Genomic DNA, 288,358 nt, shown 5'->3' on the forward strand with positions numbered 1-288,358 from the left:
ATACAAATAGCACATGGCACTTCTTTCCTTTTGTAAATATTATATTCACATGCGCTATATAATGATTGTGACTATTCTTTAGTCCAGTACATTTTTTATTTTTAGTTTTTGGTGAAGCAAGAGTTGAACTCAAATTTTTGCACTTGCAAGCATGCACTTTGCTCCATGGGTCATGCCTACAGTAGATGCTGTTAGAACTGAACCCAGGCACCCATACATGCTGTGAAGTGCTCTGCCACTGTGCAATGTCCTCAGTCCAACAGCCTCACTCTAAACGTCCACGGCAGAATTCAAAAGACTCTGAATCTTTCCTTTGTTTTAGCTCAACCTCACTAGAAGTGCTGTTTCTTCAAATCATGCCCCTGGATGCCTATGTTTTGGGAGTGGTCATTGCTCACAAGCACATTACCATCTTTAATCATCTCAAGTATATTGACTGCACTTTTTAAGCACAACTTTACTAAGGAATAAGTCTCAAGAAGTGGTCAGCAGATTTGTTGAAAATGCTGCCTATTTTCTTATCTGCCTTCATTCAGACACCTGGCCTTTGCTACCTCTGCTTGAAGAGTCCAATTCAAAGCATAAGGAAAAACTGTTTCTCTGTAATATATAACACTATCTATATAAATATATCTATATATTTATGTATATCTTCAAAACTCAATTTAGTCTGCTTTTCCCAATCTCCCTAAACTTAGTTCCCATTATTACAGTATCTATTGTATGGATTGATCATGCATATATATATGTATATATATATGCATACACACACACACACACACACACACACACACACACACACACACATACACACACACACAAGCGTGCGCGCGCGCTTCTACTGTATACAAGAAACATCTTGAGCCATGCATGGTAGGCAATGCCTAAAGTCCCAGTCACTCAATACTTGAAGATCAGCTAGCTGCTGGCTTGAGACATAAACAAAAGGTCAGCAAAATAATAAAATAAGCTGGGAATATTAGAGGAGAAATAACTAAAACAAAAATGTATTTGGACATGATTTGAGTGGTAGAGTGTTTGCCTCACATGCCTGAAGCCCTAGATTCAATCATCAAAACTGCCACACAGGAAAGTCTGATATCCAATTTAATATCAAATTTGATTTTTGAAGTTGTAAATAAGGCTCAAATTCAGACATTATCTTTTTATCACAGAAATGACTTGAATACACTTTTTTCTAAGTCTAATGTGACCTTCACTCTTTAAACATTAATGCTTTTGTTTCTGTGTTTTTCAAAATCCTTTAAAGATGTTTTCATTCAGTTAAACTATCTGAGAATATTCTGTTTTGTTCTTTCAGCAAAAAGTTCTTCCCTACAATCATTCATGATACTGATCTAAGAATGTATTGTGTTACAGTATTACAAGCTTAATTAACATTTATTTTCTTGCAATATTCATTAAATTATCTTTTTTCCTTATTTTTCATCTTTAATAGTCTATTTTAGGATCTACAATTTAGAACATATTAGTATGTTTTAATCATATTAGAAATGGAAATATAGCATTTTCCTCTTCCAACGCATGTTAATGGGGTTAATATATTTGATATTCATCGGAAAGCTGTCCACTTACAGGCATTCTGCTGACAACTCTGTATTTTACATTTTCTTACAATTGCTGTAGTCTTTATTCTTACACACATTCCTTCTCAGACCTTAGCATAATTAAGAATATGTGCAGAATCTAGACTGGAAAGATGATGATAAAAATAACAACAAATCATGATAATAAAAGGAAAACTACCTTGAGGAAGAAGAGTTGTTGGGGAATGGAGGAGAGAACATTTGAAGGTAGAAGTTTGAAGATCTTATTTTTTTGTCATGAAGATAGCACAGTGAAATTCTCCAAATACTGCTTGACAACAGGGAGGAAAGAGGGAAGCTAAGGGAATATAATCAAGACAGTGAACTTACTCAGAATACAAAGAATGTTGGCTAAGGTATGATCAGATTAACATCCCCTCCTTATATAGTGATGTATGCTAATTAAAAATATCCTGAAAATAATGAAGAAGTTCAACAACAACAAAAAAGAAACAAACAGAAAAGAATGCATGGAATAGTTCTTTTGTGTCAGAAGTTCATGCTCATGGATTTTAATTGAGTCATGGTAATTAGTGGAATGATTATTTTTGCCTGAAGTTAAGTTTTTTTTTTTCTTTCTTTCTATTTTGGCTCTTAGGTCAAAGATATAAAGCTAAGTAGAAATTTGTATAATTATCCAGTGCATTTCAAAGGTTCTAAAATATCTATTGAATTTCAAATATGAAAAAGTTTTGCAGTGAACTACAAAGCCCCAGGGTCATAATTAATCCAACCAAGATACTATATTTTAAATTATTTTTTTACCCTCCTTCTTACACTATCAATATTCTTCATTCCTATATTAAAAATAAAGATTTTATTTTAATCACAGTTTCTGAAATTTGAAAATTAACACAATTTACACAACTTCTTCTCAGATTATTTATGCATTCCCCAGTTACTCTGTGCCCAATACTCATCTTGTCAATGAATAGGAAGGTAAATGGGATTTGTTTTGCTTTGTTTTGTTTTTGTCTGTTGTGGGGCTTGAACTCTGGGCTTGGGTGCTGTCTCTCAACTCTTCAGCTCAAGGCAAGGGCTCTACCACTTGATCCGGTTTCCTGAGTGGTTTATTGGAGATAACTCCCAGACTTTCTTGCCCGGGCTGGCTTTGAACCGCTATCCTTAGATCTCAGCTTCCTGAGTACCTAGGATTCCAGGTGTGAGCCACCAGCGCCCGGCAAATTTGATTTTTTATAGTTTTGATTTCAATATTAATCTTGAAGAAAGAGAAAAAAATAGTCAAAGTAGAATGCAATGAAAGCTGTGATGGATAGGTGCACGTCTCATTTCAGTAATGCGGAGGAGGATGACACTGCTCCCTCAAGTAGACTGATTGGGGAATTTTCCAAGGCAAGTGTGCTTCCTAACAATCCTAGAGTGTTCAAAGAGTTTGCTGCATGTTCCAGGTAGGAGCAAATTAGGAGGGATGAAGGAAAACACAAACTAAAACTCTCACATTGGCACACACACACACACACACACACACACACACACACACACACACACACGCACTGAAAAAGACACAGATATCCAAGGCTCTGGACAAAGATAACACTGGTCTGCTTGAATAGTCCAAAGCCTTAGATATCTGTGTGCATGTCAGTGTGAGTTTGTGTGAGTGCGCATGTGTGTATGATGGTCCTGGGGCTGTAACTCAGGGTCTGAGTGTTGTCCCTGAGCTTCTGTGGCTCAAGGTACTCTACCATTTGAGCCACAGTGTTACTTCTGGCCTTTCCTGAGTGATTTATTGGAAATAAATTTCCATGGATGCAGGGAGCCGGTGGTTCAAGGCTGTAATCCTAGCTACTCAGCGGGCTGAGATCTGAGGATCATGGGTCAAAGCCAGCCCAAGCAGGAAAGTCCGTGAGACTCTTATCTCGAATAAACCACTAGAAAAACGCAAGTGGCGCTGTGGCTCAAATGGTAGAGCACTAGCCTTGTGCAGAAGACCTGAGGGGCAGTGCCTGGGGAGGCTGGGGGTGGGGGGAAAATCTCCATGCACTTTTCTGTTCCAATGGGCTTCAAACTCCAATCCTCATATCTCAGTCTTCTGTGTAGCCAGGATCATAGATGTGAGCCACCAGTGCCTGGCTACTAGTACACTAAAAGGAAAACAAACACATACACACACACACACACACACACCACCACCACCACCACCACCACCAACAACAACAACATAAAAACAGAAAAAGCAAAAAACCAACCAACCAAACAACAACAACACCCAAAAGAACAATAAACCAGAGGGCATACCTAGTGAAAATTGCAAGTGTTGAATTTGAAAATGATATTAAAATATGGGTGAAGTAAGGTAAAGCTTACTTGAAGTCTACTTTGTTTCCATAACAACTATCTGAGCCTAGACAGTTTCATGACAGGACAGTCATAAAGTTTTGATTCTGTATTTGAAATATTGAGATAAATATACATGGATATAAAACATAGGTGTGGATATTTCTTGTATAAGTTTTTAAGTTTCAGTAAAACAATGAAATTTATATATTGTGTGGACTACTAAATTACTTAATTCTACCCACATTTTAGCAGTTTTTGCTGTTATGGTTGAGATTACTTTTGTATATTTCATTATATATGTGTTGTTGTTGTTATAATTATTGTTATTGCAGCTCTATACAGGACCAATTAAGAAAAGAAGACCCTCAGTCCAGAGAACTCCTTGAGTCTAACATCTTTCCAGTCAGTCTATAAAACAAAAAGTAATAATATTAATAATAAAAACATAATCTCCATTAGATATATTTTAATGTCTTATGATGTGAATTCTTTTAATATATTATGCAAAACAGCCCCCTATTAAGATTCTGGACATGTGTGTCTGTCTCTGTTCCTCTCTGCCTCTCTGTTTCTCCACAATCAGACTCTGTCTGCCATCACCCCTTTCCCTTCCCTTCCTCCTTCCCTCCCCTCTTTCTGTTCAAACCTAGCAGGAGAATTATAACCACACAGTACATTCGTTATGTGAGGTGTAACCAACCCACTAGGCATGCTATGACCAGCAAAGTTAACAAATAAAATTACCCATTACAGAGGAACCATTGAAAGGGAAATTTCATACGGCTGAAGAGTAATGTGTGAAGTGTCTGGAATGCAGTACAATGGAGAGCTAGATCTCAGTCCATACTCAGATGTGTCACCCAAGGCACTGTACTCGCCTCCACCAGAGATCCAAACAGAGAAGAGAGAATGTTAAAGAAAATTAATCTCTATGTGTGTTATTGTTTATTTTAAAATGAGTAGGCAGCTGATGGAGAGATTCTGAAAAGTAGTGGAGGCAGAAGATGAAGAAATAGTCTACTTTGAAGCAGTTCAGTTTTAGCCTTACAGAACATTAAGCAAAGACTGACATGCTGCCTTCTTATATAAAATTATTTGATGAAATAAAAACCATCGCTGTCCCGTACTCCTTCCTTTTCGAGTGCCATCCATTCTGCCTGAACTGTTTTTCTATATTGAACACAGCACCCAACTACTCCGCCAACACACACTGTGATCATATGGTCACACTCTGTTCATATGGTCACATTGCACTTTGTGGAGTCACATCTTCACCAGGTTTGGGTACTCAACAAGGAACAAAGTTCCTGGTCCCCAATACTAAGGAACACATTGTTAGTACAAATAAAAATTAGTGTCCTTGTTCATAATCTTAGCCAACCATAGTATGCATGTTTAGTTAGGAGTATACATATTATAGTACATTAATGTGTGCCTTTAAATATTGATTAACTTTTTCAGGGTCTGTATGTTTTAAGTAGAATTGTTTCATAATTTGTTACCAGACTGAATATAAATTGTTTGTGGACGTGGTTATCCCTCTTCATATTTAGCTGTTTCAGTATTGACTTCAAATGCACATCATTCTTCTAACTCTGTACTAGTGTGATTAGATTTTAATAGCTATCAATGTATGCCAATACTGATTATGAGGAATCTGAACCAATTCCAAAATAAACAACTAAAAGAGGAACAAACAATCAGTTTGTATTATATTATTGCATAGCAATCATTTTCCCAAAAAGCTCTATTTTCTCTCTTACAGGCAAAAGAAAAAAAAAAAAGACTAGCCATTTTCTTTTTTCTTTCTTTCTTGGCATCAAATTCATGTTTTATTTTCTTTTTTCCATTTCCTTAATTCAGTCATCTTCTAAAATAGTTTTGATCATTTTTGACATTCCAATCAATTTTTTAATACAATAAATAAACAGGTAAAAATTCTAATCACTAAAATGTAATAATGGCAATTTTAGAAGCCCACATTCTCAAAACCTGTAATGTCCATGGATTTATGTATTTCTGAAGGGAAATCAATTCCCCATAAGCTGATTTATATATTCAATTTCAGGTCCTAAAATTCCATCTGCCTTGTGACACTGGGTCATATAACAAGTAGGTGAGATTATTTCAGGGGCACATCGGTGTCTGGTAAAATTGTGCTTGCCAACATGCATTCCTGATTTTTCACCCCAATGGCTGAACATAAGGTCTCCTTCACCATGAGAACCCTCCTTCTCAGGACTGCTTGCATCTGCAAATGGATTTAAACTATAAAGAAATGGATGGGAAGGGAATTTGAGTAATGAAGATTCACTGGGGATATTTATAGCACTGTCTTTCTGTGCATGATTAATTTGAAAAGCTAGCTTAAAAAACTCAAGAAAGACAAAGAGGAATATCAACAACTTTCATTTAAAAATGATTCCATAGTGAAAAATGAAACTACACAAACTAGCTTACAGTACACATTTAAAATAATTATAAGCAGCAAATCCCAATGTTCAAACCTTCTTTTACCTATTTACACATTCCAAACAAAATATTTATTTTTATCTCTTATAATTCCTTAAACATTGTGACAACATTTGATTCCAAGTTTCTAGTAACTATGGACTATTCTTGTTTCTAGTTTCTAATAAATAATGAAGTGTTAACAGTATTTATGAAGAAAATTTCTTATTCTCAGATCAAAACCTCTTGCTTTATAGTCTATCAGCATTTCATAGAAATTGTAATTTGGTCATTTACGCATTGAATTACATGAATGGGTATATTTTATTAAGTTGTCTTATTTTTAAGATATGAACATGTAATAAACATGTAATACTCTGTAACATTCCATCTCATTTTGAGTCTTGTTTATAATTTGCTGCCAGGGGGATGTTTGCAGAATGTTCCCCAGGAAAGCACTTAGGTGTTTAACCTCCTACCTGACCAAGCTGTAAGACTCTGTAGGTCTCTGCACACTTCCCTGGGGCTGGGCCCATTTTCCTTTGGCTTTCCTAACATAGTTCAACAAGTATTTGTTGAGCGCCCACTAGGTGTCAGACTGTCTCTTAATAATTTCAGAACAATTGTCCCTGGCATAGATGGAACAAGACAGACAAAAATACAGTGTGAAAAGGAGTATTCCCTACTTAAAAATGAAGAAGCAGCAAATTTTCTGACTTTCTGTGAATTTTTGCACTAGTTTTTAAACATGGTTTCGACTAAAAGATTAGGCTAGTAAATTAATTTATGTATATTTTATTTTCATATTGTTGAGACACATAGTTCACAACTTTCTGGAATTTGTAGGCACTTTTACCGAGTTAATTCCCAACACCAAGCAAATTGTTATCGGAAAGACTTACTTCTAGAAGATGTTGCATTATTCACATAAACATATTAATCAAAACTTTAAGTAATCATTCTTTAATTTAGTCATAAAGCATTCTGTGAATGTCTATTGGATGATAGGTCCCATGCGCCATTGTTGTGAAAAACACATAAAAAAACAGGGTACCATTCCTCAGGAATATTTATCTTTGTTTCGAGAAGAACAATGAATTACAGAATGGCACGTTGGCATGTTCAAACTACCCAATGAGCAATGACCAAATGTTAGTTAAATATAAAAACTTAAATTTATTTCTTATACATTTGGGCAATTATTTAGTTTTCTGTGTTGAAACAAAACTATATAGTCCTAAAATGAAGTGTAAATTCAAGTTCATGAAACCAGTTTTAAAATTTCTTCATATTTCATAGCAAAAAAGTGTTTTTAATTTCTCTAATACAAATAACATTCCTTTAAAAAAGTACCTATACTTGTCACTGAAAAATATGTAATTAGGAGAAACTGATGAAGGCTGCAGTTTTTATGCTTGCCAAACTGACATTCAGAAGTCCCTGGTTTTAATTGACAGCATAAAAGGGAAATATTTTTTGATCACAACACAAACAATATATATAATTATTTTGTCATCTGGAAACCTTTTTTGTTTTTGTTTTTGTTTTTGTTTCCTGCTGAGTGCAGGGCTTGAACTTACTGCCTTGCAATTGCACTCTAACATAGCTTTTCTACTCATAGCTGGTACTCTACAAGTTGAGCCACACATCAAGCTTCTCATTTTGCTGGTTAACTGGATATTAAATCTAAAGAGCTTTCCTATCTGAGCTGGCACTGAACATTAATTTTCATAATTCAGCCTCCTGAATAACAAAGATTATAGATAGGTATGAGCCACTGATCCCACTGACAAGAGTTTTATAGTTATACCATAAGCTACATATAAGAAAATTTCTAGTGACTGTTTCCATAAAAATGTTTGTTATTCTAGCCAATAGTTATCTACAGAAAAAAATACAGCATTTAATTGATCTTTATGTATGCCCCCTACAAAACCTCTCATCCAAATTGTCTGCCCTAAGATTATTTGTAAAACCTGAAACTCAGTGATTAAAGAGCCTACAATTAAAAAAAGAAAAGAAAAAATCTACAATTTTTAAAATAAAATACAATCTCTAAGTTCACTGTGACACTTGTTACAATTTGAAACCTAAGTTTTTTTAGTAACTTTTTTTATTGTGAAAATACTGTACAGAGGGGTTACAATTACATGAGCAAGCTAATGAATACATTTCTTATCAAGAATTGTTGTCTCCTACTTTGTTTCTCCCCTACCATCCCTTCCCTCCCATCTCCACAACTGTGCTCACTCTCCCCAACATAAATTGTAAAGTATGATTTTTGACAAAGCATCTTGTACTTCTAATTGTTGCAATGGGTCCACCGGTATCCTCTATTTAAACAATTTGTTTTTTTTCCCTTCCCCTCCCCAAATTATACCAACATCAAATACAGTGAAAACAGGGGTTATACCATGGGGGAGGGACATACAAAGCAACAAAAACATCACGTGGTACCTTATAAATACTTTAGAAACAATAACAAGGAAGAAAAAAAAGAAAACACTTGAGTCCTTATCTTGGAGGTCATTTGGCTTAACATCAACTTATCTAACCATTTCTGCTTGTCTCAGACATATATAGTTATTGCAAATAAGGGAAACCATGGGACCTATGTTTCTTTGGGCCTGGCTTACTTCACTTAATATAATTTTTTCCATTTCCTAACAAATGGGGCAATGCCATTCTTTCTGATGGAGGCAGAGAATTCCATTGTGTCTATTTACCACATTTTCTTGATTCATTCATCTACTGAGGGGCATCTGGGTTGGTTCCATATCTTAGCTATGGTAAATAATGCTACAATAAACATAGTTGTGCTGTAGCTTTAATATGGTCTTGGTTGTGATCCTTCCTATAAATGCCCAAAAGTAGGATAGCTGGGTCATAGGGGAGCTCTATGTGGAGTCTTCTGAGGAACCTCCATACTGCTTTCCAAAGTGGTTGAACAAGTTTACACTCCACCAACAATGCAGTAGGGTTCCCTTCTGTCCACATCCCCTCCAGCATCTGTTGTTATTAGAGTTGTTGATTATCCCATTCTAACTGGGGTGAGGTGGTATCTCAATGTTGTTTTGATTTGCATTTCTTTTATGGCTAGAGAGGTTGAGTATTTCTTCATGTGTCAATTGGCCATTCTTATTTCCTCTTCAGAGAAGTTTCTCTTTTTTTTTTTTTTAAATTTAATTTTATTTTATTTGTGAACATACTGTACAGAGGAGTTACAATTACATGGGCAGGATAATGCGTACATTTCTTACCAAGCATTGCAGCCTCCTCCTTTGTTTACCCTTCACATCCCTTCCCAGCCTCCCCCCTCCCCCCCAATCCCAATCCCAATCCTTCTCCTTCCCCCCCATCCCCCCCCCCACCGACGTTGTAAAGCTCGTTTTGGACATGACAACTTGTACTTCTTATTGTTGCAACAGGTCCACCTGTATCCTTAAACAACTGGTTTTTCCCCATCTCCTCCACAAGTTATACTGACATCTGCTTTCACTATATTTGATGTCAGAAGTTTCTCTTTAAGTCTTTAGCCCACTTTTTTATTGGGGAGTTGTTTCTTTGAGGATTTATTGTTGGGGGATTTAATTTTCTGAGTTCCAGGTATTTTTTAGATATGAGACCCTTGTCCGTTGTATGGCTAATGAAGATCTTCTCCCAATCCATGGGTCAAAACGTAACTTTCTAAACATTCTCTAACTTTATTCTTTCTAAACATTCTCTAACTTTGTTCTTTCACTTTCATTGTGAAAAATTTCTCCCAGTTGATTATTATTATTTTTTTTATCACTGCTGTTATTGTAAATCTGTAAAATATTATTCACAGTTCCAATATTTTCTTTTTTTAATTTTTATTTTTTTATTGTGTAAATACTGTACAGAGGGGTTACAATTACATGGGCAAGATAGTGAGTACATTTCTTATCAAGCATTGTAGCCTCCTCCTTTGTTTACCCTTCCCATCCCTTCCCATCCTCCGTCCCCCCCCCCACCCAACCCTCCCCCCCCAAGTTGTAAAGTTTGTTTTCGACATGACAACTTGTACTTCTCATTGTTGCAACAGGTACACCTGTATCCTTATTTAAACGACTTGTTTTTCCCCTTCCCCTCCACAAATTATACTGTCATCAAATACAGTGAAAGCAGGGGTTATACTGTGGGGGAGGGACATACAAAGCAACAAAGAAATAATCTTATAATTGCATTAGAAACAAATGCATAAAAGAAAAAAAACATTTAAAATACATATCTTAGGGTTGATTATCCTAACATCACCTTATCTGACCTTTTCTGCTTGACTCATACATATACTAGATATTGCAAATAAGGGAAATCATGGGACCTATGTTTCTTTGGGCTTGGCTTACTTCACTTAATATAATTTTTTCCGTTGAGATCTCTTCCTAGATACTGTATAAAATGGACAACAGTTGCTGCAGAGATTTATGTTCCAGAGTCATGTCTTCTGGGTGTGAGATTTCTCTTCTTCTTAAGAGCAATTAGCTTCCGAAATCATACTTCTCCTGGGAAAACCAAGTCACTATTGGTGGGTTTGGAAAAGAAATGGGAGACTCTTCAGTGCCATCATTGTTCTGTGCCTAGTTTTGTAGCAGTGATTGCTGTGTATTCTCCTGGCTTGTCATCTGAACTTTCTGCTTCCTGAAGTTTAGGGTTGCCTTACTTTTGATTATTTCGGATCAGGGATATTAGTCTTAACTCCTTGGTGAGAAATCTATGTATTATTTTAGTTTGTTCCTTCTGAGGCTGAATCTCATTATGTTGCTCATCTCATTTGGAACTTTCACCAGGTGGTCCAGGCTACTCTTCAACTCATAATCTTCCTGCCGCAGCTTCCTAAATATGGTATTCCAGCCACCACTCCACCACTTTGAATTATTTTTCAAATACTCTATGTGCGTGGTTTGTGTGTACATGCATGCACGCCAGTAATTCGGCTTGGATTTAGAGCATAAGCTCTATTCCTTAACATTTTTTTTCTCAAGGCTTGCATTCTACCACTTGAGACATAGCTCCATTTCTTGCTTTTTTGTTTGTTTGATTGCTTGTTTTCCCCCTGGGTAATTTGGAATAAAAACCTCATGGACTTATTCTGCCTGGCCTGGCTTTGAACTGTGTTCATAACATCTTAGCCTCCAAGAACATTTTTTTCTGAATATTTTGGGTTCCATTCAGGAAAGAAAAATGTATTTCTCATTTGAAGGATCACTAACTTCTAATTGTCTATATTGTAAAACCACATGGATCTTTGAGTACTCTGCATACAGTATTCATTTTTACTGATTAATTTAATAAATGTAGTATATTAATTTGGAAACATATTTTGTCCTCAAAGAATTACAATAAAATCCTTCCAATATCATTACTCAAAATTATACATTTTCTTTCTCTTTTCTCTTTAACTTACCATATGTAAGCTATTTACTGAGATTATTTTGGTCATAATTTAGAGAATATTTTATTAGTTTCTATCATCAAACCAACATAGAAATAACTTTATATATTTAATACAGTATATTACTGAATATGAGGATAAATTTAGCATTTTTTCCTATTGGAAAACTTTAACATGTTTTTCTACTTTTTCAAATTAGATTTTATTTTTTCAATATCTTTACTTAATAGAACGGAACATTTCTTAGTTATATATGTGTGTGTGTGTGTATTCTTGCAATTGTTTTATTTTGACATTCATTATTAAATCTTTTGTTTCTATTTCTTCCTTCCTTTCTGTCTTGTTTTCTTTCTATCTTTTTCTTTCAAAGTTTGAACTCAGGCCCTGATGTTTGCTAGACTGTACCATTGATCCATGTGTGCTTTTTACTTCTTATATTTTGAAAGTAAGATCTAGTGAATTTTTATGCTTAAACTAGCCTTGAATGTTAACCTTCCTGTAATGACAATTCTGAGTAGCTAGGAATACAAATGATCTTGATAGCTGTTATTTCTTGACTAATCAAAGAAATTTACCACACCTGTAATTGACTTCTTTCCCAAAACTTTTTATACACCAAAAAACATGACTTCTGAAATGTAAATGGTGTCTCACTTTCTATGAACTCTTAAGGCCTCTGGAGAATAACCTGTCTCCAAAGAGAATATGTATGATGCTTTTATGTTCATCTCATCTGAGTCCCAGAATCCACCATATTAATGTCTGGTCTTCCATTCATTTTCTACACTTGATTGCACACAAGTTTGAGATGGTAATCTGGTCACTCTAGTATAGACATATGTCACTTGAAAAATAATCCTTAAGATATTTTTTGATGTGCGTTTGTGTACGTGTGTGTGTGTGTGTGTGTGTGTGTGTGTGTGTGTGTGTGTGTGTGTGTGTGTGTGTGTGCTTCGTGTTTTCTCTTTAGGCTGTTAACCACTTTCGCTATGTTTGCACTTCAGGCATTTTGTTAGTTAATTAGAGAAAGGATCTCTAGGATCTGTCTGCCTGGACTGACTTTCAACTGTTTTCCTCAGATCTCAGCATATTGAGCTTCAGCCAAAATTATATGCATGGGCCATTAGTATTTGGCTCATACATACTACCTCAGTGCATATTTATAACAGAAAACATATGATAAAAAGGAAGGCTTCTAGTACAATTGTTTCATCTCTTTTCCTTCTTTTTTATGTTCCAGTAACCTCACTTGTGTTCAGTCCTCAGTAACTTCTCAAAAAGCATTGTCTTACTTGATTCATCAACCTTTCAATCATTTTATTGACCGCCTAACTAGAAAAACTGTATTGGTCCCTTACTTTTCTGAACAAAAATTCAACTTTCGTCTTTCACCAATTCAATTATATTAGATATTAGATATCTGTTACTATAACAAATATCACAGATATTTGTTAAATTTCTTTTTTTATTCTGTCTTTTAAAAAATTTTTTATTGTGAGAATAACGTACAGAGGAGATACAAGTACATGGGCAAGATAACGAGTACATTTCTTATCAAGCATTGTTGCCTCCTCTGTGTTCCCCCTTCCCATACCTTCCATTACTCCCCCTTCCCCCTATCCGATCCTCCCCCTCCCCCACCGAAGAAGTAAAGTTTGTTTTTTGACATAACAATCTTATATCTCATTCTTGCAATGGGTTCACCTGTATTTCTTGTGTTGGCAATTTTATGTGCTTTACTCTAATATGTACAGTATTAAATTCTAAAAAATATCTGACAAAATCATGTTTTACATTATTTAACTTCTAGTATTTACATGGCAATTATCATAGTTTTATTTTCCAAACACATAACAAGATGACACATCCCTTAAGGTATATTTGGATCAGATATTTTCTCTAGACAAAATGGTTTCATCTATTTTTTATGATAGAATCTACTTAGAGGAAAGTAGTAACTTTATAGCAAAACTGCATGGAATATACAGATAACTTTCACATATTCTCTTCCTTACTCAAAATTCCTCTCCTCATGTATCAATGCCAATACCATTGTTGTATCTATTACAATTGGTGAAAGTGACGGCACATCATTACCAACCAATGTTTAATATTGAATTTAGGATTCACACATGTTTTATGTTTTTGATTTTTCTTTACCAAAATATAATAACATACATTCATCATCACAATAGCATACAGGGCAGTTTCACTGGTCTAGAAAATCCTCTCTGTTCTACTCATTCAAACATCCCTGCCCATTCACATATTAGAAGATGTGATCTTTATATTGCCTCTATGATATTTAGTTGAAGTAATATTTTTAAGTAGCATTGTTGAATAATACATTATATAAAATTTCATATTTAATTCTTTTCTCAGTAAACCACATTTAAGAATTTTAGCTGTATAGAACTAAGGAAGTGGAAAAATCTCCTCCGCTCCTGGATAGGGAGTATTAACGTCATGAAAATGGTAATACTGCCAAAGATTATCTACAAATTCAATGTAATACCTATCAATATCCCAACCTCATTCTTCAAGGAAATGGAAGAAGCAACCCAAAAATTCATATGGAACAATAAAAGACCCCAAATAGCAAAAACAATCCTTAGCAGAAAGAACAGTGCTAGAGGAATAACAATACCAAACTTCAAACTCCTCTACAAGACCATAGTAATCAATACAGCTTCATACTGGCACAAGAACAGACTTGAGGAACAATGGAATAGAACTGAAGACCCAGAAATGAACCCCCATACCTATAGCCACCTAATCTTCAATAAGACAACTAAAACAAAATAAAATGGAAGAAAGACAGCCTCTTCAATAAATGGTGCTGGCAAAATTGGTTAAACACCTTTAGAAAACTAAAATTAGATCCTTATATATCACCCTGCACCATAATCATCTTCAAATGGATCGAAGACCTCAGTATCAAAAACACCCTGAAAACATTACAGGAAGGAATAGGAAAACTCTAGGGCTCCTTGGCACAGGCCAAAATTTTCAAATAAAGACCCAGAAACACAAATCAAAGAAAGATTGTAGAAATGGAATTTCATGAAACTGCAGAGCTTTTGCATGGCAAAGGACATAGCTAGCAAAATCAATAGAAAGTCCACAGATTGGGAGAAAATCTTCACTAGCTATGCAACAGACAAAGTCCTCATATCTAAAATACACTTAGAACTGAAAAAATTAAATCCTCCAAAAACAGATTCTCAAAGAAATAGTAAGTCTGCTAAAGACTTAAAAATAGACTTCGCTGCAGAGGAAATAAGAATAGTCAGTAGACACATAAAGAAATGCTCAACTTCTCTGGCGATAAAAAATGCAAATCCAAATCAACAACATTGAGATTCTACCACCCCAGTTATAATGGCTATAATCAAGAACTCTAATAACAACAGATGCTGGAGGGGATGTGGCCAAAAGGGAACTCTATTGTATTGTTGCTGGGAGTGTAAACTTTTTCAACCACTCTCCTCAAGAGACTCCACCCAGCAATTCCACTTTGGGGCATTTACCCAAACAAGCAAGGCCCTACTAAAGTTACCAGCACAACTATGTTCCTTGTAGCATATTCACCATAGCTAAGAAATGGAACCAACCCAGATGCCCCTCAGTAGATGAGTGTTGAAAATAGTGTTTATACAATGGAATTCTCTGCTTCCATTAAAAAGAACAACACCGCCCCACTTGTTAGGAAATGGAAAGACTTGGAAAAATCATATTAAGTGAAATAAGCCAGTCCCCTCAAAATTTATGTCCCATGGCTTCCCTTATTTACAATAATTAGTCTACATATAGGACAATTTTATCAGATGAGCTGAAAATCTCAAAAGCTATGCACATATGTCCATATATGATGATGCTACATGACATAGACCCCAAGATATGGACACAAGAGGTCTGTCTTTGTTGTTATTGTTTTAAATGTACTATGTGATTTTCTTTTGTTTCTTTTGTATGTTCGTTCCCCTATGGTATATCCCCTTTTATCACTGTACTTGATTTTGGTAACCTGCATCTTGTATACACTTTTGTCTAATCTGGGGACAGGAAGGAGAATAACAAATCGCTGAAACAAGGACACAGGATGACCCATTGCAACAATGATACCCACAGGACAGTATACTGGATACAAATTTTTCAACTTTAGGGGTGTGTGGTGTGTGGGGAGTATGGTGTGGAGGAGTGTGAGGGGAGGGGAGGGATAGTAGGACAACAACAAGGGAAGGGGTAACAATGATCAACAAGTAATGAACTCATTGCCTTTGCATGTAAGTGTGTAGCATCTTTAAAATCAAATTTAAAAAATTAGTTGCATTTTCATGATTTTATACCCTTTTGAAAGTTCATCTTATTGTTTATAGTATTGGATAATATTCCATTGTTTCTCTTTACAGTAAATCTGCTTGATTACTTCAAAGTATTGTCCAACATAACAATACTATAAACAAATTGTGAATACAAATTATTAACAAAATAAGCTATAAATAAAAGTGTCAAAAATATTCAAGTTCAGGTTTTATGTGAATCTCAATGTTTTTATTCTTTTGGCTCCATGTCACAGAGAAACACTGTTTAATCATATGGGGAAAGTTTGCTTTAGTTTTGTGGAAAAACTGCCAAACTGCTTTGTATTCGAATCACAAAAGAAATTTTTAAATCTTCATCATCCTCCAGTGAGAGACATTGTAAGGACTTTGTCTAAGGAAAAAGTAGTAGATGGAGTACACTGAAGTAAGTAGAGTAACATTATGGTGAATCTTCATTACAAGCACATGTTCATGTTTTTGTTTTCCTTATAAAAGACCAAATCTGTCATGTGTTAGTAAGCACAAGCAGATCGGCTGTTTGATTGACAGATGTCACACTCATCCACCATGACCAGCCACAGAAGCCTCAGCCTCTGTCAGACAGAATCTCATGGCAAATGGGATTTTATTACTATGCAGCCACAAGTCTAGCTGAGCTTTACAACATTCCTGCCATAGGAGCTGTGGTGGCAACGGTCACTTCCGTACATCAGTTTTCAGTTAGTAAGGGAGCTGTCAATCAAGTAACTACTTCTCCCATGATCCAGGGGTACCACTAGCACAGCCCACATCGCTTGAAATGTCCCAGGGCATCATAGAGACTTTATTCCAGCTACACAAAATTGTATTGCTCCACTGCAATACAAACACTAGAGTTTGTTCTAGAGGCAACAAACATGATAGCAAGGACTCTGGGAGACTCTTTCTACTATGACAAACCTCTCAAATCATGGTACCAGGAGACACTACTGCAGCCATAACAGTTTCAGCTGATCCTTTTCATACCCCTTTCCAGATGACTCTATCTCCTTTGCATATTCAAGTTGCGTAGTAGCCCCTCCCTATTCAACCTTGAAAGATTATGCCAAAAATGAGTGGTTAACAGAGAAGAAGCTGCACTTGACTGACTGGCTATATTATCAGCTAGCTCACATGCTCATTAGGTGAGTCTATTTATTAATTTTAGGTAGAGTTTATGTTTATCCATTAATTTTATGTAAAGTTCACAAAGCAGGTTGTATGGAGAGCAGATAACACAAGAGTCTGTCTGTCTCAAACACTTCTACCAGCAAAAAAGCAGATGAAGAGTTTCTGACAGAAGCTCAGAAAAAAGAACAGTGAAAGGCAAAAGCCTATAACAACTCACTCTTCGGAATACAAAGAACTGTGGATACCTAAGAACTGAAGGAAGCAAAGGGCTCTGGGGAGCTGAGAACCACAGGAGGTGAAGGGCAGTGGAGATCAGAAGGAGTAAGGAAGAACTTCAGAGAGCATCTGTCCATGGCATTTGGTGGAGGTCTAGCTTGCTTCTGAGATAAGTTACATTTGGCTGCTGCCAAGCCAAGAATAGATGAGACCTGATTTGCTGAGACTCAGGGTATAAAATACCAATACTGATTGAGCAATGCAGCTCACACGTGTAGACTAAGCTACTCCAAGTAGATGTAGATCACAATAACCCAATTACACATGGCATGTATATGATTCAGCATGTATGTATGCATGATTCATCAGAGGACATAGGTAAGAAGATGGTGGTATGAGGCTAACCCTGGTCTAAAACACAATATACTATCTAAAAAATAAGTAAAATGAAAAAAATAGATGGGAGAGAACACAAGTGGTAGAGCTCCTGTTGAGCAAGTTCAAGGCATGAGTTTAAATACTGGTGCCACCAAAAAATCGAGAGCTGAGACCAGGTGCTCAAAACCTAAAACTGTAACATTAACCATGGAGGCCTCTGATACTTAGGCTCAGATCTGCTGCTACTAATTTAGCTGTAGACATTAAAGGAGCTGTGATATATCTATTTGTATTTTCTACCTGAATCAGTCTAAATATACTTCATCCTATTGGTGACAATCTGGCGCTATGATGTCTGATTGATGTGAGGAATTGTAAGTTGCTCATATAGAGATTAGTTCCTGCTTTCTCTATGCAACTCTGGTCAATATCTCCAAATAAGGGAAACATTTTGTTCTCCATTTGACAAAGGGTCATATAAAACTTTTAAACATCTGTGAAATAGACTGCAAATGAAGCCAAACCAAGGAAAGTAAGTCAAGTTTGCTTCAAATATTGATTCACTTTACAAAAGGTTATTATAGCAAATGCAGAGCAGTATTCATAAGGAAATGTGTCACAGAAAGGAAAAGTTAGAGATTTCTGTTATCTCTCCGTACTTTGCCATCCTACTTTATAGCTGCATACTGATAAAAGAGAATGACAGATCTTGGAGCTGCTGTTGTGAGAGGTCTCCTCTACCTTGCCATGAGGCTCCAATCTGAGCATTATGCTGAGAAGGCCATATCTTAATAGCTAAATATTATTATTTAGATTTAAACCTGTTGTGTGTTCCCAGTACATACTGCTTTGTCTTGTGTATAGGCAAAAGCTGTACTTTTCTGGAAATTTTAAGTGAGTAGCACGCACCTATAATCCCTGAAATTGCAGGTTGAGGCAGCAAGATCATATATTCCAAATTAGTACAGACTACAAAGAAAGACCTTTTCTCAAAGAGAAACACACACACACACACACACACACACACACACACACACACACACACACACATCTTTTGAGTGAAAGTCTCATGACAGAGCCAACCCGGGATCGAAAATTACCATGGTATCCATGGTGCCCTCAAATCTGAAGACCTTCCTCTTAGGCTTCATGGTTATACCTATGCACTATCACATTCAACTTCCTCCTCGTGACTTCTTTTTAATTTTATTGTAAACGTGATGTATATAGGAGTAACAGTTACATAAGTAAAGTAGTTAGAACATTTGTTGTCAAGCATTGTCACCCCCTCCCACATTTTCTCCTTCTTTAGTCCCCCACTCCAACCCAGTCCCCAAGTTGTAAAGTTCATTTCCAACAAAGTCTCTTGTGATAATTGCTACAGCTTCAGGCCTAGACGTTAAGAAGATATTTAATTTAGATTTTGAGCCTTTCTTAAAACTGTGGTCTCTAAAGGAAATTTACAAAGAAATTTGGACAACCATTTAGAAATGTCCAGAAATCAGCTGACTTGCACATGTTATAGACTGGGAAGAATTCCTGGAAAATGGAAATCAGTAAAGGAATAAATATCTTGAAAAAATAGAGTGCATGTGTGGCTAAAAAAAATGTGTGTATAACAGAATTTACTAGTCATAAGGATTCATGTGTGGTTTGATATACCAACATAGTATTTAACTTGGAGATAAAAATTGTTTTACTCTGAAACAGCATGGCAGGAAAGAAACAAAGTTATTTTTTTTCAGAGAAATCAATACCACTGTTTATATTTTAGGAAGTTAAGTAATTACATTTACTATATTTAATATTGGTGGCTAATAGTAGTTTTACTTAGTATGTCAGTTCAATTGTGGATATTCACATCATGTACATGTATTTTTAAACAGTCTGGTATTTCCCATGTTATTATTATCAAAGAAAAATTGTATTTATAAACTGACAAGTGACCTGAAGAAATGGAGAATTTAATAAAAATCCTCAAGAGGACTCAACTGTTACAATTTCTAAGTTTCAGCATTGAAAAAAATTCATTAGGTCTAAAATGTATGTGAACATAATTAAGTGCTTGACAAGTTGACACTGATATTTTGAACATTGTGTTTTTCTCATCATTAAACAAAATGAAATTAACATGAGCAAGGATCTCTGCCAAGAAGAGGTAACAGCATTTAGACACCTTCATCTTTCAAACATGAAAAGTTAGGGGAAAAGTTAGTTTGGTCTTTATTAATTTATATAAAACTTAGAGCACCAAAATCCTTACATAGCATGATTTGTAATATAGATTTTATTTCACGTGTTTCTCATTATTTATGTGGTGTGTGTGTATTTCTTAATGGTTACTTTTAAGAGATATCTCTGTTTCATAAAGAAGAACATAAATTCAAATGTCAAGTCTTATTTTGAAAAATTATTATCTATATGACCTTGGGTAAATTAACTGTACAACTGTACAACTGTACAACTCTAAGTGTCATGTGAACTGAATAAGCTCATATCTCTAAACTACTTAGATTAGTCCATTCAGGTTTCAAAAATCATTAACAACAGATTATGGATGTATTAGTTTAACAGATTACAGAATAAAATACATACAGCTATCTTAATATGGAAATAGGAGTTTAAAAATTCAAAAAAATCATGAACTATATATAGAACCTAATATCAATATTATAAAAGATATTCAGAAATTTTTACTACCATTACACTTAATGGGCCACAAATTCCCAAATGTAGAAACAGGCAAGGATATATAATCGTTAGATCTAGAAAATATTGTTCTGAACTTCTAGATGAAGAAAAGAAAACACTCAGTTAGGTCTGATAAAAGAAGATTATTATCCTTTCTGGAGAAAAGCTGCTCAGTTATTTATATAATACAAGTACATCATAAAACAAATTAAAGATGGGTGAGTGGGCAGGCGAGAGCTGAGTGAATGCCCTACGGCTCTTAATAATGTGAGCTTATTGGGGTTTTGCAGACATGCATGGTTATTTCTGGAAACCGGGTTATGCACCATTAACTTCTCCCACATATCTGATGAAGCAGAGTTGTGTCCTTACTTGGTCACATTAGTAATTTCAGGACACCTGAGCGGGTGGTGATTTTGTTTAGCTTCAATGCTAATGATATGATAAATAATCTTTAGGTCACTAATTGATCATCAGAGCTGCTGGAACTTTTCACTTCCACCAGCTACATGGGCTGCAGGGATTATGATTGTAGGATGCAGCTTCATATCATAAACTGTTCTATTAATGTCAATACTCAGTTCCTCTTAGTCACCAGGGTTTTTTCCTTCCTTCCTTCCTTCCTTTCTTCCTTCCTTCCTCTGTTTCTCTCCTTTTCTCTCTCCTTTTCTCTTTCTTCCTTCCTTTCTTTCTTTCTTTCTTCTCTCTTTCTCTTTCTCTTTCTTTCTTTCTTTCTTTCTTTCTTTCTTTCTTTCTTTCTTTCTTTCTTTCTTTCTTTCTTTCTTTCTTTCTTTCTTTCTTTCTTTCTTTCACTTTTATATCAGTTCCCTCAAAGATTATGGACAAATCTTATTTTCTTACAAGGGGAAAGGATAGTAGATCTGTTCTTTTAAAATTACTTCTTAACAGGGATATTGGTTCAACATAGGGGCCCACTTTTTGTCTTTTCTGCCTGTAAGAAGAGATGGACAAAACTGACATGGTAGAAGAGTAAAATGTGACCACTGTATGTAGAGATACTAGTGATTGATGTACAGGACTGGGTGGATAACCTATCATCTTATTTGACAGTTGTAAAATTTCAAGAGATAAACTTGTTACAAAATGCTCTGAAAATACAGAATTATTAATAATATTGTCACTGGAGATAAATATTTACAGTTAACTGTAAGAAGCAAGTCAACTAATAAAATCACTTGTAAACTTAACATGGACTCCGTAATGTTTGTTAGCTAAAGAACATATTATGGTGTCTTAAGATTATTCATTTCAAGTGGTGTTGGTGTGGAAAGAGAAGTATTGATCAGAGCACAAACTTGGCCAGGCAAAAAAGAGGATGTGGTGCAACGGACCAAAAACCATTTGGGCAAGTAACATGTTGAAAATAAAACAGGTTTGATCAGTTTCTATTGTTATGTTGGCCATGGTGTGTATGTTTCAAAACTGTTCTGGAAAACACAGTTTAATTCTAGCAAAGTAAACACAACTTGCAAGATTTCTTATTTATTTATTTATTTATTTATTTATTTATTTATTTATTTTGGTCGGTCATGGGGCTTGAACTCTGGGCGCTGTCCCTGTGCTCTTTAGATCAAGACTAGCACTCAACCACTTGAGCTACAATGGCACTTTCCGGTTTTCTAGTGGTTTATTGGAGATAAAGAATCTCACAGACTTTCCTGCCTGGGCTGGCTGTGAACAGTGATCCTCAGATCTGAGCCTACTTCAGTAGCTAGGATTACAGGCATGAGCCACCGGCGCCCCGCAAGATGTCTTAGTTTTATACCAGCACCCAGGTTTGAGATGGAAGTTGGGGGAAGGGGGAACATTACATAACATCGTGAATCACTTTCAGATAACTTGGTACTGGTTTTCATAAGGTCTGACAACACCATGTTACATGGGAGAAATATGAAGTTCAGAGTCTAGCTGGCCAAATCTTACTGGCATACTGGCTTTTAGGGCTTCTTCAAGATTTGTAATGTATTGGGCTAAGGTTTCAATCTCTGGATTTGTTAGAAGGCCTTATCAAGAATAATAATGACCCATGGAATATATATATTTTTTAATCACTGAGGAAAATATCATCTGTTGGGGCCATCCAGCCTCTCAAAAGGGCAATGAACAACCTCTAGATCAGTAATTTGACATATCCTGACATAATTTATCCAGTAAGTTATTTAAAATCTGGTTTTCCTCTGCATTTTTCCAGAGGACAGAGGTCTCAATATTTTACCAACTGACTTAGCCAGACCATCATCACTGTAACAATAGGCCCAACTATGGAACAACAGTTTTTCAATGAACAGGTCACAATTCCTAGATCCTTTGCTGCATGAGTTTGAAAGGCTCACTCCTTTTAATGAAAGTTCCAATGAATCCTAGCAAATCCATGTGATACTCATATGTAGGTAGCTAAGTGAAATCAATATTCCCTAAGAGGGTTTCTCTGACATTTCCGTGGATGGGTTGTAATTATAAGAAATTTTATGGATTTACCTAATACATCATATTGGCTCACAGTCACCATTTTTATATAAAATAGAAATAATCCCCGAGCCTGAAGAGGGTCCAATTAGTAATTGGGAAAGGGCATCTCTTCCCAGATGACAAGATTTATGATGCCTTTAGATTAATTGAGGGATTCAGAGAATTTTTTTCTCTGTTTAAAACTTCTTCAGAGTTGACAGTGAATCCCTGCTGAATGGGCAACTTTGCTTTGAGGAATATTTGAGCGTTTGAGTAGCAGAATAAATTTGGAAGGGTTGACTATCGGCCACTGGCACAAGGAGTGAATGAGAAGGCACTTCCAGTGTGTGAAAATGCATCTCTGATAAGAGTCAATCATGACTCAGACCTCCCATAGTCTGTAAAAGACAAGAAACAAGGAGTTAAGTGGGGTAAAGTCAACTTAATTCTGGAGTAATCCTGAAAGAGAAACACTACATAATTATTATTATTTGTTGTTCAAGAGAAAGAGGACTTCCTGAAAAGATCATTAACTTAACCCAGCAGGGTCAGTACCAGGGATCACATTTCCCAGAGAACAAACACATCCTGGCCCAGTGCCAGCCAACTCAAAGTTATATAACTTCCAAAGTTAACTAACTTCCTGAGCCATCCAAAAATTCCAGAGCCATTAATCACTGGATATCTGAAAGTGAAGAGCTCTAGATTTTGTTGAACTCACTTTTCCAAATATCCTATTCCCTTTTTTGGAGGATCATTTCCAAGAGAAAACATGCTGGTGTCAATAGATAAGGGATCCTAACATCAAGAACTCTTGTTCAGTTTTCTTTTTTTTTTCAGACCTCCTAAAATTTATAGTCAGTCCAAGTTAGCCTAACTAGGGGATGCCATATTATCATATATGATAGCAAGCCATTGGATTTAATTATTATTTTTTTTATTTTAGCCACTGGCCCTTTTGTTATTTGTCTATTTAAAAAGTTTGTCTTAACTCATTTAATAAATATACTGTTTATCTGTTTCTGAATGGGGCTTGAACTTTTTGAATATGGAAATTGATTTGAACATCATATTCTGAAATTTATTTATCTCAGATTTTTGAAGTCTAATTAATGACAGCTTCTAATATACTGGGAATGTTAAGGTTGTGAATCCATGTTCCATTATGCATGGTCTTGCCTCCCTAATGAAAATGGTGCATTGCTCCTACCAACCTACCAACAGCCTCACCCCTTCTCATCCTGTAGATCAGTTGTATAGCACTGAAGAGTGGTTTTAGGATAGACCATGTTTTCCACAATAGTTATAAGAATTTGTTTTCTGTTAAATAATTCAATCCTGTCAATGATCATTTCCTGACCTCAGTGATAAAATGAATAATTATAACATTTCTCATAGGATTTAAATAAATTATTAACATAAATTAACAACTTAATGAATTTAACAAATTTAACAATTTTGATGAAATGCTGAATTAATATTAAATAATTGTGAATATATTTTGGTAGTATAAATTACTATTGAGCACATGGCACATTTATGGGGTATTTTTTCATTTTATCATATCAGGGTTTATATATTTTATAGTAGGATTGAATTTTAAATAGTATTCCTTTTGTAAAACTTGATGAGTAAGAAAGGGGAGTTTGTTTATGCTTTTGCTGTTCATATACCGCCTTCCTCATGCCTGTATAAAACTAAGGTCTTACTGTAGCTGTCTTATTCCTGTGACCTATGCATACCACCATAAAACACACCTAAATCCCATATCAACCTTAATCTTTTTAAGTTATTCTTACACACATAGATAAGTCTCCCCCAAAAATATCTAAACAAAAGGTATCAAAAAAGATGGTGTAAAAGACAATCTTTAGAATAAGTGCTTTTCTAGTATAAAGAATGCGATAAGGGACTTTGGTGGTTGTATGAAGAATGTGATAAGGGAAGTTTGTGGTTGTATTTTTTTTTTTATGTGGTGCTGAAGAATCGAACCCAGAGCCTCAGGCATGTAAGGCACGCGCTCTATCACTGAGCCAACTTCCCAGCCCCTGTAGTTGTATTTCTATACTGCTTTCATTATAGTTCAAAAAAAGAAATTATCTTTACTTTATTCATATAATTTCTTTTTTTCTTTTCTCTTCTTTCTTTCTTTCTTTTTTTTTTTCTTTTTTCTTTTGTGGGGCTTGAACTCTGGGCCTAGCTGCTGTTTCTGAGCTCTGTAGCTCAAGGCAAGTACTCTACCACAGAGCCATTTACAGTTTTCTGGTGATTAATTAGAGATAAGAATCTCCTGGAGTTTCCCACCCAGGCTGGCTTTGTACCAAGATCCTCAGATCTCTGATCCTGAGTAGCTAGGATTATAGGCATGAGTTTCCTGTGCCTGGCTCTTTTTTGTTTTTTTTTGAGTAGTGATATACACTGAGAAGTCAGATATTTATTTCATTTTTTCTTTTCTTTGTCTAAATTTTATTGCAAAGGAGATGTACAGAGGGGTTACAGTTACCTAAGATGATGAACGTGTTTCTTTTTGAACAATGTTACCTCTTCCCTCATCTTCTCCCACTTCTGCACCAACTGCCCAATATGCTTAGAGCTCAGAAACTCAATCCCTCAAATCAAGAATATTTATAAAAGTATAGTTATAAAATGGAATTCTCTGCCTCCATCAGAAAAATGACATCACCCCATTTGTTCGGAAATGGGAAGACTTGAAAAAAAATTATATTAAGTGAAGTAAGCCAGGCCCAAAGAAACATAGGTCCCATGGTTTCCCTTATGTGCAATAACCACTATCAGTCTAGGAGAAGCAGAAAAAGTCAAAAGCTATGTATGTATGACCACATAAGATGACGTTACATGAAATGAGTCCCAAGATAAGGATAAGATAAGGCACTCTTGCTATTGTTTTTAACATATTTAAAATGTACTGTGTGATTTTTTTGTTTCTCTTGTATGTTCTTCCTCCACGGTATAACCTCTGTTGTCACTGCATTTGATTCTGATGCCCTGTATCTTGTATATACATTTTTTCTAATTTGAGGAAGGAAGGGAAATAACAAAATGCTAAAATAAGGATACAGGTTGACCCATTGTAACAGTGAGATATACAAGACACTGTGAAAATGAACTTTATAATTTCAAGACAGAGGGAGGAGGAGTTGGAGATGTGGGGAGGGCAAGGATGGTAGGAAAAAACAAAGGAGGAGTTAACAATATTTGTTAGGAAATGTACTCATTACCTTACTCATGTAACTGTAACCCTTCTGTACACTACTTTTAAAATAAAAAACATATAAAAATAAAAAAAGTTAAAAAAAACTCAATGCCTCAAAAGAACAACAACAACAACAAATTATCAAAGAAACAAAACCCCATTGGTAAGTGGGCTAAAGACTGAAAGAGAGACCCTTCTAAAGAGAAATGTTCACCATCTCTAGCTATAAAAAAAAATGTAATTCAAAACAACATTGAAATTCCCCCTTATTCCTGTTAAAATGGCCATTGGCAAGAAAACAAATATTAACAGATTCTCATGGGGATGTGGCCAAGATGGAATGCTACTATACTGTTGGTGGGCATGTAAACTTGTTCAACCACTCTGGAAAACAGTGTTGAGTTTCCTCAAAAAACTACACATAGAGCTCTCCTATGACCTAGCAATCCCACTCCTGAGCATTTACCCAAATGACCACAAACAAGACCACACTAAACCTCTCAGCACAGTCATATTCTTTTTTTTTTAATTTAATTTAATTTTATTTGTGAACATACTGTACAGAGGAGTTACAATTACATGGGCAGGATAATGCGTACATTTCTTACCAAGCATTGCAGCCTCCTCCTTTGTTTACCCTTCACATCCCTTCCCAGCCTCCCCCCTCCCCCAGCTTTATTTATCATAGCTTAGATATGGAACCAACCCAGATGCCCTTCAGTAGATGAATGCATCAAGAAAATATGGATTATATACACAATGGAATTTTATGCTTCTGTCAGAAAGAATGACATTGCCCATTTATAAAGAAATGGAAAGACTTGGAAAAAATTATATTAAGTAAAGTAAGCCAGACCCAAAGAAACATAGCCTTTGTGGCTTCCCTCTTTTGTAATAAGTATAATATACCAAGGAATAGATCTAGAATATATCTAGCAGAAGATCACAATACCTCAATAATAATGTGTTTTTGATCATATAAAATGATGCTCATAGAAATCAACTCTAAGAGACAGAAAGAGGTAGGTTTTGTTGTTGTTGTTTGGGGGGTTTTGTGCACTTTTTACAGTTATTTCTTTTATTTTTTTAATTTTCCCTTTGGTTTATTACTTGTTGTCACTATTTTTAAATTTTTGTACCCTTTGTCTTCAATATGTTTATTTGATTTGGAGAAGGGAAGCAGAATCAGAGGAATGGTGAGACAAAGGGTGAAGCAATGCAGCAGTGATATACTCACTAACCACTATGTTGCATGATTTATAAAGCAAGCAAAAGGCAGGACATCATAGCTCCCTGCATCCTCCAACAAGATGGAGCTAAAATGGTCGAAACTGAACATTTAAATATTCAATCAAAACAGACATTGCCCTCAGCAAAATGTCTAACTACAGTAAAGCAAAAAATAATCACATAATCACTTCCCACACCACCATGGAAACAGGATAGCAAAATAAGTCTAAATAAAAATAAGCATAAGAAATGGTTGGTGCCAGACAAGAGGGAAGAAATCCATATAAAATAGTTAAATAAATTGGGAAACAGGCAAGATGTGAAGTAGAAAAGAAAGGGGGAACACACACACACACACACACACACACACACACACACACACACACATACACACACACACACAAAGTAGTTGGCTTGCAGGATTTCCACTGTCTCTATGTCATTGCATACACATTGACTTATGATTGGTGAGACAGTGTAATATTACTCTTTCCCATTCTGTGACATGTCATATGGTGTTTGTGCAACAAGTCTTCTACTGATATTTAACTTCTATACTATGAATCTAACTTGTGACAGCTTGGTTTTAATCTCTGAAAAGTAAAACAAATAAACAATAATCAAAATAGGAATGGAGTCTAGACCACCAGAATGAAAGAAGTATAAAGTCTCCTGTTCCGATAGAACTCTCCATAATCTACAGGCTGTTTGATCAAGAGATGTCACTGGTCTGAATGAGAGGGAAAAGTTTATTTTGCAAGAGAAAGAATTCAGCAATGAATAAAGATGAGCTATAGTATCACCATATTTTTTGTTTTTTTTTTTTTACAACAAAATAATGTTCACTCTTGAGACAAGAGGGTGGGTGGTCTTAAGAAGGAGCAGCTGTCTGAACGTCTCAAGATGTTGAGATTTTATTGGAATCTGCAGATACAAAGTTAGTCATTAATGTTAACTTGGGTTTGTACCATTGACTTCTCTCCCCATTTCTGCCAGGGAAAAGGAGTTTTTGACTTTAGATAATCAGACTGGGATTGTTTTGTTATCTCAGTGGGTGGAGATTTTGTCTAACAACCATGATAATGATATGTTAACCAGCTTTAAGGTCATCTGCCATTCAAGATGGCTGTCAGCACTTTCTACTTTGCCTGGGCTGTATGGACTTCATGATAACATGATATGACAACACATCATGAATTCTCATTAAAGTCAACATACCAATGTTCTCGGTTATCAGGTGTCCTAACTGCTAAACCCTATGTCAACAAGATTATAAATTCAAGTCAATATTATAAACCAATTACATTTTATCATGAAAGATGGGTTGACAGATACTGTCAGACTTGAACCTCTAATATTGTTAATTTGTCAAATCTTCTTCAAAAAGTACACACGTTCTACATTTCCCTTCTTATAAAACACACAAGCAAATTCAGCAACCCTAAGAGCAGACCTATGGTCATGATTCAGATAACATTTTTACTATAAATATATAGCAATTGAAGAGTGTCAGGTTATACAAGTAGATAAATAACAGAAAGAGTAATAGATAGACATAAGTATCAATTAATTTTTAATATAAATACTAAGGTAATTCATCAGGAATCTCCTATGAAATGCTGCTATAATAATTTGGTGCTATTTTGATTGTATCATAATGAGTGCATTTTTCCTTATAAGATAATCATAAAATTTTGATAATTTTAATATTGCAGATTAATTGTAAATGTAATTAAAATCTGGTTAAGTAGATATATTTTTGATACTTATCATCTTATATTTTTACAGTATTAAATACATTTTCCTCCAATCAATTTTTGTAACTTTTACCAAAGTTTATTTAAATGTTTATGTAAAAATAGACTGTGTTAATCAGTTGCTGTTTCAAAACTCATATCATGACTACTCAAAAGTTCTGCCTATACAGCTTTGATTTTCTGTAGCAATTACAGGCAGACCCACAGAGGGACAGATGACTATTACAAGTTTGTCAAATTTAACTTTGGTTGTTAATAAGTTCCAGTAAGCCCTTCTTAAAAGTTATTTCTATTGATCTCCTTGGTGCTTAAGTTGGAAATAAAAGCGTTTAGTGGCTCAGATTCTTACCTGACCTGTCAGTTCCAAAACTGCCCCCTCCCCTACATGGGATTCAAGCAATTGGAACACCTGCTTTCAGAATGAGCAATAACACCAACTAGAACATTATCTCAGCAAAGAGAAGAGAACCACCGGGACAGAGCTGGTCCTGGCAATGAAGGGCCACCTAGAGGCAGGTGGAAAGACTGGTTCAGATAAGAGGGGTTGGTAGCCCATCCTAAGTGGTTTCACTTGTGCTTGTCCTTTCAGACATAACTAAAGCTGGATGTCAAAAGAAAATAGTTCTTCGGCATGCCTGTCTAATGTCATTACCTCTCTTCTTTCTAATTTATAGTGGAAAAGATAAAACTGTATAATGAAGGACAGTTTAAAAATAACAGAGCTCTCAGCCCCCAGTATCTCCTCAAGGCTTTAATTTATTTTCTCAAACAACTAAGATGTCATGAGTTTAGGTGTAATGATAGAACATTGAGGCTTTGGATCAACGCTCAAATTTGTGACCAAATGACAATCACATGTCAGTCCTTAGAAACATGTTAGTCTCCATGTCCCTTTCTTTCTCTCTGTCACTTTCCCACTCTATGTGAGTGTGTATGTATATACATATTTTTAAGATTACAATTGACCAATGGAAGACAAAAATAAGGAATATAGGATTAAATGCCCTCCAGAATTTAAGTTGAAACAAGATTAATAAACTCATCACCTGCAGCAAATGTAACTAAAATTTATTTATGGGTTGAATAGTGTGAATTTTTTTCAGCTGACAGAAATGGATGCATTTGAACTTGAAACCCTGTGAAGGAAGAAAATTGATCTTCAGACATGTTAAAATCATAGTTCTTAAAAACTGTCTATGTCTCCTTACATTGCAAAGCATAGTTAAATCAGAAGAGGTGGAAATTACACATCAGTTGACCTTAACAAAGAGATTATGCACTATTTCATGCAATGTCAGTGTGATCAGAGGTCTCTAGGGATGAAGGAAGAATATTAGAGTCGTGATGGAAGAATGGCTGAAGTCAACAGGAGTGGGTTTAAAGTCTAGAAAGGGGGAGTGGGGGTGAGGCATGACTAAATTATTTAAGTGGCCTCCAGAAGGTGAAAAAGGAAAAGGGACAAATCTCCCTGACAGCTGCCATAGAGGATTCAGCTGCTGGACAGGGAGATCTGTCAGAGCCACTAGATGGTAAGACAAGAAACTTTGTTTTTTTGAGGCTACTAAATGTGTGGTAACTTTTAATGGAAGCCAGAGAAAACACATGCTTTTCCCCTTGAAATGTATAAGGTTATGACATACACCAAACTCAGTAGAAACCTATGACTAAAAGAGAAGCAATAGTCAAGGCAATACAATGATCATTGTACAACTCAAACTCATACACAAAGCAGAACATTCTGTTACTTCTAACAAGGAAAAAAACAGCCTTTATTTCCTTTTTAATTTTATAAAATACTGTTTGAACTCAGAGCCGAATCCTTGATCACCTTCCTTGTGTTGCTGTGTTCAACAACTCTGACCATGACTATAACTTGACATTTTTGTGGTTGTTTTAGAGATGACATCTAATGGATTTTTTTTCTTTTTTAATCTGGGCAGGCTTTTCAGGTTCCTGAGTAGGAAAGATTATATATGTTAGCCACTGGTGCCAAGCTCAAAAACACACTTAAACATTTTTAAATTTTAAAAGGTTAAAAAAAATAAATCACCTAGCCTCATCTATCCAAAAAGTAAAATGAACAGACAAAAGTACAGAAAAATACAAAAATGATGCTATTGGATTCAAAGTAAAAAATAAACATACATCACATTAAAAAAATTGCACAGGTGACATAAAAATAAATTAGAACAAAAAGGAAAAGACAATACATTGCAGAAAATACAAGCACAAAGAAAAATTAAATACATAGGAAATACTAGAGTTAAATGTGGTTGATAAGAAAGGTACACTAAAACAATTTTTACATCCATTGTGTGAAGAACATCCAACTTGAAGAAGAAAATAAAGAACCTGCTAAGCTCTTGAGCTTGACCCACTTGTACATGTATGAACGAGAGATAGAGTGGTGGAGATTTATTACATGAATTGACTCCGGCAACTAGGTAGCCAGAAAATTTTCAAAATTCGTTATCTGTGAGCAGCAGATCCATAAAGTCTGGTGGTAAAATTTACCTGAATCTAAAGCTCCCAGAAACATGAGAACCACTGAGCAAGGGCAGGAGCAGATGGGCCTTTCACAGAGGAGCCAGCCTGCCCTTCCTCTGCTTTTTGGCCTCAGCCCCTCACTGAGCTAGGTGGTGACCTGCCAGAGGTTAGCACCATTCTCTTACTCCATCTCTCAACTCAAATGCGTGTTTTATGCAAAAACACCCTCACAGACATATTCAATATACGATGTTTACCAGCACGAATTCCAGGCAAATTCTACCTAAAATTAGCCTCACAGTGTTTAACCATTCTATGTTTTGACAAAAAAGAAGAGATATCAGTAAAATATGGGAGAAGTCGGAAAGAAAGAGGACGTCAATCATTTTGGTTATTAAGAAGCCAAAAATACTGGTGGCTCATGCCTGTAATCCTAGCTACTTGGGAGGCTGAGATGTGAGGACCATGGTTCAATTCCAGCCTGGGCAAGAATGTCTGTGAGGCTCTTACCTCCAGTAAACCACTAGAAAACTGGAAGTGGACCTGTGGCTCAAGTGGCAGAGCACTACTAGCCTTGAGCTGAAGAGCTTAGGGACCTCGCTCAGGTCTAGAGTTCAAGACCAACGACCCACCAAAAAGAAATGAAAAATATACCTTCAGAGAGCATGAATGGTATAGGAGGTGTTTAGAGTTGCTTAGACAGTAAGAGAGAGAGAGAGACAACATGAGAGAATATTATAGAGACAAGGAAACAAAGGAGAGACACATACAGACATGCATGGAAGAGAAAGAAGAGAGAGCAAGAAGAGGAGAAAACAGAGAAGAGAGTGCCTTAGGCTGGAATATGCAGCTTAACTGAGGACCAGACTCTCACCAACGTGTCCAGAGGTGGCAGAAAGGACCAAGAACACTTGTTTCCCCATGGCCCTTTGATCCACACTGCTTTTGGCTCTGAGTATAACAGGTTAAACTACATAATGGTAACATCATTAGCTCACTCACTGGTGTTTTCCTTGTAAGGCTAGCATCCAAGGAATACATGATTTCACATATGTAGGGGAGGCAGGCTCCATTTACAGATTATAGGAGCTGAGCTTTCAGTGGACTTGGAAGAAATAGCATTCTCTGTGCTGGGAATATGGCTTACTGGTAAAGTGATCAACTAGCATGCATGAAGCCTTGGGTTCAATTCCTTAGTTCCACATAAACAGATAAAGCCAGAAGTGGCACTGTGGTTCAAGTGGTAGTGCATTAGCCTCAAGCAAAAGAAGCACAGGGACAGTGCCCAGTGAGTTCAAGCCAGAGGACTGGCAACAACAACAACAAAACAACAACAACAACAAAACCAAAATAAAAAATAGCTTTATGTGGATAATCTGGTTTTGGCCTATGCTCATTGTTTCTTATTTAATAATAGATTTGGAAATGGAAAGGGTTTGTTAAGAAAATGTGAACAGAGACAAAAATAATTCAGACCAATACATAGATAGGGTTAAATTGTCTATCCAGAATAAACTGATTGTCTCATAACACAAAATCCAATTCTTTCTTTTATTATTTGCATGTTAGTAATTTTGAAAGAATCACAAGTCTTAAAGGGTTTATCATGCAATTGTTTTCATTGCAGCCAAAGGGACTAGTGCAGTAAGACCACAAATCTCATGTATAATCTCATATTTTGTTCTCCTATCTTTCAAGTGCACTAGGTATTCATATCTCAGACACATGTATGTATGTATGTATCTGTATGTATGTATCGTAGCATTAAGAAGACCAGCTTCTTCTGATGGAGGACTTTTATGATGAGCTCATCAGGTAGGTTTCAATTTCACTAAGTAGAAAATATTCCATTGCAATATCTTTGAGGCAAACAGCCTCTATTGAACCAGGTACAAACTACAGATTTAATGATTTTTCTGGAAACATATCTCTGTCTACAGCCAACTTCTCATTATTACAAGAACATTGTCTTCTTCAGGCTGTGTGTGGTGGCAAATATATGTAATCTTGTCTACTCATAGGCAGAGGTAGGAGGATCACCCTTTAAGCCCAACTGGAAAGACAGGGTGAGATCCTATCTGACCAAACAGAAATGAAAGCAAAAAGACTGGGACAATTTTCAAAGGTTTAGTTCATGTCTATAGTGAGCAAGAAAACCAGAGTTCAGAGCAAGAAGCCCAGAGTTCAAACTCGAGTACCATACATTGAAAAAACAAAAAAAGCAGTCAGATATTTTAAAATGTCTATAAAGATAGTCTCAGCTTTCAAGAATTGGCCACAGGCCATTAACTTTGGGGATAACATATCACACATTTAGACAAGCTGATATCATCCCACACCAAGTAATTCTATATATAAAAGATGTACTAAATCAAGATAATTAAGGGTGAAAACAAAAGGATAGGTAAAAAAGTAATGCAAATGAAAATGGTAACAGCATGTTACTAAATTGGTATCAGGTTGGCAAATCTGACTGAAAAAGTAAGGTAGATACGGTAGTTATTATTGTCACTGTACTGAGCAAAAAGTAATTATTAAATAATGCAGCAAGCACAGGAGAGACATAGAGAGAATTAGATACTCATCACTAATTGGAGATTGTAATTATATATAATTACATGACATGTCCTAAAAACAAGAGTACAGATAACCTATCTGCATTCAGATTTCTGAATGACAAGTAAATGTTAGCTCCAAAGTTATTGGATTTAAAAGTCTAAGTTAGAAAAAATCCAGAAACTCTATTCAGATTTCTCCTAAAACATCTATAAACACTTAGAATTAAGCAACTTAAAAAAAAACAGGCCCAAATAAGGGTCCAATAGACACAAAGTGTTTTTTTTTTAATGGAAAAAACGTTCATACTTCCTGACTTGATTCTGATTGGCCTTTTTTTTATCCACTCAAGTTTGCATGTTCATTTACATACTCTAGTAATTAGAGGCTTAATTGAGAGGATAACTACTTAAATGAAATACACATCCTCACAGGAACACAATTCATTCAAATCCATTGACCAATTAAAAAATAAAATCTAAATTCATCTATTATTCTTATGAATCTTACAGTAATCAGAGTTCAACAGTCAGTGAACTGACCATAGTCCATTTTGTTTCCAGATCCACTTCAAAGTATGAGTGTTCTTTGGGAATTACTTTTTCATATTTTTCTGGAATTTTCTTAATATATAAAAGAGACAATATCACTTACCTCACAATGTCATTGTGACAAGTAAACATTATATATATATATATATATATAGTTTATATAAGATAAGGAGTATTATTAACATGTTGAAGGCAAATAAATATTATTCTCATCATCTGCCTTGTCTCTATTTCCTTAATCATTTCTCTTATCATAGTTAAAATACACTCTGCAAGGTCAGATGACTCACACCTGTAATCCCAACTACAGGAACATGCAGATAAGAAGGATAAACTGCTAGGAAGATAGTATTTCAGTCCATAAGTGGGATATGATGTCATACACTCGTAATTCGGGCTACACTGAAGATTCTAGATAGGAGGAGTAGTGGTTTAAGGCCAGCTCAAGGCACAAACATGAGCCTTTAGTGGAAAAATAGCAAAATAAAGTATGGGAGTGTGTGGCTCAACTGGCAGAATGCCTGCCTATTGAATATTAGACCCTCAGTTCAAACTTAATTGCAATATAATTTACAATTTAGGGCGAGGGGGGAAGGGAAGGAATGGTAAGGGAAAAACAAAGGAGAAGGCAACAATGCTTGATAAGAAATGTACTTATTACCTTGCTCATGTAATTGTAACCTCTCTGTACAACATTTTCACGATTTAAAAAAAACACCTAGTAATTATTGTATGTAAGGACTCTTTCTCTCTCTCTCTTTCTTTTCTCTTGCTCTTTCATGCATTCACATTAAAGATAGAATGAGGATATAGTAAAGACACTTTAACACCCATATTTATTGCTGAACCATTCCACATAGCTAAGCAATGTGAACAGCTCAAATGCCCTTCAGTTAACAAATAGATCAAGAAAATGTGTTATGTAATATATATATATGCACATATATCTATATATAAATATATATAAATATGATAGATAGATGGATAGATGTAGGAATTTTACTTATTGATCAGGAAGAATATTACATCTTTTGAAAGGAAATGTATGGATTAACCTGGAAAAAATATGTTAACTAAGTCAGGCTCAGTGAGAAAAAGGGCATATATTTTCTCTCATATGTGGAATCATGTGGAACTTATAAATATGTATGTAAACATATACAAGGTCATATGCATTTGTACAAACACAAATTGATGAAAGTATGTTATATGCAGGAGAAAATTCCAATCATGTTTCTTCTCTGAGCAACTAAGTTGCAGTTTAACAAATTAATACCAGAAAGTTTGAACGTGTGTTGCCCAGCAGGGGTGGGGAGACAATAGAGAGAGGAAGACTGCGTGAAGGCAATTATAGTGTATATATATATATATATATATATATATATATATATATATATATAAAACATACATGCCAATGTACAGTTGATATACATAGTGAAACTGATGAGTAAGTTTGGAAAGTTTTGGGAAGAATGATAGAAGTGACCAAGATGCATAGCACTGGTAAAATGACATGTTGAATTGAAATCCATTTCTATATTTACTTAAAACATAATAAAAAAAACAGTGGTATATATGAAAAAAGGTAGTGCTTATGTTTGGCATTGGTGTATTTAACTCCATCACTATGAAGATACAAAATAACATTTCAATTACTTGGATAATGAACTTTACTTTCTCTTTAGCTTTCTTTCCTTTTTCAGTAAAATTGAAAAAAATACACTAATGAACATGTCTTGAAACAGTATTGTGTTTCCTATCCAATATTATAAATTCAGAGAAATTTCAGTTTCATAGCTTGAAAGAGTTATGATACAAGGAGATTATCTTTATAAAGTTAAATCAGCCAGCTCACTAGCAAAAACAAGTGGAAGATTAAAGTTCACCTTTTTCTATTTCTGCCTCAAAAAAAATAAAGTTTATAGAGGAGTACATTGGATTTTTGCCTCCTCCCATCGGATCATCTACATGCTGTCTGCTCTGGCTATCACTTTGGAGAAGATGTTGTAGAAAAGTTTCAATATATAGCTGGCATAATTGCCCATAGTTGCTGTCAAGAATTCCTAGGCAGAGACTGTCATCTTAAAAGGTTACTGTGACATTTCTAGAATATGCTTTTTTCAAATATGAATGAAACATGTTGCCTTTTTGGTTGAGGGAGGGAAGGTATGGAACCTGACATTTTCTACACTGCCAAAATTAGAAAACAAAGTATTGCATTGCCAAGCTTAATCAATCACTCAATGAGCATAAGCGATACCTACTTACATGGCCAGTGCCCTGCTGGAATGAGCATTTTATCAAGTTTAGGTGTTTAAGCAAATGTAACCTAAAAACCAAAGAGTTGTTTCACCTAAATTAAGTAGATCTGTCAGCACAGGGTAACATTCCTACATTGGAACTAGTCATAAATCTGCTTCCATTTGACTGCTCAGAGTAATTACAATTGCTGCAAAATTCTGACTACAATAAAATTTAACTCTTTGAGGCAAGTTATACCTGGAATTTGATTATGGGTTTAATTGATAAGGTTTTCAAAGGGATATTTTCATAAGGCTAATGTCTTATTTTTCACACAAATGTGAAAGGATGTACAAGAAGCAGAAATAATCATTGGATTTTCTGACTGTTTTTTAAACAAAGATGAAGTGATTTTCATAAAATCACTTAGGGAGATTTATTTAATGTTTGTTAGTAGAGACAATAATGGCAATAGCATAAGCGGAAGCAGAACGACACACAGTATCCACATGGAGAAAGATAACCATTTTGAATCAATTTGAAGGGAAAGAAGTAAAGACTAGGCAATTCTGGGGCATGCTTCTAAATATTTCACATCGTGTGGGAGGTTGTTCAGATAAATGTGGGAATGAAGTTTCTGTGCTGTCCTTCCTGTGGAGTTGTAAATGTCATGTTCCAAATTCAGGATAATTCCACAGCTGGAAAAAAAAAAGTTTTTGCAAATGTTCTACCAGTTTTCTGTTACACTTTTACAAACTTTTAATACTTTCCTGTATCAATTCTTTACTTTGATAGAGAATACTCATGGTGTTCCTTTATGCATTATTCTAAAATAACCACATTTATAATAAGAGTAGGTAACCACATTTATAATAAGAGTAGGAACGAAAACAGTGCAAATGGTTTTCATTTGCTCTTTTTTTGGGGGGGGGATCCGGTCATGGGGCCTGAACCTCAGTTCTTCAGCTCAAGGCTAGCGCTCTACCACTTGAGCCACAGTGCCACTTTTGGCTTTTTTTTTTTTTTAGAATTTATTTTTTTTAATTTAATTTTATTTTATTTGTGAACATACTGTACAGAGGAGTTACACTTACATGGGAAGGATAATGCGTACATTTCTTACCAAGCATTGCAGCCTCCTCCTTTGTTTACCCTTCACATCCCTTCCCAGCCTCCCCCCTCCCCCCATCCCAATCCTATTCCTTCCCCCCCCCCCCCGACGTTGTAAAGCTCATTTTGGACATGACAACTTGTACTTCTCATTGTTGGCTTTTTTCTTTTTGCTTATGTGGTGCTGAGGAATTGAACCTAGGGCCTCAAGCATGCAAGGCAAGCGCTCTACCAATGAGCCACCTTCCCAGCCCGTTCATTTGCTCTTTTGACTACGGTTCTTACTGATTAGATTTAACACCAACTATTTCAGCTTCAAATGCATTGGAATCAGAAGGATCATGTTTCAAATCTAGCTAATGTAAAAAGCTGCTAAGATTCCTTATCAACCAACAAGCTGGATGTGGTGATTCTGATCTGTAATCTCAGTTACAAAGGAAGCAAAGGTGGAAGAATGTGGTCTTAGGCTAGCCCTAAATGACCGCCTCCTCCGCCTTTCTTCTTTATTATTGTTGTTACCTTTAGGATGTTATACAGAGAGTATTCACTTCAACAGGGTTGTAATGAGAACAATGCATCTTGAGCAGTGAGGCCCCTTTCTTCATTCTCTCCTATCTTGCCAAACCCCACCCTGATATCTGTTTTCTCTCACTTTTCCCTCCTTGGAGCCAGGTTCCTGTGAAAAGGCCTTATGATTAAACTCCAATGCCCTTACTCTATAGGGAAAAAACAAACAAACAAACAAAACACACAGAAACTAAATGTACATTACAATGGTTGATGATTATTTGAGTAGGAAGAAAAAAATAGAACTCCTTTAGTATTTGGTGGCCCAAGATATGCTACCTTATGGAAGCAAAATGTTTGTCAAAAAAAAAAATGAGGAAATAAGACATAAAAAATATCTCCCATAACTTTGAGAACTTGACTGTCGAAAGAAAGAAATGTTGTAAAAATGCATTAAGTGTTAAAAGATTTGGTCATTTCCCCAACAAGTGTTTATTGTGCACCTAGACAGAAGGAAACAATTCTTTGCATGGAGAATCCTTATGAAGGAAATGTTTGCTAACAAAAATGTATGCTTTGGCAGTGTTTTACACTGCTTAGGAAGACAGAAAATAATCATAGCAAATATATATTTTTAAAATTTCAAAGATGCAAATTGTAGTATGTCTGAAGAAACACTACAATCTTATTTTAGAATTTAAACAAGGTAGAGAAACAACATGGGACAAAAAGGAAATAGTTTCAACATGGGACAATAAGGAACAATGAAAGAATGAGATGTTGAGTTTTAGAACATTATTGTAATTATTTCTTGTACTCTAAAATTAAGAACAATCAAAAAGTTTACAAAAAGGGTACAACCACATAGAAGTTCATTGTGAAAGATTCTCCTAACATGAATTCTGTTATTAACTAGACCAAGACAAGAAAAAGATCTGAAAAAGGAACACAAATACTTCTAATTAGCCAAAGATGTCTTGTCAGGGGCCACTGAATAGAAATGGGAGATGTACTCAACTTATCTGTCTATTAAAAATAAATCAAATCAAACTGCTGGAATGTGAGAACTGTATCATCAAGAATAAAGTAGGAGTCAGGATATCTCCAAGAGTTTGGTTTAAGCAACTCATTGGAGAAACAGCATTGTGAAAGGAAGTGTGTGTAGATGCCAAGTAGAACTGATGTGAGGTGTGTTCGGTGAGGAAATAGACATAACTCCTCTGGATGTGTTAAGAATATCATACTTATGTTAGGTCTTAGAAATCTTCGGAATTTCTGGAAGAATTTAGATATAAATTAGTTGACTACTAATCTTAAGATGATAATTATAGTTCTCATGGCCAGACTCCTACAAGAAGTTGTTTTAGCACTAGCTATTCTATTAATGATTTATTATGTGTAATATGATAGTATTTAAACCCAGAGTAACTTAATGTAACCAATAAAGATAAGATTTTCTGAAAGGACAGATAAATATCTAAAAGATTGTGATAGATAAAAAGAATGTTCATTTTTGAAAATTTTATAATGAAAGTAAATTAATATGGATAAGGAAGATGATAGAATTAAATAAATTAAATAAATGGGGCCCAATAGTAGCTTGAATAATAATAACTAATGATAAGGGAATTGTTATTAACTACAAATAATATTTGTTATTCTGAATGTTCACCATCCCTGGGTGTAAAGGAAATACAAATAAAGACAAACCTGAGATACCACCTTACCCCAGTCAGAATGTCCCACATCCTAAGGTCAGCCGACAACAAATTCTGGAGGGGAGAAAGAGGAACCCTATTACACTGCTGTTGGGAATGTACACTTATACAACCACTTTGGAAAGCAGTCTGGAGGGTCCTCAGAAAGCTAAATATTGACCTCCCCTATGATCCAGCCATACCACTCCTAGGCATCTATCCTGAACAACAGGTACCAGGATACAAGGACATATGCACCTCCATGTTTATTGCAGCACTGTTCACAATATCCAGGATATGGAAACAACCCAGATGTCCCACTACAGATGAATGGATCCAAAAATTGTGGTATCTATGCACAATAGATTATGCAGCCATTAGAAAGGACAAAATAATGGCATTTGCAAGGAAATGGATGGAACTAGAAGAAATCATGTTGAGTAAGTTAAGCCAAGAGCAAAGAGACAAATGATACATGGTATCCCAAACTAAGGTGATAGGACAAAGTAAAAAAGACTGGAGAAACAAAGGCCCTCCACTCACCTGGTGCAATCATTACTAAATGACCCCATGCTGCTGACCACATACATAGTATGTTTGTGCACATCGGAGGGAAACTAGGAGGAGGACACAAAACCAGAGGAAAACATACAACAGCGGGACCCTTCAGATGCACTGGACATTGATCAAAACGAATAAAGCAACTCAATGGCAGCAATGGGAGGGAGGGAATGAGTGGGAAAGAGGGAACAGCTGACACTAAGCAAAAGGAAAGGAATGTACATACCACCCAATGTGGAAGAAATAACTGTATTGTCAAAGCTCATAGAACTCACAAACTTTTTAGATTACAGTAAAGACAATTTGCCTCATGAAGATTAGAATGTGTTTGTGACTTTAAGTATCACTATCCCACAATGCTGTGAAATTTGTGAAATTTGTCAAATCACTAATCACAATAAAAAATTGCAAAAAAGCAAAAAAAAAGATCTGTAATTCTGTAAGTGAATGTCACTATCAGGCATCATGGACTTCCTTTAGAACTAGAGGAAAAGACAGAGCTCATTTTTGAATTAAAGTACTTTTATTTCTCACTTTCCATACTGTCTTATTACCTTTGAGCCTACATATAAAATTTTGTGTTCATAAATGGTTAGGGGAAAAGCCTCAGCCATTCTGGCTCTGAAATAAATTGAAAATATATGAGCTTTATTTAATTTTAATCCTCCAAACAATCTTATATGGTAGCTATTAATCGTGAATAATACACTTTGGATAAATGCAGGACTACTTCCACCTTTTACTCTTTGATGTGAGTATTTAAAAACAAGGTCTTGTAGTACCTAGTGAAAGGTGGGACGCATACACATACACATGAAGATGGAATCGTTTAATGAGTGTCTGTACATGGTTTTTTTTTTTTTTTTTTGGTCGGTCGTGGTCTGGAACTCTGGGCTTAGGCGCTATGTCTCAGCTCTTCAGCTCAAGGCGAGCGCTCTACCGCTTGAACCACAGAGCCACTTCCAGTTTTCTAGTGCTTTATTGGAGATAAGAGTCTCACAGACTTTTCCTGCCTGGGCTGGCTTTGCACGGTGACCCTTAGATCTCAGCCTCCTTAGTAGCTAAGATTATAGGCATGAGCCACTGGTGCCTGGCACATATTTGTAACTGAGCTTGCCAGCCATTTTTCTTGACTATTTTGTGGAATGAGTCTATCACAGTTTTAATTTATATATGAATACACGCGTTTAAAATAGAGATATAATCTCTATAAGCCTGGGTTAATATATTGACAAATGTACTAAACTATGAAGATATCCTTAGTCTTAAATATTAGGTTATTTTAGAATACCTAAGCAATAGTTTATGTGTAGAAATCTACCAGTAAATGTCTACAATTATAGTTATCTAACATTATCTATTATAAATATATATATATTTATGTTTAGAAAGAAATGTCAGCCTCAAATGATGCATTATTGAGTGTATTGATGAACAATGGAAGCTGTTTATTATTTCCAATGAACAATAGATTTATGCCTGATTTTTATTTATCAGATTATGTAAATTACTAAAAGGGAAGGCAGAACAATTTTTATAATTTTGCATTTAGAACTTGAGTGTTAGAAAAGGCTAGTTTTTTAATGAATTCAAACATTTTTCAATAATATTTTATATTTTCATTTTATTTCTAGAATTACATATTTATATATTTATATATGATTTATTACAAGTCTAAGCGTAAAACATTCCTTTATTTTATAATAGTTTCTCAATAAATATTTCATGAAGGTCATAAATTGGTGGATAACTGGAAACCCCACATTGGCTTAATAGAATCAATAATATGATATTGAGAGATGTTGCCCAACTTATGCTGAAAACAAACTTTAGACTTAACATGATGCATACATTGGGCATATCTTTGGAAGAGCATAATTGCAAGGGGAACATTTATAAAATTAGGCAAGATATGCATACAATTTGATTTCAAGACTATCAACAAGTCAAAGCTAACATACCACTTCCACTGCTAACTAGCAATTAGGATATCTACTACTGAACAGGTCTGTATAATGTTGGCCATGTCTTGTCAAAAACAAACATGAATTAAACCTTAGAAAAATAATTTTCAGAAATTTATCTTAGATGAAACCAGATATAACTGTCAAAATCCTTGATATTTTAAATATTTAGATGACAAAATAAAAGACAATGTCACTTTGAAAATAACTGAATAAGACAATAGTAATAAAAAATGGCTGATCTGTAATAGCAATGTCAAACAACAGTGCCTAATATTTAAAATTGTTTTGTAATTAAAGTTATGCTTTGATTCATAGTGTATAATGCACATTTTTTTCTTTTCCTTTTTCATATGTAGCCAATTTTGCCTTTAATGAATAATCATTCTAAGATAGCAAAGGTATTTCCCTACTTGCAGTGCAATATAAATAAGAAGGTTTTGGGTTTTCGAGAGTAAGCCTTCAGTATGAATTCATACGTTCTTCGACTAGAAGTCTTCAGATGAATCGTTAATATGTGTGATTTGATGCATCCTGAATTTTAAGTATGAGTCTACTTTTGAATAGAGTACATTGGTTGTTTTTCTTTCCACAATAATTCTACCGTACAGATCAAAGCATGTATAGATGAAGGATGTGAGCTGGAAATGAGAAAAAAAGAAATGACCATTCCATAAAAACAAAAACTTCAAAGTCTCATCCCTTGCCACATGCCAGCAAAGATTAAAATAATTAATTCTGCATTAACTATATGTCAATATGTCACCCTCACTTACTTCAAAACTGTAGCATTTTTTCTAATTAGTGCACACATCTCTCATTTCCAATGTAGTCTGGTACTTGTGTATCTCAATCTCATAAACTTTCCATTCATATAAAAGTTATGTTTGCTTGAGGAATAAGGAATCAATGACAATTAACTCCCATTCTCATTAACTTTGGATGATTCACTGCCCATATTTGTATTTTCTTTTGCTGTATATTGAGTCATTTACTGACAGAAAAGCAGACTTCATTGTATATATATATATATATGCAATGGATTGCATACATATATGCAATATATATATTTTTTTTGAAAATTTATCTTCATATAATTTTCAGCATTAAGGCTATCCATACTAGATATTTTTAACTCATCACAAGAAGCAAATATATTTTCCCACTAAACTATTATTTCAATCTAAGTTCTATCTGAGCTACTATTGCTTATAAAATTCAGTAACAGAATGCCATATAAAGTAAGAAAAAAAGTTTTACTCCTCTGGGAACTAATTTAGCAAATATGAACATAATTTAAATTATATCTTACTACAAGTACAGCAGTATTTTAAATTTATTCAAATGATAGATATTTAAGAGGCTTGCAAATGATTACTATTAGCATAAAAACTTGTTGGAAGCAATAATTCTTACCTTCTATATTAATTTGGCTAGAGCTTTCAATATTAATTATCATGACTTTGACTTTCTTCTTACCTGTAGTTAATGTAATTTTATAGCAAGGTATTTATTTCCTGGAGAAGTTTTCTTCCTAGGAGGAAAATAAAAGAAGCTGGAAACAAAATAGTTGTAAAAACCGGTTTATTTTTTTAAAAAATAAATACAAAAATATAAATATAAAACATTAGCAGATAGAATTTGATGAAATGAAATTGCACAACGTTTGTATACCAGGTTGCATACCACACCTACTAACACCACATGTACATTTTTTTCTTAAATTTAATGTACAGAACAGGATAGGCCATACATTTCCTTTTTATTATTTATTTTTTTTCTTCACCTTTGAAAAGCTTTATTTGCAAGGACAGGGCAGGAATCTAACAGAAGCGCTTCTTTGTGAGGTTACGGAAGGGACAACTATCCTGTTTGTGTTTCTGAAATTCTTTTTATTTACTAAGATGGACAACACGAAATTTCCATAGCTTTGGCTTTTGGAAGTGATTAAATAAAATGTCATATATATTCCAGGAGACATCCTATAGGAAAGAGTTAATGTAAGTAATGAGCAAATTAAGGAAGAAATGGGGGAGTTTGTGCTGAGTTGCAGGAGCGTTCTCCTGAATCTCAAATATGGGGAAGTGGAGACACCGTCCAAGGACAGGGCAGAGGGCAGGGCAGGGCAGAGGGCAGGGCAGAGGGCAGAGGGCAGAGGGCAGAGGGCAGGGCAGGGCAGGGCAAAGGGCAGAGGGCAGGGCAGGGCAGCGCAGAGGGCAGGGCAGGGCAGGGCAGAGGGCAGGGCAGGGCAGAAGGCAGGGCAGAAGGCAGGGCAGAGGGCAGGGCAGGGCAGGGCAGAGGGCAGGGCAGAGGGCAGGGCAGGGCAGGGAAGGGCAGAGGGCAGGGAAGGGCAGAGGGTAGGGCAGGGCAGAGGGCAGGACAGGGCAGGGCAGAGGGCAGGGCAGAGGGCAGGGCAGGGCAGAGGGCAGGGCAGGGCAGAGGGCAGGGCAGGGCAGAGGGCAGGGCAGAGGACAGGGCAGAGGGCAGAGGGCAGAGGGCAGGGCAGAGGGCAGGGCAGAGGGCAGGGCAGGGCCTCCTCCTTCCCGCTCTCCCGGATGAGGATCGCCTTGGCAAGGCAGGGCTGGTCAGGTCTCCTTGTCGCTCTCCCCGCCGCCGTACATCTCCGCTAGCTTGTTAAACCGAGGGCCCCATTCTCGCAGGTAGTCGTAGCTCTGGTCTCCTTCGGTAGTACCTGATTCCAAGGAGCTCAGCGACTCGGCGATGGACTCGTTACCCTCGTAGGCGTAGGTGGCCAGAGAGTCGTAGGGCGGCGCCGTGGGGTCCTGGTCGTGCTCTTTGAGCCTCTCGTTGATGAAATCCCGGACATCGGTGTTGTCCGGGGCGGTAGGCGTCCTCCGGGGGATAAAGAGTGTTTCTGGAATGATGTCCCTCCTGAGCTTCTTCTCCTCCATGGCCGCGGGGTTGCGCAGGGTGCCGATGTCGAAGGCCTGCGTGTCCTCCTCGCCGCCGCCCTCGTCGTTGTAGCTCACGATGTTGTCTCGGATGTCCTCCTTGGACAGGATCAGAGGCTCCTTCTTGCGCTGCCTCTTCAGAGCTGCGAACAGGACTACTATAACTTGGGAGAAAGACAAGAGGGTCCGTTAGCAGTCCTCTCTGCACACGTCGGGAATAAGCCATCAATAAGCTATAAAGCAAAGAAAGCTGTGTGGACGGCCAAGTTACACCCTAAGACTCACCGTGTGCCTATGTTCATATATATGTACACATGCATACACATATATACATATATATGCACATATAGTGTGTGTATATATTTATACGTGTGTATATATATATATATATTTATTTATTTATGTTTGAGTGGGGAAGCATTTAGCTAATCAGATTTCCAAGAGTAGTTCCTCTGATTCGATTCTAAAGCAATGTGGAAGATTCTTCAGGTAGAGTGACTTAGAGTTTACCTATTTTTCTAAGAACTGCTAGAAGTTAGTTCCTCTTTTTACAGGAAGTATTGATCTTTTGACCTAAGTAGTGACATAACATGCTACATTAAAATGAGAAAAATTGAATTCACTTCCTAATAAGAGAATTTTTCATATCCGGCTAAACTATATATAACAACATTCTTCACAAGGTATGTATTGACTTCTACTAGAAAGCTTGGCTCAAGGGTTTCCTTGGCTTTTTCCCCCCCTCACTGTATTAAAAGAACTCATTAAAAATAAAACTGGTCAAGTTATTTGGACATCATGCAGATTTAAAGATGTGTAGAAATTTTTAGAGATATATGCTTTATTTTAAATTAAAAGCCTTCAACTATAACTATCCCAACATTGTTAGATTAAATTACAAACTGAATATGTAAGTTACAATTTTGAATTAACTACAAGAAACATGTATAAACCTTGAGTAAATGCATTGTAAAAAGTTAGAGCTACAGAAAAACATACTTTTTAGAAAGAAGACCTCTTCTGTAAAAAAAATTCTAATAAATGCTACTGGTATTAACAACTAAAATAATGTTCATAATATGAACTCAACAGGAAATGTGAATTTCAGCACTCCTGATTACAATAGAATTTCCTCCTTGTATCTCACCCAAATATCTTGGTCTTGATTATTTAAAATGATTTAGAGAAACAGGCATAAATTAATTAAGAAAATAAGAGAGTGATCCTTATTTCTTGAACGAGGTGTATTAAAATGTATAAAAATAGGGCTGGGAAGGTGGCTCAGTGGTAGATTGCTTGCCTTGCATGCATGAGGCTATGGGTTCGATTCCTCAGCACCACATAAGCAGAAAAAAAAAACGGGAAGTGGCACTGTGGCTCAAGTGGTAGAGCACTAGCCTTGAGCTGAAGAGCTGAGAGACAGCGCCCAGACCCAGAGTTCAGGCCCCACGACCAACCAAAAAAAAAAAAACCTAAAATGTATAGAAATAAAAAAATGAAAATTATTGTATTGTTATATAAATGTATATCCAGTGATTTTTCTTATTTTATTAATATTGCTCAGACTACTTGTCTTCAAATTTGTGTTGTCAACCTTGAACTTTATTAATCCTATAAAATCAAGAGTCTTAATGAATTTCTATGTGTTTTTGAGGCTAAAATGATTATAATAAACAAGCTGACAAAATAGGAGAATATATATTTTAATTTTAAAAATCTCACTGTATTTTGTCTCAATTGTATATTCATGGACACACAGAAATGAGTGATTCAAAGATGGTACACTATATTATTTATTATCAACCAATGTTGCTCAATAAACAATGTTCCTGTGAGAGGGAGGATAGTGAACATGTACTTCAATTGGTTCCAAGTATGAATTTATTTCTCTGATGTTTGGAGTGTCAGAAAATGGTTTTCAATCAGGATTAGAAGAATTCCCCACAGCAATACTTTTAAGCTATGCAACTAGAAAGTATATATACACTGTAGTGTGTGTGTGTGGTGGGGAGAGGAGGTGCTTATCAACAGCCATTTAAAAAAATGTGGCTGGGGCTGGGAAGGTGGCTGAGTGGTAGAGTGCTTGGCTTGCATGCATGAAGCCCTGGGTTTGATTCCTCAGCACCACATAAGCAGAAAAAGCCAGAAGTGTCACTCTGGCTCGAGTGGTAGAGTGCTAGCCTTGAGCTGAAGAGCTGAGGGACAGTTCCCAGGCCCAGAGTTCAGGCCCCATGACTGGCAAACACACACACACACACACACACACACACACACACACACACACACACACACACACAAAATGTGGGTAAGGAATGTGGCTTAGTGGTATAATGCTTGATTAGTATACATGAGGCCCTGGTTTCGATTCCTTGGTGCCACATAAACATTATATATATATATATATATATATATATATATATATATATATATAATATATATAAATATATATATAAATTATTTATATTTGTAGGGTATAAAACCAAGTATTATTATTTTGGAGACAAGTAAACCAGGTTAAAGGCTATTCTACAATTGTTTCAGTGAGTGTGGAAGAGTGAGGGAGACCTGAACCGTACACAAGGATAAAAAAACAAGAAGTAATCTGCAGATGTCATTGGAAACTAAGGAAGCAGGGACTAATAGCAAGGTGCTGTGGCTCAGTCACTCAATAATTAGGGAGCGTTAGTGAATATGTCAACCATGTCCAGTCTTTACTGTGACTATGCATGAAGTATAGATAACTATCCATAATGTAACACTTAGTTTATTCAAGATGGAAAAAAAAATCTTATAGAGTGCTAATGAGTGTTCAATAGCTAGTAGACATTAAATAAAATTTTGCTATGTTTAATATTCCTGTGTTTTCTTTTATAATAAATATTTCAGCAGCATGACTTCACCTATACAATTTAAAATATGTACTCCAACAGGTAATATATAATTCATGTTTTAACTTGATTCAAATATTGGAAACTATGTATATGGGCTTTTCTTAATGTGTATACTTTATTGATAGTAAGCCAAATTGTTCTTTGTTTACTTCTTTAAATTTCATTTTGTGGAGTTATTTTGTGTGTGTATTTGTGTCATTATGTTGCCAAAGCAATTTCAATCTTGAAATCTCTATTCTCAGCCTCCCAAGTAACTGGGATGACAGAAATGTATCCTCATGCCTTGTAGAAAGTTAAATGGTAAATAAAAATCTTATCAATTCATACATATTCTGACAAATGAAATTAAGATTAATCAGTCTTATCTTACTGAGATCTGCTCATATCCAGCTTTCAAATGTGCTGGGGGTAGTGCAGAGAAGATACTGTATTCTGCCGACTGCTTCAGCTCCCACTCTCTCTGAAAATAACAGTTTGGAGGATGATCCAGGAATCTGCAGTAGGGTCTGTTACCACACCCCACATGGGTGCAAAGACTGGCTGGCTATCAAATAATTGGGGGTTCTGATTATTATCATTATTTCTTCATTGACCTCTGAACATGGGCCTTCAGAGAACATCTGGTTCCATCACAACATCCAGCAAAGCTACCAAGAGTTGTGTGGCTGGCCTTTCACCTTCACATGCTCTTACTGAGACCACCCTATGCCATGCGTTGTACTAAAAGACATGAAGTTTTCCTTTCTTTCCAGTTTTATTTGCTTTTGAATAAGTTCTTGTCACCCTAAACAATATTGGAGCAATGGGTTGTTCCAATCACACACACATACAAAAATATCTACACAAATGCACATTTTGAACAGGTATTTTCATATAAATAATATTGAATCGTTAAGTTAAATCGACCTTCAAAGCTTTGGCATTATTAAAGGGGAGGAAGATGGTTTAATAGCAACACTTCCTATTCATCAACCTAATGAGTAGGATCCTGGGAGGTGGTCCAGCTGCCCTGGTGGTGTCTTACCCAGCAGGATAACGATGCAGAGGAGAATGGCAATCAAGGCTCCAGTGCTGAGGCCCGCAGGAAGGAGCAGGGCTTCGGCGCTGCAGGACTGCATGTTGCCCTGGCTGTCGCAGGCACACACTCGGATGGTCAGCGTGCCTGTGCTGCTCTGAATTGGGTAGTCATTGTCGGATATCACCACAGGCAAGAGATAGGTGCTGATTTCATGTCTGTTGAAGCCATTTTTTCGGGTTAAAATTCTGGCAGTGTTATCTAAGACAAAATGTAAAATATCACAAATAGTTTAGGACAGTAGAATCGATTTCAAACGACAACAAAAAAGATGCATGTAAAATACAAAATGGACATATTTGCTCTTCGGTATGTGCTATGCAATTCATATTGGATAAGAAACTTAGGTAATTAAAAAAATCTAATTCTATGGACTGATAAGCTTTTGAAAAATTATAATAGTATTCTGAAATGTTGAGTCTGCGTCAAGAACAAATTTACAAAGATTACAAAGATGACGCGATTTCTTATTTTGAAAACATACATTGTATACAGGGAAAATGCACTATAAGTGCTTGTTTATTCACATATCTGATTCCTATTCATAATGATTTGTAGCATTTTTTATTGTCGGTTGTGGGGCTTGAACTCTGGACCTGGGGCTTGTCTCTGAGCTCTTCAGCTCAAAGGCAAGCTCTCTACCACTTGAGCCACAGTGCCACTTCCGGTGTTCTGGAGATAAGAGTTGCATGGATTTTCCTGCCTGGGATAGGTTTAAACTGAGATCCTCAGATCTCGACTTCTGAATAGCTAGGATTACAGGTGTGAGCCATCAGCTTTGATTTGCAGCATTCCAGTCACTATTCATGTTTTAAATCTTAGCAGTAAAATCACCAGTAATCTAAATACATATAATAATAATAATAACAATAATAATAATAGTAAGTCAATTATTTGACATGGTTTAATGACAGTTTCTGACCAATAAAATCAACATATAGCTTTAAGTTATGGATATAAGAAAGTATTGGTAGGAGATTTGGAATATCTTTTGTAGAATACCTAATAAAGTTCTAAAGAAAAGAAAGTATTCAAACTTCCAAATATCCACAGAATATTGTATTGCCATTGTTTTTTCTTTTTTTGGGGGGGGTCCGGTTGTGGGGCCTGAACTCTGGGCCTGGACACTGTCCCTCAGCTCTTCAGCTCAAGGCTAGCACTCTACCACTTGAGCCACAGCACCACTTCCGGCTTTTTTCTTTTTGCTTATGTGGTGCTGAGGAATCAAACCCAGGGCCTCATGCATGCAAGGCAAGCGCTCTACCACTGAGCCACCTTCCAAGCCCCTGCCACTCTTTTTCTTTAACCTGTTAATAGTAAGTTATTGTATTTATTAATTAATTAACAAGCAAATAATCATTAAATAAATAAAATAAATTTCTTAATACTGAAAATAATCATTTACAGAAATGCTAAATAAATATTATGTTTATTTATTATTGACAAAAAATTAATTTTGTCTTGTTTACCCTAGTCACCACAGGGATATGTACATGTCAGAACAGAAAATCTCCTGCTGGTGACAATCTCTTGCTGGTTTTGTGATTGAACACGAATCATCTTCTAAGTGATGAATGACAAGTTGACACCATCAGTCAACTACAAAAGCTAAAGAATAAGTTTAGAAGACAAAACTGAAATACATGAATACTTTTTAAATATATACTTTCAAGAAATATTATGACATATTTATCTCACTTTGAATCACCCTAAGATAAATATTAGTACACATATGGTAGAATTTAGAATATTCTTGCCTAGCTTTTTAAACTTCTTACAACCTCTCATTCCTTATTTTGTAGTATTTTTGTGTGTTGGAGAAACTAATGAAGTTCTGTTCTAAACACTATAATTCAAATTATGTAATTAAATATTTCAGATTAAGAAATTTTTGATACAAGCATTAACCTATCACAGTAGGAATATATTGATAATGAAAAGGAATGATGCCACAGAATTCAAGAAATTTAAGTTAAGCACATAAATAAGCATAGATATTCTCTCAGGGAAATTAAACATATTGAAGTTTTTGTCATTTTGATACATCCAATAACAGAAAATCATGTATTTAGGCAGAGATAAAATGTTTTGCCACACTTTAATGATGCATTATTTAATGTGACATTCAAGTAAGTAACATACAGAATTGTGAATTATTTGTAATGTAAAAAAATGTAACTGTGAAATGGTAGGTTAAGACAGCACTATTTCAGTTCTACATCACATTTTATTATTCAGTACTGGGTTTCACAGGAACCAAAAGCAAATAAAAATACACCTAGAAACAGGATCTATTAAATCAGTCTTGTCTACTCAATCTTGCAAATGCCTTATTGAAGGGCAGCTCCCACTTAAATTCTGTTTTTGTTGTTGTTGTTGTTGGTTGTTTTTCCAGGTTCAGAATACTGAAATCTTTGATACTGTTTATTTCAAATTCACATTTAACTTGGTATTTTGTATTTTGAATGCTACACATAAATGTTTCTAATCCCAGTAACTTTAGATGTCTAGGGTCATAGGCAATATGTTCAATTTTAATTTAAATACAGTAAGAGATGCCATCAGTGGGTATTCTCCCTTTGAATTATGCAGTTGGTACAAGATGAGTATAAAAACAAGAGTTGTCTCAAAGTAAGATAATCTACTATATTAAACTATATTCTTGTGCTTAGAAATCACTTAAAGGGGTTAGAGCAGCTTGCCCTGACAATATGTCTTTTCATGCATCAAGACCTAAGTGAACATAGGCTTACTTACAAATGCATTTTCTGCAATCTTTCCAAATCCAACATACCTTTTAATAAGTATGAGCTAAGGTGATCTATGTAACATAAAAAGTACTAAGCATACTATTTTGTTGTTGTTGTTGTCAGTTGTGGGGCTTGAACTCTGGGTCTGGGCACTATCTTTGGGCTCTTCAGCTCAAAGTTAGCTCTCTATCACTTGAGCCACAGCGCCACTTTCGATTTCCTGGTCCTTATTTGAAGATAAGAGTCTCAAAGACTTTCCTGCCTGGGCTGGATTTGAACCACAATCCTCAGATCTCAGCCTCCTGAGTAGCTAGGACTACAGGCATCTGCCACTGGTGCTGGGCTAGCCTAAGATATTTCTAATAACATACTTGTCAGTGATAAATATGCATCAAGAAATAAAACTTTAAATTGTTAAAAAGAATCATAATCATTTTCAAACTGGACAGTGTGACCCATGATTTTAATCCTAGGTACTCTGGAGAATGAGTGTTCTAGAATGGCAGCTCAAAACTAGTCTAGGTAGAGAGGTTTACCAGCAACAATCTCTAAAAGCATCCAGACAAATGCAGAACCAGAGGCAAAGAGTTAGACTCAAGGGTTAGACCTGTGTTCAAACTCCAGTTTCATCAAAGTAAATAAATAGATACTTAACCATTCCACAGAATTTTTATTGAAAATGTTTTTCTGTATTCAAATATAAGAAACAATGTCAAGGATATAAAATTTTAGTATTACAAGGGATGTCAGTCTATCTTTTCTTGGGCTGAATCTTCTTAAAAATGAATTTGAAATAGATATATCTGTTGAACTAGATTGTATCTGCAGACTTTTGACTGTGCAACTACAGACTTTGGTTGATGCTTGCCTTAAAATAGTGTGCTAGCACAAAACTGGTGTTACTTTCATCCCAAATGGGCAGAGCAACCTGGAAAAACACAAGAAAAATGGCAAGTCTGGGTATCTCAACTCCCACTCGTGATAATCAGGGGACAGAAAAGATAATGAATAATCCAGAGGAGAGCTCCCAAAAAGCACTACAAACACTACTGGTAAACATGGTAAATGCAACAATTGAAAACCTGCAAAGGACTCTGTATGAGCATGATAGGGAGAGTGGAGGCAAAACAAAGATTAATACAGGAATATCATGAGTGTGAGGAAGCTACTCAAAGATTGATACAGGAATTGCATGAGCAGCTTGAGAACACTCAAAGAGAAATAAAGGAATGGCATGAGCAGGCTGAGATCAGACAGTCAGGAATGGCGTGAGCAGGCTGAGAACACTCAAAGAGAACTGCAGGAACTGCATGAACATGAAGAAGCTAATCAAAGAGTAATACAGGAATTGAGAGAGCAGGATGAGAATACAGAAAGATCACTAAAGGCATTCATGGAATCCATAAACAGAGAGCTGAAAGAAGTGAGGGAGACCACAAACGGAGTGCTGAATGGAACCCAACAGAAGGAATGGGAGTCCAAGGAAACCATAACCAATCAACTAAGCGATTTGAGAATAAACACTGAACATCAAATTAAGGAAGAAAAGAAGTTCATACAAGATCTAAAACAAAGCTCCAACAAAGACTTTGAAGCCATCAAAGCCAACCAACTAGAAGGAAAAGAAATAAAAAAAAAGTAGAAAGTCTTGATAGTAGGTTAGACCATGCAGAAGATCGAATTTCAGGAATTGAAAATAGCCTAGATATTATAGAGAAAGAAGAGACAAGCATCCAAGACAAATCCAAGAAATATGATAGATCGATTCAACACTTGGAAGACACCATCAGAAGGCCTAATCTGAGGATAATGGGTGTAGAAGAGTGCCACGCCGACTCCAGTGGAGTCTGCTTAGCATGGGAAATCATCTATCAGACCAAGATAGGGGCTTCAGAGACCTATCTCTGAGTTTTGGGACTTCACCGAAGTCTACCTCAGAGAATGGGGCTTTACAGAAACCTATCTCCAAGTTTTGGGACTTCACTGAAGTCTACCTAGGATAATAGGGCTTTTAAGAGGCCTACTCCTGGAAAAAGGCTGGCAAACCCCTGGGAAAGATGTGTTTCTTTCTTTCTTCTCCTCATAAGAGTGCCTATTAATCTTTTACTGTTTCTGCTGTTCATCGTACTTACTCATTGTCAACGTTCTCTTATTCAAAGCTCTTAAGAGTGTTGACGACTCCAATATCTGATGAGTGTCTTAAAAATATGACTAACTCACCAGAGTTAAGTACTACCCTGAAACCCCTCTTATGAAGGCTAGTAGACAAGTCATAAGCAAATATAAAAGTTTTGGGGGTTTCACGAAGTCACTCCAGGAGAAGGAATTGTAAGAGATTTACAAAAAGCTATAGGTGCGGCTAGAACAGAAAGAATGTATGGCAACTGCAGAGATAACTACTTAGGAGAAAGAACTTCCTGTTACTCTCTTTCATTTACTAAGAGACTTGCTAGATCTAGGCCTCCGTGACCTTACTATTAAAGAAGGAACAGAAAAGATCTTATGGGACAGTTAAGGCCTCTATATAAATAAGGTAATGGTTAGATGGTGACAAACGTCGAAACCCATTATATTTCTTAGAGATAAGCCAGAAACAAGTGCCTTTCAGGCGACCAGCTGGTGACCACCCAAGAATGAAGCCGTGCAGCAAGATTGTGTAAACTTTTGCCCTTTCAGGCGACCAGCTGGTGACCACCCAAGAATGAAGCCCTGTAGCAAGATTGTGTAACCTTTTGCCCTTTCTTATGGAGACTTTTTGCTATAAAAGTTTGTTATCCTTTGCATTAAATCACACTCAGCACTCAGCATCCACTCCTAATGTGTGTGAGTTGTCTGTTTGCCATCTCCCCATCCTATTCCAGGTTCCTCCCCTAGGTATCCTCCGTTGTCCTGACAGAACCCAGTCCGCGGCAGAAGAGCACCTAGAGACAGCAGTTAATGGTCTAGGAAATTTGTTTAACAGGATCCTAGCAGAGAACTTCCCAAACATGCAAAAAGATAGGCCTATTCAGATACAAGAAGCTTTTAGAACTCCAAATAGACCAGACCAGAATAGCACATCCCACCATCACATTATAATCCATACAGGATCAATTCAGACCAAGGAAAAAAATCCTTAAAGCTGTCGAGGAGAAAAGATCAATCACCTGTAAAGTGAAACCAATTAGAATCACCTCAGATTTCTCAGCGGAGATAATCAAAGCAAGAAGAGCCTGGAATGATGTATGCCATGCCCTAAAGACAGACAACTATCAACCAAGAATACTGTACCCAGCTAAACTCTCCTTCACAACCGAAGGTCAAATAAAAACCTTCCATAGCAAAGAAAAATTGAAGCAATATATCTCCACCAAACCAGCCCTACAAAAAAAAAAAGATGTCCTACACATAGAAAACCAACAAGACTACAATAAAGGCCAAGAAACTGCACCAAAACTGAGAGTCCAAGAACCATAGGAAGAATCCAGTTGCTGAAGCCCCCAAGAAGGTGGGTAAAATGGCAGGAACTCCCAAATACCTCAGTCCTATCTCTCAACATTAAAAGACTTAACTCCCCAATTAAGTGACATAGACTGTCTAGTTGGATTAAAAAGCAAGATCCTTCTATCTGCTGCCTTCAGGAGTCACATCTTGTCCATAAAAACAAACACATTTTCAATGTGAAAGGCTGGAACAAAATCTACCAAGCAAATTGCACCCATAAACAGGTGGGAATTGCAATCCTAATATCATATAAAATAGACTTCAAATTAAAATTAGTGAGAAGAGATAAAGAAGGTGGCTACATAGTAAAAAAGGGATCTCTCCTTCAGGAGGATATTACAGTTCTAAATATCTATTTGCCAAACAATGGAGCACCCACATTTATCCAAGAAACACTACTTTCCCTCAAATCCCACCTAGATCCAATTGTTGGGGACTTTAACATACCACTTTCCCCACTAGATAGATCAACTCGGCAAAAACTCAACAGAGAAACTGCAGATCTAAACAACTGCATAGATCAACGAGATTTAACAGACATCTACCGAATATTTCACCCAGCAGCATCAGAATACACGTTTTCTCAGCAGTACATGGAACATTTTCCAAAACAGACCACATTTTAGGCCACAAAGCAAACGTCCAAATTCAGAAACATTGAAGTTATACCTTACATTCTCTCAGACCACAAGGGAATAAAATTAGAACTCAACACCAAAAGCCACCAAAGAGTCCTGTCACACATGGAGGCTTAACAACACACTGCTGAATCACCAGTGGGTCATGGAAGAGATTAGAAAGGAAATTCAAATGTTCATGATATTTAACAAAAATGAGCACACGGCAAAGGCAGTACTCAGAGGCAAGTTCATAGCTCTGAGTTCCTACATCAACAAATTGGAGAAATCTGAAACAAACAATTTAATGAGACATCTGAGCCTCTTTTAAAAAGAGCAGCAAGATAAACCCCAATCCAGTAGATTGAAAGAAATAATTAAAATTAAATCAGAATTAAATGAATTAGAATCCAAAAAAAAAAAACATAGAAAGAACAACAAAACAAAGAGTTGGTTCTTCGAAAAAATTAACAAAATTGACAGACCATTAGCAAATCTTACCAGAAAAAGAAGAGAACACACCCACATAAATGAACTCAGAGATGAGAATGGAAACATCCCCACAGAAACAACGAAGATTTGGAACAGTATAAGGGAATAGTTCTCAAACCTTTATGCTAATAAGTTTGAGAACTTGGCAGAAATGGGCTTTTTCCCTGCAAATATGGACATGCCGAAGCTAAAGTAAGATGAGTTAAACCATCTTAACAGGCCCATATCAAGCATTGAAATAGAAACAGCAATAAGAGACCTCCCATCTAAGGAAAGCCCAGGACCAGATGGCTTTACAGTGGAATTCTACAAGGCCTTCAAAGCAGAGCTCACACCAATACTTCTCCAACTCTTCAATGAAATTGAAAGAGAAAGTTCACTACCGAACACATTCTATGAAGCCATCATAACCCTCATCCCAAAACCAGGCAGGGACTCATCAAAGAGAGAAAACTAGAGACGCATTTCTTTGATGAACATTGATGCAAAATTTCTCAACAAAATTCTGGCCAATTGACTTCAACAATTCATCCAAAAAATCATACACCACGATCAAACAGGATTCATTTCAGGAATGCAAACCTGGTCCAATATACGCAAATCAACTAACATAATTCATCACATCAAAAGGAGCAAGGATAAGAACCACATGGTTATCTCAATAGATGCAGAAAAAGCATTTGACAAGATCCAACACTCATTTATGATGAAGGTTCTGGAAAAATTAGGAATCCATGGAACATTCCTCAATACAATAAAGGGTGTATATGACAAACCTACAGCCAGCATTATACTTAATGGTGAAAAACTAAAGCCATTAACTCTTAACTCATGGAACAAGGATGTCCACTCTCTCCACTTCTCTTCAATCTAGTATTAGAATGCCTAGCTACAGCAATAAGACAAGATGCAAACATAAAGGGGATCCAAATAGGGAAAGAAGAAGTAAAACTCTTCCTCCTTGCAGATGACATGATCTTGTATTTAAAGAATCCCATAGACTCCACTCCCAAATTACTCAAAACTTAGGCAAAGTAGCAGGGTATAAAATTAATCCTCAAAAATCAATGGCATTTCTGTATGCCAACAATGAGTAAAGTGTGGCTGAAATTAGGAAAGCAACTCCATTCCTAATAGTCACACAAAAAATAAAATACCTAGGAATTAACTTAACCAAAGAAGTGAAGGACCTCTATGATGAAAACTTTAAAAACTTGAAAAAGGAAATCAAAACAGAACTTAGTAAGTGGCAAAAGCTCCATGCTCCTGGATTGGAAAGATTAACATCGTGAAAATGGCAATACTTCCCAAAGCTATCTACAGATTCAATGCAATACCTATCAAAATTCCAACCTCATTCTTCAAGGAAATAGAAGAGTCAATCCAAAAATTCATATGGAACAATAAAATACCCCGAATAGCAAAAACGATCCTCCACAGAAAGAACAGTGCTGGAGGAATATCAATACCAAATTTCAAACTCTACTACAAAGCCATAGTAATCAAAACAGCTTGGTACTGGCACAAGAGCAGACCTCCGGACCAATGGAATAGAATTGAAAACCCAAAAATGAACTTACAGACCTATAGCCATCTAATCTTTGATAAGGGAGCTAAATAGAATGGAAGAAAGACTGCCTCTTCTGTAAATGGTGCTTGCAATATTGGTTAACTAATTGTAGAAAACTAAATCTAGATCCTTATATATCACCCTGCACCAGAATCAACTCCAAATGGATCAAAGACCTCAGAGTCAAAGCAGACACTCTGAAAACATTACAGCATGAAATAGGAGAAACCCTAGGTCTCCTTGGCACAGGCAGAAATTTTCTTAATAGAGACCCAGAAACACAACAAATCAAAGAAAGATTGGACAAATGGGATTGCATAAATTGCAGAGCTTCTGCATGGCAAAGGACATAGCTAGCAAGATCAATAAAAAGCCCACTGACTGGGAGAAGATCTTCACTAGCCATACAACAGACAAGGGTCTCATATCTAAAATATACCTGAATGGGCTGGGAAGGTGGCTCAGTGGTCGAGCGCTTGCCTTCCACGTATGAGGCCCTGGGTTTGATTCCTCAGCACCACGTAAGCAAAAAGAAAAAAGCTGGAAGTGGTGCTGTGGCTGAAGTGGTAGAGTGCTAGCCTTGAGCTGAAGAACTGAGGGATTGCACCCAGGCCCAGAGTTCAGGCCCCATGACCAGACACAAAAATAAAAATAAAAAAATAAAATAAAATATACCTGGAACTCAAAAAATTAAATCCCCCTACAACAATCTTCCAAGAAACAACTGCCCAATAGATAAGTGGGCTAAAGACTTACAGAGAAATTTCTCTGAAGAGGAAAAAAGGATGGCCAATAGACACATGAAGAAATGCTCAGAGCTATAAATTTGCCTCTGAGTACTGCCTTTGCTGTGTCCCAGAGGAGCTGGTAATTTGTGTGTTCATTTTTGTTGAATAGCATGAACATTTGAATTTCCTTTCTAATCTCTTCCATGACCCACTCTTGGTTCAGCAGTGTGGTGTTCAGCCTCCATGTGATACCGGACTTTCTTTGGTGGCTTTTGGTGTTGAGTTCTAATTTTATTCCCTTGTGGTCAGAGAGAATGCAAGGTATAACTTCAATGTTTCTGAGTTTAGACAAGTTTGCTTTGTGGCCTAAAATGTGGTCTATTTTAGAAAACATTTAATGTTTTTTTTTTCTTTCATGCATGTGTTTCTAATGCATTTATAAGATTATCTCTTTGTTGCTTTGTATGTCCCTCCCCCACAGTATAACCCCTGCTTTCACTTTATTTGATGTCAGTATAACTTGAGGAGGAGATGGGGAAAAACCAGTTGTTTAAGGATACAGGTGGACCTGTTGCAACAATGAGAAGTACAAGTTGTCATGTCCAAAACGAGCTTTACAACGTCGGTGCGGGGGGGGGGGGGGATGGGGGGGAAGGAGAAGGATTGAGATTGGGGGGGAGGGGGGAGACTGGGAAGGGACGTGAAGGGTAAACAAAAGGAGGAGGCTGCAATGCTTGGTAAGAAATGTACGCATTATCCTGCCCATGTAATTGTAACCCCTCTGTACAGTATGTTCACAAATAAAAAAAAAAAAAAGAAATATTCAACCTCTCTAGCTATAAAAGAAATGCAAATCAAAACAACATTGAGATACCTGCTCACTCCAGTTAGAATGGCTATAATCAAGAGCTCTAATAAGAATAGATGCTGGGGAGGATGTGGACAGAAGGAACCTTACTGCATTGTAGGTGGGAGTGTAAACTTGTTCAACCACTTTGGAAAGCAGTATGGAGTTTCTTCAAAAGACTCCACATAGAGCTCCCCTATGACCCCGAAATCCCACTTTGGGGCATTTACCCAAATGTTCATAAACCAGACTACACTAAAGCTACCAGCATGACTATGTTTATTGCAGCATTATTTATTATAGCTAAGATATGGAACCAACCCAGGTGCCCCTCAGTAGATGAATGGATCAAGAAAATGTGGTATATATACACAATGGAATTCTATGCCTCCATCAGAAAGAATGACATTGCCCCATTTGTTAGGAAATGGAAAGACTTGGAAAAATTATATTAAGTGAAGTAAGCCAGGCCCAAAGAAACATATTTCCCATAGTTTCCCTTATTTGCAATAACTAGTATATGTCTGAGTCAAGCAGAAAAGGTCAGTTAAGTTGATGTTAGGGAAATGAATCCTAAGGTATGTATTCAAATGTTTTTTTTCTTTCATGTGATTGTTTCTAACAAGATTATTTCTTTGTTGCTTTGTATGTCCTTCTCCCACAGTATAACCCCTGCTTTCACTGTATTTGATGTTGTTATAATTTTTGGAGGGGAAGGGAAAAAACAAATCATTTAAATAGGGATACAGGTGGACCCATTGCAACAATGAGACGTACAAGTCGTTATGTCGAAAACAAACTTTACAACTTTGGTGTGGGAGGGAGGATGGTTAGGTGGGGGTGGTGGTCGGAGGATGGGATGGGAAGGGGAAACAAAGGAAGAGGCTACAATTCTTGATAAGAAATGTACTCATTATCTTGCCCATGTAATTGTAACCCCTCTGTGCAATATTTTCACAATAAAAAAATCTAAACATGTGATAATGTTTCATAGAACTAAGCACCAAAGGAAATAAACAGAATGCACATAAAAACTAGTGAGATATGAATAAAGACTATAGTTTAATTTTAAAAAATGAATTTGACTACTTTGGATTGTCTTTGAATTATTTTATGCATACATGGCTTTAGTGAATCTGCTGCCTTTAAAACCTATTTAGCCATTTATATATCAACATACCTTAGCTTTTCTTGTTAATAAACTTATTACTTCTATTCATTTCATAGTAGAAACTTTTCCTAAAGACTTGTCAAAAGACACCTTATTATTGTGAAATTAGCACTAAACACATAACCAAAACTGGTCAAAACAAGTTTTTTCACTTACATCAGCAACTTGATATGTACATTGTACTGGTCACTTTGCGGGAATTTACAGTTAAGGTCCTGTTAATTCAAATGAGTAAATTTTAAAGCTTACCTTCATTATCCTGTACTGTGAAGTTTGGATTGACAGCAGCTAAACTGAAGAAAAATTTCTGTCCGCCAAGGGGATCATCTTTGTCTACTGCACTTATTGTCTGGATGAGCTGCAGAAGAGAGAAAATTATATAATCCCAAAAGTTCCATGCGTATCGCAGAATTTATAATCTATACTTTTTTTTTTTTTCCTGGTCATGGGGCCTGAATTCTGGGCCTGGGGGCTGTCCCTGAGCTCTTCAGCTCAAGGTTAGTGCTTTACTTCCAGCTTTTTCTGCTTATGTGGTGCTGAGGAATAGAATCCATGGCCTCATGCATGCAAGGCAAGCTCTCTACCACTGAGCTATCTTCCCAGCCCGGTAATTCATTTTTAAATGACTACCTTTCAATATCTTTCTCATTCTTCATCCCTAAATATTTCCTTTTTTTCTAATCATGTATTAAAAATCATAACAGCCATGTTTTGGTAAATGTGCAATAAAAAGTTGCAATGGAATTGAGGTGAAGACCACAAGAAACAGACAATGGCATTTCCCATGGCTCTCTGTGTGCACACTCACTGTTGTATTTCTATTGGAAGCAATTCCTTTTAACACAGTTCAAGTAAAATAATTAAGAAACAAAGGAAAGTATCAAATATTCCATCTGAGCATTTGAAAAAGGAATAAAAATTTTCTATATTTTATGTCCTTAGGTAAACTATCATTATAATTAGCTTGTTTTCTCAAGAAGTATTTTACTGATAATAATATTAAACAATATGAAATAATGAGTGCATTTTTATTTTCACATTTAAAATTAGAAAAGGAGTAAACACCATGGTTAATAACTTTTAATCTTTCCTGTGGGAAGATTAGTTTCTGTTTCTAATTGGAAGGTCCATTTTCAAAACAAAAACAAAAACAAACAAACAATAACAAAGGCTGCTTAAATTTTGCCAAAAGGAAACTACTATACTATTGGCGGGAATGTAAGCTTGTTCAACAACTCCAAAAACCATCATGGAGATTCTCCAAAAAATAAAAATAAAATTAAAATAGCACTACTTTAGGATACAGAAATTCTATTTTGGATTATTTATCCATTAGAACACAAACATGATTGAAGTAAAACCACTATCACCATAGCCAAGATATAGACTTAAGACCTATGCCTTTCAATGGATGAATGGGTCAAGAAAATATTATATATATATATATATATATGTATATATATAAAATGGAATTTTACTAATCCATTAGAAATAATAATATTGTACCATTCATTGGGAAATGGAAACATTAGAAAAATATATTAAGTAAAGTAAGCTAAACTCAAGAGAAACAGAGGTTGCATATTTTCCCTCATTTGTGGTAGATAATATGTGCCTATAAATCTATATTAAAAAACAAACACTTTCCCTTCCCCTCCACAATAGAGATACAGTTGGACCCATTGCAACTATGAGATATACCAGTTGTTATGTTGAAAAATGAACTTTACAACTTTGGTGGGGGGGGGTGAGGATTGCGTGAGGTGGGGTAGGAGGGGTATGAGAAGGGATGGGAAGGGGAAGCAAAGGAGGAGGCAAAAATGCTTGATAAGAAATGTACTCATTATCTTGCCCATGTAATTGTAACCCTTCTGTACGGTATTTTCACAATTAAAAAAAATACAAAAAAAAATGGGGGAAAAGCTAACAAGTTAGACAAGAATGTAATTACTACCTATCACCTTGACAACATTAAAAAAAAACACTTTAGGTGGTATGCAAGTTGTTACAAATTAACTGAAATATAATAGGCTCTATGGAAAGCTAAAGTAATACTATTTCTTTTTTAGAACAAAACAAGCTCCTGGAAATGGGTACTTGTAGAAGGGGGATAAGCTCAAGGAAAGGAGGATAGGAAGACAGAGGGGAAAAGTAGGGCAGAATGAAGTTAAGAATTATTTATATATATATCACAAAATTAGGGAAGTAAATGAAAGTGTGGGTCAAAGACAGGTGAGCATGTTTAAGAGAGTGACATCGATCAAGGTGCATTGTATTCATACACTGCTTGACTAAATGGCAACTCTGTAGAACTTAAAGATATTTAAGAACATTAAAAGAAATATGTCCCTTCTTGTAAAAACCAACCCCTTTTCTGATTGTGCCAAAAATAACTGAACAATGTCCTATGGAATATATGCAAGGGTATTTTTTGATCCATAAGGGTTTGGAAATGTTTCCCTATAGGCTACTAGTTCATATCTCCTTTGAGAAGTGTTCTTTGAGATTCAAATTCTATTATATTACCCTAGTCATGAAAAATACGTTAAAATATTTTCTTATCAGCCAAAAGTATGAGCCTAAGATAAGCAAATGGGGTCTCCTGTCTCTCTAAGATGAAAAAGATGAGAAGTGAAGTGGTCTGTGCTCTGCACAAAAAAGGAATTTAATATTACACTGTTGGAACTCGACATCTTTTCTAAGAGAATAAAAAACTTCTATCCTTAAAATGAGTGAGAGGAAGACCAAGGAATATGGAGGAGACAGTAGTAATTTGTTTTCTTTCTTTTCCATTTCTCTACGCACTAAAAGAGTAGAATTGTTCCACACTTTTTGTTATTGTTCTAAGTAATATTTAAGGAGCACATAATTTGCAAGAGTACTGCTTGGATGAGGAGCTCTATTAAGAATTAAAATATTTAGAAGAGGAGACAAAACTGTCAGGCAAACTTCAGGAAGGACTCCTTGAATAAGCTTATCAGATAAATACCTTGATATTTGGCTGCTTAAATGTCATAACCTAAAATTTTATCGTTTCTGCCTAATAGTCTTGTGTAAGACTTTTTCTTTTTAGGCAGTGAGACCAAAATCTAACAAACTGGTCTAATTAAAAATGACTAACATGGGAAACAGATGACCATGCAACCAATATTTCCCTGTCAATTTGTTCAAGAGAAGCTATTTTTAAATTAATTTCACCCTTATTTTGAATGTTTGCCTTGTCCAGAGAGTCTAAAGATATTGCTGAGCTAGTTACAAGGAAGAAAGGCATAAAATGATCTATTTTGTATTTTTTAAATATTGGTTTAATACATTTTAATATATTTTATATTGATGACTGGAATGTTCTAAAAAGAAAATCAAAACTGAATAATCATAGAGGGAAGAATGCATGCAGAAGTAGCAAAGTGGTAAATTTATCTCTTAGAGGAAAGATTTTTAACTGATATCACACTGAGATACTAGTGAATGGACTATTTGGAATCTTTTTTGTAGAGTAGACTTGGTTTCATTAAGAAGAAAGGTAGAAGCAGCTAAGTCATTTTAATATCCCAAATTAAGTATTTCCATTACACTTTGAAGTGGAAAAGAAGGAATTCAATTGCAGCAATTTTACCATTTCAAACAATAGGCTATTGAAATCTTATTAGAATGCTCAAAAGGAAGAATTTGAGCTATTGCATAATATAATTTGCATAAAATATAACACTGACATTGATGTTTACAAAAGCATCAAATGATGTCAAAGCACAATTCAGTTTCTCAATTGCTTTCCTTCTTTAATAAAACCCAGTCAATTCCCAATTATTATTTATAACATGCAGCTTCCTTCTGTGAAGATAGCACTCAAACCAATTAAGAACATTTCCTTCAGCCATACATGCTGGAGATTTTCAAACAACAAAATGAGCCCACTGAGGGAAAGATTTAAATAATTACAAACAAAGCTAGTGTAGAAAGAATATTTTAAAGAACTAGAACTGAGTCATTAGGCACTTTATGTGTGGCTATAATGATGAAAGGCATGTATAAGTCGATAAAGAGCACATTCTGCTGTCCCATTTCAAAAGATATTTGCATATATTCATATATTATTTGAATATGTCAATGGTATCCTGCATGTGTCCTTGGGTTCCTATGAGCCCTTACTTTCCATTATATTAGCAGTTATCTATCTATCTATCTATCTATCTATATATATATATATTTTTTTTTTTTTTTTTTTTGTCGGCCGTGGGGCTTGAACTCTGGGCCTGGGCGCTGTCTCTCAGCTCTTCAGCTCAAGGCGAGCGCTCTACCACTTGAGCTACAGCGCCACTTCCGGTTTTCTGGTGGTTTATTGGAGATAGGAGTCTCACGGTCTCTCCTGCCCGGGCTGGCTTTGAACCGCGATCCTCAGATCTCAGCCTCCTGAGTAGCTAGGATTACAGGCGTGAGCCACCAGCGCCTGGCTATATATATATTAAATGGTGCATCAGGAACTGGTTTTTGTTCTTATTTTTGAAAGTTTTATAATTTAGAATTGTTTCTCCACCTCTTTTGTAGCAGGAATAAAATTTTATCTTTGCATTCAAACTTTACAAAGGCAACCTGAAACTGAAATGATAGTATTGAAATGTTTTCAATTTTGAAAACACTTTTTAAAACACCATTAGACATATACGTGAGGCTTTCCTTATTCATTCACATTCATTCTTCTCAAGATTCAAAAGTACTTGATACAAAGCAAAAATAGCCCCATGTTTTCAATGTACTGGATGCTTACCTGTCCAGGTCTGGCATTTTCACATACAAAAGTGTCATAGAACACAGCAAATTGTGGGGCGTTGTCATTAACATCTAAAATCCTAACAAAAACAGCCACACGAGTAGTCTCTTTGGGATTATCTAGAAAAAGAGGAAGGAAAAACATTAGGAAAATATTTTTTTGTTCACTACATTTAATTTATAGAGGCATCTTGAGATAGGAAATGCTCACGAATAAGTATGTCTTTCTTCTAAACAATGGGCAAATGTAATAGAGAAATATATTGTATCATCTGATTAAAGAGTCCTGAAGACAGTTATTATTGGGCATATGATGACGACTGCTATTTCTCAACATCTTTTAAAAAGTATAAAACAGCATAATTGAATTTGTATGTCTGTACTTTCCTTCTATACCATTCTTTCATTTAAATTTTACAATGTTAGCCAGGCGCTGGTGGCTCGTGCCTGTAATCTTAGCTACTCAGGAGGCTGAGATCTGAGGATCGCCTTTCAAAGCCAGTCTAGGCACATAAGTCCATGAGACTCTTATCGCCAATAAACCACTCAGAAAAAAAAGTGGCCCTGTAGCTCAAGCGGTAGAGCATGCACCTTGAACTGAATAGCTGAGGAACAGCACCCAGGCCCAGAGTTCAAGCCCCATGACCAACTAAAAAAAATTACAATGTTTTAAATTGTTTAAAATAAATTAAGGATTAAGGAACTAGGGCAACTATCTCCTACGCAATTTTAAATACAAATGTAAAAGCTTTCATTCTCAATAAGATGTACGTTATTGCTCAAACAGAATTTGTCCCCCTGTTCAACTGAATTTTTAGTAAATTAATGAAGCCAATACTTTTAAAAATAATATGTAAGAACTGATTTCTTGGCAGACATTTTACAAGACTGCAACAGTCCAAATATGGCAAATAGAATTCTAAATCCATGCAGAATACATTGTCTTTCCCTTCCTGTCTTGAAGAGGAGACTAATAAATACATCCTTTCTTCAACATCCTTTTATGTCTACTTATGTCTTGTTAACTAACACGAAGCTAATTGACAAACTCTAATTTCATGTGTTTCACTCTAGAGCTGCAAGTTCTCTACCTGTAAGTTTACCAGGTGGTTCAGAGTTCAGGCCCTGGAGGGAAACTGAGCTGCTTTGATCCACAAGCCTGTCACTCACTCATATGTCTTTGGTGAGTACATTACCCTGTAATAAAATCCAGTGACTCAGTATAGTCAATATGCATCAAAGTAAAACTGCTAACCCCTCAGTTATATGGTAAACTAGCAGAGTTCAGGCATGAAAAGTTCTTACAAAGTGTACATTGATGATGAGTAATTCAGGGTGTTGTTCTCCATTAACATCATCTTTAATAGCACTACCATTTCCCCTGGTATTACTCAAGAACTAAGGCTATTTTTATCCATATAAACTATTTACACATTAAAAAGTGTCAATTCATTTTCCCACAATTCACATGGATCTGAATGTGGGTACACTGTGAGGACAGAGAGTGAGGAAGGAGAAAGAAAAATGTCATTCTCTTCCCACCTTGAGTATTTACAGATCATCTGTTAAGATCCATAGGGCTACCTGGAGTCATCACTACCTTGTTACTATTTTCTATGGGAAAAAAAAGTAGGAAAAGAATGAGAAGTGATGTAGTCAATGGACATATTCACAATATTTATTTCTGGTACGAAGTCTTAACATAAGGAACACATCTAGTTGGAAGCCATTCACTTTCTAACTATGCTACGGAAATCCAAAGGAGCAGAATAGTTGCCTGTGTTAAAAACTGTATTGTCAGGACTTTCTTTGACCCAATACTGAAGATACTCTTTCCAAATAACTGCAGGCACTTCAAATCCAAAGCTATATCCACAGGGATAGGGGCACTTTGTAAAAACAGCAGACTTGGAGTCACCTGTTTAAACACAGTGCTTACACTAATCTTTACTTATTTATGCTTCTTGACATATGTGGCAGCTTATGCATCAATAAAAATATAAAGCATTCGGTGGAAGAATCATACTGAATAGCAGCTGGCTTATATTTACCACCCCAGTCTCCCTCAGATCCTTCACAGAAATCATACTGTAGCAATAATATGACTGTAATAAAGGCTCTTACAATATATGTCCTAAGGTTATGTCCTGGCTATGAATCCACAGGGTTTCCTCTACCCCCAAACAGAGAAAAGCTTCAACCATTTTCTTGAAAGCCCAGAATATCAAACGATGGACATTTGTGCATATTTAGGGCATATTTAGTTCTTTGTTCATGAAGGTGTTCCTGCATGCACTACAATGGATGTGCACGCTAAGATTGAGTTAAAGGAACTCTGTTTGTGTTGTTGTTGTTTTAGAATAATAGTTTCTAAAATCCCCAATTTCTTATTAAGTCTCTAGTTGTGACCTTAATTTTAGATTTTATTTTAAACACCTCCACATGGCCGTTAAATATATTTTAAAGAAGGAAAAGAAGATTATGGCATGGTATAATGTGCTAAATAATTATCTGCAGGAGACATTACTTGCCACATGAGGTGATGTATTAGTGAAGCAAGCAGAATTAAACTGTTAGAGGCAGGGCTTGGAAACACATTGGTAAGGAGTACATTTACAAGTCATTCTGTCCTGTTCAAGCCTTCCTGTGTGTGACACATTAGCCATAAAGCCAGTGTTTAAAAGTCTGGTTAAAGCAACTCTGTATAGGCCGTTTCCCTCTCCCCACATTGCACTTAATCCCCAGAACAGCATAATGGGACCCTGACTGCTCGTGCTTTGGCAGGTAGGCATTTCCAGCAGTTGTTCCAAAGGCTGATTTTATTTAAGGGCAAAAAATAGGTTTAGTTCTTAAGAAGAAGTAATTGGCTTAGCTTTTTACAGAATCATAATTACTTCAACTAGCTTTAGCAGTTAAAATTTTTCAAAGTATCTGAAATGGAAAATGCAATTCCCAGCTCAGTGGGCTTGAATAAGAATCTTGAATTGAGCAGAATGTACAATCTGGAATGTCCAGATTGAATATTCTTGGACCAAGACACAAATAAATAACAGCTTTCCTTTTTAGGGAAAAAGAAAAGTTAAATTAGCAGTTAGACTTAAAAGACACTGCTATTTATATCCCCATATGAGAAGACCGGATAGGTTCAGATTAACCTATATAAAAGAGCATAAATGAAGTGAGAAAGATAAATGAATTGTTTTATCTTGACATGTTGAATAGATTGCCAATGAGCAGCCTAGATTTGTTAATGTCTCTGAGACACATAGGATTATTACTTGGTCTAAATCTTGTGTAGTTACTTAGATACCATGATCTTCAGCAGTAGGTGAGTTAGCTTAGTACTTCCAATATGGAATTTATGAGTTTAAGTTGTCAACAGAACTCCATCCTTAATGGATGCTTCTTTATAAACAAAACAAAACAAAACAAAAAACAGGCTGAGTTGCTCCGTTCCATAGATGCTTCATTATGGAATCAAACACTCAAGAATTTTGCATGTGCAAGAGTTTGTTATTCCACCTGATGCTCAGATACTAATACTTAAAGGAAAACTAGCTTGATTTAAGGCTTGGCTGTTGCCATCACAGAATTTTAAATTGTTGCACGTGCCTTGGAGAGAGATGGTTTTTAGTTTTATCAACATTTTTTTTGACTAGGTCTCTTTGTGGAGTCCAAAATGGGTTCCATTTTACAATCCTTAAAAAAGTAACATTATTTCACATGTTAATTTGATAGTATATGCAACAAATGAAGCATACCATCCTGTGCAGACAAAATATTTTGCAACTAAAGTAGATTTAGAGATCAGGATGATAGTATAATAAACAACTATAACAAAAAGAGGGCCTGAATTCAACCCCCAGAAACTGTCAATAACAACAGCAGTAACAACAACAACAAAAACAACACAAATAATAATATCAAAACAGAATTTCTATCCTGGGCTGCCATTACCAGTTGGGTTTTTTTTTGTTTTTTGTTTTTTGTTTTCTGGGTCCGGTTGTGGGACCTGAACTCTGGGCCTGGGTGCTGTCCCTCAGCTCTTCAGCTCAAGACTAGAGCTCTACCACTTGAGCCACAGCGCCACTTCCAGCTTTTTTCTTTTTGCTTATGGGGTGCTGAGGAATCGAACCCAGGGTCTCATGCATGCAAGGCAAGTGCTCTACCACTAAGCCACCTTCCCAGCCCCCTACAGTTGTTTAAAATATGTAAATCATGTGTAGATTTGGAAGTTGAATTATGAGCTTAAAGTCCTAGTGTACTACTTCAGCCATTTTAACTTTGGGGAAGTTACTCATTTCTAAAGTCTTTGTCTTTTCTTATTTAAATGATGTTAATAAAATGAAAAAGATGAAAACTAAGTTTGTAACACTGAAAAGGATATCTGGCATTCAACAATAAATGTTAGTTAGTATTACCTACCTATACTGTGATTTCCTCATCTTTAAAAGACAATGTAGGAGCTATACTTACATGATTGCCAAGATTTAGTAATTTTTATACCCAGTATTTCTTGCCGATTCTACTTGATACACAAAATCATCTTCAGAACCCAAGTTGAGCTGTTTTTGTTAGTTGATAGCAAGTCTGGATTTATATAGAATGATGGGTGGCAGAAAAAGCCATCTTTAACTATGTTGTATGGGTAGAAGGATTATTTTGAGCTAAAATAATGTTTAAGGATATGTTGACATTCTTCTTAAAATGAGGAGGTAAAACCTTTATTTGGTAGATACCTCCTATACTATGAAGAGAATAAAATTGTCAATATTCAGAAGATAATTTAATTCTCAGTCCGAATAAAAACCCCCAAAACAGCAGAGCTAACAATACATGAATCTATCACTGGGGGTATAAAGGAAATATTTTAAAAATGCATAGATGTTTGAGAAGAATTTAAAATTTTTAAATAGAAAGTATAATTTGTAGCCTGGTGCTGGTGGCTCACACTTGTAATCCTAGCTACTCAGGAGGCTGAGATCTGAGGATCACAGTTCAAAGCCAGCCCGGGCAAGGAAAGTCCCTGAGACTCTTATCTCCAATAAACTACTAGAGAACCGAAGTCGCGCTGTGGCTCAAGCTGTAGAGCGCTCACCTTGAGCTAAAGAGTGCAGGGACAACGCCCAAGCCCAGAGTTCAAGCCCCACGACCAACTCCCCCCCCACCAAAAAAATAATAAAGAAGAAAGTATAATTTCTATGGGAAACGACTGTAAATTACTCTTATGTAAGACTTAAAGTCTGTTAAAAATACATAAAAAATAAGCACAAATATAATCATATAACTCTATAATAGATATATGCATAGATAGATATAATCCATCTTACTGATTTCTGCGGCAATAACAGTCAGGTTGTGCCACTGAGATAGCTCACGGTCAAGTGGTTTTGATGTATAAAGTGATCCATTTCCAGAATGTATGTTAAAAATCCTATCCAGGTCAGTGTGGCGATCTAAGGAAAATCTGAACAGAGAAGGCAAAGAAAACAGTAAAATGGAAAGACAGATACATTATTAATAACTAGAGGAAACAGCCAAGCACTAATCTAGAAGGCAGATTATTTCATCAGAATATAAGACACACAACTCAGCCTTTTCAATGTATATGAGCAGTTTCCAGTTCATCTTGCAAATAATTGTCTTTGTTATTTAAATCATTGCTTATTCTGTCAAGATGTATCTGGTCACAAAATAGTATGCATCTTCCTATAGTAAAATTAATAAATGAGTTTCTTTTTTGCTTTGTTATTTAGGGTTCTGATGAAGAATCACTACAAGTACCTATGCAAAAGTTTAAAATCAATAGCTGGGATTTAATGAGAAATTTCTGAACAAAGTTGTAGGTTATCAATGTATAGTGATGCATAGCCTCACTTATGATATTCCAAATATCATTAATTTCTTAACCACATACATCATTATAAAATGTATAATTTTTCACTAAAGATCTTTTTTGTAAATAGTGAGTTTTAAGATAAGAAAATTTTATATACCTGTATCAAGTAAAATCTATATTTTCTTTAAAAATTGAAAAAAATCATTGATCACAGGCATTGTATTATATATCATTTTGATACCTAATATAGGGTTTATCAAAGACAGGATAACATTGAGTAATTCTTGTTTTTATGTGTCTATGAGAGTATTTTTTATATCATCATAGAAATATAATAAAATGCTGGAGTAATTTTTATCTTCCTGGAATATTCTGATAATTTTTGCAATAGCTAAAAATAAATCAACAACCAAACAATACAAAGACTAAAACAAAAATCAACTTTCTGTGATGGTTAGAACATAAATGGAAGATCTAAAATCATAAAGAAAGTTGGTTATTGCATTGGAATTGTGTCCTGTTTCAGTGGTATAAATTTCTCTGAACTTCAAATATTTAATAACACAGGCACAGATACAGAGATTTGATTGTACTTTAAAGGCACAGCTAACCGAGTGTCCTTGCACTCTACTAGTGAGAGTAGCAAACACTTCAGAGAGGCAAGTAGATGACACAAACTAGGTTTCAGCCCAAAGGACGCAAGAACAAGTATTGTATGTGTCTTGTACATTCCTGCATCAAAAGATTCAGAAAAATTTTACCTTAAGCGTTAGCGTCACCAAATTTATATAAAACTTATGGAGAAACTCATATCCTTTGCTGGATTAAAAAATCAAACAAAATGTCCTAATTTATGTACTATTTAAGATGTACATTTATGTACATGTGAATATCTTACCTAATGGGGCTGGAAGTAGAGTCTGGGTCCCGTGCCATTACAGTACCAATGATTGTGCCCACGTCGATATCTTCATGAACCTCAAACAAATAGGATGATCTACTGAAAACAGGAGGTTCATCCACGTCTTCTATTGAGATTTTCACAATTGTAGTGTCCTTGAATGGTCCAAGGTAATAAAAACGTGGATCCACATGGGTGTTTTCTGCTTCAATCTTCAGAGTGTAAAGTCGACGACTTTCGTAGTCCAGCGGCTGTATAAAGACATAAGTCATCTAATTAGACTGAGAGGAATTGGATAATGAACTCCATTCCTATTACAACTAATGTTTAATAAATAAATGTTTAATATTTGCATGTTAATCTGAATTGTATATTGTAATTTTTTGTATTCACTATGAAGATCTTAGAAATAAAGGGCTATGGGATTTTCTTGGAAAAATTTGGGATGCTAGTATAACTTGTAAGGTGGACTACTTACAAAAATAGGCTGGTAGGTGATGTATTTGTGTTTGTGTACATTTACCTTAAGGTATTACATATGAGTAAATTTTCCTAAGCCAAAGTCTAATCATTTCTTTCAGTCTTCAATATTAATAATATGTTATGATAGTGCCATTCAATGTACTGATCTGAATACGCACATTTTAGAAATTTTGAAGACTAATATAAAATTTTCAACAGTTATAAAAAACATTTAAAATAAGAAAGTCTCATGCAATGAGAAAAATGATTTGGGAATTTGGGAAAGGAGACATCGTTGATAAAATTTAATTGTCACTATTTTGTGATCAAGTCCCTCTCCCTCCATTCAGTACAAAAGTTATGTTTATTAACATTGTTATTTCAGATTCCTCAATCATCTCTTTTTTATTCTGAGAACACAATATACTATTTGTAGTGCAACTACATTTTATTTATTTATTTTTTGGGGGTCCGGTCGTGGGGCCTGAACTCTGGGCCTGAGTGCTGTCCCTCAGCTCTTCAGCACAAGGCTAGTGCTCTACCACTTGAGCCACAGCGCCACTTCCGGCTTTTTTCTTTTTGCTTATGTGGTGCTGAGGAATCAAACCCAGGGCCTCAGGCATGCAAGGCAAGCGCGCTACCACTGAGCCAACTTCCCAGCCCCTTCATTTTAATGAAATTGCTGCTTTGCACTTTGTTGGTGACTTGCTCTTAAAGAACACTATACCTTATACCTTACACTGTGACACCACACTCCAGACAGTGATCCTGTTCTGTTTGATGAGTGTGTGTGTGTGTGTGTGTGTGTGTGTGTGTGTGTGAGAGAGAGAGAGAGAGAGAGAGAGAGAGAGAGAGAGAGAGAGAGAGAGAGAGAGAAAGCAGAGACAGAGAGAAACAGAGACAGAGATAGACAGAGACTGAGACAAAGAGAAAGACAGAAAGAGACAGAGAGACAGACAGAGACAGGAGTATTGGGGCTTGAAATCAGGAGACTCTCATGATTTCACTTGTTTCTTTTGTTCAAGATTAGATCTCTACCACTTATTCATTTCTGGATTCTTGCTGGTTAACTGGCAACAAAAGTCCCAGAGATTTTTCTGCCTGGGTAGGCTTTGTACAGCCATGCTTAGATGTCAGCTTCCTGAGTAGTTAGGATTACAGGCCTGAGACACCAGCATCTGGTGAGTGGGACTGTTAAACCAGTGCCTCAGTGAGTACGTTCTGCTAGGCATTGCATTAGGATCTAATTTTAATGTGTCTTTTTTTTCTCCTACCGATGGCACTGACTCTACAATATAAATTGGTTACCTTTAAATTTTATCACTGAACATATGCTAGCAGAAAATTTTAATTTATAGAAGCAGAAGGGAAAATGTGAACAATTAAATTAGTTTCCAGTTCATCCTGTCTCCTATCATTAGCAACTCTAATTATTGCCTCATACACCTGGCTGGTGTGCTATTTTTTATTCCTCCAACTGTGAAGATCTAGTGCCATTATTAGATATCAACAATTGTTTTCAAGAAACCAATGCTATCTTAGTGGGTTTCTATGAATATGCCACAAAATATAATTAAACACATATTAACTTCCTTCTTATTTTTTTAATCTCAGGTTTCATGTTTCAATCAACACAATCATAGAATCAAATGCTTGCATTTGGTTTCCTATCCTTTTTACATGTGCACAATATAAATGACATTTGAACATGGTTGTGATGTTCCTTTCAATGAATAATGTGTGAGTGAACCATTCATAATGAAATCTCTACTCTGGAAACACACAGATGCTTATTTATTCAGCAGCTATGCACCTTTTTTACAGTTATAATGCCTTCCTGCGTTTCCTTCTCAGTTACAATGTCAAACATATCCGTCCCATCACCATCAATAATCCGGTATTCTACTTCAGCATTTTTTCCAATGTCAGCATCCGTGGCTTTCACACTTCCAACAGCTGTGCCAACAGGGGAGGACTCAAGCACTCGGAGATGGATTGTGTCTGTGAAGTATGAAGGAAATAATCAAGATGAATCAAGTTATCAAGAGAATATTCAAATTACAATACATCTAAGAGAATACTGTGAATCTTCAACTTTATATTACATGTTGATTATATATTGAATCAGCCTTTTATGAATAATTTGAAAGTCTGAGGGAGAAATATGCAAAATTGAGGACTCTGCATAGTAGAAAATGTAAGGATATCAGGAATTCTGGTTTGCATTATGAGCACTATCTTTTATCATTAGTATAGATAGGCTTTGCAGGTAGAGAATATGCCATTGTGTGGTTATACAATTACAACAAACCAAAGGTACATAGTGGATATTTCTATTGAGTATTTCTCTATATATTATACTTAGTTTTTTAGCACTCTTGCTTTATAGTTGCAGGAAATAACATTACTATATCTCAAAAGAAGAGCCTTAATGTGTAGGAACCCTTTTTCTGTTTGTGAAAACAAAACCAGTAGATAGTCTGTAGGAGAAATATAATGATGACCCTCACAATGTCAGAGTGAAAACACTAAACCTGACAAACTCGACTTCATTCTTTAGCAAGACAAGAATTTATCTAAGCCCTTGGTGTGCCTAGAAGTGCATTTGGTATGAAGAGTTTCTACCATTAATGAGATTTATATTTTAGCAGGTGGTCATAAAACTATAAATTTCTGACAGATTAATTGACTGGAAGCACACTTCTGGAAGTACCTTCTTGCACATAAACCTTAAGCAATTCTGCTTAACACATATAACAAAAGTCCAGACCTCTTATCCAGCAAGGATATTGCATATGTATATCTACTTGCATGAAAGATTTGTATCAAATCAGGCCCTGTAATGTTTCTGTCATGAGAATTTTCTACATTGTTCTATGAAATTCCCTATATCATTCTCCAGAATTTCCTATTTCCTTTCATGTTTTTTCCCCTCATGCCATTTTACTCACATAATGTTTTCCTTGATTATCTTCTTATACTTTCAATACAGTATACCAAATAAGAAAAAAAAATGGCATTGCTGTGTGCTGAGTATTTCAGGGACTATGCTTTATAAAAGAGAAACACATCAGAAGAAATTGGCCCCTGGACCCTGGAATGTGTAGGACAACACATTTCTATTGTTTAAGTCCCTCTATCGATGACACTTTAGGCGGAATCCCTAAGAAACTTATCTAGGCAGGTAGATTAGCTTAATTTTGAAAGTAATTTTTAAACACATAGTTGTTTTATGGGCTAAGCTAGTAGGAATAACTTATCAGCTTTATACAAATGCAAATGCATCACCTCTGGTATTTTATTTTTTGTTGGCATTTTCAAATTGGGATTGGCCAAATTCAGTGCTGTTGAAACAGCTTGAAGGCTGCAGTCTTGATTTGCAGGTGTGGGAAGATAAACCACAGTGATGGTACAATCTTTTGCCTGGAATTACAGCAGTATCCCCACTACAGAACTCTGTTTACCAGGTGTCCAGTTCAACATGGAGAGTCATGGTTGAGGAGTTGAAATAAGGGCCTATTGTTGCATATGAAACTTTGTCAAGTTGGGCAGAGTGGTCTGAACTTTGCTGAAGCTCCAAACATCTTTCAAAAGTACAGATTTATATTTTTCATACAAGCTGGATATGTGGCTCTTTTATATAATGTTATAATTGTGAAATATATGACATCGCTTGCTAGATTACTGTAGCTTTGACAGTTTTCTAATGTCTATAGAACTTTCATTCCTCTCACAAGCAGCGTATTTTTAAGTAAACTCCTCTACTTTACCAGAATAGTGTAGCTGCCCGCTGTTCTAAGTGGCACATCGGTTTTATAGGCAGCGAAACAACAAATCTGTATATACTGGCAAATGGGTATATATTGTTATATTTTTATGTATTTGTTGGATGAGGTAATGAACTTAGGATCTTGAGCATACTAGATAAGCATTCAAAAACTAAACTACATCCCCAACCTGAAGATGTAATTAGAATATGCAGTTAATATTTTACTGTTGAGAAATTCTACTATTATCGTCTAATTCTAGAAACTTGCTTAACATCATGACTCTTTATAATATATATGTTGTAATGAAATATCAATTTGTACCCAATTAAATATTTTCATCAATTTCAGTGTATTATTGGCTTATCATTTATCTACCAATGCTAAGCCTTGCCAAATATACCTACTGCTAGTTTGCTTTTGATTTACATGAGTATGATAATACACTAATAATTTTAGCACAATGGTTTAATACCTCAGATGATGATAAAAGCTTTATTAATTTTGTTGGTTTGATGAAAGTTTTAAAGTATAATAAATCTAATTTAAAAATAAAACAATAGATAAATTTAAACTTTATCACTGTGAAATTTTGCCAATCACCCACTATTATTTTCTTTTTAATTTTTGAAGCTTTCCAGACCATCTGATCTTGTATAGCATTGTGTTTTATAATAGTTTAAGCAAGCTGATACAATGAATTTTCTATCAATTATAAGGGTTGGTGTCAGTAGCCTTCAAAAAACAACCCAAAAAGTCAGTAGATCACTTCCTATCACATTTGATTTGATCTCTGCCTGTATTTTTGTATGCTTTTCTTTACCAAACTCCAACATCCCACTGCCGAAGGCAATTTTCAGCTCTTGTGTTAACTACTGTTTTCTGACGCTCTCTGTCTTTGCTTTGTATTCTTTCCCCATGGACTACCTCTATCTTGGGGTCCTGATGACTCTTTCATTTAGCTGCTTGCTCAGCTGTGACCTTTTAGAAGCTCTCACCAGTAACCTAAAGAAAATGAAGTGATCACAGCACTCTCAGACATTTCTTGTCACTTGCCACTGCTAGGCACTTTATTATCTATTTATTAATTTGTGTGTATCAAGAGAATCTAAAACTGAAAAACAGAATTTTTGTATTTTGTCAGCACTATATGCCCACTGAGTTCCTCAGTGCTTTGGAAACTTGTATATGATTATTTGTAGAATGAATGCATTTTCTTTTTTTAATAAGTTTTTTTATTGTGAACATACTGTACAGAGTGGTTACACTTACATGAGCAAGGTAATGAGTATATTTCTTATCATTATCTTGCCGCTGGGTAGACGATTGCTAACTAGTCTGCCAATCATTTACTTTGACAAATACACAATTCCTTAGTTTCAATCTACATTCAAGACACATGACTAACTGAAAACATTACTTCTATCAGCAGTTGCTTATCACTTTAAAACTTTTCAAATGTACCCATTCTACAGAAGGTACAGAAGCTAGCTCTTTATAATTTACTTTCTGTCTGTCATTCTCTTTAATTTTTGGTCTGTCTTAGGGCTTGAACTCTGGGCTTTGTCTTAGGGCTTGAACTCTGGGCTTGGGCACTCTCCCTGTGCTCTTCAGCTCAAAAATAGTGTTCTACAACTTGAGCCACAGTCCTGCTTCCTGTTTTCTGGTGCTTAATTGGAGATAAGAGTCCCACAGACTTTCTTCAGGCTGGTTTTCACCCACAATCCTCGGATCTCAGCCTGCTGAGTAGCTAGGATTGGAGGTGTGAGCCATCAGTGTCTGGCCTATCTCTTTAATACAATCCAGTGACAATTGTCCCCTTTATGTTTTTCCATAACTTTCTTACTTAAGTACATGTTTTCTTCTTGTAAAAGATTTTCTGCACTACTTTCCAGGCCAGTATTTCTTCTTCCATTCAACCTATACATATATTGTTATTCCTCTGCTACTATTCTAGTAGGTTTACCAAATGAATTTATTTTTAAAATTAAATTATAAAATCAATACATCAATAAATTGATTGATGATACTGTGGCAAATATGATCTTTCTAAAACATAAAAAAATATATCACTTGAATGATCTTAATGATAATGATATTTGTTTAGCTAAGTTTGATTTGTAAACTCTTACCAATCTTATATCTGCTAAAATTTCCAGTTTCATAATAATGTCCTTTCTAGATATTCTAGTCACGGTAATTTTTTCAATGCATGATCAGTTAACTAGATCAAAAAACTGCAAGTCATACAATCCTTTAAAAAGGCAAATAACAAGGATGATTTAATTGAGATGGATATAAATTTTATAGATGCTATTTGCATAATTCAGATTCTTGCTAGGTAGGCATGAAGCATCCATTCAATCTAATCAAGAAATAATAAAATTGGCCTTTGAATAAATAGTAATAAACCAGTAGATAATTGAACTCTTTGACCAGGTTAAAATTAACTTAAAGGTTAATTCAGAAGCAATAACTACAAATATTTATATTGTCCAATATTTTTCAAAATCAAAATTAAATTTCTTTGGAGTTCAAAAAACAGATAGCAAATTTAAGGACCAAATATACACAAACAGTAGAACATAAACTGAAGAACAAATTAATGAATATGTAGCCAAAGAAATAATACTATCAAGGAAATACCATTTATAATTATCTATACTTATACAAAGAAATACAAGTTGAGTCACTAAGCTACACATTAAACTTAGGAAACAGACATAATATCAAATATCCAAAGAAATGTGTATATCTACAAATAAACATACATATACACATATATTCATACATACATATACATATGAATATATACATGCATGTATTCATACATATATTGCTCATAGAAAGGGCAAAGAAGTTGAAAGATCTCATTGTAAAACAAAAGAGAGGGAATGTGACTTCAATAATATCAATAGTGTGAATATTAAAAAAATGATGTAAAGACTTAAATGTCAAAATAATCCAATTTTTAGCTGAAGTAGTTGCTATCTAAAAATCAGTAAAAATAAATCATACTCAACTAAGAAAGAAGTAAAACATTATTTTCAATGATCTACCATCTCAATGCAAATGTTCTTTTTTTTCTTTTTCTTTTTTTGTTTTACTTTTTTTTATTGTGAAAATGCCATACAGAGGGGTTACAATTACATGGGCAAGATAACAAGTACATTTCTTATCAAGCAAAGGAGGAGGCAACAATGTTCTTAAATCTCAATGCTCATTTATAGCACAGAATTTTCAGGGTGTGTGTGTGTGTGTGTGTGTGTGTGTGTGTGTGTGTGTGTGTGTGTGTGTGTGTGTGTGTGTGTGTGTGTGCGTGCATGTGTGTGCACATGTGTTTCTCTAACAGAAAATGAAGACTGTTTCCCAAATCATTACATAAAATCAATGTAAATTTGAGAAGAGAATGTCCCATACTGATCAGGATAGGTCAAAATTATCTTTCGTAATTATACTCATGAAAAACCTCCCCCTTTCCTTCTTTCTTGTTTTATAATGACTCCAACACTTGGTATTATAAAACCAGCACTAGAGGATCATAGCATTCTGGTGATCTTCATTGTATCCATGTAAGGAAGAATACACAGTAAGCTCCAAGTCTGAATGAATGTGCAGGTCACCTCTTGGACCATGGTCAGGTCAGCAGCATTGCTAAGAGTGTTGTTTCTCTTGAACTTACATAGGCATGGGACTTAACACTGAACACTTTCCCAAATGGATTCTGACTATAGAACACAAAACCACAGTGTGGGTCTAGCTCAACCATGAGGAAGCATTCACTTCTCTCATAGCTTTTATCTAGCCCATTCAGTTCATGGGGTTGGAAGCCAGAATTTGAATAGAGTAAGCAGGGGCCTGCCCTAGTCAATTGAAGGAGACATTCATTCTGATGTGTCTTTTCGGAGTCTTCTGTGAGAGTGGGGGCCTCCTTACCTGTTTTGTCCATAAAGTACTTCATTTGCTACAGCTCCTTCTAGATCCAGAGGAATGACAATCATGTTGGCCTTTTTTTATATTGCCTGTGTAATACATTTAAACTGTCATTTTACCACTTGAGTCTATAGAATTATGACCAGGTAACAAAGCCTGTGCCATGTTTTTTCATGTGTTTGGTGTTCTATGCTAGTGTTACATATTCCATTTATGCTATCATATGTACAGAACAAAATCAAAATGGATTCATTACTAAGGAAGATTTTAGCAAATACTGTTTCATTTCCTTCTTGAAGTTAGGAAATGTCTAAATGAAGTTTTAGCTAGATCTTGAGGCAGCAGTATAGCAGCAGGCTCTAAACAGTGGAAACTCTGCTTTTGAGATGAAAACCTGGTCAGTTAATATGGGATAGTGAATCAGAAGTCTTGCTGAAGGTAAGTTCCAAGAAAGCGACTACCAGTGACAGAGATCTAAGGGACAGTACACATTATTATCAGTATGAATCAAAAAAAGTTATTTTATTCATTGTCTCATAGTCTGATAATTTACTTTAAATATATATGCAAACAATTTATGTATTATTTAGTATATATTATTTATAAAATAAGGGCTTATAGATATTATTTAAGGGGTACTATTTAATCTATCAATGGAACATATATGAGATTATATATGCTGAGGTTGAATATTAACGTTAGTGGTAAACAGCAATGTGAGTAAGGACATACTATAGCAATGACATATGACAGCAAATCTAAGTATCAAAAACATGTGAATGGCCAGGTATTGGTCGCTCACTCCGGTAATCCTCGCTATTCAGGAGGATGAGAACTGATGATTGTAATTCAAAGCCATAAGGTTCTAATTAAACATCAAACATCAAAAAGCCTTGTGTATAAAAGCTCAAAGACAGAGCCCAGGCCCCAAGTTCAAGTCCCAGTATTAGTAACAAACAAACAAATAAACATGTAAACAAATATATCGGTATTTAAAAATAACACACAGCAGTAAAATGTGAGCATACGGAAATATTAGTGAAGCTCAGGTACATAATATTAAGTGGAAAAGCAAGTTCAATTATTTTTTAAAGCTTAGATATTTTATATATAGCATGATACTACATAAACTTTAAACAGTAAGAAATTTTCAGTGGCATTTTGTATAGGGATATATAATTTTATATATAGATACATATACAGACACATTCTTGTATCATTCTGCAACTGATTATCTTGCATACATGTAAGTATGTATGAGTACAAATGTGTGTGTGTGTGTGTGTGTGTGTGTGTGTGTGTGTGTGTAAGTATGTTTAAGGGGTGAAATTGATAAAAACTCCTGAATAGAGTATAACTTTAAAAAGTAACTATATATATATATATATATGTGCATGTTTGATATAGACCTGAATATAATAACAATATTAAAAACAAATTCCTTGACGTTAAAAGGTAATGCAAGATTCAGAAGCTTGTGGCTCACACTATTCAAAAGGTTGAGATCTGAAGATCTCAGTTTAAAGCCAACCCAAACAAGAAAGTTCTTTAGACTCTTATGTCCAATGTACCATCACAAAGCCAGAAACTAAGCTGTAACTAGAGTTGTAGTCTTGAGCAAAGAATCTAAAAGATAATGCCTAGGCCTTGAGTTCAAGCCCTAGTACTGTCACAAGTAAACAAACCAACAAACAAAGCAATGGGAAGATTAAACAGAAGGGATTATCATGGGATCCAGGATAATCTTAACTATCCAAAAATATAAGAATGTTTGAAGAAAATTGACAGGAAAAATGCCTGGGATGGCAGTGTTCCTGAGTTAAATAATTGACAGTATGTTAGAAAAGTAATAGCAGGGCTATAGAACTGAAATTTTGTATCTGCCAAACCTAAGTTGCTTCACAACTGCCCACTAATAAATGCTGAGAAGTTGTGCATACAACATATTAAGATATCTCATAAATACTAGAAATATGTTTGGTAGAAAACTTAGTCCCAGAGGAGGTTAAAAGACTTAAGAGTTTAAAGTTGTATCGAACTGGAGCTATTCATGAGAAAAAAAAATAAAAGAGGCCGGGTTCATTTGTTCCTTTAATATTTAGCGAAAATTATAAATGCTTTAAAAAGAACAAGAAAGATAAAATCTCTTGTGTCTCTATCTTGGGGTTCATTTTGCTCAGCATCATGTTATCTGGTCATATGTACATAGCATTTGATCTCTTGTGCTTGTCCTAGACATATCCTAGTTATTGCAGATAAGGGAAACCATGGGACCTATGTTTCTTTGAGTCTGGCTTACTTCACTTAATATAATTCTTCCTCATGGTACAACCCCTTTTCTCACAGTATTTGATTCTGGTGTCCTTCATCTTCTATACACATTTTTATAATTTGGGGAACACAAGGGAAATAAAAAATGCTGAAATATGGATACAGGATAACCCATTGTAATATTGAGATGTACATCAATATGTTGAAAACGAACTTTACAACTTGGCAGGGTTGGGAGGGAGAAGGTAGGGAGGTGGGGAGGAAAGGGATGGTAGGGGAAAAACAAAGGAGGGTGTAACAATGCTCGGCAAGAAATAGACTCATTATCTTGCTCATGTAACTTAACCCCTCTGTAGAGTATCTTTACAATAAAAATATATATTTAAAATAAAAATAAAAAGAATTGTGATATATACATATATTTAATATCTACATATGTATATATAAAACATACATTCCACATTAAAATATTTAGGGAAATTTATTTTCAAATGTTCATTTTTACTTAACTAGAACAAAACAAGCCAAGGAAATACAAATATTGAATATTTTGCCCATATGCAGAATCTATATATAAAAAGTAAATAAAATCTTTATATCAAAACTATACAATGGAAGTATTTTGGGAGGTACTTCCCAGAGAAGAGAAGTGAAAAGAAGTTGATAGGAAGTTCATTAATCGGTATGCTACAAATGGGAATGAAATTAGTATCATGAAACACATTTAAGAACAGTTTTAAAAGGAGGAAAAAGAGGGAATTTAGCGTAATGAAGGGAGTAAACTTCATCAATGTGTATTATGTGCATGTATCTAAAAGTGAAATATCTTATACATTTCATTACATTTAATTTATTTTAATAAAACATTTTCTTATTGTATTAAAATGACTGTATATTATATATATACATATAAATAACATAGCAAAAATGAGAGAGAGAGACAGGGATTACTGAAGAAAAATACTTTTTGGTCCATTTGACCATCTCATTGATTTAGCTTTGAATACTATCTCTCAGAATGTGTTCTATGTTTTTATTTCTAGCTTGAACTTCTTTGAAGTTGACTGAACTACATGCTTAGAATATTTATTGTGAGAATCTGTCCAGTTTTACCTTGTCACTAGAGCTGCGGTTGAATATCGGAAGCTCATTTCATTTAGCATCTTGATTAGTGCAGATATCATATTCATTGTAAACGATATATTTCATGTTAATTAGAGTTAGTTGCATTCATGTTGATTTTCAGTAGCTTCTAAGAGCTAAACAAAAATTAATATGCTTCACTAGTTTCTATTATGAACCTAAAATTGTGCAAAGCTTTGATAAAAATCATATTATTACCTATTTGTTCATCTGCCAAGTAGCTATTGGATGGTAATTTGTACATTATTGTGTTTACATAAATAAATATTTACATTTATATACATATATGTATGTCTTTTTCTTAAACATTAAAAATATGTGTAAGATAGTTTGCAATGTTCTATAAATCATGAAGATTTTATTTCATAAAATAATCCTAGCTTTTTGGGGTGAGGGGCCGGTCGTGGGGCTTGAACTCTGAGCTTGGGAGCTGTCCCTCAGCTCTTCAGCTCAAGGCAAGCACCCTACTGCTTGAGCCACAGCACCACTTCCGATTTTTTAGTGGTTTATTGGAGATAAGAGTCTCATAGACTTTCCTGCCCAGGCTGGCTTTGAACCGTGATGCTCAGATCTCAGCCTCCTGAGCTACTAGGATTACAGGCGTGAGCCACTGGTGCCCGCCTAATCATAGTATTTTTATAAGTATACATGCTATGCATATACATCACAATTGTTTATATACTATAACGAATTTAGTATTAATTCACTGGAAACATTTTTATTCGTTATACTCTGTACATGCCTATCCATAAATAAATGTTAATTCTTTCTTTAGAATTAAATTTATGCTCAGAGTTATTTTAGGACAAGATATATTAAACCTTTTCTCCAATATTAAAAGTATATTTCTATATTTTGTGTATTGAAGTAATCCACTCATATTTTGCTATGTTTTTTCTAGTCTTGTATGTTGAATATGAATATAGAAGTTTGTCAAGTAAATCAAAATTGCTTTCAGGATCAGCCTTTCTCCCTCTATGAATGTCTACTTGTTTCTAGGAAGCAGAAGAGAACTGTACAAAAGGTAAAGATCTCTCTGCACATGTTCCCAATGACAAAGAAGAGCCTACCATTCATCTCTGATTTCATTTGTTTTTAAAGACATATATTTGCGTGCTCCATATGTATGTATATATTCTCAAATATACATATATATACATACATAATATATGTATATATATTAATCCCAGAGATGATGGACCCATAATTATGTGCTATGCCTTCCTATCAATTCAAATTTATTGTTGCTTAAAATTCAGTGTCAGCCTGAATCATCTGCTTCTCTTTTAATATTTAGAATGGATAAATATTTATTCCTAGTGAGCATGTTCTTCCTTTGGTTAGCCACTTAAACATCCAAGATCATTGTAATGAGAAAGGCAATTATAATTTCTATATCGTATATGGGAAAGCTCTATTAACTAAAAGTCTCAAAGAAACATCACAGGGTTTTTGGAAAGTAAGCAACATATCTAGGTTACTTACTTAAGTACACTTTGAACTGATAATAAGAAACTCACAAATGCCCTGAGTTGTGATTATTAAAGAGTTCAAATAAGTTTAACATACTGTGAGTTTTCAGTATGTAGGACTAAGATTCCAGGCCACTTGCTCTACTATGATTTGATCAATAGGCTCTTTTGCATTAGAATATTAAAAACACTGCAAAATTATACTGCAAAAAATAATTGACAGCTCAAAGTATGTAAGAGTCACTGCAGGACTATGATGGGGTGAGGTGTGTTTGTTTGTTTGTTTGTTTTTATAGATCAACAGAAAAACGATGCCAGCATTCAACTGGGAGTAGAACAAGGGTACAATTGCTTTTCTCCAGGTTTTGAGCTGAGAAACAAATAGCTACTGTTTTGTTTTGTAGATAAAAACCTGGAGGTTCAAAGAGCTGATTTTTCTTTATCTTCTATTCCCTGCCCTCGCTGCTATCCACATTTACATAAAAACTCTCTACTTTTCCAGAGTTAAAATTAAAAAGCTCCACATATATGAATCAACAAAATAATTTAACATTAGTTTATTTTTTTATTGGCTTTGTGTGTAATCTTACGGTAACATCTCTGCACTGCACAACAATCTCAATACTTGCTTTAAGAAAAATGACACAATTATGCACGTTTATAAACTGTTCCATTGTATAATGCTCAAAAGATGTTTTTTAATGAGCTTAACAGGAAGAAATTAAAAACAAGATAAAGCTCCTCGGAGGCAAGAGCAGAGTAGTTAAGGAAATTATGCAATGCTAAATGAGCATTTAGGAGAAAACAGAGGAGAGCTCAAAGTCACACTAGAGACTGACAAACTTAAGAAGGCTTCAGAATTGAAGATGCTTCCCAGAAAAAAGGCAGAAACCTAACTTTGGGAGCAGGGGAGGCATGATCAGGAACTTTGTTGTTGTACATTTAAGTGATTTAACTTTTTGGTTTATTTAAGTAATTTCACATTTCCTTTTGCTCAATTTAGGAGCAAAATGAAATACTGAGGGATATCTTAATTTCCTGTTAATGCTATTGAAGAAGCACCACAGCAACAGAGTTTACATCAGCTGATCCCCAGAGTCTGGGTTATCTACCTTAATAACATTTTTTTTTTTTTGGAAATCGGAGGCAAGTTAATTGGTATCAATAAATAACAGAATTGCAATGTGTATACACTCTAAATTAGTAATTTATAGAAAGTATTATATTTCACTATGAAGTCTCTTTACAATGTGTCTTACCTGAACAGTTAAATGTAATAATATCTCTTCAACAACAGTCTAATTTGTTCTAAACATAGTTGCATTGCAAAGATTCTGTATTTTTATATCTATACCCACCTAAGAGTACTGTCCACATTGCATTTGTTCTGGAACTTTCCACAATAGAGAGTGATTTGAATACCATTATGCAAAAAAAAAATGTCAAGTAGTTTAGCCTAAGGCAAGTTTCCACTGAAATAACTTGAACATTTCATGTAGATTTTTCCATGTGTAATTTCCATATACGTATAATATCTCTTAAAGAAGTATGTTATTTCATCAAACACAGAAAATGGTCCTTCACCAGGTTCTGTGATTCTTAACATTTTGTTACGATTGCATGTGTTAGTTTGAGTACTCCCTCAGTGATCTACATGAATTTCTACCCTTACTTTATCTTTTTTTATCTTTCATGACAGGATGTTGGGTAGACTAGAAGTTTCTCTTCAGGCATTCTCCCTAACCCCTTTTAGATCTTTAACCGCATTATAATCCCATGATCATTCCGAACCACATGAGCTACAGAGCCATGTCAGTCAGCAACACAACAATGAGTGCAGAAACCATAAAACGAACGAAAAGGGGCAACACTGGAGTCCCCAGAGAATCCTTGCTCACTCACTCCAGAAAGACATAAATACCCCCCTGCCCTTGTTGCAAAGTCTCCCCATCATTTCTTCAATTACCTCCTGCCTCAAAAATCTGAGAAATTGATTTTTCAACATCTCCTCCTACTCTTGTCTGTATCTCTTGTTCTTGACCAAGAACAATTCTCCATCACACTCAGTTGGTGTTCTGTGCTGTTTTCAGTTACATAATTGTAAAAGAGGAAAATAACCAGTTTAGGGGCAAAAACTGGGACCAAGATCTTAAATGTCTGTGTTCATTTAAATGTCACTGATACACCTCAGAGCTTCACATTTCACTAGTATTTAAGAGGAAGACACCTCACCACACTGCCTGCAGTTATCTCAATCCAAAATGTTCAAGCTGAATTAAAGTCTCTGGTTTTCCTCTTTGGACAACTTGTTCCAGAAGCAAGCATGAAAGTGGTGCCTTTTATTGATTCCTTTACCTTTTATCCTCTAAATCTTCTATTGACCTGGTTACTAAATCCCATGGATTACTCTTTTAAATATACAATAATCTCAAAGCTTTCCCTGCAGATTAATTCAGAGGCTCATCAACTCTCATCCTAACTATCCAAGAGTTTGCTTCCTCCCTACCAGCTACCAGAGTAATTAGTTCCCATAAAGAACCGTGTCTAATGATCTGAAATAATTATCTTAGATGATACATGCAATATTTCTGCTCTATTCAATCCTCTTCCTGATGCTAACAATGCCTACATTCCAATTCTTAGCTTTCATAATCCTTATATTGAACATTTAGGTCTAGCCATGCCAAATTTTATACTTTCCCTGAAAATCAACTGTCTTCATTGTATTCTCCCCACTAAAATGCTTTCCTCTCAGAGTACCTCGCTCTCCTGGCTGAAAAATACTGGTCTATTTCAGAAGGGGGTTTTAATAATTTTCCTTCCCTAAATCTCTTTATATCTGGAAATTTATTAGTTTATAGCTTTAGTTTAAAATGGAACTGGTTTTACTGAATAAATCTGCACTGCATATATATATATATATATGCAGTGCATATATATATATATATATATATATATATATTCAAGAGAGGAATAGGAGAATAGGGAGAGAAAGAGAGAAAAAGGAAGGAAAAGTAGAAATGAAAAGAGAGAGAAAAGAGAAAATATGGGTTTACACTATATCATAATAAAAACTATTTGTGAGTATATCTATTTTTTATTTCTTAAGAGTATTGAAATTCATTATTTTCTAACATAGATTCATAGCCCATGACATACAGTACGGCTTTCATCAAAAATGTTAAGGTTTTTGTCTTTTTTTTCAGTTCTTGAAATTCATCAATGGTTAGTAAATCAACAATTACTTAGTGAAATTCTCTGTAATTCATTGATACAATGTGAGAAAAACCTACACACACTTGAGGATATTATTATTATTATTGTGCATAGCAACAATCAATGCAAATGCAATCAATATAAATTGCAGTATAGTGCCTTTAAACAAGGGCTTTTATTTTGCTTTTGGATAATAGAAAGAGGGAACAAAAGAGAGATTTTTAATTTTATTTCCTCACTGCCAAACTGAAGCTTCTTCCTTGGGACACGCCTGACAGTTGAAAAGTGCTTGATAACTTTAAAATATGCACATGTGCCTGGGGCCTACATTACCTTGGAATCCCCCGAAGAGGAGAGGTTGACTCTATTTACAAAGTGAAAATCAGCTCTTATTAAATCAAATCTCTCTTGTACCAGGCAGGGATTATGGCACTCTCACAGCTCGCTGAGTGTACGTGCCTTCAATCCCTAAGTACATTACATAAAATTTCCTTGAAAGACCTTGTCTCATGAAAACATGTTCGTTCATCCGCTGAAGAGGTACAGGGATCCCAGGAAAGAGGTCAGTTATGTTTGGTCAAGGACTACAAAAGCGCCAACCAACACAAGGATGGTTTTCTACTTTTGTGTAAAAATGGGTAGGGATGTAACAAAAATCCAATGGACCTGGTCTGAAGTTGGTCATATAATGGATGCGTAAGTAGTATGCCACAGAATTAACTAAAGATGGAATGCTCCAAGTAAATGAAAGGATTCGGAAATCTGCTCTCTCTCTCTCTCTCTAGCTATAGTTTAGAAGCACAGAAGTTAGAATGACATTACCTAGGTCCTCACACTAGTTTTGAGATTCCAACTGCAGAATTATGAACACGTGACTTGAGTTTAAAAATGTCAGATTTTTAACTAATTCAAGAGATGAAAATTGCAATAGGAAACTCATGTCGATATTGTAAATATAAGTGAGCCTATATTTTGAAATGTTTAGTATATGTTTTAACAATGCTCATTTTTTTATAATGCTACTCTATTTTATCAAGATCAGAACCATTTCAATATAAACTGATGGGCTAAAGTAAGTAGTCAGCCGAAAATATTAAAAAAACACAAAAATAGATGCATGAGTAGGGGAAAATCACATATAAACATTGAGTGGTTCTAGAATTGTTTGCTATCACTTCTAATTTGGCTGCTTTTGTAGGTAGCCCTTAAAAATAACTTGTGGAGAATATACACTGATGGACTGACATGCTCAGAATAGGAGAGTCTTGTTAAGTTTATGTTCACTCCACAAGATCATCAATCACTTATTGAAATTAAAACTTCCCTGTAAGTGAGAAACCTTGAATCAACCAAACGGGGGGGTAGAAAACTTATTTGTGTTACTATTCTCAAGACTAAATGTAAAAAGTACAGAAAAGAGCACTGGTAAGTGTGGCTGAGAGAAAGTTTAAGCTTATATATATATGGCATGTATTTTTGTCTTACATCATATTTCTATTAAATAGAAATGTTTTGATCACATTAGGAGTCTGCCTGAGCCACCTTTTCTTATGCTTTTATATTTGGCAGAAATATTAATATGGTTGTTGATGACGATGATGAGACTATGAGGCTGATGATAATGATGATGATGTCTTTATACAGATTAATTTTCAGGCTTCAATAATTTACTGAATTAGGAAAGTACTCATGAATAGTAGAACACTCTAAACCTTGTATACCTAATAAAATGATATTAGAAATTAAAAACTTAGTTTCACAGATGCTAGATGATTATACTATCAAATAACATTCCAATTACCATGACTGAATGTTCCCGTGGTCAGATATGATTACATAGATTCATAATATAAGAGGCAATGTAGGAATTAAAAATCCATGAATTACATGCCCATCTATTATTTTAAAAATAATGAGATGAAATACAGCATGGTCTAAAAATCCTAGAAATCTATTATGTTATACAGCTGGATGTAGACATCAATTTCAACACATTTCTGCCATTTCTAGTGATTTGGTCTTAATTTGACAATATGGCCTTTAAACTTCATTTTTCATGTGTAAAATAGAGGTCACAACATTGATCTGAGAAAGTTATTGTGATGACATTGAGTGAGGCAGTAAGTAAACTGGTATAGTGGCCTATTAAAATGCTATTCATGAATTGAAATATTGTCTGTTTCCCTTTGTTATTGTTGTCAGCATGATTATGATTATAGCCATGATCAATGCATTGAATTTTGTGTAATATGAACCAGAGATGCTGATTATAAATTTTTAACTTAGTAAAAGGAGTTTACTGAATACATGAATAAATCAGCCATAATATTAAAAAATGAAAACATAGTAAAATAATTTTTTTCCTTTTTTATTGTAAAAATACCATACAGAGGAGTTACAATTACATGGGCAAGTAAAATAAATTTTCATTGAACATTATTATCTTTCAAATGTCTATTTTCCAATGAATTACTCCAGTGAATATCCATAATGAATATAGCAACACATTTTCAATGTGTGTAAATGTGCACAAGCACACACACGTGTGTGTGTGTGTGTTTGTGCACATATGTATGGTCCTGGGGTTTGAATTCAGGGCCAGCGTGCTGTCTTTGAACTTTTGTGGTCAAGGATAGTACTCTACCAGTTGAGCTATAGCTTGTGTGTGTGTGTGTCTGTGTGTGTGTGTGTGTGTGTGTGTGTGTGTGTGTGTGGTTAATTGAAGATAAGAGTCTCACAGACTTTCTTGGCTGGGCTGGCTTTCAACTGTGATCTTCAGTTCTCAAAGACCTGAGTAGCTAGGATTATAGAAGTAAGACTGTCTCTGTCTCTGTCTCATTCTCTCTTTCTCTCTCTCTTCCTCCCTCTCCCTCCCTCCCTCTGTCTCTGTCTCTGTCTCTCTCTCTCCCCCTTTCTCTCTGTTTCTTCATTTCTCTTGCACAGTTCTTCTTCCTTTTTCCCCGTCCCACCTTTTCACCTTGTCCTGCAGAACTCTGGCCCTGCAGAACTGCAGCGGGACGATCCCAGGTCACTTACTCTGGGGAAATCGCGGCGGGTTGTCGTTGACATCAGTCAGCGTGATGTTCACAGTGGTGGTTCCTGAGAGGCCCCCCATCTGGCCGCCCATGTCTTTGGCCTGGATGACCACTTGGTACTGCTCTCTGTTTTCTCGGTTCATGTTTGGTAATGCAGTCCTGATGATTCCTTTGAAGAGAATACAAGTGATTGTCTTATGCTCATTGAAGTATCAATTAGTTTCTGATTGAAGACAACATGTAATTTTTCGTTACCTTGTTTTTTTATTGTGAAAATACCGTACAGAGGAGTTACAATTACGTGGGCAAGGTAATGAGTGCATTTCTTATCAAGCATTGTTGTCTCCTCCTTTGTTTCCCCATCCCTTCCCATCTCTGCCCCTCCCCCCCCACTCCCGCCAAAGTTGTAAAGTTCATTAGTTCATTTTTGACATAACATCTTGTACATCTCATTGTTGCAATGGGTCTACCTGTATCCCTATTTAAACAATTTGTTTTTTCTCTTCCCCTCCACAAATTATATCAACATCAAATATAGTGAAAACAGCGTTATATCGTGGGGTAGTATAGTGAAAACAGGGTTATATCATCGGGTAGGGACATACAAAACAACAAAGAAATATCTTGTAAATATGCTAGACACAATAGCAAGAAAGAAAAGAAAACATTTGAGTCCTTAACCTGGAGTTCATTTCGATTAACATCAACTTATCTCAGACATATACTAGTTATTGCAAATAAGGGAAACCATGGGACCTATGTTTCATTACATTTTTGTCTAACAAAACTAAAAGAGATTTCAGATACAAGACTTTGAAGTACATGTTTATTTTTAATTTCTTAATAAAATATCTATAGTGTGACAAAAGCTTGCCTTTCCACTAAACTCACTTATTCATTTAACTTTGAATTTATAAATCTTTAAGTATGTTATTATCACTCTTGTGAATGTTTACTTACTGATTGTTCTGGAAACTGAGCCCAGAGCCTCATGCATAATAGGCAAGAACTCAGGCACCACAGTCATGCCCCCAAACTTTATGTACTGTATTTTTGATTTGGAGATGGAGACTCAGTAACTGCACAAACTGGCCTCAGTCCCATGATTCTCCTGTCTCCATCTAGCATGTAGTAAGAGTTACAGGTATGCACTACCATGCCTAGCTCTTCTATAAGTTTTAATGTGAAGTATTGTTATGTTCTTCGATCTTCTTTCTCCTTATAAACATCATAATGATAATTAAGTTGGCAAATATATATTAATTCTTCCTGACCTGTTTCAGGCTCCACAGAGAAATAGGGCTGCCCTTGAAGAATGCTGTAAATCACTCTGGCGCTGTTCCCGTAGGATGGGTCATCGGCATCTGTAGCTGTGACTTGCACCACAGAAGTACCTGAAGTATCCAAACTCAGCTTAGTTCTGCACAGCACCAGAAGGAGGAGCAAAAGCACTGGTTTTCATGGAAGACTTGAATAATGTTTGGCTTTACAAATGACCTCTTAAAAAAAGCTGCTTCATATATGTATATATGTATGTTTGTATGTGTACATATACAAGTATGCATATATACATATATATTTGGAAAAAATAATATAAATATGTCTGCATGTTAAGATAGGCAACCTTTGAGTTTTACTCCATAATGTTCAGTTAACCTCTATGAAATAGGCAATTCTACATATTCAGAATATAGTATATATGATCACTTTAGAAAAAGTGTTGTTGTTGGATATGTAAGTTCCCTTTCACATGATAGATTTGTTTTGGGTAAAGAGTAGCCTAATCACAGGGGAATAAGTACATTTTTTTCTTTCTCTCCCTGTGCACTAATTAATTGTAAAAATAATTAACATCTGCTCTCAGATACAATTTTATGAATAGATTAATTTCCAAATTTAGAAACAATCTAAGATGGTCCCAAGTTCCATGAACTAGTAAAATCTACCAAACAAAGTTCATAATATTTGTAAGAGCTTTATAGTCAGTATTCATCAGGAAATCCTTGGGATTTAAATAAATTAAAATTAAATAACAATCCCAGACCAGATAATTTTAAGAAATACATAGTTTGAAAATTTGTAACAGTGTTACAAGTACCAGACTTCATTAGTTTATTCAAATTCATTAATTTAAACAAATTTATATGCATTTGAGAAGTGTGTTTTCTATTACATTTAAATACCTATCTCTCAAAATTTATTTCTATTTCCTGACATTTTAGATTTTTATTATTTTCTGTTTAACTAAAATGTTTTAACATTCTTTTTCAGTAAATGTATTATATTGAAGAGAAAATTTTCATATTGTGAATATTATAGTCCTACTCTTTTTGTGTCTTCTATTTTTTATTTTTCTTTATGTTTCCTGTCTGGGTATTTGAATTCAAGTTATCCTTGTTTTTAAGTTAGCTTGCTCAACTGGTGGTATATCGCTCAAGCCATTCCCCTAGTCCAGTATTTTGTTGATTAGTTTGGAAATGCAATCACTTGAACTTTTCTGTACAGGATGCTGTCCAATAGCAATCCTTTCTATTACAGGGAAGTGAGAGTTAACGGAATGAGCCACTGACATTCAGGATTCTTTCTATTTTATATATTCTAGAATATAAATTTGTAAACATATTCTGGAACGTGATTGTCATGGGGTTTCAACTGGTTTACTTGAATTGGAAATTTATAAAAACAAATCTATGCAAATTATATTATATAATATTTATTTTATAACATCTTACAACTAGTATATTATATATTAAAATGAATATATACATATAAACTTATAAAGAAATATTTGTTAATAATAACAATGAATTAAATGAGCTAATCAGGTTTATCATCTGAAATGGACAATCTTACAAACTCCTTTTTATTAAATAGTGAATACTGCATGTGAACAAAACTTGTTATTACATGAATTCTATTCTTAGTTTAGCATTGCCAATTCACAGCTACAGTTTTGGCATCTTGGCATCAGCTATGCAGAGACTGAAAATACATTGTAAAACAAATATGTCTACTAATCGTGCAAAAATATCTTTACATTTTCCTAAACAATACATGGCAACAACTATTTCATAACATTTTCATTGTGTTAAGATTGAATGTTATCTAAAAATAATTATAAATATGTGTAAGGATATGCATGAGTTATAGGCAACTGATTATATAAGTACTTAGGAGGTTATTGGCACCAATGCCTTTCAGTCAGCAAAGAATGTCTATATTAATATCACATTTAGGATCAGGATTTTATGAATTCCCATCTAATTATGAGATAAATATATTTGCAGGCATCCTTTTGTTATTTTGGAGTTCTCTCTATATAGTGTAAAGATTTATAAAATCATAGGAAGGTCAAAATGCACTAATCCTTCTTGGCCTTCATTGTTTCCTTAACTAAAACACCAAATGCTTACTCACAGTAGGTAATAAAATATGTAATGTGGGCCAGGAAGCTGGCTCAGTGGTAGAGTGCTTGCCTCGCATGCATGAGGCCCTGGGTTCGATTCCTCAGCACCACATAAGCATAAAAAGCTGGAAGTGGCACTGTGGCTCAAGTAGTAGAGCACTACTAGTGTTTTGCTAAATAGCTGAGGGACAGTGCCCAGGCCCAGATTTCAAGCCCCACAACTGACAAAAAAAAAAAAAAAAACAAAAAAAAAAACAAAAAAAAAAACACACACACAAATAAAAACATAATGTCAGCTAATCTATCCTGAGAATTTCTTGAAATTATTTTCCAGCTGTTTTAGAAATACTATAAAAATGGCATAAATGAACTTACCTACAACAGACATTTCAGGCACACTAGCTGTGTAAATTTCTTCTGGGAATGTTGGCTCATTGTCATTAATATCATGGATTTTGATCACAAATTCAGACTCTGGCTCTACTGGCCTCAGAGTTCTTCTGTTAATAGCTTGTGCACGTAGAGTATAAAAAGCTTTCTCCTCCCTATCAATCCTTCTTGTGGCATGAATATCACCTGTTTTTTCATCAATAATAAAAAGAGTTCCAGCTCCGTCTCCAGATAAAATATATTTGAGCGATCCATCTCCTTTATCTTGGTCTGAATGCAGCTGGAGAGAATAAAATGAGCATATCCATGATAAGGTCTACAGGTATATAATGCTGAAAGAATTCCTTCCATTGAGTAAGTTCAATCATACTCATTCATGCACTGTATGCAGTAGAAATAGCTACCCTCATGTGAAAAAAATTCTTTTAGCATGGTGAATAACCTTTTTCAAAGAGAAATAAACACTAATAACTGAAAAAAAAAACACCAGGCTGTCATGGTACAAACACTTGTATTCAATATTTTCTGCAAATGAAAAATTCTTTTATTCTCATATTTTGTAGAAACTTGGACTCCCTTAAACTTATTATTAATTATCAATTAATGACAGCTTAAAATCTGTAAAAACTGGCAATCATGTATTACACCTAGCCTTCTTTTGCAATACCATGCATATAAAAGGCACTCATTAATGACATCACAGATGTATGCAGGTCTCAAAGCAAGGAGTTACTCACTTGCCTGAGTCTATTGTATAAATTGAGTCCTTCAGAGTAATAAACACAGCACAATGCAGTGTTTTAGTTTGCATATACATCTTAGTCAAGTGTGTTTTTCAGCCAGTGTAAATGCTAGAACACCAGACCATGAGTCATAGTCAAATTTTACCTAAATTGTTTTCCAATAGCTGTCCAGAGACAGGAAAATTACTTGTTTGGGGGATATTTATCAGTGAGTTTGCTATGCTGTTAGGTGGCCATCTTTGAAAGAAGAGCTTTCTAAGACTTAGAAGCAAACTCTCAAACTCAAGGATTTGGAGGGGGAGTCATGGAGTCTAAGCACTTGCAGTTTTTCTTCTGTCCAAGAATTGGTAAACTTCCTCCTTCTGTTGGATTCTTAACTTGAAGGCAGGAGCTTAGCCAGAGGAAGATCACCAGCCAACTTTGAAAAACAAGTATACATTTCTCTTTTGCTGTGCCATTGAACCCATATGCTTTGTATCTACCAGTATCACGGCTTTATTTTTCATAATAAAATATTATGTTTTAAACCACTATTACTTATCTGATAATATTCATAATATATGTACAGTTCCTCTTAATTTATACAGATCTATTTTATCATAGAACTAGTTACATTTATGTTTTTCAATATTCATGAAGTGGTAGATAAATCAAAACATCAATGTTTTTCAATATTCATGCAAATGGTAGATAAATCAAAATAGCTACACCAACCTATACTCTAGAGAATTATGAATTAAGGATAGCATTCTTCACTTACATGAAAAAGTGAATGGACTTATACTGTTAATTTTGTTCTTTACATTACTTTTATCAACACATATTTAACCTAATTAAGAATATGCTATATTGCATATTTCTTATTTAAGTGCATATATATATGGATAATATATTTCTCACATAAGGATGATTGTTTATTTGCATGAAAGCAAGCACAAGAAATGTACCTTATTCATGTAAATGTAACCACTCTGTACAGCATTTTTACAATAAAATAAAATTTAAAAAATGAAAAAAAGTTGTGGATATAAACAATGATTAAAAATATTTTATATATGATGAATTATTACCCATCTTTAAATGTACGAAATTAGCTCACTTCTTTAAAAAATATTTTGAAATTTTAAAATGGGTTGTATTTACCACTTAGCTGTCATCCTGCATGCAACTACATTTTTCTGATTGAAGTAAAAACAAATTTGTTACAGAAACAATGGATAACTAGTACACATGAACTTTTAAAAATGTAAAGAAACCAGGGAACAAATACATTTTTACCTATTCAGAAACTATAAAGTAAAATCAGAACTCAGGAAATATCTACTTCTAACCAGAAGTTGATGTCCAGTGAGCACTCATAAGTCACAAGACTGATATTTCTTAATAATTGGTAATGGCTGGGAAACCCATACTAGATGTAAAGGGCATATAGTGGCAATTCTCCCAATGGTAGATCTGAGCATTGGATATAGTTCTTACTCTGAAGTCAAAATATTTCAAGAAAGGATTACTGATGTTTGATAATATCAAACCATGATAACTGATAACTTCATGGCTTTAATAGACAGTTCAGATATCTACTATCTGTTCATTCAATATTATTCATTCAATAAAAAATATGATTGCGGTTCTGTAGAAGAATTGAATCAGGAATGAAATGAAAATTCACAGGACAGCCTTTAACTAGGTCATAGGAATGAGGGAGGATTTGTTGAGCATGGAACTCAGAGCCTAAACTATCACAGAAAGAATGATTAGAGGGTTTAACTGGCTAAAAAAAATCATATTGTACAGATTTTTCATTTTTTGAATACTGAGTGAATTTAGAACATAAATTTGGGGCAGAGAAAGATATCAGACAGGAAGAAAGTGATTCCAAGCAGTTTGGCTAGAGCAAATCAGGTATGTATAAAAACCATATTCATATAATGAGATTTAATTTTTATCAGGATGTGTTTTAGCACATAAATCACAGCAGGGTTTTTACCTGCACATATTCTACAGAGAGTGAAAATTAAATCCTGTAATTGGACCACATACTAAGGGAGTTTCTGTTGGATTAGGAAAATGGGTAGCAGGGAATCAAAGGGATGAAAGCTACAAGATAGTGAGTTTAAGAGTCAGAGACTGAAAGGATGCCTTCCTTTTCCAATAGGAATATAACTAGCAGATACAAGTATGACACCTACAAATGGAAAACTTTACTATTAAGAAGCTAGGCTTACAATAAATGCTTCTCCCACCATTAGATCATTTGTTGGTAATAATTTCCATTTTAATTCTTCTTTTCTTACAGAGAAAAATTAAAAACTAAGTAGAACAATGATAACAATGATCACATTTGGATCCTTGCTGTTAGACAATGTTTTAATGATCATTTTATACATATTTATGAGGTGAATGAATAAAAAATACAATAGACATTTATGAAGTTAGTTGAAAGAATTGATATAACTCACAAAACTTTGGGTACGGCTTCCTCTAATGGATGAATAGATTGGTTACCTAAGCCAAATCTTAACAAACTTACTTATGTTGAAGTCTTCCTAATAATTACTGAAAGAAAACAATGGACGTGTTATTTAATTACAGTCTCCTTACTGGGCTTTCTTTGTTCTTGTAAAATTGTCATTACTCCCAGTTTCTCTCTCTCTCTCTCTCTCTCTCTCTCTCTCTCTCTCTCTCTCTCTCTCTCTCTCTCTATATATATATATATATATATATATATATATATATATATACATACTTTCTCCACATTTGTTCTGATGTCTTCTTCCATTCCAACTCATTTACTAAGATTACAGAAGGATTATTCCCTATTCATGTCGATTTTTCATCACTTTATAGTTTGATATTAGGTATGTAGTCTTAGATTCATTAAATAATTAAATAATATCACAAACATGCACAACATGGATAATGTGCCTCAAACTTTATAGCATCTACTCTCAGAGACATAACTTTTATGGGAATTTATAATGTGCTATTTTAAGTTTTCTTTAAGCATAGAAAAAATATTAGATTATTGTGGCTTTAGTTCCTTAGTAACACCTGTTTTCCGGTGTGAAACATTTGTGCCACAAATCTTTAAGAAGAGTTTTATGTTAATACTGACCTTTTCTTTCCTTGAGGAAAGCCTATTAAAAATTCACAACCTGCTGTGTTCCTTGTAAATTCACAGGCAGATAAAGGACATGGCAGAATACATGACAACTAATGAAAATAGAACAACTGGCTCTGCACTGCACATTTAAAAGTCATTCTCCTATTGCTTAACTTTTTCAGCTCATAGATGTTCAAATATGACTCATTACTGCATTGACTTATATGGAGCAGTTTTATATTTAAAACTAAGCAATCCATGCAAATTAAAGACATATATTAAACACAAATGATTGAATACATTCCTGGTAATCTGAAATGTGGCGTTTCTGTTAATTTTCCATCATTTTTTTATAAAGCATTCATTTTAAGATATTGCATAGAATAGTTCATAAGCTAAAGGAACAAGTTTCATTTTTTAAGTGGAATTAAGGATCAGAGACTACATTTCCTGTACTGTTTTTAAAAACTTATTCTAGCTTATTAAGTCTGTTAGTACTAATGACCTCATACTTGGTCACTCTGTGTGTGTGTGTGTGTGTGTGTGTGTGTGTGTGTGTGTGTGTGTGTGTGTGTGTGTGTGTGTGTGTGTGTGTGTGTGTGTGTGTGTGTGTGTACTGGGACTGGAATACAGGGAAGGTCTGGCCCTGGTCCTAGGCTTTTGTGTTCAAAGCAAACACTCTACTAATTGAGCCATACCTCTTCTACCAGTTTTTTTTGCTGCTTAATTGGACATAAGAGTCTCACAGACATTTCTGCGTTTCTGCCTGGGATGTCTTCAAATTGTGATCTTCAGAACTCAGCCTCATGAGTAGGAAGGATTACTGGCATGAGCCACTGGTACCCAGGTGAATTACTTTTAAACAAAATTAAAGTATATATTGTAGTTCTAGAGGAAGAATTGAGACTAATGCCATATGTTTAATGCTAGCTTCCTTGAATTTTTTCTCCACCAATCTAGTCTGTCATTTTTAATGACAGCTTCCCACAAAGTCTGGAAATATGGGTACAACATGTGTTAGCCTTTTTCCCCCTAATTTAACGGGAATGGCCTCCAGTTCACTTCGCAGTAACGTTCTTGCTGCTATCTGATCTTCAGTCTCCATTCTTGTTGGTATTCTCTTCTTTGCAGAACCCACGAAAATCACCCACTTATCTCTGCTTATAGCATTCTAAGATTTTTTTCTCCTAACTTTTCTAAATTTCTCCTGCAAACCACTTCCAAATGCTTTTGAAATACATGGCTAGGGAGGAACCGAAACAGCTCATTCTCATTTTAAGGCTCAGTTAGATTTTTTTGTGTCATTGTGACAGAACATGTGAGAGAAAAAAATATTACTTATCTTTGTTAGAGACCATTCAGTGTACCATCTTAGCAAGGGCATGGCAGAGCACAGTTATGTAAGGTGTGGCAACCAAGAACCAAAAGAAAGACAGGAAGGGCAAGATGCATCATTCACACACTCTCCTACTCAGCTATACTCTCACAAATCACCACACCTTCCACAGTTCCCAGCGCATACCAAAATTCTATTCCAATTGGGTGTACCTCAAGAAACAGGTCAAAGATCTTACTATCTGGTTGCAAATGCCCTCAAAGACACTCAGCAAGTGTACTTGCCTAATCTCCTATCACTTTGCTCTTCTAGCAAGCTAAGCACCAAAATCAACCATGGCAGGCTCCTTCATCTGCATGAATCCCAATATCATATGCTTGGAGGCTGGAAATTTCAGATATGACATTTAGAGGCAAAGAAATGTTTAGACCACAGCAAATATTTACCTCTTAATGTAAGCTTCCTTTCTCCTTAAGGGAATAATAAAATAAGAAAATATGGTCCTAGCTACAGAATAAATTGAATTCATGCAAGTTGTTATTAAAAGAGTGAAAGATAACAAGACTTTTATCTTTAACATTTTGGTAGAACCAAATTTTAAAAAAATATTAAAAATTAAGGAAAACTATGCACTAATACAACCAGTGAAAACAATCTCATTGAACAAAAATCAGATTGTTTCTGTTGTGATAATTTATCTCATTCACAATACAGTAGTGATATCATTTTTGAGGTAGATAATTATTGGTATCTGGCTTCAATCCAAAAGCAAACAGAAAGCAGCAAAGAGAATAAGCATTATATTCATAGTGATTAAACTAGTTCCTTGAATATGAATCAATATTTATGATATGTTCTATGAGTTTACTAATTTGTTTACTTTTTCATGCTTATTTATGTAAATGTATCAGAAGTTGTTAAACAAAGTTTCTAATATGCTTTGATAGTTTCATGCATGGTTTTACTCTTAAGCAGAAATTTTCTATTTGTTTAAAATAATCTAGAATATAAGCACTGATGGGTTAGCCTCATAATCTTAGATAATCAGGAGGCTGAAATCTGAGGCTCACCCATCCTTCACAACCTAGTCCTTCCTTTTGTAGGATATCTTCCTTTGTATTATATTGCATAGAGTATTAACTCTATACTTTAAAACTTTCCTTGTCTATCTCTTCTCCCTTCTCTTTCCTTATCTCTTCTCTCTTCCTATCTTCTCACTATATGCTTATTAGACCTCCATATGTCCTCACTTTTATTATAATTTATAAATATTTTTTGCTTTCTTCAAAAGGTTCTTGTCTCTTTGTCTGTGTCTCTGTCTCTGTCTGTCTCTCTCTTATACATACATACACACACTCACTCCATACTAGGGCTTGAATTTAGAGCCTCTAACTCCCTCTGCTTACTTGCTTCCAGCTGGTAATCTTTTCTGTCTAGATTGACTTTGAACCAGCATCCTCAAACTCTTGTCCTCCTGAATACCTAAGCATTTCAAACATCCATCCAGGCACCAAACTTACATGGGTCTTTATATATAAGAATGTCATCCATTTTCCTTTCTCTTGGAGGATGTGATTATTTGTTCATCACTATTTCTTGGTCCTCCAGAGATTAATCTTCAATATAGTAAATAAAATTCCACTTGTGTGTATGTGTATGTGTGTGTGCAAGATTACCTGAAGTAATAGTGACAATTTATCATTCTTTCACTCTTTGGAACAGGGTTCATTAGAGGCAATTTTTACTTTTCTCCTTTATTACAAACCTGGCTTTTCAATGAACAAGAACTGCAAACTATTCAAAGAAGATTGATAGTCATCTGGTCATATTGGCAGGGGTCTGTTAGCAACTGCTAGTATTTTACTATACTAAAGACACATGAACACAAGTAGATTTAGATGTACTGATTGTGGAAGCTTCATGTTCATTCTGGATTTGTCCTGCAAGTGCTATGATGTTGATAAAGCATTGCAGATCTGGTGAACTTCTCGGTCTGTGACCCAGCTGACAAACCTGGAGTCCAAGAAATGGATATTTCCAATGTATGCCTGCGAATTAAAGGCAGGCAACTGTGTCTGTAGCTATCAAATATCTATGTGGAGTATTTCATATTTGTGTTTTCTAGATACAGATTAATATAAGTGAAGCAGCTTCTAATACTGAGAAATGAAGAAATGTCATGTTTATAAGAATTGTCTTGTAAAAAGTTAGCGTATGATCTAGTAGGATTGGAGAAGATTAGTATAAAATCTGTGAATCCCCACACCCATCATCTGGTATGAATATGAGACTCAGTACTAGTGTGTTTTATTCCACAATATATCTATAATAACTTTCTGGAAAATATATTATTTTCTGTTTTGCTTATATTAACAGTATAGTTGAGAGTTGGGGAGCTACAAATGGAAAACCAATGGACACACCTGGTTATTGAAAAGAAAACTAAATTTAAAAAAACCTAACCCTACCTTTCACCTTAATCCTCCGCCTTAACCTAACCCTAAACTTCACCCAAACGGTGACCCTCACGCTAACCCTCACCCTCACCCAAAACATCACGCTAACCCTAACCCTCACCCTAACCCTAACCCTAACCCTCACCCTTACCCTAACTCTCAAACGCAACCTAATCCTCACCGTAAACATAACACTAACCCTTACCTAACCCAAACCCTCACCTTCAACCTAACCATCACAGTCAACATAACACTCACCCTAACCCTAACCCTAACCCTAACCCTAAAAATAACTCTCACCCTCACCCTCACCCTAAGCTTCACTTCAACCTTTACCCTAACCCTAACACTCACACTAACCCTAACTCTAACCCTAACACTAAACCTAAACCTAACCCTCATTCTAACCCTAACCCTAACCCTAACCCTAACGCTAAACATCACCCTAACCCTCACCCTCATCCTAACCCTCACCCTAATCCTTACCTTCACCCTAACTCTAACCCTAACCCTAACGATAAGCCTAACCCTCACACTAACCCTAAAACCTACCCTAACCCTAACCCTAACCCTCACACTACCCCTCATCCTGACCCTAATACTCACCCGAACCATAATATCTTCTTCACCTCCGTTTCCCCCCACTGCTCTCATCAGTGAACACATTTCTGGTGATGGGTTTGGGTAGCACAGTGACCAAACTCAGTTTTAATTATGAATAAATTCCTCCTATTTTTATCTGATACATCATTTTCTCCAGGTGAGTCTAACATGTTATTATATTTTCTTCTCTTGTAGGGGAAAAAAGGAAATAATCAAGAGTAGCCATATAGCAAAAAACCCATACTTTCAAGAAATCTGCCTTTTCAACCTTGTCATCTCTAACTGTTCAAAGGACAGTCATGGCTATGCTTAAATTATTATATAAAATGTGAAGTCTGTATTCATTTTCATATTTTACTGAATAACTTTAACATTTGAAGGATATTTAAATATATCAGTTATTGGCATATTCATTCAAGATGAATTTTTTATAAAAGCTGACAAAATCAAAGTTAGAAGTTCTATCTTTCCTGAAAAATAACTACATATCCTTCTACCACTAATAATCGTACAAATTTTTTTGATTGGATTAGTCATTACTAAGTAATTACTTGGAAGTTTTAAAAATAACTTAATGGCCAGAAAATTACAAGTCAGAGAATTAAAATATTAATTCAATTTAATAAAACATTTAATATAACTATTAAGCATGAGTTCATCAATTTCTTTTCTGAGCTTCTCTATTAGAAAGTTAATTATTGAGCCTCATTTATTCTTTATGGTACAATGGTATTGATTACATAGGAACTTGGGTTTTATGTGTTAGCTTGTCCTCTACAGTTTTAGACACATACACACATATATTTATATTTTTCATTGTCTGTTATCTTTAATATTATTTGTTGATTAATATATTCAGTTGTACAAAGCAGTTTCAAGTCAACATGTCATTTTATGAGATCAGTGGGTCTTGATCAGTGCGACCCTTTCCTCACATTCCTCCCTATCTCCCATCCCCACACACCCCCTCCAAGTTACCTGCACATGTTCACATTGAGTATTATGACCATTTAGCCTCTCTTTCTCTCTCCATTTACCCATTTTTTTCTCTCACCATTACATTTCATCTGATTAAATTCTATAAAAATGTAGCATTCAGTGGTCATGTGAGAATGTGGATGAGATTATTATATCTTTAAATGAGGTGAAGAAAGAATGATTAAATACATAATTTATCTTACTTCCACTCAGGTATATTTCATTTGCTTCTTATATTTATTACCCAAAGTTGTAGTTGAAATCATTTTTATTGCATGTATTTTGGAAAAATTATAATCTTTTTATTTATTTTTTTACTGATTTATTTTAATTTTTTTGTTCAGTCGTGGGGCTTGAACTCTGGGCCTGGTTGCTGTCCTTCAGCTCTTCAGCTCAAGACAAGCGCTCTATCATTTGAGTCAGAGCACCACTTCCAGTTTTCTGGCAATTAATTGGAGATAAGAGTCTCACAGATTTTCCTTGCCTGGGCAAGCTTTGAACTGCCATCCTCAGTAGATCTGAACTGCCTCTTAAGTAGCTCGGATTTCAGGCATGAGCCAGGGACACTCCGAAAAAATGATAATCTTATTGCCAACTAATAAAAGTGTGGTATTTCTTTTTTTGCGGGGGGGCGTCCATTCGTGGGGCCTGAACTGTGGGCCTGGGCGCTGTCCCTCAGCTCTTCAGCTCAAGGCTAGCGCTCTACCACTTGAGCCACAGCACCAGTTCCGGCTTTTTTCTTTTTGCTTATGTAGTGCTGAGGAATCGAACCCCGGGCCTCATGCATGCAAGGCAAGCGCTCTACCACTGAGCCACCTTCCCAGTCCAAAGTGTGGTATTTCTTATCTTATTTTTGTAGCTTTCATATAAATACTGCTTCTTTCTCATTATATCCCTTCCCATTCCCATTTATTTGTGCTCAGTAATAAAGAACCAACTATAGCTGAAATTTAAAAAAATAATGGGGCTCCATATATTTCCATATCATCCCATGCTTAATTTCACTTTTGATCCCCAGCCCTTTTCACATAAAAATAAAGACAACAAATCATTAAAATTCCATAGCCTAATTTTGCTTTTCATTTATATTGTTTGCTTTAATCCTTTAGTCTTTAGTCAAGGGAAAAGGAAATGAGATGAATTCACATTGCTAATTTCCAGTGTGTTTGAAAAACAAGGCCTGGGGTTTCCAGTGAGTCTCCTTGTCTAATAGGAGAACAGATAACTACTCCTGCATCTGCAACTGAAGATGAGCCAGTGGACTCCTCTCTGCTGAATTGTACAATTACTTAAGAATGGGAACCTAGCTACACAAACAAGATGAATGGAATTGACTAAAATGCAAATAGTGTGGCATGCCAGTTCTCTCAAGTAAGAACTAAATTTATGTTTTAATCCTTTCGATTGCAATAATTTCATATTTTGGTCAAAGCTTTTAACCACCTTTGAACTAGAATTTTTGAAACCATACACAAAGTATAAAAAACACAACATTTTTGTCTGCTACAATTTTGTATTGTAATAAGCAAAACAAATAGGGAGAAACGAAAAGAAGGAAAAATATATGTATTTGTAGAGATAAAGTCAACTTTGTTTGTTCAAAAGATCATTTAATTGTTCAAAATCTGTAGTCAGTTCAAATAAGTAAGTAATGCTGGTAACTATGTACATTTCCTGTATCATCTATCTGTGAATGAAGGTGCTTATTGTAATGTTTATTAATTATATCTATTGGTTATATAGTAATTAAATCTTTTTTCTTTTACACTTCATTATTACCAGCTATAACCTAGATCCTCAGTTTTCCAAGGCATTCATAATTGGCATATTTTCTTAATCTTTTGATTCCAATAAGCAATGCCAATAAAGAAAAAAATTAATAAAATAATAATATTTATCAGGTGGTAATTAAAAAATCTTCACTAGTTTATCAGTATAATTCAGTTTAGATGACTGTAATTTATTCAGAATATTCAAATCCCAAAGGCTATGTGTATGTTGAAGATAGAATTCATATCCTCAAGAATTGAAATTGAATCTTTTTTTTTTAAAGTTTGAGTCAATTTGCTTAGCACCATCTCATATGCATAGCTTTTGACCTTTTCTACTTGTCTGAGTTTTTTTTCGCTTTCCTGTTGTTTTTAAAGTACTTATAATGTACTGTGTGATTTTTTTTGTTTGTTTCTTTTGTATATTCTTCCCCCATTGTATAACCCCTGTTGTCCCTGTATTTGATTCCATTATCTTGGATTTTTTTTTTTTTTTCTGTAGGTCATAGGGCTTGAACTCTGGGCCTGGGTGCTGTCCCTGAGCTCTTCAGCTTAACGCTAGCACTCTACCACTTGAGCCACTCTGCCACTTCCCGTTTTTCAGGTGATTAATGGTAGATAAAAGTCTCTTGGACTTTCGTTCCTGGACTGGCTTTGAATTGCAATCCTCAGGTATCCGTATCCTGAGTAGCTAGGATTACAGGTGTGAGACACTGGCACCCAGCAACCGTGCATTTTGTATATACATTTTTTTCTAATTTGGGAGAGGTAGGCAAATAACAAAATGCTGAAACAAGGATACAGGTTGACCCATTGTAGCAATGATATGTACAAGACACTATGTTGAAAAGCAACTTTACAACTTCTTGGTGGGGGGGGAGGGAGAAGCTGGGGAGGTGGGGAGAAAAGGAATGGTAGGGGAAAAACAAGGGAGGGGGTAACAATGCTCAAGAGGAAATGTACTCAACCTTATTCATGTATCTGTAACCCCTCTGTACAGTATCTTTACAATTTAAAATATATATTAAAATTTAAAAAAGAAGTTTGAGTCAAGACATGGAGATGTTAGAAAATATAATCAAAAGACAAAATTGAAGCCAAGAGCCTGCAGCTCATGCCAATAATCCTAGCTAATCAGGAGGCTAAAATCTGAGGATAATGGTTTGAACCAGCCTGAGTAGAAAAGTCCTTGAGACTCTTATCTCTAATAAACTCCCTCCAAAAACCAGAAGTGGCACTGTTGATAAAGTGGTAGAGCACTAGTCCTGAGCACAAATAAGAGACATTGTCCAGATTCTGAATTCAAGCCCCAGGACCAGCAAAAATTAAAATGAACAAATAAATAAAGACAAAATTGAAGTCCAGACAACCAAAAAGAAGTGTACATATGCATGTACATATGCATGTATATATATAAATACATAAATATATACATATGTATCTGTCCATATAGGATATATATATGTATATTAAGAAAAAAATTCTAACAAGGTAAGGTTATTATAGTTTGCATTACTTTGTTTCAACTAAAAGGAGGCCTATGAAATATGATAGAATTGTATTATTCAACATCATAAAGTCTCAGTTATTTACTTTATGGCAATATAACCTTTAAAAAGTATTAATTATGGCCAGACACTGGTGGTTCATGCTTGTAATCCTACTTTCTGAGATCTGAGAATTGAGATTCAAAGCCAACTAGGGCAGGAAAGTCCAAGAGACTCATCTCCAATTAACCACCAGAAAAACAGAAGTGATGCTGTGGCTCAATTGGTAGAGTACTAACCTTGAGCTGAAGAGCTCAGGGATAATGCCCAGGCCCAGAATTCAAGCCCCATGGCAACAACAACAACAACAAAAGTACAGATTATAAAAAAACTGTATGGCTGGGTAGGTTGAAAGGAGAATTATTGAAGTGCTGACATTGACCAAAATGCATTTTACTCCCAAACTTACATGTTGGGTTGAAAACTCTTTCTAAAACTAACTAAAGATAATGAAAACAAGGTAATCTGCTTTAGGGTTCACATTTTTTTCTCATGAGGCCAGTTCACTTTCATTCAGCATGCTTATTTATTTATTATTTATTTTTGTAATTTTAGTGAGTTCTAAAATTGTGTCCTCTCAAAGCCATCATTTTCTTAAGGTGAATAGGGTAGAATCCTTTTCCAGATTGAATTTCTAGTGTATGAAATGGCTAATAAAATACATCTTCATAAACCAACAATTTCCTTTCTTCTTCAGTGGATAATAATTAATTCATCCCGGATAATTATTTGTTTCTGTAGGAAAATCTTTATCAAGTGACTTTATGGCACACAAGTTACCTTGTATAGTTTATGCTCCATTCTTTTTGTTTTTAATGTGCCATTCTTTTAGCAGTATATGTCCTGTCATTATACAAGTCTATTTCTTACTGTACTGTTCATACTCTATTCCTATTATGGAATCATCCTCTGAAAAGATTCTTGAATTGTCCTGGTAAAAAATAAGTTCTAGAAACAAATATCAAACTACTAAATGCAGTCATAACTATTAGGATTTGTCTGTTGCTGGCAACTAGAGATTATTTATGTTTATATATGCTATAGGTAGAACTATGTTCAATATATTACAAACCTGAATTCATTCCAATATCTTTCCATATTCTCTAATATCACAAAAGTGATCTAGAAGTTGCATGTTTGTTTGTTTTCCTTCCACATTGAAAACTTCCTTCCAAGAGAATAAGAATATTTGTTAAAAATGCCCTTTTATCCAACCTTGATCATCAACTGGTTCAAATATCTCAATGCAAGACGTATCTTGATGTAAGGCCAAAAACTATGAAACTTCCTTAAGTTACTATAGGAAAACCAGTAGACCTCATTGGTATGAGAAGTCACTTCTTGAATACAATTACAGCAGTTCAGCAAATGGGAGTGAGGACTGACATCCCCCATAGAGCAAAGGATTTAGTAGGTCACTAGGCTGACAAGACAAACTACAGAATGGGGAAAATTCTTTGCCAGCTGCACATATGAAAAGAGAATATAGGAGGAGCTTCAATATCTAAAACCTCCAAAGGATAAATAATCTAATCAAGTAAAAGGAAAAGGGGCCAACAGACACTTCTCAAAAGAATTAAAAATGGCTACATTGAAAAGTGCACAATAACCCTGGGTAAAAAGAAAAATGCAAATCAAAACGACACAAAGAACAAAACCATAAGCAACAACAAATGCTGCCAAGGATGTGGACATGAAGAGCTGCGTTGTTGGTGAAACTGTACATTGTGCAAATGGAGGAAATCTCTACAAGTCCCCTCCCCCCCAAAAAAAAAGATGGAAAAGAGAAAAAGGAAAAGGAAAGAAAGAAAAGAAAAAGAAACAATAAAAAGAACTACCCAGTGACACAGGAATACGATTCCTGAACATTTATCTGAAGGAATATAAAACAGGATATAACAATGAAACCGACATACTGATGTTCATGGTGACAGTAGCCAAGTTATGAAAGCAAACAAGATGTCCTACAAATAACAATTGCGGTTAAGAATGTGGACGGTGCATATAATGGATGTTTATAAAGAAAAATAAAATTATGTCATTACTAGCATAGCACCAGTAGTTCAGGCCTGTGATCCTAGTATTCAGCTACTCAGGAAGTTGAGTGGAACTGGAAGTGGAGCTGAAAGTGGTCCTGATGAAGTAAGGAGGTCAGGTCTGGCTGGCGCCATATTGGCTACATGATAGATTATAGGGTCTGGCATCTTCTTTTCATGCCACCCCCCACCCCCCATCCCCCACCCCCCACCCCCTACTCCCCTACCCCCCCAACCCCCCCACCCTCTGCTGCTCCCCTAGATAATTGGCATGCCCAGAGCCCTAGAGGAGAGGCGTGCACAGGCTACTGAATCTGGCAGTCCAGTGCCCAGGACTGGGGATTTCTGTGGTCCTGCCCCCTTTGGGCACTATTTAGGCCCGGACCCGCATAGGCACCATTACTCCATGCCACGTGCCTCTGAGATCCTGTCCCATGTCCTGTCTCCTGGCTCTTCTCCGTCATCATGGCATCCCAATTCAGCTCCAATGGAGAGCTGAATTGGTTTGTTGGTATAATGTTTGTTCTTTATTTCTCTCTAACTTGTTTCCTAACCATGTCAAATGTATTTGGGGGCTGCAGGACTTTGTAACAACTGGCTGCCTTCAGCCTGTTAACTGTATAATAAAGACTCCACCAATATTCCGACTTTCAAAAATGTGGCTTCTGGAATAATTGCAACACAACACAGGAAGCTGGAAATACAGTTATGGCTCAAGTTGTAAAGCGCTGGATTAAAGCAAAAGAAGCTTAGGTGTAGAGCACATGGGCAGCAAAGATGGCGCTGAGAGGGAGTTGAGTGGGCAGAGCCCAATTTACTGTAGGGCACATGGGCAGCAAAGATGGCGCTGGGAGAGAGTAGAGCGGGCAGAGCCCAGTTGACCTTCCGATCAGTGCCTAACCAGCCCGTGAAGGCTCAGGTGCATGACAGGGTGTGACCTTGACAGTGATTGGTTCCTCTTCCTCCCTTGCCATGCCACCCACCCTTTCTGGCTTTAAAAAGGGCTGCTCTCTGTTAATAAAGGAGTTTTCTACCTGCTGGATTTGGCTCCCCGCAGTGTCTGATTGTCTCCCGGGCTGAGGGAGGCTGGGGAACTGGCTAGCACCGCATTTACCTTTCCTCGGACCCTTCTTTCGTGGGACAGACAAAGACCCAACACTTAGGGACAGTGCACAAGCCATCAGTTCAAGCCCCAGGAATGGCTCCATATACATACACACACATATACACAGACATATCATATGATATGATGTATATTTTCTAAGCATTCTATATATGTATTCTATGTGTGTATATATATTATTCTAAATATTATTCTATATATGTCCTATATGTTCTGAGATTTCTACTGTCTAGGCAAGTGAGAAAATAAATTCTTATTTTTTAAGCAACTCATACATGGAATATTATTATGGGGATTTGAGCTGACTAACACAAGATGCTAGTTCCCAAAACTTGATTTATAGATTCAATAAAATCTAAATAATATTACACTATGTTTTCAATATATTTTTGTTAAACTTATCTTTTATGAAAATACAATGGATATAGAATTATATTGAAATATATCTTGAGGGTAATGTAACATTTAGTGTTCTTACTTGATCTGAAAACTTTCTTTGGAGATTCTGTAATCAAGATAATATGGTATTGTGGTACTGACATAACCACACATACACACACTCTCTCACACACACACACACACACACACACACACACTCACACATCAATGGTAGAGAAAAATAAAACCATTCATAATTATACCTCAAAAAAACATAATTTTTTTTTCTGACCAATGAATGACAATTTTAAATGAAGACAGGGACATGTCCTAGAAATGATGCTAGCAATAGTTCTGTGGTTCTCTATATAGCAAAATAATGTTTGTACATTTGACTATATACATAATTAATTCAAATTCTAAGGGATATGTTAACCTGTAAACTTCTTACAAGCAGATCTAGGAAAACAAAAGCCTCTTCATACTATGCTAATTAAAACTTTTTAAATAAGATACCCTTATCCAAAAGATTAGTCATAAAACAAAAACATACAAAGTACATTTGGTTAAACTAAAAAAATTATTTCCCAACATAAAGAAAACAAACAGGCCAACAAAAGACAGGGAGGAAATAAATTTTCAATAACTGAATCCGATACAGATCTTACCTCCAAATTATACAAACTCCTATGACTACATTACAAAATACAGCACTTCCACAGCTATTTTGGCAAACTACAAAAACATATTCTAGAAAAATGAATTAATAAATGGACATTAAATCATTTTACTAAGCCACTTTAAAGATGCTGCTCCAGCTGGGAGCTGGTGGGTCACTCCTGTAATTCTAGCTACTCAGGAAGCTGAGATCTGAGGATCAAGGTCCAAAGCTAGCTGTAAGGAAAGTCCATGAGACTCTTATCTCCACTAAACCACCAGAAAACCAGAATTGGTGCTGTGGCTCAGGTGGTAGAGTGCAAGCCTTGAGCTGAAGAGTGCAGGGACAGTGCCCAGGCCCAGAGTTCAAGCGCCACGAATGACAGGGGAAAGAAAAATAAAAAAGATGCTGCCTGTCCTTATTTGTTAAGGAAATGCAAAAAAGAAGCCACGCTAAAATACTGTTGGGCTCCTTTTAGATAAACTAATTCACAGTCACTAACACCACCAATGTGCTCCAGGACAGAGCATCTCAGTGTTTCCTATGTTGACAGTGACCGAGTAATATCTTGCAAATATATTCTTCCCCCAAGTAACATCCTCAACTAAATGATGTGTAAAGATATTATCAAGAGCATATATATTAAATTTCTAAATGAAGGTAAAGGATTCCTAATTCAATGTGAGATGTAAGAAGCAACTCTGAAGAGTTCTAAACAAACAGGGAACACAGCTGGACAACACAGAATACAGACAATGTTAAGGATTAAACTCGATTTTGGAAAACTTGGTACATTATGTGATTTGTAAGGTACATTATAAAAACAATGAACAAATATATGTGTAATAAAATAAATTACCAAACATGTAGAGTAAAAAAATAAAATAAAAGTCTAAATGATTAAAACTTGAACTTAACAGACATGACAGAGCTTTGAGTTTCTACTGTGTTTGATTTTGGATAATTTGTGTGGCTTTACCTTCCAGCTCTTATTGTTTTCTTCACTGAAATCCTTGTGATAATTACATCTTTAATATCTTTCCTTTTCCATATTTTGCTATCAAATCTAGAAGTTTGATTACACCATCTTTTATATATCTTATAGTACTAGGTATTTTTTCCCTGAAATGAAACTACTGTTTTCATATCTTCATCTGCTTAATTATTAGGGACTTAAATTCAGGGAAGATTTAAATGAATTGACTTGTCACCTTATCCTGGGTTCTTCTTGTTTTGTTGCACCATTCATTTGATACTCAAGGAACATTAACAATTTATACTGAAATTTTGAATGCTTCTTATTTTATGCAGACTTTGTTCTGGGATTGTGCATTATATATAATAAAGTATATAATGTAAAATATATATTTAGTATTGTATATTATACAATATTTAATTATGTATTTATTTAGTTATGTATTATATTATATTATAATTAATACAAAATATATAATGTAATATGATATAGACATACAATTAATTATATATGCTATATTAAAAATTATATATTTTATATTGCATATTGTGTATATTTTATACGTATGAACATGAGTATTATATGTATATATGTATTCTTTTCTTATATTTAATAGCTGTTCAAATGAGTGGCCATTGAACAAAGCAGCTTATGGATATTATGCATCTTTATCAGTCTTGTTAACTTTTTAGGATATGCATGGAATGATTGATTGCATCTCCCTCTCTTCTCCTCTTCCTTAGCCCACTTTCCACCTTTTTTTTAAAAAGTAAGTTTTTATTGTGAGAATTCTGTACAGAAGAGGGGTTACAGTTACATGAGCAAGGTAATGAGTACATTCCTTATCAAGCATTGTTGTCTCCTCCTTTGTTTATCCCTTACCATCCCTGGGCTCTGCTTCCATCTCCACAACTACACTGCCCATCCCCCACATCCCCCCAAGTTGGTTTTTCAACATAGAGTCTTACAGAATTTTTTTTTGGGGGGGTCCAGTCGTGGGGCCTGCCCTCTGGGCCTGGGCACTGTCCCTCAGCTCTTCAGCTCAAGGCTAGCACTCTACCACTTGAGCCACAGAGCCACTTCCGGCTTTTTTCTTTTTTCTAATGTGGTGCTGAAGGCACCTCATACATACAAGGCAAGCACTCTACCACTGAGCCACCTTCCCAGCCCTCCATATAGAGTCTTGTACATCTGATTGTTGCAATGAGTCAACTTGTATCCCTGTTTAAATAATTTGTTTTTTCTGTTACCCTCCCCAAATTATACCAATATCAAATACAGTGAAAACAGGGGTTATGTTGTTGGGGAGGGACATACAAAGTAACAAAAAATAATGTGGTACCTTATTAATACGTTAGAAGCAATAACAATAAAAAAGAATGTGTGTCCTTATCTTGGGGTTCATTTCACTTAACATCATCTTATCTGACCTTTTCTGCTTGTCTCAGACATATACTAGTTATTGCAGATAAGGGAAACCATGGGACCTATGTTTCTTTGTGCCTGGCTTACTTCACTTAATATAATTTTTTCTAAATCTTTCTATTTCCTAACAAATGGGACAATGTCATTCTTTCTGATGGAGGTATAGAATTCCATTGTGTATATATACCACATTTTCTTGATCCATTCATCTACTGAGGGACATCTGGGTTGGTTCCATATCTTAGCTATGGTAAATAAGGCTGCAATAAACATAGTTGTACTGGTAGCTTTAGTGTAGTCTTATTTGTGAACATTTGGGTAAATGCCCAAAAGTGGGATTGCTGGGTCATAGAGGAGCTCTATGTGGAGTCTTTTGAGGAATCTCCATACTATTTTCCAAAGTGGTTGAACACTCGTACCAACAATTCAGTAGGGTTCCTTCTGTCCACATCCACTTCAGCATCTGTTGCTATTAGAGTTCTAGCCATTATAGCCATTCTAACTGGAGTGAGGTGGTATCTCAATGTTGTTTTGATTTGCATTTCTTTTATGGCTAGAGAGGTTGAGCATTTCTTCATGTGTCTATTGGCCATTCTTATTTCCTCTTCAGAGAATTTCTCTTTAAGTCTTTAGTCCTCTTATTTATTGGGCAGTTGTTTCTTTGAGGATTTGTTGTTGGGGGATTTAATTTTTGGAATTCCAAGTATATTTTATATATGAGGCAATTGTCCATTGTATGGCTAGTGAAGATCTCCCAATCCATGGGCTTTCTATTGATCTTGCTAGCTATGCAGCTATGATCTTCCCTTGCCATGCAGAAGCTCTGCAACTTCATGCAATCCCATTTGTCCAACCTTTCTTTGATTTGTTGTGTTTCTGGGTCTCTATTAAGAAAATTTTGGCTTGTGCTAAGGAGACCTACGGTTTCTCCTATTCTGTCCTTCAATGTTTTCAGGGTGTCAGCTATGTCTCTCAGGTCTTTGATCCATTTGGACTTGATTCTGGTGCAGGTTGATATATAAGGATCTAGCTTTAGTTTTCTACAAGTGATTACCAATTTTGCCAGCACCAAAGAAGTGAAGGACCTCTATGATGAAAACTTTAAAAACATGAAAAAAATCAAAACAGAACTTAGAAAGTGGAAAAACCTCCCATGCTCCTGGATTGGAAGGATCAACATCGTGAAAATGGCAATACTTCCCAATGCTATCTACAAATCAATGTGATACTTATCAATATTCCAACCTCATTCTTCAAGGAAATAGAAGATGCAATCCAAAAATTCATATGGAACAATAAAAGATCCCAAATAGCAAAAATAGAAAGAACAGTGCTGGAGGAATATCAATACCAAATTTTAAACTCTACTACAAAGCTGTATTAATCACAAGAGCTTGGTACTAGCACAAGAAGAGACCTCAGGGCCAATGGAATAGAATTAAAAATCCACTTTCCTCTTGACCCTATCATACCCCTTTCAAACACCTGCTTTCTGGTGTTTTAGTTTATTTTTTCTTTTTTATATTGTGAAAATACTGTACATACAATTACATGGGCAAGATAATATGTCTGAGTCAAGCAGAAAAGATTAGATAAGTTGATGTTAGGGAAATGAACCCTAAGATATGTATTCAAATGTTTTTTTTTCTTTCATGTGATTGTTTCTAACACATTTATAAGATTTTTCTTTGTTGCTTTGTGTGTCCCTCCCCCACAGTATTATCCCTGCTTTCACTGTATTTGATGTCGGTATAATTTGTGGAGAGGAAGGGGAAAAACAAATCATTTATTTTATTTTTTTCTATAGAATTACACTGTTTGAGGGTTTTTTGTTTTTGTTTTTGTGTTGTTTTGTTTTGTTTTGTTTTGTCAGTGATGGGACTTAAACTCTGGACTTGGGCACTGTCCCTGCGCTCTTCAGCTTTAGGTAAGCGCTATCCCGCCTGACTCACAGCACCACTTCCGGTTTTCTAGTGGTTTATTGGAGGTAAGAGTCTCTCTGACTTTCTTTCCCAGGCTAGCTTTGAACCATGATCCATAGATCTCAGTCTCCTGAGTAGCTAGGATTACAGGTGTAAGCCATTGGTGCCTGGCTCATGTTTGAGTTCTGGAACCAACTATATTTGAGTTAAGATATTTGTATACATTTACAAGTATTTACTTACACATTTATAAGATAAATCTGACTTTCACAGAAAAGGGAAAAAAACATTTTTGGCTCTTTAGGCTCAACTAAGTTCACTTCACATATTTTTATCCAAGAATTTCCATTTCATTACAAATGATGTAACAGCATTCTCTCTAATGGATGAGCAGAATTCCATTGTGCATTTATAAAACTTTTTCTTGACCCATTTGTCCATTGAGGAGACAAATGTGAGCTGATTCCATACATTGGCTATAGTGCTGCAGTAAGCATGGTTGGTAATACCTATCATGTGGGATTGAAATGGTAGTCTTTGACTTACTGAGTCAAAGTATTCCTGCCTGATGAATAACCTGTCAGTCATACATCTGTTTTCCAGTCTAACAAGTCAGAATATCGGTACTCTCAACCTTGTAATCCAGAGAAGCAGTTTCCTTTACATTTCAGGTTATTTTCTGCCACACATAAGGAATAATGGAGGGGCAGCCAATGAAAAGTAAGGACACAGTGGGTGTTGGTGGCTCACACTTCCTATCCAGAGGATCTCAGCTCAAAGCCAGCTCAGGCAGGAAAGTCTGTGAAAATCTTATCTCCAGTTAATCACAGATTTTCTGGTGAAAAGTGGTAAAGAGTTAGCCTTGAGCATAAAAGCCCAGGGACAACACCCAGACTCTCAGTTCAAGAGAGCCTGGCAAACAAAAGCCTCCTGGCAAACAAAAATTAATAAATAAGTGAAAAAAAGAAATAATAAATAAATAAAACCAAAAGCAAGCTAAGGACACCTCCTTCTGCACCTCTCCACCACTGGTTCTCTGTCTTGTGATACTGATTTTTAAAACACCAGCTACCATAGTTTTCCTGTATTTAACAATCTATCACTGGCTTTTAAGCTGGCTATTTCTATTTAAATATGTCCCCTTGCAGATATGTACTAAAGTTACAGATTTACTAAAAACAGTTTCAATCATACCTGTTGCCTGTCTCTCAAGAGGCAGACTATTACTGCCAGAGGGAGAAATGCGGGAAAAAATCACGTTTTTTGCTTATACCATAAAGTAATTAAGTATAACAGCAACAAAACAATCAGTATTGAAGATGGGCATACAGAGTTCCTATCTGCACATTTCTTTCGTGAATGGATCTATTTTCCTAGTAAAGTTAAACAATACACGCCACTAAAAGAACACATACATTAAAAATCATCGTTATATATTACTTTGAGGGACTCCAAAACACATAATCTTTGTTCCTAGCTGTACAGTCAACAAATAGCTCTCAAAATTGCAATGATCATGATTAGTGATTATTCTTTTTGTGCTCAAAATCCTTTGGTGGCCCTTCACTGTGCATTTGTCGAAGGACAAATACCAAATTGTACAATCAAGCTGCTGGTTAGCTCTCTGGGACTAATTCACATATTTCATTTACAAACAAAAGACCTTGAAAATACGGCATTGTGTTATGAATGTCATGTCTAAAAAGATTATTTTTTGTCTCTGGCTCAAAAGCTTTTAAATTCTTTAATGTGCAATGATCACATCCAAAACATAAAAAAAAACTTAGTATTTGTTTCCTATATTGACTCATGATCATTAGAATCAGAACACAGAGATATAATTTTCATGTACCTGTCCCTTATTGACATTCTAGTAGCATTTTATTTCATTTTTGTATATGTAAAATATTTTAGGATATTGATCTTTCATATTTCTAGTTTAATCTTCCCACATGGGGTTATGCCTTCCGCAAATACTCAAGTTTCTCAGTTCTACATTAACATTCAGTCCTCACACTTACTGTCCAGTTAAAGTATAGGTAACTTTCCCATTAAACTGGCTTCTCCTGATGTATTAATGCTTCATAGAAATTTATTTTATGAAATTTTTAGTTTCATATGTGAACTTGGAGTCATCTACTTTTCAACATTATGACAGAAGTTGACTAAAATCCTGTAAGGGTAAACCTCCTTATATCTTTTTATTTTGAAAGTGTCTCCTATGCAAAATGTCTGATTTAAACATTGACATGTGAAGTATACAAGATGACATTGGACTTCCGTAGTACCACAAGTAAAAGGATTCACAAAAAGCAAAGTGACTGGATAGATCTTAGAATAAACAGAGAAGAGATAGCTCAAAATAAACACCAAAGTCAGTCAGACAGTATTAGATTATAACCCAAAGCAATGCATGCACATATGCATACACTAATTAAATAAAATCTGAAACAGTTTTGTATTATTATTCCTCAAGGTGTTGGAGAATGAGGCAAATTCTTTCATGATTTGCTCTGCATTAGGATCAGATATCTAATAGCACAGTTAGGAGAGTTGCTTGGAGTGGAAAACAGCTTTCAAAGTTGTCATCAGTCATAAGCATTGTTGAAGTCACATGCCAGCACCATGACATGATGCATTGACAATGGACTCCATCTTGTGTTCTTTCCCCTCAAAGCCTAGCACTGCACTCTGATATATCTGTGCAGTCTATATAGAAACCAGAAATATGCTAAATGAGGTATTTTTGACAAAGCATCTGATGTTTGCATATTAACATTACGAAAGCAAGTTCTATAAGTAAAGGAGCCCAATCCCATGAAGACGAAGACAAATGCAGTGTGTTCTTTAGGCAGGAATGTCCTCAGAGAGAAGTTGCATGCTTTCTTGGACAGAAAGGATATGGGAAGATAGAGTGCAACGTGCATTGTGCATGGCTTAATGAATAAAATCCACATCTTGGCCTATGACATGTGACAGCATTATGGTAATTTCAGTGGTCACTTTAGAGGAAACTGAATGTGGGGTGTAGAAGAGCTTTCTGTACTTCCATTACACCTTTCACGTAAGACAAAAACTATTATGAAATAGGTCATGTTTAGAAGTCACTTTGGGATTATTTTCTGGGCTATTATGTGTTGGACATGTACAATTTAATACAATTTGAGAATGAAGTTTACAGCAACAATAAGACAAAAGGAGATTTTAAGGTAATTTTCTACTCATTAAAGAAAATAAGTCAATAGCTCAAATTTTCCTACAACCAATCTGGAATGTTATGTTATGTTTAGTGAATCCTGTCTAACTTTCATGGAAATAATTCTATTTCACAACATTTCTTTAACAGACTAAAATAATGCAGTGATATTTCCTGGAAGATAATTTTATGCAATCAATATAAATTGATATCTAAATCTAATAGAAATAACTAAAGAAAAAATGTGCAGGTTGTTAGCTTATATAATAGATGGATTTTTTTCTTATAAAAATCAAACATTTAAAAATATAAAAAATAGAATAAATATTAAACATGTGTAATAATCAATGTGGGTCTTTTTAATAAAATGAAATGTTTAAACTTCAAATATGAGAATCTAAGGCAACCTGTCAGATTAATTTATTAAAGGGGAAAATCAACAATCCAATAGATGCATGAATGTACTTAGAAATGTATCACTTTTATTTATGAGTACAAATAGTAAGGAACTAAGGAAAAATACTTATTCTGATACAATTGTTTTAAAACAATTTTTATAATACAATAATAACACGTTAAACATTTTTTTGTAATCAATAAAAACCAAGATTTATTGCCTTGTTGCTGTTTTTGTTTTCTTGTCTTTTTGTCTTGTCTGTGGGAGCTAAAGAGGGACAGAAATGTTGGGTCAAAGGGTGAACAAATGCAGCAGTGGTACTCCCTATGTGGAAAATGAACTATACAATTTATGAATGGGGAAAGGTGGAAAAAACACAGACACTCTTTATCTGATTTATGTAACTTTAACCCCCTCTGTATATCACTTTTATAATAACAAAATTGTGTGAAAGGAAACAATTTCCTATTATTTCTATAATATATTTTGTTCAATATCGAGTTGGAATTTAATCAATAATGAAAACCTAAAGAGACATTTTTATCTTTGGATTACTTTAATATTTTCCCCTGCCAAATGAAGCTCTGTTGGATATATTTGTTCATCTGTAGTCAGACATGCATGTGTTGGTCCCATGTGCTTTCTCCAGTTTCTCTCTGCATTTCCTTTTAAATCTAATACATTAAGAGTTATTTATCTACCTATCACTGAAATTAGAACCATGACATCTATCTGTCACCTCTTCAACTAGCCAGCAAGCTCAAAATTCTCATTTTACTTTAGGAAAACTTGACCCTCTACATTAGCTAAATCATTTGTATCAGTCTCCTAACAAACTGCTGGCTCACAGAGTTAGTTGTGTTGAATATTAATTCTTATTTTTTATTTGATGCTTTTACTGCTTTTCTCCCATAACCTCTGTCCAGACATCCAGGACAAGTAACATTAGTTACCTTCCAAAATAGATACATTTATTGTTTGCATCTACATTTCTTTTATTAATACTGATTCTAAAACTTAAATTATGTATGCTGATGATTCTCATGAGGAGCCAGTTTAGAACTCAAGTCATATTATGTGACTAGACTGATACTAAAATCTGCTCCTTCCCCTCTCATTTCAACATTCCAAATGAAAATGAATCTGTATTTCCTGTTTCTCAGCCCAGAATCCTTGAAGTCATGTACAACATTCTCTAACACTTCATAGGTCACATATGAGAAATTTCTATTGTGTTTCCTTAGAACCTGGAGCTAGGATAAGAATTTCAAAATGTAAGGATATTGTCAGTCTTTTACTAATAATCCTGGAATTTTTTTTGCACCGAATTTAGAGGCAAAGTTAGAATCAATACACACACACACACACACACACACACACACACACACACACACACACAAATTGAATTTCTGTTGTTGCTGTAATGTTACTAAACAGTAAATAAAAATAATATGAATGAATTTTCTTGTATTTCTGGAAGTCAGATGGTATGAAATAGCTTTAAGGGAAACTTCTTCCTTGAATTTTCCAGCTGTCTGTGTAGCTGCAGGCCTGTCTTCTTCATATTTAGGCATTTGGCTGCTCTACTCATCTTATGGAAGCATCCCTCCAGCCTCTGGCTCTTCTATCACATCTATTTTTTTTCTGAATTTGACTGACTGGCTTCACTGTTTTAGAGTCCTGTGTGATTACAGCTAGATTGTCTGTGTAATCCGAAATAATCCCTCCACATCAGGGGTCTTAATTTAATCACATCTGCATAATCTCCTTTGTCACTTAAATAGTTACATCCACAAGTCTGAAGATTAGAGCCTGGACATTTTTGAGAGCCATTATTTTGTCTATGACACCAGACAGGATCTGGGTCTCCTTTGTTCTCATCCTTCCCCACAGCCTCCAGCCTTTTCCTTTTGCTCCTCCAGACAAGGAAACCCTTCAATGGTTCCAGGAAATCAATGTATCTAAGCTAGCAACAGCCAAAACATGCAATTACATTCTAGCAGGACCATTTTCTGTCATGGTGTAATTTTAATTCTGAGCTAGGATTTAACCTTTGAATTTAAAGTTCTACATGTAATAATTTCATGCAGCTCTCTCTCTCTCTCTCTCTCTCTCTCTCTCTCTCTCTCTCTCTCTCTCTCTCTCTCTCTCTCTCTCTCTCTCTCTCTCTCTCTCTCTCTCTCTCTCTCTCTCTCTCTCTCTCTCTCACACACACACACACACACACACACACACACCTTTGTTAAGTTTGAATAAGTAAAACCATTTTGCAAAGGGGCAGGAGGTTGTAATTTCCATATGGCTCCTTATTGTGTTTCATTCCATATGGTTCCTGTTATGGAATGGAGCTCTAAGGGGAGACACAATTTCTCCAGGGACATTTATGCTTCTTTCCTCAATTATAGCTTTTGCACCAGAAAATGTTCATGCTCTTCTTTATTTTAATTTCTAATTATTTTAATTATCTATTTTTAATTTGAATCACCAGGCACCAAGATTGAAAACAGTGTAATAATAACAGAAATTATAAAATTAAATATAAGACTAAATATGTGGGCTAAATAGTATGTTTTTTTAAATGGGTATAGAAATTTATAACAGGTGAATAATTTAGTTACCAAAATTTTTAATATAGTACATTTTATTCATGCTTTCATTTGAGGTAAATCTGATTTTGAATATGTGGACACATGAAAAATATGAGAAATTGACAGACATATAAATAATAGCCCACTTCCTTTCTTATATTTTGTCAGTCATTGGACTTAAACTCATATCCTGGCACTATCTCATAGCTCCTTTTGCTCAAGATTAGCACTCTACTACTATAAGCCAACATACTGCTTCTGATTTTCTGGTGGTTAGTTGGACATAAGAATCTCACAAACTTTCCTGCCAAGGCTGTCTTTGGACCATGATCCTCAGGTCTCAGACTCCTGAGTAGCTAGGATTATAGGCATAAGCCTGGGGCACCTGGCTTCTTTTAAGTTACACAGAACATCATTCTTCAGTCCCTAAGGACACAATTTAATTAAGCATTTAATTCGATATTGTTTCCTAGTGAGAAAAATGAAAGGCTCTGAGATATATATTAAGCTATTATTAATTATTAAAAATAACTTTACTATTTGTGAACATATGCTATAGATAGATTATGTTATGGTGTCTGTATAGATAAATTTATGGGATTTTTTATTTATAGAGACTCCACTTGGATTTTTGGTAAAATATATTAAACTCAATTTTTAAATAATCTTAATTCTTCATTGAATACTTATTTCTATTTACAAAGTTAAGTACTTGAAAACCTACTGGCTCAATTGTAGATTTAAATACTTCATGTGAAATTAAACATTTACACTCTGTAGTTAAATTTTTCTGCTTTATTTATAGGAAAAAAAACATTTATTTGAGTCATTTCCAAGCTTATCAAACTCTTCCACATGTATCTACTTATAGTAGCAATCAAACTTTCATAAGCATTTTTGAATTTATGAAAGTGACATACTTATCTCTCACCTAGATCACATTCCAATTAAATTCTAGTAAACTAAAAGAAATATAAGGAACTTTAAAAATGCTCTATGAGTAATTGAAGCAATTGGAAACTATTTCTGGTTGGAGGAAATAAGGAAACAGTGAATGCAAAGATCAGTATACAAAGGTATAATTGTGATGTGAAAGAAAATGACAAAACTCCTCCGTTGGGCAGTCAGAGATTAAAAGAAGAGTACAGGACATCTGCCATACTACTAGCTTCTAGAGTATTTTTAGTATACAAAATGAAGTACAATATATTTTGTAGAAAGTATGTGTTATTTTTAGTGCATCCTGCAAATTGATAATATTCATGTATGAACAATCTTAAAAACTCATAGGCTGTTTCATTTCATGTAACAGTGCAGCAAACTTGTAATCACTATTACAAGCAAGAATTTGGAAGCCTTTTGTGGATGCTAATAATATAGACTGCCCTATATTTAATGTCACTTACCTATCTTTAGATATTTGTTATTTATTTTATTTGAAAAATGAATTATGTTTATTTATGGTAACCTTTTTTTTTTCTTTTTTTGGTCAGTCATGGAGCTTGAACTCGGGGCCTGGGCACTAAGCCTCAACTCTTCAGCTCAAAGCTAGCGCTCTACCACTTGAACCACAGCACCAGTTCCGGTTTTCTGGTGGTTAATTGGCCAGCAGAGTCTCATGGACTTTTCTGCCTGGGCTGTCTTGAACTGTGATCCTCAGATCTAGGCCTCTTGAGTAGCTAGGATTACAGATATGAGCTATGGGCACCTGGCCTTTTTAAATGGGTAGGGGGGAGGGTCTTAAATTTCTTCTATTTTGTATTCAAGAATGTAATGTTATTTATACATTGAAATTTCAGATTTGGGGGGAACAGCACTGAAATTTGTCTTAGGACTTCATACTTGCCAGGCAGTTTCTCCATCACTTTTGCTCTGATTATTTATTTATTTATTTATTTTATTTATTTATTTAATTTATTTATTTATTTATTTATTTATTTAATTTATTTTCTTATAAAGGTGCTGTACAGAGAGGTTACTGTTATATCAGTAATGTAATTAGTACATTTCTTGTTCAACATTGTTACCCCAATCTTTGCTTTTCTCCTACTATCCCTTCCCTCCCCTACCTCCCCTATTCCCCACTCTTCCCCCCCAATTTGTAAGGTTCATTTCCAACATAGTGTCTTGTGAGTCTCATTGTTGTAATGGCTCATCCTGTGTCCTTGTTTCAGCATTTTGTTATTCCCCTTCTCCTCCCCAAATTAAATAAAGGTATATACAAGATACAGGACTCCAAAATCAAATACAGTGACAAAGGGATATAGATAGCATAGGAGGAAGAATATACAAAAGAAACAAAGAAAAATCACATAATAAATTAAAACCAACAACAAAGAAAAATCTCTTGTGTCCATTTCACTTAGCATCATCTTATATGGTCGTATGTACATATCTTTTGACCTTTTCTGCTCATCTGATAATATTATCCTAGTCATAAATTAATTATTGCAAATAAAGGAAACCATGGGAAAATATGACCTATATTTCACTTAATATTTTTTCCAAGTCTTTCCATTCCTAACAAATGGGGCAATATCATTTTTTTCTAATGGAAGCATAGAATTCCGTATCGTGTGTGTGTGTGTGTGTGTGTGTGTGTGTGTCACATTTTCTTTGAACCACTATCTCAGATCTCAGCCTCTTAAGTAGCTAAAATTATAGGTGTCAGCCACCAGCATCTGGCTTCTTTTTCTTTCTTTTTTTTTTTTAATGTGGGATGAAAAACTGTAACTATGGACTCTTGGTCCACATCAGGGTGAAAGAACTTTTCTACTGAACAATCTTCTAGCAGTCTTTCAGTTTGAAACTTTATATGTAAGATTTTTAGCTACTTGGAGTTCTTTTCTGGAGTAAGACCCAGTTCATGTGCATATATCCATTGGTCCCAATATTTATTGACAACAGTATTTTTTTCTGCAATATGTGTTATTGGTACTTGTTTCAAATATTAGTTGAACATAAATTTGTGAATTTATATCCAGGTTTAACTTCTCCAGTATGTCTATCATTATGTCATTAATGCTATTTTGATTACTGAATATCAATATTTACTGAATAAGTATAGTGTTTCATGTCTTTATGGATGTTTCTTTTTCTTTCTTTTGCTTCCTCTCAAGATCACTTTGTCTATTGGAGTTAGTTTGTGGTTTTGTATGAATTTTAGAAATTTCTTTTTTTTTCTTTCTTATCTCTTTCTAGTTTTCTTTCTTATGCTAGAACTTTAGTAAGGCTTAGATTCATCCATATATGTATTTTAGCAATATAAATTCTTAGAATCATATGCATATTATGTATTTCTCTTTGTTTATGTCATCAATATTTTTCCTTAATGTTCCCTTTTTTTTCCAGATACAAAGGTTTCATCTCCTTGGTTAAATATCACTGAAAAGAGCTCATTTTGATGAACTTCTTGTGAGTGCGACTGATTTCTTAGTTTCTTTTTCAGATATTTCATTGGCAACATGAGGAAAAATACTGATTAGAATGTCTTGGATTTGTACTTTAGTGCTTCATTGATTTATCCATCAGTACTCTACTGGACTCCTTCATATTTTCTCAATATTAGTTTTTCTTTAATATTAAAATACTTATTCCCTGTTACTGATATTTGAATTTAGAGCCTTACATTTAGTCCCGCTTGCTTAATCAGCTGATGGTCTAACATGTGAGTCAGGCCTTCCCTGGTTAATTTGAATATGGAGTCCCATGAATTTTTTGTCTGGGTTGGCTTTGATCTATGATCCTCTACATCTTAGCCAGCTAAGAATATAGGATTACAGATATGAGCCACAACGTTCTCTTTTTTGTTTCTTTTTTTTTTTTTTTTTGGTGTTTTTGTTGGTTTGTTTTGGTTTTTTGTTTGGGGTTTATTTATTTATTTACAGAAAGCTACTTTTTAAATGATGAGATTAAGTCCTTATATCTTTTGTTTCTAAAGTGTGCTCTCCTGAATGATGATTGAGTTTGAAATGTCTGGTTTTAAATGTCTTTTATTTAGTTTATCTAATTCCTCCAGCTCTAATATCCAAAAGTTGTTAAGCAAAACTAGTGAGGGTGAAGTGGTGCTATGGCTCAAGTGGTAGAGCACTCACCTTGAGCTGAAGAGCTCAGGGAAAGGGAAATCGCTCAGGCCCAGAGTTCAAGCCCCATGACCAAAAAAAACAAAAATCCACAAAAACTAGTAAGGGACAGGATTCTTAATTTTTCATAATCTTACAGGAAAATCGTCGTCTTCACTGTTCAGTATGTTGGTAAGTCAGACATTATAATACAAGGCTTTAGTTTGTTGAGTTGTATTCCTTCTTTACCAAAAATTGTATTTAGAGTTTTGAATCATGAAATGATATTGAATTTACTCAAATTTTTGCTCTGTATCAATTCCAATGGTCATATGAATTTTTGTTTTTAAGTTTGTTAACCTGACAGATCACATATATTGATCTGAATAAATTGAATGATCCTTGCAACTCAAAGACAATTCCTATTTAACCATGATGTTTAATAATTTAATTATTTTTTATTGTGAAAATACTGTACAGAGGGGTTACAATTACATGGGCAAGATAATGAGTACATTTCTTATCAAGCATTGTAGCCTCCTCCTTTGTTTCCCCTTCCCATCCTATCCACCCCTCTACCCACCCAACCCTCTCCCCCCCACCGCCCCTCAGTAGATGAATGGATCAAGAAAATGTGGTATATATACACAATGGAATTCTATGCCTCCATCAGAAAGAATGACATTGCCCCATTTGTTAGGAAATGGAAAGACTTGGAAAAAATTATATTAAGTGAAATAAGCCAGGCCCAAAGAAACATAGGTCCCATGGTTTCCCTTATTTGCAATAACTAGTATATGTCTGAGTCAAGCAGAAAAGGTCAGTTAATTTGATGTTAGGGAAATGAACCCTAAGATATGTATTCAAATGTTTTTTTTTTCTTTCATGTGATTGTTTCTAACACATTTATAAGATTATTTCTTTGTTGCTTTGTATGTCCCTCCCCAACGGTATAACCCCTGCTTTCACTGTAATTTAATTATTTTTATAGTCTTCTATAATCTTCATATTTGTAAGGATATTGACAGGCAATACTATTTTGGGGTAATATCTTTGTCTAACTTTGGTTCAGGATAAATCTGATCTCAGACTGAAAGTGCCCCTTACATTTCAGTTATTTGCAAGAAATTATGAAATTCTCTTGTGAAGCCATCTGCTTCTAGACTTTCCTTGATGAGATTTTAAATTTAATTTACTATATGTTTTACTCTATTTACTATTCTATTTTATTTTATTTTGCCAGGACAGGAACATGTACTAAGAGGACTCCATAATCACTCGGCTTTCTTGTTTATGGTTGGCTCTCTACCTCTTCAGCCCGGCTTCAACCTAGATTTTTCTGCTTAATTGGAGATAAAGTCAGATGGGGTTTTTGGCCTAGACTGGTTTAAAAATTTGATCCTCCAGATCTCAGTCTCCTATATAGTTAGGATTACAGGACTATTCTTCTGTCACTCAGTGCTGTTTTTTGAATTCTATTATCTTTCTAATATTGGTCTTTTTGATTCTGCCATAGTAGATTATATGGATATTTGTATTTCCTCTAGGATATCCAATTCATTGTGTTATATACTTCTATGGTATTTTTATCTGACCTTTTTAATATCTGTGTTGTTATTGGTTATAATATTTTCTTTTTGTTTCTAGACTTATTTATTTTAGCTATTTATCATTTTCCTACTTATCTTTCAATAAAAACCAGATCTCAGTACTGTTGATATTTTTTTATTGTCCTCTATTCTTTTTTACATTTCTTTCTTCTCTTAGCTTTACTAGTTTCTTTTTTCTTTTGCTTTGGTATTTAATTTGTTCTTTATTTAATTTCCTTGAAATGTACAGCTACAAATTTGACACCTTTCTTTTTTTGATAAAGGCATTCAATACTACAAATTTCCTACTATGAATTGCACTTGCTGCATCACATAAATTTTGGTAAGTTTCCATTTTAATTTACACAACACAGATTTTAATTTCTTTTGTTTTAGTCCAAAACATTATTGGGGCAGATAATTTCAATTTCCATGTATTTGTGAGTTTTCCAAAGTTCCTACTCATTGAGTTGTGGTTTCATTCCATCAAAGTAAGAAAAAGATACTGGAAAGACTTCAAATGTCTTGAGATTCTTAAGCTCGTTTTTCTGGTCTAGTATATTTTCTTTCCGAGGTGATGCTCCAACAAGATGCTAAATATTAGCAAACGGCAATTATGTTTCTGGTCAGTGGAATGTTCTTGATGTACCTAGTATGTCTATTTATTCTATAGTGTTACTCCCTGTCTACTGCCCTTTTTTTTTTTTTTTTTTGTCGGTTTGGACCCTGGGCATGGTGCTGTCCTGAAGCTTGTCAGCTCAAGGCTAGCACTCTACAACTTGATCCACAACACCACTTCCGGTTTTCTGAAGATTAATTGGAGATAAGAGTCTCTTGGCCTTTCCTGCCTGGCCTGACTTTGAACCTCGATCTTCAGATCTCAGCTTCCTGAGTAGCTAGGATTACAGGCATGAGCCACCGTTGCCTGGCTGTCCACTGTGTTTTTAATGAAGACCATAGTTTGAAAATATCCTTGGCAAAAAGTTAGTAAGAGGACATCTCAATAAGTAAGCCATGCATGTTAGAATGTGTCTAGTTACTCAGAAGTTTGAAGTACATCACACCAGTCAACCTTGGGGATGATTTATCTAGAAATGAACCTAAACCAAAGAGGGTGGAGGGATTACTCAAAAATAAGCTAAAAGAATGAGGCAATTTTAGTTTGAAGTAGTCACAAAATGAATGTGTTAGAATGATGTAGAGGACATTGGCAGAGACTTTTTAGACTCAATGCTTAAAAATATCTTTCTGACTAGAGGATATTTAGATGAAAAGAAATAGTACCTAAAAGGTCTTCCTGATAATCATTCATAGAGGTGTTTGGAGACCTCAAGTTTACAAAGGATGACAGAAAGTCTAGAACCATTATAAGCCTAAGGCAGAGGAGTGGTGATGGATTTTTATAGAGGGCTAGGTTTAGAAAGGCAAACCCTACTGAACATTCCCAAGGAAAAGAGTATGATGATAATTGAGAAAAGCTTCATAAATAAGAATTTAAGAAGAATAATAAACTGCTTACTAAAGGGTTGAGGGAAGGGGGAAAGAAACTATGGCAATTGAGGAGGTCCAGGACAGGGGTCCTCCATCCTACACTATTGACCTTCACAGAATCATTTCCTGAGGGTGCATCTCACCATGTTGGGAGGTCCAGCAGAATCTCTGCCAGAGTTAACTAGAAGCTAGGAGCACATTGGCATGCACACTAAATTATCAAAGAACAAAGTCCAGCTGAGAAGGAAAAAAGTCAACTGTTCTCTTTCATATAGATGTCAGAGATAGATAGATAGATAGATAGATAGATAGATAGATAGATAGATAGATAGATAGATAGATTTAAGTTAATTAATAAAAGGTAACATTTGCAAGATTCAGATACTATGGTGAACCCCTTTGATTAATTAACCTGTAGTAAGACATGACATTAGAAAATTGAAAGTTATCTGGATAGGGAATTTTAGCAGTGGGAAGAAAGGGATAGAACAGAGAGTGCTGAGGATAAGTGTTGTCATAAGAATCTTATCTATAAATAGACATATAAAATGTAACAATCTTGTACAACTAATTGATGCTAATAAAAATTAAATGAACTAGAACAAAAGACAAAAGGATTCCAGGAACAGAGTGCTAAAATTATCCCACAGACCACCCAGTCATCTAGGTTATTTGAGCTCATGATAGTCATTAAGAAAATGTAATAAAATTAAAAGGTTCAGATTTGTGATGAATTGTCAAAAAGAACTCTTTCTGGATGTCTTTAAGCTTGTAATTCTTTATGATCCCAAAGGTCTTAACAAAAAGTTATTTTTTTAAAAATTCACTAATGTTCTTTCCTCCGTCTCTGTCTCTTTCTCTGTCTCTCTCTTTCCCTTTTCCATTTCTTATTTTCTTTCACAAATGGGCACAAAACACACTTTATACTAACACTATTTTAATGATATTTAATTCCATCTTACAATAATAATGCTATTTAAAAATATATAAACTAGCATAATCAGATGAGGAAATGAAGGCCAAATGAGGGGAGTTAACTATTGAACGAGAAAGAATATGGGAGGTAATTTTGCATACCAAGCCTTCTGTAACTGTTGGAATGCTACTAAGTTCCCTTCAACTTTGTTATCATTATAATAATTCAATATATTCACTTAGAGCTTGTTTGGCCAAATGATATTTTTTCTTTTTTTTCCATACATGTAAATATTTTAGCTTTCTTACTGCCCCAAATACTGGAATGTGACTCCCGATACTGATTCCTATTCTGAACTCCCTAAACGTGCTCACTATTGTAGGATGCCTGTCACTGTCTTCTCCTACGCCTATGAAAGAGAACATATAAACAACTACTTTAAATCAACCTAGAGATACTGAAACACTTAGAGCAAGTGTCACATTGCTCCTATCCTTCAGGAAGTAAAGTTGAAAAAGTGAGTTCTTAAATTACATAGTCTTTATGTAATAAAGCATAATATAATCTGTTTTTTATAGATAGTGTAAAAGAGAATGTTTACTAGATTTTAGGGTTTTATACCACATAAAATATAAAAACATCACCTTATATTTGTTAAATGTACACTTATTAAAACATTTTATATTTAATTTTGATTTTTAGTGCATCCATATATATGGGTGTGTGTACATACATATATATATGGTTTTAAATTGCAGAAAAATGAATGTAATATAAATAATATTTAATAAATATACTGTAGACAAAAAATATTTGCATATATTCCTTAGGATCTACATAGATAGAAGTGTTTATATAGGTAGATGGGGAGGGAGAATTATAGCTAGAGAAGATAGATAGATAGATAGATAGATAGATAGATAGATAGATAGATGGTAGAGAGGTAGATCGATGGGGATAGAGAAATAGAGTTAATTTTACGAAACACAGGATCCTCAATACACTTAAAACATAGACAAAAAAATCAGGCCTGTGGCCGGTGAATACTCTGAGTTACCATACTACTGAATGTGCATTCACCTTGTGGTTCAGCATAAAATGTGTAAGAAGAAACAAACACATTAATAAAGTCATTAATTTTTTCAGCTTTCTTTGCATATAATAGCATGTTAGTGAGGATTAAGTTTGATCTCCAAATTATTGATATGCATATATCATGACTACTAACTAGCCTTCATTATTTTCAGTGATTTAAAATTCTACACTAGTTTTCACTGCAAGAGAGCCAAGTAGCACCAGATGTCTGACTAAATTTACTCAACCAAGTCATCTAAATTATGTTCTAAGACCTACAGACAAAAGGAGGTAGGATGCACAGTGTTTGATTTCAAGGTACTGGTTTCTATGGGCACTGAAAAACTTAAAGAAAGTAAGTAGTAGATTGAGTATCACAAGAATGTATATCACATATAATATTAAATCAACTTTCCAACTTTTATTAAATGTTCATTGAAGGTTAGGTGAAAGTAAACGGATGCAAAGAAACATAGTTAGAACCAAATACAAACATGGTTTTCATGACTCAGATTGTTATTATATTTTTACATCATTGGTGTCATAACCTCAAAGCTTTCTATTATAGGATCCATAAACTACCTCTACATTGGTCTTGAGAATTCAATCAATAAGACTTGTGATGAGTCTTTTATGTGTGGCTGAATGCTCAGATCACTTATATTGCTTCTTTCTTTCTCACCCTAGTCAGCAGTACTACCATTGCAGCAATAAAGATGGAAATAATTGGAGTATATTAAGACTTATCAAATTGTTCCAATAAAAATATATTCTCTCAGAAACAGAATTTTTTTCTTAAAAGATAAATCTTAGTACACATTTAATAGAAGCAGGGCTCTTTGCTTCCAAGTTTATACACCAATAATCAATTTGTTTTTATCTGCTAGAAACATTATACAGTTTTCCTCTCTGTAAATGACTTTAAAAAATGTGGAATATACTCATATAAATAAGCAGTACTCATATTCTTTGGACATATAAATTGCTTTCCATTTTGTAGAATATTAAGCATCTGTGATAATACATTGCATTTTCTTAATTGAAGCCAATGTCAATTGAATATAAATGTGTATATGTATGCACATATGTGTGTGAATATAATTTGGTCTTCCAAATAACTGTAGTAATATATTCTCTTCATTACTTTTTATCTATGAGTTTCAAGGCTTTAATTCCAGCTGCTCCCTAATCCATAGTTGTTGGGCAGGATAAATTCAATCAAACAAGTTTGTATATTACATTCATTCCCTATTTTCTCAAACATAATCCATACATTAAAAAACATTTTTTGGAGGGCTGAGAAGGTGGCTCAGTGGTAGAGCACTTGCCTTGCATGCATGATGCCCTGGGTTCGATTCCTCAACACCACATAAGCAGAAAAAAAAGCCGGAAGTGGTGCTATGGCTCAAGTGGTAGAGTGCTAGCCTTGAGCAGAAGAGCTGAGGGACAGCGCCCAGGCCCAGAGTTCAGGCCCCATGACCGGACCCCCCCCCAAAAAAAAAACAACCAACAAAAAACAAAACAAAACATTTTTTTGAGAATCAAATTTCTTAAGAATCACCATTTTGAAGCTTTCCACGTTCCTTAAAAAGACACATAAAGTAAGAATGGACATGTTTAACATCTCAGAATGTACTTACTTTGCCTACATATTGATAATCAGATCCTGTGTATTCCTCCAGCAAGAAAAACTGGTTCCACATCCACCCACGCTTCTGACGATGCAGGATTTTCCCATCACTCCTTGGTACTGAGGCACCTACAAACCTTTGTTGGGGCACAGGAGTCCTTTTGAAGGTTATCTCTGGAGAACAGGGATGTGGCAAGCACACCCAGAGTAGCGACAGTCTTAACAATTGATATATTCTCATATTTCACTTGCTGCCAAGGCCCAGGGCGGAAGGAAGAGATAGAAAGCAGTCCTGTTGGGCTGGGTTGTGTTTCACTGTATTTCAACTGGCTTCCAGCATTTCATCAATGATTTGCACATGTTTCTCCAAGGCTTCAAACAAACAAATAAAAAAGTCAGTTGACAACATGGTGGCTCTTAGTTGTCACTTTAAATTTAAAATGACAATGGTTTATTAATAATAGATACTGAAATGCTTATTTTCTTTTTGTTCACAAAATACTGGTAAGCTTTGAGAAATACTATTTATCTGGCAAAATGTCTAAAATTGAGGAAACGATGATTCTGAAGATTTTCTTTCAAACATTTCATGTGTATTCCTATACTATATGATTCATTTAGCATGCCTTGATTCTTTCTACAGGCTTATAAAGAGGATTCATTTCTTGTTCGTTATTGTACTCCTGATACTCCATTACCATATTACAGGTAATTTCCACAAAAAAACAAATCAAAAACAGCAATAATAATAATAATAAATAACAAAAAGCTTTCCATTTCTTGGAGTTTATGTTGATAAACATCATTTTATATGATAAAATGCATATAGCTATTAGGCCTTTGTGATCCCATCTTTAGAATATGCTCCTTTGGTTTCACTGGGTGAATGCTTAGAATCTTGTTTAATATATCATGTCCAAGTATATATTTTTTGTCTTTTACCATCCATTGTGTTTACTTGTAGATAATTACTACAAATGAGGAAAAACATGAACATGCAACTTATATTTCTCTGGGTCTGGCTTACTTTAATTAATCATTTTATCCAAGTCCTCCAGTTTCCTTACAAATGGAACAATATCATTCATTCTGATGCAAGCATAGAATTTGATTGTGTGTGTGTGTGTGTGTGTGTGTGTGTGTGTGTGTATCACATTTTCATTTGCTGATTCACCTTGAGGGGCATCTGGCTTGATTAATGTATAACTTTAAATATTTGTTTTCATTTATCCTATTTTGCAACATTTTGCTTAAAATTTTGTATGGAGTTTAAAATTTTAATAACATATATTTGATTTCTAGAAATAATATGTGTTATAAATCCAAAGCTCTGGATTTCACACCTTTGTATGAGGACATATTCTAGGTAAGCTGACATTTACATGTATGCTGTCATCTACAATTAGCTGGTAGCAGTCTGTTTACTTTTTTGTTTTATTACCAAAAAACATTGAAGGTTAATGATACTGTGCTTTAGGAATAAGATTAATGGGAAAGCAATATTTCCCTGGAGTGTATCATATAAAAACAAGATCCTCATAGCACATTAAGTTCTACAGCATGATAGAGCTACATTCCATTCAAATATGTCATATAATACTCTACTCAAATATGTCATATAATACTCTACTTGGAGCTTAGCAATTTTCTGATGCATAAAACAATTTTATGTCCCAAAGTGCTGACTTTACAGACATTCAAATTGATTATACTCTAAGCAAAAAGGTATGTCTCTGTTATTCGATATCAGAAAGGGCAGGACAGTATCTGCAGATATATACATTTTTCTTAAAAGTAGGAAGTTTGTGCAAAAAAAGTGTTCACTTATTTAGAATTCAAAAATTTATTCTTGTTTTCTTTTTTCTACTTGAATTATTATATTTTTTATTTTTTATTTTAGTTTAATTTTTATCTTTAAGCGGTTGTACAAAGGTATTGTCATTCAACAAAATAGTATATAAATACATTGAATTCCATTTCTTTCCACTTTCTCCCTCAACCACACATTATAAAATTCAATTCATGGTCTACAAATAAGTGTTAATTAAAAAATTAACACTTAAAGTTTATAAATTTACACTGCAACATTCTCCTCCTCAATTTTTAGTCTTTTTTTTTAGTGGTTAGTGCTTATGTTCTTCATAGATACCAATTTCAAATACAATTATCAAATTACCCATACTGTTAAAAGACAGTCACCAATATCTGGTGAAAGGATACGTGGACATAAGGAGGGTAGATTTTCATTATTATTCTTTCCATTGCTTAATGATAACATTTCTGTTTATATTTTATAAAAGCAATCCTATAATAATCCTAATTTGCATGATGTTTGAATCTTAGTGAATAAAGTTGGATAGTATATATAAGGGTGTCAACAAATGGTAGTGATACTAAGATTTGAGTTCATAGCCTTGTATTGGCTATAGCAAAATCCCAGGTCATTTTACAAACACACACACACACACACACACACACACACACACACACACACACACACACACACACACGTCATGATTGACATCTTCATAACCAAATTGTTTTTATTTCACAATTTGTACACAAGAGATAATTTATCTATAGAAAAATAATTGCATTTCATATATTTTATGATACATATATGAATTATAGCAGATATATTGCACATATTGCCCTGAATTAGGGACATTTTGTCTTATACATTTTTTCTTCTCCTTTTTAAATTTTATTTTATTGTAAAGATGCTGCACAGAGGGGTTACAGTTTATTTTATTATATTTTTCAAAAGTATGATTTAGAAACAATTTTGAAATTATTACTTAGAATTATAATAATTATTTCGAATTATTTAGAAATGATTTGCAAAGAATGGTAAGATTACTGGCCAGACATGGTATCACACAGCTATAAGCAAGCTAATAGGAACGTGAAGATTCAATGATGACTGGAGTTCAGCTTGGGTAAAAAAACTGGGAGCAAAATCCCCATAACAAACAATAAGTCCATTGTGGGCTATTGTGGGCCAACTCTGTGATTCCAACTATTTAGAAGATATAGAATGAAGATTGCAATCCAAGGCAGCCAGAACAAAAATAAAAACTAAATAGTGTCATATATAATGTATATAACAATGTATTATATATATACTATATAGCAATAGATACAATTATATATAATATATAGCAATAATATTGTTACCTTTCTAAGGAATTACACCGAGTCCTCCCTTGATTCTATTCTATTTCAGTTAATATATTGTATACACTCGCGTACCACTCAAATTTTTACTTATATATTTGTAAACTAATTGTACCTTCCACATGAGAGAAAACATGTAAGCTTTGTCTCTCTGGCTTGCCTTATTTCACTTAACATAATTTTTCTAAGTCTTCCCACTTCTTTGCAAATGATGTAACATTATTCCTTCTAATAGATGAGTGAAATTCCATTTGTATATATATCACATTTTTTTTTGATCCATTCATCCATGGAGAGGCATCTGGGTAAATTCTGTTTGAAAGTGTTACAGAGTGATTGAGCAAGTTTACATTCCCACCAGCAGTATATTGGGGTTTCATTTTACCTTATTGTTTATATTCCTGTTAACTGGGGTAAGGTAGAATCTCAGTGAAAAATTCAATGTATATCCTACAAAAATAAGAAAAATGAGAGAAAAGGAGATCGAAAGGGAGGGATGAGAATGTTCAACGAAACGTCCTTAACCAACACACATTGTATTCATGAAATACTTGGTTGAATGGCAACTCCTTTGTATAAAGATAAAAAGAAATAAACAAAAATATTAAAGCCAATTGAAATAGGAGGGCACTGCCAATTGGAATAGGAGGGTGCCCCCAATTTGCCTAGTTCCTAGCAAACTTTAGTCCTGATTTTTTACCACAGTCCTCTTCTGACAAAAAAATAAAAGAGAATACAAGTTTACATAAAAATAGAAATTTATATTGAACTACCTATTTAGCACCATATGAAAGTTTATATTAAACTTCCCTTTTATTTTTCTTTGGGCATGTTCATTTGTTCTTTGGAGCTAAGACATTTCAGAATTTTACTTATTTATTAGAATTACAACTAGTTAATTCCCCTACAGCCTTACTCATATTATTGAACATGACTTCTCCACTTTACCTCTTAAGCTTTAATGTAATCATCAAATGTGTATCCTATGCTTTGGGGGTTTTGCTAACCTCTCAATTGAACCCTTCCCTCAATTTGCCCTGCTGTTTTCAGTGATCAGAATTTCATGATTAAAAAGTTTTCAATATCTACCAACAAGATTTCTTGTCCTCAATCTTTCTTATTTAAAATATAACCTCCAGGGTGTTAGCGAAATTAAATTTTCAAAACCCACTTCACCAAGTATAAAATCAATTAGAATTTTTTAACATGCCTACCACAGGAAATATGACATGTGAAATGTGTATTTCAGCTCCACATTTGGAAATAGATGATAATTTACAAAAGAAAATTTCACATTATTTACAACTTTTTCAAACTTTCAAATGTTAATTTCCCAACTAATTTAATTTCCCTGTAATTTCTCAACTATAGAAACTTGAATACTCATTAGTAAATGAAGTTGGTAGGTATATTATAAGGGTATCAGCAAATGATGGTGATCCTGAGATTTGAGTTTGTAGTTTTGTGTTTGCTACAGCAAAAACCCCAAGCCATTTTGATTTTAGTGCATTTTTCAAAGAAGTTTTTCGTTCTGAATCTCCTAGTTAGCCTCAGACCAATCCTTTTACATAAACTCACTATGTAGATGGGAATACAGGTATATACCTCCATGCTCAGCTTTTGTTGTTGTTGTTTGTTTTTCAGGAGTTTTGTTGTTTGTTTGTTTGTGATTAGTATTTTGGTGGTGCTATTTGGTTGGTTGGTTTGCTTCTTTTTTTTGTTTTGTTTTTTTCTTTGAGATAATTTTTGCCCAGGCTGTCTCATCCTCATCCTTCTATATTTTTTCCACATATCTAAGATTGCAGGCATTTACCACCAAGCCCATTGAGGTGTTTCTTGAATAAAGTAACTAACGTGTTATAAAAATCTTTATGAATCGATAATACTATTGTTGATGCAAATCAAAGTCAATTTTAGAATATAAATATTTATTGTATAAGGGACCTATTCGACTTGTTTAATATTAGATGTAGTCTTATAATTAAAAAGACTAGTTGATTAAATCAAACAAAAATACTAAAAAATAAAATTGAGTAATATAATTTCCATATAATAAATTTAATTTTGTTAAGTTAAACTTCAAACATCTTCTCAGTCATGGTCCTGAACACTTCCCTCAGCTCTTTAGCTGAAGGCTAGTGCTCTATCACTTGAGCCACAGTGCCATTTCTGACTTTTTCTGCTTATGTGGTGCTGAGGAATTGAACACAGAGACTCATGCATGCAAGGAAAGCTCTTTACCACTGAGCCATCTTCCCAGCCCACTTCATACATCATAACTGTACCTATTTCTCTCTGTGTGTGTCTCTCTTTCTCTCTCTGTCTCTCTATCTCTGACTTTGTCCCTGTCTTTGTTTCTGTCTCTCTCTCTGTCTCTGTCTCTGTCTCTCTGTCTCTCCCTCTGTCTGCCTGTCTCTCTCTCTCTTGGTCTGTTGTGGTGTTTAATCTCAAGGCCTGAGTATTGACTCTGAGCCTCGTTGTGCTCAAGTCTAGTGCTCTACCACTTGAGTCACAGCACCATTTCTGGCTTGAGTAGTTTCTTGGAGATAATAATCTCATGGACTTTCCTGCCCAGGGTGGCTTTGAACCGCAGTACTCAGATCTCAGCCTCCTGAGTGGCTAGGATTACAGGGGTGAGACACTGGCACCTGGCTATAGTCTTTTCATCTCAAACATAATGTAACTCAAATGTTAGATGCAGTTCAAAAATTCTTAAACCATCTCTTACCATTACACATTCCCATATTTCCCATAGAGCAATGTCTTACATTCCATTGTACTTTCAGAATTCTTGAATCAAATGGTAAACTCTGAAGGTCACAGTACTCTGCACTTCTAAAAATGCTTTTGGATGTGGTCAGTACATCTGGTCCACATGGTTAGATACCAAAATGGTAGGTCTTCCTCAAACCTAACTGTATCATCAGAATGCGCTTCTGACTGTGCTCATGTCTCAGTGCTTCACAGCAATGACTTTGACAGCACAAGGAAAGATGCCGTGACTTCAAGGAAGGAGAAGATCAGACATGGCTTGTAAATATCGCTAAGTCATTTCTGTATTATTTTAAACCAGACAATTTGGTACAAGTCTTCGCATGCTATAGCAGTTTTTCTTCTGGCCACACAGTGTGCTGTATTTTCCTTTGTAAATGTATTTTAAAGTATGTCTCTTTGCTTTTATGTCAGTTTTGTTACAAAAGAGTTCAGATGATTTTTTTAAAATATTCATCACATCACTTCTGATAAAATCTGTGAAATTTTTTGGATATGCATCCAAGCAAAGCAGTTCTTAGAATGTACTATCGGAGGCATTTTGATGAATCTCAATTACTAATTAAGTCTCCACAGATTACAGCTATCTCTACAACCCTTCTGTGGCTTAATAAAAACAATTTGTCATTTTTCAGGCAATTGATTATGCTCACTAGGTTCTTAATGTACTAGTTTTAAAAAAACACCTATTAAAACAGTCATAGAAAAAACTAAATATTATTCAGGCCAAACTAAAGCCTACATGGGTAGATACCTTAAATTCTTATAGAATTTCATACAATAAATACAGTCTGATGATATTTAAACATTTAATTGAAACAGTGCATACTGAAACTTTCCATTTTATGCAGCTAACACCATTTTATACCACTAGGTCAAAGAAGCATGGGAGATAATTCAATCAAAACATGAAACTAAGGATTCAAATAAAATAAGACTATATGCTAGATCATATTTTTTCAGAGTTCTTTACATATTATCTATTGTGCTCTAATATCTTAGAAAACATATAAATCATCATTGAAAAATTTAAATCAAGGCTTTATAGAGCTTCATACAAAGTTTTCGTGAAACATTATTTAATTAGACTGAATAGTCTTTTTGTAAAACCTTTCCCATAGGAAGGAATGTTGGTGATTTGGAGAAAAAAAAATGTCACCCCACAGCTGGTGGCTCACACCTGTAATCCTAGCTACTAAGGAGGCTGAGATCTGAGGCTCATGGTCCAAATCCAGCCCAGGCAGGAAAGAATGTGAGATTCTTATCTCCAATAAACCACTAGAAAACCTGAAGCGGTACTGTGGCTCAAGTGGTAGAGTGCTTGCCTTGAGCTGAAGAGCTGAGGGACAGGGCCCAGGTCCATACCAGAGTTCAAGCCCCACTATGACAAAAAATAACATATATATATATATATATATATATATATATATATATATATATGTCAATAGGCATTTATATCATTTTATGCCTAATCTTATATTTAGGGTGATGCAATTCTTATAAGACATTTTTCAAAGGTGATAATTACACCTTCGTTGAGTAATATACCTTGATAGCCTCCTATAAGTTATCACAGCTGGCTGGGATGGTTCCCAATGCATAACAAACGCCAGGGAGCTCTGGTCTTCGCTATTCTTCTCAGGTTAAAATTCTCCTTCAAGCAGAACTGTTTGAAATTAATTTTATTCTCCAGGAATGTGACTTGAACACAAACCAGTAAAACACTTCTGCTGCTCTGCTTTGTGCTAATAATGCCTTCACACGATAATTTACAAAGGCAGATATAAGCTACATAAATTCAGAGTAGTAGGAAGATAAAGCGTATGGCGAGGGAATTGCAAAGCACTGGTTAATTAGCCACATGACATGATGTGGCCATTATCTATAAGGTTCTTGTGAACAGGCTGATGAGGAGCATTGCAGAGTTCTTCCACAACCTTTAACTCAGCAGCAAATGTGACAGTCCCAGATGTGTCTTGCTCCATGATCAAGTTGCAGAGCCAATACAGCTGTGACATTACACCTGCTGCTTCCACAAAGTCTCATTTTACTGAACTAGGATTTACTTCCTTCTGTGGAAACTGAAACCAAGATTGTTCAAGAGGTAACGAGAAGATATTTGGATAAAGCCATCAGGCCTCTACATTTTCTTTGATCCAGGAGTTGAGCTATTTCTGTAAAACAATGCATAAAGAACTCCAGAGATCTAGAGAGAGATAGAGAGAGGTGGAAGGAATGGAGAGGAGAGAGGAAAAGAGAGAGCTCTTGGGAATTTCATTTATACTTCTCACCAGAGATGGATCATTTTACATTGAAGACATTATTGTTAGTAAAAGATACTTATAGAGCAGGTAAGCAAAGCTTGAAGAAAAACATCCACTAAAGACCATTCATCTTCTAAGTCATTTCTACAGACCTTACATATACACAGTAATACATACTGTGTGAACTAAATTGAGGCACGTATTCTACAGTGTTGATACATGAAAGGAAAACTGAATGGTTTTAAAAAAGGTGTTTTCATTGTTATACTGGAAATTGGAAATATTGTCAGTCATGCATACAAATCAAAGATGCCTTCACATGGAGATATATCATTGTCTTCTAAAATATACATATAGGGCTGGGAATGTGGCTCAGTGGTAGAGCGCTTGCCTTGCATGCCTGAGGCCTTGGGTTCAATTCCTCAGCACCACATAAGAAAAAAGCCGGAAGTGGTGCTGTGGCTCAAGTGGTAGAGGGCTAACCTTGAGCTGAAGAGCTGAGGGACAGCGTCCAGGCCCAGAGTTCAGGCCCCACGACCGGACCCAAAAAAAAAAAAACACCAAAAAATAAAATAAAATAAAATATACATATAGTCATCTATATGAGGATAAACATAGGAATTATGGAACAGAATTTTGTGGCATTCTAGAATTCTGTGCTCTAATATCTTAGAATTTTGATAATATAATAGAATTTGAGGCATTTATTTGTGGTACAGGGTTAAGATGTACAAGATTGAGAAAATATATATAAACACTAATTTCTGTTTTGATATTTCTGTAATATTAGAAAACCCAATTGTAAATAATCTTTCTCATCTTTATATGGAATTCATTCTATACAAACAGATCTTCTATTTTTTTGTTTGTTTTGTTTTGTGTGTCATGTGGCTTGAACTCTGGGCCTGGGCACTGTCCCTCAGTTCTTCGGCTCAAGGCACGTGCTCTACTACTTGAGCTACAGAACCACCTCCAGTTTTCTGGTAGTTAATTGGAAATAAGAGTCTCACAGACTTTCTTGCCTGTGATAGCTTCGAACCCTGATCTTCAGATCTCAGCCTCCTTAGTAGCTAGGATTACAGGTGTAAGCCACCATCACCTGGCTTTCTCCTAGATTATAAGACTGTAGCTGAACTATAATATCAGAATCATGTAAATTCCATCTTCTTGAGGACAGACTAAGTCTTGGTAATAATATTTGACTAAATGCTAAATTATTTCATCATCGTTTTCAACTGAAGAAGGATTCAAAGTTTATTTCCTTCCTCATAACATTTATTTTATTTCTTAAAAGTGTCTATGCTAATACAGGCAATAGAATCTAGAAATATGTTGTTTTATGTGAAAATATATTAACTATTAAACTATCGTGCTTGGAGCAATTCTAGAAACCCTTTCTTGAACAAATCATGATGTTTGCTTTGGACTTTGAAATATGGTTAGAATTTCTGTTCTGTAGCTGGCATCATTGAGACTCATGTTTATTTTCTCTCTGCAATATTTATGGTGCTCTCTTCCTGCCCATGAAGCTGGCCATATGGATCTCACAAATGTAACAATAATGGATGCACTGAGAATGTGGCAGCGAGGGAAAGAGCACCTACTTTAATTATGGGTGGTCTAAGGGAATTTTTTGCTTGTGAAAATCATGCTCAGGTGAGGTAAATGGTAGAGTGACAATGTGTGTGTGTGTGCTATGTGTGAGTGTATGTGCACATGACTACAAATAAGTTTAAGATTTAGACTCAGTTATAGCAATACAATGGAGTAGATTCTGTTGCATGCAATGAGCAATAGGGTCATGAGTATAGGAAGAGAATGCATAGGGGAAGTGCAAAGCTCTCTGTCTCTCTCTTTCTCTGTCTCTCTATCTCTGTCTCTCTATCTTTCTCTCTGTCTTTCTCTCTGTCTGTCTCTGTCTCTGTCTCCCTCTCTGTCTCTGTCTCCCTGTATCTCTGTCTCTGTCTCTCTGTCTCTCTGTCTCTCTCTGTGTCTTTGTCTCTCTCTCTCTCTCCCTCTCTCTCTCTCTTACACACACACCAGAAACAATATGTGATTGCTTAAGTCTGTAATCCTAGTCACTTAGTGGGATAGACTAGAAGATTTGAGTTCAAGGCCAGCTTGGGCATAAATATTTGCAATATTCCATGTCACTCAGTACCTGGGCACAATGGCATTCAACTGTTATCATAGCTCCAGGAAAGCACCTTAGCTGGACATAGTAGCATGCACTTTTTATTCCTCAGGGAAATGGGGAAAACAAGGAGAAGGATCGTAGCCCAAGCCAATCATGGCATAAAGCAGGACTCTACCTCAAAAACAACCACAGAAAAGAATGTGGAAATGTCAGAAGGCATGAGGCTATGAGCTTACGTGGTAGATCATTTGCCCCAAAAGCATGAAGCTCTAATACAGCTTGGAAACAGGAGGGAGTGCATTAATTTTCTAAGATAAGCTCAAATATAAATCTAGGTCCAGATCAGTTTTAATGTAGAATTTAAGTCAGATAAACTTTCAAGAACAATTTTCTCTACTAGCTATCTAGCATTGTGTTATGACTTTCAGGGCCTTAGGCAGTTTGTTCTCATCATCTACTTTCCCAAATATATATATATATATATATATATATATATATATATATTTCATGCTACTTTCCCAGAGATTCATATATTAATAATGCATTGCAAGACCTTTTTTTGTTCATTTACAAGTTCAACCTTTCTCTAACTTCAAAAGAAATTAAGTATATCCATTGGCTTCTAAAACTACTGTGAGACCTTAGCTCTACCTGTACTGTATCTAAACACAGAGTACACTGGTCTTAGTAACAAATATATAAGCATAACATTTCGACTCAACTTCAAAGTAAGCTAGACAATTTTCCATTATAGGATAATGTGACAGTTATGAAAGGTTCAAGAGTAATGTCCTATGTTGTGTTCGCTCACAAGCAGCTAGTATTATAACCAGGAATATAACTTGGTCATCAAATTCCTCTTGTACTGTTCTGAAATGTCTTGTGTAATTTAGCATGACTAGATGTTATCAACATTAAATGTTATACTTTACTGCTTTTATCTTGAAGAAATCCTGGCTCCTTTCCAGAGATATACCAATGAACCCATTTAGAGTAGAGATTTCTGATGTAGTTCAAAACTTATGAACTATAGACTATGAAATGTCCAGAAGTAGGCAATAAGGTATATGCTCAGGAATGTCTCTTAAAACTACTTTTTAAAATGTTCCTGGATAAATTCCACTTACTGTTTTTTATTTGAAATATATCATGGATATGTCAAGTTTTAAGTATGAATTTGCTCTTCAAGGACCCTTAAGAACAAACATTCAATAGTTAACTTATTTGAAAGAACAATGTGGGTAGCAGGTATGTTTGAGTTAAACCTGTAATTTATTTAATAAAAAAAGACAGAAAAATGACTTATATAAGTTGAGAAGGGGGATTATGGAGGAATATGAAAAAAGGGGTGTCCCTGACCATGGTGCATAATACTCAAACCTGACGAACCCCTTTGCACAATTAATGGAAACTATAATAATAAACATTAACAAAAATATAGCAAAAATCCTCTGGAAATGCTGATTTATTTAGTGGTTTCCTTTCTGCCCTCATGTATGTCATACTTTGATCTTAACTCTAACATCCTGGATTTTAGATTCCATTATCACGGAGTCCAAATGAAATACAGTTTGTCATTCTTCATTTGCTAAGTGTTATAATCACCTGTTTTGGCAATCTCTCTCTCTCTCTCTCTCTCTCTCTCTCTCTCTCTCTCTCTCTCTCTCTCTCTCTCTCTCTCTCTCTCTCACACACACACACACACACACACACACACACACATATATATAATCAATATAATCAATATATGCATTGGATATATTGTATGCATGAATTAAAATGTCACAATAAAATTCCCCTTGTGGAAGTAATATGTGTTAATTTTTTAAAATTAAATACGAGAGTTTATCATTCTACTTCACTGAATTGTTTGGTCACAGAATGCAAAGTAATGTAAAACTAATCACTGAAACAAAATCTTACACTGCACAAAGGAGATGAAATGTGTACACTACTCTTTTAGACACTAATGATGACATACATCAGTCGGTGCACCAATTGCATACTTGATCTACATCCAGTCCCAGTTCCCATGGGGCTAGCGAATCACTAGTTCAGGAAGACTGCAATAGGTTATGAACAGAGCTGGAAACCATAGAGCACATCCACATTCTGGATCATTAAGCCACAATCTATAATGGACCATTCATTCAGCTATTTGTAAATTATCCTGTGAAGCAGTGAGCTTGTCAGCATCCCCCTGCTCCTTTGAAAGGTGACGTCACAAAAGTATATATATACTGAACTCCTATACATTGAACTGATACAATCTGCATTTCTGCATGGCAGCTCTTGTTTGAAGGGATAAGGAACTCACTTATCATCTATTCCTTAGATAGATATCTTTGTCCTGGATAATGGTTACATCTTCTTGCTGTCTCCATTTATACATTCAGCACAGCTTTGTGTGCAGGCAAATTCTTAAGGGCCTTTAAAGGATTAAGTTGGTTTTGTTTTAAAACCCTCTAGCCACGTGCCAGTGGCTCACTCTTCTGATTCTAACTACTCTGAAAGCTGAGATTTGAGAATCTCAACTTCAAGCCTGCCCAGGAAAAGAAAGACTTGGAAGCTCTTATCTCCAACTAACCATCAAAGAGCCACAAGTGGAGTGGTGTCTTAATTGGTACAACAGTGCTCACACACACTCACATAAGATTTCCTTTAGCGGTCATTTTAATGTATTCTCTTATCTTCTACCATTCCCTAAGCAAATTTAGTAATTGTTATCTGGAGACAAGGGGATGATAAAGAAAAGGCTCAGTTTATTAGGCTAAGTTTTCTCTTTCTTATTCCTATCATATGGAATGGTAATCATCTGACAAATGGAAGATTATATTATGTTCTTATTATTTTTGGAAGAGTATATTTTAAAGTGTACTAGAATGGAATCCCCTATATTCACTCAGTGGACCTCCTACTTTATTTTATATAAAAATTATAAAAAGATTTTTAACATATGTACTTATGTATTCACTCATTTAACCTTATTTTGTAGTTCAACTAATCTTTGATTATGGTAGTTTCATCTGATATAATGAAACTCTAAAGTGTAAAAGATTTCAATTTTTTAACAAAGGAGGGGCAAGACAACTATCAGAGAAGAAATAAAACATGTGGAATACATGATGAGGAATATAAAACATGGAAGAATTAGAAACTTCCTGAGGAAAGTACACATGTAAGCTCCTGACATTATTAGCCTTCTGTCACTTGAGTTGTAATCATATAACTTGACCATTTTTGTCTTCAAATTCTAACACAACCAAGTAGGAATACACACACACACACACACACACACACACACACACACATACAAATTATAATAAAACAATACATTTTATGAGTGCATCTTTATTCCACACCAAAATAACAAAACAGCTCATGTCTGTAATCCTAGCTACTCAGGAGGCTGAGATCTGAAGATAGTGGTTCAAAGCCAGCCTGGGCAGGAAAGTCCGTGAAACTCTTATCTCCAATAAAAAACCAGAAAACCGGAAGTGGCACTGTAGCTCAAGTGGTAGATCTCTAGCCTTGTGCTGAATAGCTGAGGGACAGTGTTCAGGCTCAGAGTTCAAGCCCTACCACCAACACCAGCAGCACCAACAACAACAAAAAAAAACCCAGCATTATAAATAAGTGGGCTAATGACTTAAAGAGAAACTTCTCTGAAGAAGAAAGAAGGATGGCCAATAGACACATGAAGAAATGCTCAACCTCCCTAGCCATAAAAGAAATGCAAATCAAAACAACATTAAGATACCACCTCATCCCAGTTAGAATGGCAAAAATCAAGAACTCTAATAACAACAGATGCTGGAGGGGATGTGGACAGAAGGGAACCTTACTTCATTGTTGGTGGGAGTGTAAACTTGTTCAACCACTTTGGAAAGTAGCATGGAGTTTCCTCAAAAGACTCCACATAGAGCTCCCCTATGACCCAGCAGTCCCACTTTTGGGCATTTACCCAAATGTTTACAAACAAGACCACACTAAAGCTACCAGCACAACTATGTTTATTGCAGCATTATTTATTATAGCTAAGATCTAGAACCAACCCAGATGCCCCTCAGTAGATGAATGGATCAAGAAAATGTGGTATATATACACAGTGGAATTCTATGCCTCCATCAGAAAGAATGACATTGCCCCATTGTTAGGAAATGAAAAGATTTGGAAAAAATTATATTAAGTGAAGTAAGCCAAGCCCAAAGTAGCACAGGTCCCATGATTTCCCTTATTTGCAATATCTAGTATATGAATGAGTCAAGAAGAAAAGGGCAGATACGGTGATGTTAGGAAAACGAACCCTAAAATATATATTTTAAATGTTTTTTTCTTTCATGCATTTGTTTCTAATGCAATTGTAAGATTATTTCTTTGTTGCTTTGTATGTCCCTCCCCCACAGTATAACCCCTGCTTTCACTGTATTTGATGTCGGTATAATTTGTGGAAGGGAAGTGGAAAAACAAGTCATTTAAATAAGGATACAGGTGGACCTGTTGCAACAATGAGAAGTACAAGTCATGTCAAAAAAGAACTTTACAACTTGGGGGGGGGGATTGGGAGGGGAGGGAGGATGGGAAGGGATGGGAAGGGGAAACAAAGGAGGAGGCTACAATGCTTGATAAGAAATGTACTCACTATCTTGCCCATGTAATTGTAACCCCTCTGTACAGTATTTTCACAATAAAAAAATTAAAAAAACCAGCATTATAAGATTGACATGAAATTGAAGAATAATAAATATTATAAAGCGATACCTAAATCCTTAACCAAAATTTTGCAAAATAGATCATAGCAATATAGAAAGCTTTTTAATACATAATGCTTAGTATACATTTGGTTCAACAAGAATAAATGTATCATTGTAGTAATGTTGTACACAGAATTAAATAACTTCTGACTATTTCATTATCTGAAGATTAAAATAAGTTCCAAATTCAACATTCCTTATAGTAAAAAACTTCTCAAACTAGGAATAAAAGATTTATCTACCTTCAATCTGCATCTAATGTATTAGGAAATTACATTTCCCAATACATGAAGAAAAAATTTCAAAATATGTAGAGAAGGTAGATCTCCTGTAACTTTCTGGGCAGGAGTACAAAATACCATAGCTACTTCAGAAAACAAAATTGCTATATCTGAATCTCCATATGCACTAATCATGTGATACAATGTTCCACTACGGGCACTGATTAGGAAAAAGTAAATAAATACATTAACAGAAAAACTTTATGCAATAATCACTACGTGGTTCATAAACATTTCATCCTGTGAACAATCAAAATGTTCTCAAGCAGATGAATGGATAAATGAATACGAAATGGAATGGACTTTTCTTTCATGAAACAGCTTGGATGAATCTCAAATACATTATGTACAAAGCAAAACATTATATATGATGTGTATTTCCATTTATTTGATGCTCTTGAAAAATGTAAAAGTGCTGGGTGCAGGTGTCTCTGCCTGTAATCCTAGCTACTGAGGAGGCTGAGATCTGAGGCTTGCGGTTCAAAGCCAGTTTGGGCAGGAAAGCCCATGAGACTCTTATCTACAATTAACCAACAGAAAACTGGAAGGTTGCTTGTGACTCAAGTGGTAGAGTTCTAGCCTTGAGCAGAAGAGCTAAGGGACAGGGTCTGGGCACAGAATACAAGTCCGACAACCACCACCAACAACAAAAACAACAACAATATTAAAAGTAAGAAGTACAATTATTTACTAAGTTACACCAGACTTGGAATTTAGAAAAACACTGACTTGTCACAGGTACTTGTCAAAAGTCACAGAAATTTATCAAAAAGATGGAATATAGGATGATACCTAAAAGTACCCAAACCATAGTGAAGAACTTCCCATCTGTTAGGATGGCTGCTTGATAATGAGTGAGACTTACCTGCATTGCATTTTCTTTATCAAATATTAAATGCTTAAATAATTAAAAACTTTTAAGAATATGTAATTTTATAAATGGTACAGGAAAGACATCTTACTTCGTATTAATTATATACCTAAAATATGCATTAGTCAGAATAGAGTCAATAATTTAAAATTTTATTTCAATCATTGGCTCTTTTATTCAACTCTGAGACATTGGTTTCACTTTTTTTTTAATCTTTTAAATAATTTGCCAGTACACAATGTATTCTGTCTTATTTCTTCTTTGATTCCAACTACTTATCACTTGTCAAAAATCAGACTAAACTTAATTTTTAACAATATGCCAAACACCTTGTTGTGATCTTAATATATATGCATATATTATTTTCATAACCTCAAGAGAATGTTCTATTCTCTATTTCATGGGGACATCTCCAACTTCAGGAAGCTGGGAGTTAGCGCAATGGTGCATAAAATATGAGGGCTCTGGAAGTTCATGCCTGCTTAGGGGAGTGTGTAATTTAATAAAGTATTCATTGATGTCAGCACACGGGCTCATCAGACCTGCGTTGATGTCCGATGCCTGCAGCAGAGAGACTCCTACTCCTAATTAGATGACTGAAAGAAGATTACATTTTCCCTTGGAGACAGACACGAGGGTGGGAGAGCTATTCTCCAAGGGATTTAGATTTACCAGTGTCTGACGGAACATAACAAAAATAGGAAAAGGCGTACTTCAGAGAACGCCAACTAGGAAAATGAACTTGACAGGGCTGCATTATTTATAAGAAAGTTATGAAAGATAACACCAGGCTTCTATTGTTCCTACGTTAGTCACATACAAATTTCTAGTGTAAATTATAAATAAGGAATAATATTTTTATGACTTGTCTTCTAAATTTTCTAACAAACCTTTAGACACCAGAAAGAAATTTAAGCAGAATGAATCAGAATGGCATATATTAACCTTTTGCTTTATCAACGAATGATGAACATTAGTTCCTTTTAAAATTATATCTGGGAACATCCAATTAATGACTTGTCAAAAAAATTAAAAAAGAGTAAACTGTGCACCCTTCACAGAGGTAGAAGGATTATGTCTAGGATTGTATAAATGGGAATTGTGCTCATGTGAAAAAAAGTGAATATTTTATGATTTTGTAAGTGCTTTCTTAGTATTTCTAATACTATATAAAGTTCCTACCCTGCATATTACTAGATTATCTAATTATTAAAACAAAATTTTAACTCAGTATTGTTATAAAACATTATATTTTACTACTTTTTTGGTGGTGTTAAACTGAAAATTATGTGCCAGTGAAGAACATCTGAATCCTCAAAGTTTGGCTCTGAGCTGAGTTCAAGTGGCTCAACCTTACAATCCTAGTTAATTAGGAGTCTGAGATCTGAGGATGAACAGCTCCTAGCCAATCTGAGCAGATGGATTCAAAACATTCATCTCCAATTAACCAGAAAGAAATCCAGATCTAGAATTTTGTTTCAAGTGTCAGAAAGCCACCCATGAGCCAAAAAGCCATTTGAGGGGTTGAGTTCAAACCCAGTAGTGGCAAAAATGCTGCTTCTAAAACAATTTTAATAAGCCATTTTAATATTAGGAGAAAAGACTGCAGATATGAAATAAAATAATGACTATAAATATACAATAAATTTCTGTGTTTTAATTATGCTCTAGTCACATTTTTATGAAAGATAATTGCTGCAATTAAAAAAACCAGAATTCTGTTCTGTTGGCAAACTAAGCTACCTTCTTCCTGTCCAGATATTTTTCTTTCATATCTGGGATTATATATTACTATCTTGCTTGCTTCTGTTCCATGAGGATCTTGCAAGGTTTTTGAATGAAATGACCTTGAACTTGGCCTTCTATGTCTCTGCCTCCCAATAGCTGTAATTACAGGCAAGAGACACTGCTTAACCTTATACAACTTTTTAACAAAATATTTCAATATTGGTATTAACATTAATATTGATATTAATATTTTAATATTGGGTTGGGCCCCAAAAAATCTACTTTCAAGTCAATATTTTTAAATGGTAAGATTTATTTTCCACATATGAGAGTTAGTACATGGTACCTTAGTATGGTCTGGTTTATATACACTTAAAAAATGGCTTCATATCACAGGATTTCATTCTACTTTCTGACTGAACATGATATATGAAAACCATAAATTCTTATTTTATTTATTTTATTCTCCTTAAGTAGCTCTTAAAAACAGGTTCAATGGACATCATAATTTATTTACCGATTGTATTGATGAGCATCTTGGCTATTTTATGTCTTAGTAATTGTGAGTAATGCTGCAATCAACATAGAAATACAGGCATTTCTTTTATAAAATAATTTATTTGGGGATGCATATCCAAGAGAATGTTATAGGGATCATATATAGTTCTATTAAGAGATACCTTTATAATATTTTCCATAGACATCGTGTGCCAACTTACAATCCTATTATTAATATTATAAGATGCCTTTCCCCTCGATATCCTCATCTCCACAACTTACAACCTGACATTTTACTGGTGTGAAGTAGTTTTAGTTTTGACTTACATTTTCTTGATAGCTAATGATGCAGTATATATTTTCATGTATTTATTAGCCAACTATATTTCTTATTTTAAGAAGTATGCCTTTAATTTTTAAACTCTGTATTACTTTATGAGAATTTCTTAGCATAGTCATAAAAATTGTGCCATCTTATAAAAGTGTGCATTGAGACCATTTCCCCATTTTAAAATAAGATTGCTTTTTCTGTTTTGTTTTAGAGTTGTATTTATGTTCTTTGTATGAGACAAATATCCTACTAACATTTTTCCCATGCTTTTGTCAACTGACCCAGAACAGGCCTCGATGGCCTATTTTCTCTGCTCTGCAGCTTTTCACCTTGATGAAATTGGTTTCTCACATTTTGGTTTTGTTTCTTGTGCTTTGGGATTCCTATCCAGAAAATGGTTGTCTGTACCATGTCTTCAAATGTTTTTCCTATTTTTTTTCTTTAGGACTTTTGTTTTTTGAGGACTTACATTAGGGTCCTTCACCCACATTGAGTTAAATTTTGCACAAATCAAAAAACAGAGGCCTAGTTTCAGTCTCCTGTGGGTGGGTATCGTGTTTTCCCATTGACATTCATTGAGGCGAGTGTCTGTTCTCTAATGTATGCATTTCATCCAGAGTCAGCTGGCTATGCATGTGTGGGGTTTTTTTTGGACTCTGTTTATCTATTCTGTTCACTTCATCTATGTGTCTGCTTTAATAATAGCAACAGGTTGTGTGTGTGGGGGCGGGTAGACCTGGACTTGAACTTAAAAGCTTGGGTGCCAGGTTTTTATGTTGAAATTGTGTCCTGATATTTTAATAAATTATTTTAGCAATTCTAACAGTATTTTATTGGAGTATGTCAATTTTCTTACTAGTACAATCATCACATACAACAGTTTCATAATTTGTTTTCTTCTTTCCAATTTGTATTTATTCTATTTTTTTCTTGCATAATTGCTCTTGCAAAAATTTCCAGTATGGGAATATTAAGCGTAGACCCCCTTGATCTATTTAATTTTTTCTCCATTCTTGCATGGGTATGTTCTAAATAACCTTTATTAACCTTTATTAACCTTTATTCCTTCTATACGTCATCTTTCAGGTCTTCTAAAATGCAGGAATACTGAGTTTTATCAAATATTTTTCTGTATCTATTAAATAATTGCATAAGCTTTTAATCCTGTAATAGTTCCTTATTGATTTTTGCATGTTAAGGCATCCTTGAATTCCTGAAACAAAACCAGCTTGATCACATTGTACATGGAAGCATAGTTTTTAAATTCAAAGTTATTTTAGAGTCAAAGGAAGATGATACTTTACAGTGTCCAGGTGGGAATTGTCTTGAGAAACAGCCACAACCCTGATCCCTTTTTATTTTAGTTAACTTTCTTATAAGCTCTTACTCAAGTTAGCCTGTACCATGATCTTCTATGACAGACATACACTTGCTGTTATGCCTACCTACCTTATCTTTGGAGATGGGGCTTGGATCCTCATCATCTCTGCCTCCCAATCAGATGGGCTTACAGATATGAGCCATTGTTCTTAACAGGGCATGTTTAAACTTCTTGTAATTTGCACATTTACAATTTCAATTAACACTGGCTGTGTGTGTTAAGCGTGTTAAGTGATTTACTCCAACTGATTTACTATTATCATTATTATTTGGGCAGTAAGCTCTGGGTGTGAGGCTCCAAAGTTTAGGAAGAATAAAGGAGTGAGAACAGTGGCCTCAAGTTTAAGTTATCATTTTATTGTATCTGTAGAATAAATGCTTTGAGGATCAGTGAATGTTGCCCTCTCCACTCAGACAGGACAACTGTTACAGTTACAGAAGAAGAGCTCCTAGGAAAGAATGGACTGCCAGGTGCCCAAGAGTAGCCGGCTACCCCATTTGGTTTCTACCTTTCTTAGATCTCTCTCCCCATATGCCTTTCCCAAGTTGCTATGTGTCATTTCCACAGTGACTGAGTTCCTTAATCCTGTTGCCATGTCTTTGCTTTAATGGTCAAGGGCTCATGGGAACTACTGATACAATGGTCATGTCTTGTCTGATACTCACACAGTTCTTTCTCTACCATTCCCATTTCAGGCTCTACCATGTGATAACAATAATAATGCAAGGTAGGATTCAAAGCTGAAAAACAAAGAAGGAAACCCAGCAAATGTCATTCTGAATTCTGCAGAAGGGCTCTGGGGTCTGACACACAGCTAATTGATCTGTGTGGAGGGCTTCAGTTTCTCTCACATTTTGTTTTCCTGGAAAATGAACTTTCACATATGAGTAATTAGTAATGGCAGCCATTAGCAAAATACTTAAATAAGTGATAAATTCATTCTTAAAATCCTGTGAAGATCTCACTCCAGTTAGAATGGCCACCATCAAGAAATCTATTAACAACACATGCTGGAGGGAATGAGGCAAAAAGCGAACCCTATGCATTGTTGGTGGGAGTTTAAACTTGTTCAACCACTTTGGAAAGCAGTATGGAGATTCCTCAATAGACTACACATAGAGCTCCCTTTTGACCCAGCAATCCCACTTCTGGGCATTTACCCAAATGATTACAAACAAGGCCATCCTAAAGATTCTAGCACACTATGTTTATTGCAGCATTATTCACAATAGCTAAGATATGGTACCAATCCAGATGCCCCTCTGTAGATGAATGGATCAAGAAAATGTGATATATATGGATATATAGTGGAATAAATATACATATACATGTATACATTTATATATAGTGGAATCCTATGCTTCTATGCTTCCATTAGAAAGAATGACACCACTTCATTTGTAAGGAAATGGAAATACTTGGGAAAAAATCACATTAAGTGAAGTAAGCCAGACTCAAAGAAACAGATCCCATGATTTCTCTTACTTGTAATAATTACTATACATCTAGGATAATCTTAGTAGATGAGCAGAGTAGCTCAATAGCTTTGTACATATGACCATAAAAGATGATGCTAAATGAAATGAATTCCAAGACATGGACACAGAGTTATTTTTTTCTTTGTTGTTGTTACTTTTAATGTTCTATGTGAATTCTTTTTTCTTTTTCCTGTGGTTTATGTCTTCTTGTCACTGTATTTGATTTTGGTGCCCTGGATATTGTATATACATTTATCTAAATTAGAGAAGGGAAAGGAACAACAAAATAGTGGGACAAAGGACAAGAGAGGAAGTAATGCAACAGCAATACTCCAAGATAATATGTTGGAAATGAACTGTACAACTTGGGAGGAAGGTTGGGGGGGAGGGAAATTGGGAGAAAAATGAGGGAGGGGGTAACAAATTTGACAAGAAATATACTCACTTCGTATGCAAATGTAACCCCTCTGTACATCACCCTGACAATATATTTTTCTTAATCCTGTGAAGAAGATTTCTAACTACATGAATAGGGAAAGTAAGAGAAAACATCAGAAATAATATTGTATACTAAATAGATGCTTAAATATAAATTGAATTTTAAAATCTTCACTCCAATAAACAGTAGTTTGAGAGTCCATTTAAAAACTGTATTGACTAGGATTGTCTGTATTTTTACTTCCATTATGCTAATCGTATTTGATTAAGTTTAGAGATAGATATTTAAATATTAATGTGGGATATTTTTCATATTATAAATATGAATGTTTGGTTTCTATTTAAAAAAACACATGAATAAAACATTAGGGTTTCTTTCAACGGCAATGTTAAACAGCTCTACCAAGTGGAATTATTATCCCTGAATGTAGAGATTATATATTGATTTAATTTATTTTCAGTGAAATCTTTTTAATAACATCAATAAATATTTCCAGGCAATATTCTCAAGCTCAATTTTATTTTCCTCAGCTCAATCTGTCAAGAAGAATTTAAGTGCCTGTACTTAGATGCATTTAGTAGGTTAAAAAAAATATTTGTAAATGTGAAGGAGGCAGAGAAATGTGAATAAACAGTTTAGAATTCTGGAGAAAGAAAGGAAATAAAATTTAAATCACTTTACACCTAAGACAATAACAATTACTCGTTGGAAGACCCTGGTGGATAGAAGCCAGGGGATTCTGTGAGAATTAGCAATTATCCTTTAGAAAATACTAAAAGAAAAATAAAATTAGGCAAACAACAAAAATCTTCTTCGGGGCATCTTTGCCCTAGCCCTCGCTTTTAGAGACCAGACATCATTCCATATCACTTAATGTTTGTTTTTCAGAGTTGGTTACATCTCCATTGGGAAAGACCTACCTTTTCCCAGAATTCTCTGCTGCTTCTCCCTGTGATCTAACATAGATGCTCTGTATAGGCAATTGTTAATAAATCCCTGGGAAATTACACACACACACACACACACACACACACACACACACACACACACACACACACACACACACATTTACATATCATATTGAGAGAGATAGAGATAGACACTGAGTGAAAGAGACACAGAGAATTCCATCAAAGCAGCTCAAGAAGACAAGGTCATATTAAGTAACTCTTCAACTCAAGAAGAGCGCTCTACCTCTTGAGCCACAGCACCACTTCTGGTTTTTCTGGTGGTTAACAGGAGATGAGTCTCATGGACATTCCTGCCCAGGCTGGCTTTGAACCACCAGCTTCAGATCCCAGCCTCCTGAGTAGTAGGATTACAGGCATGAGCCTGTAATCTTATTTAATTGAAATTTAGGGTAAACACACACGCCAGCGCCCCGGTTGTACTAATCTTATTTAACTGAAATTTAGGGTAAACACACACACACACACACACACACACACACACACACACACACACACACACACAGAGTAGTGTAGTTAGCTATGGCTGCTAAGTGCATAAGCTGAGATTGTAAGAAGTTTTCCCCATCATTATAATACCATCTTCAAACAGTAGACACTTCCCAATTTAGAGCACTAAGAAGCACAATTATAAAGGACAGAGTGAAACATAGATCATTAGTAGAAAAGTTAAGAATTCCTGCCTCCTATTTTTCAGAGCAGATTTTTATAAACAATTGCTTTTTATGAAATGGTCAAATGATCCTTTCCTCTTGGAGTGTGACACCTATGTAATCTGGTCCTCTTTGATGTGTGGACTTGCCTAGAGATTTGCTTTGATCCAATAGAATGCAGTAAAGATGAAGGGAAATTACTTCCATGATCAAGTTTTGAAAGACTGTAATTCACATCTTCCTAACAGACTCCCTGTATTGCCTTCTGGGCTCGCAAATGTGATTGCACAAGCTTCCAAGTTGGAAAGGTTATGTGACAAATAATTGACTGGAACCAAAGGTCAGGAGTTAGTAACCAAAAACTTCAATCCAATAGCCTAAAAGGAAATGACATAGCCAAATGTCCAGAACACTTCCAGCACCATTTTGGTCGTTACAATTTCGAGGTCCAAAAGCAGGGGATCAGGCTAAGCCACGCCCACTGACCCAAATAAGTCATGCCTACAGATCTACATAAGCTATGCCTGTGCATAAATTTCCTCCCACTAAATCCGAGACACTTCTTTTACTTCTAAGCATCTAGACTTTGAGATTGGTTACACACTCCTGGATACCTAACCCAAGAATAACCAAATTAATATTTTATATCTGTCATATTTTCTGTAAAAGTATCAACTGGTTATTATCATATGAAACTATGAAGGACAGGGAATATTGTTTTCTTTTTTGTTATCTTCAAATTGCACAAAGCAGTTTATGAACACAATGCATCTTGATCGATGTCATTGTTTAACAATGACATCCCTCCCTAACTAACCCCTTCCTTCACTCTTCATGCTTTTGCAGGATATATATTGGGCATGGAGCTGTAGCTCAAGTGATAAAATACTAGCTTTGAGTACAAAAACTCAGGGACATTAGCCAGGCCCCGAGTTCAAGCCCCAGGACTGGAAGCAAAAAAGAGAGAAAGAAAGACTAAAGGGAAAATGTTTCTTAGTGACTCCCTGGAACTTATAATAGTGACATGATTCATATGATTTCAACTGCAGTAAATAAGTTATCTCTACAAGAAAAGTGTGAAAAGTAAATAAATAAATGGAACTGGGAGCTGGTGGCTCACATCAGTAATCCTAAACTACTCAGGAATCTGAAATCTGAAGATGGCAATTCAAAGCCAGGACAGGCTGGCAGAAAAAGGCAAGAGACTCTTATCTCCTATTAACCACCAAAAAACCAGAAGTGGTTCAAAGTAGTAGAGTGGCAACCTTAACAGAAAAGTTCAGGGACAATGTACAGGCCAAGTTCTAGCCCCATGACTGACAAAAAAATAAAAAAAAATAGATTTGGTGAAAATGTTTATGTCTATGACATCTCTTAGTACATAATTTACCCTACCACCCTATATGATGTATAAATAGAGAAATGTCCTTTGATGAACTGAATAAAATTATTTTATTCTTTTAGTGTCACAAAACAATATTTGTGCAACTAATGGACTACAGTAAAATTTTATGAATGTATTAGTATTTTAAATGAGTAAATTTTTATTCTTTATTATTGTGACAAACATAAAAGCCACATAACACACACTTGTTTTGAGAAAGCCAGATATCAACTGAGAAAATATGCATCAATCAGCCTTGCACACACACACACACACACACACACACACAAACACACACACACATGTTCTGACAAGATTTCACTTTGCCACTCAAGCTACCACAAATTCTGTGTCTTGTTGCTTCTGACTTACAAATGCTAGTATTGCAGTTTGCTTCCACCATGCCAAACTTATTTACATATCTCTTAAAGCAATTGATAAAAGTTTTCATTTCTTATTATTATATTTAAATAGATGTATGAAAGTGATGACATTTTATAAAGCAGTTTATGACTATAATACCCATTGATCAATATCACAGTTTTCAATATTCTCACTCATTCCTCCCTAACCCACTCTTCCCATACTCTTCTTAATTTTATAAGATATCCATTAACTTTAAAATCCAAAGCTCAAAGTTACTGTTTCCTAATCCCTATATGTCATTAACAGTGATATGTGTTTTAGAATGTGATGTGATTTCCTTGACCCATCAAAAATGTATGTGTAAATCAGAGCCTTTGGTGAAATAGCACTGTTACATTTTCAGTATTTTTAAGGACATTTGAACCTCTTTATTAAGATTATGCAGCACTGTATTTGTAAAACATAAAAATGTAACTTTTTGAAGGCTTTACCTCACACCTGTTGTCTCTGAAAAAATGATATGACCTTATTTTTTTATGTCATAGTCATTACCTAAGATAACCTAAGAGCAATTCCATACTTTTTAAAGATAAATAATGCAGTGCAAGGATTCCTATTAAACCTTTACTGAAGTTTTCTGCTTCCTTGGAACTGAAAATAGCTAATAGAAGCACAAATCAGCAGTAGAGACTGTGGGTAGTAGCTTAGGAACCAGCAATAAACTGTTACATTTTTCCCATTTTATTTAAATAGAGCTATAGTGAGTAAAAATAAAATTCTATACTTTTTAAAAAACTCAAGAAATCATGTTATCAGTTAACATAAATAATGTATTCAAAATAAGGGAAACCATGGGACCCATGTTTCTTTGTTCCTGGCTTACTTCACTTAAATATAATTTTTTACAAGTCTTTTCATTTCCTAACAAATGGGGCAATGTCATTCTTTCTGATGGAGGCATAGAATTCCACTGTGTATATATACCACATTTTCTTGATCCATTCATCTACTGAGGGGCATCTGGGTTAGATCCGTATCTTAGCTATGGTAAATAATGCTGCAGTGAACATAGTTTTGCTGATAGCTTTAGTATGGTCTTGTTTGTGATCATTTGGATATATGCCCAAAAGTGGGATTGCTGGGTCATAGGGGAGCTCTATCTGGAGTCTTTTGAGGAACCTCCACATTATTTTCCAAAGTGGTTGAACAAGTTTACACTCCCACCAACAATGCAGTAAGGTTCCCTTCTGTCCACATCCCCTCCAGCATCTGTTGTTATTAGAGTTCTTGATTTTAGCCATTCTAACTGGGGTGAGGTGGAAAAACAAACTTTTACAACTTTGATGGTGGGGGGTGGGGAAGAGATGGGAAGGGATGGGAAGGAGAAACAAAGGAGGAAGCAACAATGCTTGATAAGAAATGTACTCATTACCTTGCCCATGTAATTGTAACCCCTCTGTATAGTATTTTCACAATTAAAAGAAATAATAATGTAATCAGGCCATTTCCCAAAAGTATGTTTCAATTGTGTAGTATTCCTAGTGAAATGGAAGTAGAATCACTTATTCTGTGAGTTCTATTAAGATTGTGTTTGTTTCCCTTGTATTACTCATTGTTTTAGGCTTCCAAGTGTCTTCCTTACCGAGGACACATACTGAAAGGACAACATTCCTTTAGTATAAGTGTGAATTCATGTCCTTCACAGTACTTGGGAAACTAAAATTGTGTTGCTTCTTATGATATTATAGAAACTATATCCAGATATTGCATCATATATCTATCCATTTATCAAGAAACATTTTCTCAAGAAAATTCATTACATAAAGTAAGAGATTACATAGTTCACAGATTTTTGAAAAGAAGAACATGTAGCTAAAATAATGAAATGTTTTAGTTGAACAAACATCTAAAGACATTGCCCCTCATCCAGTGAATGTATTTTGGATGAATTTTCATCATTATTATATGATGCAATTACTAAAGGATATTTTAAAATGACAAATTCAACTTTGAATATGAAGAATTGCCTATCTGGCGGGTGTATTGGTAGTGAGTATGAAATGAATTCCATTGGCTTATGCTTTCTATACTCAGTTCCCCACAGGGGCACTATTTTGGGGGTTTCTAGGAGCTTTAGAAGAAGAGCGCTAGCGGCTGGAAGCAGATCATTGTAGGTAGTCACTTGGAGGTACTCATTTGTATTTGACTTCCTGACCACCATGCAAACTACCTCTGCCACACCTTGCCACTTCCATGGTGTGTGTGGTGTCCTGTTCAAACATCTGGGACTGAAGACTCATGGACGGAAAGTGTGATGCAGAAGAATTCTTTCTTCCTTCAGGTTGTTTCTCTCAGGCATTGTGTCACAGTGATGGGGGAGGGGGAGTGTAGTTGTAGAGGTGGGAGGGAAGGGATGGTAGGGGAAAAAACAAAGGAGGAGGCAACAATGTACTCATTACCTTGCTCATGTAACTGTAACCCTTCTGTACAGTATTTTCACAATAAAAAACATTAAAAAAAGAAAAAGAAAAACAGTACCAGACTAGTGAGCATACTGCTGTGGTTAAAGCTGATCCCATGGTTCTTAATCCTTTGGAACTGGTTTATGGGTGGGATTTGAAAGGATTCAGAGCAGAGAAGCAAGCAAGAGAAAGCCGAGAATGCTACAAGTATATGTGGATAGGTGGCAGTGGTGGGATCTCGGAATATGAATGTGGACAGGAAAGACCAGACAGACTCCATGAGCTTCCAGGTAGGAACCAGGAGTCTGTTGGAAACTCGTCAAGATATTGATTGCAGTACATTCTGGTAAATAATATCTTTGCTATTACTATTTACATGTATTTACTATTGCTATTTACTGTGTCTTGAAACTCCATGGAAGTCTGAGTTTAAATGTGATGGACTAATACATTTAGTGGATGAAATCAAATGATGTCATTCTGCTGTACTCACTGTTACTGCTGCCTGCCTTTAGACAGATGGACAGTGAGAATCAGAAGCCAAAAGCAGATAGATTTCAAAAACTTATTTTCTGACTATAAAGAAGTAAGTGGAAACTTGTGGACAGGGGATGTGTGGTTGTTAAAGCGATTAGCACCATCCAAGAGATGATAGTTACTTTGCACTTGGACAATGGAAAAATATTTTCAGGGCATCACAGGAACGAATCAAACTCCATCCATCTGAGATTCTAGGGTACAAAAGTGTGTAATCTTTTGGAGAAAAAATGCCCTAAGTAGAGAACCAGATAGAGTGCATTGTGGTCAGGTGATGAGGGGAACTGGACACTTTTCACTCTGGCAGCACATCTCAGCATTGTCCATGTGATGTTGATTTTGCAAGCAGGAAGAACACACAGATTATTGGGTCACGGCAGCCTCTACCCAGATTTCAGAGAAAGGCCTGGAAGGCTACACACTGCGCAGCAGGCTCAGAGTAGCTGGATGTGGACAGAGGGCAGTGTGAGAACACATGAGGGTGAAGCACAAACTGCAATAAAGTGCCAGGAACATGGGATGTCTGCAGAAAGAAGCTACAGGCAAGGAGTGGATGCCACCCAGGACCTGGGACACATAGGCTGCAAGTTGCAAGGTCATACAGGCAGGGCTGCCCAAGCCTTGGGAGCTCATACCACACGGTCAGATACCTAAGGTGCCTGACATGGTGGTACAGAATTTCACATATACTTTTTTTTAAATTTAATTTTATTTTATTTGTGAACATACTGTACAGAGGAGTTACAATTACATGGGCACACATATACTTTTTTGGAGTTTGATTCTTACTGTAGTCCAGATCATCACTGGCTTATCTCCTTTTTCTTCTCCCTTTTGTAATAAGGAATTCTGTTTTGTGTTCCTGTATCTTTGAATTATTTCATTAGGGTGTGTGTGTATGTGTGTGTGTGTGTGTGTGTGTGTGTGTGTGTGTGTAGTGTGTGTGTGTGTGTGTGTGTGTGTGTGTGTGTGTGTGTGTGTGTGTGTGTGCCAGTACCTGGGATTGAACTCAGAGCCACTTGGATTTTTTATTTGTGGCTCCTGACCATGTGTCATTTGGACTCTACTTCCTTCCATTTTCTGCATTTTACTGGTTTAATTGGAAATAGTCTCTCAGACCTTTCTGCTCTGGTTGGCTTCAAACTGAAATACATCTCAGTCCCTGAATAGCTAGACATATACACATTAGCCACAGGCATCAGGCTCGGATGCATTATTTCTGATTTTCACAAGGGTTCACAGCTAAGCATTTGCCTTGGGTCTAGGTAGAGACCTTGAACTTTGGCTTTTAGACAGTGGAGATAGACTGAATTCATTTTACATCCTGCAATCACCACAATAAGTACTTATAACACAGAAAAATGTAAATGTATTACTGAAAGGCATATTTTGAAAATGGGATCTGTTATAATACTCTATACAGTATACTTCTCAATCACATCTGAAATTGCACACAAAATAGAAAACATCTCATTACCATGAAAATAATCTCTCAAATTGCACCCTTTCAATGGCAGCCAAATTTCTTCTTGATATTGAATTTGGACAATAATAATTCAGAATATATAAAATAGGAATTATGGAATATATTGGCTTATTTCCCTATGGTGACAGAGGTCTGTATCATTTTTTTATTCAAAATAGTAAGAGGCTAAGAAGTTATGTATTTGGCAAAATAACTCACATGGCTTTGCCAAAGCCAATGAAATGAGCCAGGATTTATCTCACCTCACCTTGTTTGCCTTGGCCTTGGCTTTGAAAGCCTTCTTATTGTGGCCAACATCAGATGAGGTTCAATTCAGTTCAGGATTCTGAACCATGCAGAGAGGATGAGGTGTCTCTAAGTGGAGACTATAGTGTCCTTCAATAATATCTCTGCAAATACAGTAAAATTTTTGCAAAGTAAGTCATGAGCATTTCTTTAAATGTGAGTATACAACAAGACCTGTGATTATCTCTGCTCTCATTCTTTGTTTTGCAACCTACTAAGTCTGTGAAAATCCAACATTGTTTCTCTCCTAGACAAGTAGCTGGTATGATCTGCTCAACCTCTTCTTCAAGTGCATAAGTCAAGCACCTAGAGCTTTGCGTATTCTGGTGTCACTGAGGAGTATGATATTATTTCCCTTGTGTACTGAGAAGTATTCTTTTTTTTTTTCTTTGCCAGTCCTGGGGCTTGAACTCAGGGCTTGGGCACTGTCCCTGAGCTACTTTTGCTCAAGGCTAGAACTCTACCACTTGAGCCACAGCACCATTTCCATCTTTTTCTTTTTATGTGGTGTTGAGGAATTGAACTCAGGATTTCATGCATGCTAGGCAAGCATTCTACCACTGAGCCTCATTCCCAGCCCTGAGAAGTACTCTTAATAATGCTTTCTCCTCATGTTTTCAGGTAAGCAGAATGAATGACATTACTAACCATTGATATTTTCCTAATCTCAGTTTTTATCTATTGCTCTCTGTCAGTACTCTTCTGGCTCAGTAATCTGCCTTCATTTCTACTAGTAGACTCAGCCCATTCCTGAAGTGGGGGCTTTGCAACTAATTACTGTCCCTTCCATACGGAAAGCTCCTCCTAATTTTTTTTCACTCTTCTAATATTTCATGTTTCCTGTTGACATTTCCCAAGACTCAGCACAAATATTATCCACTAAGCACTGTGTGGCTGTGATAGTTATAACGTTCCCTTCAGCTTGCTGGTGGCTCATGCCTGCAATCCTAGCTACTCAAGAGGCTAAGATCCAGTTCACCATCTGAAGCTACTTAGAGGAGGAATTCCAGGAGACTCTTCTATCCAATTAACAACCTAAAACTCAGAAGTGAGCTATGGCTCAAGTAGTAGAGTACTAGCCTTGAGCAAAGGAGCTCAGAGATAGTGCAGAGAACCTAAGTATAAGCCCCAGGATTGGAATACACACACACACACACACACACACACACACACACACACACACACACACTGTCCCTTAACCACATTTTCATTCACTTCTGTTAATTCATCTTTCTTTTTTTAAATCATAATTTCATGTTTTTACTATTTTAATATACAAAGGAGACTCTGAGTACGCATGGGTTTGTAACACCGGGGAGACCAAAGTTGATGAAAATCCTCAAATGCTCAGAATGCAGAGTTCATTACACATTATGGATGTGTGACAATGTCTCATAAAACAGCCCAACTTCCAGGAAAACGTGTCCTCATTCAGCAAACCAAAACAAACCTAAAATTTTCAACATATGTGCCCTTCTTGTCTTTGGAAGATTTTCAAAACATTTATCTTACTTCTCAAGCACTATATGCTTCTTGGGAAGCATACTCTATGTTCACAAAAGTAAGGACACTTAGAGCATCACTCAATGACATAAATACAACTTACTATAAAGAAGAAGACTGTGGGATTCCTGCACCCACTAAGCTACATGTGCCTGAATTCAAGGTGTTTTTTTTCTTTAAGTAATTACTTTTGAATTGAAAATCTATTACTTTATTCATATTCAGATTATGTACAGAAGGCTTACAGTTACATGAATCAGATAATGATTACATTTCTTTTTGAATAGTGTCACCCTTTCCCTCACTCTCCCGGTTTTTCCCTCATGACCCTACTCACAAGTTGTACAGGTCTTTTCAACATAGTGTTTGTTGAGTATCACTGCTGCATTTGTTCTCCATTCATCCCACTCTTTGTGGTAACCCCTTACCCTCTCCAAAAGAGAAAAACTTTCAAACAAGACAAAAGGTAACAAGCATCTATCTCTTAAGGATAGAGTTCTTTGCTAGGAAACTTCAAATGAAGTTCTGATGAAGTAAAGGCTTAAATAATATAAAGGAATTTTTTTATCTTCACTTGATTTCTAAATACCTTTGATTCATATTGCAACATTTAAATATTTTTTTCATTTGTGTAAATTAATTTATATATATGTATATATGAATATATATAAACAGAAGACAAACATATTATATAGTATATAGTATACACATATATATTATATAGTATATAATATATACTATATATAATATCGTATAGTATATATATCATATATAGTATATATACTATATATGCTACATATATAGTATATGTAGTATATATATACTACATATATATGATATATGTACTATATACTATACAGTATATATAGTATATATATATATAGTATATATATAGTATATATATAGTATATATATAGTATATATATAGTATATATATAGTATATATAGTATATATATAGTATATATATAGTATATATAGTATATATAGTATATATATATACTGTATAGTATATAGTACATATATCATATATATGTAGTATATATATATACTACATATACTATACTATATATATGTAGCATATATATACTATATATATATACTATATATATATAGTATATATACAATATATATACTATATATAATTTTAACCCAGTGATCATACTTGAAATCCCTATATATTTTGAAAATTGTAGCTTGAGGCAAGAGATTGTCCTTATTATGTTCAACATTAATAAGTATGTTTCACTCAATTTTCTTAGCAATTTGAGATTGTGAGCTTTGCCACTTTACATTAAATTTATCCTTTCACATTGCTAAAGTATTAGCATGTTTTGTGTTTACTTAGTCCAAATTATATCAGTGAGTGTCTTGCTTTCTTATGAAATGTTTATAGTAAGCATTCACCTTGTTCATGCTTTTTAACAAAAGAAATTATGGATTCATTACAATACATGGATTTGATTGTTTTCAGTTAAAGAGAAGAGAGGGATAGCTGTGCACCAGTAATCCTAGCTACTCAGGACACTGAGTAACATGATTCAAAGCCAGCCTGGGCAGGAAAGTGCATGAAAATCTTATCTTCAATTAACCTGCCAGAAGTGGAGCTGTGGCTCAAGAGACAGAGCTCTAGCCTTGGGGGAGAAAAAAAAAAGACAGTGCCCATGTCCTGAGTTCAAGCCCCAGAACCAGCATTTAAAATAAATAAATACATAGATAAATAAATGAAATAAAAGAGACAACAAAAAATAGAAGTAGAGAAGGGTATATGTGTAGCAATATTTTTTAAGTTCAGTAAATTAAATTCAGTAAATTAAGTGGGTTTAAGTTATCTCATTCTATCTTGTAAATAACTAATAGTATTTAAATGTATCTTATATAAGTCATTAAATATGTTTCCAACACTGGCGAGTAGAAGGAACTTCTTTAAGCAATGCATTTGGATTCTAGTAGTATTGTGATTAAGATTGAAAAGCACACCAAAGCCAGGAGCTGGTGGCTCACACCTGTAGTCCTAGCTACACAGGAGGATGAGATCTGAGGATTGTGCTTCAAAGTCAGCCCAGGTAGGAAAGTCCCCGAGACTCTTATCTCCAATAAACCACTCAGAAAACTGGAAGTGGTGCTATGGATCAAGTGGTAGAGCACAGCCTTGAGCTGAAGAGTTGAGGGACAGCGCAGAGACCCAGAGTTCAAGCACCATGACCAACAAAAAAAAGAGAGAGAGAGAGAGAGAAAAGGCCACCAAGTATGATTTCCCCCCTATTGATGTTATTGTTTTGCTAGCTTAAAGAGAAAAGAGAAAAAAAAGAAAGAGAGAGAAAGAGAGACAGAAGGAAGGAGGAGAAAGGAAAGAAGGAAGGAAGAAAGGAAGGAAGGAAGGAAGGAAGAAAAGAAGGAAGGAAGGAAGGAAAGAAGGAAGGAAGGAAAAAATAAAAATCATAGAAAAACAAATAGTAGAAATAATGCATAATGCATATAGTTTTAAACTTATATACACTAGGAACTACAAGTAGGTCACAATTTTTATTAAGTAAATACGGAAATAAATATTTTCCATAATTCAAAATACACTCAACAGTCTCTTTTATACTTTGAAGTCTTAGAGATAGGTGAAAATAAAACTTTATTTTCTCAGAATGGTTTGCTAGGCATTCAGATGCTTTATAATTTGCAGATGGACAGGGAGATCAAATTTATATTTCTATTATGCCACTGGATCAAAGCCAAATAATTGTGCTTATCAACTTGTATGAAGACTTAGCTCATTCTGCAATATGATCATAAATTATGCTTGTCCTCAGACTGTAATGCACTAATATTCTTAGCTCATGAATATATCTTATTATATATTCAAAGGTATCTCAGCATGCTTGTGATTTAAAGAAAGCACAAATGAGTTATCATCATGATTTCACTGAATTTAATATCTCATCTTTTTAAAATTTGCATCTTGCTATTAAAAATATTTTGTTATTCTTGAGAAGGAAAAACCATGCTAGCTCTTCACAAAGTGTACCACATTATATTTCAAATATGTTTATAGCCACATTTTAATAGAATCATTTCTGATATTTTGGACAAAGTAATGTTGAGAGTGGTTGGGCATTGTGTTTATTATTGCATATTTAATTGTGCTCCTGTCTACAAAATTAGCAAAATTACAGTATCAATTCCCTCCCAAATCATCATGAGCAAAAGTGCTCCCTGATATTGCCCAAATGCTACCTAAAAGAGAGGAAATAAATCACCCTTCACTGAATATCAAAAATTTGGAGCATTGCATAGAACATTCAAATTTATATGAATAACTTAATTAAGTGCTTGAAGAAAACTCTAAACAAAATGTGCAAGTCTTAACAAGTCTTAAGGACAAATTTAAGACTGAAATTAGGTCCTGACTAAAATTCTGGAAGGAAGTGGGCATTTGGCATACATTTGCCAATTAATTTGTATGCAAACTTACACTGTAAGTCAAGCTACTCTATTTTTCCACTTCTACTTAGGCATTCTTATAAAAACTGTAAAGTTCATCATGAGCTCAAAATCCATTTTCATCAAAATCAGTGTTGCATAAATGAGAATTTATAAGGGTAAATCATCCCCACCCCAAAAAATAAACTGGTCACTTACATAGCAGATGCTAAAACCTCATATTTTAGAGTAGTTTCACATCAAATTCCCTGGAAACATACTATATACAGTCACAAGCTCATTTCTGTGGTACTGAGGTAAAATTCAGACAAAGAGCATAAAGGTTATTTACCCTGAAGTATGTACTTGATTAATAAGCCTTAGTAAGGTCTCTTCAACATCAATTAGAAAGAAGACTAGCTAGAAAAACAAACAACTTTCATTTGATCTATATGGAAGAAAGTAGTGACAACAATGTATATGTGTGGTCACTCTCCATAAAGCAGTAACACATATTTCTATTCATTGGAAATTATGTACAATTTACAATCTACCTTATTTTTTGCCTTTATATTTATTGGAGTGAATTACCTTAAAATTATGTTTTAAAGAAGGTCTACCTTTTTTTTTGCTTGTCAAATATAATGAATATAAACCAGACGCCAGTGGCTCATGCTGGTAATCCTAGCTACTCAGGAGGCTGAGATCTGAGGATCGAGGTTTAAATCCAGCCCCAGCAGGAAAGTCCATGAGACTCTTATCTACAATTAACCACAAGAAAACTAGAATTGGCGCTATGGCTCAAGAGGTAGAGCACTCACCTTGAGCTGAATAGCTCAGGGACAGCACCCAGACCAAGTTCAAGCCCCACGACCAATAAAAAATAAAATACAATAAATAATGATTATCGTATTTCATTTGTGATATCCTTAGCAATTTCACAACCTGGTTACATGATATTTTTTAATACTTACAAAACATTTCCATACCAAAACCAAAATATTCCTACTAATTTGCATCATGAAGATTTATTTACCAAATTATAAATGTTGATCGAATTAAATTTGTTGGTAGAATTAATTAAAATAAAATTGACTCCTCAGAACCTAAAGCATGTTAATAAAATTCAAAAAAAATCTATAAGAATAAATAAAAAGAATGACAATGTTTTCTTCAGTTCTCTAAGAAAATGCTTCCTATTTCTTCAGCAAAATAATACAAAAATGACTAACCACAAAGTAATAACAGTTATTATATATAAAAAAAACAACCAGACAAACTCCTCAGCTTTTTATGTTAGAAATGAATACCCTGGGGGTGGGAAGGTGGCTCAGTGGTAGATTGCTTGCCTTGTATGCATGAGGCCTTGGGTTGGATTCCTGAGTACCACATAAGCAGAAAAACAAAAAGCCGGAAGTGCCACTGTGGTTCAAGTGGTAGAGTGCTAGACTTGAGCTGAAGAGCTGAGGGACAGCACCCAGGCCCAGAGTTCAGGGCCCATGACCGACAAAAAAAAAATAAAAGAAATGAATACCCTATGTAAATTATGTCATGTTTCATGAATCCTCCCAGCATTACCTTGTAGAAGGGAGTGTTAGACATGTGTAGTTCTAGGATTTGAGTTTTGAACATATGGCAAACTGATATGCACACTCAGAAGTAAAATAAATACAAAAATTTTGCTTTATTTGCTTCCTTCACAACATAAGTGAAATAGTTGATAACCACGTTTCCTTTTTAAATAAAATATTTTTCATCAGTGGTGTCATTTCAATAATGTATAGTGACATTTGAGGGAAATAAAAAAACAACAAATAAAAAAGCATCACACATGGGGGCTGGGAAGGTGGCTCAGGGTAGAGCACTTGCCTTCCATGCATGAGGCCCTGGGTTCGATTCCTCAGCACCACATAAGCAAAAAGAAAAAAGCCAGAAGTGTTGTGCTGTGGCTCAATTGGTAGAGAGCTAGCCTTAAGCTGAAAAGCTGAGGGACAGCACCCAGGACCAGAGTTCAGGCCCCATGACCGGACCACCCCCCCCCAAAAAAAATCACCAGAATATAAATCAAAACAGCCAAAAAGCCATTATGAAAATATGCTATCTATAATTATTAGATGTATTACAGTGTTGGAAGTCTTTACAATTTTCATGCTATAAAAAGAAAGTTAATATAAAAACTATAATAAAAACGTGTTGTAAAGACTATATATACATATTTGATAATGGACTATCTCTTAGGATTAAATACTTTTACAATTTAATAAGAAAACATGATCAGAATCTCCATGAATAGACAAAGAAAGAAGCACCATCCAAAAGGATAACTGAGAACTGCTATATTTACTTAATTATAATTAATTTTCTGTCAAGTCTTTTTCAAATACCTTCCTAATGGTGACAGAATGTCCTGCTTTTTAATTCAGAGTTACTAGGAAATATTTCTAAATAACGATCTTAGATCCTTTGCAGTTAGGGTATCTACTTGTGCAGATGACACTACAAACGTGGTGTATCAAAGTATACAAATGAGTAGGGAAAGAGGTTGCTGGAAACAAAATCTCAGCACAAGTGAAGAAACATTATTAGTGGTGCTTGCAGAGCTTTGGTTTTCCCTACTCTTAGAAATTCCAATTATTAAAGGTGAGGCATTGCTTCTCTGCATTCACTGGTAACATCTAGTCAACTCACGACCTATAATAACCTAGGAAGCATTGCCCATTGAACACGAGAAAGAAAGGGCCCTAGGAAGCATGCACTATGAAGGTAGGTTGGTTGTTTCAAAGGAAATAAATCAATAGAGGGACATTGTCAAGGAGAAAAAGGATAATAAGCACAAATACCTGATAATCTTGGCTCAAAGTGACAAGAAGAATTTTTATTACTGATGAAAGAGGTGTAGACCTAAAGTGGAGTATTAAATACAAGTATGGCCTTGCCAATTGTAAAATTTTGAACTTGCTTGCATACATAGCCCTGTCATGGCTTATGGGCTGATGTAGAACACATAAGATTCTGAAAACCGTAAGGAAGTATGACACAATTAATATGGCTCAATGTATCCTGATCCTTCCTGGGTCCCAGAACCTGCATTGTCAGCAGAGAGAAACAGCCCTCAGCATCTATGAACAAAACCTTTTATTATTTTATACAAGATGAATTAACAACCTCATTGGAGAGATTACCTTATGGGGAAGCCATCCCCCACCACTTCCAATTATCTTTAGTCTTAAATTAGAAACAGAATTCAATATTCCCTAGAGAGATAATTATGAACTCTCAAGGAGATTAAGCACATAAATATTGCTAATTTTTGTGGGGGTTTTTTGGATTTGTATCGTTAAAGATTAAAAAAAAGTAAATAAATACATTCTGAGAGTACTAAACCACAGCTTGTACAATGTCATTTTATAACAGAAAACCTCTCATTTACCGCAGGCTTTCTCCAAGCTTGTGATTATGGTTTTATCATGAGAATCTGAGTTTGTTGACTGGTATGAACTTAATGAGGACTTGGGGATGCCTGAGAATGGTTGTATTTTTTAAAAGTTTCAATTAATTAAAGAAAAGAGGATGATAGAGCGATATTTATCATCATAATTCACTCGCCCACTCTGTAGGCATTATGAGGGTGTACGATATGCTCATCTTCTGGATTACACATGGGGAGTGGAGCATTAATTTCTATAGAAAGTGTTACAAAGCTTGTTTTCTAATAGAGCTGCTGAAAGAGCCCGAAGGATTTCCCTGGGTATGATGTCATCCCTTGGTTCTGAGAATAAATAACATCAGTGATCCGTAGGATCCAAGATGTGATTTCTGTAATTAATAATGGAGCTTCAGGGAGTATTTTCCAGTGCCTCATTGATCATACAGTCTCTGGAAAGACATAGTCAGTGTCCGGAAGACTCCATGGATCTGCACGAGGGAAACCTTAGTCAGTCGAGCAGAAATGTGAGGTTCATCAGAGTAGTTCCAGTCATGAATCACTTCAGGGACCTATTTGTCATTCATTGAATGACGATGTTTGTATATGAATATGATCACCCATAGAAGAGCACACATATATTTTCCTAAAGAAATCAGAAGGTGGGGCTGGGAAGGTGGCTCAGTGGTAGAGCGCTTGCATTGCATGCCTGAGGCCCTGGGTTCGATTCCTCAGCACCACATAAGCAAAAAGAAAAAAGCTGGAAGTGGTGCTGTGGCTCAAGTGGTAGAGCGCTAGCCTTGAGCTAAAGAGCTGAGGGACAGCGCTCAGGCCCAGAGTTCAGGCCCCACGACCGGACCCCCCTATCTAAATTGAAGGGAGATAAATACATTAAAAATCTTTGAAAATAGTTTCAAGGAGATGCCTAGGGATGCCTAGGGACTGATAGGATTTCATGACCAGTAAAACAAGATGATGGGAAACGTGCATTAAAATCAGCATTTGATCTCAATGTACCTTGTGATCAAGTCAAATAAAGCCACACATCTTTCCAATGTTAATGTACAGTTTGTAGGTAAATTAATGAAATAAATGGGCTTGAAAATTGGAAAACTATCCTCATTAGTTCACCAGCTTTTCATTTTTCTTCTACTTCCCTAAATAATATATTTAGATTTTCCACACTGCAACACATCTTGGCAGAGAATATTCAATTGAATCGAGTGTTTTAAACTCCATTCATTTCACATACTTCACTCTTGATTGATTCAAGGTAATATTTTCCTCTCTCCTTCCTTCCTTCCTTCCTTCCTTCCTTCCTTCCTTCCTTCCTTCCTTCCTTCCTTCCTTCCTTCCTTCCTCCCTCCCTCCCTCCCTTTCTCTCTCTCTCTCTCTTTTCTTTTATTGTAAAGATGATATACAGAGAGGTTACAGTTACATAAGTGAGGTATTAAGTGCATTTCTTTTAGATCAGTTTCAACTCTTCCCTCATTTTCTCCTTTTTTATTCATTTATATTTTTGTTTTGCCAGTCGTGGGGCCTAAAATCTAGGCCTGGTCGCTGTCCCTCAGATCTTCAGTTCAAGGCTAGCTCTCTGCCACTTGAGCCACAGCACCACTTCCAGCTTTTTCTGTTTATGCGCTGCTGAATAATTGAACCCAGGGCCTCACACAAGCAAGGCAAGCACTCTACTGCTGAGCCACCTTCCCAATCACTTTTCTGCCAATTTTTCCCTCCTAACCCGCCTCCTCCACAAGTTGCAAAGTTTCCACATAGTGTCTAGTATCAATGCCGAATTAATTCAGCCTGCCTGCCTGGCTGCCTGCAATCCTTCCCTCCTTCCCTTCCTCCTTTCCTTCCTTCCTTCTTTATTTCCTTCTTTCCTCTCCTCCCTCCATCCCCCCCCTCTTTCTTTCTTTCTTTCTTTCTTTCTTTTTTTCTTTCTTTCTTTCTTTCTTTCTTTCTTTCTTTCTTTCTTTCTTTCTTTCTTTCTTTCTTTCTTTCTTTCTTTCTTCCTTGCTTTTCTTTCTTCTTTCTTCTTTCCTTCTTTCTTTCTCTTTATTCTTTCTCCTTTTTCTTTTTTGCTTCTCTTACTTTACTCCTTCCTCCTCCTCCTCCTCCTCCTCTTCTTCCTCCTCCTCTTCTCCCTCTTTCTCTCTCCCTACATGGAAATCATAACTTAAAATGTATGCACCCAGTTACAACCATTCCCATTAGCTACTATTTTAACCTTGGCAATTCTTATCCCTGGGAGGAGTTGGAGAGAAGGAACCCAGGATGGCCTATGTCAGTAAGTGGCACTGTAGTTCCACATTGCACAGTGTCACCCATCTCAGGCTTGTGTTAACAGAGGCAATGGATCATCCTACAATTCCTCCTATACTCACAAACTGAGTAAAGGTTTGTCAAAAGGTTCAATCAAAATCACCTCAGCCTCCTAAGATGGAAATAATTCATATTTTGAAGTAAAATAATTATTTCTTTGTATTTAGAAACAAAATAATATTCATTGAAATGATTACAATATCTACCATAGAATTATCTATTTTAATCTTCTAACATGAAGAGTGTATCTGTGTATCATTTTATATATGTAATTACTCATCACAATTTAATTCATTGTATCAGCAATCTTAATATAATACACTGAGTATGAAATACAACTCCATAGCATTACAAACATCGAAAGTCAGAGATCTCTCTGAATGTCTAGAAAGGAGAACACTTAATGTTTCTATCAGTGAAATTAGTGTTCAGTGAGAATCCTCATTTGAGTTTGTACACCATGATGTGATATCATTTTGCTCATTACATTCACTAATATTAAGATTCAATGCCAGGATATTGATTGAAGTATTTTCAATTTATTGATGAATTTAGGCATTTTTGCCATAGCCTCTTTTTATCTTTCCATGAATAATACTGAGCATGTAAGAGGGTTCTTTTACCAAAGTATATAGGATTACAGATGAAAGAATAATATTAGAAAATTTTACTTATGCATGAAATAATATTTATGCTTGTAATTTTTTGAGAGGGAATAGTACTGAGTTTTGAACTCATGGTCTTGTGTTTAGAAGGCACAGGCTCTACCTTATGAACCACACATCAGACCAAGCATTTTCTTTTTGTATCATACACATTCTTGTTCTTGTGGTTGCCCATGAATTTTAGCTGCATGGTAGGTGAAGAAAGAAGGATTACAGTTTGTGCTACTTGTGGGGGGAAAAAGTTGTCAAGAGCGTCTCAAAGAACAAGGCTACCGGTGATATTACACATCTATAATTTCAGCTATCAGGAATTCTAAGTAAAATTCTGAGTCTGGCCTAGACACAAAGCACAAGACCCTATCAGAAAAGTACATAATCTATAAAAAGGGAGTGAAACAGTAACTTTGCCTCAAGTGCCACTTGATAACTGGAAGGCCCTATCAAGATAGAAGGATAGATAGGTAGCAAATGAACAAATATATTCTCTATTTTGATATAATTTTTCATGCCAAATTTATGAATTCGGACATGTAACACAATGCAACACTATTTCAATTTTGTCTTCTTTTCATTTGCTTATCTTAATTGTACTAAATAAGAATTTTGTTATACTATGCATATATTTAATATACTATATATTATATGTATAATATATATTTTATATTTAATATACATACATAATATTTTGTTTATATTCATACCTTCTGTTACTTTCATGTCAACTGTTGACTTCTTCCCCTTCTAAATCTTTACAAATTACTCTGTTACTTTTTTGTTTTGTTTTTTGTTTTTTGTCGGTCATTGGGTTTAAACTCTGGGCCTGAGCTCTCTTCAGTTCAAAGCTAGCATGCTACCACTTGACCTACAACACCATTTCCGGTTTTCTAGCAGTTAATTGGAGATAAGAGTCTCACGGACTTTCCTGCTTGGGCTGGCTTTGAACCTCGATCCTCAGATTTCAGCCTCCTGAGTAGCTAGGATTCCAGTTGTAAGCCATGGCGCCTGGCTTACCCTGTTACTTTGACTTCCTTCTTCCTCTCTAAATTCCATAGGTGATTAAAAAAAATAGAACAAAAAAAATTCCATCCATTTATTTCTAAGACTGGCTTGTTTTGCTTTAAGTGATAATCACGTCTCATCTACTTCCCTTCCAATAACAAACCTATGCTCTGCTTTGAAACTCCACAAAACATACATATAATTTTCCAAAGCTATGAAAGAGTTGTTTGTTAACAATTCTTAATATTTTAATATTTTAATGAAATTTTGGAAGAAATATAAGAAATCATCCAAAGTTGACAAGTATATATTTTCTATTTGGTAAAATATATTTCCAATTTAATGTGTTCTGTTTACAGTTTGTCTGTGGACATTTATATATATATATGTGTGTGTGTGTGTGTGTGTGTGTGTGTCTATGTGTGTGTGTGTGTGTGTGTGTGTGTGTGTGTGTATGTGTGTATATGTGAGTATGTGTGTAAAGGTTGTTTTCAAGATACTGGAATATTGTCCTAAGCTGCAGAATGCCAGGGAGCAGATACCTCTACTGTTTACTTCTAAAGGGATAGATTTGAATGGTCAGTATTGACACAATAAACCCCTAATCATTATTGAGCTTGCCTTCTGTCTTATAAGAGTGGTGGGTCTAAAGGTGGATTAAAAAAAAAAAGATAAGAAGCTATGTAACAAGTTTGTTACATAAATGAAAATTTGAAAAGCAAAAGAGAGTCTGGGGTGTAGCTCAGTAATAAAGCACTTTCCTAGCATGCAGAAAGCCCTCATTACACCCTGAGCACAGTGACCAAAAAGCGCAAGATTCTGTAAAATATATATATATATAATACATTATATACATATTATATAGTGATATTAATCATATGAATCATATGACTATATTATTTGATTATTAATAATATATAATATATTAATGGTATATTTTATATATATACTTACATATGTGTTAATTGAATGTATGACTCAATTCAAAGGAATATTTTTGCAAGATTCATTAGAGTGCTTCCTTACTTCATCTTAATCAAGGTAACTATCAACTAATTTGGATAAATTATCAATGATTTTTGAAATATAACTAAATAATTTTAGAGTTATAAATTCTCCAATCAATTGTTGCCCCTCAAAAAAAGTATTTTCCATTGTCAAAGTTTTATATGAATCTGTGCTTGGTGGCTTACTCCTGAAATTCCAGTTACTTAAGAGGCAGAGTAAAAGGATCATGGTCAGAGGGAAGCTTAGATTCAAAGTAGGCAAGACCTCATTTTACGCCGACACTCACCTGTAATCCCAGCTAATATAAATGCAGTAATAGGAAGATCAAAGTTCCAGTCTTGCCTGAAGCTTAACTGTAAGATCATTGTTTAAATTTAGAGGAAGGGAATGGACTCATAGGTCCAATAGTATAGTCCCTTCCTGGTAATATGCTCTGGACCCTGTGTCAAGCTCCACTGGTGAAAAAAATAAAATAAAATGAAAAGCGATTTTACTTGTATTACAGATAACTAGTGATAAAATGTAGATTCACCCTTGCTTCATTGCTTAATTTCTATGTTTGGTTTTTTGTTTTTGTTTTTGAAAAGGAGACAAGATCATCCATGGTCTATTTATACAAGAGCCCAGCTCTTAAAAATGATCAACAGTTTTTAAGCACAATTATGGGTAAAATTAGAAGAAAGCAATTTGTCATGAGTAGGATGACAATAACTTCTAGGACTCTGGAGCCTATTGACAAGTGTGACTGAGTACTGACAGGTTGCGAAACAACAATTGAGACAAGTTCAGCTCTTGAAAAACAACACTTTGTAAAGGCGTTCTGAGTGCTTTATTGCCACTTCTTTTAAAATGTTTGCAATTAACAGGATATTTATTCAATCATTTAGACAAAAATATGAAACCTCATATTGTGGTACTACTAATGTTACATGGAAAATACATTTAGTATCTGTCCACATCATATATTTGTGTTGTGTTTCTAAATTTGTATTACTTATTTTTAAACTCCAGCGCCTTAATTTTATTTGACAAAGTGATTTCAAACAATTAGTGCTTCACTTATCTTATAATTAGCTACCTGATTACATAAATGGTGTATTCACTAGTGATGGCCACTTTATAGAATTATGGATAAGAAAACATACTTCATGCATAGTTATTTAAATAATGTTTGAGGTCCCTAATCAAATGTTTCGTCACAATCATGAACCTTAACATCTACAGGAGGATTTTCGTCTCTTTCTCTTTGCTTCTGGATATTTTCAGAGTTTATATTACATTTATATTACTTATGCATTATGCATAAGTGGTGATGTTTCCCATCTTTTAATCATACATAGTGTATATTTGACAAAATAATCACTTGATTGTTTAATTTTTAATTACTTGCAAACTTCAAAGATCTCTGCATCAAGAACTTGATGTTTAAACTGTTATTTTTATTCTGATGTCTTCTAAGACATTGTTGAACAATATACAAAAATAATCATGTTTATAATAGCTTAACTTACTAGCTCATGTTTAGATTGGTCAGATTATACACCACAAGTAAGCAGGAAAAATTATACCAGTTCAAAAAATCATGATCCTATAAACCTATAATTAGTTTATTCAAGGGACATCCATTACAGATTGAGAGCCAAAGGAAAGTGACAACCAGGAAGTGGAGCCAAAGGCATGGGGCAAAGCTAGCTCCTCATTGTGTGTCTGGAAGGTAACACTTTGAAAATAAAATGATTATTCTAATTGAAGATCTTGAACTTTCCTGAGCCTGCTATTCCTTCTCTCATATTTCTCCTTTGGCAGAGAATGATTCTCCTATGTCTGCTTGATCCACAGTGGTATTTTGAAAGCACATAATACATTTGATTCCACAAGTTTAGAGCTGGGAAGAAATTTACCTAGGATGATTTATACTTTAAGTCTCACCTACAGATGATTTTTTTTTTAATTTTTGGGTGATTTAAATGCAATTTAAGTTAGATTCCAAGCTACAAGTCTGATGGGATAAGTTAATTTTTGTCGAGCAATTAGAACAGAGGTAAATGTTTTTGTAAGAAAGAGAGAAGTGAATTTTGAAGGGACATGGGTAGAGTGTTATTTAAGTATTTAATTCTCTGCAAAGTTTCCTTGTTGGAATCCTCACCTACAGGATGGTTTATTATAAGGTATAACTCTTAAGAGATGATTGAATCCTAGATAGATTTAGTGAACTCTAGGAAGTTAGTTAGGCCTCACCTGCTGTGGACACGTAAATAAAACGGACCCTCAACAGATGTTAAATCTACTGGTTACCTGATTTTGGACTTTTCAGCCTCAAAAAGTATTAGAAATAAATTCCTGATCTTTACAAGTAACCTAGCTTATGGTGTTTTTCTTATAGTAGCCACAGTGGACTAATACAGTCACCATTAAGATTTGTTCATAAAATGAAATAATTTGTGGTCATAAAATGTGTATAAACACATATATTCACCTAGATACTTTTTAACTCTACAGTTTCACCTTTTTAAATTTTACTTTAATAATGTCAGATCAAAATCTCCTCTTTGCACACACTTGAGTAAATTTAATGATTTTGTATTAGGGCATTCATAGCTGCAGCTTTTGCAATGTAACTGCACTTACACTATTTCCTGCTGTTCTTTCTTAGCACACTGATAAAAAAACTACTGATTATTTTTCTCTATTGCATTTTGACAAAATCATATCTATCTACCTATCTAAAATCTATCTATCTATCTATCTATCTATCTATCTATCTATCTATCTATCTATCTAAAAAGAAGGGTCATTATCTTTTAAACTCTATCAAAAGTAATTAAAAACAAAGCTTTTCACTTAAAAAATGTACCTTCCCTAATTATCAATAGAAGATATATAAATGAGATGATTTATTTTCTGTCTCAAAGTCTAGCAGTTAAATGAAGAAAGATTTTCAAAAATGACTGCATACAAGCCGGGTGCTGGTGGCTCACGCCTGTAATCCTAGCTACTCAGGAGGCTGAGATCTGAGGATCGCAGTTCAAAGCCAGCCCGGGCAGGAGAGACCGTGAGACTCCTATCTCCAATAAACCACCAGAAAACCGGAAGTGGAACTGTAGCTCAAGTGGTAGGGTGCTCGCCTTGAGCTGAAGAGCTGAGGGACAGCGCCCATGCTCAGAGTTCAAGCCCCAAGCCCCACAAAAAAAAAAAAAAAATGACTGCATACAGTAACTCTGTATTTGATTTTGAATCATACAAACCCAAATATCTTTCCAGACATGTATAAGGACAAGACAAATACTTATTAAAGTAGTAATTTCTGATGTATATATATATATATGTATATATGTGTATATATGTACATATACATATATATATTAGAATGATGTTGAGTAATCAGCTCTGTATATATCAGTTATATATTTCCACAGTTATAGGATAGTGTAGGTTGTCACTTTGTTTTTTGTTCCTTCTCTGATTGCACAGCTTTGTAAATTACCAGTCCATATTCATACTGGATATAAAGCATACTGACAGAAAAGACTCTGAAAAAAATGTGTATATATATGTATATATATATATATGTATATATACATATATATATATATATATATACAAATGCTATAAAGCAGCAATCAATTCAACTGACTGACTAAAGCAGGACAGTTTGTTTCACCTCTTGAAGTTTTATGGAAAACACTTTTTATTCTCATCTTATCATCAAGGTCAATATGGCAGCATAATATACAAGACACTGGGATCTACTGGAATTTGACTTCATATTTTGAGATTGAAGCTGAGATATATCTGCCAGCATACAACAAATATATGTAAGTTTGATGCACTTTAATTCAAAGGATGCCTCTGTCAGCGGAAATCTCAAGGACAGCACGAAGTGTGGGTCAGGCAAGTGTTTAGATATTCTACTTGTGCCCCTCCCTTGCCTTCACACACAGTAGTTACAAATACCATTGCAGCAGTTGGAGGAAGAAATATCAAAGGGAAAAAAAATGCTTGTCTCCCCTGAAATTTCTGGGATTAGTTGCCATGTAGCAATCCAACATATTTGCTATATTCATCCATTTTTATGCATTTCACCAATGCATTTCTAGTGATAGGACACAGAGCTAACCGAATCAGATTTCTTAGTTAGCACTGAGCTAAAGGTTTAATGGAACAACACAGACAATCAATGCATACATTCTACAGAAGAAACCACTGTCAACAAGAAGCTTGCTTTTGTTGGGTATAATAATAATAATAAACAATAATAAACAAATGGCATGAGTACAATATTCAATGTGTTGCGTATGATAAATGGTTGTTAAAACGCAACAGGAAGATGTCAATCTGGAGTGCTGGTAGATTTCATCTGCTCATAATATAAAGTCTTTCTCAAGAGATTATTCTGACTAAAGGTCTGAAGGAAAACAGGGCAAGATTGGTGTGAGATCAATATATATGTATAAAGAGGTACATACACACCTGCATTTATTTGTGCATATGAATAGCAAAGTTTATACATAAGGGGTAGAAAAATACATAACAGTTCCAGCCAATATAGAATCATGGAGAAAGCTGTAAACATTTATGTTTGGAAAGGAAGAAGAGGAGATGAGATTATAGTAAAGGCATCTTGTCAGCATTTTCCATATCTTTTGCTTTGACACCAAATCAGATACTTCCTTACTATTTGACATTATTTCATTCACTTAGATCAAAAGAAAGTGAGGTACTGTAAATACAGAAAAAAAGGGGTGGTTGGTCTTGGGTTTTTTTTTGGGGGGGGGTTCCAGTAGTGGGCCTGAACTCTGGGCCTGGGCGCTGTCCCTCAGTTCTTCAGCTCAAGGCTAGTGCTCTAGCACTTGAGCCACAACACCACTTCCAGCTTTTTTCTTTTTGCTTATGTGGTGCTGAGGAATCAAACTCAGGGCCTCATGCATGCAAGGCAAGCGCTCTACCTCTAAGTGAAGTAAGCCAAGCCCAAAGAAACATAGGTCCTATGGTTTCCCTTATTTGCAATATCTAGTATATGTATGAGTCAAGCAGAAAAGGTCAGATAATGTGATGTTAGGAAAATGAACCCTTAGAAATGTATTTAAATGTTTTGTTTATTTCATGCATTTGTTTCTTATGCATGTATAAGATTATTTCTTTGTTGTTTTGTATGTCCCTCCCTCACAGTATAACCCCTGCTTTCACTATATTTGATGTCGGTATAATTTGTAGAGGAGAAGGGGAAAAACAAGTCGTTTAAGGATACAGGTGGACCCGTTGCAACAATGAGAAGTACAAGTTGTCATGTCCAAAACGAACTTTACAACTTTGGGGGAGGGAGGATTAGGTGGGGGGAGGGTAGGGGGCGGCTGGGAAGGAATGTGAAAGGTAAACAAAGGAGGAGGCTGCAATGCTTGATAAGAAATGTACTCATTGTCTTGCCCATGTAATTGTAACCCCTCTGTACAGTATATTTACGATAAAAAAAAAAAAAGAAAAAGAAAGGGGGGGGGAGGAATTCCAGCCAAAAGCTACTTACTTCATTCTGCACACAGATTCCAGATCATGAGCACTAATTCAAATTTGCTAGTTAAACTTGACTTTTGAACAAATATCAATTTGATAGGATAGAGAATTGTTGACTATATTTTTTAGCCTGCAAAAGTTGTGGGAAAGAGTATGTAAACTTCATCCCGGAAAAAAACCAAAAATAAATATATAAAACCCTAGTAATCCAATGAACAACTGGGAAAAAGGTCCAACATTTTGGTCATGGGGCTTCAACTCTGGGCCTGGGCACTGTCCCTCAGCATTTCAGCTCTAGGCAAGTGCTCTACCGCTTGAGCAACAGCACCACTTCCGGTTTTCTAGTGGTTTGTTGGAGATAAGAGTCTTATGGACTTTCCTGTCTGGGCTGGCTTTGAACCATGATCCTCAGATCTCAGCGTCCTAAGTAGCTAGGATTATAGGCGTGAGTCACTGGCACCTGGCTAAGATTCAACATTTCTCAAGAAAAAAAAATATCCTGTAAATCTATGGAAATATATTACCATTTTCATTAATCAAAGAAATGCAAATAAAGCCTTCATTGACATTCCATCTTCAGTCAGAATGGCTATTTTTAAATATGTACATACATACATACACATACATACATACATACATGCATACATACATATATACATACATACATAAATCTGATGTGGTTGTAAGCAAAAAGGAGTCTTTATAGGAATTCAAATTAGCACATCCACTAGTTCATGTTACTGTAACCCCACCATCTATATAGCATCTTTATAATAAATTAGTATTTTCAAAAAAAATTAGTGTAGATATTCCTTACTATTAACAACAACAACAACAGGGCACTGATGGCTCACGTTTGTAATCCTAGCTACACAGGACACTGAGATCTGAGGACAGCCGTTCAAAGCCAGCCCAGACAGGAAAGTCTGTGAGACTCTTAGCTTCAATTAACTGCCAGGAAACTGATAGTGGTTCTGTGGTTCACATAGAATAGTGTTCTCCTTAAGCTGAAGAGCTCAGGGCCAGTGCCCCAGGACTGACCAAAACAAACAAAAACAACAAAGAAACATAATTACTACACTATGAAGCTATATTATGTGTGCGTGTGTACTAAAAGGAATAAAAAATAATCATGCAGTAAACATACATAAGCACTCATTTTCATTGTGGTTCTACTAACTATAACCAAGGTACAGAACTAGCAATGTAAGTGTCCATCAATGAAAAATAGACACAACAAATATATATATTTGAGTGTTTATTTTGGTATAAAAATGAAATAACTTCACTTGTAGAAAAATTGATAGAATTCTGTTAAATTAAGCTCAATTATTCAGAAAGACAAAGATTGCATATTGTCTCTCATGGGGAAAAAAACTTTAAAATTTAACTGAAAATAGAAGTTGTTCTATTATAGAAAAGGACAGAAAAAGAGGAGAGACAGAGGGGCAGAGAGAGAAACAGAGAGACAGACACAGAGATAGAGGGAGAAAAGGGTAAGAGATATTAACAGGTAGAGTAAATACAACCAAGATAAGTATTATTCATGTATGGAAATGTCACAATGAAACTCTTTAATTTACACAATTAATATGATTGCATAATGATAATTTTAAATATATGTATGTACATATACATACATATATTTAATTATAAAGGTGGGGAGAATTGTCAGGGGTGAAGAAATCTTGAAGGGAGAAAGGTTATTTTCTACCTGTGAGACTACTCTGTTGGTACTGAATACTGTTTTCTAATCAACTGAAGAATTTGGAAAGCATTAGGGTAACAGAATTTTCAGAATAGATATCTTCTGAGTCACTTTTTTTTTTTTTTGTCAGTTGTGGGGCCTGAACTTGGCCTGGGCTCTGTCCCTCAGCTCTTCAGCTCAAGGCTAGCACTCTACCACTTGAGCCACAGTGCCACTTCCGGCTTTTTCTGCTTATGTGGTGCCGAGGAATCCAACCCAGGGCCTCATGCATGCAAGGCAAGTGCTCTACCACTGAGCCACTTTACCAGCCCCTGCTGAATCACTTTAACTTCTCCTTAGAGAGATGACCACTGTTTAATCCTTGTCAGTTTGATATTGATAAACATGACACACTTTAAATGTGCTAGTAGAAAATTTTAAATTATATATTCCTTCTGACTTTTCATCGAAGTAGTCAGGAATTACCAAGTATCAAGGAGAGTGAAGGCATTTACAGGTCAAATATGGCATACATTAATTACAAAGAAAAAGTATAGGTAGTTAAGGGGGTAAGACATACTTTTAAATTCAATATTTACTTAGAGTCATTTTATTTGGAAAAACTGAGGGGGAAACATTACCTAATTTTACCATTTCATCAAAAAAGGAGATTCTGAAACCAAAATACATGTGATTTGACCAAAATACATGTCCTTGACTCTGGTTTTGGCACATTCTAGGACACAAAGCAGTGTGAGGTACTGTACACTTATAATGCCAAGTACACAAAATAATACAAAGGCAAATGTTAGTCCTATTCTACATGGTAGTATGATTTCACATTTTCTTTCTGCCCCGTGGGAGGAAAAGGATTGTGAAATTGAGCTACTGGGTAGGGAGATTCTTGTATTATCTATTCTGCATCCAATTCTCCACCAGCCATCCTACAAATGCAAATAGAGTACCCAGGCCGGGTCGGGGTATGGTACTAGTTGTTTTTTGTTTTGTCGGTCATGGGGCTTGAACTCTGGGCTTGGGTGCCATCCCTGCATACTTCAGCTCAAGGCGAGTGTTCTACCTCTTGAGCCACAACGCCACTTCTGGTTCTCTAGTGGTGTATTGGAGATAAGAGTCTCACAGACTTTCCTGACCAGGCTGGCTTTAAACCGAAATCCTCAGATCTCAGTCTCCTGAGTAGCTAGGATTACAGGCATGAGCCACCGGCACTCAGCAATGGTACTAGTTTTATTTAACAGTCTTGAACATCTGGAAAGCACACAGATAATAGCCACTTGTACATGGAAGTGTCTAATGATTGCAAATAAAATACAACACAGGATGAGGAAAAAGTAATAACAATATACAATGCAGGGACAGGGCAAAACATGAAAACTGCATAACAAATTTCAAAAGAAAACTACTGTTGTAATGTGCATTCCTAGAGACGAGTGTTTCTTTCCAATTAAAACATTTAAATAATCAAAGAAATTCTCTATTTTTCAATCACCTCTATGTAGGGTGAATAGAAAAAAGAAAAGAAAAAATTATGTGAAGGTAACAATATAAAAAAGGCAAGAGCTCCCGACTGAGAGTATCAGTTTGGGCAGGGATGTTTGGATGGCATTTAAGCACCATGTGAAACAAAAATATTTATGAATTGAGTAGCCCCCTGGTCAGGATTTTCCTTACATTGCAGAAAATGAAAGCTTTCAACAATCAAAGGAAGTCAAAAGCAATGGTGAATTCCAAATGCAATGGCAGGGTGAGCGGTGCTTTTAAATAACTGCATATATGTATTTAGGGATTTGTCTCACAGCATGGGCCTTTTGTTTTTTTCCACATAACTGTCAACTATATCAATGATGAAAATGAAAAATGTATCACTCAAAACTATTTTTGCCTCTTCTGAACTGTGTCTTATGTAGTCAGAAATGAAAGATCCCTTTTTCTTCTCTCCCTTTCCCTCTCTCATTTCATGAAAAAAAGAGAAAAAAACATATCTCTGTAACATTTCTTTACTATCAAAGCATAACCCGAGGTTGAAGGAAAAGACAGGACATAGGCAGAGACCCACAGATTGTTTTTGAAGTTTCAGCAGGTGTTCTGAGGTGGCAAAAGAAAGAGCCAACCATGAAGAAATAGGGCTCTCCTGCAAGGAAGAAGCAACTTTTAATCAGTAATATCCTGCTTCTTAGCATTGTTTCTTTCCTGGCACTGGTTAAAATCAGGCATCCTAAATACTTATTATTTAATATTTATTTTCTAATACCAATCCCAAAGGGAAGTTCCATGGTGTCATAGATTTTTTTAATCTATTTTATCGATGGATTTTTCCCCCACTATCTCAACAAGTACTTAAATTTTTATTAAATAATACCAAACATTGTTAAATGTTCTATAGTCAAGTCGAGAGCACAAATAGAGAATAAGAAAGCACAGTCTGGAGATGGAGAGCTATGATAAATGGCCACAGACAGGATGCAATTATTAGCAAGGAATGGGAATGGTTCTGAGGTACTGCAAAGAACCATTAACCTCTGCCAGAATTGTGCTCACTGAGGTGGAGGCTAAGTCATAGTATTCTTTTTTTTTTGGGGGGGGGGGTGGGGGGGTGGGTCCGGTCGTGGGGCCTGAACTCTGGGCGTGGGCGCTGTCCCTCAGCTCTTCAGCTCAAGGCTAGCGCTCTTCCCTTTGAGCCACAGCACCACCTCCGGCTTTTTTCTTTTTTCTTATGTGGTGCTGAGGAATTGAACCCAGGGCCTCAGGCATGCAAGGCAAGCGCTCTACCACTGAGCCACCTTCCCAGCCCCTAAGTCATAGTATTCTATTGTTCTTCTAATTATCCACCCTAAAGAACTTGAGCCGGTTTTCAAAAGTGAACATTTTGCAATTTCAGATTGGACACTCTTCAATCAGAATGGAATATAAGTCAGTTCTTTCCACTGAGCACCGGTGATGATAAAGTGATTCTAATCTTACTTGCTTAAGAGCTGAGATCTTGATGATCATAGTTTGAAATTAGCCTCAGTAGAAGTCTGTGAGACTCTATATCCAAATTAATCAGCAAACTATAAAGCTGCAGGTGTGACTTGAATTGGAGAGTGCTATCTGAGTAAGCAAGCTGCAAGAGTTCAAACGCCAGCCAAAACAAAATAAAATAAAACAAACACAAACCCTTGTAAGCCAATCTTTACAATATCCAATTTTTGAAGAATGCAAACTCAAAATCAAAGGTACTGAGGAACACATTAACAGCTACTTGACTTTTGTTAGACAGGACTGAGACCTCTGTGCTAAAATGTTCACCCCTTTCTATGACCAGCTTCTATATGCTTAAAAAAATAGTATATAAATAATTGTACAAAGGGGGTTCAAAGCAACCTGTCAGATTGGAAGTACAATTCATCTTGATCAATGGGACCCCCTTTTTTGTTGTTGTTGGTAGTGGTGGTGGTCGTGGGGCATGAACTCTGGGCTTGGGTGCTATCCCTCAGATCTTCAGCTTAAGGCCAGCGCTCTATCACTTGAGCCAGAGTACCACGTCCAGTTTTCTAGTTGTTTATTGGACATAAGGGTTTCATGGACTTTTCTGCCCAGGCTGGCTTTGAATCATGATCCTCAGATCTCAGCCTCCTGAGTAATTAGGATTACAGTCATGAGCCACCGGTGCCTTTTCTTCCAAACCCATCCATTTTCTCAATTGACCCATTTCCATTTTCACATTGAAAATTCGGACTGTTTTGTCCCAGTTTTCCTCTCTCTGTTCCTGTCTGCATTCCTCTTGTCCTCATCACAACCAACAGCACATGTTCAGCTACATGGTATTCATTTTTTTAAACTATGAATTATTGTTCAAAGGAGTTAAACCTCCGTTGAGTATACTATGTCCCTTAATCTCTTACAAGCTGCTGAAAGCATTACTTCCAAAAAATATAATAGAGCTAGAAAATGCTCACAGAAAGACAACTGAACTATCACTAAAGAAATGGCTTTGTACAGGAAGACCCAAAAGATTAGCATCTTCAATCTAGAAACGCTGACATCTATTAAATCAGGAAGAAAGTAGAGAGTGTGAAAGCCAAGCTATCTACAAACTTCAATTATACAAGGTCTAAGGACATCCTTTGAAGTTTAAAAGAGATAAATTTAGTACAAATAATGGGAGGTGCCATTTACTTTATTTATTAGGTAGAGTGCTCATGGAAGAAACACAGTCTGAAAATATAATAGGTTCATAAATGGTTTAGATAAAAAACATACAATAGATCAATTCTAGACTATTAAGGGGAATTGGTACAATATACCATTAATACTGCTTTTATCTTTGTCAAAGGACAGAGCTCTCCTGTCTCTACTTATAGTCTAAGAGTCTAAGCTTGAGAATATTTTTGCATTAATATTCAAAAAATATCTTCGGTTTAACACAAGTTAAACTAAAGGAGTTCGTGTGCTATAACACTCAATAGCTAACTGGTGAATTAATATTTTTTTACAGGCAAAGTGAAATTTCCATATGACCATTATTAAAATGTGATTAGATATGTTAAACTCTAAAGATACATAGCCCTCAATTATGTGAATAAAATCTCTCCATACAGATACAAGATCTCTCTGAATGGGATATATCCACTTAAATTTGTAAATTCACAAGCATGTAAATGAGGCAAAATGTATTTCCCTGAAAAATGGGTACTTTAGATTTTAGTAAACTGAATACATTATACTGAAGCATTTTAGATTCATCATGTTAGGAATGTACAAAATTTGCTTTTATCATGAGATTCTTCTCATTTTGAAATGTTCATCAAAGCAAAATAAAATGTCTTCTATCTGTAGTATTACCTTCCCAGTAATTATAGTTTGCAGTAATATTTATTTATTTATTTATTTATTTTGTCAGTCATGGAGGATTGAACTCTGGGCTTGGGCACTGTCCCTGTGCTCTTCAGCTCAAGGCGAGCACTCTACTGCTTGAGCCACAGGGCCACTTCCGGTTTTCTAGTGGTTTATTGGAGATAAGAGTCTCATGGACTTTCCTGCCAGGGCTGGCTTTGAACTGTGATCCTCAGATCTCAGCCTCCTGAGTAGCTAGGGTTACAGGCGTGAGCCACTGGCGCCCGGCTGTAGTAATTTTAAAGCATCCTGTGTAGTTTACAGAAAGTGCTCAATAAATAACAGCTATTATTATTATGTTATCAACAGCTGATGAATTGCTTTAAATCCTTTTAATAACTATCATCTGTATAACATTAATGGTAGCATATGATATCTTTAATTAGGCTAAGGATGTTATATGTTAAGGGTACTGTGTACCATATTGGTATATTTCATGTGTAACAGATTGCTGGTTTATGGTTAGCTTGATCATGTTATCAAGCTTACTACAATTTGTTCAGCTTTTGCTTTTATTTTAATATGACTGTCTCATTATGTTTCCCAGACTGGTCTCGAATTCCTAGGCTCGAGCAATCCTCCTGCTTCAGTCTCCATATGGAAAGGACTACAAGCATTTTACCATCATGAGTTTATTTGTCTGAGTTCTTTCTTTTTTTATATAAGATTTTTTTAAAGAGTGACTGTATTATAAACTTTTAGTCATAGCTGAATTGTTTAAACTAGCAGAATTCAGTATTTTTCTTTGTTCTTTGTTTATGACTTGGCAATCTGGTGATTTAATCTCTATGCCTTGTACTCCATAGTACACCTTGTACACATTTTCTAAGACAGGTAGCACTAACTTTTGTGGGACTTGTGTAGAATCATGATCCTCTGGATCTTGGCTTCCAATAGTTGAAGACAATGACTCCTAGTATGCTCTGTTATTCATGGTTCTTAGCTAATACAATTTTTCTAAGCACAGACCCCAATCTTTTACACACCCTCCTGCCTGGGATGCTAGTGGTGGTACACATTATTCCAAACACATTTTCTACACAGTTTCCAGACCAACGTCAACTAAAAATTTCATGACCTTTATGATGTCAGCTACATGACTCATTCTGTTAATTCCAGGTACTCAAATATTGGTTTATCAGAGCCATTTTGGCACTTAGTTATATATCACTGAATACATCTGTGAACTATCTTATTTCTGAAACACAAAATATACCTCTTAACTTTTTATATTCTATTCATTTTGTTTTATAATGCAAAACTCTGTACAGAATATGTGCTTATAGGTAAAATATCATAAAACAGGGGTGAATAAAATAAATACCCAATAAGCTACTCAAAATTATTAATATCCTCTTCAACAAACCTACTTTAAAGAATAAATACTTATTAGGTTAGATGTATTTCAGAAAATTTCCTTGTATTTTGGAATTACTGATGGTTTGAAAACTGATTTTAGAATAAGTTGACGGTTCAGATTAAAACATCTCAGTATTTTCTTGATGCCTTTTAAAAAGAAATCTAGTAGGTATGTACAAATTACAAAGCCAGAAGTTATGTAGCCAAACCATGCTCCAAAATTATATCTCAATAGATTTAAGATGAGGGCAATTACACAAATAAGCTAACAAAATATGATTGGTTTAAGTGTTTAACTAGGAAAAAAGAGCTGTTTTTGAGTTCCTCTTTTTAAAAAATTGCTTTAAGCTGGGTGCCAGTGGCTCATGCTTGTAATCCTAGCTATTCAGGAGGCTGAGATCTAAGGATCTCTTTGAACAGCCCAGGCAGGAAAGTCCATGAGACTCCAATCTCCAGTTAATGAACAGAAAACCATAAGTGGTGCTGTGGCTCAAATGGTAGAGGCTATAGCTTTGAGCTGAAGAGCTGAGGGACAGGGCCTGGGCCCACATTACAAGCTCCATGACTGAGAAAAATGAATAAAGGTAAATAAATAAATAAAATTCCTTTAAAAACGAAGGAGGTAGGAAACGTCCAGCAACAACAGCAGAAATGTCTTTTGTGTTTTTCAGAAATCACTTTCTCTTCCACTGAGGGATGATTTATTTATCTGCATGATGTAATAAATTAAAGCATAATATATGATGTTACATGGGTACATGGGTTTTTTTTTTTTGGCCAGTCTTGGGGCTTGAACTCAGATCCTGGGTGCTGTCCCTCAGCTTCTTTTTGTTCAAGCCACACTCTGCCACTTGAGCCACAGTGCCACTTCCGGCCTTTTCTGTTTATATGGTACTGAGAACTTGAACCCAGAGCTTTTATGCATACTAAGCAAGCATTCTACCACTAAGCCACATTCCCAGCCTCCAGCCTATACATAGGTTTCTGTATTACGCATTTGCTAACGTAGTAGAGAGTGAGATAAGCGTTGAAGTTGTGGATCAAAGTATATAGATCTTAGTTTTAAGAGAATAATAGCATCCTAAAAGAATGCATATATATTTTTTCATGGAAGATGACTCATGGTAAGAGAGAATTATAAATAGTCATGAATTTTCCAAAACTGCAAAGCTACATTAGATTAAGAATTTAAAATAGTATTGGGACATAGTGTACTTAAAGAGTCTATGAATCACAAGAGGGCTAAAGGACTCTGAAAATCATCTTAAAGATAAATTATATAAGATTACCTGAAGGAATTTTGACTTATCCAGTATAGAGTAATAATGCTGGGAGTATTTATAATTGTACTTATAAATGAAGAGTATTTACAACTGAAAAAGGATAGCTTTATTTAATAGCTTTGACCACATTATTACCCCTATACAATCTAGACAATTAAATTAAAGGTTGGCAAAACGAAAGCCTTTGCTAAGAGTCCCAAGCTCCCTGTTCCTGGCATAAATAAAAGTCCAAGAAGATCTGACCACCTCAAGTGGGAGCAGGTTGCAGTTGTGCAGTGGGAAATAACGCCCTGGGAATAGCAAAGGCATATCAACCTTACAGTGGTGTTCAAGTTATCCCCCAAGGAAGACATCCTTAAATTCCAACAGTGGCATAAGCCTATCTTTAACTTTCCTAATGCCATCATACTGTTCAATAGTGTTATCAGGCTGCATTATAATTTCTGTTCTTTTGTCTCTTGAAAGATAACTGAAATCCTTGGAAGTCAAAAAGTTGATATATGGCTTATTTTCATTTTTTAAAAAAATTTAAAATTTTTTTAAAAAAATTTTAAAAAATTATTATTATATATTTTATAACAATTATTATATAATTATAATAATTATATATAATAAATTATGATATAATAGAATTGTAATCAGATTGCTTCAATTGTAATCAAAAAATATAGTTATAAAAATTATGATAATTATAATTATTATTAGTCCTGGTTCTGGAGCTTGAAATCTGGACCTAAGCTTTTGTGCTTGAGGCTAAATCTACCACTTGAGCCACAGCTCCGCTTCAGGCTATTTTGTTGGTTAATTGGAGATGAGTCTCCATACTTTCCTGCCCTATCTGTTTTCAAATCATGATCCTTAGATCTCAACCTCCTGAGCGGCTAAGACTGTAGTCATGTGTGACTAGCACTGGGTAGCACATATTATTAAGTGAATAATTATAGGAACAAATAAATTAAGGAAACAATATTTTAGGATGGCTTAGAAAAATCAGATATACAAACACGGAGGTCAACTAGGAGTCATTTGCATTTGCAGCTTTTTGTTTTTCCTCAAGTTCCTCTCGTACTCCCTCATGAGTCAAAGGCCACCTTCCCTCCTCCACAGCCCTTCCTACCACCTCTTTTATCTTTCTTGCTATTGTTTCTAATGTATTCGTAATGTACCATATGATTTTTTTTGTTTTTTAGTATGTTCCTCCCCCTGTTTTCTCTGTATTTGATGTCAGTGCCCTGCATCTTGTATATACACTTCTCTAATTCAGGGAGGGGAAGGGAAAAAACAAAATACTTAAATAAGGATACAGGTTGACCCATTGTAACAAGGAGACATACAAAACACTAAGTTGAAAACAAACTTTATAACTTCCGCCTTGGAGGGGAGTTGTGGGGGGGAAGAGGGGGGAATAGTTGTGGAAGTGGCAGGGAAGGGATGGTAGGGGGAAAGCAAAGGAGGAGGCAACAATGTACTCATTAACTTGCTCATGTAACTGTAGCCCCTCTGTACAGAATTTTTACAAAAAAAAAACAAAACAAAACAAAAGAGAAAAGATTCCTATGACAAGCAAAGCACTGAATAACTCACAATGTGTTTACCTCTAAGTGTTACTCTCTCCTCCTATACCTCCATGCCATTGAGAAATGACAATGTCTTACCTATCCACTTCCTAAGGTCCAATTAGCTTCCATAATATGTATCAGAAATTACAAAATTTGGGTGAGTTTTAAAGGAAATATGAAAGCCGAGCCTCATTGGTGGTGAGGACTTGAAATCAAAAAGGCAGTGTAAATCCTACTGTAATAGAACTAGACTTGAACTGATGTCAGATAATTATATTTCAGAGGTAAAGAACTGAAGACTTGAAGTGAATCCATGTTTAGCTGTAGGTCACTGAAATACAGTAGATAAATACTGGGCTCAGGGGCAGAATTGGCCATGGAATCCACCAGTATCACTTCAGAATTATTACCTTGGATAAAGGAGCACCCTGCATGATTTTTTTAACTGTGAAATAGAAAATGTCTAGTTAAAAGTATTTTGAGTGTTTTCTTGGATCATTTTCATTTTATGTACATATTAAATATATATATTACATCATCAAAAGTATTCACCTGAATTTTGAAATGCCTAGACACCTTTCTGTTTCTATCTCTCTTTTTTGGGGGGAAGAGGAAAAATTCAAATAAATATTTTTTATATTCATTTGAAATAATACCTGATATGCAACCTGAAATTGAAAACATCTGGCAGTCTTTTGCAATGTAAACTAATCAATAGTGTTATATCTTATAACCAAAAGCATTTTGGTTGACAGCAAAAACATAGTTTTACTGGGGAGCAAAGTCACCTTTGTTTTCAGTCAGGCTATTGGAATGTGTAAAAATAAAAGTGTCCTGACCACCTGTTTTACAGTAAAAGACATTCTACACTGATCAAAGAAGAGATTTTGAAAACAAAAAAAAAATAAAAATAAAAATAAAAAATTCTTCTAGCAATGAAAAAAGCTCATGGCTTTAACATACAACATAGAGGTGGATCTCAAAAGATGATTTTTTAAATAATGTAATAAATTTTTCTTCAGCTCCCAATACTGATTCTTTAAACTAAATGGAATTATTGTAGTTCCATAAAGACAGAAAATGCAGGTGCTATTCCACTGTAAATTTTAAGTGTGACCAAGCTATCCCAGGTCACGTCATGGAATGGAAAGGCTGCCAAGGGTCTGCTAATGGTGATGATGGTGATAACATCCACATTATTTGAGAATGAGAAACTCAGATAGATAGATAGAGAGATAGATAGATAGATAGATAGATAGATAGATAGATAGAGATAGACCTAATTAATGATATATCTATACATGTGAAGAAATATAGAAATAGAGAAATTTATTACTCATCTATTGCTCTGGGCAATGTGCAAATATAGTTTATTTTAATGAAATGTTTCCATTGTTTACCTTCAGATGATAAAAGCACTAGTGAAAAGTAAAACCATATAAGAAATCAGTCCACACTCTATATTTAACTACCTACAACAGTACCTATTTCTACATTCTAGAAAATAACTTTAAGCTTTTCTTGTTAAGTAAAGCACTGTTATAAAATTATGAGAGAAACAGTGAGTTTCTTTCTGATGATAAACGCATCAGATAAACACATCACATAAAGCTTGATATTTAGTGACTACGTGTATTACAGTAACAGAAACTATTTTGATATGTGTTGAAACATGAAGCCAGGTAATTTCTCTCTGAGCTGCCACAGAGCCCAGTGAACAAACATAATCAATGATCGTGATCCAGCGGCATCCATTTGGGGCTTTGAAGTTTTACAAGATTCAGAAATAGCCAAGATGCTGCTATCTCTGGTTTCTTGGTGCTAGAAGGAATTTTGTCTTGAAAAATGTAAAGCAGTCATTTTAACTTACTAACAACTGCTCAGTCAAAAATCACTTCTAATTAAAAGAAAAATGTGTATTGCAGGTTAGCACATTCGTCCCTATCTATACATGAGGTGGTCCCATCTTCTGAAGGCCTGGGAACCTGGGAAGGCTGGAGAGAGAGAGGCATCATCACCCACCAGCTCTCCTGACCTCCTCCTTCAGGGGTCAGTCCTCCTGTATAGAAGGGCTGATGGTCAAGACATATATCAGGTGCATATATATCAGAAATAAGTAAATGTCCATGAAACGAATTATACTTTGCTTCAACAAAATAATAAAATATTTTAGAATATACTAAAACTTGTTACTATTCATATCTAATTCCATTCAGCTGTTATCCATATTAATGCCATTTAGTAGGGCTCTATTCACATTTGTTTCAAAACTTCCAAGTAAAACATTTTCTTGCAAAAGAATCTAAAGCCAAAGAACATTCTCTAATCATAATGACATGGCCACAAGGTGGCTCCAAACACCAAAATTTCTGGACAAGTGAATAGCTAGTGGCCAGAAAAATTCAGAAATAATTTACTATGTAACTAAGCCAACACTTAAAAAAATGAATTCATCTAACCCCTCTGATCAAGTTTTAAAGTGAACTTTATGTTGTTTGAAAACTGACTATAATCAAAACAACATAACAAATGGGAAACTTTTTAATTTCTCAAGGCTTTTGAAAGGAGGTAATTCCTTCACTAGTTTGCATAATTAATAATTCAATAAGTTTTATTTTATTAGAGATTTATAATTAATTTCTCCACTAATATTGTACAATTTTATTCTCACTTTATTTCCAATTAAATGAAAGGAAAATTCATTCAAGTTAATGAACTTTGTCTCTGGTATGATTAAAAAATTTTAAAATTAATGAGAAAGTATTTCTAATTTCTTTGAACTTTGGAAGGCTGAATAATTAACTATACTTAGAAAATCAAATATACTAAAATTAAAATGTATATAACACTAATAGAGTTTTAAATTACTATTTCTGATTATTCAGTCATTAAGTTAAATCAGTTATCCAAACTTTGAAGTGAAAACACATTGCATTAAAGATTTTTTTTTTAAGTGGTAGGTCCAAGTACAGTAGCTCACTCCTGTAGTCCCACCACCTTGGAGAAACATGCAGGAGAACCATAAATTAAGGACTACTGTGAGTTATATAGTAAGTTCCAGGCCAGCTTCTAGAACATAGTGAGATCCTTTGTCATAAAGCAGGGGACCTGGTATGGTGGCACACTTCAGTAATCCCAGCTACTTGGGGAATGGAGATAGGAGTATCAGAAGCTGACTCAGAAAAAAAAAATTAGAAACCTTATCTAAAAAATAAACTGAAGCAAAAAAGCTAGAACATGTTTCAAGTGCTAGAGTGAATGCATACCAAGTTCTAGATCCTTACCACAAGGAATGGCACAAAAAGGAAAGGAGCAAGCAAGGAACAGAATGAGACAGGGAAGAAAGAAGAGAGGGAAGAAGGGAGAGAGAAAAAGATGGAAGGAAAGAAGGAAGACAAAGAAAGTATTGGAGGAGGGAGGGAGAAGTAAAGAGAAGAAGGGAAGAAAAGAAAAGGAGGAAGGAAGGAAGGAAGGAGGGAAGAAAGAAGGAAGGAAGGAAGGAGGAAAGGAAAGAGAAAGGGAGGGATATAGGGTGGGAGGTACGGAGGGAGGGGAGGGAGGGAGGAAGGGGTAATGGCTACACACTTAAATGAAATTTTGAAAGACAATTGACCTAATTAAGTAGATAATACAAATACATGATAAATACAATCTAAATATACAGCTATGGAAAAAATTTGAGAAACATCTTTACTATATTCACTGTTATGTTGGTCAGAGAGATTTAGTGGCCTCTATTGGTAGATGAAATAAAAAAAAGGACATTGTGGGTAACAGTGTTAAAAAAGAAACGTACTTGTTACCTTCTATATGCAACTGTAACCCTTATGTATATCACCTTTACAACAGAATTTAAAAGAATAATGATAAAAAGAATATTAAGTATAACCTTAAATATGTTTCTAAAAACAGAACACAGAAACTGAAAGATTAAAAGCTGTGATACCATTCTAATTTTTTAAAGTTTTAAAGAGAAAGGAATTTAAGCACCTCTAAAAATGTAGTCTATATGACTTCATTCTTCCAATCTGTTCATGTAACTAACTCATAGAAATCATCCTAGAGGCTTGTTAATTTCCATGTAGATTCACAAAAGAAGAAAAAACATAGAAGTGATATTTAAGTTGATCTTAATATCACCTTGAATATAAAGAGTGAAAAAAAGTTACCTAAATAAAGCCTAATTTTCTTTTTCAAGTTTTGTGCAGGTGCTTTGTCTTCGTTAAGTGGTTTTCAAAATACAAGTCTAGGAAATCAGTAGCCCACTGACCTTTTAGCTAGTAATATCCACTGCTGAATTGTTCCTGAGATTTATAGGAATGCAAACTTTAATGGGATTTTATCGGTAATGCACTGCCTCTGTTCATCATTCTTGCTCTAATTCTCATTACTCTGACCTCAAGGAGAGTCTGAGAAAGGAGGCACTACTCCAGTATATCCAGAAATGGTTTCACCTGAGTGAATTCATGAGCTATGGAATTTACAACCTTTAGTCCCTTCTTTCTAACACACCTCCTGGTGCTCTTCCTGCCTTGAGTTCTCTCCCTCATTCAAAATATCCTCATCCATTGATTCTCTAGTCAATACGTTGGCCATCTGAAAATGTAATTTGAGTTTTGAGGTTTCATTTAATTTTTTATGCCATTGACATTCTCACAAATATCAGAGAATGGAGAACTCACCAATTATAATAATGCACAAAAATGGACTGTTCATCCTTTGTCTTCTGTCTCAACATTTTGTGGTTCTCCTTCCCTTTCCCAAATCAGATAAATGTAAATACAAGACATAGGATACTATATTCAAAAGCTATACTGACAAGACACTATGTTGGAAATGGGAGAGGGGAGTCAAGGAGGAGGGAAGGGGGAAAATACAAGGGAGGAGGTAATAATGTTCAGCTAGAAACAATATATACTCATTACCTTACATATGTAACTGTAAGCCCTCTGATATCAACCTTACGATAAAATAAAATAAAATCTTAAAAAAAAATGGGCTATGTCTTGGAAAATTGTGGTTCAAGGCATCCATTTTTTCCCAAAAAACTTTAGATCTGATAATGATGTTAGTAGAATTAAAAGCAGTATCAGACGTTAAAAAATCACACATTCCAGGACAATATTATTATCACAGGACGCAAGTTAAACTATTTAAAACTCTTACAGTTGTAGCTCTAGTCACCTGATATGTTATAGCTAAAATAAAATGCCTTCAATATCATGGAAAGGTAAAGAAAATCTGTCATGGAAATGAACATAGAGTAATCATGCTAATAAAAAGTTAACAATAATGAGTCATTACTACAACAGTTTGTGTGCTTGGTAGTGTCAGGTATTTTTGTTAGATTTCATAGGAAATATTCTTTTAATCATTGCAACTGCCCTTTTATGTAAGATTAACAATTAACCTCACTTAACAGATAAAAAAACTATCTACATATTAAATATTAAATACCTGGTAAGTGGCAGTTTAGAATTTTAATACAGACAGACTGGTGCCATGGTCCAAGCTTTTAGCCCTTAAATGTCCTTACATGAGTACTTAAGGTCATTAGATTTTCTAAAGAACAGAAAGCCAATGTTCCTGGCATGAGCTTTATCACTGTATAGTCTTCTTATTAAAATAGTAATAACAATGATGTTTTAGAATTTCATATCAGATAGATCTTTCACAGATTGACCCTTTTTGACACTCAGGGGGTTTGTGTGGGGTACAGCTTTCCATAACTTGCAAATGTGGAAGTTTGTACTCCCAAAAATATTTATCATCAAAACATCATCCAATGACATATTTTTCTGTCCACTTTTTTAGGGAGGGGCTTAATCTCAGCTTTGAGTCTTTTGTTTTATTCCATAGAGTCCCCTGAGTCTGGAAGGTAAAGTCTGGGGAAAGACTGCTTTAACAAATCACAACCCACAACTAGAATTCTTCTGAAGAAATCTAAGACTACATGAAAACATATCTAGAAGCAAGCATCTAACTCATTCTGACATATTTTTGAAGGACACCATGCTGCTTTGTATAAAATAAGGTAGCTATAACAGCAAAGGCAAAATTAGAGCCTTTAATTTCTAGGTGAATTTTCAAAATTCCTAGTATTATCCTTCGTGTATTTATCAAGACTGGAACACGATAATATGTAACTATTCAATGTCCCACTGTAGTGCAATATTCAGATTTGCTCTTTCTGCCCTCAGAACTGTATCTCCACCTACTTGAATAGTACTTGGGTAAAGGTAGGGCAGGAAAAGAATGTTTGGAAACCCCGAGCAAGGGGGGAAGGGAGAGCGGGGTGGAGGGGTGGGGATGGGGCTAGCTAATGAGGAGACAGGATTCTTGTAACTGCTATGTGAGGCCAACCAGGGCAAAAAAGAAATCTAGGAGACTCCTTGGGTCAGAAGCATGTATCTGTTATTTGAGTAACATGAGGAAGCATGAGTAGGAGAACTGCACCCCAAGAAAAACTGAGGCTCTACTTCAAAATCAGTGGGAAAAAAGAGCTGGAGCCATCGCTCAACTGAGTTCAAACCTTGACACTTTTATCTCTGCACATAACACAAAGGAAATGTCTTATAGTCACATTCTCAAACGTAAACGAAATGAGCAAGCAACTAAGATTGAACTAGGAAGCTACTTAAATTCATAATAGAAAATGCAAAATAAATAGTCATATATACACAAGAAAAAAAGCAATAATTGATATCCCCCAATTAAAAGACAATTGAATTAATGATTGTGAGTTTCCCTCATCACAGTACTGAACCTCTTAGTGCTATTAAAGGTAACAAATACAAGGTGGACACTGGTGGCTAAAGCAGATAATTTTAAGAGGCTAAGATGCACAATATCTGTTTTGAGGATATCCCACATAAAAAAGTTGATATGACTCCATTTCTCAAATAATCAACAAACAACAAAGCTGGCGGAGTGGCTCAGGTGGTAGAAAATCAATCAATCAATCATCAGCAAGCATGAGCCACAGATTTCAAACACTAGTACCACCAAAAAAAATATGAAACTCAAAATATCTATAAGCAGTGGGTAACCAACATCTTTACAGAATGATTTAATTAATTTACATTAATGAAGATTGTTGTCATTCATATATACATGTATGCATATGTTTTAGTTTATTTATATATTATTTTTGGAACTATATAGAAACAAGTGTGATCTAGCCTCAAGCTACAAAGTGATTGGGATTAATATCTTTGTTCTAAAATCAAGATTATGATTAATATTTATCTAATTTTATATCTTCACTTTTCTGAATTTCAGATTTCAACTGTATGAGAGATAATAACTTTTGAAAAGCAAAATTATTAAATGATATGTCACCTTTTACTTAAATTTTATCAATATTTCATTATATATAAGTATACATGTGTAATGGGTGTATATATATAAACATGTATGATTACATGACTGAAGTGCATACATAGTTATACATGTAAAAATGTATGTATTTGTATATATGTATACATATATAATTTGTATTAAGAACAATTATTTGTTCATAAATTAGTAAGGTTTTACAAATTAATAAAGATTATGCAGTAGTATTAATGTTTCAAAATAAGAGTGTTTTTTCATTTTAGTGAAATTAAGTATTAGTAGGATGTATACATCTAAAAAGATTTTACATTGTGATATTTTAAAAAATACATATATTGTACTTTGACTAAACTCATCCAATCCATTATCTTTTTTTCATATGCCCCTTTTCTTGAGTAAGAGCATAGGATTTAATAAGCAGAAGGGTAGAAGATAAGAGATTCTTGGAAAACAGTATAGTTTTTATTTTCACTGCACCCTTAACAAAAGTTTTTAGTTAATATAGAAGAAAACTTACTTATTTACTGTAGAAGTTCTATGAAAAAATCAATAATCTTCCCTAGAGAGTAAAATGATAGAAAAAGAGAGAGTGAATAAAGAGTAGTTCTAAGAATTTGTCTACACTTGGGATTCTTTAACTGATCTCTACAAGAATAATTGATTTCTTATTTATGGGAATGGGGAAAGAAGTGATACCCATATGTTTTTAGTGATAGAGGAAGGCTTTTGTTTAATTTTAAGAAGCTAAAAGGATGCAGAATATACATGTATATTGATGGTATAGCCCTGTGGACTATATATGTTTAAAATGCATATCAGTCCAGAACTGCTAAATATGATTTAAACATACGGAATAGGAACAACCCTCAGACTTTAGCAAGGAAAATTTATTTTTAATTAAATTTAATTTTATTGAGAAGGTGATATACATAGGGTTACAGTTACATAATTAAGGTAATGAGTGAACTTCTTGAACACTGTTACCCCTCCCTGTTTTCTCTTTCCATCTCCCTAGATTCCCCAATCTCCCAACTTGTAATTTTTGTATCTGATTAAAGTAATGATTAATCATGGTATACTTGAATTCTTCTATGATAAAATAAGTTGATGTACACTTGATTTTTACCCCAATAGTTTCTTTTCTTTGTGTCTTAGTAAAACAAACAAATATTACAGTGTTGAATTTAAGTTTTTAGTTGTTTTTCTTAATTTTATTAATTATTGGGTTAAACCAAATTAGTTAAGGTAGTAAAATTGAAAATTTTGTTTATTAACAAAACTATATTTTTGAACGTATCAATTAATTAATACAATTTATAGGTTGGAAACATAAAATGTATGTGTGCGTGCGTGTGCATGTGTGTATCCATGTATATGAATATTAAATTTTGAGTTCCAAGCCTAAAACTTTTGCTTGGCTTTTTGCACATGGCTAACATTCTACCATTTGAGCCACACCTCCACCTTCACTTCCAATTATTTTTTCCTGGTTAATTGGAATTTAGAATCTTGGATTTTTCTGCTGTCTTGGAATTGTAATATTCAGACCTCAGCCTCCTAAGTAGCTAGGAATACAGGTATGAGCCATTGGGGACTAGCACAAAACCCTAACACAGTTCAAACATTTTCAGACCAGTCCAACTATGAGGATGTTGATTTATGCTTTGTCTTTCGAAGCCAAATTACCTGAAAACATCATCATGCTTCATTTTAATCTGAAAGTTGGTTAAAGATCATGGAAATGTCTCAGAAATTACAAAATAGTTCAAAGAAAGTTTATTTTAGTTAAGTTTATTGAGAGAGAAGCTCCATAATGAAAGGAAATCCACTGTTTTGGAAGCTCATATTAGTTCTAAAATAAAAGTTTAGTCAAAATTGTTTAGTTACCTACACAAATTTATCTGTTGTCTTTGATCTAGTCAGTGAACTGATCAAATTTCAACTTTAATTCTTACAGTTATACATAATAACACTGTAGAGAATTACCAGGGTAGTGTGTGTTAAAATGTTTCCTTTATGCTGCTTGTTAATTTGCTATGGTAATAATAACAATCTGATTGTTTATTCTAATATATTTTTTCAAATGTTCCATTAGAAACCTGCATAGCAATGGTAGTTCTTTATGACACAATATCAACAGTTGACATCCATCAACTCTTCACCAGTTTTCTTTCTGAGACTATGAGATTGGTGTATGTCTTTCATGCAGCAAGAATCAACAATTCTAATAAAACTCTGCTTTCTGGAAACATGCAATTTATGTTTAATTTATTTTTGAGATCAGGGCTCTGTCAAACTATTTCAATATTCTCTCTTACAGTAAATCAACCCAGTTCACAATCAATAACTGATGCACTCAGTATAATAATTCATGTGTATGCAGTCTAGATTCTGATTATTTGCAGAAGTTATTTCATTAACAAATGTTGAATTCCCTTATTTTCCCTGTTGGTGCAGTAAACTATATTGATGCTCAGAAGCTTCTGTTTAAAAAAAAAAGAACTCCTTTCCTTTGGAAGCACACTCTAGCCAGCATAACCGGCATAAATTTATGCTATGATCCAAAGAAAAGATGATACAGTAAATAGAGCAGATGACGTGTAAGCTGCTCAAACACTGTCCATAAAAGTCAAAAAGGTTTAAGGAAAAGACTATTTCATGAATAGGGTAATATTTTAAAATCACATAGAAAATGTATTCAATGTGAGTTTTATAATTGTCACAGATGAGGGAAGAGAAGAAGGAAGAGAGAAGAGAGAAGGGGACAGGGGGTGGGGTATGTTGTTCTGAAATATGAGGATCAGCAGGACTAGCAAGTGTTTAGACATTATTTAATGCTGAGTGTCCCATTTGACACAAGTTGTATTACAGTCTATTGTTTAATCCTGTCTGAAGCCTGAAATGTCATTTCACTTTAATCTGTACAACTATAGCATATAGATTTGGAGAATCAAGGAAGCTCTTTTCTTAAAAAAAAATGAAAGGAAAGGTTGAAAATGGAGATCACATGACTTGATAAAGTGCTTTATAATGTTACTGGGAAACTGCTTAAGAATATGAATCTCTTTGCCAGAAGGGATTGCAGTGTGAGACATTTAAATATCCCACAAATGGGCATTTTTGGATGGTATGTTATATCTTAAATTCACATAAAAGCAATTTTATTTCATTCAACTTGCAGTCTCCTCTTTCAAGAAGGGTTTATTTCCAATATGGTTAATTTTTAAGAAATGCTTTTTGGATGTGTAGAAGATAAGAAATCACATACACAGTTACAAAGAAAAATAACAAAACTGGAAAGAAATTGGTAAAAAAAATAATTAATAAAGATAATAAAAGAACTTTTTTGCTTAAAAAGTTACTTTTATGAGAAATGCACTAATAATAAACAGGTAAGAAAAAGTTAGTTCTAAAACAAGGCCGGAACTTGTCAGATTATTTTAACTGATCAGTGCTAAAACATCATTTAGGACAATCCATTCTCAGAAACCTACACCTTCGTTGGGAAAGATCTGATTTTTTTTTTTAAACCTTATGTCTCTGAAGTTGAGTTTGATTGATCAGTGACAAGGAAGGTAGGAAAAAGCAAAATGGCTTCATGCTCCAGGCACCTTTCCAGTGAAGACAGAAAAAATAAAAATAAAAAAGAGTGGTTTGTATTGTACATAATTCGGAGGTTCATACTAAAATGTCCAGAGAGGTGATGCTGCTGCAAAGGCAAAAAGAAAGAACACAGAGATGACCGTGAGCTGATGCTGCTATCTTAGAAAGCATCAGTTGTTGATTGAATTTTTTTTTATCTTGGATGCATGACAGAAATCTGCAGTTTTTATTGTTGAACTTATGAAAAAGAAAAATTTAAGAATGATCCATGGACAAGACCCAAATTCTTTAAGCATGCAAACACTTTAAAAACTTTTAAATTCAGGCCTTTTTTTTTAAACCTATCTGCATATGTCAGGATTTATAATCAGGATAAAGTAGAATTTTCTAGATAAACTCATTGATCTAGATAGTGTTATGAAAAGATAAGCAGAATTTTCTATGTTACATTTCATCTTTCAATTATGTATTGAGAAATAAATCCCACAGACTCTGGTTTTTCCCTTAAAGGCTCACCATATTTACCATATATTATAGTCATTAAAGCAATGCTTAAAAAATTTTCTTACTACTTTATTTTTTAACTTTAATCTATTTAAGACATGAGTGTTAAATATAATAAGGAAAGGAAACTAGATTTTCTGAAACCCTATTGCAAATAATATTTATAATCCAAAGTCGTTTTCCAAACATAGACTTAAAATTCAGAGATCCTGTGTATATATTTTTTGTTTATTTATTGACCTAAATATTCGTTATATATAATTATATCACTATATCACCATCATTGATAGCTTTCAGTTATTTTACAGGCAGTTCCAAAGTGGCATTAATATTAGGACATTATTTACATAACAGAGAGGAATACAGTATGGATGTACCTATTGAAATGCAAGGGCTAGACTACAGGTAGTTGTGTTTGCGTCTGTAACTCATAGTATTTACCTACTGTGCATCGCAACTACTGATAATAACCATTAACGAAAATATGGTTCATTTTTGCTGCTGAATCAGCACCCACATAGCCAACGTTATCCCTGTACTGCAGCCTAGTGGAAAGATTTGGTATAAAAATGGCATTCCAAGAGACCATGGAGCTACCACTTGCTGCAAAGTAGGTTAAGAGACAGCAAATCAGTAATGGGCCAAGAAGTCCTCCGGATGATTCCACTTGGCCTCAGCTATGTGTTTATATGAGAAGTTCGGTGGAGGACAATAATTTCACCTTGTATTTTAGTCAGGATCCACACAGTTTGCAATTGCCCTTTTCAATCCCAAATTTTTACTAAAAACACAAAAACAAAAAAATCATACCTCTTTCATATTTTATGAACTTTTCTATAAGGTGCTAGAATTTTTACTTCTTTCTAGGAAGGATGTTTTTAAATATTAGGTAGTTTAAGATATATATATATATGTACATATACATATATAGCATATTAAATTGAGTGCCTTTATCATTCTATTCTTATTAATAAAAAGAGCATAACCAGGTAGTAGACAATTTAACCATTAGCCTTACAAATATGTACATGCAGGTGAGTTCTCATACACTTTATATTCTGTATCTCCCTTTCCTTGATTGTTACCCCTCTAGTGTTTCAGTGCATGGATATCTATTCTTTGAAGTCAAGGAAGGCATAGGCATTTACAGAGAAAGTCAAATTGTTAGCAGCAACTATTTGAAACCAAAGAAGTGTCTGATTTAATGAAAGCAGACACTGACTCATATTTAAAAAAAAAAAAACAGCCAAGAGCAACAGAAAGTAAATGCAAGAAGGATTGGCTTATATTTTTACCTTTAGCTCGGTTTTGCGTTTGACTGTGTCCCTCAGCCACATTTACATGCTGTTTATATTTGCTCACTTTCCAATCTCTCCAACAGCACCATCCGCTGATAAACCATGATTACCTTATGCACTGCACACACATTACACCTGTGCCACATTTACTACACCAGGGTTGAGTGGGATGCACATTATCTGTGCAACTTGTCTTTCAGCCTATTCTCTAGGGGAGAACCTCTTCCTCTTCCATCATCACTTGAACTAAAAATGAACATGCAGCTTTGTCAATGACATAATGTTTTCATGAAAGTTCTACTAATTAAAAATCCTCACCATACTAGACCTAAAAAATGAGCACACTTGCCAAGTGTTATTCACCACACAGAAGCTCTTGTAGCTACATTTTAAAGACAGACAGAGGGATGGTGTGCAAAGAGAAAATCTACCAACATATGCATTGAAGTACAGTCGTTGCCAGCATTCTCAGAGGGACAGATTATTTTTAATATGAGTCCTTCAAAGGAAAAAAATGGGAGAGAGAGAGAGAGAGAGAGAGAGAGAGAGAGAGAGAGAGAGAGAGAGAGAGAGAGAGAGAGAGAGAGAGAGAGAGAGAGAGAGAGAGGAAAAATAATGTATTTCCAAAGAGCTGAGAAGTAATGGTTATGCAGTTTGGAATAATAAAAGCTTTTACTGGAATGAAAGACCACAATTATAGGAAACAGATCTGTTTTTTTTCTTTCCTTTCTTTAAGCAAAAGATGATAGGTCAGTTCCAAAATGATGTTTGTCTTTGACTTCACCTGCAGACCCTTTCCCCCTTTTTAATGATAAAGAGATTGTAGGCTTTTATTGTGGGGGGATAAAAACACTTGCAGAAGATTGCTTTTCCCCACACTTACAGTGTTATCAATAGTTACTTGTTGGGGACATGCATTTAGACTTGCAATATGCTGCATTAATTTAACATCACATAAAATATGGATTTTATTGCAGCGGAAGCAATAAATGCTGTCACTGCTGACTGCATGCATTTAATCTTCCCCCTTTTTATCCCCCTTCTGACAAAAAAAACTATGAATACAGAAATTAAGCCTATTCTGTTTTTGATGAATGTCAGTCTCCTGTGTTTATGGAGATGCAGAGTGACCACTGACAGCTCCGCGGAATCTGTCTTCTGCCTGTCATCCCTCTTTACATTGAAGGTACAATGAACTATGACTGTGAATAAGTACGGAGTGAATCCATTCATATGGAATGCAAAGTAATGCTAGAGGATGTTTAAAGCAGCAATACCATCCCTCCAAACGGATGGTAACAATACAGATAAACAAGTAGGATCCTGACAAACCGTGCGCTGTAAATATTTTAGCATTTGTTCAGAGTGAATGAAATCTCAAACTCTAGGATCATGACCCACTGTTGAGCACAAAGTATAATTTACCCAGTTTTGCATTACCTATGGCATATATATATACATATATATATGCAAAAACAGTTGCTTCTGGAAACTAATATAATGAGTTGTATGCGTATTGATTAAAGATATTTAATTCAAAATATCTACTGTATCTTAAACACACACACACACACACACACACACACACACACACACACACACACACACACACACACCTCCACACAAGGGGACAAAATAAAAGAGCTAAAGGGAGTTCAAAGGAAAGAGGTGAAGTCTTCCTACCTTTTTTTTGTTTTGTTTTTTAAAATCAGCTTCTGAGTAATGGAAGTTGGTTGCAGCCAATATAACCCTGAAGCAATTGCCACTATACTCCCCGCCCCCCCTTTTTTTGTTTGTTTTCTGCTGTTATTTTCTATCCCTGATTCGACTTCAATCTAACTCAAGCTTTCGCTCAGCAGCACTTTTAACTCTGGACGGCAGGGAACTGAAGAAAACGGGGAGGGGAGGGGGCGAGCTCTCCCGAGCTCTCTCTGCTCTCTCTCTCTTTCTCTGATTGGCTTTCATTCAGTGATTCTGATTAAGGGGGGAGAGGGGGAGGAGGAGAAAAAAAAAGAAGGAAAAGAAAGGAAGAAAAAAAAAAAAGAAAAAAAAGCCCTTCCTCACCCAGAGAGAAAGGTTCTGCTGATGGAGCTGCAGCTCTCGCCCTGGGAAGGTTAGAGTCGGGGAAGTGTTGGCTGCGGCTGGCACTGGGCGATTTGCAAGTGAATGCCTGGGGAGGGGAGGGAGGGAGTCGAGGGCTCGCGGAGGAGGGCTCTGCTGGAAAGGCCTCCCCTCCCCCCGCAGCGCAGAAAGACTCTCTGTTTCAAGGCGAAGGTAATCAGCCCCATCTAATCCGCTGGGGTTGGTAATGCAACCCCAGGAACAGACATTCTGCAATTAAAAAAAGAAGGAAAAGGGAAGAAAGAAAGAAAGAAAGAAGAAAGAAAAAAAAAAAGATTCCTCTTTTCTCTTTTCTGAGGTGTATATTTTCCTACACTATCCTGAAAGCCGGATGATTGAAACACAAGTATTAAATGAGCACCAAGTCAAATAGCAAACACCTCCCTGGGAGATTTGGGTTGCTGGGGTGGTAAATCTCTATTTGTGATTTTTAGGGAACTTTCTCCTCTTCATTCCCCCAAATGCCCTTGTTCTTTGCTTACTGTCGTGAGCACATAGTTGTTCATCATTTTTGTAAGGTCCTTGAACAGGGTTAACCTGTTTAATCTTAGCAGCTTTGCGTTTTTTCATGCTTCTTAGTTGAAATGCTTTATCATTCATTTAAATCTATTGTCAAGATTATTTAAATATGTAGATTTTGGACTTACAATCTCATTCTTTTCTTTTTAAACTTTTTTTTTGGTCGCACAGCTATGGATTTCATAGCCCAAACAGTGTATGGCTAGCTAGACATAAATGTGATTCTAACTGCTCATCAAGCATCTAGCTGTCTACCTACTGGCTTATCAATCTCTACATTATCAACTGAAACCTTACCAAACGATGTCAGTGTAACACTGCAAACTAATTTACACCTTTGCATTTTTTCTGGCTACATGTAAGGTCATTTTAAAATGTCATCTGTACATAAGTTATGCATCTGCAAATTACAAGAATAACTAAAACTAGAGGAGACATTATGGAGATTATCTTGTCCAACTATACTTATTGAGCAGATATTTACTCAGCTGATAACAGATTCCTGAGCTAACAGATGTCAGTGTTAAAACAACAGGATTCTTATTTCTCTTAGTCTAGTACTGATTATGAGATGCCACAGTGTCCCAGTATGTCTGGAGTACCTCTTAGATCATTGAGATAGTAATCCATTTATATTTCAGCAACACAATGAAAAGGAAGGACAGTCAATGGGGGACATCAAAGTGAATTTAAACATATGTTAGAGTATGGCAATATTGTATTTTCAGAGTTATCATTTAGTGTTATATTTTAAAACAATAAACATTTCCATTCAACTAACGTATTTGTAGAAAAGATAAATTATCTCTTAATTGTAGAGTTCATGGCATTAAGATGTGGAGAACCACATTGACAGCTGTGGTAAGGGGTTATAATAAAAGAACTAGAACTCTGACAGTTATTACTACATCTTTGCCCACAGCTCTTCTAAATGTCTCTTTAGTTTGGTTCAGATGAACATGAGTATTTCATTGTTTTCCCTGTAATATGTGATTGTGTTAATACAGTGCATGCATATAGGCCATATATTATTGGCAAAATTGAAATTGGATTCCAAAAGAAATTGCAAAGTTTCATACTCTATGGAAAAAGCATATAGTATATAATTAAATTCAGAGAAAAAGGTGAAGCCTTCAAATACACATTGTTCTTTTATCACATTTGTTCTTAATCTAAATTTCTGCAATATATAGATATTTCATATCATGTTTACATTGGTCCAATAAAGAATATGACAAATGACAGCAATGTAATCCAAGCTACTTACCAGGGCGAGATGACAAGGATTGTGTTTCCATGCCGATGCTGGCAGAAAGGACCTTGAGACCCTGTGTCCAAAAGAGCCAGCAAAAAATTGGGATGGTGGTGTGATTCAAGAGGCAGAGCACTAACCTTGTAAGTACAAGTGCCTGAGTTCAAACTGTAATGTTGCCAAAAAATGAAGTTTTAAAAAAAACAATCAAAAGAACCAAAGGTTAAAACATGAAATAAAATTGTATAGCGTAAAATAAATAAAATAGATTATATGCTACAGTATGTACGTACATATTCCTCAATAACTTTCTTATTTTACTTCGTTCCTAGATAAATTTCTAACTCGGGAGGACTGATTCTTTTACTTCCTGCGGCCATCAGAAACCTAGGTTCTTTGTCTTGATGCTCAACAGTTTTAATATATTTCTTATATGGTATGAGAAAGATCACGCCACAGCTACCTTTCCGAAGAGGAATCAAATGAGAGATGCTTCTTTTCATTGAAAAATGAAATCCTGGTGAATGCACAACTACTATGATCATATTGACTGGAAAACTAATTATTTACCCTGTACAAATATTTGCCCATCTAACGTCATTGGTGACCTGGCTGGTTGTGGATAAGCAGGGCTTGTTATCAGTGAATCATGTAGTACGCTTTTTCACAAAAAGGTAATTTTTTATATGTATACTGTGATAATGTTAATAAATGAGATTCTTTTTATGATGAAGAGATAGCAACTAATAAGCAAAACCTCTATAAATTCCAAATTATAAATATTATATTATATTATATATGTGAAAGAGGAAAGAGGGAAAAAAGAAGGAAGGAATAAAGGAGGGAATGAAGGAGGGAAGGAGGGAAGGAAGGAAGGAAGGAAGGAAGGAAGGAAGGAAGGAAGGAAGGAAGGAGGAAAAGAAGGAAGGAAGGAGGGCAAGAAGGAAGACAGAATGGAAGAAAGGAGGATGGGAAGAAGGAAGGGAAGAAGAGAATGGAGGAGAAAGAGGGAGTAATCATTTGAAAAACTGATTTATTTTATTATGTCTCAAGTTCCTTGATAACCTCTTGTAGAAGTCCCTCAGACTCTGTATCTAAGTATACATGCTATTCAACCTAAATATTCCCTTAGTGAAAATTAAAATAAAAAATAAGGAAAACATTGGCTAAAAATGAAGACCTTTGGGAATATGTTTTATTGTATTAAATGTCATTTTAAATTATATATTTTACTCAACAATGAGTTAATATGAGAATGTGTGTGTGTGTGTGTGTGTGTGTGTGTGTGTGTGTGTTCTTTTCAAGTTCTATGTTCACTAGCCATATCAAATAAATAAACTGTCCCTGTAGTCACCACTGTTAGGAAAAGAGAATGCCTGAAAAGTAAAATAATACATGTGAATGTAAAAAAGAAAGTCAAATCTCCAGTACGTCATAAAAACATCTTTTTATGTGAGCAGAATCAACACAACAATCTAAAGCAAATGGAAACTGATGTAAACTCTATAAAATATATTTCTGCATATATTTTTTTATAAAACTATATAGAACCTTGCACCCAAAATGCTCTACTTTAATCATAAAACATGAAGGATATTAAGAAAAAAAGATCATCATTTTAACAAGTGAGTGCATCCTATGAAAATTTAAAAATTAAAAAAAAAACAGTTAGATAGCATAACTTTGCATTCCAAAGGGAACAAGCTGTTGCTAAAAAATAATCCTCATTTTTTAGCTTGTCACTTTCAAGCAGATATCTACTTACTTATTTTCAAGTCATTTCTCAACTACACTTCTCTCATTTTTTTTTGGTATTTTATAAGAGGCAATGTCAACTTCTAGTTACAATTAGTGAGCTGATCCAATCTACTTTTCACTACATGGCTACAAGAAAAGAATATAGATCTTCCACTCTACATCAGAACTTAGTAACACAACTATGTCTGCAGAAAGCTTCCATTCTAATTAGTGTTAGAAGTTGAAAGATGCATATTCAATTTTCAGATGCAGTTATTAGCCTTAATTAGAAACTAGGGTAATTAAGCAGAAAGGGAAATATAGATATTTATTTTGCCTGATAGACAGTGGCTCTGCAGTCTCCACCATCGTCATCATTATCACCATCATCGTCATCATCATCATTATCACACCAGTGTCTGGATGCTTTCTTGTCCACAGCCATGTGTATGGAATTCTGGGGAGCAACATTGAGTGCTCTTGAAACGTGTCTATTTCTTCTTTTTTTATTCATGTTGTACACCACCTGCACTCAAAGTTAAATTAATTGACTGGAGTGGCAACAACAGCTTCTGTTGTGTACAAATGAACTGTAATAAATAACAATTCTACTACTCAGCTCCTTCTCAGCATTCAGGGCTTGGGAGTGGGAAAAGGGAAAATGGAACCAGGGCAAAAAAGATGTGCCAATTAGTGAACATTTTCAAACAAGTACTTCTTTTGCAAAACAATCAAAAGTGTATTCACACATAGTAATGACATGTCCTTTTTTCTTTTCTTTTCTTTTCTTTTTTTTTCTTTTTTCCCCCTTATGAGCCACTACACTGTGTACAGTAGGCAGAGCAGTCACATTTTTAATTTTTTTTAAATTTTTTTTTTAGTTTTCCTAGATCAAGCTTGAATTGTACTGCTTGAGCTTCCTACTATCTGAGTGTTAAAAACAACATATATATATATATATGTACATATATATGTATATATATATACATATATATATATGTACATATATATATATATATAGTTTGCTTATGAAAAGGTTTCCATGAGTAAATGGGACCTTATCTTCATAGTAAAATAAGAAAAAATGCATAATTCTCAGACTGATTATTAACTAAATTCAAATTCAAACTTATGGCTTATAACTACAATAAAATAGATGAATAATGTTAATGTTCTCTTAAGTTTTGAAATATTAGTGAGAAAATAAGGAACACATTTCTTGCTATCTCACTGTTACTTAACTTTATGTCTGGTGACATAAACAAAATGGAAATCTGAAATACAAATAATGGAAAATAAAGTCAAGTCACAAGTCTATTGTATTCACAATTGTATTTAATGAACACCAACATAATCATTTATTTTTATTTATTATTTTACTTGTATTTTTAGTGTAGACACTCAATGGTAAGAGCAGTATTTTAATCAATACTGTCATCCTCAAGAGCAATTCTAAGAATTCTTAGAAGCTTTTTCATAAAAGACAACAATTTTAAATGAATTAATGCTCTTGTAAAAGCCCAGACAAACCACAACTATTATTTTGACTCTTCTGTTAAAATATCATTTCATTCATCCTCCTCCTTTCTTTCTCTTATTATTTAGCACAGTCTCAGTCACAGGATATTCTATTCTTCCTATAAGCTTACAGATTGGTAGGGCAGGTTCTTAGATATCATCAGAAGACAAGACAAACCTGAATCGGAGACAAAGGACCATCAAGTTTGTGTGACTTTTCTTCCTTACCCAGGGACAACACCTCACATGGCCTCTGGGGGATTATGACACTTGGAATGGATCATGAGAAACCCAAGTTTAAAAAAAGAATGCTCCCCCCGCCCTCCCCTGGCAGACTGGTAACTGGAAAATTTCCCATCAAAGGGGAAATATTTTGTATGTTTAAAACATTCTTCCTAGACTAATAGCAAACCATTTCTATTTATATGACTCTATCCTTAGGCAAATGCCCCCCTCCCCCATAAAAAAGGAATCCAGACACAGAAACTTAAAAAATAGCAGGATAATTGTGTCCCAAGATTACTATTCATTCATTCAATGATTACTATGTACAGAGACTTAGGCCAAACACAAGAGTGTCTTATGGTGTTATAGTCAATACATGGATTGCATGCATACCACAGTCCTAGCTACTCAGAAGATTGAGAATGGGAGGATTTCAACTGGAGGGCAACTTTATCTCAATTAACAAGCCAAATGTGATCATGGGTGTATTTCATTCCTGTAATAACATAGGTGGAGTCCAAGCCATACCTAGTTCAAAACATAAGGCTCTATTGAATAAGCAAAAGTGCTTGGAGGTGTTACTGTAGTGGTAATGCACTTGTGTAATAAACACAAAGCTCTGAGTCCCAGGCCCAATACTGCTAAATTAATTAATTAATTAATGGAAGCCAGGCTCACACCTGTAATTCTAGCTACTAAGGAGGCTGAGATTACAGTTCAAAGCCCAGTCTTGGGGCTTGAACTCAGGTCAGGGCACTGTCCTGCACTTCTTTTACTCAGGCTAGAGCTCTACCACATGAGGCTCAGTGCCACTTCCAGCTTTTTCTGTTTATGTGATACTGAAGAACCCAAGGCTTCATGAATGCTAGGCAAGAACTCTACTGCTAAGCCACATTTCCAGCCCTCAGTGAGCTCTTATCTCCAATTAACCACTAGAAAAACCAAAGTGATGCTGTGGATTAATTAAAGTGGTAGAGCACTAGCCTTGAGAGAAAAATCTCAGGGACAGTGTCCAATCCCTGAATTCAAGCCCCACAACTAACAATCAGATACAGTAAAAAAGAAAAGAAAGAAAGAAATATTAGTCATACTACAATCAGGTAGCCCACAAAATTTGATTATTCAGTGAAAACTCTCTGTGGAGGAAAGCACCAACATGCACTTTTTTTTTTCCCCCAGTAGTGGGTCCTGAATTTGGGCCTGGCGCTGTCCCTCAGCAATTCAGCTCAAGGTTAGCACTCTACCATTCTAGCCACAGCGATACTTCTGGCTTTTTCTGCTTATGTGGTGCTGAGGACTCAAACCCAGGGCCTCATGCACATGAGGCAAGCACTCTACCACTAAGCCACCTTCCCAACACCCAGCTGCACTTTTTAAGTACACATGGTAGAAAGGTTTCTGTCTTAGGGCACAATTGTCCATTGCTTAGCTATCTTCTGTGTTTTTCTCCTAATAAAACGTTCTTTTCCCTGTTCACCTGTTTTAGAAAATTCCTTTTGCCAATCAGTACCTTTCCCATCCACGTTAGTTGATGCAGGTTCTAGCTGCCTCCTTAACAGGTAATTCTCTCCTCATGACTGTTTCTAGACTGTTTCTAGTATGTATCTTATACTGTTTCCAGACTATGGGGATTTTATTTTATTTTTCATTATTATGTTCAAGTACTGAGTCTGAATCTAACAAGTCCCTTTATATGTATAGACTAATACAGTTTGATCAGTTTCATTCCTTGCCTCATTCTTCCACTCTCCCATCCTCACTCAGCTTCTCAATTTTTCTAGTTTTACTTTCAGGTGTGTATGTTAAGTATTAGGACGATATTCATCCACTGTTCCTCTTTGCATTTATCCACCATGAGATTTTGTATTTAACTCTTGGTCTACTCCAATATTGATATCAACCTAGGTGCCATATGGCATAACAAAAGCTACTCCTCTGCCTGGCTTATTTCCCTTCATAGATTTCCATCCATGGTGGAGGAGACCCACCATCAGGAAGACCCATGATGAGGAAGCTGCTCATCAAATAACACAAAGGTCAGGTCGGAGTGGCTGTGATCTACTGCACTGAACAGTGAGCACAGTTCCTAATCATGCATTTTATTTTTCTCAATTTATAAAAAGTAAGGATTTTCAATTTTCTCACCATAAAAAAGTGGAGGTGCCATAGATGTTAGTTTTATTGCATCTTTCAACCGTTTATATGTTTAACTATATCACATAGAGCTGTACAAAACAACTTTGTCAGTTAATAAACATTCACTATTCTTTTTCAAAGTATTTACCTACATCCACCAGCAGGCAAGGCAGGATTGGAGAGGCCAGGGGAAGGCAAATGTGAGAACACTGCCTTAGGAAGAATCAGAATCACCTATTAGTTCAGCCTATCATAATTCACTCCAACGTATATTAAATAAAAGCTACTGTAACTTAATCATCCTCAGGATTTTATTTCTACAATTCACTTTGACCAGCAGCAGGGTACCAGATAGATTCTTTCCAAATTTTTTTCCCCAAATGTCTTTGAAACCAGAGATTATCTAATCTATTTTTTTCATTCTTTCTCACACTCCCATCCCAACAAGTACCACGTGCTTTTAACTGCCCTATTACTCATAGCCTGACTTCAGAGAGAGCTAAAGCACTTTCCAGCTCTAGATGGCGAACCTACAATGATTTACTCAGTATGTCCTCAGGAAAACTTATGGATATCATGCAATAATCACCTCTTCCAGATAAAACAAACAAAAACTAAAACAAATAAAACAAACTCTGTATAGATGAGAGGAGACATTCTAACTAGAACCAACTTTAGGATAAAGACTAATGGCTCTTGAGATATAATCCATGGGCCAATAGTTTTTATCCTTATTTTGAAATTTATAAATACACCTTTAGGTGTCGTGTGAGACCTATTAAATCATGCACTATGGGATTGGTCATCATTCTGTGTTTTCCGAAGGATCAAGCTGGTTCTGAGACAAAGTTAGGAAACTATTACCCCAGTGCAATTGCTTTATGATGATCCAGAAATTTTTTTTAAAAAAAGATCTATTTCACAGTTTACAAGTGAAAGACTTGCTTATAAGTCGCTTATTATTTTTTAACAGTTATATATGATTTGCAGAATCATTTCAAAACATTATGCTATTTATGAGATTGTGGAGGAGAGCTGTAATCATAACCTTGACTAAGTAAGGTTTTAACCATCTAATGAGAGAGAGAGAAATTAAGACAAATGACACACAGACATAAATGAAGGGGAAGAGAAGAAGGAATTTTGCCAAGTGGGTGATGAATGTAGAAGTCCTTACTTTTGAGGTTTCAAAATAAGAGTCTTAACTATGATGAATGTCAGCTTTGATTTTCATTTCAGGAATTGCCATGCTAGGAGAGACATGCTAGGGAAAAGCCCAGGGCTGTGTGGCACCCACCCAGCAACACGTTGCTAACACAATGTCCTTTCCCAGTTGCTGGGGGAGGGGCTTTTAACTTCCCTCCCATAATCCCCATTGATGACTGAAGCTTGCTTCGCATACAAATGTCCAGCCTTTTTCTAGTTCATCCTGTGATAATGCTTTCCTTGTATAATCCTTAGTGTGTGACCTAATGGAAGAGAAAGGAGGGACTGAAACAGTGAGTGAAATCAGGATGAGGGGAAGGAAATTCATAAATCAGATTCGGAAACTTAGAGAAACTTGCTGACAGGGCTCGTTCTCTGTGTTCCTAACCCGTGTAAATTCACAAGACTGCCTCTTGGCTTAATGCACTGCTGTAACATTCTAAATTTAATAATGTTGAACAAGGAGCCTCGCGGTTCCATTTTTCACTGGGACACACACAGTCCCAAGCTTATTGACAGCTTGGTAATGCTGAAGTGGTATGAATGCACCCATGTACTGAAGAGTTCCCATCACTGGTGAAGGTTTGAATAATAATCAATGTTGACATTTAACAGACAAACACATTAATAAATCTGTTAGCTATCAGTAAACAAGAACAATAAAGTACACTTGACTCCTATTAAAGGGGGCCTGGCTCTCAGTCACATTTAAATTCTAGTGTCAAGAAACTGAGATCAGTAGGTAACACTCTCTAGGTGTTGAGTTTTCTCATTCTCCAGTGCTATCTGGAGCAATTATGATGTATCAAAAGGATTGTACTGAGTATCGAGGAAGACAATGATGATCAGATAGTCAAGAGATTGTTCAACTTCATGAAACGCATTCTCTAGAAGGGAGAAGAATAATTATCAATTATGTAAATGATGACACTACTAAGCATAGAGGGAAGTACTGTGAAAGATCTTTAATTTACTATAGCTTATGAGGGTCTTGAACTAGTGTGGGGGGGGGAGGTAAGGGATTAAAAAGAGGATTGGCGAAATTTCCTAAATGAAATATAGTTTAGAGTGAAATTAGCACTATGGTAGAATACCCTGTACTTCAGTGATTTATGGAAGAAATGTTGCCTGGCAACCCTTATACACTATTCTCCTAAAACCTAATTGGCCAAGAAGATTCATGACTGTATATATCTTAACAACTGCCACAATAGACAACCAATTTATCAGATGTACTTTCCATAGTCTTAGTTCCCTTGAGAGTAACTTTCTCATGATGTATAAAATAAAGCAGACTTCAATAATTACAATGCATTGAATGTCACACATCTTTAGCATCTGTAAAGTATTTAAAATTTATCCATTTTTAAAAAAAATATTTTAGCACTAGCAAAAGGAAGTAAAATCAAAACAAACCATTTGTTATTTTTTATATCAGATCATGTATGTTCAGAAAAGCATAAAAATATGTTGCAATAATTCACTTTATGCAGTGCCTTAGGTCAAAGTTTCTTTAATATAATTTATATAGGGATGTATTCTTTTCCTTACATCATGGCCTACATATGAATACAGTTTGGCTAAAAAAAAACCTTGATTTAAGATGCATCTTTACCTTTAAAAGAAAAAAATAACTTGATTCAGCATACATTTAACTGAGAAAAGATTTATTGTTTTAGATATATTTAGTTTTGTAAATGTCTTCATTGAGTTAAACAGCTAACTACTCCACTAGATACAAGACTTTGTGATGTTTATTTGCTTAAGTTTAGTTTCTTTTATATCAGAATACAATTTAAGTATATGGATCAAAATTTTCTGGAAAATAGAAATAATTGTAAATGATTAGTTACAATCATTAACATTTTAAATATTGATGAGCTTAACATACTAATTAAAATTTATAAACTAAATCAATCCATACAAAATGATCAGTTGTGAAAATTCTGAATTGGGCTTAGTAAAATTCTGTTCTAAGAGTAAAAAAAATAAGTGTTTTTGTTTTCAGTGTTATTTCCATAATTTGTCAACATTCTGGGAAAGTAAAGTTTTCTTCCTCCAAAGTAAAAGAGAATATGACTAATACTTAGGAAAAATAAGAGTATAACATTGTTTAATAAAATGAAGAATGATACGTGGAATAGAATTTCAGAGGAGGGATGCTGTAAGATTATTCAATGTCGGCTTATCTCATAACCAAACAAAAATGTATCGACATAGATATTCAAAATGTTACAGATAACGAAGCATTGTGACTTTTTATTTATGAAAAAAGAATTCCCTTTTCCTTCTGTCTTTCCATCTCCCTTATAAATGGCATTCATAAACATGTGATATTAACCTGTTATTTCTTTAGAAATTCCCATTCATTTTAGTTTTAGTTTTTAGTTCCCTATAATTTGCATTGGGTTGAGGAGAGAAAGGCGAAAGAAGGTAAGTTTGGCAGGATGTGCAGAAGCCCAGCATGAGACAGTGCAAATAAAAGGAGATTGAATTGGTGGCTCAGGGCAGGGAGACTTTCAAGTTCGGCCTCTTCACTGGAGGCTTTTAGTCTTACCTGGCGCAGGTAAATTGTCACCATAGCAATGGATTATTCTTTGTTGATTTACCTCCTTACTTCTTTAAAAGAATTCAAAATGTTTCATTATTCAATATTTTTGAATGTTCACACCACTTGTCACTCTTTCCTATTTCACCTTCCCCCACCTGCTGATTTCTCTTGTCCCCGAATAGTCTCCTTTCATATTCATGGAATTATATATAAATAATACATGGAAGCAAGAGATCTTTTTGTTTCTGTTTTTATTTTTTGATGAGTCTATTTTCTTTTATGTGTGGTGTATTCAAGTGTGTATCTTCAGAAGGGTAGACATAGGGTAGAGAACTCAAGGGGAAAAGGGTGCAAAAGCCAGCAGTTCAGTTCACTGGACACTGATGAAAATGAACTATAGAATCCATGGGTGGAGATGGGAGGGAGGGACAGGCAGAGATGAGGGAACGGAAGACACTGTAAGAAAGGAAAGTCTTTATGGAATGAACTGGTCAAATCTATTATGCGATTTTATTGTTAACATTAAGAATATAAATTTTTATCTAGTTACAATTTTTCAGTACAAGTAGGTTATTACCTGACTCATGTAATTGTAAACTCTCTATGTATTACCTTTATGATAAAAATAAAGTAAAATACTTATATAGATATGAGATCCAGAATCATATGTGAAAATATGTGATATTTGCCTTTTTTGAGCTTGACTTATTTCATTGAACATGATCCTATACTGTGTGAATAGGTTTTAAGCTCATCATAGCATATAGTGAAAATGTGATGCCATAAGGGGCTGGCTGTAGACAGCAGATATTAGGACTTGTAAAATCTTTGTCAGAATTAACACCATCTTTTGTTCTCATGTTCATCTAGATGATGACATGTGGTGCAGGTAAGATTGCAGAAATCTTCTTTTAAGCTACCAGCAGGAATGACTTAGATGTCATTTCTATGCAGTTTCTCCAAAATTATAATAATGTAGAACCAAAAGTTGAATTATAACAATCAGGAGAGATTTATGACTGCACAAAAGGGAATGCACTGCAATGATAAATTAATTACTTTAATGAGTGTTAGCACATTTTAATTAGTAGAAAGTGAGGTGGAAAGCTCTTAGCATGAAATGCATGGACCTTGCTTTTCTCCAAAACCTCCTCAATGATTGGAATCTTTATGGAATGAACTCATTTAAATCTGGTATGCTATTTTTAATTGTTAATATTAAGAATTGTTAATATTAAGAATATTAATATTTTTCTAGTTACAATTTTTCAGTACAAGTAGGTTATTTTTAAAGTTACTTCTTATATAAGTATGATTTTTTTCAGATTGAAATGACATACATTATTTTATTACAAGCATTTTTATTTTACTCTTATATTCAAGTGAAATCACAAGAATTTTGAGTAAAAATTACTGAATTCAATGTTGAATGTAACACTTCTAGTCATGAATACCTGTTTGCCTTATTGAACTGACCATATATTCATTGAATAAGTATTTATTTTTAAATTAAAATGTAACTGATATATAGGACATACTAATAAATTATTTGCAATATTACAATGCATATACACATTGTATAATATTTTAGTAAAGTTACATGTATATCCATCTCAGTCATTACCAAAGCATTACAATAACAACACTCAAAATTCTTTCATTAAACTCTATAATTGGGTACATTACTATCAAAGGTTGCCCTTTATTGTAATGGCCCAGAAAAAGGACTTCTTGCTCCCATGCCATTGTAGCTTAACACACATCGATCAACCTATAACAGCTATCCTAATGTATACTGCTGCCTAGAATGTACAGGGATCCCTTTCCTCAAGAGCTTCACTAACAATTGTCACCTTTCTTCCTTCTGACAATATTCATTCTAATAGGTGCAGGTGATACTTCATGGTGTTATTGGTTTCCATTTCTCTGCTGATTAGTGATGTTGGGCACTTACCATACATTGTTCATTTGTATGTCTTTTGAGAGATATCTAATGCCTGATTTTTAATCTTGTTGATTACACTGATTTTTTAACTCTTTATATATTGCATAGTAACTCTTTGCAAATTTCTCTTTCTCTTTCTGAATATTTCTAAGATTTCTGAATCTTCAGATTCTAAATCTGAAGATTTCTTCTAGATACTGCATAGCCATATTATAAAGCCTTGTTTTGACAGTGAGGTCCTTATTTCCTAAATGTCTTGATATTTGTGGATGTGCAAATGCTATGCACACTGAAGGGCTAGGCATTAATGCTACTTTCTATTCTGGCTTTCTTTGTGCTTATCTTTCATGAAATTCTAGCATGCATCTTATTTTCCCTGAGCTTGTTGTGACTTATGGTGTTTCAGCATCTTAAATCTATGTTTAATGTGGGTCCACTGTGTGTTTATTTACTGTTTCATCATTAGATATGGATCCAGGCCAGGATTGTCCTATATCTGCAGTAGTTGTCTTCAGCTTGAGTTGGTGGTTACCTACAATGCCTAGTCTGACCTGGAAAACCTCTCCCTGGGACCAGGATCATCCCATTTGCCTCACTTGGAGATATTGTCCTATCATTGCACTGCAGGGTCCTGCCTAGCTCTGCATAGAATTGCTGTAATAGGGTCACCCCAGGTCTCCTGTGCCATTGGCGCTGCAGTGTTGTCACTCTATGAGCCTAGCGTTTACCAGGCCAGTGTAGAACTGGCTATCACAAGAACAGTACTGATGAGTTCTTCTAACTGCTGAAGTGGGCCTGTGACCCAGTAACCCAGCTACCACCCAACACAGGTGATGCTGGCAAGAATAGATGTCTGGTAGACAAGATCTGCATGTCTCTACTTCTTCTGGCATGACACTATCCATGGGATAGAGGATCCTAGATTTTGTCCAGAGTTAGACTGCCCTGCCCAGTTAATAGAGTCCCATTCCACAGTAGAGATTCATGGATGGAGTCGTTTGGGTGAAATCTGTCTCTCAACTAGTAAGACTGGTGCTAAACTTGTTGTATCAGGGTCTCACAGTTACAAGAAAGCATACCTTATCAGGGGTGTGATGGTGCAGGCCCAACTACATGTGCACGTGGTGGGGTGTGGTTGGCTGATTGCGTCATGGGTAGTCTAGAGATCCAGCTGGCCTGCAGATAGCTGTGCTCTATCAAGTTGGGAGGGGTTTTGGCTCCACAGGCAGATATTCAAATATTAGCCTCTCTTGTCTCCAAGATCACAGCCCACAGAATTTGTGTTGTCTGCTGGAAAGTGTGCCCACTCCAGTGATGTCAATAACGCAGGCCAAAATTTTATGTTTCCCACTAAGGTTCAGGTTACAAATGACATTGGGAAAGATCTGGAAACTCTATATGCAACCACAAGCTCCAGTAAGGACTCAGGAGCCTTTGATACGTGTCTAGTGATGTGTATCACTCTAATGGGTTCCAGTCTGAAATTGAAGGCAAACTGCTTGCCTCGGTTGCCTGCTCTACTCCCCGGCACTTGTAGTCTTGTTCCTATTTCTGCCTCAATTTAAAGAAGAGGTGATTGCAGCTCTTCCTTAGTTATCTAACACAGCTCCAGTAGCTCAGAGTGTGGGTACAGGCCTACGGCCAGGGACTGCTTCACGCTGCCTAACGGTGGGCTTCACCATTGTGGATGAGGAACTGGATTTCAAGTCTAAGGCTTGTATGAATCGGTCTCCTTTCTCAAACAAGATGGATTATTTTGTACTTTGCTTCGGTTCAAAGGATGGACAATATGGATAACCTCTTCCTTCCTTCCTTTCTTATTATTTCACCAAAATCAGGTTTCCTTAGGTCTTGTAAAGGCATGAAAGTAGTGTTCAATATCTGTGACTGTGAACTAACCAGAGGTAGAGGATCTTTATAAACTTCCATCTTCTCTGTCCATCTTCATTCTGCCCATATTTGTCCCTGTGGGTGTCTTACAACTCTATTGCTGTTTTCTATATTTCAGGTACTACTCTAGACCTTGGGAATACAGACGTAAATAACAGATATACAAGAATTTGCTTTTGAGAAACTTCGCTTCAGTTAAACAGAGACAACCATAAGCAAATAAACACACATGAGCAGATGGTGGTATTATATATAAAAATGAAGCAGGATGAGGTCAGCATAAGAATGTTCCCAAACACATCGACGAGCTTCACTCTTGAAACCTGTGACTCTAGTAAATTACAAGAAAAGTGACTTGGCAGATGGGATTAAGCTCATAATCTTGAGATTGGTGTGTGATTCAGTGAGTTTCAGTATGATCATTAAAATCAGACATTTCCTAGTCAGAAAGAAAAAGTGAAGACAGGAAGAAAAAAAATATCAATAAAATGGAATCATGAGAAGGATTAGACCCAAGACTCCATCTTTAAAAATGGAAGATTTAGGAAATGTTGTCATTGTGTATAAGCTAGGAAACCAAGGCTTCAGTGGCAGAGAGCTTGTCCAGCAAGCTCATGACCCAGAGTTACTGCTAAACATTAAAAAAAATAAACAAAAAAAACAGAGAACAGATTCTTCATAGAACGCATAGAAAGGAAAAGTAGTTTTACTTGATCTTATTCCTATGAGATTTGTGTGACTTTTATTCTAAAGAACCAGAGAAACTATAGATAATAATTTGAGTCGTTTAAAAAAAGAGAGACTTTTTGCCAAAGCAGTGATAATGACATATCAAAAAAGTATATAAAAATGATTGTAATATGTTCTTTAAAAATAATAAATAAAGGTGTATATGGTGAGAAAACCTAACTGAACAGAACTGAATGAAGTGACAAAATCAGAATTCTGCATACATGTGAGAAGTACTGCTAGGTAAAGAAAGAGGACATGCAATTATCTTGAAGCAGGAACACATGTTTGTTTGAGAATAGCAAGGAGGCTGTAATGGCTCACCATCAATGAATTAGGGACATAGGAAAACTTCAAAAAGGTGATGTTGACATCAAGAAATCAGACATTCTAGGTCCTAGTTGTGCCATGTCATTTTATTCTTCCTTTGAAAGGAGTCCTGGGAGATTATGAGGAAAGAAAAAGCAACATTTTACTTAGCTTTGAAGTTTATTTCCATAGTCCCCCCACACACCCAGCCCTCAACAGTGGAAACCAGAATTGAGGAAGAACAGGAGAAAGAGCTGTCCTGTAAGCAATTACAGAGTTAATATTATAAAAATAATTACGCATAAAACTAACAATTTTTCTTGGAGTTCCCCTACTGAGATGAGAGCTAAAGAAAGATTTGTAGTAGTTACTCTACTTGTCAATCTTTGGTTTTGGATTTTAAATGATTCTCACAGTTCATATAGGTTGCTTCTGTATTCTGCCTTTCATTTGGCATTGCACGCACATGACAGTGTGTGCAATTATTCAGAAATGCCACAATTCTTCAGATCATCAGTGTCTTTGTGCTTCAGTCATCACCATTAAGCTGCTCCAACAGAAGTTCTACTCTTGGGAAGGGGGCTAGTGGCTCAAGCCTGTAATCCTAGCTGCTCAGGAGGCTGAGATCTGAAAATTGTGGTTCAAAGCCAGCCCAGGCAGGAAAGTCCGTGAGACCCTTATCTCCAATAAGCCACTAAAAAACCAGAAGTGGCTCTGTGGCTCAAGTGGTAGAGCACTAGCTTTGAGCTGAAGAGCACAGGGACAGTGCCCAAGCCCAGAGTTCAAGCCCCATGACCAACCAAAAACAAAAAACAAAAAAAAAAACCCTACATTTTTCTCTTGAGTAGATCCTGGTCAGTGCTTTCTTAGCTAAAACATAAGTTTAAAATCTCAATAAAAGGGCTGGGAAGGTGGCTTACTTCTAGATTGCATAGCATGCTTGAAGCCCTGGGTTCTATTCCTTGGAACCACATAAACACAAAAAGCCAGCAGTAGTGCTGTGACTCAAATGGTAAGATGCTAGCTTTAAGCAAAAGAAGCTCAGGAACAGCACCTAGGCCCTAAGTTCAAGCCCCGAGACTGGCAAAAAAAAATCTCAATAAGAATGATATATGAAAGGCTATGCAAATTCATTGAGATGAGCAAGTTTTGATCCTTGGATTTTTCTCATGAAGAGCAGCTGCTTCTTGGGTGATGTGGGGGAGAATATCTTTGTCCTGTTAGATGACAGATTTCAAACACTAAATATAGCTGCTATTGTTTTCATTCATTCAAAATGTCAGCATTCTATATTAAAAGTTCTACACTAGAACTGAGGAGGTTTATACCTGAAGGTTTTAAATTTAAAAAGTTAATTAATTAGAATTATAATAATAATACTTTTTACTTAATTCAAATGTGAAAAAAATTCCACCCCTTTGAATAATGGACTATCTCTAAACCAGTAAGAAGAAATGAACCCTACATATAAATATTGAACCCCAAGATAAGTATTCAAAATTTTTTTCTTTCATACAATTGTTTCTAACATATTTATAAGATGATTTCTTTGTTGCTTTGCATGTCCATCCCCCACGGTATAACCCCTGCTTTCACTGTATTTGATGTTGGTATAATTTGTGGAGGGGGAGGGAAAAAACAAATCCTTTAACTAGGGATACAGGTGGATCCATTGCAACAATGAGATGTACAAGTCGTTATGTTGAAAAACCAACTACAACTTTGGTGGAGGGTAGGGGAGGATTGGGTAGAGGAAGAGGGGAGTAAGGGAAAGGATGGGAAGGGGAAACAAAGAGGAGGCAACAATGCTTGATAAGAAATGTACTCGTTATCTTGTCCATGTAATTGTAACTCCTTTGTACGGTATTCTCACAATAAAAAAAATAATAATACAAAGCAACAGTTAAATATAACTTAAATAAGTATATCTCACATTAGAGCAAAGTAGTGTTTTTGAAATTTACACAAAGATCTGCTAAATAATCTATTTAGAAAATAATTTCAATGAATACTAAAAAATATAATTTTGAATGTATACTTTGGGAACTACAGCTAAATATATGAGGAATCATAAAGAATTTAGAAATTCTTTTTTAAGGAAAAAATTATTTTTCCTGTGTGGGCATATGAAATTTCTGCAGGCTAATTGGTGCTCCTACAATATTTCCTATTACTGATGACCTTGGATGTTGCCATGTAATTACACATAGCTTGGTGAATTCTTCTAAGTGTATAGTGTGAAAATCACCATATAGTCTTACAACCACTTTTCTAGTAAATATTAAATAATTATTCAGCTGAGCTAGAACCTAGCTTCTAAATTAATAATGCAACAATACATATTAATTTTCTATACTTAATTTATATCAAAACACACCTCAATTTCTTTTACAATAAAACTGGATATTTAGAATTACAATAACATTATATTAATAGTATTAAATTAATAGTGTTATATTAACATCCTATTAACTTCTAAAAACCATTTAAAACTTAGTGATGCAGAATAACATTGGCTAATTTCATAAAAAAATTAATATGCATTATGATGAATAGCCACACACAGGGAAACCATGGTATTATATGCAATAAAATAATTATTAATTGACATTTCTTTTCCTTTCCTAGCACATAACATTTAAAGATGTCAAAATTATGTTGTGTTTTTGTTATCAAATATTTAGTTAAAGAAATTACACAATTCTAAAATAACAGGTCTTATTTTCTTCTCATCAAATTAAATGTGGATGTTACTAATTTTAATTATTTCCATATACTTGTTATAAGGTATTTCATTTGTAGGACAAGTCATCAGTATTGCACCTCAGTATTTGTTTAAGACTTTAACTAAGTAACATTTTTATTTTATTTTATTTTTTTTGTCAGTTGTGGGTCTTGAACTCTGGGCCTGGGTGCTGTCCCTTAGCTCTTCAGCTCAAGGCTAGAGTTCTACCACTTGAGCCACAGCACCACTTCCAGTTTTCTGGTGGTTAATTGGAGATAAGAGTCTCCTGGACTTTCCAGCCTGGGCTGGCTTTGAACCATGATCTTCACATCTCAGCCTTCTGAGTAGCTAGGATTACAGGCATGAGCGACTGACACCTGGCTCAGTAACATTTTTATGATGACTGATCACACAGGTTTAGAAGGGAGTAATAGTGATATTCATGTCTTCTCTGATGGCTCACGGTTAATCTTATCCTCATTTACATGATGTCCACAAAATATGTATTTTCCAACAGAGAAATAATTTAAAAACCTAAAACTTCTGGCTTCAGAATCCTGGACAAATATTTCACTTTCACTAAAATGGTATTTATAGGCTTTTGTAGAATGTTCTTACTAAATTGATTGACAATAATTTGCCCTCTCCTCAGTAGGATAGAACTTTGCTGGAACAGATTTTTTTACCTGTTAACTGATATAATTTCAGTCAAGTGTCTGATTCAGAGTAAATTTTCAACAGACAGGAATAAATTGACTGAAAATGGGAATTCCACATACCTAAACAAATCCAGTGACTTTATATCCAGCGTGGCTTATATAATGTGATACTGCAATTAGATTGTTTTTAGTCAACTCAATAGTGATAATTTAGTCTGGTGAAGACTTTGAGAGTAAGTCTCTGCCAAAATCATTGTTTGAAAGTAGAGTAAATTTAGGTAGAGAAATATTAGTTTAGTGAATATAAAGTTCTGGTTTCTCAACATTTTATGTCAAACACTTATATACACAAGCATTCACTTGTTCTTATGTGCATCATCATAGAATTAGGCATAACTGAGTCCCATGTCCTTTGGTGTCTAAAGTATGTCTTAAGATGAATTGTATGTTGAAAGTGGAGGATTACATCTTTGAGCACACACATAGTGTATGTGCACATAGAACACATTTATGAGGAATCTTTTAGGTGATGAGTTTTAATAACATCATTTTTAAAATTTGTAACTTTATATTCTTACATGAAGGACTGGTTATCTATTCCCACATTTCCATTTGAACTATTTCATTGCATCCTAAAGTATTTAAGAATAAAAATGTGGATATATCTGAGAGCACTTTCTAAGATTAGGATGCCAGTCTATGGTTGATGGATGGAATTAAGGCTACAAGGGAAAGTAGACTATTGACCTTTGCTCTTTTGTTTTGATTCATTCTGACCCAGTCTGTTAAGAAGCCAGTTTGTATGTACATTGCAGAATTATTGTGGCATTGTAGGCAGTAACTTATTTGACAAAGCTTAAGTCACAAGGGTCAATATAAAATAGAAATAAAGCTTTTGTTATGATTTTTTCTTGAAATAAGGTTCTGAAAAATTATTATTTTTGGTTGAGTATATGTTTCAATTCTCCAGGGAAATTGTTATCTCCTTATCTATAAAAGGCACAGTGCAATAAGAACACAGAATAAGACGGCCATAAAGAATGAAATAACAGAAAGCTTTAGCCTGAGCTAATACATATATTTTATTTTCCCAAAAGCAATACACACAAAATAACAAATGTGAAGAAAGGCCAGTGGCCTTTATTTTTTTAATCTGTAAACTGGAAACGAGTATTTTCTTTAAAAAAAATAAATTCTAATTCCTTCCCTCTCCTAGTTTTCCAAGAAACCAAGTAAAAGCTTTCCTCTTGTTTCCCCTTGTTCTGAGATCTAGAAACTTCTAGAATCTTCTAGTGTGTGATAATGATCAAATATGATACATAATAAAGGTCTAGAGGAGATTATTAGATCATATTTTAAAGTCTCAGTAATGCTTATTTTTGTTTTGCTATTTGATTATGCTTCAGTTTGAAAATTCCACTTAAATTGAAATTTTCAAGTAAATATTAACTATCAGGTATGAAATTAAATATGAAACTTATTCAGCGTCACATAGTGGAATCATACTAAAAAATGACTACCAGACTTTTTGTCTACTTAATGTTATTATAATAATAGTATGCTTTACTTTGTTCAGAACGGTTACTATAGTAGAATTTTTAAAAATAATTTGTTTTCAGTTAAAAATCGAACATGCCATATGCATGCCTTGAGGAGAGATTTCTTCAAAGAGAATTTATTCTCAATATTATTTTAATTATGCACATTACATGGCAAAATTCTAGTATGAGTTGATCACCATCTGACAATATCTGGTGTACTTTCTCTCATTTGCATTTTCATTACTGGCCAATTATCAATGTAATACTTCCTAACAATTACTGAATCCCTTAATGACTCTCTCAAGGAATTGAAAGATAATATGTAAAATAACACAGGACGGATACAATATTATGTGACATATACAACATAAAAGCTTTGTTTCATTGCCTTAAAATATGCAGGTTTTTCTATTTGGCAGTTGTACCAATAAAGCAACTACTTGAATTCTTTTAAAAGCTGAAGTTGTTTTGAAAATGCTAAATAATACTTACGACAGCTTTTGGACAAATTCCACTGATTTTGTGTACTGATTTAAGCAACTTTTGATTCAGTCTAGACACTGAGTTCAGCTGTCTAGAGAATTAAGCAAGGCTTTCTTTAGAAAATGAAGCATTTATCTGTATTTGGTGTTTAATTTATAGTAGTTTAATTTATAGTATAAACTGATCTATGTTTGTTTGTTAGATGTCATATTTGTTCTGTATTTACAGAGCTCAGATCATAAAACCTAGGTGTTGTTTTTCCTTTTATCATCATTGAAAGCATGATAGAGATATGATGGTGGTTGTTAGAACTCATTTCTCTGAGGAAAGCAGATTGGACATTTTGTCAAATCACATTAGAGAGTATATGCAGTAGATCTTGTCCAAACATTACGATTCTGTTGCTCAGTGTGTCATATTTTGCAGGTATTTGGAACTTTGTCTGTTTTCCCACATACATGATGGAGTAAGAAAAACAACTCTTTCCATACTACTTTCAGTAGTACTATCAACATATTCATTTTTTTTTCTGTGTGTGTCAGTCGTGGTGCCTGAACTCTGGGCCTGGGCGCTGTCCTTCAGCTCTTCAGCTCAAGGCTAGTGCTCTACCACTTGAGCCACAACGCCACTTCCGGCTTTTTTCTGCTTATGTGGTACTGAGGAATCGAACCCAGGGCCTCATGTATGCAAGGCAAGCACTCTACCACTGAGTCACCTTCCCAGCCCTTAATATTGAAATTTAAAAGCACATTTGAAATTATTAGAAGTTTGATAGGAATGATGCAAAATGATACTTTCATAAAGTAATTGATAATGTATCAATCTTCCTGACAATCACCCTGTTTTCTGGAATATGGTTAAATTTTTTATTACTTTATCTTACTGTAAAACATTATTATTTTCCTTTCAGAAAGCCTTCAGAAAAATGCTGATATATTAGGTTTGAAAATGCAACCATATATTCTGTTATTGAAGATTTAAGAATTAAATATATGTTTTCTATCATTAAAATTTGTAGCTTTAATTTAGTGAAAGTTTGTTATCAGTATTTTAAATGTATTTTATATTATCTCACCTTATGAAAAATGTGTATACCTATTTGAAACATTCAATATTTTATTTAATTATAACCAAATATTTAACTATATATATCATAAAAAATGTTTCTAAGCAATACCAAGGGAAAGATTCCTTGAATGCCCTTATCAGTAAATGATTTATTTTCATACATATGATATGCATGTTAGTTCTTTGATTTTTCTTGTTTTTTTTTTTTTTGTTGTTGTCTGTTCTGGGACTTGAACTCAGGGCTCTGTCATTGAGCTTTATTTTGCTCAAGGCTAGTGAGTGCTCTCAGCCACAGTTCAACTTCCAATTGTCTGGTGGTTAATTGGAGATAAGCGTGTCACAGACTTTCCTGCCCAGGCTTTGACTCGTGATTTCGTCTCCTTGAATAGGCATTATAGGCATGAGCCACCAATGCCCATCTCCTTGAAATATTTTAAGGAACTATATACACATGTACAACTAGGTATTATCATTTACATATTAATATAGATAAATATAGCTTTTTGAGGGTTTATAATGCATTTCCTGCCAAGAAAGTGATCATTTCATTGGATGATTATCCTTATAAAGGAATTCAGATAAGATTCTAAGCTCATATGTTAATTGGTGCTCAGGACTGGGAAAATTGAACATGAACTAAATTGCTCTATATTAAAATAAAAATTATGAGTAAGTAGGGACATTTCAATCTTTCTGGAAAGAGGCTTCATAAACAGAGCTGGTATGAAGTAGACATCTAATAGCATCTTTCATTGGAAATACATTCTTCTTCCTCCTCTGCATGAATTGTCCTCTTGTGTTGCAGCCAACTCCATGTGATACTATTCCCTCGAGTCACCTCTACCCAGCAAGAGTTTATGAAGACCTTAGCTGAGTATATCAGTAGTAATGTTATTGTCACTTTCTTCTCCCTTTTTTAGTATGTAAACTGTACATGTCATGTTATTTTCACCTGGACATTTTTGTCCAGAAATATTGAGCAATTTGGGGGAAAACATACCCTAAGAAAGAATCAGATAAGAAGGGATAATACCTTTATTGTTTCCAATGATTTCTTTAGCATCTAAAGTTCCACAAAGCTTAATGAAACAGGAAAATAGTTACCCTTCATCACCCATATCATGGCTATTTCAGTATTCAAACTCTGTACATGTTTAATAGCTTATAGACATTCAGAGATGCTTGTCTACAAAATATGTCTATTATTTCTTAGGAAACATGAAGAAATGCATGAAAAGTATAGCTGCTGTATCCCCAGAGTTTCGGATTAAAAGTATCAGCTCTGCTATTAAGCAGATACAAGACATTTGGGGAGCCACTTATCCTTTCTGTAACTCATTTTTATCACCTATAAAATGGGGCAAAATTATAATTCCCTTCTTCATAGATGTGTCTTAAAAAGTTAATTAACATAATTTGTACTCAAGAGTGAGATAATTAATAGAAATCAAAAAGGTCTGTGATCCCATTTTCACTCCACAAAAAAATGTGAAAATTACTTATATAACAGAACCAAATGTTAAAATCCAGCATATGTGTAATGAAAGTTAGATGACTGTAACATCTTTCCTTTTCTTCTATGATTAATAATAGCAACATTTAAAAGTTTCCTCCTTTAACATTGTAAATTTTAACAACTGATGACTCATAAAACAATAGCTAAAGGAAGAAGATTCTCACATTGCTTTTCACCATACCATAAAATACAGTAACACTCTTCAAATGAAACTGGGAAAACTCTGGCTTACTGTCCCCATTCTCATGGTAAAGTGAAGAAAATGATGAGAATCAATTGAAAGGACATAAAATCCCAGGCAATGTTTCATATTTATTAATATATATATGTATATACATACTTTTCCCTCCATAAACCTAAAAATAAACTAAAGAAAACCTCTATATTAAACAATAGCAACAACAAAAAGAACCTTCAAGTCAGGTACTGGTGGCACACACCTGTAATCTAAGCTACTCAGGAAACTGTGATTTGAGGATTGTGGCTCTAATCCAGCCAGAGTAGGAAAGGAGACTCTTACCTCCAATAAACTATTCAGAAAAAGCCATAAGTGGCACTATAGCTCGTGTGGTAGAGCACTAGCCTTGAACCAAAGCAGCTCAGCGAAAATGCCTAGGGCCTGAGTTCAAGCCCCAGGTCCAGAGAATACAAAAAGAATACAAACAATAATAATTTCAAGTTAAAACTTTCCTTCACTTTATTATGTCCTATTTTTGTTCAGCAAATGAGACATGCATTGCCCAAAATTTGATACATTTAATTTTCATTTAGTTATATCCTGAATTCCTGAAAATCCTCAAGATTGATTAAAATTATTCAGCATTAAATACATTAATCTGAACATCTAGTTTCATCATCCAAATGTAGTCAGCACACACATGTCTATGAAACAATATTTTATTATTTTTCCATAGCTGTTTTTCAAGATTTCTTTTCATCTATAAAAAATATAAAATGGCTACAGTCAAGAGTGTAGAATATGCTAATATATCATGTCAAATTGTCAGAATCAAATGAATGGTTTCAGTACAATAAATGATGAGATGAATAAAATTGGGTATCTGTACAAACCATTTCACACTTTTACAGAAGACGTTTCATCTGAAGTCAGATTACATGGTTTATACTATGTAAAAATAAATAAAACACCATCTACATTACTCAGATAATCATCTAATTATTTCAGTGCTAAAATTCACAGTTGTAAAGATTTCTTTAGGGGTGGAGCCTGGCTTTCTTTTCACCATGCCAAAACAACAACAACAACAAAAAGTTTGAATTTACTAGCTAACTTTTTATTTTATCAATGACAGATCTTACTATTTTCTACTTTTTTCTAGATATTACATCTTGACAGTTGAAGCCAACTACAAAAATTACTAAGCTGGTATCCTTGCAAATCAAACAGAAGGTCTAGAATTGCTTCTCACCAATCTCTTCATTTGTAACTGAAGTTTTTTAGCCATAGCGGTATATCCAGTCTGATCACTCACTTGTGTATTAAATGTTCATTTCAATCGTCTAATATTGATATCAGAATATTTAAGTTGGGAATCATTCAGAGTATTAAAGGTGTATTTGTTAGAGGTGCTTTAATAAACAGAATCACACCTGCCTAATTCAATTTTTGTAACTACAACAAAGGAAGAACAATGGGAGAATAGAGTTATACTCAATTACAAATGTCTTGAAAACACAGAATGTTCCTAACACTAAGATAAGATCAAGGAAAACAAATCATAGTATAAATGGAAGGATTTTAAATGTGCAGACAACCTCCCCACAGTTACCCTTTTTCAAAAGGTAAAATAAGGATGGAAAACAGGAAATACTGTCAAAGTTATATAGCCAAGCATTAAGTCAAGCTAACATATCTATTTGAACATAGATATTGTGCTTTACAATTCCATTATGAACTGCTCAAAAATAGCCGTACACTTGCAATCATCTTAAACAATTTTGCTCTGAAGTTGGAGATGGCATGAGGAATGTACATGACTCAAAAGTGAGAAAACAGTCTCAGTATGAAAAGTAGTGCCAAGTTATGTTTTAAATATCAGTGAGTGTTAGCAGTCATTGAAAATTTCTTTATTTAGATATGTAAATTGAATTAGATCTAAAGTAATAAATAAATTGGATAGTTTGGATGTGTAAATGGGACAATGCTTGATGCACTGGGTCTGAATGGAAAATAACAGGCAGGTATTAGGAATCCAATTCCTGCTAATAATATGTATGTGACTGCAGATGTTTGTTTTTATATGCATACCTTTATGCGCAACATTCATCTGAATTTAAGAATAGTTGGTAGAAAATATAAAATTGCCATTATTATTTGTATTATTTAAAAAATGTTAGCATTTTCAATCAAATGTCAATACGAGGTTGTGGTTTAGTTGTAGCAACACAGCAACACAGCCCAACACAATTAGTATCCGAATAATCTTTTCACAGAGAAACAGTAATCTTTGGATGAAATATAGGAAAAGGAAAAATAGATTTGTCTTCATAATAATAAATTGGCATCTAATTGAATATATCAAATGATTGATAATATGGTCATGCTAATCAGAAGCTGAATATGAAGTGTAGAGGAAAGCCTATACTCTTTTCAATTGTTCTAGATATTTGAAATTGCTGTAAAGATTGTTCCAAAAGTTACTTAAAGTTTGTATACTGCTTTTCAAAAGATTATTATGTAAATGAACAAACCAAGGTTACCAGATATTTTGTATAAAGTACTACTGCTGATAATATTAGTTGTTACAAGAGAAAGGAAGAGAAGTAAGCACAGAAGGAGGAGGAAAGAAAAAGGAGGAAAGGAAGAAGTTATTCAAAAGGAGAAACACTTCTCCAAGGATTTCATGATGGTAAAATAAGTAATTGAACAAGTATGCAAAATAATTCAATTTCAGATAATTGCAAATTAAACTATATCACATGCAATAAAAGGAGTAAAGTGAAAAATACTATAAGCACCAATTTCTTTCCCCGGGAGGAATGGAGTTTTATGATCACACATAGGTGGCAGAAGGAATGTAAAATGCTGCAACTTTAGAAAAAAATGTTTGGCAATGGTTTATGAAGCTACTTGTAAATCTCCAAGTAATGAATGAATTAAACCACCAGAGGTGAAAATATATCTGTGGGATTACCAAGAGAACCCCTGAGTGAGTGAAACAAGCTGAATAGGCACAACTAAAAATTTGATCAACATGGACATGAATCAATTAATTAGGGCATATTTATGACCGATTATTTACCCTGAGTATAAACACTATACAACCAAAAGAAAAACATAGAGCAAAAAAAAGCCAGAATCCAAGAAATGCATAGTCTGTAATTCCAATTACGTTAAATTCTAGAATACATGAAAACAATCTCTTAGAAATAAGAGTAGGGTTTACATAAAAGAGAACAAGGACTGATTAGAAGAAAGCATAGGGTACTTCCTGGAAGAATAGGTATACATTTAATTTGAATTATCTTAGCATTTATGAGCATGTCTCCATTTATAGTCACTCATCAGAACTATTTTATTGTATGCAAAATTTATTTCAATATAACAACTTGTCATGTTTCATGAAGTGCTATTAAACTGTGTTATTTATAAATGTCTGTAATAACTATTGCAAAACAATTTATTTTTTTTTTACCAGAGTTTCATTTATTTTTCCAGGGATATGATGACAGTTGTCATTTTCCTGAGATTTGTGAATGCCTCATGTCCATTTATTTATTTAGTTATTTACTTATTTTTATAAATGATGCTTTCAGAAGGATGACATTTAAAATATCCACATCTTTGGGGATTCTACCTTGTAACCTTCTAATTATATATTATGAAATGTACAAGGTTATATTTTTGTTGGTGTTGTTTACACTGAGAAACTAAAGGCACAATGACCTAGCAGGTATGGTGTTCTTTTCATTCAGGAGAATAGTGGTGGTTGCATTATAGGCAAAGGGTATATGCAGTGAGAAGGAAAAAAAGGATTGAAAATGAACTACAGAGCAGAGTATACTGAAAGGACAGAGGTGCTGGAATGACAAGCACAATTTGTAGTTTGTCGAATAATTGCCATATTAATAAGAGTTTACCTGAGCGACATGGAATGTCCCTCAGGCTAAGAGATCTTTCTGGAGGGCAGCTGGCATGTTATTTCCCTGGTTTCAGAATGCAGGCAAGTCTGTTATACTCAGATTATTTTAAATACAATTTCTCCATCCATCGAAATCTCTATGACATACTAGAAAGCAGAAGGATGATGATGCAGCATAAACATTGGAATGAAGACACCAGGACAGCTAAAGAAAGAAACTGGCATAATCTGCTACAGACAATATGAGATTCAAAAAACACAATGCACTGGTATTTCATAGGGAGAGGGAGTTGGTACTAAACAGGTTTCAGAAGGGAATATAGCATATGATTTTGGAGGTGAGTTCTGAGAACTGAAATAGTGTTGCTACATAGCAGATACTTAAGTCCTCAGAATCTTAATCAAAGCAAAATTAAAAGACTTGATGTGAACTTCTCATACTCTACAGTCACAGAAATCATGACAACCATTAGTACACTAATGCAGAGATCAGCAAGCTATAACACCTGAGACAAACCCAAGCAATTACCTACAGGACTGTAAGAAGGAAAACATGCATAGACCAAATTTTTAAAATCTAAATATTTTAGATCCTGGCAAATCATAAACATTTTAGGCTACTTGAAAAGCCTCATGCTTTTACAATTTGATCCTTTACTACCGATTATGTCTTCTCACTATATAGGTCTGTCATTAAATATTTAGTAAATCATTCATTTCTTTGTCTCATTGTTTGTGCCTCATTAATAAACTTTTGTAATGCCTACCTTGTGCCAGACATTGTGCATCACATTTTGGAACACTAAGGACTGTAATAGACTAGAATGCTGTTTTCCTACAGGTGCAATGATAAAAATAAATTTAAAAAATTAAAAGCAAATACAATACTGGTACTTAAAAAGTGCACAGAGAAGAAAGCACATGTTTGAAGGCCTTCACTAAGAAGGAGATCTACTGAATTTAAGGGAAATTAAATGAAGCAGATCTACTCAGGTCAGTTAATGGCAAATTAGAAAGAGTGGGATAGGAGATACATGGTCACTAAGCAAGTAGAAATGAGGTTTTACTACATATTGCCAACTAGAAGTGTTTGACAATGTTTCTGTTTACCTACAACATGGGTAGAATTAACCTTACTCAACTTTTGTCCTTTACCACTATGTTTAGTGGGAGATAAAGTATTGGCATGTCAGTGGTTCATTCTGGGATATGCTGACATCTTTTTATATTCTCTTTTGGACACATGTCAGGAAATACACTTTCCTTTCCTTTGGAATCTCAGCCTGTAATGACACATAAGCTTGCTGGTTCTACTGGTCATCTCCATTCAGTCATGACCGAAAGTATGCCATAGGAATTATTATCCATTCTTTTCTTTCCTTTCCCTTTCTTTTCTTTTTTCTTGCATTTCCCTTGTCTTTCATTTGTTTTTCCTTTCTTTCTTTTCTTTTCCCTTCTCTATTTTCTCTCATCATGTTTCTCCTTCCTCTCCTCTTTCCCTCATCCTCTCCCATCTTCTCTCATTTTTCCTATTTCTTTCTCCCTGTCCTCCTCTTGGCGGTTCATACTAGGCAATCACTTTATTATTAACCTAATTGCCCAGTGTTTGTGAGCTCCTTAAAGCAATCATTTAGTTTCTTACTAAATATTTAACTGTACCCTAAAATAATTCTTAATCCTTTTGACATTTACAATTCAAAAAGCTGATAGTGTTACAGTATATTTCCCCAAGCATTCAGACTCATGTTGTTTTGAGGAAAATGGGGAGGGAAGAAAGAAAATGGAAAAGAATTTTTGGCCATGCTATGGTTTGCCTTTCATGGAAGAAACTTCTGTCCTCATGAAACTAATGTTGTGTGAACCTAAATTTCATTGTTAGAAAGACGTTAAAAAATAAATCATGGATGGTATAGTATATTTCTACATGCATTGGATAGTAACATGTAATTTACCAACTTCACCTTCATAGTTCAATGTATCTCTAAATTGGTCTTACAAGAATTGAAGCAATGGAAATGTGCTCAGTCTTCTGACATAATCACCTTTTCAAGACAACAACTAGATTGTTGTTCAGCTTGAACTTTCAAAATCTTGAGCTTCTCTAGTTTGTAGAGTGTACCAAGAAATATATATCTTGCTCTGGTTTTGTTTGTAAGTCAATGAATGGGAACCAGTTGAGCTGGATCATTGTCTCAGAGAAGCATACCTCAGAGGAGTATGTATCACATCGCACCTTCACTCCTGTCATTACTATATATCACAGAAAGACATGATTGGTGTCTCTTCTATCTTAGGGTGAGAATTGTTTGTTGTGTTTGCTCAGTGGTGACTGCTGAGCCACAGTTCCTTGTGGTACATGAGTGTCCTAGTTCAGAGCACTTAAATAGCAGTGAAGGTTCAAGAGAAGAATAAACATAGATTAGACTGAAATTTAGAGGTTCCACTTGTCTGCAGGTTGTTATTGACCATAAGTACAAAGCAAGAAACAAAAAGGCCATTCTAAGCTTTATGATGCATTTGTTAGGATACCTTTAAAGATAGAATTTTTGTATCTATTTATATCAAAAGGTGATCTTGAACTAGACTGAATACAGATCAATACTTATTCTTTCTGTACTCTTATTGAGAAAGGAAACAAGTTAGGTTTGCCATTTTCCATTAAATTTCCTTTTGATTTGTCTGAATTTGGCTTTATTTTTGTTTCCCTTCTTATGTCTGTAGGATTCTAAGTCTTAGGATTTAACGAACTTGGATATAGTAATGACATTTTACCTTTTTATAAAATGAGTTGGGGATTAACAATGTTTTAACTCACAAGTAAATGTGCAGTGAGGCTAGCAGTTGGGATATGTTTGGCCAGTCAATGGAGCATGTAGGTGTGGAAGAAGGTTCAGCAACAGTGGCAATGATCTCAGGAGAGATGCCCTAGATGTGGTGATTCAGTAAATCGTCCACAGATAACTGAGCACATGCACCAGAGCAATGGCTGTTGAGAATGAGACCTGTGTGGCAGGCTCATCCCAGGCTGGGCCTCCATCGGAATCCCCTGCCAGTGGAAAAGGATCCCTCCATTTACTTGTCATGAGCAATTTTAAGACTTTGCTTAAAGGCAAAGTATCAGTGTGAAATGTGGATCACAGTTGGTAATCTGCGTCCAGTTATGCTTTACAGCTATTCCAAAATAGTATGAACAACAACTCGATGGAGAGCAGCACACCACAAACAAAACAGAAAGAGATTTTTAAGAGAAAAAGAACTCATGTTCTTGAGTTATTTATAAATTGCAACCTGTTACAATATGAGCTCTGAGTACACTGGTTTTCCCAGAATTTGCACTTTGATCTCTCATAGGAAATCAAAACAGGATTTTGTACTGTTTCCTTTTTCTTTTCTTCACCACCACCCAACATTTTTATTGGCATATATCAGTGATACAAATGTTTCATTGTGATATTTCCATATATAAGTACAACGTCTCTTGATCAAATTTACCCCTTCAATATTCCCTCTCATCTCTCCTCTTTTGTAGACAGTCTCTAAATGTTTCATTATTCTTTCCTCATACATGCAGATAAAGTACTTTGACTAAATTCGCCCTCTTTCACTCTCTCAATTGCCCTCCAACATCTCACAGGTATTGACCCCCAAATTCTTGTCATTTTTAAGTGTCTATTAATTGAAAGGGGGTTTACTATGGTTGTCCACATGTGCATATAGTATAATTTAACAAGATTAACCTCCTCTTTCACCATCCTCCTTATTCATCTATAACTAAACATCTTTTCCAGAGTTTTCTTATGCCATCTTCACACACAGACACCACGGAATATGGTGTTATTCACCCACTGTTTTCTTAGTCTCATTCTGCCTCCTGCCTTTTATAGTCTATCTCCTTTCATTTGTGAATTTCATCAACTCGTAGAAAGAACCTAGAGTCAGTGCCCTCCACAGTCTAAAAGGCCTGAGCACTTATATATTTTAAACAGCACAATTGGTATTTTAATTGCTTAAATCTGTGAAAAATATCCTTGTATGACAGAGTTTAATCTGATAACATGCAATTGAAATGCAAGGTGACCCTTGTGCATTGCAATTAATTTCACTTCAGGGGAAATGTCACTTTTTGCATCCTATTTTACTGCTAGTGAAGACCAACCAATTAAAAACAGCAACTGGTAAATATACTGCCTTCATAATCCAGGCTAAAGATGTGCCTCTGTATAGATTCCTTGTTGTATTAGGTTGGCTGAACTTCATCTTTCCCTCAGATGCCCTGGTGGTTTCCAGCATATGAGTGTGTAATTACGAGAGTGTGACCTTCTATGGCTTGCCACTTACATATCTCTTCCTTTGCCTTTTGCCAGCTCTAAGTGATGCTCCCAGGTAGATTTCTGGTCTGTCAGCAATTTAGTAGCAGAACAAACATTACCATGTTTCTCAAAAATTCTATCTTTTCTTGTTGAGTTTTCAAACTCATAGTTAATATAATCGATCATAAGCCAAACATATGACCATGTGATTAAAGTTTTTTTCCAATTAAAGTTCAACATCTAAAATAAGTGTCTTACACAGGGTAAAAATCCATGCAAAGATGAAGGAATAGTAAAATGTACAATAAATGAGTCAAAATATTCTGATAGCCACTATTGATACACTGTTTTGTGATTGTTCCATTCTTGTTTCTCTTGTTTAAAATGGCATAATCAAATATGGATATAAGAGAAGAATGTCAACACTGATAAGAAAGATAAAGATAGAAAGAATAGTCAGAAAATATATATATATATATTTGGTCATGGTGCTTGAACTCTGGTCCCTGGGTGCAGTCCGTGAGCTCTTCAGCTCAAGGCAAGCATTCTACCACTTGAGCTACAGCGCTACTTCTGTTTTTCTGGTGGTTTATTGAAGATAAGAGTTTCACGGCTTTCTTGCTGGGGCTAGTGTTTGAACCTCGGTGTTCAGATCTCAGCCTCCTGAGTAGCTAGGATTACAGGCGTGAGCCACTGGTGCCCTGCTTAGTCAGAATATCTTAAAGCCTTACATACTGGCTTCTGTGAAGAGGATTTCCTCTAGAAGATATATAAACTCCTTCAAGGCTACCTGAACATTATTTATTCTTAGTTTGTAACTACTGTCTTCATAATACTTTTTCATTGGGCTTAAGTGATTCAAGCTGTGAAATATGCCTAGATTGTTGAAGTATAAAAAAAGGTAATTTAGACATGTGAAACATGTTGCTTGATGAATAACAATAAGCATTTCCTTTCTTTCACATTGAACTTTTCTTTCTTTTCCAACTACATTTTCCTCTTCCTTGAACAGGATAAATTTCAACTGGCAGGGCTACTAATAGTCCCAGCTTCACTATCTAATGATAACTGTATTCAGATGCAATGGTCTTTGACAAATTGAATTCTAATGTTTAATGTATTCAGAACCTCTTTGTTCTGAATGTCGGAAGATAGAATCCTGTTCTTGAAGCAGACAGCCAGAGAGGTTGCTGTTATTACTCACTGCGATTTTTAAAATATCTCATGATCCAGGCAGGACCTACTTCTGCATTACAGAAGAGGAAGTAATGCTTGACACAGATGTCTGAATCTCACTATTTTGGTTTTTCTGCAGTAATTGTAAACCTTCTCCATTAACACAATTGAAGGCTCCTAGAATGTGAACGTATTAGTTAGTCCAGTGATTCTTTGACTTAAGGAATCATGTTTTCAGAATTCTAAATTTTTGTAGTAATTTTCACCATAATATTGCCATTCTTACTGTGCAGTCCTCTAAATTTGTGCATTTATCTTAGAACATTTATTTTCTTTTAACACACACACACATCTGCACATACCTATCTCCAAGGTTCTGAATTCATTTAATATATATTCTACACCTACCTCGTTAATGCTTCCTGCTTGTCTTGTGGACTGTTTTATCGGTATAATCTTTTTTACTAGTATTTATGTATTTATTTTTTAAAAATAAATTACACTTTTATAAAGATAGTTATATGGATTGATGTTGTCAAGTAAACTTAACTGTACAGTTCAAATTTTGCAGTGCTATTCTTGAACAAAAATATTTGGAAATAAGGAAGAACTAAGCTTTAAATTAAGAATGGCATTATATTCTGTAGTTGTATACAAAACTGTATATGATTTTCTCTATTAAAATTATCTTGGGCAAGCTAAGTGATCATGCCTCAACTGGTTCTTCACACAATAATCTTTGATATTCAATGAGTTACAATTTGTTTATAACATTAAGACATAGAGAATAATAATTTCTGTTACATAGGGAATTACATATTATGTCTACAAGATTAGATTCATAATCTAAATAAGAAATAAAAATAAAAGAAAAGCTTTGTAATAATGTTCAGCTATGTTCACTTGACATATTTATTTTTCCAGTTCATTGATAATTGACTAACTAGATTAATATTTTGTGAACAGGGCTAAATTGGCTTCAGTTTTAATTAAATTATAGAAGAGTAAATTTAAAATATCAAAGTTTCATTTTGCAAATAGAATATCATATATATTTTGTTGCTAAAAGAAATCTTACCTCACATCTAGTTTAAGCTTCTTCATTTATAGATAATGACATGATTGCTGCCTTCATTTGAGTTACAGATTAAGTGTATTTTCAAGTAGCACAAATCAGGAATTTGAATATTTCAACTACTAAATGTTTTGAAGATGCATTCACCTACTATTAAATGAGGGTTTCATGTGTGTTGAATATTTTTCTTGTTTTATATTATCACATATTAAACTACTGAAATTATTAAGATAATTGGCTTTTATGTTTTCTCAGATATACATAAATACTACATCAAAGGTCTTACATTTTACTCTTTCTTTCCTTCTTCCTTATTTCTCCCTTCCTTTCCTCCTTTTGCTCTGTCCTCTTCCTTCCTTCCTTCTTTCCTTCCTTCCTTTTTTCTTTTTTTCTCTCTCTCTCTCCTTCTCTCTCTCCTTCTCTCTCTCCTTCTCTCTTTCTCTCTCTCTTTCTTTCTCTCTCTCTTTCTTTCTCTCTCTCTTTCTTTCTCTCTCTTTCTTTCTCTCTTTCTTTCTCTCTTTCTTTCTCTCTTTCTTTCTCTCTTTCTCTCTTTCTTTCTCTCTTTCTTTCTCTCTTTCTTTCTCTCTTTCTTTCTCTCTTTCTTTCTTCTCTCTTTCTCTCTTGGCATGTTGAGGGGATTGAACCCAAGGCCTAGGAGGTGTCCCTTTACCTTTTTTTGCTCAAAGTTCACACCTTTCTACTTGGGACACTATTTGACTTTCAGGGATTTTGGTAGTAAGTTGAAGATAAGTTCCTCACAAAGTTTCTTGCTTGGATTGGCTTTGAAATACAATTCTCAGATCTCAGTCTTTTGAGTAGCTTGACTTTCAGTCATGAGCTACCAGTACCTGACTCTTGCATTTTATGCTTTTGTACTCATTACCTTGCTCATGTAATTGTAACCCCTCCGTATGGTATTTTCACACACACACACACACACACACACACACGCACGCGCGCACACACACACACACGCACACACAAACCTTATTAATAATACTAAAAAAGATAGTCAGGTGCCTGTGGCTCATGCCTGTAATCCTAGCTACTCAGGAGGCTGAGATCTGAGGATCAAGGTTCAAGGCCAGCCCAGGCAGGAAAGTCAGTGAAACTCTTATCTCCAATAAACCACCAGAAAACTGGAAGGTGCGCCGTAGCTCAAGTGGTAGAGTGCTTGCCTTGAGCTGAAGAGCACAGAGAAAGCACCCAGACCCAGAATTCAAGCCCCATGACCGACAAAAAAAAAGAAAAAGAAATAATAAAAAAAAATTGCAGATAATCATGGTTTTGGAAAGGCATGGTTTTAAAAAACTATAGCCTGCTGGCATCCTGATCATTTTCTGGACTCAGGAAATGTTTCTTCTTTCTGAATGACTCCATCTGTACTGTTTGGAAGTAGTTGCCAAAAATCAATGTAATGGAACCTATAGGTTAAGGAAATTTAGAGAATCAGGCACAAGAGAGAGACAACTATGTAAGATCAGAATTTAGTAAATTAACTATCAGTTGTATAAATGTTGCAGCAACATTTTTTTTAAATTTAATTTTATTTTATTTGTGAACATACTGTACAGAGGGGTTACAATTACATGGTCAGGATAATGCGTACATTTCTTACCAAGCATTGCACCCTCCTCCTTTGGTTTACCCTTCACATCCCTTCCCAGCCTCCCCCCCCCCCACCGACGTTGTAAAGCTCTTTTTGGACATGACAACTTGTACTTCTCATTGTTGCAACAGGTCCACCTGTATCCTTAAACAACTGTTTTTTCCCCATCTCCTCCACATGTTATACTGACATCAAATATAGTGAAAGCAGGGGTTATACTGTGGGGGAGGGACATACAAAGCAACAAAGAGATAATCTTATAAATGCATTAGAAACACATGCATGAAAGAAAAAAACATTAAAATACATATCTAAGGGTTCATTTTCCTGACCTCACATTATCTGACCTTTTCCGCTTGACTCATACATATACAAGATATTGCAAATAAGGGAAACCATGGGACCTATGTTTCTTTGGGCCTGGCTTACTTCACTTAATATAATTTTTTCCAAGTTTTTCCATTTCCTAACAAATGGGGCAATGTCATTCTTTCTGATGGAGGCATAGAATTCCATTGTGTATATATACCACATTTTCTTGATCCATTCATCTGCTGAGGGACATCTGGGTTGGTTCCATATCTTAGCTATGGTAAATAATGCTGCAATAAACATTGTTGTGCTGGTAGCTTTAGTGTTTTACCCAACATCTTAAAGCAGCTCAGGAGCCACTAATAAATATTACGGGCAGAGTAGTTTGAAGCAACATTAATTTATCACAGTTTTAGATTCTGGGATGTCCAAAGTTAAGATTCTGGCTTATTCAGTTATAATTATCCTATTTACTTTTAGTTAAGCTTAGACTCCTCCTCTGCTAAGTTGATGGGTTAAATGTTATCTTACCTATATAGGAAAGCAAAGAACACAGCCATAGTACACATGTAGTTTGGTGAAACCTGGTTCCAGGTACTAATGGTAGTGTTAGAAATGTATCCCCAGCAAAAAAGAGTAAACTATTACCTACCATGTATGAGACTCAAAAATAAATGTTTACATGATTTTATGTGTCGCCATCTCTACTATGGAAATAATAAGAAATATAGACAATATTTTAAGTTTATAAATATACTTGAAAACCATGGTTGCAAAGAATACAAAAACAATTCAATTCCCTAATGATAAAGAAATAGCAAATACAAATACAAATCTGAATGTGGTTATTGAAATGTACTTGTTCAAAGCATAATCATTGCTTTTTTTCACTTTTTTACATATGCATGCAAAAATCAAACAATAAATTCGAAATGTGGTTAATGCAATGTTATACAATATTTTACAAATTATTCTATTTATTTTCTGTTTTCTTTTGTTTGTTTTATAAAGTTATTCTCCTACCTAGTAGATTTTGATTATGTGACCTAGAAAATAAGAGGTATTGTAAATCTCAGAGCAATAACCCCCCCCACCTAAATAAAGGAAGTTTAAATAACTTTAAAAAATAAACATTGAAAAAACAGTTCACTCCTTGTCATTTAATGGGCATTCCAAAGCAACTGGGTAGTCCATTGAGTCTCTCAATTAGAACACATTTGGATGTTTCTGACAGTGTTCAGATTTTGTTTTCATCCTCTGAGATACTGAGATTCACTAGGGAAGCCTAGCATTCCAAATGTGTTAGAAAATACATAATGTGTCAACACATTGTGACATGGGAGTGATACTAGTAAAAGCTGTTTGAGTCTATTAATAACACAGCATCAGCTCTCTCTAATAACAGGGAAATGCAAGTAGAATCAAACTCATTTGTTCCTTCCTTCCTTCCTTCCTTCCTTCCTTCCTTCCTTCCTTCCTCCCTTCCTCCCTTCCTCCCTTCCTCCCTCCCTTTCCTTCTTTCCCTCTTTTCTTCCTTCCTTCCTCCCTTCCTCCCTCCCTCCCTTCCTTGTTTCCCTCTTTCCTTCCTTCCTTCCCTCCCTCCTTCCTTCCTTCCCTCCTTCCTTCACTCCTTTTCTTCTTTCCTCTTAACCTCCATCTACTACTCCCTCTCTTTTCATTTCTGCTTATTTGCTTCTACAGTTTTAGTTTCTAAACAAATAACATAGTATTACTTTTTTTAAAAGACATTGACCGTAGTAACTTATAAATTATATTCAAAATTTTTATCAGCGTATTTATCAGTATATTATCTTTTATAACTGTTGCCTCTTCTCTTTTTCTCCTTTGCGTTTTCCAGCATGCTGCCATTTAAATTCCAAATGACAAACACCTTGTAAAAATATCAACAATGAGTAATATTTTGGTCCATGGAATTCACTGGGCCATTTCCTGTTTCCGATTCCATCTTTGTGAAAAGGATTGAGAAAAGCAAGGACAGGAAAAGAGAACTATATATTCATAGTAGGAATACATGAATTCAGACACCAGGAATCTGCAGGCAGCTTTTATCATTCACAGATGGAATGATTAAACTTCCCAAATAAGGAAAGTGACAACGAATATATGCACAATGTACACTAGTTTCATTACTTGTAGTGTTAGTCATTTTCATTGAATTTGCTTAACTCAAAAGCATGCTGAATAATGGGAAAGCAAATTTGATTTAGATCCATCAAGTATATTTACCCCCTCACCTCCCACACACCCTTAGTGGTGAAGGTCCTAATCTTGGCTCATACATCGAACTGCTTTAATTATATCAATAGACTTTTTGGAGAGATGACATTGAAACCTGTCTGGATGTATACTGATTATTGCAGTTTCCACAGAAATGTGTGTGACTAATGTGATATATGACAAGGTGACCCAGTGGTAGTGATGATGGTGATAACAAGTCAACTAGAAATCCCTGTATTGTTGTCACCTCAATTTAGTGAGAAAAATAAAGCTGCAGCTCACTTTTCATTTAATTTGCTTTCATTATTATTATAAATGGAAATTAATTCATTTCTTTTATCACATCTTTAATATGGGAAGATATGTCAAATGCATCCAATTCCAATGAACAATTTGAATGCATTCTATTTTAATCTTATTGACTATATTGATCTCATTGTAGTCTTCAAACAACACAGCCAAAAATATGCTATCCATTTCAGCAAATGAAACCTCTGGGTGAAGGTTAATTACAAGGCTTCTAAATGCAACAACTGAAAAGAGACAATGATCAATTGAAAGCAGACCCTAATAGAGTATGTGAATTTTGCATTCCACCATAAGGGTTGGAATTAGAAGCTGCAGATGCCAGTTCCTGGTTCCCCATGCCAGCTGGGGGGTGCATGTGCTCCCACTCTGTCCCTCTGGATCTGAAAACTGCTTAATTACGGTTGTATTCCCAGATATGTTTGCAACAGGGCTCTGAAATCTCAATCCATTCTCAAACACAGAGATGGGTTCAGTATGTCTGCCTAAAGAGGGGATTATGTGTTGCTCATACACATACATATTTGAATTCCTACAGTAAGAAAAAGAAAGCATTGCATCCATCAAAATTTTAAAAAAAAGAATGCAGTAAGTCTGCTCTGTGTGTGTGTGTCTAAGGGAGGCTGGAAAAGAGAAGAAAACTGGCACTTTTTCAGGGACAGTCTAGCTGTTTGCTATTCCAAAGTTGCTTCAGGAGTCTGCCGTGGCAGCTGGTAGTGCTTCTCTGATGACCAGGCTTCCAGGAAATGGCAGAGCTAAGACTTCACCCAAAGCAATAAACTCAATCCTATTAGCACAGTACTGAATTACTGTTCCTCCCCCTTTATTTCCACTCCTTTCCAGAAAAAAAACATCTTTCTTTCTGGTCTCCATTTTGCAAGCACAAAGTCACTTACACAGTTCACAGTTTCCTGAGTATTTTCTTTTTTCTATTCTCTATTTAAAAATGTGTTTTTCACACCAACCTCTGACAACCTCTCAGAGACAGAGGTTGTGCCTACTGTTTGGTTTTACAGGGATCCTGCCTTGTCCACAGAAAATGTGGTCAAAATAGCTCAGTCCAAGTCAGAAACTATAGATCATATGAAATTCCCCATAAACTGGGTATTTTATCCTATGCACATGCATTATAAAATGTAACACCAATGTGACAGAGTGACAGATCAGCTACTATAGTAATAAACCATGACTATATACTATCATACAATGATGTGAGTGTGGATTCTTTTTATATATTTGATTGTACTGCTCTCTCCCTTCTTTTTACCATGTTGTGAGCTGATGTCATACCTGCCTGACGGGCTGCAGGAGGTGAGGGACACAGGCCTTCTTTTAAGGTCCTCGGTAACTGCGCGAATCGTGAATGGAACACAAGCGCTCTCCATCCGTGACAAGATGGCTACAGCGTGACTGCCCAGCGCAATTGAACTACATAAAGGCATGAATCACCTGGCAGGTGGGACAGAGTGGGCTGGTGTGAGATTGCACGCTGTGACTCAGTGCAGCAAGAATTTTTTTTAAAGAAAAAGTATGACTTGTTTATTTATGGAAACGTCCATTTGATATTCCCAAATCATAGCGATTGTGGGTCACTCAAAGTAGAACTGTGGTTCCGCCAGGCTTCTGAATGTCCCTGGTGTGAATTGCCTGGGAATAAACTCATCAGTGAAGACCATGTCTGATCAATGGAAGGAAAAAATTACTGTGGCCAAAGAAGGTGACTTCTGAGTAATGTAGTTTCAACACGTATTGCCTCCTTCTGGAGCTCATCCTCTTAGTCCTTGGTTTGAGTGAAGCTAATGCATTTCATTTCAATTCCAGGATTTTATTAGTTCGCTTGTCAGAATACTTCTGCTTCCAGAATCATGTTTTCCATTTAGATTGTATATACATCACCTAGAATTAAGCAAATGATTTTCAAGATACAAGGGTCACCATAGTCACATTTGCAAGTCTATATTCTTTCAAATATATTTGGATTAAGAGCTTTCCCCTAATGATTTTTATTGGCATCTATTAATTTTACAAGGGTATTTGGTGTGATGGTTCTATATGCATACAACGCACCCATTAAACTCATCCCTTGCCACATTCTTATCACCTTCCCCCATTTGGAAAACATTTTCAATGTTCTATTTGCACATGTGCGTGAGTACTATAGAATATTCACCCCATTTGGCTTCTCCAATTGTCTTTCTCCTTCCTGAGACTACCAGCCTCCCAACAGAGCTGTTTTGATTTTTCAGTCTTTTTTTTACTTTGTTACATTTTTAGTGTATATTAATTGTACAAGGGGTTTCATCATAGCATTTTACATGCGTATATATTATCAGTCATATTTCTTTCCTCCCCCCCTCCCCTCCTCCTCCTCCTCCTCCTTTCCTCCTCCTCCTCCTCCTCCTCCTCTTCCTCCTCCTCCTCCTCCTCCTCCTCCTCCTCCTCCTCTTCCTCCTCCTCTCCTCCTCCTCCTCCTCCTCCTCCTCCTCTTCCTCCTCCTCTCCTCCTCCTCCTCCTCCTCCACCTCTTCCTCCTCCTCTCCTTCTCCTTCTCCTTCTCTTTCCTTCTCCTTCTCCTTCTCCTTCTCCTCCTCCTCCTCCTCCTCCTTCTCCTTCTCCTCCTCCTCCTCCTCCTCCTCCTCCTCCTCCTCCTCCTCCTCCTCCTCCTCCTCCTCCTCCTCCTCCTCCTCCTCCTCCTTCTTCTTCTTCTTCTTTTCTACTTCTTCTTCTTCTTCTTTTCTACTTCTTCTCCTTCTTGTTCTGTTTACCATTCCTGAGGCTTAAGCTTGGGGCCTGGGCACTGTTTCTAAGCTTGTTTTATTCAAGCCTAGGACTCTACCACTTGAGCCACAATACCACCTTGTCTTTTTCTGTGTATATATTATTGAGGAATCGAACACAGGGCTTCATAAATGCTAGGCAAGCACTTTACCACTAAGCCACATTCTCAGCCTGGTTAGTTGTATTTCCAAGTATATGACTCTACACTTCTAGAGAGATTCTTTATGCCATTTGTTGTTATGATATAATGTACTACAATATTACTGATTCCCTGACAACCTCTTTGCTTCCTCTTTATCCTCCCAAATCATCCTACACTTACAATTCTCTCTTTCTCTCTCTTTCTTTTGATCTTTTTTGTCAGTCATGGGGCCTGAACTCTGGGCCTGGGCACTGTCCCTCAGCTCTTCAGCTCAAGGCTAGCACTCTACTACTTGAGCCACAGTACCACTTCCAGCTTTTCCTTCTGGAAAAGCTGGTGCTGAAGAATCTAACCCAAGGCCTCATGCATGCAAGGCTAGCACTCTATCACTGAGCTAGCTTCCCAGCCCTATCTCTATTTTTATATGTGTGTGTCTTTAGATTTCCCAGACAAAATCAGATATATAACTGCATCAAGCTATTGCCTAGTAATAACTTGATCCACTGTAGATCCTTAAACTATGCGTTCAATGTGAACAACTATTTGCTGAGTTCTTGATAAAGATTAGTACTCGGCTACAGAACAAATAGATACCATCTCTGCTAAGTAAGGTTGGAGTGTGATAAGTAGACATTTAAATATCTAATTATTAAAAAAAGAATACTGAGGTGGAGCCATTTATAACTATTCACAAAATCCTCTTTGTGGAAATAAATAAATGACATTTTCAATGGATCATATAAAAGTATCACATATTTTCTCTCATTTGTGAAAGCCAGAGGAAAAAAAACTAAAACAGAATAAATTCACAAAAAATAGGGATAGAGCGAGGATGGAAGGGAAAATGAAAGGAAAGAGAGAGAAGAGTGAATAAAATTAATAATAGAAGACTGAATATGATCAAATACATTGTATGCATATCTGGAAATGTCATAAAATAACCCCTTACTAAGTGAATTTAATACTCAATAAAATACCATCTGAGCATTTCAACAAAACCCATTTTCCTCTCATCTTACTTGAATGTTTTAACCATGGCTCTGACCTCCTCTGAAGCTCTATGCTCAGTAGAAAAGAGAGTCTAAAGTGCTATTCTTCTTTTATACCCCTGTTTATAAATTGGGCATGTAGCTGTGTAGACATTGTTAAATCATTTAGAACACATTCATTTGGAAAGTTAGTTTGCACTCATATCAATGTTCTGTCCAGATTGATTCTAGATTTTAGGGTTTGGAAAACCTCATGTGAGAATATCTATTATCTATCTATTATCTATCTATGTATCACCACATATGAAACAAGTCAGGTGTCATAATGGAGACAATCATGTTAAGTCTGAAATAAATCCAACTCACAGAGATAAGTATCACATGTTTTCTCTTGGTAGAATTTAGAAAAGTAGAGAGAAAGAACATGAACTTAAAAACAGGACCACTAGCTGAGTGCTGCTGGCTCATACCTGTAACTCTAGCTACTCAGGAGGCTGAGATTTGAGAATCATGGTTCAAAGACAGGTAGGCAAGAAAGTCCATGAGACTTTCATCTCCAATCAACCATCAGAAAACCAGAAGTGACTCTGTGGCTGAAAGTGGTAGAGTATGAGCCTTGAGCAAAAGAGCTCAAACCCCACAGTCAACAAAATCAAAACAAAAAAGGAAAACAGGACTACTATGGGTGCAGAAGGAGAAAAGGGAGGAGTCATGTTGGATAAGAGACTGTCACAAATAGGGGAGAATGAGCCAAATGTGGTGTTTTTATGTATGAAAGTTATTTTTATTTTTTATTGGCCGTGGGCCTTGAACTCTGTGCCAAAGCACTGTCCCTCAGCTCTTCAGCTCAAGGCTAGTGTTCTATCACTTGAGCTACAGCGCCACTTCCAGTTTTCTGGTGGCTTATTGAAGATAAGAGTTTCATGGAGTTTCCTGCCCAGGCTGGCTTTGAACCAGGAGCCTCAGATCTCAGCCTCCTGAGGACCTAGGATTATAGGCATGAGCCACAGGCACCCGGCTATGTATGAAAGTTATAATGAAACCACCACTTTGTAAAGTTAATATTCAGTAGATATTTTCAAGTTTAAAATGGCTTCCTGAGTAACTTGGAGCCATATTAATATATGAACCTGAGTATATCAATATGGGCACCCATGAATAGGAAGATTTGTGATGCAAACTGTCCTGAACAGTCTCTCTACATTATTTGTGCGGATCTGATAATGCCATAAAGAAAAATAAGTTGTTCTCCAAAGTCTTGATTTAAGAAGGAAGGATAACACAGCAATCTTACAAACTTACAAAATAGAATAATAGAGATAATAAACCATGGGATTTGTTTAAATTAAGAGAGATAATATTCTGTTTTGCTATTGGATTCATATGTTGGCCAGAGCAACCCACATTAGCCTTTGGTTAAGGTTTGCTTGTCTTTTCTAACGCTTTTATATGGTTTTCTTTTCAAAGCACTCACTGGGGCTGTGGGTGGTTCCTTGAGACTAGCAGGGCATCTGCTGGAAACATAATTGAAGAGAATTCCTTAAAAATAAAATAACCCCTCAGAACATTGCCCTGATCCAAATGGACAAGAATCCTTGTCAAAATAGAACTGCACCTTTGCTTATGGATTTGCCCGAGTGAAGTGAAGCAAGAGCAGTATGGTACATTTGAAATTCTTATGAAATCTAAGTTTTGGGATTATTTAAAAATCAGTGAGTGCTGTTTAAAAGTTGATATTTAAATATTCTGATGTAAATGAGTGTTAAGGAAGTGTAGTTGAAGACTATCCATGTTTCTAATATATATTGCTGTTCTCTTCTCTGTATCCAAAAGATCCCTGCCATTAATTGTCATAACTCATATCCTTGCCTTAGAAATACAGTTATGTTCAGAGGTCCAAAAGTATTTTCCACTTGCATATACTTTATACAGATATAAATGTGTTAATACATGCATTGTTCAATTATATGGCAAATGTCTTCAATAAAAATATTCCTTAATTCTTTCTAATGGCTGCATAAATTCCATTGTATACAGGTACCACATTTCTTTCAGGGAAAAGGATGACACTAATCATGGTAAGTGAGGTAAGCCAAGCTCAGAGAGACAAATCAAACATGTTTTCTCTCATATTCCAAATTTAGATGTGAAAATAAATTATAGAGGATTCTAGATATTTACACACAGTGAGACCAAAAGGTGACACTCTTAGGATAGAAATACAAAGTTACAATGCCTAAATGTCTCTTCATATTTATATAAAATAATATATTTATGTATATATTTAGTGAAGCAAACTCCAAGATGTGGAAACATGAGACCCCTTTTATCTTTCTTTTTTGTGTTTTTTAGTTTTTGTTGATTCTGTCTTTTTTCCTTTATCTATGGTGTATTCAAGTGCACATCTTTGGAAGGTTTGGGGAGGTTACAGAACTTGAGGGAAAAAGAGTGTAAAAGTGCAGCAGTGGAGCTCACTGGCCACTGATGAAAGTGAACTACACAACTCGTGGGTGGAGACGGGGGGAAGGTCTTGGAGAGGATGAAGGAACTGAAGACACTGTATGAAAGGAAATGTACTTATTCCCTGACTTATGTGATTGTAATCCCTCTGTACATCACCTCTATAATAACAATAAATAAATAAGTAGTAAAATAACTTCTTTAACATATTTTTCTGTGTGCTCTTTGATTGTGGAGTCTTGAAAATAATTTAATTATTGATACATTGATTAGCTGCCATTCTCCTTGTATCATCAGCATGTTTGTTCCATTTGCCAGATTCAATCTCATTATGATTTATTTATTTATTTTAAATGGATATATGTAAACTGCATACTAGTGGCTCACTACTGTACTCCTAGCTATCAGTGTTTGAACCCAACTTGGCCAAGAATGCTCTCTCATTTCCAATTAACCATCAAAAAGTCAGAAATAAAGCTATGGTTCAAGTGGTAGAGTGCTAGTCTTGAGAAAAAAAAACACCCAGGGATAAAAACGAGACCTTGAGTTCAAGCCCTAGGATAGGTGAAAAATAAAATAGTGATATGTATTTTTGTATAGGAAAATTAACACTTAGAATGAGAGAGTGAATACAATTTTAAAGATTTTTTTTCCTTTCAAAGACAGAAAACTCTGAGTAGACAACTATATCCAAAAGTTTGTTTTTGATTTTTAGACATTAACCACTTGGCATTATTTTTAGCCATCAATCTTTGGCATGTGGTTAATCTGATATTAAACAGAATAGTTTTTAGTTTTCAGTTCTTGTAATTGAAATGTAAATTATGTTTTGTTTGATTTCAATTTCCTTTTTTTTTTTTTTAAATCGGTCTTGGGACTTGAACTTGGGACCAGCACTCCACCACTTTGAGCCGCAGTGACACTGATGGTTTCTGATGGTTAATTAGAAGTAAGAGTCTCAGGATTTTTTTTGCTGTGAACTACTATCCTCAGATCTTAAGCTTCTTGAGTAGGTGGGATTAAAGGCGAGTACCACCAGTGCCAGGCTTTTATTTCAAGTTTTAATTGAAAGAAAGAATTACACATATTCTTGGGATATTCTGTGATGTTTGATACATATATGTTTTGTTGAATATTTAAATCAGATTCATTATTATCATCCATGTATTGCTTTTTGTGGTGGGGGTTTTGTTTTGTCCATCATGAAATTGGGGCCTTGTCACAGTCCCTGAGATCCTTTTGCTCAAGGCTAGAACTCTACCACAATCAGCGACAGCTCCATTCCAACAGCCCTTTCTCATCATTGCAAGCTAAGAACATTTTAAACTTGTAGCAATTGTAAACATTTCTTCTCTGGTTTTCTTTTAAGGTTTTCAGGATGATGATAGCACAATATTGATCTAATAGAACAGTCAATAAATTTTGATCAATGAATAAAATTTATTGAGTGATCAAATAATTTCATTTGAAACTTGCTGGATGAATTCCCAAGGTAAACTGAGTTAAATACGAGGCAAATTTTTTTTAATTGCATTTTCTGATCTTTAATAGTGCACAGATATATTTAAAATACAAATGTTAAGAGGAATATTATCTACTCTTAAGAGTTAGTGACATTATTTAATAATATATTTGAAAATAAAATTACTGCTAGTAAAGAGTGACACTAAATGTTAACTTTCCTACTGAAAAAATATTCCTTAGTATCCTGTTTTTTTCTGTTTAAAAAATTTTTAAATAATTTTATAAAACAATTGGCATAATAAGCCAAAGAAAATCCATGTTCTTTCATAAATAACACGCCTATTAAAGAATATAATGATATTTTCTTCAATTAACTACATATACATAGTTTTACATAGTATAATATTTTGTTGAATATATCACATAATATATCAGTGCATTTATATATTCAGGACAAATCTTTGTAAATGTACGTTATATACAGATTATTTTTGAGGGTACTGGAGTTTAACTTTAGAATCTTGCAACTTCTGGGTAAGCATGCTACCTTGTAGTCATCCTGTAGATCTTTTCACTTTCAGTAATTTTTCATCGAGTGTCTCATATTTTTACTCATGTTGCCACAGGGCCACAGACAACCAATGTATACTTCCCAGATAGCTATGATTTCAGGCAAACGTCACAGTACTCCTCTTATTTATTGAGATGGGGTTCTCTCTCTCTCTAGCATTTTTTTCCCAGATTGATTTTTAGAATCATAAGTATCCTGATTTATATACAAGAGCTACCGTATCTGGAGATAGATAATACTTTTACTTTTTTTTTTTCTTTTTTTTTCTTTTTTGTCCGTTGTGGGGCCTGAACTCTGGGCCTGGGCGCTGTCCCTCAGCTCTTCAGCTGTAGACTAGCACTCTACCTCTTGACCCTCAGCCCCACTTCTGGCTTTTTCTGCTTATGTGGTGGTGAGGAATCGAACTGAGGGCCTCATGCATGCAAGGCAAGCACTCTACCATTGAGCCACCTTCCCAGCCCTACATTTTTAACTCTATTTTTTAATTTATTGTAAATGTAATGAACAGGGAGGTAGAGTTACTGTAAGTAAGGTAATGAGTACATTTCTTTTTAAACACTGTTACCCTCTCCTTCATTTTCTCCTCCCACTCCCCTTCACACCAAGTTGTAAAGTTCATTTCCAACATAGAGTCTAGTGAGTATCTTTGTTGCATTAGTTCATCCTTTGTCCTGTTGTTTCTGGGATTCCCTTTCCCTTCCACAGATCAGATGAACTTATATTCAAGACAAAGGGTACAGACAACTAAAACAGAAAGAAAAAAAATAGAAGTACCTTCATATAGGACATAATAAGGACCTCTGGTTTCCAATTCTTGGAGTTCATTTTAATATGCTTCATTATATATTGTCTTATGCACTTAGTGATTGGGCTATTGGATCCCTTGCTAAGAATATCATAGACATATTCTAGTAATTAATAATGAGAGAAACCATGAAATCTGTATTTATTTGGTCCTGGCTTGCTTCACTTAACGTATTTTTTCCAGGTCTTTCCATTTTCCTACAAATGAGGCAATGACATTCTTTCTGATAGAAGCATAGAACTCCATTGTGTATATATACCACATCTTCTTGATCCCTACACCTACTGAGAGGCATCTAGGTTAGTAGTACCATATCTCAACTAAGATAAATAATGCTGCAATGGCCATTATCAAGAAATCTACTAACACCAGATGCTGGTAGGGATGTGACTAAAAGGGAATGCTACTACCCTCTTGGTGGGAGTGTAAACTTGTTCACCTACTCTGGAAAGCTGTATGGTTTCCTCAAAAAACTAAATATAGAACTCCCCTATGACCTAGCAACCCCACTCCTGGATATTTACCCAAATGACCACAAAGAAGGCTGAATAAAACCACCAGCACAACCATGTTCTTAACTGTATTATTTTCTATCTTTTCTTTCTTGGCTGAGGATTGAACCTAAGACATTGCAAATGCTTTATCACTGAGCTACATCCAGTCCGAGCATATACGTTTTTAAAAAATAAATTTCATTTTGTAGATTTGGAGATGTAACATGATACAATAGAACATATGGAGTTAACAAAACTGTTGCTATAGTAATAATGCAGATTAATGCATTTATTTTTTCATGTTGACTTTTCTAACAAAATATTCTAATACAATGAAGTTTGATGAGCTATTTGTCATGTTGTATATTAGTTCTAAACTTATTCATGCTACATATCTGCTAGTTTAAATTTTATGACTTATATCTGAAAAACAGATAACTGGGAGTGGCAATTTCCTCATGCTCTTTCCAGAAAGGAATCAGATGTTATTGTGCAATTTGGGATCCAGGAAATATAGATTTTGATAAAACCAATAAAGTGACCTTCAATCAACACTATCTTTGTTTTCCTGACTGATATTGTAAAAAATGTTGTGAGCAATAAAGGATGATCATACGGAGATAAGAAATACTAAGGTCTTAAAATAGACATATGCTCCTGTTTCTGAGAAAGGAAGTAGACTTTTCAGACAGGATGTAGAAAATCTTTAAGGAAGTAGGCCTGGATAAAAAATAATAATGAAATTAGTAGAAGATTATGAAAGCAAAGTTTAAAGGAGTTTGTTAAAAAGAGTGGACTAATAAAGAGAAAAACTATGCCTTAAGATACAATTTCAGAAAATCTCAAGTAGTACAATGCAAAGAACAATACAGAGTTAAATTTCATTATAAAATAGGTATTGACAAAGTCTGCAGGTAGTGAATCCATCTTTTTCATATTCGGATGAAATCTAGCTATCATAAACATAAAAGCCTGCCAAATTATTGATTTATTTGCATATAGACATGCAGTTTGAAAAATTACTCTTTCAATCTGTGCTGAGTTTATTGATCTTGTAAATTTTATCAGCTGCTGATAATACCTGTTGATACTAGTGCAAATAAGTATGTGCTTTCAAGGATACTTTGGAGTATGACTTGAAAACAGTTGATTTAAGGAAAATATGTTAGTAGTACTGATATTCTAATTAGAGCAGCTTGCAAAACAATGAAGTGTATATGATTGATCCATGGATGTAGTCTTCATCACTATAAATTTAAGTTTGAAGTAGAAAGTTATTACATTATTATTATTATTTATATTATTATCATCTTGTATTATGCATTTGCAAAGTTAATGTGAAACAAAGAGGAATAACGTGAATGAAATTATTAATTCTTAACCCAAACTCTGTGCTTTTCTGAAATTTCCATCCTGCAAAGTAGCTCAAACCCATGTATTTTCTTCCCTGTGAAAATGTGTGATTGAGTAATGGCTAAAACATTAATAAAACAACAACAACAACAACAATATCTATGGAAAATATATAATTACAGATATCCAGTTTTGGAAAAAATATTGGTTCTATCAAAATTGCTATCCTTAATATTAGATTGGTAAAATATTAATAGGGGAAAGTGGGGAAGAACAGTTTGGTAAAACGGTGGCAAAAAACAATGATGTATATAATTAGAATAGGTCTAGGATAATCTTAGCAGATAAGCATATCAATAGCTATGTATATATGCCCATTAAAAATGATGTTAAGCAAAATGAACTACAAGATATGAACATAAGAGGTACTTCTTGGTTGTTGTTGTTTTTAATATACTATGGGAATTTTTGCTTTTGTATGTTCTTCTCCCTACGGTATGTCCCCTGCTGTCACTGGATTTGATTTTGGTTCCCTGGTATTGAATATACATCTATTTGAATTATGGAAGGGAAGGGGAAGAACAAAATGGTGAGACAAAGGCCGGGGCATGGTGAAACCAATGCAAAGGTGATCTACACAAGACAATATGTTGGGAATGATCTGTGCAATTGGGGGGCATGGGTTGAGAGGGAGGGAAAGTAGTAGAAAAATGAGGGAAGAGGTTACATGTTTGACAAAAAATGTATTGCCTTACTTATGTAACTATAACTGCTCTGAACATCAACTTGACAATAAAAAAACCAAAACAAATGAACAATGGGGCCTGATTGTCTGATCTAAGGCAAAGCTGTGAAGTTGATGTAACTGGTCAGGAAAAGTTGAGGGAGGAAGCAGCAGAGATGATATTGGTAAGGCACTGCATCATCCTAGATATGGGACCACTGCTTGATTAACTGAGTGTGCATTGTTTATCTTTAATAAGCTCCGGTTAATATTTTTCATTTTATTTTTCTAATGTTTTGTTTTTATGTGTATAATATAATATTGATGTACTGTTGTTCAGACACTAAGATTTAAAATGTGTTTCTCTTTTCCAGGTTGCTCAGCGAAGCTTGCATAGTATTACTTTGGCTTTGAAGAAAGTTGAGTAGAATCATAGTCAAGAATACATGAAGAGACATTTGGCAGGACCCAGAATTATTTTAGTGCCTTTGATGTTGTTATGTTTTATCCAGAGTGGTAGACATTGAATTAGAAGGAAACATTTAAGTTTCTGATCTGATTTAATGTTTTAGTACCAATATCTAATGAAAAGTGACTAAATATTTGTGTTAAAACATAAGAGGAGGGGCTGGGAAGGTGGCTCAGTGGTAGAGTGCTTGCCTTGCATGCATGAGGCCCTGGGTTTGATCCTCAGAACCACATAAGCAAAAAAGCCGGAAGTGGTGCTGTGGCTCAAGTGGTAGAGCACTAGCCTTGAGCTGAACTGCTGAGGGACAGCACCCAGAACCAGAGTTAAGGCCCCACAACCAACCCCAGAACACACACACACACACACATACACACACACACACACACACAAATAGCTGTAGCTGAGTAACAGGGCCTAGGCCTAGAGTTCAGGTCCACAACCAAAAAACAACAACAACAACAACAACAACAAAAGAAAAAACATAAGAGGATTAATGGTTAGTAAGAGTTTTGCCCAGGACTACTGAGAAATTTATCAGACATTTCTAAGTCAGACAAAGATACAGGAACACTAGTATGTGTGGTGATGAGAAAATATGGAACTTAAGTTAAAATTTCTTCCCTTTTTTCATAATACAATGAAAAAGAGAAATGGGACCTTAATAATAGTACATTTCTGCACTCAAGGGCACAGACAAATGTGTGAAATTATTTAGAATTGTGATCTGAGCATCCAATGAAGACAAAAACTAAAATAGTTGAGAGATTCAATAAGGAAGTGATAACTAAAACACATGGAACAAATGTGACAAGGAGTGAATTGAAGATATAGAAAAGGAAGATTAGCAGGAAAAAGTGACAGGATTAATATTAATTCCTTCAGATTCAAATAACTTTCAGTCTTGGTGCTAGAAAATTTTGAGGGAAGGTAGCTCTGGAAATGGAACACTTGTGTTGAAACTTGTATATAATTTCAGTTTTGGATAATGATGTGAGAAATTCTCAAGGCTGGGATGCATGTCAGAAATTCTAAATTTAGTTAAAAAAATCATTTAATCCAAGAGCTAGTAGCTCATGCCTATAATTCCATCATCTCAGAAAGTTGAGATATAAGAATTGGAGTTTGAAGCAAGAAAAGACCTTAAGATTCTTATCTCCAATTAACCACCAAAAAAGCCAAAGCAGAGCAGTGGCTCAAGTTGTACAGCGCTATCCTATAGCACAAAAGCTCAGGGACAATGCCCAGGCCCTGAGTTCATGCACCAGGACTGGCACATAAATAAATAAATAAATAAATAAATAAATAAATAAATAAATAAATAAATAAATAAATAAATAAATAAATGGCTGGATGGAATAATTTGATTAAACAATATCAGACCAGTTGCTTTAGAAAAATTGTTTCCATAGTTAAATCCATCACTATTTAAAAACCAATGTATTTAAGAAATAATGGTACATTTAGATGTGTAGTGCATGGAATAATAGCATTCATTTTGAATGTAACTTTCACATTATTATTCATCAATATGATAGTTTAATCACTTCTACATTTTATTCCTAATATTATCATATAGTAACACTCCTTATAGGTACACTGAATGATATATATATATACCTAAAAACACTTCCATTCATTTCACATGTCCTTAGCAACAACTAGGTACAACTAATTACACTGGATCAGAGTTAGAAGGCTAATATCAGCTGTAAATATTCAGTGATTAAAACACTGGTTTCACTAATGAAAACAAACAAAAAAATCTAGTATTCAGTGTTCAAGTAAAGTCTCCAGTATTTTACTCTTGTAATGGAAACAATAGGGAAATAATATGTGCGAACCATATAAACTGTGATTCTTTCACTCTTCCTCTTTCTCTATTTACACTCTCTACTTCTCTTAGCTCCTCCTTTCTTGATTTCCTTATTCATTTCATTAAGCTCCAGGCTCTGTTGTATAGAGTAATGACCATTGTCAATGAGTGTACGTGTTGTAACTGCTGTAGAGACAGAGAGGCAAAATTGAATCGGCCTCTCCCCAAACAAAGCATGATAAGTTACATAATATCACAGTAGGGGCACTGGGAAGGTGGCTCAGTGGTAGAGCGCTTGCCTTGCACGCATGAGGCCCGGGGTTCGATTCCTCAGCACCACATAAGCAAAAAGAAAAAAGCCGGAAGTGGTGCTGTGGCCCAAGTGGTAGAGCGCTAGCCTTGAGCTGAAGAGCTGAGGGACAGCGCCCAGGCCCAGAGTTCAGGACCCACGACCTGACCCAAAAAATAAAATAAAAAATAAAAATAAATAAAGAGAATAAAATCAAAGTAGGACACAAAGACACACCACAAAGTGGAAAATGGTATCCGTAGATCTACTGGATGAAGAGAATTTTGAAGGTTGAAGAAAATTAGAAACAGATTTTTGGAACTAGGCAATGCACTTAGACAGATTTGGAGTCACAAAATGCAGAAGTAGGAAAAAAAAAAAACGCTCATATTTGAAATGGACGAAACCGATGTGGTGAGAGGGTTTAGATAAGTTTGGGATTACATTTCAGAGCTTGTTCCTGAAGACTGGTTCATTTATTCTCAGCAGCAAAGGAGCTTATGGCTTTGTTCACTTGGTTGCTCTTTAGTTTCTTAAAATACAAATGTGAGTGTGTTCATTTAGTGTTCTATGCAGGGCTCCCTAAGCTTACATTCAAGAATAGTTTTGTGAATTCTATCTTTATTTGTTCTCAACCTCTTTAGTAAAGGTAAATCCCTGTCTCACTCCACCCCAAGGTTTTTCTAAAGTTCAAAGTATATACATTTTTTTTTGGCCTGAGAATTTAATGACAGCTGTCTCACTCAACAACTGTCAACAGCTCATTGAATCTATTTCCTTTGCTTCCACCTAGTAAATTCACAAGCAACTGTTATATAGAGTTAATCACATTTTAATTGTTATTTATAGTTAATCTGAGGCTGACTCAGAACCATTGCTAGAGTCTCCATTTATGATTTCCTTCCTTGTGTCCTTGATCATTAAACTTCTATCTCCTGTCTTTTAACTTTCTGTGATAACAGGAGTTTCATGTCCTTGTCACTGACATCTGTAGCCGAATGAGTGCAGGAGGCAGGAGTGAATGGCTAGCTGAGTGGAACATAAACTGAAGTGACTACACCAAACGGAAGTCACTGGATCCAATGTGCATGTTAGAAAATCTGTTTCTGTTGAATTTGAGGAAGAAACTGGAAAGACTAACATTAAAGACAACTACACAAGGATGAATTAAAAGAGTATTTTAATAGTTAAGAAAGAATCCATATAATGGAAGAGTATCAGTGATCATGAAATAAAATGCACTGCAGAGATATTTAAATGGTATGCAGAACTAGTTGAATATATAACATGGCAGAAACGGTCAGTAGACAGTGGGATAGGACATAATCTTTGGAAGTCTCATTCAAAAATCGTTTTTCCTTCTTTGCTTCTTTCCTTCCTTGCTTCCTTCCTTCCCTCCCCCTCCCTCCTTTCCCACTCCTGCTCTACCTTCCTTCCTTCCTTCCTTCCTTCCTTCCTTCCTTCCTTCCTTCCTTCCTTTCTTTCTTCCTTTCTTTCTTTCTTTCTTTCTTTCTTTCTTTCTTTCTTTCTTTCTTTCTTTCTTTCTTTCTTTCTTTCTTTCTCCCTCCTTCCTCCCTTCCTTCCCTCCTCCCTCCCTCCCTCCCTCCCTCCTTTCCTTCTTTCCTTTCTTCCTTCCTTTCTTTCTTCCTTTCTTTTTCATTTATCTACACACCTAGCTGACTAGGTAGCAATCACAGATTTTCTTTTTTTTTTTTTTTTTACATTATATCCACAAAAAATAAAATTTCTGCAGCAAGTAAGCAAAGATTTCATATATGCCAGGGAGGTCAAATAAAATAGAAAAGAGAAACTATCAGATTTTACCATATGCATGATTACTATCTATTGCTGGGGGAGGTCTGATTCAGGTGTAAGCCAGCAAGCAGAAGCTAAGTGCTGGGCAGAGACTGTAGGGAAAACATTCAATAAAGGGGAAAGCTATTCCTGGGAGAAATTCAGCTGGGCCAGGAAGCAGAGGGAAAGTAGCTCAAGCGTTAGACCAACTTGAAGAATGATTGTTAAAATAGAATTTGATTCAAATGCAGGGATATTTCAGAGTAAGAATATTTGTTTTGTATAATGAAATAATATATCCTAAATAATTCTATTACCTACACAAAGCAAATTGCTCAACTCTAAAAATAACCACACTTATCCTGCCAAAATGTGTAGCATTTAGATTTTTGTTCAAGTGAATACACCAGTTTGTCTGTTAAATGGAACATTAAGGTGATTTAAAAAAAAAGTTTTAATCATCCTGTAAATATATTTTGTGACTATGAATGGATGTTTAATGCTAAAGCATACCCATTATTGTTTGAGTAACAACTCTTTTGGGGTACTGACTAGTTATTTATCTCTATGAGAGATTACTTTTAAGATCCTATGTAATATTAGTAGACAAGGTTTCTGGTCCTTTCTCGTCAGTAGACAATTTATCACTGGCAGTCACTCTTGTTAAGAGTACAGCCTAATTTTTAAATACTCCTTTCCTCACCTTCAACTAGTTACAATGTCACTTCATGTATTAAGTCATAAATATTTCATGTTGGAAATTTGTCAAGAGAAGAAAAAAAAGCAATATGCACATAGTTATTCCCTGAGGTGTGTGCTCTATTAGCTAAAGTGTCTTACAATAAGGAAATTAAGTAAATTATAGTGCATTAACTTCATAGCATATTACGCTGCCTTTAAAATAATGATAAAAAATTCTGACATTTAAATATGATGATTTAAAGTTCCATTAAAAATGGACTACAGAATATCTTGGCCATTACTATTTATACCATCAAAGGATCTTCCTATTGACAAAAATTTGAAAGATAATACTCAAGATAATGCATTTGTGGCATCAAGCAGAGTTTTCTTTTTCTTTTTCTTTTCTTTTTTTTTTTATTGTGAAAATACTGTACAGAGGGGTTACAAGTACATGGGCAAGATAATGAGTACATTTCTTATCAAGCATTGTAGCCTCCTCCTTTGTTTCCCCTTCCCAGCCCTTCCCATCCTCCCCCTGCCCCCATACCCAATCCTCCCCGCTACCCCTCCCCACCACCAAAGTTGTAAAGTTCATTTTTCAACATAACGACTTGTACATCTCATTGTTGCAATGGGTCTACCTGTATCCCTATTTAAACGATTTGTTTTTCCCCTTCCCCTCCAAAAATTATACTGACATCAAATACAGTGAAAGCAGGGGTTATACTGTGGGGGAGGGACATACAAAGCAAAAAAGAAATAATCTTATAAATGTGTTAGAAACAGTTTTATTTTTGTTGTTTTATAGTATATTTTATTTTATTCAGAATTTCCTGTAGTTGTTTTCAATAAGAAAAGAATATGTCATAATAGTATTGCTATTCTTCCAGCTTATCCAACTGCATACTAGAAACAATAAAAAGTCAAATTGGAACTTCAACTTTTGAAAATTCTAATAAAGGATATTTTGTATTTGTGCAAATCAGAGTAGGTTAGCATTTTAGTGTTAATTTAGTTATACCGTATTGGACAATGAGTCCATGCCCTTGTAAAATGTCACGGAAGCCTCATTCTCTGGAATTTCCATCAATGTTTATGGTTCCTCACCTACCAGAGAGAATCAGGAGACATTTTGATATTCTGGAAGATCATATTACTCTCTTGAGTGAAAATAATTCTCCCATGCAAAAATTCAGCTTCACAGATTGTTATGAGGCCTGAGTTGCCTTGAGACAGAATCCTTGCTAGACTATGTGTTAAGCATATTATTTGAAACTAATTGCATTCTCACCCCAACAGAAAGTTCAAACAAATGTACTTTGAAACAGCACGTTGCTTCCTTTGATGTAAGTAGAATTAAAAGTCATGCTTTGTTTTGCTTCGTTTTTTGTTATTGTTGCTGGCTTAAGAAATGTATTACTGTTTACTTAATAGCCCTTGGGTTGGTCATAAGGCTAACTGCTATATAATGTGAATTTGCAGAGGTCCAGAAATTTGCCTGGTGACCTTTACTAAAAGGAAATATACCACAAGGATGATGATGTATATTTATATGACCATGTATGTATATATGTATATGTATGTGTATACATTTATGTATAGGTATATGGGCATCCTATAATACTACCTTCTTTCAGAAACCTATTTTGTTCTCCAACTCATGCTTCAGAAAAAACACTGTCCTACAGATAAGTGACTAAACATGTCTTAAGGACTGGACTAATTTTTGGAGAAATGAACTAACATTCTTTCATTCCAAAAAAAAGTAAGAGAAGCTTAATAGTTTATTACATCAGCTTTTTCTTTGACTGGTCAACCATACCTCAATACATTTTTCAAACAATTAATATGAAATCACTTTTATGATCTCTTCTAGAATATAAATTCATATGAAGTCACATAATATGCTATTTTAAAAAAAAAGAAGGAATTAAGATATCATTTACATCAGTCCTTTCTGCAAAGGAAGGGGGTCAATAAATTGAAATGAAATAATAAAACAAAACTAAATTCATACATACAAAGTATGATTTTTGTTTTGTTTCCAAGTTCATTAATTTCACTGAACTTTTTTTTTCTCACAGGATACTTAATTTTAATAGTGTCCTAACCAGTGCAATTCTGCATCTGCATCATGAAAATATATATACATATATATTTTTATTTTATTTTATTTTATTTTTTTGTAAGGCATGGCACTTGAACTCTGGGCCTGGGTACTGTCCCTCAGCTCTTCAGGTCAATGTGAATGCTCTGCCACTTGAGCCACAGCACCATTTCCAGTTTTCTGGTGGTTTATTGGAGATAAAGAGTTTCATAGCGTTTCCTAACCATTCTGGCTTTGAACCGTGATCCTCAGATCTCAGCCTCCTGAGTAGCTAGGATTACAGGCATGAGCCACTGGCACCCAGCTATCGTTATATTTTTAAATGGCAGGCATTCATGACTATATTTAAAGAAGCTTCCCAAATCATATGCTTTATGCCTCTGTAGTGCATTGTGTTGTATAGAGCTTTCTATAGCATATTTTAAATTTTATTTTCATTCCATAATTGGCTCATATGGTCAAATAAGATTGATGCTTCTATTTCATAATAGGTATAAAACTTTAAATATATTCAGTGATTCTAAGGAAATGGAGCACCATATTTTCCCCTTCAAATTTGTTCCTTTCAGTGATATGTAAGCAGGAAGGCAAAAATCTCAATTTTTAGAACAGTGTTCATATGTAAGAGGTCACAGTTAAGGTTACCTTGGGAGTTCTAATTCTGAATTTCCTGACTTTTGTGGGTTTAAATCATAACTTTAATGTTCCATTAATGCAGGGTATTTTTTTACACTGAATTGTTTTTATGTCTTTTATTCTGCACTAATGGACATGGTGTTGATTTTTGTGAATCTCAAGGAAAGTTCAGTATTCTGGTAAACTCTTCTTTGCTCATCGTTTATTTTTAATTTGTTTTATTTCACTCTGATTAAAGTAATTCAAAAGCTTTTAAAAAAAATCAAACTCATTTTCTTACATTTTATAGAAGAGACCATAAATACTAGGAGATTTTTAAAACTGAATTTTAAAATTGTATGTACAGCTTGAGAAAAATAAAAAAATATGTTTTCTTTTACTGTTCAAATAGCTTTAAATGTGATCAAATTAATAGAACATAATTATTCTCAGGTGTCTTAATCACACATACATTATTGTCCAGCTTCTTACATTCTGAAATGTTTTGGAAATTTCTTGGAAACTGATCATTTTTCAGCTGTATACTCAAACTTCTCAATTATTTTTTCCATGTTTGTATTGAATTCAATAACAAGTCTAAGTCTAAAAACTGATTGTGTTTATCTCTATTCATGTTACCCAAATATACACGTGTTTGTTTTAAGTTGTGAGATGGAAAAATACTTATTCCAATTAATTTAGTGGTAATTTGAAATTGATCATTATCTTGGGAAAATTATTAGGGAAAATTCTAGTGACTTTGATAATACAAAGGCAGACTCCAATTTTAACTGAAGCAGAGAAAATATTTAGTTTGCTGCTCTGCGTGTGTGTGTGTGTGTGTGTGTGTGTGTGTGTGTGTGTGTGTGTGTGTGTGTGTGTGTGTGTAATTACAGTACTGGAATTTGAACTCAGGCCTTTATGCATGCACTTCACTACATGAGCATCATTCCTAATCTTTTTCGTTTTAGTGATTTTTCAGGTCTTATGCTTTTTGCCTTGGTTGGCCTCACACATCCATCTTCTTCCCTGTGCTTCCATATAGGTAAGACTACTGGCATAAGCAGCCAAGTCTGACCCACACATACATGAAACAAATATAGTTTTTTTTCCCCTTGGAATGCAAATACTCTCTTGGCCATAGGAAGTTTATGAGGTTTTGGGATATTAGAATTTCATAAAAATATATGGATCTTTTAAAAAATTTGAAGATTGTCAACCATAAGAAAAAAAAGATACCTAAATCAATAAGTTCCTAATATTAGAAAAACATCTCTAATGTATTCACTTCTTACTCCTTTGACCAGACAGCTTCTGCTATTTTCTGTTAAGAAAATTAATATTAACAATTATACAATATCTTGGTAGACAATCAGAAGAAGGATCATGATATGGGGTGATAAAAAAGCTAAAATGCAAATGAACGTTAATAAGATACATTGCAAACTGTTTTGGGGAGGGCAGAGAATACCTACTACCATTGGATATCTGTGTAATTTTTAAATTATACATAGTGATATTCACTAAAATTTTATGCACAAAATATTTATTGCCTTAATCATAGAATTTCAAATAGAATACAACTCCTGGGTCTTCATATCAGACTATCTTTGTATATGTATTTTCAGAAAGCTGCAATCTAAAGAAAGGAAAATGGGCAAAGTACAATTACATACTGAGAGAAAAATGGCTATCACAGAATGAAAGCAAAAAATTGTTAGGCTATATTGTACTTGTAGTTTGTATTTGAAAAAAAAACAGAAAGTAGTTCTTTGTGCTTTTAAACTTAAGCTAAAAATTACTTGGATAGAGGGAGTGATCACTAGAAAAATTTTCAGGGAGATTGAAAATTTTTCCATCAATTTGTGTTGTGAGTAACACAAATATAATAAGTTTTCAAAAATATATTTAACTACAGTTGTACGATTTTTGTATTTTCACATAAATCTCAAACATTTTAATTGGCTAAAGTTTCTAAAATGGAGATAACATCTATTTTAGAATCATATAGATTCAAATGTATCTCTACAATTTAAGTTCATTGAAGTCTCCTATAGAGAAATGAAACCTCGTGTGCCCAGATATACTGCCCACATTATAAAATTGTTTGAAATATTACAACTTGTCCGTGAATTCCTTATGGTGCATAATAGATATTTTGCCAATGGTTATTAGCTTTTTGTCCATTTTATTTATATATATGCTCAAATTACTGACATGTACAGAGATGGAAATCAAATCTGCGCTCATTTTCAAGGTTATGGTTTTCCCTTAGATTTTTTTCTTTTTCTTTTTTTTCTTTCTTTCCTCTCTCTCTCTCTCTCTCTCTCTCTCTCTCTCTCTCTCTCTCTCTCTCTCTCTCTCTCTCTCTCTCTCTCTCTCTCTCTCTCTCTCTCTCTCTCTTTCTTGTCAGTTGTGGGCCTTGAACTCAGGGCCTGGGTACTGTACCTGCGCATCTTTGTGCTCAAGGCTAGTGCTCTACCACTTGAGCCACAGCTCCACTTCCAGGTATTGAATGGTTGACTGGGGATGAGAGTCTCAGAGGACTTTTCTGCCCAGGCTGGCTTTGAAGTGAGATCCTCAGATCTCATCTTCCTGAGCAGTTAGTAATATAGGCATGAGCCACCAGTGCCTTGCACTTCTTAAATCTTATATGTCTCCTACTATGATTTTTCCCTGGAAATATTACACATTACATAAATGACAGAAAATTATTGTACTGCAGTATTTGAAGAAAAAGGTCTTGAAATATCAACTATTATTAATCAATTTTAACTTGAATCTTTTTTTCCTTTCCCAGGAATAAAGAAAAATAATTGAAATTCCAACTCACTTGACCTTTCAATGGCCTCAAAACAACTGGTCGTGCCAGTATTGGATATTCCTATCACAACGTTGGTTTATCAGTTGATATTTATTTAATGAGAGGTTAGAACCTTGTGACTTGCAACCTAACTAAAATTAGATTAAAAAATAAGGGCAGAATTCAGGGAGAAGGAGAGCAGAGATGGGGAGAGAAAGAAATATGTGTGTTTGTATGTATGTGTGTATAAAGAAATTTGTGTGTGTGTTTGTATGTATGTGTGTGTGTATGTATGTGTGAAACAGAGAGAGAAAGAGAGAGAGAGAGAGAGAGAGAGAGAGAGAGAGAGAGAGAGAGAGAGAGAGAGAGAGAGAGAGAGAGAGAGAGAGAGAGAGAGAGAGAGAGAGAGTTTACATAGTTACTTTGTTATTTTGTCCCTGAACTTTTCCAGGTATCATTTTATTCTTCTGTATATTTGAATTCTTCTTGTATATTTCTCTGCATTCTGACCAAACAGACAATACTGACATTTTTTTAAAGGATAACCTTTCTCAATTGTGAAAAGTAGCATAAATTCTTATCTGACTCACCGGGTATGGTGCAGGTAGATGTTGAATCACACTAACTTATCAAATAGAATGTTAAAATTGAACAGAAAGGTGGTACATTTAATGTGGCATACAAATTATTTGCTTGACCTTATTCTAAGTACAAATGAAATTCTTTGCATGAGTTAAAACTCACAAAGGTACAAAACAAAAAGTGCAAAAACAGTAATAGTAAAGGCTAAGTGTGAACCCTGAGACCTGCCCAGCAGATTCTGGCAGTTTCTGAGAGAATGAATGTAAATCAGGGAGAATTGCAGACATAGACAGAGAATCTTGGGGACTAAGACCTCACATTCATAATTGATAATTGGCATGTGAAGATGTTACACTTGGCTGTTCAGTGATGAAGATGTACCCTTGACATTAGGAATTAGATTCATAACTCACTGAGATGTGGCCAAGCCCAATATCTAGGTGCTTCAGAGAAGTAGATGGGAAAATTGCAGTATGGGAGAAGTTTGGACATCAAAGTTCATGAGACACCAATCAATTAATAGCTGGCACGGTGGCATCTACCTGTTATCTCAGCCATGGGATAAGCATGATGGCTGAAGCCTGGCTTCCCCAATGGCATGCTGAGTCCAAGTCTCAGGACCGGTCTCATCTTCCCTAAAGAAAAATGGAGACCTATTCCCTCTCTCTGTAACTGCTCCCCACTGAGAATTTCCCTATGGTATCATAACAAAGAGCAGAGTTTAACTGTGGACATGCGTAAAATTCTCGTCACATTTTCATACAAGTACATCGTATTCTTTGGTCCTGACCACCAAAGAGTAAAGTCTGGTGAATACAGAAAACATCAAAACCAAAGAATGACAACATAATTCAAGACCTATGAAAGAAGTCAATTGGCCAAGAAAATAGATCTCCAGAATAGAGTTTTCGGGGACCACTGGTCTTGGGTCTGATAATTAGGGTAAGAGCATGAGAGAAATAAAGATTTCTGCTTTTTGTGGCAGAGTTCTGGGGTAGCATATCACAGGCAACTGTGGAGTTGACAGTTCCAAGTCAGAGCTGTGGTTCAAATCAGCTATTCCTGCAGCCTGGGGTTCCGAAGTTCTGGTACTCAATGTAGCACCATTAGCAAGTAGTACAACACAGAGCATGAACTGAAACTTTCAAAACTGGGTCAAAATCAACTTTCTTCCTTATAAATTTATTTCTACCTTAGGTAGTTGGTCACAGTAATGGAAAACTGAGGAACACAGCATATTTGTAAAGTTTTGTTGTTGTTGGCTGGAAACATGGTCAGGACTGCTTCTCAGGAAGGCTCAGGTGTTGAGAACTGGGGAATAACATTCTTGTAGGAAGTGCAGCTGTGTGCTGGTGGCTCATTTCTGTAATCCTACATAATCCTAGCTACTGAGGAGGCTGATATCTAAGGATCATGTTTCTAAGCCAGCCGAGCACAATAGTCTATTAGACTCTTATTTCTAATTAATCACCAAAAAGGCTGAAAGTGCAGTTCTAGTTCATATAGTAGAATTAGCCTTAACCAAAAAAAAGATTAGGCACAGAGCCCAGGCCATGTGTTCAAGCTCCAAGAACAGTACTACTGCTACTGCTACTGCTACTATTACTACTACTACTACTACTATTACTACAGCTCATAGTAGTAACACCACCAACAATAATAATGATAATAATAGCATAAAGTCCCATCAACAATTGTCTATAAATTGTGACTAAAACACAACCCGGTTTATTATTGAACAGTATTTTTAATGAATTGAGTAATTCCTACGTGTAGTGTGAGATAAGAAAATTATTGGTAGGCTAGTGCTGAATGTGTAAATCAGTCACGACTGCAAGTTTATATAAACAGTCATTTCAGAGCAATGGAACAGTACTAAACCTATTTTTCCTGGCATGGTTGCCTGACTATAACTTTACTAAAATTACTTGACCTGTGTAATTACTTACCTTTTAATGGTGTGCAATGATACCTTTATAAACCTGTTTAGAAAGCGTTTATTGTTAGACTTCTCTGATTAACTACCTTCACTCTTCACTGACTTTTCTTTACAATATGCAGTTTTCATTAATTATTCTTTGATTTTGTATAAATTCCTGCAGTTCATAGAAGTGCTCAAGAGAAAAACAATCCCATACTGATGCTCACATTGCTTAACATGGCAAAAAGTTATTGTTGCTTTGCTTCTTGGAAAGCAGAGCAGAGGCACAGATTAAATCAGTGTCTATTTGTCTTAAGATATAGAAAGTCTTAGAACTCTTATTAAAATACAAACCTCTCTCCCGTCATAAGTAATGTTATAACATGCTTCCAAATTTCCTTTTACTATCTTCCATATCAAAATCATACCATTTTTGCTTTGATACTTACCTAAAGGAATGGAACTTCAGGTCCCCTTTTTTAATTTGTCAGCATGCACCATTTGTACAGAGGCATTTAATTGTGGTATTTACACATGTATCTATATAGTATGCATATATTATATGGGGATCACATTTCCCACCTAGCTTCATCTTTTTGCTTAGTGTGGTGAGAGAATTGAGATTGAATGCTGCCATAGATATTGAACAATGGTGGAGAGAGCAATCCATACCTTGCATGATCTAAATGAAGAAAAGGTCCATAATGCCCTTTGAAGACTCAGTGGAGGCTTACATTGTATCCTACATTGCTTTTGTCCAAAGAAGCAAGTCCATTTTTTTTAGGAAGACTGGAAAATGACTGCACAACCCTGCCTTTGTGTAATACAATGGAAGGAAAGAATATAGTATCTACAATAAAGTATATTGTGTTTACCTATGAACATCTTCATAGGTAAATAAAATATTCTAAAATGTTAAAAGTGGGGAAGAATAGAAGGGACAGGAAAAGGAAAGAATAATAGAGGGGGTTAACCAGATTACAATGTATACATCTGTGAAATATGATTGAATCTCCTTCATACAACTGATATGCACAAGTAACAAAAAGGACTATTTTATGCATTATATATACACATATATCATATATATTCAGAAATAAGATTATTAAATCATATGAAAGTTTTAATTTTCTTTTTAAGGAAATTTAATAATGCTTTCCACATGGGTTGTAACATTTTACAATCCCATCAACAATATATAAGAATTGCTATTTCTTCATATCCTAACCAGAGCTTAGTATGTTTTTAAAAATAGTAGCCATTTTGACAGGTGAGCAAATAACTAGCTGTGTTTTTCATATAATTAGTGATATTGAATGTTTTTTCATGTTTGTTGACTGCCTTATATGATCCTTTTTCAATATTTTACCATTTTTTGTTTATTTATTTATTTAATTTATTTTTACTAGTGCTTTTAGAGGTATGCCCAAAAAGTCTTTACCATGTTCAAAGTCCTAAAATTTATGTATTTTTTCCTGTTTATAGTTCAAATTCTTACATCTACATATTTATGTACTTGAGTAATGCTTGTATAATGTAGAATAAACACTAACTGTTGTCTTTCAATTTGGTTTTCTCTATATCATTTGTTGAAGAAGATTGACTACTCTCTGGGTAGTTTTGAAACACCTGAGCAATTTCCTAACCATATTTTCTATGGTTTTATATTGAGATCTTTATTTTAGCATTCTACTTGATTATATGACTTATATTATTGTGATTACAAAATCTTACATGTTTTGAAAAGAGAAATTGTAATTACTCCAAATTTGCTCCTTTGTTTTTTGGCCCAAATTATTTTACCTATTTGTGATCCAATGAGATTCTATTAGATTTTTTGGCTGGAATTTGCTATTGTACTTTCCAGTTTTGGAAGTTCCTTTAAAAAAAATAAAATTTCATTTCATTTAAAATTAATTTGATATTTAGTTTCAATATTATGCTCATTTATATTTCTTTTGTAGACTTGTAGTTTGATATTAACTTGAGTATAAGTCTCTGATTTTGTTTTGTAACATCCATAGAGGGAAATATATGGAAAAATACATGTGCTTACAAGCATCCAGTGCCAGATGCCATTCCATTGTATAATGGCTTTTCTTTTCATGTGTTACTTCAATTTTTAAATACAATTAATATAATGAAATAGACAAGCAGCTAGGGCTCCAAACATATATTACAATCTATTAATGTTAACTCTTCATAAAAATTTGCAATCAAAATGGTCACCTAGAAAATTCATGATGCCCCTAGTAGAAAGATGGCCAGAAATGGTCTGATTTCTACAATCTCAGGGCTGTGGATAAAACACAAACTTTCCTCTTGTTAGATGGTCTGTGTTTTGGCTTAATGTTTTGCCCTCTTTAAGGGCCAAAGTACACATTTTTCTTAATTCCTTTCCACCAACATAAATATACATTCCTTCATTTGCTGATAATGCAAATTGTACATGGTTTATGTGAGTTATAGACTTTTTCACAAATTTTAACCAAGAGGAAATAAAAATACAACTTAGTCAAGGGACACTTGAAATCCATTTAATATATCTAATTTATCTAAAACATACTTATCAGAAAATCTTAGGTGATTTAAATTATTTCTTACTGATGATTGTGTAATTTCATATAAAGTTTAATTCTCAAGAAAGTAATATTCTATTTCTTTCTAAAATACATATTTACAAGTTTTATCTCAACTATGTTCATAAATAGTAGGCCAAATCAAGAATTGTGTTCTGAAAGATACAGCCCAGCTGAGGTCTAGACTTAGAAATTCTCTTTTTCAGGAATTTTTAATTAATTAATTAATTTTTTTGTGGTGGGATGTGAAGCTTGAACTCTGGACCTGGGCACTGTCCCTGACCTCTTCCCCAGGCTAGCTTTCTATCACCTCAGTTACACTGCCACTTCCAGTTTTCTGGTGGTTAATTTGGGATGGACTCATGACTTTTCTTCCCCAGGATAGCTTCCAACTATTATCCTCAGATCTCAGCCTCCTGAGTACCTATGATTACAGGTATGAGACACCAGTGCCGTCTAAATGCCATTGTTTTTATCTCCATACAGAAAACATATTTCCAAATGCATAATCCTTCTGATCTTGCTACTTTCTAATTCTGGAATAATACATTTTCCCCTAAATATATGTATTTTTTTTCCTTGCAAGTTCTTCTTCTATCTCTTCAGGCTACTTTTATGTCATCATTACTGAAACAAACTCAGCATGATGCTCTACACTGCTCATTAAAATAGGCTTCTAGGTCTCTGTATCTACTTTATTGAACTACATCCTTATGATCATCTTTTAGTAACATTATTAGTTCTATAATGACCCCCGTGATGACCTTGTCCACAGTCAAGCATTTCTTCAATGCTAAAATAATCTTGGCTAACCTGAAACAATTTATCATTGCCAGAAGTCTGGAGTTTTCCTCTATATCTAGACACAAAGAACTTTAAACAAATTCAATCCGATCTAAAATTATTTTTAATTACGATAAAGTGATTTTTTTATAAAGCTGACTTCATTTTAAGAGTTGTAAAGACAGACATGTTAGATCTCAAATACAAATAATTAATTTTCTCCCAATTTAATGACTTCCAATTTATAGTAGGTCAAATTAACTACATATTAATTATTGAGCAACTAGTTAAGACATATAACTTTTTAATTAAAAATATAACTAATTTTAGTGTATAAGTGCATTTAATAAAAGTAAAGGAAACTTTCATTAAAAATATTGCTGCATTTGCCAGGGTTTTTCATGCCTTTTGGCTCCACAGAATTGAAAGCCATGTAGTTCTATGACTGAGTTTAAAAAATAAGTGTACTATGTCTTAGTGAATATACAATTTAATTAAAATACAAATAAATTCAGATATAGGTGAATATATGTTGCAGTCCAAATGTATTTGACCTAATTTTAAAAAAAACTAGTTCTCAGTATTATTATTATAAATGAACCATTTATAGAACTGATTATATAAATCTGACACAAAATGTCATATCTCTGTCTATAAACAACAATACAGTTTGACCTAAACCTAATTTAAGTATTATGCTGTCTTATGTATTACTCATTCAACTTGAAGTGAAGAACTCCTTTGAAGCAGTTTTAAAGTAACTATTCATAAACATATATATATAGAGAGAGAGAAATGAAAAGAATAAGAATTTCTCAAAAAATACTGTTCATTATAATATGATTTCTCTGAATTGTGATTTAGCCCAAATTACTTTGCATAATTCAATATCAGGGAAAGGTCCTGTATTATGTGGCTAATGAGTTTAAATGCTTAATTTGATTTAGTAGTTCATGGAATTCTTTTGAAATCTGCATTTTAATAAGCATCTCAAGAATTTTACTGTGTATGTAGGTCATAATCATTATTTTTAAATATTCATACCTGCAACTCACATCAAGAAATCACAACAACGGTGCACCTGTTAGACTATTCAATGATCATCATTGTTTCTAAATAATGGCTGGTTAGCTTGCTCTGAATATTTGTGGTGTGGCCATACAGTATTTCTGAAAATCATCCTCAAGAATTTTTTGTGTCTCTTTATTGTAGTAAGAACTTTACTCACTGTCTGCCTTTTATCTTTCTCCAGTCTTGTAGCTGTCACTCCTTTGAAACATTCAAACAGTGTTTATTTCTTGGGCTGATACATAAAACTTCATTAGACTTATTGCTTCCTCTTTCAGTTCAGTTGTCTCAATAGTGCCAGATTAATTTTCTTAAAGCCACCAAAATTATGTTATACTTAGCATAAAATTTCCTAGAGTCTTCCTTCAGTACCAAATGAAATTACCTTACTTTTTAAATGGAAACCCAGAAATACGTGTCCCCAAGCTGACTTTTCCAATCTTATCTAATCTTATTCCTTGCTATAAAATCTTTCTAGTTTATTGTACTTTCAACTACAAACCAATGAAAACATTCACTATGCACCATTTGAGGTAGTCACTAGCTTATTTTATGTTCATGAAGGCTCAGAGTCATAACATTTTCTGGTTTACACAGCTGGAAGTAAGTCTTCTAAAACCACAAAATCTGTGTCCTTTCTCCATTAACTTGTATTTAAAATTATCTAAATAATGACTTTCACATAAGCCTGTTTTATTCTAAGGTGTACATTCTAAAATGTATATTTCTTTTTTTTTTTTTTTGGAGGGGGGAGGCTGGGAAGGGACGTGAAGGGTAAACAAAAGGAGGAGGCTGCAATGCTTGGTAAGAAATGTACGCATTATCCTGCCCATGTAATTGTAACCCCTCTGTACAGTATGTTCACAAATAAAATAAAATTAAATTAAAAAAATAAATAAAATGTATATTTCATGAACTTTACAACTTTGGTGGCGGGGGAGGGGGAGTGGTGAGGATTGGGGGGCTAGGGGGAGGATGGGAAGGGATGGGAAGGGGAAACAAAGGAGAAGACTACAATGCTTGATAAGAAATGTGCTCATTATCTTGCCCATGTAATTGTAACCCCTCTGTATGGTATTTTCACAATTAAAAAAATGTGTATTTCAGTCTCATATGATTAAATGTACCTCAAATAATATATCTAATACACCTCATGGTATATTTGCCATTGTTGCATGCTTTATTGACAAAGGAATAGTCCATTAATAGTAGATTGTGTCCATAACAGGTACATATGATCATAATACTTTTTTGGATTGACATCAATGCAATGGTCCTGTAAAACACTGTTTATCCATATCCTATTTAAAATTCCTATATAAAAATACACAAAATCTCTACATAAGTCAAAATGTATATTAGTCAAAACAATATTGAATATATTATGTAAATAATTATAAGAGTGAGCTTTCTGTATAACTATGAATAACATGCAATTATAAGACAAGAATAGGAATCTCTTTAAAATCAATTTTAAAAGTAACATTTAGATTAATTCTATAATATGAATATGGTTATATCATAACTCATTTTTAAGAACAGTTTTCACTGTGAATGAATGGGGTTTTCATTTTTTTTTTTTTTTTGCCGATCATGGGGTTTGAACTCTGGGCCTGAGAGCTGTCCCTCAGCTCTTCAGCTGAAGGCTAGCACTCTACCATTTGAGTTACAGCGTCACTTCTGGTTTTCTGGTGGTTTATTGAAGATAAGAGTTTCACAGACTTTCCTGCCTGGGCTGGCTTTGAATCGTGATCTTCAGATCTCAGCCTCCTGAGTATCTAGGATTACAGGCAGGAGCCACTGGAGCCCGGCCAGTTCACCTATCTTTTCTACAGAAACATTTATTTTTAGTGTCTGGTAAAGAAAACTCATGCACTATTTTAAACACTTCAAGCTAGTTTAAATTGTCATTTGAAGGCTGGGACTGTAACTCAGTGGTAGAGCACTTGCTTATCTGCAGGAGGCCCTGAGTTTGATGATACATAGCCCTGGTGAAAATTGTTTCCAACATGAATTTTCTGCTTAGAAATTGCCCTTATTATAAAAAATAAACATGTAATGGAAAATTTTAAAATTTTCTCAACATTCATGGAATTTAGACAATGGACCACATCTTGAATTAAAATTATGTTTTTTTTCTATGAAGAATTATCTTTATGAATCATTATGCTATTTGTTCTAAGAATACTTTTTTTTAGCTTTTCTGTTATATTGACAATTATGAATTACAAAAGAAAAATATGTACCAATGTAAATTTTACTAAGAACTAATTTGAAAAGTAGCAACATTTGCATAGAAATAAGTAGTAATTTTTTATAGAATGAAACAATGAAATGAACACAAGAAATTTTATAATCAATAAAAGAAATTTGCTTTTGTATAAAATTTGCTAAATTTTATTAGATTAAAACAGTATTTTATAGTGTAATATAGCATGTTTTATTCTTTTCTGTTTTATTACCATCTATAACTTTACAAAGTATTCTTATGGTGATCTTTGATCAAGTTTTCTCCATTACTGTGGTTTTTATTTTATCTTAATTTTTTTTGGTAGTTATATTGTGCTTTGAAATTAGAGCCTTGTACTTTTATACATATGTCTTCTCCCTCTGTCTCTCCCTCTGTCTCTCTGTCTGTGTCTGTGTCTGTGTCTCTGTGTCTTTCTGTCTCCTCTCTCTCTCTCTCTCTCTCTCTCTCTCTCTCTCTCTCTCTCTCTCTCTCTCTCTCTCTCTCTCTCTCTCTCTCTCTCTCTCTCTCTCTCTCTCTCTCTCTCTCTCTCTCTGTCATAGGGCTTTAACTCAGGGACTAGGCACTTTTCCTAGGCTTTTTCACTCAAAACTAGCTCTCTACCAGTTTGAGCCACAACACCATTTCCTACCCTTTGTGTTTTTGTTTTTTTCTTTTTTAGTTCTTTTTGAGATACCCCAACAAGTGTGGACTACAATAGTCTAGCTGTGCCTCAGCTATATGCCGGCATTTCCAGCTTATGTATTATGATGAAGCTCGCTATTTTTTTTTTACCTAGTCTGCACTTGAATTGTTATCCTCACATCTTCCAACTCTTCATTCAGGCATGGTCCAGCCATCATATCCAACCCAATAATGAAGTTTTAATAAGCTACTAGACAATTATATGTTCATATGGTATTAAAATTAATTTCAGTATTCACCAGCTTAGAAAAAATTTTAAAGAAGTTAATAGTGGTGTAGATGGTATCAATCAAGACATAGAGCCGGGCACCGGTGGCTCATGCCTGTAATCCTAGCTACTCAGGAAGTTGAGATCTGAGGGTCGTGGTCCAGAGCCAGCCCTGGCAGGAAAGTCCGTGAAACTCTTATCTCCAATAAACCACCAGAAAATCGGAAATGGGCTGTGGCTCAAGTGGTAGAGTGCTAGTTTTGAGCCAAAGAGCTGAGGGACAGCGTTCAAGCCCAGCGTTCAAGCCACCAATGACCGACAAAAAGAAAAAAGATGATACTTGAAGGTGAAGAGAGGAACTGGAATACCAGTGTTCAATTTTGCATACTTCAACCTTACACAACAAAGCAGACAATCATTCCTTCTATTAATATAGATTCATTTGCTTCAGACAGATTAGATTTGGTGATTTAATTACACTATCCATTCACATATGCATTTACTTATTTTATTTACCAAAATAAAGAAAAAAAAAAGATTGTTCTGACAGTGTGTATGAAGTGGTATATCTCTTGATTGCCAAGCCTGTGAGATCCTGGCCTAGATTCCTAGGACCACCAAAGGAATAGGAAATCAATTGAAAACTAGAAATAGATCAAGTAAAGAATTTCTCTTTTGGAAGAAATGGCTGGGAGGATTAAGCGTCCCTCCCCATCTCCAGAGCAGACACATGAGAGTACAACGTCCAAGCTGCCTGCAGTAATAAAAATGCACACAGAAGTCAATTCCAACGTCTTAAATAATTTACTCAGGTTAATATACTTTAATCTTTCACAAAAATGCCTGAAGGTGGGAACTATTATTTTACATTACAGATAAGAAAATTGCAGTACAGAGAGATTCACTTTCAATATTCCAGCGCTCTGAAAGCAGTGAAAATGCATGATGTACACAGATAGAAAAAGACCAAGTTGGGAAGTGTGGAACACACAGGGATGGTCTTGGCACCGTTGTTTTTCTTTCCCTTATTTCTTCCTTATATCTCCTAAAGATACATGCTGAAGTCTTAGCTCGTATCACCTCCAAATTTAACCTTGTTTCCAAATAAAATCACTGTAGACACAGTAACATTTGGATGCGGGTCACAATGAAGAACAGAGGATCTGGAATCTAATATGATTGGTATTCTTGACAGAAACTAAAGAGAGAAACAGAAGAATAAAATGTGACCTCACAGAGATGTTTCTGGGAAAAGATGGGCACGTGACAATCACACACACGGAGATTGGTGTGGTGAACCTAAATCCAATAGCCACAGTCAAGTGTGTTAGTTACCAGTGGCTAGGGCAGGACAGCACAGTCTTTAAGAATCCCTCAGAAATCGATCCGATTAGTGCATCATTCAGGATATATTGCCCCTCAAATTATGAGGGAAAAAGTGTATGTTATTTTCAGTTGACTAATTTTGGGCACTTATTACAGAAATCCAGGGAAAATAATAACTATGCCAGATAGTTAAATAGTTAATAATAAGAAAAATAGCAAAGACCAAAAAGGGAATGGAAAATTCCACCTTGACCTGAGTTGCCACTGATACGTGGCACAAAAACGACATCATTTTGAGACTGATGAACAAAACAGGGTCTATGGTTTCTAGAGTAACTGTAAGATGATCGCACTAATCTACCCTGACAGAAATGCCCCATCTTTTCAAATACCCTTCTTACACCTTGTTTCATGATAAAGTACTGAAAAAGTGTCTCACAGAGGAAGATAACCCAGACCTGAAATCCTAGCTACTGAATCTAAAAGAAAATTGTTGAAAATCCATGGGGCCACAAAAATCTGTGAGACTTTATCTCCAATTATCTAATAAAATTCCAGAATACAGGCATTGATCAAGTGGTAGAACTCTTATCTATCCAAGTAAAATCTCTGAGTTTAGTCACTATTAGTCAAGAGAATGGAAGGAAGCAAACAAGGAAAAAAGGAAGAAAGAGAGAGAAAGAAATAGGGAAATAGAGAGAAAGAAGGAAATAAAGTAGAAAAGAGAAAGAAAGGAAGCAAGCAAGAAAAGAAGGAAGAAGAAAAAGAGGAAGCAAAATAAAAAGAAAGGAAGGAAGAAAATAGAAGGGAAGAGACAAGAAAGTATTAGAATAAAAGTATACTCTTATACTTATGAGCACATACAACACCATATAAACTACATAAAGATCACGTTAAATTAGTCATTATAACTGATCTAAAGAGGATTAAATTATAGGGATAGGTTATATACAAATACCATTCCACCATATTTTGACTTCTACAAGGGTTTTGGACCCCATGACACTAAGCAATGACTGTATTTTATGAGGATATAAGGATTCTATAATGGTGTATCACCATCTTAAACATTGAACTACTAATCAACACAGAGATTTCAGTAGAAGATGGAGGACTTGTAGAGAAGTTAGATTTAAAGAAAGTTGGAGTCGAGTTATTGCAAATAAGGGAAATCATGGGGCCTGTGTTTCTTTGGGCCTGGCTTCCTTCACTTAATATAATTTTTTCCAAGTCTTTCCATTTCCTAACAAATGGGGCAATGTCATTCTTTCTGATGGAGGCATAGAATTCCATTGTATAGATATACCACATTTTCTTGATCCATTCATCTACTGAGGGGCATCTGTGTTGGTTCCATATCTTAGCTATGGTAAATAATGCTGCAATAAACATAGTTGTGCTGGTAGCTTTAGGGTGGTCTTGTTTGTAAACATTTGGGTAAATGCCCAAAAGTGGTATTGCTGGGTCATAGGGGAGCTCTATGTGGAGTCTTTTGAGGAACCTCCATACTGCTTTCCAAAGTGGTTGAACAAGTTTACACTCCCACCAACAATGCAATAAGGTTCCCTTCTGTCCACATCCCCTCCAGCATCTGTTGTTATTAGAGATTTTGATTATAGCCATTCTAACTGGGGTGAGGTGGTATCTCAATGTTGTTTTGATTTGCATTTCTTTTATGGCTAGGGAGGTTGAGCATTACTTCATGTGTCTATTGGCCATCCTTCTTTACTAGTATATGTCTGTGACAAGCAGAAAAGGACAGATAAGTAGAGGTGAAATGAACCCCAAGATAAATATTCAAATGTTTTTTTCATGCTATTGTTTCTAACTTATTTATAAGATGCTTTCTTTGTTGCTTTGTATGTCCCTTTCCCACGATATAACTCCTGCTTTCACTGTATTTGATGTTGGTATAATTTGTGGAGGGGAAGGGAAAAAAACAAATCATTTAAATAGGGATATAAGTGGACCCATTGCAACAATGAGATTTACAAGTCATTATGTCAAAAAACGAACTTACAACTTTGGCGGGGGTGGGGGGGTGGGGGGGATTATGGGGGGGGAGAGGGGAAAGGATGGATGGGAAGAGGAAACAAAGGAGGAGGCAACAATGCTTGATAAGAAGTGTACTCATTATGTTGCCCATGTAATTGTAACTCCTCTGTACACTATTTTCATAATTAAAAAAAAAGAAAGTTGGAATCGAGCATTCATGATGATATTTGTGCCATAATAAGACAAGAAATTGGCTGGGAAGGTGGCTCAGTGGTAGAGTGCTTGCCTTTCATGCATGAGGCCCTGGGCTCAATCCTCAGCAACACATGAGCAAAAATAAGCTGGAAGTGGCGCTGTGGCTCAAGTGGTAGAGTGCAAGCCTTGAGCTAAAGAGCTGAAGGAGAGCACCCACGCCCTGAGTTCAGGCCCCACAACTAGAAAAAAAAAAAGACAAGAAATATACTGGTTTTTGCTCTGTGTTCTAGGCAAGCATGCAGATGCAGCCTCTGCCCTTCACCAGCAGCTCATATGCCAGCACTTTGATCTTTGACATCTCAGCCTTCAGAACTGTGAGAAATCACTATTTGTTGTTTAAACCACTAGCCTAAGGCATTCTGTTATATTAACCCCATGTCCCCAGAGGTGAAGTGAAGTCACACACACTTCTGTTATCTGAAGTGGGCTGGTGTTGAGTGATAGGATGGGAAATTTGGACCGGGCTGCACTTTGGAGTACCATTAAAATTTTTTAGCTAGAGGGAAATTATGACATGAAGTGTACTTCAGAAAGATGACTCTTAACTGTGAAGAGCTTGATCTTATGGTGTAGAAAGAGCCTCAGACAGCGTGAATAGTTAGAATACTGTTAAGTCTCAGAGGCTCTAGACTAGGTGAGAAGTACGAAGATTTCATCTAGTGTTTCAGAAGAAATATTAAAAAGGTATTCTGGAAAAGGGGACAAATATGTAATTCTAGATATTATCCACAATTGCATATGATAGAAAGAGAAAAGACAAAATAAGTTCATATTGCATAATAGAACTATACATATGAACATTACAAGATGCTCCTGAGTGGTTTATCCTGAGATAAAGATAACATAAAGATAGCTGGATTTGTGCAGTGTAATTTCTAAAAGGAGCAGCAATAAATTCAGTGAATATTCTTCGATGTGCTGGTCAGTCTTGGCCAGCAATGACAGACTTTCAGACATCCTCTCACATGACTAATCACATGATCAACATGTAGCATCATATACATTTCTTCAAATTTTGATCAGTTTATTTGTTATCGATTGTAATCAAAAGTTTACAATTATGTAACTAAAAGTAAGTTTTTTTAAAGCATTGCCAGAATCATCAGCTCTCTCTTGCCATTTCAATATGTATTTAATGTATTTCTTATTTTATTGATTTTCATGATGTTTCTAGGTTTTCTAGTAAATTATGATGTCTCCATTCTTCAAATTGTGATGGTGCAGTAATTCTGTGGTTCTAGATGTAGAGAGCACAGAGGTGGTTGAGCTGATTTGGGTACAGAGGGTAAAGTCTAGAGCTTCCAGAAGACAGAAGAAGCAAGACTAATCAATAATAATATTGTATAACAATATATACACTTTTCAGATGAACAAAATCCAAGCAGTAGAAGCTCAACTCATTTATCTATGTGGTATGATTAATAGGTGGGGAGCAGAGATTGGACTGAGCTTATCATATGTCAGTTTTTGCAGTCACTCATATTTAAAAGAATGATTTACCCGAGTTGCCCAGAACTCAAAAAATGAATAAAGTTACAGTGCTCTGAATATACAAAGTAATGCATTTCAAAAGGACTATTTTCTAGAATTTTAAAAAGAAATGTATGAGTTTTAAATGGATACAATTAAAGTTCATATTGTATGGTACAAGTCAAAGGAGCTTGAACCCCTCAGCCATCCTGTCCTAAATTTAATAAATAAACAGGTACATTGTATGCTATGTAAAAAAAAAAGTGTTATTCTTTCCTAGGATAGCTTGTAAAAGCAGCTTCAGTAAAAAGTCAGTGAAACAATGATAGTAGAGTTCCAGAGGGGCACAGTGTTCCAAGGACATCCCCCAGAGATGTGCTCAGTATGGATTACCTTTCCGACTTTTCCCTTTAACCAGCTTTGACACGAGTGTGCTAGACTGTTAGCGTTTTATATTTAGCCTCAGGCTTAGTGAATTTCACTGAAGTGTGAAATAATTTTAAATATGTTTTGTATAAAATTGTGCTGAATATTAAAGTACATTGACTTCTTGGGGAATAAAATTGGTTCAAAACAAAAAGGCGTGTATTTAAATATACTGACCATGTTGGCTGTTGAAATATGTCATTACTATATTATTTTGGCCCACGTGGGAATTAGTATGTTTAATCATAATCACTGTTATATTATTTGTAGAGAAAAGAAGTATGCACAGATTTGGATACGATTTGAAGTAAGACAAACCATTGTAACTTTAATACATTAAATAGAAATAGTTTAATGTAAAATAAATGTTCTTTGAGTTGCCAGCTTTTACAGAAAGCTAGGCTGTTCTTTGGTTTACTGACAGTAAATGGTCTGAGTAAAGTTTACAGGTTTATCCCACACTGATACTTTCACAGAAGCTTGTTTCACTAAGAAATTTATGATCATAATGCACTTTAGAATATTGTTTGGTCCCAGTTGTGGCAGAAACATAAGATTTATATAGACAAAAGTATTAATGTCTTCAATCAATGGAAATAAGAATTGTTTACCTTAATTTTTTTTATTGTGAAAATACCGTACGGAAGGGTGACAATTACATGGGTAAAATAACGAGTACATGTCTTATCAAGTATTGTTGACTCCTCCTTTGTTTCCCCCTCCCATCCTTTCCCATCTCCCACCTACCCCCCACTTCCTCCCCGGCCTGTTTACCTTAATTTTAAGCCTTCACTGACCCTAGAAATCGACCAGAAAATAAAATTAACATATGCCTAGGAGACCCTACCTGGAGAAGTAAACACTTTTTAGTTAAGAGATGGCTTACATGTTAAATATGTATACAATAAAATACTACTCACCCACAAAAAGAAATGAAATTCTGTTAGTGGCCTCATTATACGTAAAGGCTTCAAGAGTATTTTGCTGGGTAAAACCAGAGGAAGAAATGTAAATACTACATTTTTCACTCATTTTTGGAAACCAAAAGGCCAACCTAGTAGAAGTATGGAATGGAAGAGTGGACAAAAAATTTATAGGCAGGGTATTTCTTCTTGAAGAAATTAAGTGGAACTTTTAGCAATTTGTAAGAAAGCTATAATTAGAGGGATACTGATGCAGGACCCTTAAAAGAGTGGATAAAACAGGTCAATATTTGATAGATATACATAGAAATGTCACAGTGACATCTACTCATATGCCTACTTAATATGCTAATTTTTAAAAGAATAATTAATGAATAGCAGGAATAGTCACACACTTGATTTGTGAGTTGATTTCTCAACAGCTACCAGATTACTGGAAGACTTTATGGTAGAATCTCATTGAAATGTTCATGTTGATAACATTTATTTTAAAATTCCAGCAGTCAGTTATATTCATGCTCCATAGAAATATTTTAAAATTATCATGGTCCTTTCAGTCCATTGTTAACTGTATGATGGTATGATTTGACTGATAAATATGTCCTCAGTGTTTAAAACAATGAGCATAAACTTCACTTAAGTACAATTTCTACTGATATTCATGCTGGTTTCCATGTACTTTCTTTAATGAGAAACTAATGAATGAGGAAAAGAAATGAAGCTATGTGTGTTCTCTCATCTCTATGACTTTCTGTAACACAGCTGAATAGACATTTTAGATGTACTGTATATGCAAACATCTGAATTTTATATAGAAATCTCTCTGTCTCCTCACTTCGCCTCCAGTATCATTGAAAAATGTGATTCTATGCTATGACCAGTGACATGAGCCTCTTCTCTCTAGGGAACAAATAACTTATAAAAGAGAAATCATCATCCTTTAAGAGTATTGTACTCCATATTTGCTTTTCAATTGAAGGTGAACCAATACTTCTCAGTAGTGTGGAAATGAAGCAGACAGCTCTAGCTGGCCACAGAGAATTCAAACCACAATTATATACAAAAGAAGTCACTGGATAGTCTAGCTAAAATATGGTTTAAAATAAGGCACAAATTTCTTATTCTCTTTTTTATTGAAAGAGACACTGTGGGGACTGGAAATGTGGCTTAGTAGTAGAGTGCTTGCCTATTATGCGTGAAGCCCTGAGTTCTATTCTTCAGTACCACATAAACAGAAAAAGCTGGAAGTGGTGCTGTGACTCATGCAGAGTGCTAGCCTTGAACACAGAGACGCTCAGGGACAATACCCGGGCCTGAGTTTCAAGCTCCAGGAGTGGCCAAAAACAAAAAACAAAAAAAAAGACACTATGGAGTAGGATGAACACTGTTTACATATTAGAGGTCAAATTTCTAACTTAAAAATTTTCTTATTAATAAACTGTCATGAACCTAATAAAAAATGTAAATGTTGAGCAGCTACTATATATTTATATATGAACCCTATAAACTCATGTGTGATTGCATGTGTACTTATGATTAAAAATGTGTTTCAGGGCCTGGGAAGGTGGATCAGTGGTAGAGCGCTTGCCTTGCATGCCTGAGACCCTGGGTTCAATTCCTCAGCACCACATAAGCAAAAAGAAAAAA

General features: G+C 35.1%; 1 protein-coding gene across 7 annotated transcripts; it reads right to left on the reverse strand.

Moving 5' to 3' along the window:
* Positions 1-40,400: 40,400 nt before the first annotated feature.
* LOC138841502 (cadherin-10) lies at positions 40,401-208,753 on the reverse strand. Of its 7 annotated transcripts, none has more exons than XM_070042231.1 (14): positions 208,315-208,677; positions 134,022-134,383; positions 96,002-96,296; positions 93,495-93,614; positions 92,222-92,389; positions 75,197-75,384; positions 72,919-73,172; positions 71,512-71,648; positions 66,180-66,301; positions 61,664-61,772; positions 49,706-49,957; positions 45,571-45,954; positions 44,358-44,412; positions 40,401-40,428 (listed from the first exon to the last, which is right to left on the reverse strand). In XM_070042231.1, exons 2-13 carry the CDS (start codon positions 134,250-134,252, stop codon positions 44,375-44,377), a joined length of 2,298 nt encoding a protein of 765 aa, XP_069898332.1. In that variant the 5' UTR covers positions 134,253-134,383; positions 208,315-208,677; the 3' UTR covers positions 40,401-40,428; positions 44,358-44,374. The 7 variants fall into 7 exon arrangements, with proteins under 7 accessions (XP_069898332.1, XP_069898331.1, XP_069898328.1 ...); XM_070042230.1 differs by lacking the exon at positions 40,401-40,428 and adding an exon at positions 43,155-43,519; XM_070042227.1 differs by lacking the exons at positions 40,401-40,428; positions 44,358-44,412; positions 208,315-208,677 and adding an exon at positions 208,696-208,753 and having other exon boundaries at positions 44,446-45,954.
* Between the last annotated feature and the right edge of the window lie 79,605 nt (positions 208,754-288,358).

The sequence above is a fragment of the Dipodomys merriami genome, unplaced genomic scaffold (genome assembly GCF_024711535.1).
Source record: "Dipodomys merriami isolate MVZ:Mamm:240054 unplaced genomic scaffold, mDipMer1.0.p SCAF_32, whole genome shotgun sequence".
In the NCBI taxonomy this organism is placed as follows: domain Eukaryota; kingdom Metazoa; phylum Chordata; class Mammalia; order Rodentia; family Heteromyidae; genus Dipodomys; species Dipodomys merriami.

Excerpts from the sequence above, each read along its gene's own strand:
- LOC138841502 (XM_070042227.1), bottom strand. The coding sequence starts at position 134,252 with ATGAGAATATATCAATTGTTAAGACTGTCGCTACTCTGGGTGTGCTTG. Across the intron at positions 93,615-96,001 it reads GCCTGAAATGTCTGTTGTAG|GTACTTCTGTGGTGCAAGTC; the intron begins GTAAGTTCATTT and ends TGGATACTTCAG. Across the intron at positions 66,302-71,511 it reads TGTTATTGCCGCAGAAATCA|ATAATCCCAAAGAGACTACT; the intron begins GTAAGATGGATT and ends CTCTTTTTCTAG.